Below are 286,165 nucleotides of genomic sequence, written 5' to 3'. Positions count from 1 at the left end.
AAAAACTTTTAAATTTAAATTAAACTAATATTCTCACAAATATTTATTATGCTTTCATAATCCGTAGAAGATAAAAGATAAAACTGCCTCAAAGTTAAAGAAAAAAAAAAAGCATAACCCAATAGAAAATAAAAAAATAGATCAGTCTCAAAATTAAAAAAAAAAAAAAAAATCATAACTATCACAATCATATATCTCTCAAGTCTCCCAACAAATTAAAAAGTAAACAAAGGTGAAACTAAAAATCGAGAAAAAAATGTCTTTATTACACTTGTAATCTACAATGATCATCAATTCACAATCGTCAATAGATCTTTATAATTTAAGCATATGATATATAATTTTTATTATGGATGATAATCAAAATAATTTTGATTATCAATAATATACATAATATATATACGTTAAAAATAAAAAGGAAGCTATATATATTTATATCGGGGTCAGATATGGTGCAGATAGTATTATTTCCGTCCCACTCCATCCACGCTTTGGGTATTGAAATTGACCCCCACCCACCCCATTAACCATCAAGACGGGGAATCTCCACATTAAGTGCGGGTTCCCGCAGTTACTTATCCCCGCAATATAAATTTATTATCTCTAATCATAATAATATAATTTATTTATTAAAATATAAAAATACATATTTGTATATATTTTATGAATATAAATTTTATATAAAGTTGTCTCAAATTAAAACATTAAATATATTTTAATTAGGTCCTCACTACCCCCCCAAAAAAAATAACATTAAATATTTGTAAATAAAAGTTTTAATTTATTTGCAATGATTATCAATTTGGTCAATGGCTATAGAAGCATTTTATAATGGCAAGTTTTCTAATATACCCCTAATTTTCTTTTTTTAATATTATTTTACTTCTAAGGGCATCTTCAAATTAAATAGCATAGTTGGTACTTGGTGCCAAAATTTGATCCAGCCGAATATGACATTTCCTTTGTTTTTTAATATTAACTATAATATTACTTATAATTATATATTATTAAACGGGGAATTATTTCATATACTATTTTTTTTAAATTTACCATTTAGGTTTCTAAAGTGGTTGCAGCGCTAGTTGCAATAGGAGAATCTATATGATTTTTTGTTGCAATTTAGGTTGCAGCGCTAGTTGCAATAGAGATTTCTATGTAGAATTTTATAAAAATATAAAAAAAAAAATTGTTTTAAAGTGTAAAAATAAAAAAGGCCCTTATTAATATTATTATTTATGTTTATAAATTGTGAAATAATAAATGTTGTGGTTGGACTTTTATAAAAATATGATGTAACACTAAATATGCCATTTGTGTAGTATATTAATGAGACAACTAATAATTAACTTATTTCAATTAATATTGGTTACCATCGTGCTTATAAAATTAGAGTGTGTTTAGAAAGCCACAATATAATTGGATTTGTGTGTAATTAGAGATAATTACACAATTTGGCATGTTTGTCTGACTACGTAATTACACTGTAACTATGTAATTAGAAGTAATTGAGGGGTTTTAATTACACTCTCCAATTCTCATGGCCCCCCATGAGAATTGAATATAATTACACTGTGTAATTACTAAAAACTTTCCATATAAAACGTTAGCTACTAAAAAATATTATTTTTCCATGTAATTACTAACTATTTTGCCAAACAAGATATTAGAAATTCATATGTAATTACCACCTCATATCCAAACACACCTTGCATTTTAAAATATAGTGTAATTACTAAACTATGTAATTACCATCCTAGTAATTACCCTACCTAATAATTATGCAGTTACTTCCAAACACACCCTTAATTTGAAGTATAAAATAATACAATAAGTTTAATTTTATAAAATAAAATTTAATAATAACATGATTTAAGGGTATTATAATTAGACTGATTATATTTTTTTACTTGTGTTAGAAACTGGCTTCAAATTGGTTATGTTAAAAAAAAATGACAAAATTGATTTCAGGGTACAATTTTTGTTACATTTTAGAAAATTCAGAATTAGATTTATCATTTAATGAAATAAATGGTCCCTTATATCTTTCTCTTCGTCTCTCAAACGCAGTGTTTCTATTCTTTTTCTTCCAAGAAAAACAATATTTATTGATGATTAAACCTCTCAAGGTACTCAAACCAATAATGGTGAATCTGTTCAAATTGCGGTAGAGCCACATAATTCAATCGTTCCAGGTCTACAGGTAGCGTGCTCTAAAACTCCTCTTGAAGATTCTATCAACCCTTACTATCTGCATCATGAAGATAATCCAGGTAATATTTTGTTCTCACAACTTTTAACTAGACATGACAATTATGTCTTATGGAGTAGGGCGATGCAATTAACCATTTCTATCATTAAATTTTAATTTCTTGATGGTTCAATTCCTAAACTCTCTTCCACATATTATGTTCTTTATAATGCTTGGATTAGAAATAACAAGATTGTCATTTATTGGTTCTTGAATTCTATATCCAAAGAAATATCTTTTAGTATATTTTATAATGAATCTGATTCAGCAATATGGATTGATATGAAGGTGGTTGTTATCCATGTTTTTGGCAAGAGACAAGTGGAACCCAAATAATAAATACAACTAAAATACTTCAGGCCCAATAGCGAGCCCAATTGACATCATTGGGCCGAATCTATAAACCATTAGTCCTTCCGAGTAAATGGCAAACAACTCGTTCAGACGAGAATCCATCCAGCATGTTTAGCATTAGGAAGGCATACAATCGCATAGCTGGAAGAAGCGTTCATCGTGGTCCAGAAGCTCTGGCGTAGTTTCTTGTTTTTTACCAAATCGCACAAGATGAGGGATTACCTTCCTATAATCTTAGATGGAAGATCATATCTCAAATAAGGAAACAAGTAATTGAAAATCAAACAATTAATGTGTCATTAATTCCTTACGAACATAGTATACAGTTTTGACAACTAACATCATGATGTGGTCTCCACGTCAGCTCCCCATAGGTTGGGCTTTACCAACCCGAAGTTAACATTATATTTATAAACTCCTCATTAAAGGGAAATAAGGTAACTAGTATAACCTTTATACTCTATAAATACCATACAAACCCTGCATGCAAAGGGTTGGAAATTCTTGGCTCACTGACTCAAGCAAAAATAGAGTGTTCATATTTTCTGTAATCCCTAAGGCTTTTCTAGTCTCTCTTAATAATATTGACTTATAGACTAAGGTTAGCTAATGCGCCAATCACGTAAAAACCTTTAGTGTTCTTATTTTTTGTTCTGAATTACTATTCTTTGGTTCTTATATTTAAATTATTAGTTTCTGAAAATCTCGATAAATATTTTGGTACTTTCATTGAGAGTTGAAGAAAGCAATGATACCATCAACGATTACATAATGTAATTATGGTACTCACCTGAACCAAACCTAGTATTCACTATCACAACACTCTGATGGACAACGTTGATCTTAACGCCAAAATAAGGCTCAATAAAGATCCCACAAGGCAATCAATCATCAAAAGTAAAAAGATCAATATGATAAGCAAGATCTTCATGATGATCCCATCGATGAATGAGAAGCTGAAGACAAGACTGAAGATGTCAATCCTACGGATCCTAAAAATGAGAATGTTGATAAGGAAAAGGAAAAGGAGCACGATAAGCCAGATCTTGTGATCATCATGGTCAGAATGTTAAGATTAACTGAACTAAAGTTAGCGGCCCAAGAAGATTTCTCTCTTCTAATATATGAGAATTTGCAAGGCTGGAGGCGTTACTTGCAACAATAAATATGGCTCCTAGTGATAAAATCTTGATGATACTATTCCACAAACGCAGAGAGGATTGATCCAAAAAATTCTGAAACTTATGATCCTTGTAAGGATAAAAGGAAGGGAAAAGTAGGAGAAACCTCAAACAAAACTGCTCCCACTAACCAACGAAAGAAAACAAAGTCGGGAAAAGTAGGAGAAACCTCAAACAAAACTGCTCCCACTAACCAACGAAAGAAAACAAAGTCTTCCAACCAACCTCCTAAGAAAAAGAAAGGAACCAATGCTTCAGGGCAAGGTAACTGGACAAATGCTAAAGGCAAAGCTACACAGAAAGACATGTCCAATGTTCAAACACAGGAACCTGCCACTGGAAAAGACGAAAAACATCCCAAGAATTTTGTTAGTCGAAGTGATGATGTAGATGAGATTCATCCATTATTAGGTGACGGAAGTGGAAGTCTTTCAACGAATGATCTTTGGGCATGTCTGAATGCTAAAAGAGAAAAAGCTAGAAACAAGAAAGCAAGACCTCGCCAAGATGATTTGAGAAACCATATCAATGATCAAATTTATGGGTGTGAGTCTCAAGATGCAACCATCAAGCGTCTGGAACAAAAAAATGAACATTTGACAAACCTCACAAAACGCAACTGCTAGAAGCAAAATGGAACTGTATCCAATTCAAAAGAGGATGATATCGAACCATGTGTGAAAAGAATAATCGAGGTACAGCTACCAGAATACTTCAGAATGCCACAAATGGATATGTATGAAGGTATGACAGACCCCAAGGTCCATCTATCTAAATACACCTAAATGATGCAAGTAGCTAAGGCGAGTGACGATGTAAAATGCCTCTATTTCTCCTTAACTCTGCCTAAGTCTGCGGGAGATTAGTGGAAAAGATTATCTCCCAGATCCATTCATAACTGGAAGGATATACAGATAATGTTCAAAAAACAGTTCATACTAGCAAATGATTTTGACCTAGAAGTTAGCTCCTTCATGAATATCAAGAAACAACCAGGAGAAAGCCTTAAGAAATAAATTCACTGTATGATGGATGCTACTACAAAAACCAAGATTACTGATGACATGAATATGGTGCCTTTAACATCAGGAATAACTACTGGATCTTTCTTGTGGGGAGAACTACAACGAAAAGGATAGAGCCCAAGGATTCATTAACCTGGAAGAAGCTTATGCTCAAGCATATGGAGTACTTCTAGCACCATCTACTAGTGATACAACAACTCAAACCCCACAATTATTTGCTCCAACTATTATTCCTTCAGCAAGTGCGTTCATAGCTCTAACAGTATACGGACCAGGCACTTTCAGACAACCATCTACAGAAGCTAGTTTTTTTGGCTTCAGAGTGGCACAGATCAGATACAGTGTAACGTCCCTGCTTTAAGCCTCTATTGGACCCTTACACCCACGGACTAATGGCTCTTATACACGGGTACGCCACTCTGGCTGCTTCCTGGATTGATGACTGACCCTACAGACCAACACGAGTGTTTCCAGCATGTTTTGTCCTCACTCGCACGCTTCCTGTGAAAACTTCCCAGGAGGTCACCCATCCTGAAATTGCCCCAAGTCAAGCACGCTTATCTGTGGAGTTCTTTCGTGATGGGCTACCAAAAAACAAGATGCATGCACCTTGTTTTCATAGGTAGTACCAATCAATCCATTTAAGCCCTCTTCAACTGTGTAGTCCCATGCCTACACAGTCTCAGAATCATCTTACTTGACCTCCCCAGGCGATGTGGGATTGCGCACAGCTTACCCGGTATTTTCCCTTACGGATCACAGGACTACTGACTATCACAATCACCCCCCCTTACGGGGTCCGACGTCCTCGTCGACCACACTTCCGGCTGGGTCAAGGCTCTGATACCATTTGTAACGTCCTTTCTTCAAGCCTCCATTAGACCCTTACACCCACGGACTAATGGCTCTTATACACGGGTACGCCACTCTGGGTGCTTCCTGGATTGATGACTGACCCTACAGACCAATACGAGTGTTTCCAGCGTGTTTTGTCCTCACTCGCACGCTTTCTGTGAAAACTTCCCAGGAGGTCACCCATCCTGAAATTACCCCAAGTCAAGCACGCTTAACTGTGGAGTTGTGAAGGAGCGGCCCCATAAATCTGAAACAATAAGCTGAAGTGGCTTAGTGTAACATGTTTCAGATGCTTTGTGTATTTTTCCTAAACAACATGCTTTGCAAACAAAATTGGTCATTTTATTTGAAGTAGAAATGTTACAATTGGAAAGCACAGTCTTGACAATCTTCTGAGAGGGATGTCCAAGACGGTTGTGCCACAATTTAAAATTACTAGTACACTTGTTACAATTGACACAGACACTAGATTGTGAACTTGGACTTTGAGAAGTTGTGGCAAGATTTGTGCACGATTGATGAGAAAACTGAGAGGCAGGACACGATTTGGGAAAGGCAGATAATTGTAGTTGATTAGAGTCAAAAGTATATAGGTCGTTGTGGTGTTTCCCAGTCAAGAGGATAGCTTTGCTCACTTGATCCTTAACATAACACACATCAAGATAAAACACAAAATACACATTATTGTCAGCTGCTAATTTGGAAACACTAAGCAAGTTCTTAGTAAGATCAGGAACACATGTAGCAATTTATTGAGAATTAAAAGTTTAGTGCATGAGTTGGGAATGAGATAAATGTTACCAATTTAAGAAATGGGAAGACCATCAGCATTACCAACATACAGCTGCTCAGGACCATCATATTCAATAGCTGTCATGATATTTTGTCCATTTGGTGTGCAGTGATTTGTTGCAACAGAATCGCGATACCAGTTATCATCTTGAGTTTGAGTTGTATGGGCAACATTGGCTTGTAACTGAGCTTGATTAGTGGCAAGAAAAACTCCTGTGAAGCTTTTGTCAAAGCGGTAGAAATAGTCGATGACTGTATGGCCAAGCTTGTGACAAAGTTGGCATTGGACATGGTTTGGAGCTGCAGGAAATCGTCCACCCCTTCCTCTGCCAATATTAGTGCCTTGTGTAGTGACATTAGATCCTCGAGGAGAAACTTGATTTCTAACATTTCCTCTGGAATGGGAGAAGGAAGAAGAGTTAGAAAAATTGAAACCATTGGGAAAGTACTGACTTGGAGGATAAGCAGAGGGTCTGAAATCGCGATTAGCTTGAGCATAGAAGGCTTCAAGGGCAGGATCTTGATCAACCATGGCCATATTGATGCTTGGTTCAGCTTCTTGATCCTCCTTCTCAATTCGAGATTCAGATGCAAGAAGCAAGGCTTCGATCTCACCCACAGTGTAGCCTTCAACACGCGTGTTGGTAGAGATAATGAAAGTGTCATAATCGCTGGGGAGGCCTTTGAATATAACAGGAATATGGTCACGGTCAGAGAGGACTTCACCAACAAAAGCTAGAAGATCCACATGTTGCTTTACCTTAAGAAGATAGTCATTAAGATTCATCGTGGCCTTCTTTAATATTTGGAGCTTGGTTCTGAACTCCAGAATCTTGGATGAGACTTTCAGTGTGAAATGTTGTTCCAAAGCTTTCCAGATTTGTCGTGTGGAATTGCAGCCAACCATCCGAGTTAAGAGGCTATCTCAGCCATGGAAGAGAGAAGCTAGGAGACAAGAAGTTGATCTTGGACTTCCCAATCCAAGAACTCAAGATTGAATCTCTGAGTAGCACGATCGGTGTCACTGAGGTATTGAGGTGGAGGTGGAACGTCTTGGATAAATTTTTGCAACCAACTACGACGAATGGCAGCTAAGATTCGCTGCTTCCATAAATGGAAGTTGTGATCGTTAAGCTTGATCGAGACAGTGTGGTTGAAGTAGACAGGGTTGGCATCATCTTGAGGTTCGGTGTGATTTCTTGCAGCTGTGAACTGGTTTCCCTCGGGCGCAGTTTGATGATTCGAGTTGCCAGGATCAGCAGAGGCCATGTTCGTTGTTAATGGCAGAAATGGCTCTGATACCATGTGAGAGGTATTCAACCTCTTAGCCATGAATGCATGAACAAAAAACAGAGGAAAGAAAGAAGAGGAAAGACAGAGGGAAAGGGAAAAAGAGAGAAGAGAGAAAGAAATCTCTTATTGATAAATCTGAGCTTTACACAGTTTATATACATGTGAAAAATAAAGGAGAAAGAATTGAACATGTGGAAAATAACATTATGGTAGGTAGTAACAGAATTAACCACCATCCTAACTAACTTCTAACAGCCTATCCTAACACTCTTGGAATCGAAATGAGGATGTTTGAGGATGCCGAGATGACGCACTTATGAGGATGTGCATCTCGGCTAGGTCCAAGATGATGCCATAATGATGTGCATCTCAGCTAGGGCTGAGATGATGCCCTGATGAAGAGTACCTCGACCTTGGGGAAGGTGAGTTGACATCGTGCCACCACCTAGGTGTAGGTTGAGGTGATGAGGCATGGTGGTTTCACCACCTAGGTGCCTATGTGAAATGTTATCATTGTGATTGTTATTTTTACAAAATCAGGGTGTAACAGGCTATATATTTGATATTAACTTATGTGCATATACACGTACAATATTTAAATTATAAATCAAAATTTCACATAGTATTATTATACCAAAAAAAAAAATTAATAACCAATCAATCTTATATTTGAAAACTATCTCTTTACAAAAATTAATAAATTCAATTCAAAGAGAAAATTTACAATAATTTACATAGTATGATTCAGACGATAAAAATTCTCTATTATTCAAAAGAAAATAGAATAGCTAGAGAGAATAATGTTTATATAATATATGATAATTAAACAAAATAATATTTATATAATAATTAATTGGTGATGAATGAAGTAATAACTCATACGCAGCACTATAATATTTTCTACACATCATTTCAAGTAAATATACTCAAATTTTTTAGTACTTAAATGAAAAAATAATAATCATTTGAAGACATTAACACAACTTTTATTCAAAACACACAATTTAATAATTCAAACATCACAAATTGGCTTATTATTAATATTTTAGCTAATTATATCCTTTTGAGCAACAAGAATAATCCAGTGGCCATAGTTTTATCGTCCGCAGATATAGGAGAATATCCTCCAATTTTCTTGGAGTAACGATCAAAGAGTTGTTCTATTATATCATTATTATTATTATCATCATCAAAATGTTTGGTGATAATATTCTCAAACCCACTTCTGCATTGTTCTGGTGTGATCATAGGACAAAAAGTTTGTGGAAGAACTTCCAATTTTAATATTTCAAAACATCCATTTTTTTGTATTATTTTCTTAATCTCCTCAGGTGATGGACTAAAAATTGGCAAGTTGAATGAGTCAAGCTTTTCTTGGCTTATTATTCCCTACAAAACAAAACAATAATGTAATATAATATCATTCAATATAAATACAACTTCAAAAATTTAAGGGTGTTAATTAAATATTCAATTTAATTTAATCTGCACGATTCAATTCAATTCAATCTGTAAAGTGTAGATTAAATAACATTGAGAAATTTAAAATCGGGTTAGATATTAAATTTAATCGAATCCGCACCTATATATATTTAAAAAAGGTTATAAATATATAATTGAGAAGAAAAAAATAATAATTTAAAAAATTAATACATATGGTGCATATATATTTTAAAATTTAATATATGAAATGCATGTATATATTTATATCTAAATATATTATTTAATAAAAAAAAATTCTGCATATAATTTTTTGTCCTCTTTCTTGGAATTTGGTATTCTTTTATTTGATTATTTGAATTTGTTGTTGAAGATATATAATTTTAAGAACTTGTTTCATTTTTTTGTAAAGTGAAAAAAATATATATATTTTACTAAATATTAAATAATATAATATTAAAAGAGTAACCAATTCAAAATTAGATTGGATTTGAGCTTTTGTGCAGATTTGATTGGATTCAAAATATGAAATCTAGGATTATGACTTGAAGGTTGATGCTAGTTGGTATTGGAGAAAAATTTGCTAGTTAAGGAAGAAATTTATCAAGGATAATATTGTTGTCGTTGTTAGTAGAGGTAAGTTTCTTGCAACTAGACTCTATAATGGGTTAATTCAGCATAATATTGATGTGTTCTACAAAGTTGTCTGGTGTAATTTATCCCTTTCCAAGCATAGATTTATATTTTAGCAGGCAGTTCACGACCATCTTCTTACAAGGGATAAATTCACTAGATTCCATATAGATCTAGACACAATCAGCTGCCATGTTTGTTGTGAAGAGGAGGAGAGTCATCATTATCTCTTTTTTGGCCGTGTTGTTTCTAAGGCAGTTGTGAAATAGATGTTCGATTGGGTTGGTTTTGTGGCTTGACCAATTGATTATGTTGGGTGGCAGGAAAGGTTTCAGGTGTTATCATTTTGATCCTTGATTCTACTATCTACATGCTTTGGATGAATAGGAACAATTGTGTGCATTATTGTAGTTGTTTGTCTATTATGAAAATTGTAAATGATGTAAAAGATATAGTTAAATACAGGTTGTATAGCTTAAAAGATAGGAAACTTATTCAAACTGAAAGAGGCATGTTTTTATGCCTAACTCAGTGGCTGTTGTTTGATGGGAGTTTGGGCCAGTTGGTTGTGGCTTTGGTGATTGATTGGTTTGTCTTTGATAAATGAATATCCTCTTTAGTCAAAACAATATATATCTTATTTTAAACAATATATATCCTCTTCTCAAAATCTCAAAAGGTGCTGAGTTGATGAAAAATAGTACGAATTGAATTGAATAAATACTCCTACTAAAAATATGTATGTATATGTATATTATTGATATAGAAGAGTAGATAGCTAAAAACCAAAATTTGCTATTATTATTCTTTCATTTTCCTTTGTTGATATGTGTGGCATATAGTATAATTTAATATCGAATCTTACATATTTGATAGAAAACAACTGAAAACTCGAGTTGATCGTACCTCGTTAGCCATATCTATAATGGTGGATTCAAGTGGTTCAAAAAGAGGGCCGAGCGAGGAGTGAGTTGGCGAACTCCCATCTTCCCTACATGACATAAGAATCACAACTAGCCCACCAAGAGTGAGCTCTTCAGATCGAGCACCAAAAAAGCTTGCCATATCCTCTTCATGTTGATTCTTATAGGCCTCGCCGACTTGCTCTGCAGCATTGGCATAAAAAATCTTGCCCTTGTTAAATGCCAGTGAACTAGGGTTTATGACCTCCATTGGAGTCTTCGACAACCAGTGCAATGCATGTGATGAGTAGGCGAGGTCCAATGATGCCCTAGGAAACAATCTATGGTAGAAAGAGCCCGGCACACCAGCCGCAAAGTAAATTCGGTCCTTAGGTAGGTTTTTGAAGAGAAAGTTGAAGTCATTTGATACATGGTCGATGAAGAATACATGGAATTCGGGGTTATACGTGGAAGTACTATCATGGTAGGATTTGTAAATAGCTTCAATTATAATCTCCATGGCCATAAATGTGTTTGGGCCGACGGAGCAACCGAAGTCGGCGATCCGAAATGAGTTTGAGATGGCACAAATGTTATGTTTGTTGATCTCTACATTTTCAGTTATGGCGGCCACCAAAATTTCTTTAGCTTTCTCAGTTGCTTCTTTCTACATATATATTAATTACACAAAATAGTGAATTTCAAGTAACAAAATAAAAATAAATAAACTAACAAATGAAACAAGAATATTCATTGATATCATTAGGGAAATTTACAAAAAATACTGGAATTTAGGTTAACTTTTACAAAAATACTGTCACACAAAAATCTTTTCAAAAATACTGTGTTTTTATAAAACATCAGTAGAACACAAAACAGAACAACTAAAACTAACAGTAGAACAACTAAAAAACACCAGTAGAACAACATTGAAAACTTAACACAGTACACAGTATAAAATTTATATAGTATTTTCGAAAAAAAAAAACACAGTATTTTTGTAAAAAAATTCCGCCCCACAGTATAAAAGTAAAAAAATTAAAATTTGCAGTATGTGTTGTAATTATCCCTATCATTATGTATGTTTTCACTAGGACTGTGTGCTAAACAGTGTAGTGGGTTTCTATTGGGCCACATTTAATATTTTTACGCTTATTTAGGCCTGATTTGATTATATATTGGATGTTAGAACAGTTGGATTTTGCCAACCAATCCGATCTAATTGATTTCAATCTTTCGAACTATTAATCTAATCCAATAAAATATTGGATTGGATCGATTCCTTCTATTAGATGTATTTTATGTATATCTTTTAGATTTGATCAGTTTCTTCCACATTATATATTTTAAGTATATCTATTAGATTAGTTCATATTTACCATAATGTTTTAAATCTAATATTTTTTGAACGGATCGGGTCTACCTAATATTTTAAATCCAATACTTATTATATTGGATTAGATATCCAATTTAAGAAAAATAAAATAATAATATGTAAAATTTTAATCCTTATCTTTATATATTTAAGTATAAAAATATAAAATTTAATTATTTATCTAAATTAAAATACTAATTACTTTAATTGTATATAACATTGTATTAAAATTTTTGAACACCTCATCTAACGTTTGAATTGATCTGATTAAATATTCAAAAATAATATTCGATCTGTATAGTCTCATGTGTGGTTAAAAAATTGATAAAAAAAAATTCAATTAACGTAAAAAAGTAATTTTTTTACAAAAAATAGTGTCTTATGTAATTATTTTCAAAAAAACTGAAAATATTTAAATTAATTTTAAAAATTCACTTAACATTTTTAATTTTTTAACATTATTTGATGTTAATTTTAATAGTTACTTAAAAAAATCATATATATTTGTTTTTTTCTAATAAAACTTCATTTTATTTTATCTTACTTTTTTTGGTCTTCATATTTAAAATATATTTTATTTTTAATTAATAAGTATATTTTTTTTTTTTGAGAATATAATTAGAAAAAAAAAAATTAGTATAAATTAAAGATATATTTTCTTTAAAAAATAAAAATTGTTAAAAATAGGATATCTTTATAAAATTTTGGGATATCGAATAAAACTGAGATTAATTAACAACAACATCCTAGTTACAAAACCTCCTAAAAACAGTGGAAAAAAATCTTAATTTTCTCAAAATTATAAAGGTCGTAATTAAACCATATTACAATTAATAATATATTCAAGTAATATTATATCTTTGAAGATATATATATATATTATATAAATTATATATATATATTTATATATACCTGTAGATTAGAATTCTTGGCATAGCTGTATGGGCCATCACCTCCTGCCATAGGAAACGATTCTTCCATATTTTTCAAGCTATTCAAGTAAATATGATTTTGTATTTCAGAAAAATTAATGACTAATATTAGTGTAATATATATATATATATATGTATGTATATATATATATATATGGATCTAAGTAAGAAGAAGAAGAAGAAATTAATAACAAAATAGGATATGTTATTATAATGAAAATGTGAAACCAGGTGTTGATCAATATATAAATGGGATCAGGAGTAGTAGTTGGAAATATTTAATGAAAAATATATATTTATATATACGGGTGTATTTTTAATGGGTAGTATTAGTAAAATTTGAGTTTTTATGTTTAATTTTTCTATCTAATTAAAAAATAATAATTACATAAGGTACCATTTTTTTTTTTTTGTAAAAAAATTACAATTTTACGTTTATTAAAGAATTTTTTTTATATTTTTACGGTTTTTCATAAAAATAATATGAAAACAACAAGAAAATTACATAAAACTAACCAGAAAATAAAATTCAAATTTCAAATAACATTAAAACAACAATAAAAAGGAAGATACAAATAACAAAAAATCAATCACAAATTAATAAGAGTACAACATAAAAAGATCGTATTTTCTGTAAATAAAATCATAAAAATCGTAAAAATATTTAAAATTCTGTACAACCGTATTTTTTGTTATTTTTATATATTTGTGAAATAATCCCTTAAACAATCTCATTCTTATATTATATAGGTTTTAGTTGAAAAAAAATTAACTAAAAATGTTTTTTCAGAAAAAAAAAATATATCTATTCTATATAAAGTGTGCCTATATAACTAAAATTCTTGGTTTTTGAGAAATTTATGGGTGACTTTTAATTTTTATTTAATAAAATAATAAAATATTATTTATATATAATAAAATAATAATAAAACAAATCCCATTAATATTTGAACTGATATTTGGGTGACTTTTAATTTTTATTTAATAAAATAATAAAATATTATTTATATATAATAAAATAATAATAAAACAAATTCCATTAATATTTGAATTGATATTTGATGCTAAATATTCGAGAATCACAACACATTTAAAAAAAAAACAACCCGTGATTTGATACTCTGAGACTCTCAATTAAAAAAAGAAAAAAAAAGTAATATGCTCATCAAATTTGTATTTATTTTTAAACATGGTGAAAAAATGAATTATCTTTCATATTATTCAACAGAGTAAAACAAGTTTTATATTGATTTACTATTCAACAACCTTGTCAAGAATTCTTGTAAGTTGTAACCACAAAATTGCCAGGTCAAACCCAGAGCCAGCCAAAGGGTGGGGCAGCCGGGGCCTCGGCCCCAGGCCCCACAATTTTGGAGGCCCCGAAAAAATTAAAATTAATATATGTACATATAAAAACGTATAATATATAAATATTTAACTCAACAAAAAACATGAAAAACATGTAGCACACATGGTAAGTGGATCTTTTATTGGACTTGAGGTTCAAGGTTCAATTCTTCCCTCACTACTTTTTATACTTTTGATTATTTGTGATAAATAATAATATTATAACTTAAATATTTGTATTAGATTGTATAAAAAAAAATATATTAAAGTACTTTTAATTTTAAAATATTAATAATAAATAAGATTTATATTTATTATCTATTTTTTTAAAATATATATTATTTAAACACATTATTATTTTTTCTTTCAAATGTGCTAAAATATATATCACTTCAATCAGGGTCGGCCCTGAAATTTAGTGGGCCATAGAAAAAAAATATTTTTGGGCCCTCATTTAGGAAAAAAATGTAGTATTTTTTAAAATTAATAAAACAAAATGTGTAATTTTAAAAGGAACAAAATTTTTTTTGGCCCCTGAGCTAGGTGGGCCCAAGACACAGGCCTAGCCCGCCTCTGCTCAGAGCCGACCCTGACTTCAATATAGATGTTCTTAGTAATTAAATATTACTTTGATCGAGTTAGCTTACGTTGCAAAAAAAATATTTATTACGTAGAGATAAAAGAATTAAAATTAATACTGTGTCAAAATTTAATTAAAATTTATTTTTAATTTTTATTAAAATAAAAGGCCTCATTTCAAATTTCGCCCTAGGCCTCTCACCATCTTAAGACGGCCCTGGTCAAACCAACACTTTCATTGCAATATTCACAGACTAACTACAAAATTATTTCATAGCATTTACAGAACCGCACACCCCCAATCATCTTTAATATGGACGTATCAGAAGCCAGATCATTAACCTAAATTGGTTAGTTCTATTATGTTTTGGAACAAATCGTCTATAATATAAAAAACCCATCATACTTGTATCTTGAAACATTCTTCAGGAACCAAGATTTTAAAACACAATTGTTACCTCCTTAAGGTCAACCCACTCCCAAGTCTCATTTGTTGTATTTATATCATAGACCAAAGCATGTCGGCCCTGTAAATAATAAGAAAATCAAACGTGGTTTAAATCTCAAGGCAATAGAGCCTTTTCCGTTAAATCTCAAAGATACATAAATATACAAGATAAAAAAGTCAATCTAAGAAGTGGGTGCCACGTTAAAGCTAAGGAAACATTAAGCAACTGTTAGGCTTGTTTTACAATTTATGGTGTTTTAAAAGAACATATCGAAACAGAAACACATAAAAAAACCTCCACATCATTTAATTTTTTTTAAGGTAGTGTTCAACTAGGAGATCTAACGAGTTTCGCCCCTTCGCTAATGGCTTCTAAGAGTTCAAATTCCAGTATTGTATAAATCTTCAATTTGTTCTATTTCTTATATTAAATGAAATTTTGCTACTTTTTTTTTTTTTAATTTACAACTTTATTGTTTATATATTATTAGGGACATTCATGGAAATTAGGGTTTCTTTGAAATATACAATTAATGAGCATTACTTTTTGATCATAGTGTGTTTTCCATGGCTGAAAATCTCAATAATCTCTATCATTTGATATCAAATAAAATAAAATTATCATGATGTATACATTATGGTTATTTAATGAGTAATTAGTGTGTTGAAATTGTCAGGCTGATATTTAGAATTGTTTATAATTGAATTGTTTCTTTGTCAAAATTAATATTAAGTATATTTATATGTTTATAAGTTTATCTATTTTCTCTTAGATCAATTATGCTCATATAGCAATAGAATCATACTCATATAGACATGTTATTTTCATTTTGTAATTTAGATCTTCTTAGTCATTATTTAGTTCACTTAAACCTTTTCCGATTATGCTAACTGAAGTTTTGTTTCTTTTAGGTACTTCATTACAAAGATCTGTATTACATATATTGTTTATTTTTGACTATGAGGAGGTGGATTTCTTTATTGGGAAACATATAGCGTGACAAATTATTGTTCATATATTTAATAATTCTCTTTGATTAATGAGATTCATATATATAAATGTGTATATTGAATTCTTTATTCAAATAATTATTTTTGATTTTTACGTGATTATTTATTGTTCTTTATTCAAATAATCTCACCTAATAACTAATAATGTTTTTTCTTTAATTTTTTATTGTATCACTTTCAAATAACATAGAAAAAAACTAGCATAAAATTTAGTATACGTGCCTCGCACGTAGTTTTTGCTAGTATATATATATATATATATTGAATTTGACTTAAGTATTTATATGTAAACATATTTTTAATATAGTGTAGAAAGATATATATTTTATTTTTTTTAATTAAATTGTTAAATTAAGCATAAAAATTTAACTTTTGATTTTTTATTATTATCATAATAAAATAATTTAATATTTTAAAAATTAATTTATGTAGTTACGTACGAAGAATTGTTTCTTGTTTCATATATAAATATAAAAACAATTTGTAGTTGAGAGCGTCAGTTTTGTTTTTATATGTGAGGGTATTTATGTAGCCATAGCAGTATTTTGCTTATTCTTTATTATTATTATTTTTAATAAATAATGAAATTTTATTAATAGTAATTATTTAAAATAATAGTTTGTAATTTAATTGAAATATTTTTGTTATTTGAGATACGATCGTGATTAGAATTAAAAAAAAATGAACTAAATAATCAGTCGCCTAATTACAAAAAAAAAAAATAATTAAAACAAAATCAGATGAAAAAGATTGCAGTATTACAGTTTACTTTAAGAATACTTATATTTTGTTTCATCCACCGTTCAAAAGGCATAACTGTAGAAACTGTTGCAGCAGGTAGGGTGTGCAGAAAGTCATCCGATCCAATTCCAACCGATCTAATAGAATTGGATATCCAATCATAATTGGATTGGATCGGATGCAAATTTTAAAAATCCAATTAGATTGGATCGGATGTTGGATGAGACATCTGATCCAATGGATAACCGAACCGATCCAATCCAATATCATCCAATGTCCATCCAATCATATTTAATTATTTTGTTTTTTAAAAAAATATATTTTAACTTTATTTTATAATCTTTTCAATGGAATATACTAATTTTGTTTTTGTTTTGTTTTGTTGTGTTTTTTTGTAGAAATTTTTAATGGAGATGGTGATCTTAAAATTAAATAAACATCCTCTTTTGTGAGATTGGACCATCAAAGATTAAACTCAAGAGAGTGATTAATTTTTTGTTTTGTTTTGTTTTGTTGTGTTTTTTTTGTAGAAATTCTTAATGGAGTTGGTGATCTTAAAATTGAATAAACATCCTCTTTTGTGAGATTTGACCATCAAAGATTAAACTCAAGAGAGTGATTGATTTAATATTTTATATAATATTTGTATTTGATGTTTGGACTTGTTTATTAAGAGTTTTGCTTATTAAATTAGATTTGTGTTATATTTTTATTATAGCATCATGAAAATTAGGTTGAATTTGGATTAAACTATTGTTTATTATCTATGTTGGATTATTAGGTTATAAATTTTGTTTTTTCATATATTTTTTTCTTTTTGATGAAATCAGCCTAAATAGTGGCTAAAATGGGTTGGATTCATTGGATGGATTCAATCCAATCCAATAAAAAACCACTTAAAGCATCCAATGGATGAAACCGATCAAATCTAATACATCCATTGGATTGAATCGGATCGGATAACTCAATTCAATTGGATTGGATCGGATGGCAAAATCCAATATCCAATAAATAATTGGATTGGATCGGATCGGATGGGTCCAAATCCATTGAATGTGATCCAATGAACACCCCTAGCAGCAGGTTTAACTTTGTAGCTTGAGCACTCAATTATTGTGTAAGGTACGTAATTGTACTACTAATAACCCCTTTCAGTCGCAAAAAACTTGTTATTCCCAACCACTAATAGCAATACTATGGTGAGTCATTGAAAACCAACAACGAAATAAAACAAAACAAAACAATATCACATCGACAAGACTAAAACACTTAGAACCATGTCATAAAACTAAAACACTCAAAATCATATCACAGAGACAAGACTAAAATACTCTAAGGATTGTTACAGAGACAAGACTAATCGCAGTAGCAAAAATCGAATAGTAGTAGCAAAACCCACTCCCAACCAAGCCGCACCTAAGTCCAAGGAAGGTCGGCGAGCCTGACTGAAGGAGAAAGACAGCATTTTATAGCTATAGATTTAAGAACGATAAACCTTAATTCAATATTATTGTAAAATTATTTTTTTTTTAAATCATGCAATATTTAAGTAGCAAACATATCTTATGAATAAATTTTGTAATATGTAGGAAAAAAAATTAATAATTTCTGTGAAACTGCATATTATAGTCTTATTTTTTTTTAGGAATTAATTGTTTGTGAAGTTTTGTTTTCCTTTTGTTTAAAAAAGTTCAAATTGTCTGATAATTTTTTGAACAAAATATATAAACATTCAGACTCTTTTATCAAATTTCATGGTATTGACTCTTTTATCAAATTGGGGCAGTTAAATTTCTTTGTCAATTTTTTCATTCTTATTTCTTCAAAGAAATTTCTTCTGTTAAAGTACTATATATATTTTCTATATACATATTACGTTTTTTTATAGGTTTTGATACAAATACATATGTTATTGTTAATTGTTTTTTTATCCTTAATTGTTATGGTGATATATTATTGTTATTATATAAATTATATGATCATGTATTTTATATTACGATATACAATTTTACTATCCTTCAGTTTCATGATATTAGTGATCATTATCTTTCAAAAAAAAATTAACTTTCTTTATGGTTTTGATCCATTTTTTTTTAATAAAAATCATAAGATATATATATTAATTAATAAATTCGTTCAAAACAATAGAACGCACACGCGACCTGTAGAGAAATAAGAGTCTCTTACCAAGCAATGAATCAACTTACTTGCGGATCGTTTTACAAAACACAAATCAACAAAAGATAAAGTCAAAAGCAAATTTCGAACATATTGAGCAATAAGACCAAACTGTGAAGGCATAAAAATACCGCTCTGAATCGCTTGGACACACACCAAGCTATCTGTTTCCAACATGACTCTATCCCACGAGTGAGTTGCAATCCAACTCAAGGCTTCTTTAATGCCTATTATCTCAGCAATTTCGGGTTGAACGTATCCAATCTTTCCCTTCTTGAATGCTTCTACCATAGCACCATGATGATTCCGAGCTACACAACCCATGCCAAAAGACAAGACTCGAAGCAGAAAAACTAAAACGAAAAGACTAAAAAATCATGTCAAAAGACAAGACTAATGGGAAAAATTAAAAAGAAAAGACTAAAGAACCATGACAAAAGACAAGACTAATAAGAAAAATTAAATTAGTTTCAACACATAAACACTATCACAGCATAAAAATTAATTAAAGAATGTACTCCTTATAATTCTAGCCCCATAAAAATACTAATTGGAATTAACTTAATAATAGTAAATTAATAAATGAAACAAAAAACACTAATTGGAAGTAACCTTGGAATTAATATGCGATATTTCCTTCTCTCCTCCACGCGATATTTTCTCTCTATTCACGACTCCCTAAATTTCTGGGGTATATTTTCTCCACCATTGACCTTCAGTAAGCATAGATAACTAGATATTTAGGTTAGCCGCAAAAGGTACGTGTACAGCGGGAATTTAAAAAAAAAAAAAAAAAAAAAAAAAAAATTGGTTTTGATGAACTTCTAATTTCTATAATTGGCTGCTTATAAAAGTTTGAAAAAAATCAATTGGGCGTCTACTTTTAGGTTTGTTCTTTTTGTCCTCTTTATATTTTGTAAAAATATATCATTAATATATGTTGGGTGTTTTAAGTTTTCATATACATTAATCAAATCAGATTATTTCAAATATAGTTTTAAGTTATTAAGTAATTATAAGTAATGATTTTTTTTTTCAGAGTAACCGATAAAAGTTAAAATAACAAACGTGAAGTTACAAAGTTAAAATAACAAATGTAATTTTAAGTTATAGTGACTATTATTAGTATTTTCTATAAATGCTATCTATTGATGTTTATTTTTGTTTATTTACAGTGAAAATAAAATATAAATTTATAATAATGTTTATTTATTCATTATTTTTATTTTTCATTACATTAATGTATAGTTTATTTATGTGCAGTTAAAATATTATTGTCCTTTCAAATTTTTAAAAATAGGATAGCGAGTTTTTAAACAAATTGCGTGACACTGATGATGATAATAGATTGCAGTCTGTTACCAAGATTTTACAACTATGATTGATTTTACTATTAGAGTTCCCTACTCAAATGATTGTAAGATCATTATTAGAAGTTTTTACAAGTTTATTATTCAGATTTATAAGAGTGTCCCTAATCTGTGTTGCTCGTGAATTAGTTGTACATATTTTCGGATGGATAAACAACTTGTTTGGCTAGATATTAATATCCTTATTTTTGTTAGATGTATAGTATTATTCTTATTTAGCAATGTGTGACTAAATCTTAATATATATATATATATTAGTAATTAGTACGTAATAAAAATACAAAAATGTGGAGTATAAATTTGAGCCCGTATAAGAAAATGAATTAGTTTATTTAAAAAAACCGGAATGGTCCGAATAAAATACGCCACAAATCCAAACACGGTACGAAATTACTAGGTGTGCAAGCCGTGCTGTACCTACCCTATAAAATTATTGACACGACAAGACACAACCCGTATTTTTTTATAGCATGGCACGACCCGCATTTTTTATGACCCACCACAATACCATATCCGTATTTTAAAAAGCCGGAATAGTATAAGACGGACCAACACAACAAACATGTAATTACAGCTTTGCTACAACCACTCTTATTATATTATGGGTACCCTATAATAAATATATATTAGTTTGACTAAGTTGTTGCTTATAAAATTTAACAAGAATATATAAAAAAAAAAAAAAAAAAAAAAAAAAAAAAAACTATTAAACTAATTATATTATATTTTTAATCATGATTCTTTCAAAAAAAAATCATGAACGTAACTTTCACATAGTCATATTTGTTTATTTGATTTGTTTTTTATTTCTACAAATTTAATAATAGAAATTTTAATATTTAATAGTCATACTTTTTTTATGTTAATAAAAATATAAAATATATTTATTTTTTGAACCCAAAAATTAACTTATATTAAATCAAATTAGCTACTAAGATAGCTTCTAAACCAGCAGGGACAAAACCCCCGCGAGAAACACAGCCAGAAATAGAATCAGAAGAACGAGCTAAAGAGTTAGCCGCCTGGTTCTTGGACCGTTTAACAAAATTAATTGAAATAGGAAACAAAAGAAAGGATTGCATAAAAGCAACACAATCCGAAATTAAAAGCCCCACCGGAGACAACAAACGCTTCTTCTGTTGCACAACTTGCACCAGCAGCAGCGAGTCAAACCACATTAGCAGGCACACTCCCTTCAATCCACCTTCCCTTCACCCAACTGAGCGCCTCCTTCAACGCCATAGCTTCAGCCAAAAACAGGTCGGGTTGACCATAAGTTTTAACCGCCAACGCATCAATGAATAAACCATTATGATCCCGAGCAATCCACCCCAAACCGAGATTATTGTCATCCTCGAAGACAGTAGTATCACAATTAACCTCAATCTCACCAAAATAAGATTTAGGCCATTGCTCACACCCAGAAGTATTCGGACCACAAATTGGCAACACAACACTACTTTCCAGCTGAGCATTCTTCTAAGAATCAAGGTAAGTAATTGCAGCATTCACTACTCTCTTTAACGACAAAGCCTTATTCTTCCAAACCAAGTCATTACGAACTCCCCAAACTCCCCAAAGAAGCATAGAAAGCCTCTCAATACGATCCATAGGCTAAACCTTACAAACATTATCAAACCAGCTGCCAAACACAGCAGCTTCACCCCCTCCAACCGCCCCTCCCAGTCCCTTGTCCAGACAACTCTTAGTAAAAGCGCAGCTAACCATTATATAAAAAATTGTCTCATCCTCCCGATTACACATCGAACACAATCCGCTCACGTGGACCCTTTTAGACCGCAGAGACACAAGAGTAGGGAGACAATTAGTAAGACCCCGCCAAAGAAAATTCTTCACCTTAGGAGGCAATTTCAAGTTCCAAAACATCCTCCAAAAACCCGAATTGTCTTGCGTATTCCACCTACCATTGCTTACTTGTAAGGCGCGATAAGCACTTTTGACAGAATAATCCCCATGAGTCTCCAGCATCCAAAACCAAGCATCCTCAACCGAAGACGGAGACAACGGAATACAACGGATCAAATCAATATCCCTTTGAACAAATAAATCGTGAAGAACTTCCTCATCCCACTCAAGAGAGTCCACTTTTAATAAATTATTGACCTTACAGTCATGGAGAGCCACATGAGAATAGGTAACATACGGATCTTCCTTGCAAGGAAGCCATGGTTGATTAAGAACCGGTATAGAAAAATCGACTCCCACACGCCATCTCGCACCTGTCTTAACCACAAATTTTGCCTCTAGAACACTCTGCCACACGTAGCTTGGATTAACACCTAATTCAGCATCAAGAAACAAAGATTGGGGGTAATACCTGGCTTTAAAAACCCGAGCCACTAAGGAACTATTATTCGTCAAAAGCCTCCAACCTTGCTTACCTAACATAGCTAAATTAAAATCTCTAAGATTTCGAAAACCCAACCCCCCTTGGTGCTTATGCAAGCACAGCTTATCCCAACTCCTCCAGTGAATACCTTGGCCATGTGAAGACTTCGTATGCCACCAATATCTACCCATAAGCTGATCCACATCTTTACAAATCTCCAACAGGATCAAGAAAACACTCATTGCATAAGTCGGTAAAGATTGAATAACCGATTTCAAAAGCACTTCCTTCCCCGCTCTAGACAAGAGCTTACTATCCCACTTGTGAATTCTTTTCCTCACCTTCTTTTTTAGAAAGCTGAAAGTGACATTCTTATTCCTTTCCACCTTACTAGGCAACTTAAGATAAAAATTATGATCATCTGCCGCCCTCATATGAAGAGTAGACAAAATAGAATCACGAGTCCCGGCATCGATATTAGAACTGAAGAAAACAGAAGACTTACTAAGGTTCACCTTCTGGCCCAACGCCCTCTCAAAAGTGTTAAGCAACTCCAGGACCCGTTGAGCCTCTTCTTAGTTTGCCTTACAATAGAGAAAGCTGTCATCAGCAAACAACATATGAGAAACACAAGGAGCCCCCTAGCCACCCGACAACCATGAAGCCACTTCCTCTCTTCATACAACCGAATAAGAGCAAACAAACCTTCCGCACAGATGATAAACAGATACGGCGACAGCGGATCTCCCTGACGAATTCCCTGAGATGGGATAATAGAACCCAAACTTTCTCCACCATGAACAATATTATACGAAATTGTTCGAAGACATTCCATGATCATGTCAACCCAAGCCTTCGCAAAGCCCATCCATACTAAAATAGCTTGTAAGAAAGACCATTCCATCCTATCGTATGCCTTACTCATATCAAGTTTTAGAGCTACACAATCATTCTTCCCTTGTTGCTTACGCCTAAGATAATGTAATATCTCAAACAAAACAAGAACATTATCAGTAATGAGCCTCCCAGGAATAAACGCACTCAGAAACTCCGAGATGATCTTCGATAATAAGCTTTTGAGCCGATTAGCCATGACTTTCGAAATGATTTTATATAATACATTGCAAAGAGAAATAGGCCTCAAATCGCCCATAACAGAAGGAGACTTGTTCTTCGAAATGAGAACAAGATTAGTAGCATTTAGACCCCGAGGCATGAACTTAGATCGGAAGAAATCCTGAACCATCTTAACAACATCCTTACCCACAATATGCCAACACTTCTGATAGAAAGCAGGCGACAATCCATCAGCCCAAGTGACTTGTCTGGGTGCATTTGGAAGACAGCATGCCTTACCTCCTCCAAAACTGGCTATAAAAGAGCAACATTATCCTCATATGTTATGGATGGTTGTATAACATCAAGAACCTCCGCACCATTCGACCCCCTAGAATGAAAAATATCAGTGTAGTAGTCTACCATAACCTGAGACAAACTTGACCCCCACTGAACCCAAGAACCGGTCTCATCTTTTAACTCATGAATGAAATTATTTTTCCATCTTGAGCTAGCAGCAGCATGAAAATACCTCGTATTCTGGTCACCCTCCCTAAGCCACAATTGCTTCGATCTTTGCCGCCAAAAGATTTCTTTTTGATGATAGATTTCAGCAAGTTGTTTTCTCGCCTCCTTATATTCAGAAAGAGACTCCACATCCAACCGACCTTTAAGGAGACCAATTCTTGTTTTACAACTTTGAATTCTTTTCTTAAAATTGTTAGTTAAGCTCCTTCCCCGCACCCCAAGAGGACCCTAAATTTGACTACAAGGACCGGGAGCATTGTGCCAGAAATGTACTTGAATCAAACCTCCCGAAGAACTTCCAAATTCTTGAAATGACCTTGTACACAGGAGACACAGATCCTAGTGATCACTTGTCAAGGTTCAACCGAGTAATGACAGTCATGAGAGTCAGCAATGACACAAAATGCTTGTGTTTCCTTTTGACATTAGGAGGATCCATTGAGGAATGGTTCAAAAAGCTTGAGCTCGAATCTATAGATTGTTGGAACAAGTTACAGACTAATTTCATAAGGCAGTTCGTAGCAGTCAGAAAGAATAATCTTGAAGTTAGTGCCCGGACTAACATTAACCAACTACCGGTGGAGACATTGAAATCTCACCCTACACATCTCAAAAAATAGTAAAATTTCACAGGGATGAAGCCAAGAGCATTGTGCATCACTTTTCTATTGGACACATTGAGAGAAAAAGTAATTTTCAAGTACTAAAAATCATTTTAATCGAAATAGTAAAAATCTCACATTTTTTATAGTAAACGTGGCCCGAACCCATCTCAAAATATTTTTCCTCACTAGTCACAATGATTTCAGACTACTAAGACGTGAATATTTAGATTGTTTTCCCGTTAAATCTAGTTAAAATGACCTCCTAATTAAAAAAATTGAAAACGTTTTGCTTTTTAGGGTAAATTTTAACTTTTTTGTAAATATGTTTTTAAATTGTATAGATTTTTATTATTATTTTTTACATAATTTTTTATATACACTAAAAAAAACCCTTAAATTAATCTGCTTAGAAAATAAAATAGAATAGCTGGAGAGAATAATGTTTATATAGTATATGGTAAAGAAGCACAATTTTTTATAATCTAAAATTAGTGATAAGTGAAGTAATTTATACTCTCTTAATTGGTATGATATTTTCTACACATTACTTTCCAAGTAAATACTCTAAACATTTCCAAGTACTTAATCCTCTAACGAGGATTATCCATAATGTTTCATTACAATCATTTAAAGACATAAACATAATTTTTATTAAAATAAACAAAATTCAATAATCCAAAAAATAAAGGGGTATTTTTATTTTTACACTTCAAAACTGTTTTTTTTATATATATTTTTATGGAAATTCACATAGCAACCGACGGAGCAACTTAAATCGCAATCAAAATCTATATAGCAACTCACATAGAACTCACCCAAGCAACTATTAAAGCAACTCAAACCGTAAATTTAAAAAAAAATAATAGTATATGGGATAATTACCCAAAAATAAAATATCATTGTATGGGGTAATTCCCCAAAAACAAAATATCAAAATTGGCTTATAATTAATATTTTAGGTAATTATCTCCTCTTAAGCAACAAGAATAATCCAATGGCCATAGTTTTATCATCCTCAGATATAGGAGAATATCCTCCAATTTTCTTGGAGTAACGATCAAAGAGTTGTTCTATTATAACATTATCATTATTATTATCATCAAAATGTTTGATGATAATGTTCTCAAAACCAGCTCTGCATTGTTGTAAAGTGATCATAGGATGAAGTGTTCGAGGTTGAACTTCCAATCTTAATATTTCAAAACATCCATTTTTTTGTATTATTTTCTTAATCTCCTTAGGTGATGGACTAAAAATGGGCAAGTTGAATGAGTCAAGCTTTTCTTGGCTTATTATTCCCTACAAAATAATGATAATTTTTGTTAGCAAGTTCCACATGATATATCATTAATTTGACTTTTTAAAAAACCGATATTGTATGAGAAAATTTTTTTAAATATTTTTTAAAAAATATGGAAAAAAACTGTATCAGTGATTATCATGAGAAGGTTGATAGAGAATAGAGATAGCTTGAAAGCAAAATTTGATAATTTTCTTTTGTTGATATATATCGCATTGAAATTTGTTTGAAAATATACAATGATTTAATATCAGATCTCACATATTTTATAATAAATAAAGAACTTGAGCTCATATATACCTCGTTAGCCATTTCTATAAGGGTAGATTCGAGTGGTTCAAAAAGAGGGCCAAGCGAGACTTGAGATGGAGAACTCTCATCTTCTCTACCGGACATTAGAATCGCAACTAGCCCACCAGGAGCGAGCTCTTCCGATCGAGCACCAAAAAAACTTGCTAAGTCCTCTTCATGTTGACGCTTATAGGCCTCACAAACTTGCTCTACAGCCTTGGCATAAAAAATCTTGCCCTTGTTAAATGCGGGTGAGCTAGGGTTTGTGACTTCCACTGGAGTCTTCGACAACCACTGCAATGCATGTGACGAGTAGGCGAGGTTTAATGAAGCCCTAGGAAACAATTTGTTGTGAAAGGAGCCAGGCACACCGGCTGCAAAGTAACTCCGATCCTTAGGAAGGTTGGTGAAAAGAAAGTTGAAGTCATTAGAGACATGGTCGCTAAAAAAGACATGGAATTCGGGGTTATGCACAAAAGTACTCTCATGGTAGGTTTTACAAACAGCTTCGATTATAGTGTCAACTGCGATAAAGGTGTTTGGGCCAGTAGAGCAACCAAAGTCAGCAATCCGAAATGAGTTTGAGATGGGACAAATATTATGTTTGTTGATCTCTAGGTTTTCAGTTATGGCGGCCACCAACATTGCTTTAGCGCTTTCAGCAGCTTCTTTCTATACATTAGTCACACAAAATAGTGAAAACTCAAGTAGCAAAATGTAAATAATTTCAACTAAATCCATATGGTCATTAAATAGGACATACTCTTATGTTAATTTTTACACAAAATGCTAAAAATGATATTTTTTGTACAATTTCACTAATTTTTTTAATAACACTTTGATGAATCTCATGTAAACAACATATTATTAATATAAAGTAACATGAAAACAACATGTAAACAACATATACCTGTCGATTTGAATTCTTGGCATAGCTGTATGGGCCATCTCCTCCTGTCATAGGAAACGATTCTTCCATCTTCTTCAAGCTATTCAAGTATATTTACATAAATATAAATATATATATATGGGTCTAATAATTAAGAAGAAGAGCAATACTATCAAAATTTGAAACTTGTTCTTCTCTATGTATAAGTGGAATTGGGATTGGAATGGAGCAAAGATTGCTGATATTTCCGGATGACCATCTTCTTTTAAAATGAATGGACAAAAATAAATGTCTAATTTTTGCATTTCTTAAATAAAAATTGTCCATCAAACTAATATATGGACGACCTTTATTTTGAACAATTAATTATTTTATTTATACTTTTGAATTTTTGATAATTTTAGAAAAGATATATTTTAATCAATTTTTAAGTAATGTTAGATACATTATCTAATCTTACTTATAAAGTATAGATCACATCACAAAGTATTGACTTTACATTTATATTTATAAGTGACAATCATTACTCTTTAATCTTTATTATAGCCAAAAAAAGTAGAGTAAATGGATCCAAGAAAAAAGAAGAGGAAATTACACTTTATACCCTTTTTATATTGTCCTCTTTTATTTTTACCCTCTTTTTTAAAGTCTATTATTTTTACCTCTTTTTTCAAACATTGTACCAATTTTTTCCCTGTCACTTCAAGATACTCTCCATATGTGACTCTCTTATGTCAGGGTATTTTGGGTACAATACATATAAAAAGAGGTATGTTTCAATTAAATGTAAAATTAGAGGTAAATTTAATTAATTGATTAATAAAAGTGGTATTTTTCAACTTACCCCAAAAAAGAAAACAATCATTTTGTTATTGGAAATTTGGACTTTTTTAAAAAAAAAAAATTACAAAAAAAATATTATTTTTTGTCAAAATTTTACACTTTTAGTTCAAATTTTTTATATATGTTTTACAAAAACAACAAAAATATTATACAAAAATAACACCCAAATAACATTAAAACAATATAAAAATAATACACAAATAACAATAAAATAACAAGGGGTACTTCTAGAATAATGTAGCCCTGCAAAAGGAATATACTAATGCATTATTTATCTATTTTGGCATCCGATAGAATTTTTTAGTCTAATTCGCTTCATATTCGTGTACGTTATAGTTATTTAAGATATCTTACAAAATTTTGAGAAATTCTGAATAATTTACAATACAGAAAACAGTGTTCAAACTGTTTATTTCACACGCATATAAAATAAAATAGTTACGCGTGCAATACACTGTTTGAACCCTGTTTTTGACGTGTTAAATTTTTTCGAATTTCTTAAAATTTTACAAGATGTCTTAAATAACTATAACGTACATGACTATGAAAAAAATTTGACTAAAAAATTATTTCAGATACAGAAATAGATAGAGACGCATCAATGTATCTCTTTTAAGAATGAGTATTGTAGAATTTTCCAATAACAAGAATACAACATAAAAATATCAAAAGAATATATTTTTACAAATAAAATCTTAAAATTGTAAAAAAAAAAATATTTAAAATTTCATATAATAGTATTTTTTTGTAATTTTTTTTATTATTTTTATGTATTTATGAAACAATCCATCATCTTTTTCATATAGGATGCTACTTTGCTTTACCTTGTGGAATTTCATGATCACATCACATAACACAAAATTATTATATAAAGAAAAAGAAAAAGCTAGTAGTAGGGGGAGCACCTTTAGTGGAGGTTATCCATTTTGTTGCTCAACGAACCAAACATTAATTTTAACAAAAAAAAAACCACACCCATAAAAAAAAATGGTCACATCAACTAAAGTCCACATAAACTCAAATAACTCTTAGGTAATGCCCAATGGGGTTACTCTAATGTGACTATTGTCAATTTGTCACAAAGTTCAAAAGCTAGATCATCGTAAGAGCACTCATAACTAGTGCTCTAAAATTTGTGTGGTTTGTGTTGATGTGATTCATATGAGTCGTGCCTTAAACAAATATAAATTATATGGGCTCGTTTGGAACGTCGTACTAGGTCGTATTGTATTGTATTATATTGAATTAGATTATACATCATATTTTTATATAATACTATGTTAAACTTCAATTTATACTAAAATATTATATATTTAGGTGTCCATAAAAGTGAATACCACATATAATTTTACATAAAAATATTACATAAAATACAATTCAATGTAATACAATACAATACAATACGACCTAATACGGTATTCCAAACGAGCCCATATTGTGTTGTATTACTATTTTTAAAGGGTAGACCCCATATTTTTCGTGTCATGGTTAGGTTCGTGACGTGTTATACTCATAAAGGCTTGTTTTTCGTAAATAGATTAGCTCGTTTTTATATTTAGCTTGAATTTGTAATTTACTTTTTCATTTTTTTTTATAATTAATGAGTTAATTACTAATGTTGTATGTGATTATTTTATAGTTTCAAAATTTAATTATATTTATGTAATTTTTTAATAACATTTTACTGACAATTATTAAAAAAATAATTAAAATTTAAAATTTATTTATAAATACTTAATTTTTACATCATACTCTATAAATAAATTAATGGTTTTAGTTTTACATTTTCTAATAATTTTAATTATAAAATTATAATATTCAGAATTATATTTAAATTTTAATTTGTTTATAATTGACAAATACATATATATTATTATAGTTATTAAATTATAAAGATTTTTAATATTTTATGTCTCGCCTTTCAGGCTTGTCGTGTGTCGTATCTTTTGGACGACTGTATTCATACTTACGTGTCGTGCTTTTCGTGCTTACGTGTCATGTCTTTCGTACTTACATGTCGTGTCTTTCGTGCTTCTCGTGTTGTGTCAAGTTTAATCACATATTTTCTATGTTATATCGTGGTAATTTATAGCATCGTGTCGTGTCCAAGCCCATTTTTTTTATGTCTGGTTGTGCTCGTGCCTTCTAGACTCGTACCAATTTCTTGTCGTGTCAAAAAATTCGACTTATATTTATAACACTACTCATAATAATTTTTATAAATGAAACTATTCCTGATGTCATAATTTATTGAAATATTAATATAGAGAATGCTAGAGTACTTTTACACATGTAGAAAGCATTATTTTACATCTAAAAGTTTTATATTTCAATTTTATGAATAGTAAGAATGAATTTTGAACATGTCGAAAAAATCTTCTGAGTGTAAGATTTGGTAATGGTATTAGTTTGAAAAGAATAAAAAACTACATTATTCAAATTAAGTTTTGATACACCCTTAATAACCATATGACTTGTTCTTTGTAATAGTTAAAATTTGTCAAATACCAAATATGATATTCTTAAGAGGAATGTGCCAACTATAAAATCCTCTAAAAATCTATTATGACACACATGGTTAGGAGAATTATTCAGTCAATGAATTCATCACAAGGTGAGAGTGCTCACAATCACATGACATGAAAATCTGATATCTATGGTTAATTTGCTATGAATCTAAATAAGTAACGATGTCACTAAAGATCTAAAACCAATACCTATCCAAAATGAGAGAGCAAATATCGAACCAAAATTGACTAAAACCCAAAGTCTACGACATCCAATGGTGTACAAACACTATTATTCAAATCTACACAAACAAAACTAGAACTTACTAAATCATTAGATCAAACAAACAACCTAGATGAAAAACTATGAACGAAACGAAACGACCACCACCGAAAAGGCCATGGGTCCACTCTGCAAGCAACCCATACCCCACCATCACAAAGCCAAATCAAGTGAATCGAGAATAGCCCTAAAACACCACCTCCCAACATCGAAAAGGCCATGGGTTCCTACTTCCTACTGCACTCCAAAGCACATCGCAAGCAACCCATAGCGAGAATAGCCCTAAAACACCAGCCACACAAAGCATAGAAGAGGCTTCCTCTCGGCCTGGCCAGGCCAATCGCACAGCCTAGCGGGCAACACCAACCCTAGCTATAGGATTAGAGAGAAGATATCAGGAGTGAGCCCTTTATTTATTTTGATTTTGGTACAAGTCATCAAGCAATAAATGCCCATAACGTTCAAAACACTTCCAAAGAAATAACATTTCAGATCTGAAAAATATAAGTAAATGTTTAGAAACTCCATCTTTTATTATTCAAAGAATTAGCAAAAATCTAAAGCTAAAATGTACCAAACCAAACAAGAAAAATGGACTAAAAAACTTTAGATATGCAATGCAAGAAAAAACGTAAGCCAATATGCTTCAAAATTACGCTTACATTTTTTCTCTCACCACAAACTTTAAGCAGCACATTAAATAAATAAATAAAAAAAAAAGTGAGCAATCACTAATGTTTCTCAATAAAATTTAGGAGCAATGGACAAATAAGGTCAAACTCTACAGCCCATCTGAGTGTAAACAAAAGCAATGGTGCCCGCGAAACGAGCACTGGCGACATTAAATAATTGCACCCTTCTACAAGCATGCAAAATACAGTATCAATACGTTCTCAACGAGTCGTCGGACAGTCTTCTACACACCGTTTAAACCCCCTCCAAACTACGACTCGATTGGCCCCTTCTGTAACTCCTGCGTGTAAGCAAAAAAACCACCCGCCCTTTAATTAATGTCTCGGAAATAAAACCTCAATTTCATAAATACCGTTTTAGTTAATGTTCTCACCTTATGTCAAAATTGTTTTAAGATGAATTAAGGTCCATGACTATACCCACAGCAACTGTTTTCCCTGTAATAATATAGAACATATATATATATACACATTAGAGAATATCTCAAAACAAAACCAATTTAGCAAATGTGTAGATAGCAGGTAATCTGATTGTTACCTTCAGACCGAAGCGTAAACCTCCCAAGTTGTTGAAAGTCTGAGAACTTTTCAATGCATATCAAGTTGCTCACCTGTTAAGCAAAATAAAAGAGCATGAAGATCTATGAATATTAATAATTGAACCAATATCTTGACTAAAAACAGGAACAACATAAACCTGGACTCGGCAGAGAACAACAGCACCGTTCTTCACAAAAAGCACTTTCTTCTTCATTGGTTTCTTCGTCTTTGGATCAATTTGCTGTAGCAGCTCTACAATTTCACACTCTTCAACAACAGAATGGATGTGAAGAACGGCTTTATATCCAGCCGTGAAGATTGCCTAAACAACCATATTTTGTCAGTTCACAGAAAGAAATTCTATGTCAAAGATATACAAAGAGTAGAAGTTCATTTGCATACATTGTCCAGTAACTCAAGGATTTGCAACCGGGCAATAAACTCGGTTGTTGCTGCTACTGGTTTTGCTGCACGAAAGATCAAACAAAAAAAAAGACGAGAAAATATATAAAACAAATTAGTAACTACACCTTCATTGCGCAACAGAATAGAACAGTCAGTTACATCTACTTGAAACTGTGATATTATGCAACCCCAACCTCATAAAATGATAATGATAAAAAATTGAGAGAAAAGCATAATGTAGTCAACATGAATCGTAAAAAAGAGAAAAGCATACCAACACTTGATAAAACAAATCCCGACAATATGTCATCATCGTCGATCCCTGATAACCTGATCCTAACATTTTCACCAGGTCCTGCACGCTTAGTCTTATCTTCATCACAATATATACCGAGGACTTTAACATGAGCCTGCAAATTAGCACATAAAATCATCAATCTCCATAGAAAACAAGCAGACGAGATAAAAGGATGATAACATAACGGAAAGAGATATCACCTTATTTGGCATGACCAATAAGGAATCACCTTCCCGCACACTGCCAGATTCTATTTTTCCCATTACAACAGTTCCCATGTCTTTAAATTTGTCCATAATCGGCATCCTACAAGTAAAATTCGGAATATTAACAAAATTTCTATGTTAATATATACAACTGATGAGACAACTACAAGTTATTTTTCAACTTCTAACTAGAATTAGATTAAATATGGCTCTCATACTAGCAAGTAGCAACTTAAATCAATTTATCAATGCTAAATACATACAACATAAATTATGAGAATGAAAAAAAAAAAAAAAAGCAATCAACTGAGCCGATTCTCCACAAAATATCAAATATATACAGGTATACAATCTGTTTATGTACAATTGGAGATCTTTATAACGAAGATATTTTCCTAGTTTCTACAATATCTGTTGTATCTTTAATAGTAGGTTGGTAACACCTACGACTATAATGAAAACCAAGCATTTCGTGGTTTCAAAACGCTTCTCCTCACATACACACACACAAAACAACTAAATTTTTATATCCCAAGTCCATACAATATTAATGAAATAATCATAGAAATCTGAGAGGAAAAATATAAAACTATATGTTCGTAGCAACAACTCATTAATGATAAAAGAAAACTCCTTTTTTTGTAAGGACTAATGATAAAATTCTTAAACACAAGATTATAATATATTAAATACCTGAAAGGGCCTTTAGGATCTCGTAGAGGAACTTCTATGGCATCCAGGGCTTCAAAGAGGCAAGGACCATTCCACCACGGACATACACTCTTATCCAATCTAGTTTTCATGTTCGTGCCAAGCAGACCAGAAATAGGTAGAAATAGGACATCTGTCAATTAAACAAGTATCAATGCAAGCAGCCCTATAAATCTGTACACATCTACATAAGATATTGGACGATATAAATCACTACGAGGCCAAGATAGGCACTGTACCCCTTCTAGTTACTTACTATCTTATATAATACTTGATGTGCTGGTATCAACAATGAACCTAAGTAATTGAATTCAAAATTGATAGCAGACACCTACCTTAAAGGGCATATTGCCTCAACTTATGATCTATAATGAAACATACTTTTCTATAATTTTCTAACACATGCCACTGCATGCTTATTACCACCATATAAAATGGCAAAGATTTCATAAAAAATGAGTCAAGAAGAGTGGCAATCTTAGTAAAAGATTGTGTTTGTTGAAAAGTTTTGGAACTTTCTCCATTACCTTTCTTCACATTGTAGCCAGACGATTTTAGAAACGGTGTCATCTTTGTCTCGATTTCATCGTACCTGGAGTATTATCAATGCACAAAACCAGCTTTAGTACTTGATAGGTGCCTTCACACATGAATTTGACAAAGAGGATTGAGTCTGTGGGTGGGACAGAATAGTTTAACACACCTTTCTTTTGCCCAGTTCACAGTTGGATCATCCATTTTGTTAACAACAACAAGTAGCTTGGATACACCTAAGGTTTTAGCAAGTTGGACATGCTCACGAGTCTGTCCACCTCTCTCATAACCCGTCTCGAATTCTCCTTTACGGGCAGAAATAACCTATTTCAGAAAATTAAAGAAGAATATAATTCCAAGATGCTGTACCCACCAATATATTCCCTTATGAAAAACCAATACCAACAAAAAAAATACAAACAAACTTACAAGAACTCCAATATCAGCTTGAGATGCACCACTGATCATATTTGGCACATAGCTCTTGTGACCCTATCCAAACATAATTGAGAAAACAAAAGAGAGTTCAAAAAAGGGTACAAAACACAAATGAAAAAAGCATGAACCATCATAATAAAAAAAAATAGAAATCCAAGTGAAAATTCTTTAATACAGTTTTTTAATAGTCCATTCAATCCTTAAAACAGATTTATATTTTGAAGATTGACCAATTATATACTTAAATAAGCAACTAATATGAAGAAGAAAGCTCTATATCCCAAGCCATATAACAAGTGAATCACTTCCAAATCTCGACCAAAGAACACCCATTCAAAGTGCCTGTTTTGCAGGCTGCTTCTTAAACAATAAAAGTCGTCGTCCTTAATGTCCACTTATTCCATATTTAAGATTGCAGGCTGATGATACTATTGAAAATTCATATACTTTCTCTTTATTTGAAAATCCTTTTAGTAGACTAAAATGGACCTAAATTAATAAATATACATAATGTACTGCCAAATTAAAACAGAATTCTGCAATGAGCTACAGGTACCATGACAATAATACATTCAAATCATAAAGCAAGCATCTAATTTTATTCACTTACGGGTGCATCCAAAATTGTAAATCTTGTTGTCTCTGTTTCGAAGTGCGCCCTTCCAACTTCAACTGTTTTCCCCTAAAGCCAGGATCATGTATGCAATAATTTAGATACTTAATGGCCATAAAAGGCATTTCAAAACATCATTTACCGATAACTTAGGAGAGAGCAATAGTAAAAAACTATGGTTCTTAAATCCTACCTTAACCCTCTCCTCTTCGTTGGTGTCCATAATATAAGCCATGTACCTGTCACATGCATAATCAATACATTGCTCATCAAAAAAATAGACATCTACAATCCAATCCAGGTGTGCTAATTTTTTTGGGCTAGCTAAATAGTAAATGGAAGAGCTTTTTTTTTCATTTTGCTATCGCTAAAAATTAAACACTGTCAACGAAAAAGTAGACAGCATCAGCAATTCATTACAAAATGTATAATAGAAATGAATCAACTTTGCAACGTAAAACATTTATTACACCAGAGCATTCAACAGGTATATAATACTCAAACAACACAAAATGATCTAATGCCACCTTCTAACTATTCATAATTTTGATCCAAGAATATATTTTCTTCTCAACTTCATGTTCGATTTTCAATTTTGCCATGAAGAAATTCAATGGTCTAAACTTTGATGCTCTAATTGAATGGGATTTATATTTTCTAGACCACAATTGAAAACACATTTAATTCAAATTATCTAAAATAAAATAATAAAAAATTGAAGGCCAACAAGTATGGTCTGGTCAATACTTCAATAGTTAAATGTATGCAAATCCAAAACCAAATTTGAAATTACAAAAGTACCCCATTTACAGAATGATTCAAAATACAAACCATCCAATGAAATAAAAAAGCAGTGTTCTACCTGAAACCTTAAAGTCAAAAAAGCAAATGAAAAAATAACAACTTTATAAGTTTATGCTCACCAACTTTCCCTGCTTTTATCCTTGGCTTCTTTTTCATACTTCTGAATAGTACGATCGTCCACCTGACCACTAAGGAAAAGTATCTGGCCTCCAGTTGTGGACTTACCAGCATCTGCAAACAATCATAGTGCAAGTTAGGAACATCAAATATCAAAGTTGATGACGGCAACAAAACGAGATCGACCAATTCAGAGACAATACAACCTAAAATACTATGACAAAGGGCAAAAACAAGGGCAAAACAAAAAGCCAAGGATAGCAAATAAAAGTAGATTGTGAGGACAAACTTTTATGCGAGAACACAAATTCATGCTGGCAATTCAGACACAAAAGAATTTAATAAATGATTTAAGTCCACCGCTATAGAAATGTATGCTTTATGTACATCTTTTAAATCGCATAACAAGGGCCATAAGATACAGGAAAGCAGCAGAGTATTTGCCAAATGAAAGTGACAAAGGTAATCTTGCAACCTATGATGTTGTAATGATGAGGACTCGCAAAACTAGTCGCAAGAAAAAAACATTAGATTTCAAATCAATTTAGAGACCAAAACTTAAAACAAATTTGGTTAAGCTTTCAAACGTTACTCCTACAATGTACAACAGTGATGTGAAATAAGTATTGCCATGTATTTCACACAAATTAGATTATCCCCCGTCCCCAACCTCCTTTTGCATACTTCTGGATTTACAAGTTCACATCTATTGACTTGTGAGTATAGCGAAGACTTACCCACATGACCAATGAAGACAACATTCAAATGCCTCTTCTTATTTAGTTCCATCTGTTCTTCATCCTCTTCTGGGGTTGGAATTTCTTTCTCTTTCATTGGAACTGAAAGTGAAACGGTTAAGAATAGAAATGAGTTCCAGAAAGAATACACCTACATGTTGAAATTAAACAAAGAGATACAGTAAAATGCCCATAAAGTACCTTTCTGTTCAACTTCAATTGGCTCAGGCTCACTAGTGTGTGTTTGGACCTCTTCCTTTGTGTCTGACAACCCAAATGAAGAAAAATGAGTTATTAATTCAGCTAATATTCTCTATATATCTCCAATAATTACAAATATCACTAAAGGTCAACAAACCAAATTGCATGGATAACCAAAGTAAATTTTAATAAATATACTAATACTGAAACAAATTCTATTCAGTAGAATTCAAAGTGCTCTTCAAAGAATAGAGCACCAATACATAATGTTCAAAACTATGTAGGTGGTATACAAAAATTAAAATTTCATCCCATTGAATTCACACTGTCACCAACATACAGCTAACAAGGAACTTTGCAGGAGTTATTAAGCATTCAAGTTCAGTATACACCTTTAAATTACGTACTCTCAAACAGAGAAATCACAACAGAAAATATTAGACCAACAGAATAAAATCAAATGACTCAAATTTACTAGTACTACCATACCAACCTTCCTCCATTCTATCACTTTCCTCAACTTCTTCAGTCTTTGGTTCTTCAGGATTAACAACCCCATTATCTTCTGCTAAATTCGAATAAAAAAAAAAAACAAAAGAGGCCAAATAGATTCAAAAATCATAAACAAACACAACTAGCAGCAACAACAACAAAAATCACACATTTTACCGTACCTGCAGGGTCTGCAGGGTCTAGTTGTAAAGACCGAATCTCCTCCTCAATATCTACATCAGCTCTCAAAATTCAACAACAATTCAATCAATTTTCTTATTTTCGCTTAAAATCTATATATATAATAATAAGCAATATCAAAAAAGCTCAGTTCATTACAAAATTATTTTTGCTATTTGCTTAATCAATTTAAGATAATCCGTAATCAACTCTTTATCATCTCTTTCATAGTTAATCACACAACAAAAAAAAGGAAAAGAAAAACGAAAATTCACATCTATAATAGTGCCACCGATTATCGAACATAAAACCAGCAGATCTACGGATAACTTTTAGCAGCAAAAAAGAAAGAAACGGCATTAATCGCGATTTCATATGCATGTATAGTAATGAAATAGAATAATCGGAATAACGTACCCATGGTTTGGATGCTCATGGAGGATGAATCGGAACTTAGGGTTTTCAGTAAAGTTTTAGAGAGAGAAAGAGAGAGAGAGAAGTGATAGATTAGAGTGAGAAAACGGAGGCGTGCGAAGAGAGAAGAAGAATTTTGGGTTTATTAAATTTTGCAAAATAATAAATAGTAAAAAAAAAAAAAGACACAACTAAATGAGTTTTATTTTCTATAAAATAAATAAATTAATTAAAAAGAGATTTCTATTTTTATTTTTATTTTGGAAAGAAAAGAATGGGTTTTGATTTTTTTTAGTATTTTGTATTTTTTTTTTCTGACAAAGTGATTAGAATCACTCATGAATTTACAACGCAGACGTTCGCCACCGGCGCTGAAATCTCTTCGAACCAGGATAGCTCATCGTCTAAAAAGCATGCTTTGCCAAGCTATGGGCCGCTAAATTCTCAGAACGAGCCACATGGGACAAAACTGCTCCTAAAAATTTAGACAATAGAGCTATAATAATTTCAAACAACGTTCTTAACTCGTTGAAATACATTTTCCCGTTGTTGATGGCCGTCAGCAAAGCTAACGAATCTGAATAAACTGCATGAATTGGAAGTCCACACATATGAGCCCAATTGAGTCCAACCAACAGGGCTAAAGTTTCAGCCTGTAACATTGAAATTCTACCTGAAAAAACCTCTGAAAACCAGAAAAAATTTTAATTAGAAAATTATCAAGCTAATAAAAAACAATCAAACACCAAAAACTAAACAACTAGACCCCCCTATAAAAATACTAGAACTAGCCAAAGGGTATTCCCTTTGGCTAGTAGCAACTAAACTCTTGCATTTTACATCTGAATCATCATAGGATTACTATCTCTTACTAAGATCCTAAGGCCTAAAAAAAATTTTGATATGTAATTTAGTAACAACAAAATAAGCTCTACAATACTCCCATAACCTAGGATATCAAAAAGTTTCCTTTGGAAATAAACAAAACAATAAAATAAGCAACGAATAATATTTTAAATGTACCCCTTATGACTAACCTTTGAGGAATTTGCTCAACGCAGCGTGGACTGTATTATCTTCTGACAATATAACAGTACCTAATCTAATTAAGCTCGTGGTGCTCAATATCGCTGCATCCACCATAAGTTTAGAGTGTAAACTCTCTTCTTGGGCACATCTAGAAGTTCCAGCCAAAGCTCCTCTATTCCATTAGTTTGGAGAATTTTTTTGGGGTCATCCTTCATTGAAACGATCGAATCATAATAACTAATTATCCACTCAACTATATTTTGTGGTTGTCTTATCTGTTAGCCATGAGTAATCTTATTTCTTACTGTCCATATTGCCCATGAACAAAGAATTAATTTTGCAAAAGTATCTCTTTCCACCACTTCAGAAGCATAAAGTAAAACATTCTTGAAATTAATCTCTTTTTTACTTCATGCAGAAAAGAGAATTCTAGAAAATTCTAAATGCCTTGTAAAAAGGGACACTAAAAAATTGCATGAGCATTCGACTCTCCTCCAAAACCACATAGTTGACAAGAAGTACTAGAGGCGATATTCCGTCTAAACAAACCATTACGCGTAGGTAGAATTTCATGATAACCCCTCCACACAAAATGTAAGATTTTCCTTGAAATTTTCATCCCCCAAAATTATTTTTACCATAATGAAAACACATGACTAGTAGATGAAGATTGATAATTATCAATAGTCATTGCTAGGTTATAACCACTCCCAACAGAATAACTACCATATTTCGTATAATGCCATAACCACGAATCCTCACGATAATTATCTATAGTATTTTGTTGTTTGAGTTGAGTTAATGACACTAAATTTTGGGTGGGTTTTAGTTTTTTAAATTAATAAAATGCTTCTGTTTTTTATTCTGTATTTTTATTTTTGAAAATAAAAATATTTTTATTTTTTGTTGAAGTGGGGAAAGAGAAAAATAAAAGGGAATTACTTCATATCTATTTTTTAATTTTTTTTTTGGGTTGTTTTGGTAATTTTATGTGCGTAGTTATGTGAATTTTAAATATGATTTGAATTGTTCAGTTGATTGTTATATGGGTTTTTATGTAGATTTTTAAAAAAATACAAAAAAAATTATTTTGAAGTGTAAAAATAAAAAAATTCAAATAAAAATAAAGTGAGAGAAAATAAAAAAAAATAATAATTGACAAAATAAATAAAACATTAAATAGAATGTAATTATAAAATTATTTAAATAAATTGAAAAATATATTTTTATTTAAAAAAATAAAAAAATATATTTTATGAAACATTTTTGTTTTTGTTGAAAATATTTTTACGGTTTAAAATAATAGTTTTTTTTTTCTTTTGATGGAAAAAATCACCAAATGTATATTGTACGCAGTTGGTTGGATAGCTTTACGCTAAGGGCATCTCCAACCAGACTTCAAAACACTAAATATAGTGTAGTTTTACATTATAGTTTGTCTATAGCGTCCCACCAAATTTAATGGGTTATTGTAGACCACACTATTTTTGTTTTTTAAGTTTTTAATAATTAAATAATACTTTTTAAGATACAAAATTAAATAATTATATATATTTAGTATTAAAATATTCTTATTATATTAATAAAATAATAGAATAATAAATAATAAAAATTTTGGTGTAATTTTTAGTGTTGTGATTGGAATTGAAAAAAAAAATTAGTATTGAAATAGTAATTTTTTGGTGTTGATTTAACACTAAATTTAAGTTTTACCATTAGAGATGGTCTAAGTCTTGTATTTGGTCGCTCTTTTGATTTTGTATTCCTATGAAAGCACTTATCCTGAACTTTAAAAGTGGCATTCCTTTGGGAGTAATGGTCTACTAGATTGTTATTAAGCCCGAAGAATAGAAATAGAATGTACATCACATGATTCCTTTTAATTATATAAAAAAAGTTCATTTACAAATAATTGTTAAAAAACACATTTTTATTTTTTTCAATCTTATTTATTTATTTTCTTTTGGGCTATTTACAAAATTATAAGAAAAAATGAAAAGTTTACATAAATATGGCATTAAACTTAATGACACTAAATATGACATTTTTTAATCAAACAAACTAAATATATATATATATATATGACTGTTAACGCAGATTTTCATTAACCAAAATTTGAGCTTCACGATGATAATTCAACACAGAAAAGATAAAAGCTATAGAAAAAAATAATATATGAACATAAAGCTTTTTACGTGATTTTGCAGTTAAAATTCTGCATAGTCCACGAGTCAATTTTATTCATATTTTTGAGTATTTTTTTTCCAAGACCTCTTTCACAAGAGTTTCTTCCGTCCCCCCTTTTTTGATCATGTCTGCCACTATTTATAATTGCATAGTGGCAGTTAATTACAAAGCTGACCAAAATATGTTTACAGCCATTAACATTAAAATCGTGGTATTTGATTACAAATCAAGCCAAATAAATGAGGTTTTTACATAGCTGTGAATATCTCGCTTTTATTGAGCTGAGATGAACGCGCAATCAAAAATATACAGTAAGTCTTATCTCATAGGGATGTCTCGCCGAGAATGGAGCCAAGATAATTTTGATAGCAAGCAGTTGCTTGTCATTTGGCTTCTCGAGACTAATATTATTTTAACTCTGATAACTATACTTTCTGGTATCGAGATGATCTTTCTCGCATGCATACCACCTTCTAGCGAGATAAACGCCTCGTTGTCTGTTATCTTGACCCGTCACACTATCTATACTTAGTTTGTATATCGTATAATATACACTAAGTATTTTTAGTGTTGTCGTTTTCTCTTTCACGCAGCGAGGTTGAGGCCTCGTCATGAACGCGTGCATCCACATGGTTTCTCATTAATACATAGGTTAGCAGTTCGTACGTTTCTGTCTCGCAAAAGGCTATTCAGCCAGCCGAATTATAAACATACCCTGCGAATTATATTTTTAATGAGTTGTTCCATGTTAAGTATACTTTTCGTTAGCGTGTTTGAGTTCTTCGTTCTTTCCAGCTCGACACGTGTCTTTCTGTGATGTGCTTACCGAATTTCAAGTATAATAATTGCCCCTTAAAAAATTATTTTTAATTAAAACGAGTTTTTTAATGATTATAAAGGGTATACTTTCTTAATATGAGACTTAGAAAATATATTACTAATTACAATTTAGATCTTATTCTTATTTATAATTAACTTAAATTAAGATTTAAGTTTTTTTAACAAATTAAAAATTATTCTTAAATAACATGTTCTTAGATAATATTGTGCTGTATCATTAAAGACAAAACAAAAAGTATCATATAATGTATAATTGTTTTCTTTCACTAAAAAAGCATCATAGTTGAGTGTTGTTAGAATTTGAAATCAAAGTTCATTTATTCTTTTTAAGGCATTGGAGTGAGTGTTTTGGTCTTTGCCAATTTGAATTTTGACACTTTATACCTTATTTCAATATTGGTTGGCTAGTTGTCACACAATTAAGAAGAGGAGCCCATAAAAGTGACATTAAAATGTCAATAATCACAATCACAATACCAAAGCTTAACCCACAAGACTTTTCTTATTCTTCCTCTTTCAATACATACAAAACACCCAAAAATCTATTAAATAAAATATCAAAAATCAATAATTAATCCAAAGACTTGATTTTTATGACTCACTCACTTGACCTCATTCAGATACACAGTCCTATCTTTATAATTGAATAGAGTTTGGGAATTCTATGACAAACCCTTTTCAATTTGGTCATTCAATCAATTGGGCCTTCAAGGAATTTCATGGTTGATTCAGTTGGGAGGCAAGAATTCGAGAAAAACCCATTTGGGGTTTCAGGTTTGAATCTTTGATTATAATATCTTGATGGGGTTGTTTCATTTAGTTGATTTGATTCCAAAGTTTTAAGCTTTAGAATTGGGAAATGTTTGAAGTTTAGATTTTTATGAACAACATACCAAAGATTTGAAAACCCATTTAATTAATTATGTCTTTAGAACCCTTTGGATCGACTTTGCTTGTGGCTTTGCCTGATGATGTATTAACAATTGTTACTCGGTCACTTTCACCTAGAGATATATGTAATCTTGCTCTTTGTTGCCGTAGTCTACATGATCTTGTGGCCTCTGAGAAAATCTGGCTTACACAGTGTGATATGGTTGGAATTGTGCCACATCATGAGCTCATTCAATGGAGAAATGCTGTGTCATCTTATAAAGCACTTTGTAGTTTTCTCTTTACTGTTAAACCCTTGATGGGAATTTGGGTTCATCAGAATCCTGAGCTTGGAAATGTGGTTTATGTCATGCCTGGTTTTGTTTCTGTTGTTGGGTGTAGAATTATACCTCAGGAACTTGGGCCTTTAGGGATTGAAGATGGTCCTATCTTATGGGCTCCTGTGTTTGAGATTTTTTGTGATTTTGATGGTTCTACTGCTTTTTACTTACATGGTAGGGAGAAAGGGAGTGATTATTTGTATCCAGGTTCGGTTAAGTCTATCGATTTGCATTGCAATGTGTTGTTGCTTGAGGTTGAGACTAGACCGCGTAGAAACGAGGTTAGATTGTTGCAAAGTAGGAGTTTTGTTCATTATTCGGACAAGGATGTTTCGAAAAGACATGTTGGTAGAACAAGTAGTGGATTGTCAAGATCACAAAGGGTGTATAGTCAGTTTGAAGCTTCTGTGGCTTTTAGCCGGTTGGGTTTTAGTGATAGAAGAAGTTTGCTTGAGGTTATTACGGGTCAAGTTCGTCTTAAGGTGCCTGATTCAGCAATTGGGCCGATGTTTCCTTCGATGAGAACTGATGAGGATAGTGTTTCTAAAGATATGGCACTGTTAAGTGAACGAAGATCGGTACTGGTTCAAATGCATAAACTTGGGGGAACTCATGTTGATTGGAAGTTAAGTGCCCAATTGCCGCCTGATCCAACCCAGTTGGAATTGAGTGATATCAAGAAGACTCTTGAACGATCGAGTGGTCTTCATTATTCTACAAGTGAAGATGATGGCCACTCACAAAGCAATAAGAAGAAAACTCTTGGCAGGTATTTTCGGGATAGCATTAATCAGATTCTCGGGAAGTCTAATGGCGGTCTTGCAGCTTCAAAGAATGGTTCTTCGAGTAGTGATAGTAAGCATGCTCAGCTTTCTGAATTTCTGAGATCAGGAGATACAATTGGGCTGACATTAGCTGCCTCTGCAATGAAGTTATCATCGTATAGAGCGTGGCCGAATATGCATGACAGCCGGTATGCTCTTTACAAATTGCCATTGCGCATTCCAACTGCTGACGAAGAGTATGCAGGTCTTTGGGGAGGAACTTTTGGCTGGCCACCCGGAAAACCTACCGAGGACAAACCTGGGAAAGCTTTGTTCTTTCTTTTGCTTTCGTACGAGGAGTCTCAAGGACAAAGGCTTCTCATTGCAACCAAAATATTGGAAGGAACTCATTATGTTCTGCACCCAAATGGCTCAGCAATGTTTATGGTGAATGTTGATGATGTTTCGCCAGATCCTTTTCCATGGGATGTTGATGCTGATTCACTTCCTCTGGTTGTGAAACATGCTTTTTCGGGGGAGGGCATTGCGAATGGATATGGTTTTAGGTATCCAGGATCCAAACCCGGTTCTCTCTTTGTATTCGAAAATGGTCATCTTGCCTTCATTTGGAAAGAGACCAAGGCTGTCTTAACCCTGCAAAGGCTTAACTTGCAAGAGCTTTTGAAAAAAGGCGAAAAAGTGCATGCTCTTCCTCCAACTGCAAATTTTTCGTATTTGACCAAGTCTTACTCAAATGTTTTCGCTGGCTTCCCGAATTCCTCAAGTTGTTTGTATTCTTCACAAAGGTTTGCACATTCCCTTTATGAAATCTTATTACATAATTCATATAATATGAATATGAACTTTTTGAGATTTTTGTTAGAAGAATTTTCTTCATTAAGTAGATAAATTGCATTAGCTATAAGAATATGACCTATGATAAATCATATATACTTGAAACTGATTTTAGGTTCAGTGGTTATAGAACAAGTAATGCCATACCTAAATTCAATTGAGTATCGATTTTTTCATATCATCTATAGCTTCGAAATTACAACCTTTGTCTTATAGCTACGCGTAGACATTTTGTTTAGAGCGATTCAATGGACTGAATCAGAGAATTACAAGCACCCTAGTTATTCAAAGAGCCTAGTCTCTACCACCCACCGAGCCACCGCTCTGATATTTTCCAACAGACTTGATAGCTAACCAACTTCTCTCTCTCCTTTCTAGCTGTTTCGCTGAATTCCCGTACACCAATCCCAAGTTAACACGCAGAATATTCTTTGTCTTAGTCAGCTAGTAATCGAAGAAGTCAATTAGGAATTACAACTCGGCACACACAATAGAGAAGATTCACAAACATAATCTAGCATTGCAAGAATACCCTTCTTCAGCTAGTTCTTGTTATTACTCATAGTTCCGCCAAGTTTAACTATTGGTTAATCAAGCTTTCTTTCAGATTCGGTCCCTTAATTTATAGAGGTTCACCCCGTTTATTGTATAATGTCAGGATATGTATTGTTCTTTCTTTCGTGCATAGTTATGTATGATTTATATTTTCATACATAATGCAGTGAATTACCAAGCTTCCTTTTTTCGTCGGTGTAAAGAATTTGGGGCAAAGTATGTACCTTTTTGGTGCAGAAAATAACTGCAAGAGGTCAAGAATAGTTTGGTTTTAGATCAGATTACTTGCAGGTATAAGTTATAAATTTGTTTCACTCGATTTAGCCATCTAGAATCTGTCTAAGAAGTTTATGGTAGTGGGCTTTCGACATAGCTTACTTCTGAATTTTTGAGTCTTCGATACGAGGAAGTAGGCTAAACTTGGTGATATTGAAATGCTGAATTCAACTAAAACTTAGGAACTCCATTGCTCTTCGATTAATCGTGAAGAAATTCATTGCTGACTTTGAAAGGTTAAACACCAACAACACACACACCCACCCTTCTCACCATTTTACTTAAATTCCACTCTTTCTGCTACATGGGAAGAAATCCAATTTGCCCGAAAACCCACATCGAAAATTGAACCAGAAAGAGTTTTAGTGATTTGCCAGTTGATTTACACTTATCAACAACAAATTCACAAGTTTACATACATAAAAAGTTGAATAAAAACGCGAAAGGTTTTTGAGAAATTAAGTTCTCACAAGTTTTGTATTCAACCATATGGTGAATGAGAATTGCTTGATTTTCTATGTTTTGTTAATGAATGAGCTATAATACTTAAACTCAACAATTTGTTTCGATTTTACAGGCAAAGGCGTTAACTAGACAATTCTCGGGTTCGGTTTAATCAGTATTTGGAGGCTTAATGGTGATAAGAACAAGTCATGGGGATCATCTTGTTAAAGAGTAAGTAAAAGGGTTATAAATAAAGTTTGAAACTAAAAGAGTTAAATTATTGTAAGGTAAAAACAGTAACAATAAAGTAATGAAAATTGAAGCACATTGAATTTTGCTTCAATTGGCTTATAATTTTCCTATATTTTCCCTTTAATCATTTGTAACATTATACATATGTATATTTTTTTTTTATATAGTTGTTCCCTTTGGCTTGTAGATTTTTAAGGGTGTGAAGTTGTAACTTTTATGATAATTGAAGTCCCATAAGATCAACAAAATAGAGTATTTGGGTATTATAGCAATAAAGGTAAAAGCTAATCATGATAATTATTTGAAATTTTCTAAAATTTGAATAATGAATAGTTGAGATGATAAATATATTGAATGTTGGAAATTTATGTAGTAGTCTTCTTAAAAAGTCCTTTTTGGTAAAATTTTTATTTGTTTTGGTATTAAGAAGATTATTTTAGTTTAATTTTTATTTTTTATGATTATTTGATCCGAATTTATTAAAGTTTGAAACACAGATTACATATTATATAGACAACACTATAATTTAACAATTGAGGTCCTTTGTACTTCAAAACATATATGATTTAACTTTTGAAATTAGATAATTCACAAAGTCAAATCTTGGACATCATTCCTCACTTCATATTGCATACAAAATTTCATCTTCAACATATTGCTACCTACTTCAAATGCAGTGACAATTTTGAACTAAACACACTTACAAATGATTATTGAGTTTGAATAATATTTTTTATTTTTACTAGGGTAAATATTATTTTGGATTATCTATTTTATTAAATGGCAAAATAGTTCCTGTATTTTTTAAAATAGTAAAAATAAAACTCTGAGGTCTGAGTTAATTTTTGATAATTTTTTTAATATAACCAACTTAAAAATAATTCTTAATACAAACAGATATAAAAAATAGAAATTTTTACATGAAAAATCCTTTTTACACACTTTATTACATAATTACCCTCACACGCCTATTACTACATTTATACTTACAAACTTATTTTTATTACACATTTACCACTTACTCATCATACCATGCATACACGTGTTCTCTCCCCATGCATCATCAATCAAATCATACTCTCTTCCCTCTCTTTTTTTATTTTGTTTTCATTTCATTTTCTATTCTTCATTTCTGTTCTCTAAGTTCATTTTGAATTCAAGTAACCTCCATTAACCACCCATAATTTATCACGTTTTTCCCTCTTATTTTTGGTTCATCCACGAATTTTCAACTTCCTCTTAGCCCACGATTTAGCAACTGTTTTTCCCTCTCTGTTTCATTTTTTTTCAATCTTATTTATACCATGGCAATCACTCGGTCATCTTCATCCCCTTCTCCAGTTCTCAAAAAAAAATCAAAAATGGGCAAGAAATCTTTGGCCAACAAATCCAAGGGTAAACGCCCAATCAATGATGATTTTGATTCTGATTTTGAAGCTCCCATGCCGAAGCGTGTGAGACCACATTCTACGAAGAAATCGAAGCTGAACTTGGAGGAGCCCACGCTTCCAGAAATTTCTGGGAAAAAATTTAAAAAATCTATTACACATGCTGAAGATCGGACTGAGGTTGGTTTTTCGTTTTATTTTCGTTTCCCCCTTTCTTCCATTTATGCTTTACCCAGATTTTGGCGTTTTCATGTTCATTATGCTTTGTGTGATTTTAGGGTTTCATTTGCGCATTTTGTTTTATGTTTTTAAATTTTTTAGTTATTTATTGTTGCTTTTGATCATTTCATTTGATTAAGTGCAGGTGTTGTTCTTTAATTTTGTTTTGTTTTCTTTATTTTCAGTGTTTTTTTGTGCTTACAGGTTATGTGTTTTGTTTTCGTTTTTGGTGTTTTCAATCATTCTTCGGTAGTTTCTTTTCAGTTTTTTAATAGTTTGTTACTGGTATGTTTTGATGTGTTTTCGATTATCATTAGGTTTAGTTGTTTGCTGTTATATTTTAGATTTCAAAACGATTTTCAAATCTTTGCTCTATATTTTTCTATAGTTGTATATGTTTTTTAGTTTGTTTGTTGTTTTAATATAGTTTTGTTGTTCTTTTTATCTTGCATTTTTCGATTTCTTTTAGGGTTAGTTGTTTCTTTGTTTTTTATGTTTCCAAACGATTTAAGGTCTTTCTTTGTTATTTTACGTGTAGTTGTTTGCCATTGATAGTTTGTTTTTAGTTTGTTTGTAGTTGTATTACGGTTTTCATCTTTGTTTAACTCGGGATTTATAATTTATATGGGCCACTTTTTTGTTATGTTGCGGGTTTGGGATCGTAAATTTAGTCCTTCGATTTTTACGGATCTAAGTGTGTGTGCACCGGTGTGTGATTCGTGATAAATAATATTAAAAACACTTTATCTGTTAATTTGCTTTCTTTGTTTCGTCAAACTCGGTTTGGGCATTTTCCGGATATGCCCGAGTTTGTTTTTCACCCACAAGTCGTTCATAGTTTATTACTAAGGGAAGTTTCTGACCTAATCCTAAGGAGTTTTGGGCTAAGGTTCTTGGCCGTTGCATACGGTTTAGTGCCGAAGAATTTTACCTTATTTCGGTTTAGATTGTTTCGGTGATTGCAACAAGTTGTTGTTTTCACAGAAACAAATCAATTGGTAGAAACATGTTTCCGTGGTGTAAAAACTATTGACAACAAAGCCATCGAGGATGCTTTTTTGGGTAGTCGGTGGGGTTTGGATGAGTCTATTGGTTTGAAAATGGGCTGTTTTGTATTTCATTCGGTGTTTTCTTCTTAGCAATACTCCCGACAAAGAAGTGTCTAGGTTTGTTCTAGATGTAGTTGATAGCGGTCGGTGGGATGAGTATTGGTGGGGTAGGGAATCATTTGAATTGACAATTGACTCATTCAAAGGTAGGATTGAGCATGGGATCATTATGAAAAATAGAAAGGCGAGAGAAGGGAGGCCAATATGATGGCCGGTATAGGGCATTGGGATGTCCTTGGGTTTTTCTTGTTTGGTTTTATGAATGCCGTCTGCAATGGTGAACTCTTTACGTAAGAGAGTTTCATCTTATTCCCGGGATTCCGAACCTGAGCAACACCATCGTCACCAAAAATCCAACCCTTCGAGACTTGAAGGGCAAGAGTTTTGATTTACCTTTGGAGAAGGTACTTTACGGTTCTTTCTTGTTTTTTTCCCCGTTTCTTTTCGGTTTTATATATGTTGTTGTTTTTTGGTTTTTCCAATTGTTTTAATTTTTTTTCATATTATGTTTAATTATCTTGTTCGGTTGAAGATAAAAAACATGCGTCCTGCGATGAAGAGAGGCAGCGGCTTCAACTTGACGGTCTATTTCTCGATGAATCTATTGATGAACGTGGTGTAGCGAAGCAATCCTTCGAGGGTGGCTCATCTTCAAAGAAGTCCGATTCGGCGAGATATTGATTGGATGAAATCTAATTTGGAGATGCTCAGTTCGAATCAATCATCATTGGCCGAGGACTTCATTTCGTTGAGGTGTTTTGTTGATTTTAATTTCAAATCCGTAATGACTGTAATTAAGGATATCCAAGAGAAGGTTAATGCCATTCATCGTCGTCCTTCTGACGAGGTATTTATTCTTATTTTATTGTTTAGGTTTTTTTATATTTTTTTTTTGTATAGTTTCTTTACTGTTTTATTTAAGTTTCATTTATGTTGGTTGATACAGGGAAAGTCATCGGATGAATTAGTAACTCAAGATTCTGATGATGATCCTGATGATGATGATGATGATGATGATGCCGAGGATGATGAGAAGCAATTGCACGATCCGGAAAATATTGATTCCGACTCCGACGATGGTGGTGAGTTGGTTAAAGTTGGTGGGGATGCCGATGATGCCGACAAGGTCATTCGCTTGTCCCTTCGCCTGATGTGAATCCTTCGAGGATGTTGGAGGGAGTGATAAAAATGTTAAGGATGTTGAGAAGCGAAGGGCGATGAGTCTCGATTGAAGGGGGACGATTTCTTTGATGGGTTGAGCCAGCTTGTAATAGATGATGATCAAGTTGTGTTGGTGGCTTGGAGAATTTGTTGCTAAAATCAATGTAAGTTTACTTTTAATTGTTTTCAAAAAAACTAGGTTTCTTTTTGGTTGCTCATTAGTTTCTAGTATGTTTTGCAACTGTTTTAATGCATTCTTTATTTTTTAGGTCCCCGCACCCAATCCAGATGTTGTTGGTGAAAAGTCAGATGCCCTTCATGCCGATGAAGGCGAGGATCTTGTCTCGATACACCTCTGTTGGATAAGAGGAAGCGTGCTCCGGCCTTGAAATCTCCATTTGTTGATTTCGGGTCCGGCGATGTCGGGAGCACTCCAATGGAGCTTATGTCCTCGGAGTTCTCGATCGGTGGGGATGATAGGGATTTCAAAATGGTGACTTATGTGAAGGGCCTTTATGCTCTTAATGATGCTTTTGCTGATCCCGTATTTACCGAGATTGAGGCAAAATTTGACTCTTGGATTGGTGAAGGATTGCTTAAACATCCCAGGTGATTGTTTTTTATTAAATCTGTTTTTGTATTATTTTTTTTTTCCAGTTTTATTCCTGTTTTAATGCTATTTTTTTGCTGTTTTTTTGTTGTTGTAGGCATTATAATTGTTATGAAGACGGCGCAAAGAAATTTACCCCGGGTTTTAGGCTAGGTGTTGATTATGTTGAGGATAAAACTTGGTTTTACCATTTGGCCACATGCGACATGTTTATGAACGACTCGGTAAAGTTTCCAATTTATATTGTACTTATGGTAGTTTGTTTTTAGTTTCTTTATAAATGTTTTTTAGTTTTGATACTACATTTCAGTTTTTTTACAGTTGTTAAACCTTTTCATTTGTGTTTCTGTGTTGTTTTTTTTTCTCAGCATATGAACACCATATTCTATTACCTTCGGAAAAAAGGTAAGTATTCTTCCGCTGTGACGTTGAATTTCGCAACCACTGATTGTCTTTTTGATGATTCCATCCAAGCATTGTACCACAAATTTAACAAGGCCAAGTCAATGAAGACTAATGTAACGCCCTAAATAATTAGGCACGCTACCCAAAATACTTATGAAACCCTAATCCCCTAAACGGGATTACTAATCAAAATAGCGCAGAATTTAAACTTTTATATTAAACAGAAGGAAAATAAACTTGTAATATATTTAAACTTTTAAAATAGTTGGGATCCCAAAAATATTTACAAACGCTATTACAAGTCATTTATTTCTAGCCGACCTAAACGGCAAAATAGAATTCAAAAGTTCATCACTGATAGACCCTTAACCCGCTTGGTCTGATATGGCCCGGACATGTACATTCTTCGTCCAGCTCCTGCACTCATGGCTGATCAACATAAGTCCTACCCTTTCCTGCACAGTAGAGCACCCGTGAGCCAAGCCCAGCAAGACAGTATAAAATATATCAATAATATGCTCATCATACAATATAAACAACAACGCTATTCGAATTTGTCTGTGTGACACAGACCTGCATGTTACGCTCACATGCCTATTTATGTCTACGTGGCGTAGACCTACGTGTTGCGCTTACACGTCTATTTATGTCTACGTGGCGTAGACCCACGTGTTGCTCTCACACGTCCATTTACAATAAGGCCTTAGATCAGTTCATCTCGATTCTTGTTACCGAGTCCAACCTGGTTATGCCTTGAGCGCATAACCCTTAGTCTCAACATATATATTTATCATATAATTATTGGTGCCACTGCACTATTTGTCTATTTGCTATAGACCTGCGTGTTACGCTCACACGCCTATGTATGTCTATGTAGCATAGACCTACGTGTTGCTCCCACACGTCTATATATGTCTATGTAGCATAGACCTACGTGTTACGCTCACACGTCTATTTACAATAAGGCCTTAGTAAGGTTTATCTCGATTATAATTACCGAGTCTAACCTGGTTATGCCTTGCTCACATAACCCTATTCATATATATTTACGTAATCCATACATTACGTTCTTTCAGTGGTTTATCCTAGTAATATACTAGGTCTAACCAAGTTATGTCTTATGCACATAACTCTTGAAATATATGTATGTATTCAATAGATAACAAAACATACAGAATCTTAGGATAATAACCCTAAATTACATACCAAATAGTCTCTCATATAACATATCATTGCATGCTCAAAATAACACTTATAGAGATTAATAACCCTAATTCATGCTTTCACTTGATTAGCAATATTATTGCAAATCATGACTTTCTTACCTTCACATAACTTCTTGGGTAATAACCCTAGACCGCATTACTATCAAACTCAAGGTACTAATTTACCGAGTCTAACTTAATTATGCCTTGTGCGCATAATTCTTTATTACAATATATTTAGCATGGCATAGCATTTACACATTAATAATTACTAGGGTAATAACCCTAGGCCATTAAACCGCTCACTTTAGGGTAATAACCCTAATCTCGGTTTCTAATTATCACCAATATAATATTCAATATAAGCACCACCGTGCATATCTCTACGTGCAACTACTGTCTTACCTGTTGTCCCGCAAAGGCAGAGATTCCGAATCCCCGGGTGCTCCTGACCAGGTGCCGGTAATCCTAGTCACACAATCCGGGATTTTTTCACAAATAGGGTTAACCCCTGATTTCACATTCATAAAGTAAATTCATGGCATTTCAAATACAGATAATCACATAGAGCTCGAAAAGAGCTTTCCAACGGTATAAAGAACGTCCCAAACGGAGTCCCGAGTCAAAAGTTATGGCCGAAACAAAATTCAGCATTTCCCGATGAACTCCAACCGGAATTCGGATGAACCAACCGGAATTCCGGTTGTCTGGGCAGAGAACACGAAATTCCTCAATCTTTAAACCCCCAAAACTCACTCAAATCATCCCCAAACATTCCCAAACTTTCCAGAGCATCAATATATGTCATAATAAACATATTCCACAACTTAAACACAACAATTGCACTAAAAATCAAAAAGTGCCATTAAAGCACCAAGCTTGAGTTCCATGAACTCAAGCTTGCTTTTCACAACCAAACTCTCAATCAATCCACTTACAACAGCTAGCAAATACTAAGGATTTAAAACACATTATCAAGCATTAAAATCCAGCAATTAATCCCTCAATTTAGATTGCATAAAAATCATAGAGTTCAAGCATGTTCATGGCAACATCAAGCTCTTGAATAAGAGCTTCATCTACAACAACCAAATATTTTCCAGCAGTAAAACAATAAATAAATGTTAGATTCAAGCATGAAAAACAACCTAGAATCATACTCTAAGCTCAATCCTACACAAATCAAGAGATTAACAAGCTTAAACATCCAATTCACTAAGCATGCAACACCAAGAATAAACAATCTCAAGCATGCTTTTATCACCATATTTCAGCCATGAATTCAACAAATAACTCATATAATTTCAGCTAGAAACTACCTCAATCTCTTGCTCAAACAAGCTCCAAGCTTCCAACACAAATCAAGCTTCCAAACCAAGCTAAAAATCAAGCTTTCTTCTCAAAAATCAAGTTTGAAGGAGAAGAGGGTTAGAGAGGATGAGAGGGTTCGGTTGAGAGGGGAAAGCCACCAGAAATTAACATTTCATTTCCTCAAAAATCACATTTTCCAAACATAGTAATTAGGGGTCAAATGACCAAAATGCCCTTAGGGCTTAAATACCCACATACACCCTCACAAGGGTAAAATAGTCATTCAATACTCAATTAATTTCAAATAAATTTCAGATTATCATTCATTAAATAAAATGCCAAATAATCAATCCAATTTACATTTCGGGCCCGAACCCAATTCGGCCTGAAATTCCCGGTTGTGACTATACCGCGCTAACCTGTCAGAACACACCTGAAAAGACAACACAGGCATACTATATAATAATATAGTTCTATTAAGCACGTAATTAAATTAATTTCATCATTTTACCCTTCTCGGGTCATAATTACCAAAATGCCCCTAGCTCACCAACAGGGTCTTTAATATATTAAAATTCATATCAAATCACATATATTGAACTATATAATAATATAATTCCTCAATTATACATAATTATCTAGTTAGGGTTTTGCTAATCCATTTCTTAATTCCGGGTATTACAATTACCCCCTCCTTATAGAAATTTCGTCCCGAAATTTACCTGAACAACTCCGGATATTTCTGCTACATATCCGTCTCGAGTTCCCAGGTTGCCTCTTTTACCTTACTGTTCTTCCATAGTACTTTCACCAGTGCCACTGTCTTGCTTCTCAAGACTTTCTCTCTTCTATCAAGTATCTGCACTGGTTATTCCTCGTATGACAAGTCCGGCTGAAGTTCCAATGCTTCATAACTCAGAACATGGGACGAGTTTGAGACATACTTCCGAAGCATTGAAACATGAAACACATTATGTACAGCTGCCAGCGCTGGGGGCATAGCCAACCTGTACACTACTTGCCCTATCCTCTCAAGGATTTCAAAAGGTCTAATGAACCTTGGGCCAAGCTTTCCTTTCATCCCAAAGCGTTTTATGCCTTTCATCGGAGATATTCGGAGAAATACCATGTCCCCGACCTGAAAATCAATATCTCTGCGCTTTGGATCGACATAACTCTTCTGCCTACTCTGAGCTGCGAGCATTCGCGCTCTAATCTTATCAACTGTCTCACTTGTTGTTTTTTTTTAACAGCTTCGGGACCCAAGAACTTTCTTTCACCCACTTCATCCCAGTGAATGGGCGATCTACACTTTCTTCCATATAAAAGTTCATAAGGGGCCATCCCGATTGTTGCCTGATAGCTGTTATTATAAGAAAACTCGATCAGTGGAAGGTACTTTACCCATGATCCCTCAAAGTCAAGCACACATGCCCGTAGCATGTCCTTTAAAATCTGAATGGTCCTCTCGGATTGCCCATCCGTCTGAGGATGAAAAGTTGTGCTAAACTTTAACTGAGTTCCCATAGCTCGATGCAAACTTTTCCAGAATCTTGATGTAAACTTCGGATCTTTATCCGACAAAATGGACTTTGGGACACCATGCAGACGAACAATTTCTCTAACATACCACTCAGCATACTGGTCAATGGAGAAATTCGTCCGAACAGGTAAAAAGTGAGCAGACTTTGTAAACCTGTCCACTATGACCCACACAGAGTCAAATTGTCCCGTGGTTCTAGGCATACCTACCACGAAGTCCATAACAATGTCTTCCCATTTCCACTCTGGTATTTTCAGTGGTTACAGCAACCCTGCAGGTCGCTGGTGCTCAACTTTCACTTGCTGACACGTAAGGCACTTAGCAACATATTCAGCGATATCAGTCTTCATGCCTGGCCACCAGAACATGGCTTTCAGGTCTTGGTACATCTTTGTTGACCCTGGATGAACTGAATAAGAAGTCGTGTGAGATTCATCCATGATCTCTTTCTTGATGTTCTCATCCATGGGCATACAAACTCGATTCCCGAATCTCAGCATTCCCGTTTCATCTACTGAGAAATCACTAACCTTCCCAGCCGAAACCCTAACTCGAGTTTTTACTAATTCTGAATCTTGCACTTGTGCTTCTTTGATTCGCTCCAAAAGAGTAGATTGCAGGGTAATATTAGCTAATTACCCTACAACCAACTCAATCTTAGCTCGAGTCATCTCATTTGCTAGCTGCTGGGAGATTCGCTTCACCGTATTTAACTGACTCTGACCCTTTCTACTTAAGGCATCAGCAACCACGTTCGCCTCACCAGGGTGATCTCACAATCATAATCCTTCACCAACTCTAGCCAACGCCTCTGTTTCATATTCAGGTCTTTTTGGGTAAAGAAGTATTTCAGACTTTTATGATCAGTGTATATCTCACATTTCTCGCCATAAAGGTAATGCCGCCAAATCTTTAGCGCAAATACCATTGCTGCGAGTTCTAAATTGTGAGTAGGGTACCTCTGCTCGTACTCCTTTAACTGCCGAGAAGCATATGCTATTACCCTCCCAGCCTGCATAAGCACACAGCCAAGACTCTGTCTCGAGGCATCACAAGATACCACAAACTTTTCCTTATCTGAAGGAAGAGTTAGTACAGGAGCGGTAATCAAGCGTTGCTTTAACTCCAGGAAACTTTTCTCACACCGATCAGTCCAAACAAACTTCTGATTCTTTCGGGTCAGCTCCGTTAAGGGTACAACAATCTTTGAAAATCCCTCAACGAACCGATGATAATAACCAGCCAAACCCAGAAAACTTATGACCTCTGTAGCTGACTTCGGTACTGGCCAATCCCGAACAGCTTCAATTATTGTCGAATCCACTATGATCCCATCTTTATCCACTATGTGCCCCAGAAATGAGACACGGGATAACCAAAACTCACACTTCTTGAATTTAGCATACAGATTATTGTCCTGTAATCATTGTGAAACTGATCTGAGATGCAACTCATGTTCTTTATCTGTTTCAGATTACACCAAGATGTCATCGATAAACACGATCACACATCTAATCAGGTAATCTTGGAACGTCCGATTCATATAATCTATATCAAATATACTACGTAGCTTTGGCCCATCTTTTACCCTGATGGTGATTCTTACATTTCGGACATTCAAGATATGACTTGAAAGAGGATTCGTGACCTTGACGGTCACCTCAATTTCCCCGATACTTTCTATTACTCCCTGATACTTCGAAAGCCTCAAACATCCGTTTGTAATCAGGGTTGCCACTGTCGGTCCCCTTACTGACGTTACCACTAGCAGGCGGATTCGATGTCGTGACGGCATCCTTTGCGGTCTGCTCATTTATTACAGATTATTCAGCCTCCTCAACAATTAAGGCTAGCTCTATCACTTTCTTGTACAAAGTGTCATATGAAGTGGTAACCTTCAAATCCCGACTGATTGTGGCATTAAGTCCTCTATTCGTCCACTGCTTGGCCTTAATTATATCAATACCTCCTAGAAAAGTCGGAGGTTTCAGCTTCACGAACCGCTCAAACACCGAATCTCAATGCGGCATAACAAACCCCTGGTTACCCACCACTGGCACAGGTGCCGGTGGTAACACTTGATCAACAGGGGCAGCCGGTTGCCTTAATCGTCGCAACTCTTCTTCTTGACGAAGTATGACACTTCGCATTTCTTGAAACATCTGCTGCCTTTCAGCAGGAGGATTAGCATTGCCAACCTCCGCATTATTTCCCCGAATTCCGCGGAGGTGGGGGCAGTGCGGTGAATTGGTTTGGTCTACACCAAGCTCTACTAACTCGCCCTGTGGTCTAGATGATTAAAGAGGGTCCACTACTAGTACCCGTGTAATCAACAACCCCAGCGAATTAAGCACCAATACCACACTTACGCACTTAATGCCTTAAACCCTAACTCATCTATTTACCTCATACATATTTACATAAACAATTAGCATTTATAGCATGGCATCACATAACACATACATACTCTTGATGCTTGCATACTGCCTAAAATGGAAAGCAATAAACAGATGATCACACATACAGTCAAGTATTTACTCTCAATACTTACTGCACCATGAGTCGAGCTTATCTCTGACGATGAATGTACATGTTCGTAGGCCTACAGGAAGTTTAAAAACCTTGGCGCTCTGATACCAAATTGTAACGCCCTAAATAATTAGGCACGCTACCCAAAATACTTATGAAACCCTAATCCCCTAAACGGGATTACTAATCAAAATAGCGCAGAATTTAAACTTTTATATTAAACAGAAGGAAAATAAACTTGTAATATATTTAAACTTTTAAAATAGTTGGGATCCCAAAAATATTTACAAACGCTATTACAAGTCATTTATTTCTAGCCGACCTAAACGGCAAAATAGAATTCAAAAGTTCATCACTGATAGACCCTTAACCCGCTTGGTCTGATATGGCCCGGACATGTACATTCTTCGTCCAGCTCCTGCACTCATGGCTGATCAACATAAGTCCTACCCTTTCCTGCACAGTAGAGCACCCGTGAGCCAAGCCCAGCAAGACAGTATAAAATATATCAATAATATGCTCATCATACAATATAAACAACAACGCTATTCGAATTTGTCTGTGTGACACAGACCTGCATGTTACGCTCACATGCCTATTTATGTCTACGTGGCGTAGACCTACGTGTTGCGCTTACACGTCTATTTATGTCTACGTGGCGTAGACCCACGTGTTGCTCTCACACGTCCATTTACAATAAGGCCTTAGATCAGTTCATCTCGATTCTTGTTACCGAGTCCAACCTGGTTATGCCTTGAGCGCATAACCCTTAGTCTCAACATATATATTTATCATATAATTATTGGTGCCACTGCACTATTTGTCTATTTGCTATAGACCTGCGTGTTACGCTCACACGCCTATGTATGTCTATGTAGCATAGACCTACGTGTTGCTCCCACACGTCTATATATGTCTATGTAGCATAGACCTACGTGTTACGCTCACACGTCTATTTACAATAAGGCCTTAGTAAGGTTTATCTCGATTATAATTACCGAGTCTAACCTGGTTATGCCTTGCTCACATAACCCTATTCATATATATTTACGTAATCCATACATTACGTTCTTTCAGTGGTTTATCCTAGTAATATACTAGGTCTAACCAAGTTATGTCTTATGCACATAACTCTTGAAATATATGTATGTATTCAATAGATAACAAAACATACAGAATCTTAGGATAATAACCCTAAATTACATACCAAATAGTCTCTCATATAACATATCATTGCATGCTCAAAATAACACTTATAGAGATTAATAACCCTAATTCATGCTTTCACTTGATTAGCAATATTATTGCAAATCATGACTTTCTTACCTTCACATAACTTCTTGGGTAATAACCCTAGACCGCATTACTATCAAACTCAAGGTACTAATTTACCGAGTCTAACTTAATTATGCCTTGTGCGCATAATTCTTTATTACAATATATTTAGCATGGCATAGCATTTACACATTAATAATTACTAGGGTAATAACCCTAGGCCATTAAACCGCTCACTTTAGGGTAATAACCCTAATCTCGGTTTCTAATTATCACCAATATAATATTCAATATAAGCACCACCGTGCATATCTCTACGTGCAACTACTGTCTTACCTGTTGTCCCGCAAAGGCAGAGATTCCGAATCCCCGGGTGCTCCTGACCAGGTGCCGGTAATCCTAGTCACACAATCCGGGATTTTTTCACAAATAGGGTTAACCCCTGATTTCACATTCATAAAGTAAATTCATGGCATTTCAAATACAGATAATCACATAGAGCTCGAAAAGAGCTTTCCAACGGTATAAAGAACGTCCCAAACGGAGTCCCGAGTCAAAAGTTATGGCCGAAACAAAATTCAGCATTTCCCGATGAACTCCAACCGGAATTCCGGATGAACCAACCGGAATTCCGGTTGTCTGGGCAGAGAACACGAAATTCCTCAATCTTTAAACCCCCAAAACTCACTCAAATCATCCCCAAACATTCCCAAACTTTCCAGAGCATCAATATATGTCATAATAAACATATTCCACAACTTAAACACAACAATTGCACTAAAAATCAAAAAGTGCCATTAAAGCACCAAGCTTGAGTTCCATGAACTCAAGCTTGCTTTTCACAACCAAACTCTCAATCAATCCACTTACAACAGCTAGCAAATACTAAGGATTTAAAACACATTATCAAGCATTAAAATCCAGCAATTAATCCCTCAATTTAGATTGCATAAAAATCATAGAGTTCAAGCATGTTCATGGCAACATCAAGCTCTTGAATAAGAGCTTCATCTACAACAACCAAATATTTTCCAGCAGTAAAACAATAAATAAATGTTAGATTCAAGCATGAAAAACAACCTAGAATCATACTCTAAGCTCAATCCTACACAAATCAAGAGATTAACAAGCTTAAACATCCAATTCACTAAGCATGCAACACCAAGAATAAACAATCTCAAGCATGCTTTTATCACCATATTTCAGCCATGAATTCAACAAATAACTCATATAATTTCAGCTAGAAACTACCTCAATCTCTTGCTCAAACAAGCTCCAAGCTTCCAACACAAATCAAGCTTCCAAACCAAGCTAAAAATCAAGCTTTCTTCTCAAAAATCAAGTTTGAAGGAGAAGAGGGTTAGAGAGGATGAGAGGGTTCGGTTGAGAGGGGAAAGCCACCAGAAATTAACATTTCATTTCCTCAAAAATCACATTTTCCAAACATAGTAATTAGGGGTCAAATGACCAAAATGCCCTTAGGGCTTAAATACCCACATACACCCTCACAAGGGTAAAATAGTCATTCAATACTCAATTAATTTCAAATAAATTTCAGATTATCATTCATTAAATAAAATGCCAAATAATCAATCCAATTTACATTTCGGGCCCGAACCCAATTCGGCCTGAAATTCCCGGTTGTGACTATACCGCGCTAACCTGTCAGAACACACCTGAAAAGACAACACAGGCATACTATATAATAATATAGTTCTATTAAGCACGTAATTAAATTAATTTCATCATTTTACCCTTCTCGGGTCATAATTACCAAAATGCCCCTAGCTCACCAACAGGGTCTTTAATATATTAAAATTCATATCAAATCACATATATTGAACTATATAATAATATAATTCCTCAATTATACATAATTATCTAGTTAGGGTTTTGCTAATCCATTTCTTAATTCCGGGTATTACAACTAAGATGTCACACATTCACGCTGCCCACCCAATTGCGCATTACATCCGAGGTATGCGCATTCCCTGTTCCAAGCCTTGGTATGAAGCCGATCACGTGCTTTTCATCATCAATTTAAGAAGGGAAAGTCATTGGGTTTTTGGGCGTCTTGACGTGCACGAAAGAACGTTATTTCTGTACAATTCTTTGAGAACCGCGAAGATGAATGCCGCAGCTAGGAATGCGATGAAGGCTTATTCCGTGTTGCTGCCTTTGTTTTTCGATTTACTTGGGTTCTGGAAGAATAGAGCACAAGTTCCTGCCTCAGTTTCTGACCCTACAGCTCCATTCAGAATCGTGGAGCTTAGTGGTCTTGCGTCTCAGCAGAAGAAGTGAGTGTTTCTTTTAAGTTTCTTTTATGTTGTTTTTTAGTTTCTAATCTTTTTATTTTTTCTCTATGTTTTTTAACAGTGATTGTGGAGCATATGTTGCTGCCTTTGCTGAATTCTTTATACACGGAAAGGATGTCCCTGCAGACTTTGACATCGAAGTTTATCGAACCCGACTTGCTTCACTTTTCTACTCGTACGGACAAAGGAAAATTGACGAAAGTATTGACAGCGAGGATGAGAAGCAAACCAAGTCTTCTAAGGCATCTAAATTGAAGAAATAGGAACTTTTAATTTGGTGGCTCTATTATGTTATTTGTTGAATCTATTTACTTGACAAGTTTTAGTGTTGTTGTGTGTTTAAAACTATGTAGCTGGTTTAAAACTTTTAGGATATTTGACATTCACTCCTTATAATATCTTTATTGTATAGGTTTGTATTTCCCAAAGTTGTGTGTTTTTTTAATTGTTCAAGTTCTTATATACGGTCGCACAACTATGGAGAAACTATTAACCAACTAAATACAAACTATGTTTTCATTTTTCCTAAATAGTGCTATGAATGTATATTTATTCTTCGTATTCCATTAACTCTTTTCCCTTATTCAAGTTATGTTTTATCAATTATTGATTGTTGCCTTTAAAGCGTAAAGAATAAGTCATTCGGTACTTAATATTTTACAAAGGGTCGCAACCGTAACAAAACGATTTTGAAACTATTAAAAAGCTGTTTCAAATTTCATAAAAATGAAATCCCATGTATTTAGAGCATCACGGATCAACTTTGTTTGAATTTGCTCACAAAATTAAACAATTCAACTATGTCATATGGATCTATTTTATTGCTTGATTGTTGCATGTCTTTCGATTGTGTCCGTGTTGTCCACATTTGCCGCTTTGTTATGTTTTTTTGTATCCCATTCGGATAAAAACCTTCGTTTCCTTGGTCTTCCGAGATCTTATTTTTTGGTTTGGTGGCAAAACAATGATATCTTTTATGTTTTGTGGCACATCCCAAGTTGTGTGATTGTGTACGGATATGTTGAGCCGCATTTGTATGTTTCAAGCCATGTTCGCGTGGTGTAATAACCCGAACAGTAGTTGTAAACATTCAAGTTCATCTCTTTTATAACGCAAGCGCATGAGCACACGGTAACTCATCAAGTTGGAATCGTTGCAACCGCATGTTTTCTCCTTGAGGTTGATGACCCATGATCCGGTTAGTTCAATGACTTCGAACATGGTCTCGTTTATTGGTTTTACTGCGGATTAAGTGTAAAGCGTTAATATGTATAACAACGAAAAACAAACTATAAAGAAACTAAAATGCAACTAAAATATATAACATGTCATTACATTTTACGTCAATGATTCCACAAAGTTGTCGACTAATTTCTTTTCTTGTAGGTGTTAAAAATGTTGTTGTTTTCCGTGCTTTTTCCCGTTTGTGTATGTCCATTGTTGAATCAATGCTCTCAATGACTCCATCGGTGTTGTGATTGGTAGCTCTCTAGGCCAAGTTTGCTTGCATTTAGAGATTCGGCAATGTTTGAAGTCATAGTTGAATACTGTTGTTTTTGCGGTGGTATCTTGACCATTTGTGGTATCCAACTTGTTGTAAATATGGTCTTACACGGATGTCCAAGCTGTCCAACTCGCTCATATGGTATTCAAATTTCCTCTCTGTGTATGCTCTGGCTGCGGCGAAGAATGGTTTATCCGGCTTGCTTGCATTCTTCTTGAAGGTTGCTTTTAGGTTGCTTAACGAGGTGGTATACACAATAGCAATGTGTGATTTACGGAAATACTTGACAAAGGTTTGCCTTACTTATGCTCTCATGTCTATACGAGATCAAGCACTGTTCCTCTCTAATCCCATATGTTTCTCTCACTTTTGTGAAAAACCATTGCCATGAGTTGTTGTTTTCTGAATCCACAACAGAAAAAGCTAGTGGAAAAATGTGCCCATTTGCATCCTGTGTACAAGCAGAGAGCAGTGTACCTCCATATGTTGATTTAAGGAAAGTTCCGTCAACAACTATTATAGGTTTGCATTTCTTCCATCCTTTTATTGATGCATCCAGTGCGACAAACAAGTACTTGAAGCTGTTGTCATTCTCTGTTTCCATGTGCACTATTGTTCCGGGATTAGTTTTTTCCAACATGTGCAAAAAACCGGGCGACAACTTTGTATGATTCGTTGGCTTTTCCTCGTAATTCTTCTTGCGCGTGCTCTTTGCTTCTCCAAGCTTTCATGTAGTTCATTCTGACCCCATACTTGTGTTTCATTTCTCCTCTGATGTCTTGTGGCGTTTGAGTTGTTTTTATGTTGGTGAACCGTGGTTTGATGTAGTTTCCAATCAATTTCGTTGTAGCTTGTCTCTTGTCGGCAAATCTGATGTTTAGATCACAAGTGTGTATAACCTTTGTGTCGTACTTTCGAATGATGAATGACTTTGTTGGACCGTTTCTGGATGCTGTTAGTGCCCACTTGCATTTTGGATCCAAACAACAAATCTTGTATGTTCTTGCACATGATTTTTTAACTCTGAATTGGAAGTTGTTCCTAATTGCATAGAAACCAAGCACACTCTGCAGTGTTTCTTTGTCTTTGTATATTTGTGCTTCTTCTATTTACGGATGATGCGGATACGTGATTAGTAGTTCGTCATAATCCGTGATTTACGGTTCCTTTTTTGTTGTTTTCCAGTTGCTCAACCATTTCCTCTGCCACAAGTTTTGCATAGTCCATGAAGTCAAAACTTTCTTCCCCAAATTCCAGTACTCTTGCTTCAATTATATGTTGTTGATTTGTTGAGTCTTCTGTTGTTGCTGCATTGTATTCGATTGGTTGGAAGGCGCTTCTATGTGTAATTAATGAATTGTCATTTCCAAAGAATGTTGCATCGATGGTTGTTGTTGGGTTGTTGATGACATTCACACACATTGGGTATGTTGTGAAGTCGGAGTCTTTCAGTTTGAGTTGTATGTAGAAATGCAGGCTTTGATCATCCTTTATCCTCAATGGTTGGTATCCTTCCTTCACTTGATATTTCAGTTGCAAAACAGTGTTTTCTTGGTTGCATTCCAGGGCATCTTTGAGTTTCTGTTGCAAATCTTCATAGTTACAATTGGCAGAAATGTAGTGTCCACTGGCTTCATAATTTTCATAATTCATTCGATCATCGAATTTTCCATTGTAGAAGACTAGGAATGGAATGTCTTTCCTTTCCTGTGTTTTTGCAATGGTTATTAGTCCGAGGCAACGAATTTTAAAACTGGCTTTATTATGTTATTAAATAGAGTACAAACTTACTTCTATCTCTGTTCCTTTGTTCAAGCATTGTATTTCCTGTCCTGATTCCTGATTTTGCCATTTTTTTGGTTGTTAATAAACTACAAAGAAACGAGAATAAAACTATTAAGAAACTTCATTTAAATTTTGGGAAGCTAACCATTTCTCAAACTGTTCTGTCCTCTATCTTTTCCACAATAAATTCCTGCAAAAAACGTAATGAAACTATTATTAAATGATTATGCAACTGTAAACCAACTGAAAAACCACAATTATATCCCCAAAATTACATAGTTCTTACGCATTGTCATTTTTCATCATGTTTATTCGAATCAGATCGATTTACAACTATTATAAAACTAATTTGCTACCATTAACATAGATCTTACCTTGTATATATGCTAGCTCTTGGTACTTGTCATATAACACTTCTTCATGATTTCTAAACCATTTTCAAACGATAATGCAACTGTAAGCCAACGCAAAAAAAAAATAAAAAAAGTTATTAGTATCCCTTGTTTCCTTAATCAGAATCAGTTCTTGTTTATGGGTTTTACCATATGAATTTCCTGTTGCACACCAGTGAATCAACCAGAATGCAACTAAAAATGTCGTGTATCATTGTTGAAAAAAAAATTCAGTTCATACCTTTTTTTTTTGGATTTGAGGGGGAGCTCCAGATCTGTTCAATATAGATTTACATTGCTTCAATCTGAATTTTCGACGATCGTTTGAGTGATATTGCACTATAAAAACCGAAATCAAATGTTGAAATTCAGTTTCTCCACGGTTGTCCTGCTCTTTTTTTTAAAAAAATTTCTGTTTAGATCGTTGGATTTGTTCGTTTCCTATTGAAATTCGACGGGATTTACAGTTGTTTTACGTTCGATCTGGTTTCATTCTGGTTGCGTGGCCGACTGCATCGATGGAGCTTCATTCATCCTCTCCGTTTGTGACGTGCGGCTGAAGGTAAGGGCAAGTGGTATTTTTGTAATATTTTCATTTTGGGCTGTACAAATGTTCATTGGGCCGGCCCACAGTATTGTTGTAATATTTTTCCATTTTTAGAATATTCCTGTTTTTTTCCCTAAAAAATATAAACAGTTTAGAATTATAATTAGATTTTATTTTGATAAAAAATCAATTTAGGGTCCTATTTGTACTATTTTTGAAAATACATGGTCTATTTTGTCATTTAACAAAATAGAGAGTCAAATTAGTAATTTTTGCAAAACACAGGGTCCAAAATAGTATTTATCTTTTTTTATTACTATTCTTCTTTTTATTTTCTTTTTTCAAAGTATTAATTAGTTATTAGTCTCTAACAAAAAATAATAATCATTTCAATCATAATTAGTGAAGCTTACTCATAGTCTAACAAGATTAAAGTAGCTTGAGTGATTGCACCACAACCTCAAATTAAGGAGTCTTAACAAGTTTAGGAGCCTTGGGTGTAATAGGTTTGGTACATGTGTTTTTAATAGTACTTATCTTGTGTCTTATTTTTAAATTATTTGATACGTATTTAAAATTTATTAAATAAATTTTTATCAATTCAATAAAATTATTTTTAATTATATGTAATTAAATAATTAAATTTAAATTTAAAACTACATAATTGAAGAGTTTAAATTTGTATAATATGTACAATTACCATATAGCCATTGTTAATATACATTATACTAAATTTGTATTTTGAAAAATACATAGTAACAAATGAGTATAAATTTTTTATATTAATACAAAACTACAATAAATTAACATTTTTATTAAGAATATATTGAGTTTCATTTTACACAATCACTACAAAAAATTATTATTTTTAGTGACAATTTTTCAGTCACAACATAAATTTTTTGTGACTAAATGTGACTTTTAATCACAATAAAAAATTATTTGTGACTAAAACAAACTATTTAGACACAAGTTGTCATTAAATTTTAATCACAACAAGTATTGTGATCAAAAATACATTTAGTCACAACAGATTTTAATTTTTGTGACTAATACATTTAGCCACGGGCCTTTTAATCATAATAAGAATAATAATTTATAATTAGTCACAATTTTTTACTTTTAGTTATAAATTTTGTTGTGCCTAAAAGTAAATTTTTTTATAGTGAATAATATTAACTAAAAATTCAGAAGAAGAAGAAAAAATGTGACATTTTAAACAATGAAACAATATCATAGTTCAATAAAGGGTAAATAGCGGCATACGTACCTAAAGTTTTAAGTTTGTAAGTGGCATAATCTCAATGTTTATTTTTAGCGGCATAAGTACCCAATGTTTGTAAAACTGTAATTTTTCTCTAATTTTGTCCGTACAAACCCTGTTATTTTCTTAAACAAGCCACATATAAGGTCTAAATTCTTGATCATTGGGTCTAGACAGAAACATTTAGTATCATTTACTTCTAAATGTTCCTTTAATAAATTTAAAACGGAGTCTGTATTGACAAAACTGAAGAAAAATTACAGTTTTACAAATATTGGGTACTTATGCCGCTAAAAATAAACATTGAGTTTATGCCGCTTACAAACGTAAAACTTTGGGTACTTATGCCGCTATTTACCCTTCAATAAATATATATAATTTTTTTATTTTTATCTTTGAGATATGAATCAAAATCTAATATGATTTTTTTTTTTGAATGGAAGATTGGCAGTTTTATTAACTTAAAGAATCAGCCAATACAATACTTAACAACTTCGAAGGGCAGTTGTTGGAATAAAAAACACGATCTGACAATAAACAAGCACTACACGCAAGGAAATGCGCTGCCTTGTTAGCAGAACGTCTTACAAACTGAACATTAATAAAATCCAAATCACTTAGAACTTGTCTGCACTCTTCAACCAGTAGGCCAAAGGATGAGGGCATATGAATACCACTACTGATTGCCTGAACAGCAACCAGGCAATCTGTCTCCAGTGTAACTTCTTGCCAATTGTTGAATTTGATCCAACTAAGGGCCTCCTTAATGCCAAAAATCTCAGCAATCTCGGGAGAAACTCGGCCGAGTGGCTTTTGGAAATGCCTTCAATCAATCTACCTTGAGAATCTCTAGCAATATCATAGTTATTAATAACCTAGTTATCTTGGGTTTGAACTCATGCCCTTTTTTTTTCTTACCACACTAAATAAAGTAGTATAATCCCAATATATGAACACTAAATAACAATTGTATAGATAAATATTTAAACTTATATATATTTCCATGAAACATGTTGTTTTATCCTAATTTTATTTACATTCTCCAACCTCATATTACCATGAAACATGTTGGTTATAACCGAGTTAACTACCTTAATATTGGGTAGTTAAAAGAACTTGCTCACAAGGATTAAGTGAGCTAAACCTGACAAATAATTTATAAATTTATTTACACTCTTTGTAGAAGCTTAACAATACCAAAGAAAAATTTAAAGAGAAAAAAAAAAGTAGAGTTAAGAGAAGAATAACTAGAAAAAGTTTAACCAAATGGTTAGCTAAATGTATTAATTTATACTATCACAAGATACAAGAAGTTTTCAAAACCAAACAAATAACAAAAAACTAATTCTTTATCTAACTACCTAATTGTCGATAACTAACTAACTAAACAATTGATTTATTAGTTTATATCCCTCCTCAAACAAAATGACGAGTTAGCCATATAAAGTTTGCCTTTGAGGTGGTTGAAGCAATCAGTAGTGAGTGGTTTCGTGAGTACATTAGCAACTTCGTCGATGGAAGGTACATAACGCACTGAAAGTTATTTGGCAATGGTTTGATCTCAGACAAAATGAAAATCAATTTCAATGTGCTTGCACAATATAGAATACATGATTAACAGCTAAGGTTGTAGCACTTTAATTGTCAACCTACAAAATAAGAGGTTGAGAGAGAGAGAGAGAGACATGTAGTTCAAACAAAAGAAAAGTAATCCATTTGACTTCTGTTGTTGCATTCGCTAATGCTCAAAACTCACTTTTACTTTTTGTGCTTGATTTAGCAACAAATTGTTGCTTCTTGGCTGAACAAGACACCAAATTATTACCAAAAACATAACATACCCTCTTGTTGATCTTCTATCATCAACACAACTTGTCCAATCTATATAACTATAACCTTGAAGACTCAAAGTATAAGATCACTTGTAGCTTTAGACCATTAGAGAGGGCACATTTGACTTACCTTAGTAGTCTTTTATAGGCTTTCTAGTGCTTAGTTGTTGGAGCATGAAAAAATTGGCTTAATTTGTTGATAATAAAGCAACATCAGGTATGGTCAAATTTAAATAATGCAAAGCACCCAATGTGCTTCTATAGAGAGAAATATCTTCAAAAGAATCATCATCTGTAAGGCTTAGTTTAAAGGTAAAACTTGTAGGATTGGGACATGACTTGACTCCTTCCATATGAAGTCTGGTTTAAAGATCAGTATTATATTAACTTTGACTTAAATATATTCATGTAGCATCCCTGTAAATTTCCACACCAAGGAAGTAATGAACTAATTCTAAATCTATATAAAAAAAAAAATGCTTGGTTCAAATCAGAAATGAGAGCACTAATCAAAGTTGAATTTGGTCCTGTTATAATACTGTCATTGGCATATACCAAAAGGTAGACAAAATTATTGTGAGAGCCATAAATGGATAGAGAGGTGTCTGACTTGGAAGCTTGGAAACCCCATTGAAACAAGGTTTGTTTTAGCTTTTCATTCCAGGCTCTCGATGCCTATTTAAGGCCATACAAAGCGTTGTGTAATAGAGAAACACGAGTAGGCTTTAGTTCATCAATGAACTCCCGAGGTTGTTGCATATACATTGTTTCTTGAAGAGTACCATTAAGGAATGCATTACTCACATCTAGTTACTTGACTGGCTAATTTGCAGAAACATCAAGGCTGAGAACAATACAAACTGTAGTTGGCTTGACAACAAGACTAAAGGTTTTAGTTCATCAATGAACCCCTGAGGTTGCTGCATATTTTTGAAGAGTACCATTAAAGAATGCATTACTCACATCTAGTTGCTTGACTGGCCAATTTGTAGAAACATCAAGGCTGAGAACAATACAAACTGTAGTTGGCTTGACAACAGGACTAAAGGTGTTCTCATAGTCTATTCCAGGTGTTTTTGAAAATAACCTTTAGCAACTAATCTCATTTGAATTTATTCAAGGAGTCGTTTAACTTGACTCTGTGAACTGATTTATTCCCAATGACATCTAGTGTCAATGTCCCTTGCTTGGTTAGAATAGTAAACTCTTGATTCGTAAAAGCAAACCATTCAAGACTATTGAGAGCAACTTTAATTGATTTAGGCTCAGTGGGTAGGAGAGACTCCGGAAGAGGATGGTTTGTAGCATTATAAGCCTTAGGTTTAAGAATGTCATTTTGAATCTAGTCCTCATAGAGTGTAGTCTTGGTGGAGTGGCAATAAAGAGCCACTTGTGGAGTAATTTACGGTAAAATTCCCTCAACTATTAATGTACTTGTAAAAAACCATCCAACCTCATATTTTGGTGGGAAAACCCTCCAAAGTACTGTTTCGTTTACATTTTTAAGGTGTCGTCTGTCCAACTTCGTTAAGTCTTAATTTTACCCACGTGGCAATGACAGGTCACTAAAAAATTATCCTACGTGGCAATATTTTAGAAAATAAAAATTAAAATGAGTAATTAAAATAAAAATAAAAACCTTAAGAGTAATTTACGGTAAAACTCCCCAACTATCAATTTACTTCCAAAAAACATCCAACCTTAAAGTTTTTTGGATAATTTTTTGTAAATAAATTGATAGTTAGAGGGATTTTGTCGTAAATTACTCTATATATTTTGAAAAATAAAATTAAAAACTTAATAAAAATATAGTACAATTACTTTAAAAATATGAATAACTATAAATTCTACTTAAACAGTGGTTTCGAACTAAACCAACCGTTCTTAATGGTTTGGTTTGAAAAATTTATTGGTCTGGTTTGATTTTTAATATTTAAAAAACTGTTATACTGGTTTAGCTCAAAAACTATAAAAATTGAAACCAAACCAATCCGTAAACACCCCTATCGCTACCCATGTTATAATGATCTGCATTTGAGATGAGGTGAAAGTTAGAACTTTATCAATTCGCCTAAAAAAAATGAATTAAAAAGACTTGGAATGGTTTGGGCGATTATAAATTTACAACGTACAATTAATATTACAAATTTTACAAGTTGTATAGATTATAAAGGTCGTAAAGGTACTTTTAAGTTAAAAAAAAAAAAAATATTTAGCACTGCACTAAACTTCAACTATAAACGTTAAAAGACATTATGTGTGTATATATTTTAGAGTAATTTACGGCAAGATCCCCCAACTATCAATTTACTTGCAAAAAACCATCTAAAAAACTTTAAAATTTGATAGTTTTTTGCAAGTAAATTAATAGTTGAGAGATTTTACTGCAAAATTACTTTTAAAATTTTTATTTTTATTTTAATTACTCATTTTAATTTTTATTGTGTAAAATATAGTCACGTAAAATAATTTTTTAGTGATCTGTCATTGTCACGTGAATAAAATTAAAATTTAATGAGACTGAACAAACGGTACCTTAAAAATGTAACCATAACAGTACTAAGATTTTCCCACTAAAACATAAAATTAGATGATTTTTTAAAGTAAATTGATAGTTAGAAAATTTACCGCAAATTACTCATTACTAAAATTAATACTCACATATATATTACGAATTATATATCTTCCAAATCGATCGGGCTCAACTATATAACTACATACATTAGGGTTAGTATATTCATATATATTATACACATCTTTATTGAGAATCAAAACTAGCTCAAACAACTATATATATATATATATCACATCTTCATATATAGCACCATTGCTTGGCTGCACAAAAAATTTCAAAGGCTAATGCTCAAAGCTCCCAGTGCAGCCAAAAAAATCGAAATAGCTAATTCAAAGAGAGCAAAAAAGAAATAACATGCTAGCGCACAATTATTGCAGAGTACAAATATAAAACCCTAATTAATTAGCAACCTATTTCCAAGTTCTTACATTATGGAAAATTATTCAACACCATTCGTATTAAGGGTATAAAAATTACTATACATTAAAACCTTCTAGTTAGTCTTGATAGAAACTCACAATCCGAGTCACGTGACTTCACAAAATTAACCGACCAAATGCTAAACACCCTAATAATCTCGTACAGCCACGTGGTTCGGATAGTGGGTTTCAATCAAAACCTGCAACATTACTACATTAATTATACAAATAAATTCAACTTATATTGTCTTAAATTTAAATGATCAAATCCTTCACTTTTAAATTCTTAAGTATTGGGTATCACTACTAAGACCAAATATGTGGCCGATTCTATTACGCTAGAAAAATAGTATAGAAATTCATTAGTAATATGTTTACATATATGCAAAATTATTTCACAAAAAAAAAAAAAATATGAATAAAATGAAACAAAATTTAAGAATTTTTCAATTAAAGATTTATCTTATCTTTAAGAGTACACTAATGCTCTCCACTAATAGAGCAAGTAATTTATAAACTCTTTCAGACAGAATTAATCTCCAATAATAAAAAACTCAAATTTTTTTTATCATTCCATTCAAATTAATCCTTGTGTAATGACATTACATATTTATAACTACATACCCCTAACAAATTAGTAATAAGTCCCTAAACTTTATTCATCGTAAAATATATAAAATAATGTCAATATTTATTATTCCTTCTTTGGCCTAGTAGTGAAAAATCCATATATATATATACTTCATAAATTGCAGTGATATAAATATATATATAGTAATTTATACCCCAGATGGTGTTGATATAACACTGTAAAGAAAATTAACACTACTCATTTTTCTTCAATAAATGTAATATTGGATATTACATGTTTATATACATGTATAAATAAATAATTTAAAATCATTAAAATTTAACATTCACAGATTTTGTACTTAACTACGTACATATCAAACCATAATAACAAAATTTATACAATACATAAAGAGATAAGACATAACAAATAATTGTACTCACAAGAAGAAACCCCTAAATAATGAATTGAGATCTGAGATGATAACATATATATATATTTATACAAATATTAAAAGTATAAAACAACCACAACAATATATACACACACCCTACATATATAAAAATCATATCAATTAAAAAAAAAAAAACAAGTTATTAAAATTGAGAAAACAATATCAACTATAAAAAAACAGTTTTTTTTTTTATAACAATATTATAACTGAAATATATATATATAGATATAGGTAAATATAGGGTAGAGCTCCCTTCAATCCAAAGAAAGATCTAACAGAAGGAGTAATGGAGCTCCTGATTTATGCAATCCACAAGTCTATAATCTTATTTTATATATATATATATACTGATGAAGATGATGATATATAGGACTGTGGGATCCATAACTCAGCAGCACAATCCACCCTGAAAGAACCTCTTTTGGACTTCAAGGAGCTCCACTCCATATATTATATATATATGGATCTATATATATATTATTGTGTTTGTATATAAAACCCTAGCTAGAGAGATATGAAGAAACTAATTGAAGAAGAGAAATCAATTATAGCCAACCAAATAATAATATTGAATAGGAAGAAGAAGAAGTTTGGTTTAAAAGTGATGATGATAATGGTTTTGTGGGTTGGCAAGGCTTTGATGGGACTACTCTTTCTCTGTCTTTTATAGACTTTTCTTTATGCTCTTTCTTTCTTTCTTTCTTGCCCTAATAATAATAATAATAATAATAATAATAATATAAAGATTTATAAAATATATTGAGTTGGTGAGTAGTATAAATTTAATAATTTTATTTAGTGGTATAAGTGTTAAGTATTTATAAGATTGTAAATTCTTACTTTATTTTTGTTATTATTAATTTTATTTTAAATTTATTAAAAAAAAAAATTGAAAGTAATTAATTTTGTAGGGTGTAACTACAATGTATCATATTAAAAGGATGTACTGATGCATCTTCTACTTATTTCGACATTCAAAAAGATTTTTTAGTCTATTTTTTTTCATATTCATTACGTTATAGCTATTTAAGATATCTTACAAAATTTTGAGAAATTCGGAATAATTTACAATATAGAAATCAATCTTCAAACAACCTATTTTACACGCGTATAAAATAAAATAGTCACGCGTGCAACACACTGCTTGAATGTAATTTTCAGCATGTTAAATTTTTTAAAATTTCTTAAAATTTTGCAGGATGTCTTAAATAAGTATAATTTAAATGACCATAAAAAAAAATTTGACTAAAAAATTATTTCGGATACTAAAACAAATAAAAATGTATTAGTGTATCCCTTTTAAGGGTACATTGTAGAATTTTCCAATATCATATATTTTTGTTCACACTTAATAATAAAAAATAATTATTTGAGTATATTATAATAAAATTAAAATAATTTATAATTTTATAAATATAAAATATTTATACCGGTTAAAAAAATTATTTAATATATATTATTTACAAACTAAAAAATATTTATCTCACAATTTAACTTAATATAAATGTTTTTTAAAAAAATAATAAATAGAATAATATAAATAAATTGAAAATGGAAAATGAGAAATGTTGGGAAATGGATCATAGTTTCGATTAGATTCCCTTTCTGAGAAGATCACGTGCCTTGTTTCCCACGATAATGTCTATTATTATTATTATTATTATTATTATTGTAACTATTATTAATTATGTTTCGAAACTCGAGCATAATTTGTCTTTTTTATTTTTACCACTCTAGTATACTCTACTCTACACTTTTAATTTAACCCTATTATTATTATATTTTGGGTAAATACTATTTTGGACCTTCTGTTTTACAAAAGTTACCAATTGGACCCTGTGTTTTGTTAAATGACAAAATGGACCCTGTATCTTCTAAAATAGTACAAATAGGACCCTGAATTGATTTTTTGTCCAAATAAAGTTTAATTATAATCTGATCTAAAAGTGCTATGACAAAACTATTTACATTTTTTATATCTGTTCGTATTAAGCATTGTCTTCAAGTTGGTTGTATTAAAAAAAAAAGGTTGTCAAAAATTAAGCTCAGGGTCCTATTTTTACTATTTTAGAAAATACAGGATCAAATTTATAACTTTTGCAAAACACAGGGTCCAAAATAGTATTTACCCTTATATTTTCTTGAACAGTGTTTTTATTTCAATTTTCAACCAACTTATATTATAATAAGGTTAATTAGTAATTTTTTTTTCTTAAACTTTGACATGTACAAAATCGTGCCCCTGAACTTTTTTGGCCATTAAAAATTCTTCTCGAATTATTAAGATTGTTAAATTTAAGAACTTTTGTCTAATTTCATTCAATTTTATTATTTCAGTAATTGTTTATGTACTAAATTATGTTCCGACTTTGATATCTACAAAATCATGCCCCTTAAATTTTGATATGTACTAAATCATGCTCCCTCAACTTTCATCTATGTTAAATTTTTTTTACTAAAATTAAACAAAAATCCTTAAATCTAACAATCTCAATAGTTCAGGGAAATTTTTAACGGCCAAAAAAATTCAAGAGGCATGATTTGTTACATATCAAAATTCGGGAAAAAAATTAGTAATTAGCCTTATAATAATACTAGTTTAGCTTAAATAATAGCTAATATAGATTTGGCCTTAACCATATTTTGAAAAGAATATATTTACTAATAATTTGGTATTTTAACTGAAATTATTAATGTAAGAGTTAAAATTTAAATTAAATAGTTAATATATAAATTATTAATTATTTAAATTATATAAAGACAAAATATAAAGAATATAATATATTTTGAAAAAAAAAAATATTTTTATTTATATTTATTTTTTAAAAACATATTTTAAATATTATAAAATTATATATATATATATACAATTAAATTTATAAATAACAATTACACAAAATATTTATTTTACCGAATAATTTATTTGTACTTTAGATAATTCCTTTTCATAAAAAATTTATGTTAATGTACAAAAAAATTATTACATATAAATTTTATTTTAATAAACAGCGTATAATTAAAACAATAAAATTAGACCTCATGATCATTACATAAATAGTTAATATATAAATTATATTAATTATTTAAATTATATAAAGACAAAATATAAAGAATATAATATATTTTGAAAAAAAAAATATTTTTATTTATATTTATTTTTTAAAAACATATTTTAAATATTACAAAATTATATATATACAAATAAATTAAGAATTTATCTTTTTATAAATAACAATTACACAAAATATTTATGTTATCGAATAATTTATTTGTACTTTCGATAATTCCTTTTCATAAAAAATTTATGTTAATGTACAAAAAAATTGTTACATATAATTTTTTTTTTAATAAACAGCGTATAATTAAAACAATAAAGTTAGACCTTATGGTCATTACATAAAATATTAATTAGTATGAAAGAAGGATCCATCATACCCGAAACATTCAGATATAGCAAAAGTCCACCTAACCACTTTATGAGTTACAAAGTTACATAATCTAGAGACAAGTGAAAAAGTACAACTTAAAAAATTATGAGAGAGATTTTTACATTGGGTAACATAGTTACCAATACGCCAACTAGAACAAGCTCCTGTCAGCGTCCTGATAACTGCGTCTGAGTCACTCTATATCATCACAAAAGGGTGATTCCATGAAACTGATGTCTCAACAGCTATCAGACAGGCTGCAGCTTCCCCAATAAGTGGATCAAAAAAGTTAAGCCTGCTAGTATAGCTATCCACAAAATTGCCTCTGTATGATCCCAAACTAAAGCCATCACGCATATCGAGCCACAACTAACTTTCACGTCACAGTTGATCTTGACCTAATTTACTGGTGGAGGGGTCCAAACAGAAGATCCAGCATTCCTCGATGAATCCAACACACAAGAACTATAATCTGCATAACAAAAAGAGATTGAATCAATATAATGCTTGAGGTTAATAAAAAATTATTGTGTACCTTGTCACATCATTGTCCAATATCAATGCTACATAAATTAAGGTAATAATTTTGTAGGTAATATCGCTAATTAATTGTAAAGTATACTTTTAAGTGGTTCTAGCACCACGGGTGCCAATAGCAATGTTCAATATTTTGAGAAAGAACATTGCTATTGGGCACCAGTGGTGCCCCCAAAACCTTCTAAAGGTGGTGTCCTACAATTGTTAGCGATATTCTTGAAAAATTATCATATTAATTTATATGGGACCCAATACTTTTTTTTTTAAAAAAAAAAAAAAGCAAATATAGCTTTTATTAATTTACCAAATCAGACAAAAGAGAAGGTTGTACCTCAACAGAAATATCACCCCTATTGAACACTCGATCTGAAAAAGAATAAGATACTCTAGCAAGACTATGAACAACAATGTTAGCAGATCATTTAATAAAAAAAAATAAGAAAATATTATTTAAAGATGCAAGAAGTTTACGATAATTTTTTATAATAACCACCAAAAAAGAAAGCATATGTAATGAATTTCGAATAGCTTGGACTGCTACCAAGCAATCTGACTCCATCTCCACTTTTCGTCATGGTTGAGTTTCAATACAGCTTTGCACTTCCTTTATACCAATTACTTCAGCCAAATTCGGAGCGCATATACCAACAAAATTGCTCGACTTAACCAGTACTAATATCCCTTAAAAGTCTGGAGTGATTATGCCATAACCATTACCAAACGCAACTCAATCACGAAAAATGACGACATCAACAGTTACCTTGATTGTATTCTCCATCACCAGTTTCAAAAACTAAAATAAAGCATTTGCACCTCTATTTTGGGTTGATTTTCATTGCACAAGATAACTCATGGATGAGATAAGAACACCATCCACCGCATCATACTTTTGGTTCCAAACTAACTCGTTTCGAGCCTTCCATAATCCTCAGCACAACATAACAACCTCCTCACAGTTGTCTTTACTACACCTTTGCCAAATTTAATCGAACCAGCTGCAAAAATCAACAGCAACAATCGGCCTAACCCCAGCCAAAAAACCTCTGCCAACAATAGCATTGAGCAGCGAATGAACAGAAAATGACCGCATGAAAAATAATTTTCTCACCTCTTTGACAAATTAGACACATGATTTGAACTAGGACCCTCTTACCACTTAATTAAGTCAAGGTGGGCAAACAATTTGAAACAGTCTGCCATACTAGGGGTGAACAAAATATGGGTAAAACCATTCAACCTAGTCAACCCAACCTATTTTTATAGTAAAGGGTTATGTTAAGAGTAGGTCATGGCTCATTGGGCTGAAAAGTGATAGGTCATATAATTATGGGTTGGTTATGGGTTGGATACATTTTAACTTTATATAACTCAAACCAACTCATTTATTGAAAGATGTTCCAAATTCGAGACAACTTTCATACATAAAATGCATTTTACATTCACAAAATATATATAAATATATATAGTTTACGTTTTCATACATAAATAAATTATATTGTGATAATCTTAGAAAGTGAATAAACTAAAACACATCATTAACACGTAGTCTATAGTTACTTTTAAAGCACTATATTACACACACAAATATGTATCATTTTTTTGTATATGCACTAGGTTAAATAATTTTATCCTGTTTGTAGCATAAATATTAAAGTTTAAAATATTCAGCTCAACCCAACCCACCTCCCATATTATTGTACTTAAGTAGAGTTGGGTGTATAATAAAAAATTTGAATGGTTTATAGCTTATCTAAACCGCAATAATTAGGTTAGTCTATTAAAATACCTCTAGCCCAGCCAAACCTAGCCCATGTGCACCCCTATGCCATACCAAGTTGAGAGTTTTCAGTAGTACCTTTAAATTCTAGAGCTTGCACTAGTACCGAGAAGAATCAGTTGCAATTCAATTTTCTTTTTCAGTTTGTATGATGTTGACGCAGTTTTTCGTCAACTGATCTAAGAAGATCGTAAAATAAAAGAGGACCACAGTGAATTAATTTGACTAATAAAATCGCAATCAATTAAATGGACACCAGGAATTTATAGTAGTTCACCCTCCATGTCGCGATGGTAATGGGCCTACGTCTACTTGTAGTTTTATTGATTGGATCCGACACACCAGAGTTATGTTCTCAAGAGTGTGTGGATAAAAGTACAACTAATGATTTCTAGGTGAAGTCTTAATCGAGATTTATGAATAGAAGGCTCATGGGAGACTTCATATTCATAAATCTGATCTAAATTAAAGGTTGTAAAGTTCTTGGGAACAATAAACCAATAATTTGTAGAACAAAGTGTGTATTAAATGGTGTTTTGAGGTCTGTCGTCGCCTGAGTATGGTGGAGTTAATAAAGAAGGTCAAGGAATCAATGTGGTGTTCTTGGTTGTCTTCAAGTGAACTTCAATGGGAAGGTCACGATGAGGAAGATCCAAAAAAGATGGGAAGGTCTCCAAAAGAAGAAGTCAAAAAGAAGCCAAATAGAAGAAAAAAGAAACCTTTCTCAGTCTCTACTTGATGTATATATAGGCTAGAGGGTTTGTTAGCGTTCCCTCACATATCGAGATATTTCACTAACAAATCTCATATACAATTCCTTTTTATAAATAAAATATCACAAATAAATAAATATCAATAATAATCTCCTTGTATCTAGGCATATATCCCACCAATATTAGACAATTAGTTATTTTCGGTTGAGGATGCACCAATTTGAAATGGAGTGCTGAACACACACGCTTTGGACTGTCAATTCTTGCGCACAACGCCACATAGGCTGTGACGGTGTGCACCACCAAACCTCGCTTAGCCGCATTTCCCAATTTTCGAGTAAAATGCACTATCTTTCCTTGTAAGCTAATTTTGGACCCGATACTTCATAATTGAGTCATAGCTATGAGAGAGACTTTGATTCGTTTTGAAATTATCTTTCCAACGCAAGTTAAACTAGGTCATTTGAATAAAAATTGAGAGAGTTATGCATATTTTACTGAAGTGAGTTTATCCTGTCTTGTACCAGTTGCGAGCACTGCCATGAGCAAATGGTAGAGGCCAGAAATGCATGTTCTCGGACCCCTTGAGGTGTGTTTTGACTTGTTTTTTGATGGCAAGTCATACTTTGGAGGTCTTGTGACCCAAAGCCTCATTTCAACGTCTGAGACCCTAAAAGGTTACCATTGCTATTAGTTGGGGCCGGATAATGGCACTGTCACCCATGGCTCGTGAGAAGTCATGGGTGATGTCTCTCACTTGTATTTAGTACATGGATGTTGAAAATATAACTTGGTCAATAAATTTCTCTTCCTAGTGTGGTAATCGACCTGTGCCATTTCACTATGGCACAGGTCTCCAATTTGGAGAGCACTGTCGTTCTCTATGGCACAGGTCTCCAAGGCTGGAGAGCACTGCCATTGCTTATGGCACATGTCTTCAAGGCCGGAGAGCACTGCCATCGCTTATGGCACAGGTCTCCAAGGCTAGAGAGTATTACCATTGCATGTGGTACAGGTCTCCAAGACCGGAGAGCCCTGTCATTGCATGTGGTACAGGTCTCCAAGGCCAGAGAGCACTGCAATTGCTGTGCCATGCACATGTCTCAAAGGCCGGAGAGCACTGCCATTGCCTGTGGCACATGTCTCTTAGACCGGAGAGCACTGCCATTGTTTGTGGCACAGGTCTCCAAGGGTGGAGAGCACTGCCATTGCTTGTGGCACAAGTCTCCAAGGCTGGAGAGCTTTGCATTGTCTGTGGCACATGTCTCCAAGGCTGGAGAGCACTGCCATTGCCTATAGCACGGGTCTCCTAGATTGGAGAGCACTGCCATTGCCTATGACACATGTCTCCAAGGCTGGAGAGCACTGCCATTTCTTATGGCAGTGGTCACTTGTTGCTATTTTCTTGTAGTTTTAGTGCTATTTTGACTTTATACATAAACCTAAGTCATTTTTATGCCTAAACAAGTCAAGTTCTTATTGGTCTCTTTAGCGGATTGAGGTTTCTAAGGTCAAAATGCTGCGCGTGCCCATGAACTCTCGTTTGGGCACACTTGGGTGTGTGAGTCCCGATGCCAAATGGTTGGTTGATATTTTCAAGCTCTCTAGAAGTGCCACGGGACCCTCAAGAAAGATGTCTTGATTTATTTGATATTTATGAGTCTTGGTCAAAGTCGCAAGGTGAATCTTAGTGTTTTCAAAGTACTCTTGGCATGTAAGACCTTGTGCAAGAGTAGCTATTTTATTTATTTATTTTTTTCAAAAATTGAATATAAAAACTCAATATTTAATTACACTAAAATACATGGCATGTACACACGTAATTAACACGTGGCATTCAGACACACGTAATTCAATAATATTTAATAATAATAATAATTAATATTAGAGCATTTTTCTGTTGTGGTTAGACAAAAGCGACGTTGATGTGACTACACATATAACCCATCGCACTCTGCGCACGTTATCTCCAAGCACTCTGTCGTGCGCCAAGGGGGTGTTAAAGACTAAAGTGCGCACCCCTAAGTAATAGAGTAGTAGTAGTAGGGTTAATTCTTTGTTGGATACGAATACAAGTTTCTAGAAGGTGGATTTAGTTCAACCAATAAGAACGTAACACGTCATTGGAATATTGTTCTAAAACTGTTGGCACCTGTGAACTGCTTTAATTATTCTCTCTCTCATACTGTGCCACTTGTCAGTCAAATCCTCTCTTAAATGCGCCACCTGCCCATCACGTGACCTTCACAATTTAATTGAAAAAGGACACCTATGGCTAAGAGTAGTGTTTCCCTTAATCTTTTATTACAATTTTTTAATTAATTTTCATGTTTGAAAATACATGTTAGAATATCTTTTAAATTTTTTTTTCATGACAATATTTGTTATGCTTATAATGTCATTTTTGTAAATTTTTGAAAATTTTCAAATAGTTTACAATACCGAAAATACAATTTAAGTTTTTTGAATATGCGTGGTAAACTGAAATATCAGAAACTCTCTTTTCGGTATTGTAAACTATTCCAAAATATACAAGAATGATAATGTAAATATAACGAATATCGCTATAAAAAAATTTGAAAAAAAAATATTTCGACATGTAATTTCGGGCGTAGAGGTTGACTAAGAGGTTGTAATAAAAGATTGTAATTGGCACTCCTCTATCGCTATTGGTGCAACTTAATATCGGGTCTATTTATTTTACTTTAATAAATATTATAGAAAATCGCTAACCATTTATAGGGCGACACTTCATTAATAGACACCATAAGTGTCTCATAGCAATGCTCATTCTAATTAGAGCATTGCTATTAGACACAAGTGGTGCCCAACACCTTTTGTAAGTGGCGACTTTCGATTGGTTAGTGATATTCTCTAAAAATTATTTTCTTAAGTTATATAAGACTTGATACTTAATTACACTAATAACGTGATGACACCGCAACGAGAGTATTAGGCACCAATAATGCTCTTAGCTAACAAGTTTCTTCTACTTATTAGAGCATCTCCAATGGGGGTTACCCATTGGAGTGGTCTTGCCACGTAGGGAATGTGGTTCACTTTTTAAGACTAATTTTATGTAAATTGTTGCTTAATATAAACAATGGGCACATGACATTTTTTTTTTATTTTTTTATTAAAAAAAATGTGACAAATTTTATGTAAATGAGAGTGAAAATAAAAATACTAATATTTTAAGATGATATGTGTATTTTGACAACTATAAATACTATTCTTATTGGAGATCACCTCCAATAGTAATTACCAATAAAGTAGTCTTTAACACATGTGCATTTTGATTAACATTTCAAACCAACTTTAGGAACATCATTATCTAAAATGAGGATTGATCATGTAGTATTGTTTATTTATTTTCTTACAAAAAAAATTACTTTATCATCAACTAATTTTTTGAGAGAAATATATAATTATAAAATTTAATTAAAAAGTGGTATGAAGGACCATGCTAGACAATTTTTGGAGTTGTCCACCTTTAGAGTAATTTTTGTAAGAAAATGTGTCGAATTTTATGTAGATGAGAGATAAAATAATAATAAAAAACACAATATTTAGGATGACGTGTGTATTTTGGCAACTACGGGTGATGCCCTTTAAATGGTTAAATTTCGAAGAATACTTACTCACGTGGATAGCTTAGTTGGAAAAATGAGATTGATATACCATTAGAGAAAAATGGATGTCATTCTAGGAATTTATATTAATGTCGTACAATGACATTAATGCTATCTTTTTTTAAAAAAAATAAAAGATTAAAGTAAATAAATTTATACAATTTATAATGAAAATAAATAATATATTTATAATAGCATTCTTGAAAAATGTTAGAGCATTCACAACAACTTCTCTTAAATAGAAATTTTTTAAATATTTTAAAGAACCATACTAAAAACACACTACATCAATGCTCTAAACTCTTTCATTTTAAAATTTCTTTAAAATTTACTATTCACGCTCTACATTTAAAAAATATTATTTATTGCTCTAAACATATTTTATTAACTATTTGGAGTTTCAGTTTTATTTTTAAACAAAAATTTGTGTATATATTAATATTATATGTTTGAAATAAATAAAATATATTAAAATTTGAAGAAAAAAATAGTAAAATTTTAGTGATGTATTTTAAAAAAAACTAATGTATGGTGTAATGTAAAAGTTAAAGATAAAATCAAAATAATGGAGTTTTGGTGATGTATTTTGAATGATAGAGTAGAGAAACTGATGAGAGTGCTCTAACAATTCTACTTTTTATTTTAAAGATAGAGCACTCTCATAAAGAACCGTACTAAAAACATGCTATAACAAATACTCTAAACTTCTTCATCGTTTTAAAGTTTCTTTAAAACACACTATTATTCATTGCTCCAAACATATTTTATTAATTGTTTTGAGTATTAATAATTATTTTTGTATAGAGATATGTGTATACATTAATATTATATATTTGAAATGAATAAAATATATTAAAATATTAAAAAAAATGAGATTTTGGTAATATAATTTAAAGAAACTAGTGCATGATGTAATGTAAGAGTGTGTTGTAAAGCAGAGAAAGTAAAATTTTGGTGATGTATTTTAAAAGATAAAGTATGAAAATTGTTAGGAGTGCTCTAGTATTGTGAGAGAAATGTTAAAAGCATAAATGGAACATTAAATGTGCATTTTGCTAAGTTAACATTCTTGTTCCTCTCTAAATCTGCTCTGATAGGGTTTAGCCATGGCCGGGAGACAAAAGTTGAGAAAAAACTCTACTAAGATTCAAGTGACAAAGAGGGGGGCCAAAAAGAAAAGACCAAGTTCTTATGATCTAATTAAAAAAAGGAAATAGATGAGTTAATCGGGATTGAGGAACTATAATGTTTGGATTTAGAACAAGAAGCAAAGGATCACTTTGTTCTTTGCGAAGGGTCGCTACCTACGATAGTTACGAAACTGGTAATAGACGACGATGGAGTTGGAATTGTTTTTTCTCTGAGATCATCTGAGAGGGAAATTATACATAGATCTGTGATTAAAGCAACATTTGCGACATAATGGGGGGCAGTGGCAAGTGCCAAGAATAAAATAGGTAAGATAAATCTTCAAAATGACACTATATTCATCATTGAAAGATCTTGAGATTGGTTTCAAAATAGATGCAAGGACTGATTAGGATATGAGGCTTCGATGGTAGGCATGATGTGTTGGTCAATATGGAGGCATAGAAATGATTTAGTGTAGAGTAAAAAAATTCTTACTATTGCTAGTGTGTGTGATGTTGCGTTAGCATCTCTTCTTCCATTGCTACCGTTCGGTGTAGTGATGGTGTTCGAGCAGCGGTAGTCCAAACCTAATGATGGATGAATAAAAGTAAATGTTGACGAGACTTTATCTAAAAATGGTTGCTAGAGATCAGTCTGGTTCATGTCTAGAGGCGGTTCAAGTTAATAAACCAAGCCAAGTCAGTGTTGAAATTGCAAAGGTGACAAGTAAGAAGAATCAAATTGTGCTAATGTGGTTCATGCATAGATCTTTGATCATTGTTATGTGATTGTTGTTTTTATTAAACGATCTGCGAATAAGGTTGTCCACTGGGTTCTTATTCTTGTGCTCATTGTGTTATTGGTGGAGATGATATGGCTGCTGTGATTATTTCTAATTACACAAACATCCTAAGTATTTCTAGTGACTAACAAATTTTCCATGTGTGATTGGTGGTGCTAATGATGTGTTACAACTACAAATATAGTGAAAAGACTATAAAACAAACTTTAGCTAACAAGAATTGCAATGAATTACAAAGAAGCAGACTTTCTAATTTCCAAAATTTGAATATTACAATAACAAGTTTTTTCTAACCGAAGTACCAAGTGAATAAAGAAACAATTAAAACTGAACTATCTTTCTTCATCCCCAACTAAAATTGTACTCCAAGATTTTCTTTTTCCATGACATTTGAGGCAAAATCAAGGAGTAGAACTTACAACAGGTATTGCTGCCAAAACCAACATTGAAACGAGAACCGTATCGCAATAATCTAAACACCTATAATCAAGTCCAGGAAGCAAAAAAGGTAAGTAAATATATAGTTTATAGTCATCAATATTTGATGGCAATGAGTATGTACAAACATGCAAACATACAAATCATCAATATTTCATGGCATTTCAAACTTGTCATGGGATCATCATGATTGAGAAAATGAACTTTTTGGATAGGGGAAGTACCATCTGTTCTACCAAGAAGAGAGCATGTAAAGACAATCGATTTGTGTTTTCCTTCACATTCTTACGGGATAATTTATTTATCTAGAAAAATGAAGAAGAAAAATACTAGAGATTATTTTCACCATTCATATGAATTGGAGTTTAGAAGTTTCCACATAGAGAGGTAATTCTAGATAGACTGTTGAAAAGCACAACTTAAGAAATTGTTGAGTTCAAGAAGCCTATGAAATCTTTTGTAGTCTAGAAAGGGTATAATCTTGGCTAATAAACTAGGAAAAATGAATTAAGTAATTTTATGATCGGAGCATAACTGACAGTTAGGTGGGTAAGACGGTTTAGCAAAGTGGGATTCTCTCATTAGCCAATTTTATTTCTGTTGAGCTTTACTTCTAGGAAGAGAACCAGGTCTCTCTAATGCCTGGGAATTTACTACTATGTGCTGCTCTATTTTAATAGAACACACTCCAATTTCTCTCTAAATTCTGCATATTATGATTGTTGGTACCTCAGGATCTAATCATGTGTTTGGGTATGGGTTGAAGACTTCTAATGCTGTAAATAACAAAATAAAATACATGAAGCGAAGCTAATTTGAACAAACATACCAGAATGACACAACAAGTGACTCACAACATTACTATTTGATGTTTCAGGTGCATTTTATTAAATTAGACAAAGTTATCATGTAACAGAAGAAGAAAAAAATCGGGATAAAAAAGAAAAAGAAGAGACAAGGTTGTCATGCCCTCAATGGATAAAAGCCTCGAAAAGAATCACTGATTCACATTAAGCAGGCCTGAAATCATAGAGATCATAGAATGCCTTCATGAGGATATCTAACATGCATAATGCGAACATTCACTATTTTCGAGGACAGACGATTCTAAGAACAATACACCATTTTGCCCAAAACACAAATTCACACCCAACCCACCCCTGAAAAGAAGAAGAAAGAGAGAAGAATACCTCATTCCAAGTTCTGAATAGAACTAACCTCTGCACTTGTCTCCAAACTCCATCCTCTAATTGAATAAAAATGTATTAGCTGTGAATGACTAAATGCTCACAAAAGAAACAAACCCTTCTAATTTTACCTTTCTGAAGCTTCTCTTTTTAAATCAGATATGTGATTTTCAAGTTGACCACATGCAGCTTGAATTTCGATATTCTTGTGACAAAGCTCTTTCCACTGAGCAGAGAGAGCATTAAGCTCATAAGCAGTGTTTTGCTGGACGCAAATGGAGCACACATTATTTATCTCATCAGTATGTAACATAGAATGGAAGAACATTAATTTAAAGGCGAGGAAGACCAAGTCACCTGATGATATTTCCTTTCACGGTTTACTGTCTCAATCTTGTCATATTGTTGTTGTGCTAACTTTTGCAGTCTGTAAAAGTTCATAAACATTTTGAATAAAGAACACTAATAACATGAACCAACCATTGGCGAAATAGCTACTAGCTAGTATAATCCTAATTCAATACAATTGTTCGGAACAATAATGGACATGAAAATCATATCTTTAATGTTTCTAAAATATTAACTTGAATCGTGGCTAATATGCACATATGTAAGAAACAAAGCAGCTTCTATGTCTTCTTCTAACCATATTTCTAACTATTGACTTCAATATCAGCAGACATGTCTCATCAAACCATGCCTAGAAACATATACAGCCATTCCACCTATTTCTATAAAACATAGGTGGCGTTTGGTTAGAAGGAATGAAAACATAAGAATAGGAATGAGAATGGAAATAACAATAGGAATGAAATGGTATCAAATTTAAAATGCATAAAGAAACTGAAAAAATTATTAGTTTTTTTGTCTTCTTGCATTGAAATTATCTTTCCTTCCATTTCCAAATAGAATAATCATTCCACCAAAATGATTCAAAAGTCATTCCATTAGAATATTGTTCCAATACATTAAAATGCAACCAAACAAAGGAAATAAATAAAAATTAATTCCTTTCCATTTCATTTCATCACTTCCAACCAAACACCACCTAGTTATTGGAAAACTTCTGCCACTGATCTCTATCTTCAGTATTTATGTAACTCAGCCAAATTGAATTCATAGAAAGTTTAGATTTTTAGAATCAACAAAATGACTCTCTATTCATCATTGAAAGATCATAAAAATCAATAACTTGTTAACCCTTTTAGCACTAAAATCTTAATACCCAAACACATATACACACACATATACAATTATATATATATATTGCAAAATCCATACAGACAAGCATAGCATTGCAAGAACAATTACCAAGAACGAACCTTGACAAGAGCACTTCCAACCGTCGATTGTGCTGCTTCCAAGCCTCAGAACCATACTTAAAAGTCAAGTCCAAATTTTCCAACCTACAAAAACAACAATCCCATCAAATGATTAAAGCAAAAACTTCACATATGATTTTCTCTGTTTAAACACTAACTAATTAATTAAATGCCATTACCTAATAGTTTGGTGCTGCAAAGAACACTGAGCTTTCTGAAGAGCTTGTTTCCAAGCAGTTTCATCGTTCCTTTTATTAGCCACAGGAATCTCCAACTTATCACGAGAAAAATCAAGAATCACCGGAGGCTTCGCAGCTCGAACACGTTCGTACTCTCTAGCGAGCATTGGATGATCCTAAAAAGGCTATTTTCTCAGCATCCAAACAGTTCAAACCCTAAAAAAACAAAATTTTGAATTTTCATAACTGACCTGGAAATTGGATTTAGGGAGAGGAGGTAAGTCCTTGAGGAAATCGGAAGGCTTCTTGGAACTTCTTCGCATTTCTTCCTCCACTAATCGATCGACGTCTCTCTTAACGGTTGGGTCGGCGTAATCGTCGTCGATGTAGGGTAAAGCGTCGACGATTTCGGCGTTTGCTGGTACATGCCATAAAGGTCCGGAGGGAGGAGCTTCAAGCATAAGGATTTCTTCAGAGCTGTTGGTGATCGCCATTGTTGTTGTTGTCTGAAGCAAGAGAGAGAGAGAGAGAGAGAGAGAGAGAGAAGGTTGAAGAAGAAGGGTTTTGGGTTTTAGCTTGATAGCCCTTGAATTAGTAGATTTTTTTCAATTTGATCCTCAATTATGATTAATTAGCAAGTTAATCCTTACATTCTTCTCTATCTACTTTTCAAAAAGCAAGTTAATTCTTACTTTTGGCTAAGGTGGTAATGTGATGAAAATGATGAGTGATTCAGATATTTAATAACAAACAATTTTGGAATTAGTTAAAAAAAAAAAAAGAAGAAGAAGAATCCAAATTTAGGGGAAAAAAATTTCTCCGGCCACACCCGTCAGCGTTTTTTGGGCTTAGGTGTGGCTTTGTTGAGATTATATTTTGTTAGTGCGATTAGTCTTGTCTCTGTGACATACTTTTGAGTGTTTTAATCTTGCTTGTGTGATATGGTTTTAAGTGTTTTAGTTTTGTCAATGTGAAATAATTTTGTTTTGTTTTGTTTCGGTGTTGGTTCTTTCTTCTTCAATGGCTTGTCATTACATCGTTGTTAGTGGTTGGAAATAACAAGTTTTTGCGACTGAAGGGGTTGTTGGTAGTGCAGTTACATACCTTACACAATACTGCGAGGTTGAACTTGCTGCTAAAGTTTCTACTATTATGTCTTCTGAGCGATAAATGAAACTGAATATAGATGTTCTTAAGGTTAACGGTAACAGTGCAATCTTTGTCATATGATTTTATTTTAATTTTTTTGTCAGACAATTTGCGAGAATTAGGAGACTGATTATTTGATTTATTTTTCTAATTCTAATCTTGGCCATGTCTTTAACCGATGAGATATTCCAATTGAATTGCAGACCATTATTTTAACTAATTATCATTAATAAAATTCTATAATTTATTCAAATAAATAAATAACAAATAATTTTGGTAGTAAGGAAGAATGTAAATTATGGAGGTGGCATTTTGTAAAGTGGTACTAATTTTTTATAATAATTATTAATATGTAAAATTTAATATTTAATTACATTATAATAATATGACACAGAAAAAATTCTAAGCATGCGACAACTTTAATATTTTAACAAATAAATTCCAATAATATATAATAAGTTGGGTTTATTTAAATTCGAGCATGAAAACTTTTGAGAGTTTTTCTTTATTTTTTTTTTGACAAAATAACTTAATTTTATCACAGGAATGCAAATTTTTTTTTTGTGTTTATTAGTACATAAGAATCTATTAATTTCCACATGGATTGGGTTGAAAGATTTAAATTTTGTACCAAGATTTTAGTTGTATAATGTAAAGGTGTAATGAAAATATTATTACTAGTTGATTCAAAATTTCATCCAAATAATAGAAAAAGTTATGAAAATAATATTATTATCAATTAAGTTTGTCTTAGGTGTAGTGTATTTGTTATCAATTGATTGTTGAAATGATTATTTAAGTGTTAACGAAATAAAAAGAAATGTTAGAAAGTACCGATAGTATTTAACACTACCACAACATGTTAGACTGATATTGGTGCAAATAAATATTAGACTATAATTTTTTAATATTTTATAAAAACCTTTTAACCATTCTTAATGCAGCTAATGAAAATCATTAACCATTAGATGAAAAGAAAGAAAGCAAAAACATTAGTAATTCTAACAAAAAAAAAAATCATAAGCATTTCACCCATTTGAGCTTGAGCATAGTCAAATTTGGGTAAAAATGAATAGACATATCAATATCTTTAAACTAAAAAATTACAACAACAAAAACTTACCATAAGCTATGGCAAGATCTTCAAGATGTAAGTCCTAAATAAATTATTACCTCATCAAACATCAATACAAATGTTTGCAAGAGAAAAAGAAAGAAAAAAAAATGAAGATAAAAGGTACAAAGATAAATTACAATGCTATATAGTCCTATGACTCTATTTTGTCACTTATAATTTGGAATAATTTTTTGAAAATACCAAACTAAGGTGAATCACATTCTATTCTTTACATAGATGACTTTCTTATAAAAATACACATTGTAAATTGAAATTAAAAGAAAAGAAAAAATCACAAGCTCACTTTGCTAATCTAATACATCTGCATTTGAGTAGAGGGCAGTGAATAACATTTCCACTTCTGGTTCATTTTTAATGGCTTCAATGAACTTGTTTTTGCTCGGTTCATCGAGTAGAATCGGACCCACGTGAGTGACACGCGCCAATAACCTAGCGAGTGGCATCCCGGTTGATAGATTGTCTTCTCCACATTGAATTCCTATCTCTTTGATCAATTCATTCACCACTGATTTAAGTGCAACTTCAGCAACATTTGTGAATTTGGCACTGCAAGATCATTAAAATACAGATTTACCCCTTGATGAATATTTTATTCTAAATTTCGGGAACTCACAACGGTCGAATCAATGATTGGATTAATCAGACGATTATTGATACTCGAAAAAAATTGATAACATCTAAATACATTAAGCAAAGTCAACAACAAATTCTATTTTTCACAAAAATGGAGACAAAACCCGCTGCCTTGTCTTGATCCTAATCAAAAAAATCGAAAATCAAGAGAATGCTATGAGATCTTGTAGCATATACGAGTGAGGCCTTATCGATTGGTATTACACAAAAGAAATCAATTATATACACTAATATAATTAGATCTGCTTTCATAGACAAACCTGGGATTGCGGTCCAGATAAGATCGGCTCAAAATCATAGGATCCTTTTCTATCAGATTGGAAAGGTTGTGTTAGGCCCTAGGATTAGTATGGTATGCTAACATACAGTAAATAATAAGGGTATATGAGTCTTTGTGTGGGAGGCTAGTTTGAGAGGCGATTTACTATATATAGTTGTGTAAGGGAATTAGAAAGGGTATCCAACCAATGTATTGAGTAGTCACTCTTTGCATCAAAAGAGCCTAAGGGCTCCCATCAATTGAAACTATCTCATACATTCAATATATAATTCCTACTATTTTGCTAGTGTTCTTGAGTTTGGAGTTTTCGGTTCTTATCAGGTTGTTACACAAAACGTACTTCTAAGTAATTGCTCCATAAATCCTATACTATTTTTCAGTCCATGAAATTGCTTATTTGTTCTTAATGTTGAAAAGAAAATACTAATGAAAATTGAAGGCCGCTAGATTTTTTTCTTAAATACTTTAAATAAAACACCATATGCTTTGCAAGATCATCATCCCATGCATGGAATAGGTAATTCTCAATTAGATTTAGAGCACAAAAATCATGTCAATCAGAGCAAAACAAAAGTATTTGACAATTCAAATAACAAGAAAGAAAAGCCACACAACTATCATCATCCTTTTATTAAGTTCTTGGACAAGGTTTAGTAAACATACCTCGATATCACCGCTCTTGTCTCTAACATAAGAAGGTCAAATTTGGTAAAATCCGAGATACCCGCTTCGTCACTGCTGGAGGATGCATCAAGCTCTCGTACATGAGCATCGTCAGGCATTAAGAAATCCACCCAAAGATGGGGACTTCTTATGCTCTTGAAGGTGTCAAGTATTTGCACAATAGTTTCGTGAAGAACTGTCGTGTCGAAGAAATCCCGCAACTGTTTTCTGCAAATGACAAGCTTGCAAAACTATTCAAGGAAATCTTCAATTGTTGATCAAACATGATACCCTTAACATTTCTAAAATTGCAAAGTTGCTAAAGCAAATAGGTGCCTTCGAATTTTGCTTAGCAAGTTATGCTACATTAAACTGGCAAATTACACATGCCTCTCTCACTATATAATATTTTATATATATAGGGCATGATTATAGCAGGGACACCAATAAGGGCATCTATCTTTTTGGTATTTGAAGAAATTATAACTTAATTTTTTTATATGATGGTCTTCATTATGGTTATAGTAAGAATCTCACCCGTTTTTTAAAAATTCTAAATAATTTACGATATTGAAAACATGTTCAAGCACTCTGTTGCACACGTGTTTTGTTTCTTTGCAGTTGAATGTTTGAACCATGTTTTTTAACACTATAAAGCATTCTAAATTGAGTAATTTGTGGTATAAATACATAAATTTAACTCCCAGTTGCAAATAAATACTTTAGTATAATTTTTTACGGTAATAATACCTATTATAATTCTAGAACTTTTGTAAGTACTAAACTGTGTTAAGAGTCAAGTAAACTGTCACGTGGCAATCCCTGATTGGTTTAGGTTATTAAATTTTTATTTTTTATTTAAAAATTAATTTAAATATACCAGTAAAAAAATGACACGTGGATAATAACTTGACACTTAATGATCAAGTACTTACGGAAATTTTAAAAATATAACTTAAATATTATTACCGTCAAAAATTAAACGTAAGTATTTAAATGCCACCGAGAGTTAAACTTAGGTATTTACGCCGCAAATTACTCTTCTAAAATTTTCGAAAAATAAGTAGAATATTAGTTATAACTACAATATACATAATCCTATAAAAAAAATTGAATTATAATTTCTCCAAGTGTTTAAAAATAGAGACGTCGCTACCAATAGACACGAAAGTAATGTCCCCGCAGTAGAATTTTCCTATATATATATATATATATATATTCATATATATAAAGATAAGAAATTCAACACATCTAACCACAAGATTATGAGAACAACCTTACCCTTTGATAACATCTGTTACTGCTGCCTGCATATTTGAAATCAATGCAGATAGGCCATTAGTAGAAAGAAAATCAGCACAAGCCAGAAACTTCTGTTGGTCATCCCTGTCAATGAGATCACCATCATCCTATAAACAGAAATAATATCGAAAAAATTATTCAATGCTGAAGAGAATAAGCATATTTAATGCAACTGTTACCGAACATAAGCCATACCAATCATCAACCACTAGAGTTGAAGCTATAATAAGCACAAGTGTGTGGTAACACAGGATTCATTTTTCTTTTTCAGTTACCAAAAGAAAATAAAATGATAGGAAGGTAACAAAAAATTTCATAACATGCTCGAAAGCAGTGTTGCTAGAAAGCAGCAGCAATGAAATATAAGCAAGTCTGCATTGGATGAAATCTAAATTGTTCTACATTCGTCTATTTGCAGAAACCGTAACTCTAATTAGCCACCTCTAACCCGATTATGCATTGGGTCCTAATTAGAACTTTATACAAAATGGGACCAAAAGTTTTCCATGAAAAAAACTGAACACAACAAATTAATTCTTTTCGCATAAAAATGACGGCAATATGATGGAAAATATTTAGAAACAAAATCCCTGTACAGTGATCTTCCCTTCATAGTGTGTTCTTTGTAAGAAAGCTCACCTCCAACTTAAATATAGAGAACAATTTTTCGTTAAGGATAACAGTGTAAATCGATCACAATGGTCATCCACTCCACTTAGCAAACATAGGGAATTTCCCGTCTTCTCGTAATAATAAAAATTATGGAAGATGATATTGTGGTGATCAATCAAACACAGGAAAAAAAAATGAAGAATTTCTAGATTTTAATTGGAATAGTTATTCAAGCAATAAGGTTTCATGATCACAAGAAAATAAAAGCATAAAATACCTGCATAGGTAAATTATTACCAAACTAGTAGAATGGGATGAATAATGTAATGATGGTAGGTTTGAAATTGGAGCTCCCCACTAACCCAACCCTACAATATTTGGGAAGCTAGAAACTTAAACTGTTCTATAGGTGCCCAAAAGGGACGCTAAGACCTTGCGGGAGGCCTGACCATTGAGACATCAAATACTGTCCGAGAACGCAGAGAATGAGTTGGCTCCTACATGTAGTAAACAAAACAAATGGAAAAAAAAAAATAGATTGACAATGGTGATTTCAAATTTCGATAACCTTCACCAAACTTAAGTAAAATAACAGAATTTCGATTGCTATGCTACAAGATCCCCAACATCTGGTTTGCAATTTATTTACTGATAATTAAAATCCCAGTTCTTTTACTTTCCTGCACTTCACTTTTAATCGAGTATCAGCTATATAGTGCCCAAAACATTACTTTTCCTATCTTAACAATCCCAGCTACAAATTTTGCACTGCCCCTTTTTCCATTTATTTCCTTGTATCTGTATATTTTGTTAACTGCTGACACTGCACGAAGGGACTAGAAGACACCAACTTAGAGCTTGATGAAAAAGAAGAAGAATCAAGAACTATGCTAAGTTCTTGAACAAGCTTATATTTTGTTGCAGTGTTGTCTAGGATAGGGGATCCGTAACTGGTTATAAGTACTGCCACGTTTCATCGGCTCTAGGTACTAGAATGAGTATCGATTTCACCTCCTATTCACCACGGTTTTTAACTATTTTCCTTGCTATGATTATGTAAGGTATAATAAAAAAAACTACTTTGGGAAAAACCTATATGTGGGATAAAAAAACAAAGTATAGAATCCAAGGATCGAAACAAAAGTAGTAGAACAAACATGGTGATCCACTGATCCTACCCGAAAGGAGCACAAGCCAGACAGTTATGACCACCTTTTCGGTATTTATGATAGTTTTTCTTGGCCAAAAATAATCCAACAGTATGGAGTGGAAGGTAGAACTCAGAACCAGATAATAACTCCTCCAGAGATTTTCTCATGAGACACGATATGGTCATCAATCACTTACACCAAGACTAAATGAAGAAATTTACCGATCAAACTACTCAAACTACTCAGCAGTACTTTCTAGTCACTTCTCATCATAACAACTAATGCTTGTCTAATGAAACAAATCCATGTTAAGCAACACAATCAAGTTACCGTTGAATGCACCAAAAAATTCATTATCCCATTCATTAACCAAAGATCTAGGCCGTGTCTAAAATCCAAATCAATATCAACTATCTAAAGTACTTGTATGAGACGCTCATTGGATACCTTGATCGGTAACCACGCCTGTAAAATTCGTACTCCAAAAAGTACTTGACTACTTGTTCCCTCAAGAACAGTGGGAGAAAATGATACCACCGTCTCCCCGACAAGTAAATCTGGTAGCTAACCAACAATGGCAACATAACAATACAATCCTATATCAACTCTAACTTCATGACTATCAAATTAACAATCAAATTCTGGTGGAATCTGTATATCTTAATAATTGCTTGAAAATCATAATAGACAGATAGAGCAAACTACAGAAATAGTAAAACAAGGTCGATAGGTTCTTACAAGAGAATGGATACTTCCGATATGACGAGCAGTATCAATATACAAATGTCTCCCCAATATATTGACCTGAACTCTGATATATAAGCTTAATAATGTCATTGTCCATAATGAGAGCACCATTCTTGTGAAGCCTGGAGATCAAAAGAATAACAATCCGAAACTCAATCGTTAAGTTATTAAAACCTAGAAAATTTTAAAGTAAACACAAAAGGGACTAAAGATCCATACTCAAATATTTAAGTTTATCCCATAACTCAAGTTTCTCTGAAGATGTCAAATTATTTGGCTGACCCTTCCCTTGCATTAGCCTATCAGTAAGGTGAGAAAGCCGCAACTCTTCTTCTATTCGACTGCTTAGAAATTGTATCGCGTGTGGTAATGTAGTCGTATCAGCTATTCTCTGGATGTTCTCAAAATGAGATTGCAATCTATAAATATCAAACATATAAAAAAAAACACACAAACAAGCCCAATTATCAAATTAGTAAATTATACAAGTCAAGCACAACTCAAGAAACCAAAAGAAAGAAAAGTTATGAAGATTAAGAAGTGTCATTACTGGTCTTTGACAAATTCATCAACTCTTTTCCTTTCATTGGCAAGTTCTCTTTCCAGATCATCAAGCCTTTGTCTATGAGCATTATATAGCTTATACAAAACATACCCACTTCCTAAAACCCCGGCTGAAACAAAAACCTTCTTCTTATGTCTTCTCCAAAAGTCCCTATTTTCACAGTGGTCAACCATAGTCAATGGACAGTCTATTCACAAATAGAACCAAGAAATCAAACAAAATAAAACAATACATGAAACCCCATCAAGCAGTGAAGCTTAGAAAATTCATAGCCTTAAGAGAAAACTACCAATCATTAACAAGACATATATATATAATTATCACTATAAAACCAGAAAATGATAAGAACCCATCACAGAAAAAAGGAAAGCAAAACTATAACACAACAATTATTGAATAAAGATCTAAACTTGGGAAGAAAAAAACAATAAATAAAAGACTAACCTTAATGAGGAGAGCATTTTGCTGCTATGAAATCCAACAGTCCATTGATAGGGCTTATGATTCCATTAAAGTTTAAACAGAACAAATTGAAACAAACAAGGCCAACAATATATAAATATATAATTATAAGAAAGGAACAAAAAAGATTATAGCTTGAATTGAAGGTGATGACAAAAAGTTGAAGCAATAAAAAATATATTTTTATATTAAAAAAAAACTGAAAATAGATAAATTGAAGGGATAAATGTTCTGAAGAGTTGAAAAGCAAAGAATTTTAAGAAAACCCTTAAAACAGTGATGATGATAATAATAATGAAACAGTGAATCTTTGTATGGAGAAAAGAGTAGGGATTGAGAATCAGAACCGAAGAAAACCAAAGAGTGGTTCCCAGGATTTTTGAGGGTTTTGGAGAAGAAGATTCAAAACGCTGCGTTTTGGATCAACAAAAATAGATATTATTTTTTTTAACCTATTTTTCTATTTTTATTTATTAAGTAATATTATGAGAATTGAGGATCCTATTCCCTACTACAATAGAAATAATAATAATAATAATAATAATGTTATTATTGTTATTATGAGGACTTTCCTAAAAAGGAAAATATGACATATATTATGAGGATTTTTTTGTCAAAATGATGTGGATTTGTTAAAAAAATATAGGGAAATTTTATTTACACCCTAAAAATGTCTAAAGACACCCCATTTTAATAATTTTTATTTTCTATGAAATTTATATCTTTAATTGTAGTAAGTTTTTTAAACTTTTTTCTTCCCATTCATATTCTTAAAAAATATACCTATCAAACAAAAATAAATTATATTTTAAATACTATGACAAAAAAATTAAAATAAAAAATTATACGAAAGTTTTTTTTAAAAAAATAAAAAGTATATATACATGAGTTAGAAAAAATTATGAAAATAAAATCAAAATGAGTATTGAAATTAACATAAAATAATGTGAGGACAAATTTTGAAAAAAATATTAAGAGTAATTTTTAAAAATTATTTAAGTTTATATTTTTTTTTAATATTGGGGTGTATTTATCATTTTATGGGGTGCAAATAAAACTCCCCAAAAATATATATATTTGAGAATTTTTTTCTTAGATTAAATGTGGTTATTTAATAAAAATTATTGGATTTTTTTTCTATTAAAGTTAATGGTTAAAATTAATACCGTTAAATCAATCAATTAATTTTTTTTTAAAAAAAAGTAATCTTTAAGTATTTAAATTTCATTTAAAAATATCAACAAATTTAAATAAGAAAATTCTTTATTTATATAAATCGTAATTTAAATTTGAATTAGACGTTAATTCAGTTAATTTATCATACTATAACAAATTTATTAATAATATTATGTTAAGTATCTTATTTTTATTATTTAATAAAAATAGTTAGATATTCTTTATAAATAAATTTAAAAATAGATTAAATTTTAGGAGTTTTTTTTTGTCACTTTTTACACTTTAAAATAGTTTTTTTATCATTTTTATGGAATTCCACACAAAAACTCTTATAACAATTAACGGAGCAATCTAAATCGCAACCAACATCTGTATAGCAACTCACATAAAAACCACCGGAACAACCCAAATCGTAAATTTGAAAAAAATAGTATATAGGATAATTTTCTAAATTTTATATTTTTAAAAAATATAATTAAATTGTATTAGATTTAATTTTATTATTATTATTTAAATTAATAATTAAATAATAATAACTTTCATCAAACATGCATTATATAATAATAACTTTCATCAAACATGCATGTTTGGGGATTTGTTTAAAAAAGGAATAAATATATTATTTGAATGTTTTTTTGAAAAGTAAAATAATAATAAAAAAGGAAAGAGGGTGAGGCATCTTCTAGCTTTTGGGGCGTTAGCCAAACCGTGAACATCTTAATTAGCATCTCGCCTAATATGATAGACACAAACAAAATGATAAAAATAAAAACATACATTTTTTAATTGAGAAAAAAAAATAAAATTTAAATAAATTTCTCAACAGATTTTCTAACAAAATTTATGGATTTTGGGCAACGGTCCCAACCTCCTTACTCCGAACATGTTTAAAAGTCACTATTTTTAAACAACTATCTCCTCATAAGTTTAAACTTGTAAAAACATGCTTAAAATATAAATTTAGACAACACCACTTCCACGCGCCTTATATCTTCTCAATCGAATAGCGAAAATATCTTCCAACCAAAATTTATTCTCTATGCTTTGAGTCGAATAGATCTTCTAGTTTCTTGAAAATACTTACACTCGCATAATTCATGTTGAAAGATTTACGGTCTATGGTTCAAACTCCTAGCCAATAAATTTTCATGCATCTCCAAAGCAAATTTTTAGTTCACAACTTTAATAGTATGTATTTATAGTTGTGGTTATCCAAATCCCTTCATTTTTCTCTCCATTTTCAACTTAGAAAATGTGTTAGACTTAGACATTATATTAAAAGTAACCAAATCATGCCAACACTAACTTAAACATATTGTGTTCAATATATTTAACAAGATCTCATAGAATCGAGCTTAATCTTTGAATTTACAATATCTCTCATAAAAATAAAAGTAACCCAACTTGTAAATAATGAAATTGAAAAAAGTCTAGAAATGGACATACTTACTCAAAAGCAAGAGAGAAATAATTTTTAAGCGAGTTGCAAGTGAAAGGCGTTGGAAACTTGAGCAAAAGAGTAATCACTTACCCTTATATAAAAAGAGAAGGATGTGTGTAGGAACAGTATCAGTGATGAATTTATAAATTTTGTTAACCGTAGGCAAAAATTCAAAAATTATATTTAAAAAGAGCATAAACATTAAAATAATACTAAATTGCAAAATATAGAAGGGTGTAAACGTCAAAATCTACATAAAAAAACAACTCAATTGAAATAATACATATTAACAATTAACATTTAGTGTGGGCTTAAGCGTTCCATAGGCCATCTCCAATGCACCTCTAAAAATTCAAATATACTCGTGTTTGACACTAAAACCATTCTAATTATCATTTTAACTAAATTGTAAATATTATCATATATAAACAATGAGATATTGTAGATTACACTTTTTTTTAGTTTTTAATATTAAAATAATGTGTTTATAATTAAATTTTTGTATTTTTATATGTATTGTAACTTGAGATAGTTTAATAAGGGAAATTTTACTTTTTGTCCCTAATAAAACCCCCAATATCAAAATTTAGACCCTCCACTAATTTGTACAAATTAATTCCATTCATTACATGAACTTCCCATTTTACCCCTTTTTTTTAAAAAAAAAAAAATTGTTAAAAACTAAAAAACTTCCCTCTCTCTTCCCTCTCGTGCACCTCTCTCTCTCTAGAAAAAACTGAAAATGCTTCCCTCTCTCTTCCCTGTCGAATGTTTATTTTTCGGTGGGCGGTGATGGAAAACCGGAGCACACCCCAATCACTCAAGAATCTTACACCATTATAATGGATAAGTTGTGTTTTGAGCATTTTGTTAGACTTTATGTAGTTTGCGTTCGTTATATGTGTCGTATTTGTTGAAACTGGTATTTTTTAGTTTGAAATGGTAGAGATCTTGCAGATCTAGTTTGCAGATCTAGTTTTCTGTCAAAATCTGGGTTTTTCAGATGTTATCGACAGTTTATCGATAGAATATCGATGCTATGTCGATATCCTGCTAAGAAAGGTCAGGGATGACCATTATCGACATGTTGTCGACAGTTTGTCGATATCATGTCGATTAAAAAGCAAATTAACATACATAAGTTATTTGAGAATTTGTCGATACAAAATTGTTGACACACTATCGACATGATGTCGACATTCAATCGATATCACACTTAGCAATCACAGAAAGCAATTACATCACATTGTCGCCAACATATCGACATACTGTCGACATGCTGTCGATATTCCAAGTATGATCACGCCTATTTAGCAAACAAAATTGTCGACACAATGTCGACATGAGGTCGATATTATCACACAGAAAGCAATTAAAATCACATTGTCGACAAAATATCGACATACCATCGACAAATTATCGACATTTTATGTCAAAATTTTTTTATTCTCATTGTGTCGATATCCTATCGATACACCTACGACATCCTATCGATATACATTAACAACACAGATAATTTTATTGGTCAAACTACTTTCAATTTTAGGGTTAATTTGCTTTTTAATCGACATGATATCGACAAACTGTCGACAACATGTCGATAATGGTCATCCCTGACCTTTCTTAGCAGGATATCGACATAGCATCGATATTCTATCGATAAACTGTCGATAATATCTGGAAAACCCAGATTTTGACAGAAAACTAGATCTAAAAGATCTCTACCATTTCAGACCAAAAAATACCAGTTCTAATAAATACGACACATATAGCGAAAGCAAACTACATAAAATCTAACAAAATGCTTAAAACACAATTTATCCATTATAATGGTATAAGATTCTTGAGTGATTGGGGTGTGCTCCGATTTTCTACCACCGCCCACCGAGAAACAAACATTCGACAGGGAAGAGAGAGAGGGAAGTTTTTTCAATTTTTTCTAGAGAGAGAGAGAGGTGCACGAGAGACAAGAGAGAGAGGAAGAGAGAGGGAAGAGAGAGGGGGAAGTTTTTTTAGTTTTTAACAATTTTTTTTAATAAAAGGGTAAAATGGGAAGTTCATGTAATCAATGGAATTAATTTGTACAAATTAGTGGAGGGTCTAAATTTTGATATTGAGGGTTTTATTAAGGGCAAAAAATGAAATTTCCCTTTAATAAAATAGTATAATAATAAAGAATGTTTCTTAGTGTGAATTTTAGTGTTATGATTGGAATTGAAAAAATTGCTTATACCATTGGGGTTGCCTTTAGACTGTAAGTAGGTGTGCTAATGTGTAGGGGTAATCTTGTCCAAATTTCTAGCATATTTTTGCAAGTAAAATTTATAGGGTATAATATTTCAATAATTGTGACTTTTTTTTTTTTTTTGAGAATCATTGAATAATTGTGACTTTTAATTTTAAACACATGAAATCTATGCTCTTTCCCAAAGTTGTCCCAACTCATTGAATTATTATTACTTCTCTCAATAGTTTGGTAGAGAAACAAAGTGAAATGAAATTAATTTTGGGTGAGGAAAATGAAATAAAATATAAAAATGAGATTGTTTGATAGAAGAAAATTGTGATAAAGAAAGGTAGAAGAAAAAATAGTGAGTGGACCCCCTAAAATTTTTTATCTCCAAATTAAAATTTCATACAAATAAATATGAAAGTGACTAGAGATAAAAATTCAGCAAGAATTGACAAAGAATTATCTTTTAATCTTTTTTATTTAGAGATTTTTATTTAACTAAATTATTTCATTTGTAGTACTTAAGTACTTGTAATATTATTATTTTTTTGGGATTATTTCACAAAAACATAAAAACAACAAAACAATTACAAAAATACAGTTTTACGGAATTTTAAACATTTTTACGATTTTTTTGATTTTATTTACAAAAATTACAGTCTTTTTATGTTGTAATCTTGTTAATTTGTTGTTGATTATTTGTTATCTGTATGTTATTTTTTGTTGTTATTTTCATGTTATTTTCATGTTACTTTTATGTAGTTTTCTTGTCGATTTTATGTTGTTTTCGTGTTATTTTTTGGAAAACCGTAAAAATGTAAAAAAATATTCTTTAAACGTAAAAATGTAATTATTTTACAAAAAATAGTGCCTTATGTAATTATTCCTTATTTTTTTTCAAAGTAAAAGTAATTTGAATTATTATGTTATAGCATAAGTACCTAATTTATTTTTTAGCCAAAATTCTTAAGTTTGTAGCATTTAAGTAATAAGTACTCAAATTATTTTTTGGGGTTTTTTATAAATACATTTTTTTATATATTTTTTATTTACATTGTTACGACTTATATTTGTTTTTTATAATTATATAATTTAAATTAAAAAAACAAATATAAAGTTTTGAAATTACAAAATATATTTTTCTCATCAAAAAGTAAAGAATGTAAGAAAATAACTAAAAAACAACGAGAAATTAACCTCACAACAAGTATAAATAAACTGTAAAACAACTAAAAAATATCGAGAAAAATAACCTCATGATAATTATAAAATAATCAAAAAATAATATCGAATATTTTATTATTTTTATTGAAGAACGTATTTTTATAAATAAAAAAAATTCATCTGTAATTTTTTTTTTCCAAATTAACGTATTTTTGTATTTTTTTTTCTCATTTTGAATTTTAAGTGTATTATGTAAAAGTTTCTTTTTTCCGCAACATAAGTGTACCCAAATTAAAAGGAAAGTGTAGGTAAATTTAAGCACTAAACAATAATCAACCCAATTCTTTATTATTATTCAAAGATATTCTTAAGAATAATTATAGACATACACTTTTTCCATACATCATAAATAGTTTTAAGAATTACATCATTTTTAATTGTGTAGTTAAAATTTATAATGTATTATTGTGTAAAAAAAATGTTTAAATGTATAATTTCATTATGTCACGATCATTACTATTATTTTAAATAGGATACTAATTATCTTTTGATTCTTTATACATTGCACATAAAAATAAAAATAGTTTTTTTTAATAATTAGGTTACTATTTTATCTTTTGATAACTCTATATGTTTTTCTTCATGTTGATTACAAATTACAATTTTAATATTATGGTCAACGTCGGTCTTGAAATTAATTGACCCTAAGTAGTAACAAAATTATTATGTATTTTCAAAGAAAAATGTGATAGATTAAAAAATTACTAAAATAAATATTTATAATTTTATATTATATTTTTGTTTTTGGATCCTAAGCGGATACCTAGCTTGCCTTAGCTCAAATCAATCCTAATTATGGTCCATAAGTTGAATAATCACAATCCTAAGCAACTAGACAATCTTAATAATGATACCATGGAAAATGGTTTAAATGGCTAACTAGTAAATATTCACTTAGAAAAATAGCAGCTTTACATTGTTGTCATTGATATATGAGTCAATACAAGATTAACACAAAATTATGAGCATTGCTATTAGGCACCAGTAGTGCCTAGCATCTTTGCGACATGTTACGTTGCGATTAGCTAGCGATACTCCCTAAAAGCTATTATATTAAATTATATGAGACCCGATACTTAGTTGTACCAATAGCGATATTGACACATAGGAGAGTGCTAGGTACCATTAATGCCCTTTAGCATTTCTCCAAAATTATATATAATAAGAAGAGTTATGATTTAACAAATAATATAAAAAACCCACAAACTATTTTATAGGCACAAAAGAGTAATTCATCAAAAAGTGGTCACAAGTGAGATGAGGTAAAAGAGATAGGAAATAAAATTGAGATAATTACACAAAGTATTATTTTTTTGTAAAAAATTTACAATTTTAAGTTCAAATACTTTTTTTTTATATATTTTTACGGTGTTTATAAAAATAACATTAAAACAAAAATAAAAAATAACATACAAATAACAAAAAATCAACAATAAAATAATAAGAGTACAATATAAAAATACATCAAAATACCGTATTTTCTGTAAAAAAAAATCATAAAAATTATAAAAATATTTAAAATTATGTACAACCATATTTGTATAATTTTTTTTTTGTTATTTTTATATATTTATGAAATATTCTCAATAAAATTTGTGAGAAATACAAGGCATTGTTGCCAACAAAATAAGTTTAATTGAAATATGTGGTGCTTGCATTGTAGATGGCCTAAAGTGTCATCTCTTTTGGTATTAAGACATCTTAAATTGTCCTTAAAAAGTGGTAGCTCTTTTAGGTAGGATGTTGGCTACTTGACAAGAGTGCCTTTTTAGATTTATTATCTTTGGTCTCAATTCTCAACATTAGAGAGTCTTTCAAAATACATGATCTCTGTTCATATGATCTCTTTATTTGGGCAAATTATTAATGAATGTAAACAACTCATGTTAGAGTTGGGTCATATTAGTATTTTTTTTCGTTAAACGATCAGCAAATGTTGTAGCTCATAGTTTTGCTAGAGCTTCTCATTTTCATTCTGGTTGTATCTTCGGTTTGGAGAATGTTCTAACCGATTTGTTACCTTGTTTGGTAACGGAGTTTGATGGTTAATAAAATTTAATTTTCCATTAAAATAAAAATAAAAATACATGAACCAATTGAAAGTTACATTTTTTACATTAAAGTTTTATTTGTCTAATTTTTTAAAAACGTATTTCGTGTCAATCACAATTTTAATGTTGAGACTCACAAATTGGTTAACTTTTAATTACATGCAATAAAGTACTACACCTTTTGCTTATCATTTGTTATAGTTTTAATTTTTTTTGTTAATTAAATGTTACCAATACCCAAAAAAATCGTTCTTAAAAGAGAGAGAGTTATATATTGGGAAATTTACATAAAATAATATTTTCGGTAAATATTTTACATTTTTAAGTTGAAATATATATTCCAATATTTTTACGATGTTCTATAAAAACAACAAGAAAATAATAAAAAATAACCACATGAACGTAGCAGGAAAACAACATAAAAATAATATATAAATAACAAAAACCCAACAAAAAAATAACGAGAGTATAATATAAAAATAATATTAAAGTATCAAAAGATTGGCTGCACTTTCCAGTAGGGCTACCTTGTTACGACTTCACTCCAGTTACTAGCCCTGCCTTTGGCATCCCCCTCCATGCGGTTAAGGTAACGACTTCGGGCATGGCCAACTCCCATAGTGTGACGGGCGGTGTGTGTATTTTTTGTAAATAAGATCTTAAAATACCGTAAAATACTTAAAATTTCATACAATTGTATTTTTATAAAAAAAAATTATTGTGCTTTGTACATTTCTGAAATGATGCTTTATATATTTTGAGTGAAAAATTTAGGCCCAACACCAACAATTGGGCACGCTCATCCCAACAACCAAAAAAATGAAATGGGTTGTAATTTTTTGTAATTACAAAAAAAAAAAAAAATAAATAAATAAATAAAAATTACAACAATGTTTAAAATTAAGGTTTTTACCATATTGAAATTTTCAAAAATTTTCTTTTACTTTTTTTTTTTTTTTTACTGTGGAGCAGATTTTTTTAAAAAAATACTGTGCAAGTTTTATACTGTGTACTGTGTAAAGTTTTTACTGTTGTTCTACAATTATTTTTTAGTTGTTCTACTATTGTTTTAATTGTTCTGTTTTGTTGTTTTACGGTTGCTAAATAAAAAGACATTATTTTTGTAAAAGATTCCATGTACCAGTAAAATTGTAAACTTTTGCCTAAAATCTAATATTTTGGTAAAAATCCCTTTAAAATTCCTTATTTTTGTGTATTTCTAAAATAATTCCTTATATATTGGATTATTTACACCACATACTGAAATTTCTATTTTTTTTTATTTTTTTTACCATGGTGCAGAATTTTTTTCAAAAATACAATGTAAGTTTTATACTATGTACTATGTTAAACTTTTACTGTTGTTCTACTATTGTTTTTTAGTTTTCCACTATTATTTTTAGTTGTTCTATTATCTGTTTCACTGTAGTTATATAAAAACATAGTATTTTTGAAAAAATTTAGTGTGATAATATTTTTATAAAAATTAATCTAAATTCTATTATTTTTATATTTAGAGGAAATTACAATCTATATCCTTTTTATATTGCCCTATTTTATTTTTACCATCTTTTTTAAAGTCTATCAATTTTACCTTTTTTTTTAAACATTGTATCAATTTTGCCCCTATCACTTCAAGATACTTTCCATGTGACTCTCTTATGTCAGAGTATTTTGAGTACAATACATATAAAAAGAAGAAGTATGTTTCAATTAAATATAAAATTAGGTTAATTTGATTAATTGATTATTAAAAATGATAATTTTCAACTTACCCCATATATTTGAGTGAAGAACCAACAATTGGGCTTTTTCCCAATTAATCCAAACCAAGAATAACCTTATCAACCCAACCAAACAAACAACCACCTTAGGGTTCGTTCATTCAGATATCCCCAAAAAAAAACCCTAATCAAAACGATTTTCTCTCTTCAAATCCCCACATATAAAAATCCCATTTTTAACACTCTTTTCTTTCCCACAAACCCTAGAAACACAGAGAGAGAGAGAGAGCTTCAGCAGCCGAAACCCTAGACCCTTCTTCTCAATCCAACCATGGCAGCTGAAGGACTAGTTCTCCGTGGCATCATGAGGTCTCACACCGACATGGTAACAGCCATCGCTTGCCCAATTGACAACTCGGACATCATCGTCACTGCTTCCCGTGACAAATCCCTAATCCTATGGAAACTCACCAAGGACGACAAGACCTACGGTGTTCCTCACCGCAGGCTAACCGGCCACTCCCACTTCGTCCAAGACGTCGTTCTCTCATCCGACGGTCAGTTCGCTCTTTCTGGATCTTGGGATGGTGAGCTTCGTTTATGGGATCTAGCAGCCGGAGTCTCAGCAAGGAGATTCGTTGGTCACACAAAAGATGTTCTTTCTGTGGCTTTCTCGATTGACAATCGTCAGATTGTTTCTGCTTCTCGTGACCGTACGATCAAGCTTTGGAACACACTCGGTGAGTGTAAGTATACTATTACTGATGGTGAAGCTCATAATGATTGGGTTAGTTGTGTTAGGTTTAGTCCTAATAATCTTCAGCCAACTATTGTTTCTGCTTCATGGGATCGTACTGTTAAGGTTTGGAATCTTTCCAACTGTAAACTGAGGTGTACTCTTGCTGGTCATGGTGGGTATGTTAACACTGTTGCTGTTTCACCTGATGGTTCACTCTGTGCCAGTGGTGGTAAAGATGGTGTTATCTTGCTTTGGGATTTGGCTGAGGGAAAGAGATTGTATTCTCTTGATGCTGGTTCTATTATTCATGCTCTTTGCTTTAGCCCTAACAGGTACTGGCTTTGTGCTGCTACTGAGAACAGTATTAAGATCTGGGATTTGGAGAGTAAGAGTATTGTTGAGGATTTGAAGGTTGATCTTAAGGCTGAGGCTGAAAAGACTGATGATACCCATGTTGCAACTGCCAACAAGAAGAAGGTATAATTCTAATGTCTTTTTTGTTTTGATTTTGCTTAATTTTGTGGGTTTTGAGTTATCTGGATTGTGTGTATATATATTGGTTATTTGAGTTTGAACATTGATTGTTAGATGAAAATGGTTTTATGATTCATTTGTGTATGAACATAAAGGTAATGCTAACTCTTTAGATGATGTTTCAGGCTTAAGAACATAACTTTTGTATTGGGGTTTTAAGGACATTATTGTGTTTAAGGTTTAATCTCAGAGTTAACTCTTTAGACGACTTTTCAGGTTTATGAACATATTTATGAGATATAGTCTTGTTGTTTATGTACCAAAAAGTTTGCATTTTTTCCTGTTGTTTATTGTGACTAATGCTACATACATTAATGGTGGTTTTCTTTATTCCACCAAAGATTTTGCTGGCTAACTTTATTTATTTGGTTGCATTTGCTTGTTAAGGAGATTAAGTCTTGTGTATTGGTGAACTGAAAATGGATCATCTTTGTCATTGAATCGAATCGGATTGGATTCTTGTTATGTTTGTTTATTGGGGTTTCTTATATGGTTGATCTTGAATGAATTACAGGTTATATACTGCACAAGCTTGAGCTGGAGTGCTGATGGAAGCACTTTGTTTAGTGGATACACCGATGGAGTAATTAGAGTTTGGGGAATCGGTCGTTATTAGAAGGAAAAAGCTTCTATCAGTAATATTATTCTCCCTAATGCACTTCTTCTACTGTTTTCTTAGTTTTTGAGAACAAAAAACCGTATTTACTATCTTCTTAAATTCTAGTGTTTTCGGAAAAAAGGTATTTAGGTTTTTGTTGGAGATGTTGAATTTTTGGAATTCTCTTAAGTTGATGACTTGTGGCTTTGAGGCCCCATTTGTTTTTTGGTTTTTGTTTTCTTTTATATATTTCATTAGATAATCATATCGGTCTCTCTATACTTTTCTCTATTTGAAATCCCAATTTGATGGTGGAATTCGATGGTGGTGTGTGCATGTGCAATGTTTCATGAATTGTATGGGCTCCAATTCCCTTCAAATTGAATGATGAAATATTTTTAAAGTTGAAGAGTGAAAATAATAATGATTAGTTGCAAAAATGTGTGTGGATTTTGTTATCAAAATGTGTTTAATGAATTGTCAAAACCAGTCCCAAGTCTCACAAGTCTTGCCCTATTATTACCTATTCTTTATAAATTCAAGGGCCTTATAAGATCCCTATTAGAAATCCTCCATTTCCTCACATGACAAACTCTAGCTTTGATGCTTTTTTAATCAGTCTTGTCTTCAACTCAAAAGTACAAAGGTTTCTATAGACCACACTAGCCAATACTGCATAGAACAACTCAGTTATTAAGCTAGCCTTGAACATTTTTGCAACACGAAAAATGAGTGGCTTTCTCGGGCTAGACTGCCGGTAGAGATAGAGCGATTACGAAACCGAAGATGAGAATGAATTGCCTGCCAAAGGATGAAACTGTGTTTGGGAGGAGAAACTTTACACCAAACAACATATTCCCTTGAGAATGTCTCTCTATGTTTCATGAGTTTTTGCCAATACCAATCTAGCTTCAACTCATGAAATCATATATCTTGGCTTTTTAAGTAGATATTATTAAGGGAAAATTACATAATTTGCTATTTTGGTTAAAAAATTATGTTTAATTTTGGTACTATTTTTACGGTGTTTTAAAAAAATATAAGAAAATAATAAAAAAAAATATAAAATTAACAGAAAACAATATTGATGTCTCATCAAAACAACATAAAATTGATTTTATGTAAATAAAATCTTAAAAATTATAATTTTTTTTTGTTTTTGTATTTTTTTTAATAATCCCTACTATTAATCCACTCCATGCATAACACATCCTTTTCAGAATTTGAGGCCCAAATGTATTTTTGTCATTGAAGCTTTGTTTCTATTTGCTCAATTGTGTAATTTTATTCTATTTTTAAAAAGCATTAATAGAGAAAGTTTGAATTAAAAAAAATTATCTTTATGTGTACGAAAATTTCTCAACAAAACAGTTATATTTATTTGAAGTGAAATTTAAAGGTGTTTTCTAATTTTTAGAAAGAGAATAAAAAGGAAAGAATGGTGCAAATAACATGTTAATTCTTATTGTCATTTTAAGATGGTGCTATTAAAACGTGTGCACATTATATATTATTACTCTTTTATTTAAGGCATTTTAAATTTTTTATTAAAAATTAATAATAAAATTAAAAGAGAGAAAAGGTGTAAACAACATGTTAGCTCTCTTAAATGTAAACACATATTTTATGTGAATCGTCAAGATTTAACTACTTAATATGCACCAAAACATTACATGGTCATTTCTAATTATCATCTAAAATAAATGTGATTAGTTGAAGAAAAAAAAATTAACACATGCATTCTTTGTCTTGGGAAGTCTAGTATGGGAAAAAAGGTGATATTAAATGGGTATAGATAGAGGATTGGGAATGAGAATAGTGTGAAGGCATTGGAAGATCTATGATAAGCCAAGTATTCCGCCACAATTGTTTGTTATTGACTTGAACCAACCAATTGGGCAATGGGAAACTGAATCCGTGAAAGCTATTTTTAATGAAGAGGATACCGAGCTAATTTTGAAGTTGTCGTGTTCTAGCTGGGAGATTGAGGACAAAATTATATGGCACTATAGTAAAAATAGAGAATATTCGTGGATACGAAATGGCTATTGAACTAAGAAGATTCATGCTGATTCTGGTTGTCAAAGATGTTCTTATGCTTTTCATGCACTTTGGGAATGCAAACTACATTCTCCTATTTGGAAGTAATGTGGTCTTAAAAGCAAGTATGTCGTGGGGGAAGGAAAGATGTTTTAAGGAGAAATTCGAGTTCTTTGTAATTGTGTCTTGGCATTTATGATATTTCGAAACTCTATGAATAATGGAGATTGTACGCCAAGAACAACAAACATTGTGGATTGGTAGGAGAAAGTTATGGTCAAGAGAAAGGAGATGGAAGGATAGCTGTAAAATGGGAGCCGCTAAATGAAGGGAAACTGAAAATGAATGTTTGACAAGGTGGGGGTTGTTCTGGGATGAGCTATTATATGATAATGTTAATGGTATTTCGTTTGTATATTGTGAAGTTAATGAAGTAGCTCCTAGTTTAGCTAATCAAACTTTGATTAACAAAGTTATCTATGTGGATTGGGGTTGAACTCCCTTGTGCAAGTTAAGTTTTACTTGACTTGCCTAATTTTTTGTAATTGTTGTTGTGGTTGAATGAATTTCATTTTTTAAAATATAGCTTAAAAACAACTGCAAATCACTTATATATCAACTCATAACATTGACAAAAACAATATAAAAATAACAAAAATCAATAAATAAATAAAGACAACATAAACCCACCATACAATACAAAACAAACACATATACAAAAAAAAAATGTCAAAAATAAACTTAAAATATACATCAAACCAACAACAAAGAAATCCCAAATTAAATAAAAAATAACTTAACATCAATGCTACTTTAGCAAATAAACCAGACATTAACATATTGTGCCAAACAACTAAAAAAAAATATAAAAACAATCTTAATAAAGCAAAAGAAAATATAAATCACCTATACATCATAAAAATAAAAATATATATTTATTTTTTTATTGATTGAACAACTAGAAAATAACAAACAATGGAGCAATTCCTTAAATCGAACAACAATCTTCGACACTATTTGACAATGGAACCGAAATAAGAATTTGAGGCGGAGTTTTTTAAGTCTAAGATCACTTCCATTGCCCCATACGTCGATCATTTCTTGACATTATGTGGCATAAAACAAGGTAATAACTTTATATGTCAATCCATACTACCCGATGAAAGAAGTTGCTATCCTCCCAATCATTTTAATGTGGATGTCGAGTGTAGTATGAGTGGTTCTTCCAAAACTAGGGCTTGGAGTTTAAAGCACATCTAAGCTAGGGCTATCCTTACATTGAAGGATCACTTCAAAAGCTATTGCGATTACATAAGGATTTCCCCATTTTAATTAATCCCGCACACAGGTATAGGATTTTGACCTCTTTAAGATCTTTTTATTATGATGGGATGGGAAGGACCCAGTTTATATGAAATTACATGTTTGTACACTTTGAAAGCAACTCCAACGAGAAAGAACTGCTCTTGGGATATCTTTTACCTTGGGAATTATTTTAATAAGTGCAAAATTATTGTCAATTTTCCCAACAAAAAAGAATTCAAAGACATATTCTTCTGGATCACTAGGCTTTATTCTTGCTCTTACACAAATTTAGTGTTGTTTCTCACTAAAATTAATTCAACGGAATACTAAAAATTATCTTATATGTGGGATTACCTACAATGGGATGTACATCATTCAATCTAATCCAATTAAACCGAGCCGATCCAATCCAATCCAATTACAAAAAGTTAGATATCCAATTACAATTGGATTGGATGCTAAAAGTTGGATTCTAATTGGATTGAATTAGTTATTGGATGTCAATCTCAAAATCTAATTAAAAACCGATCCAATCCAATTATATTTATATATGTTAAAAAATTATTTATATAATAAATAATATTTAGAAATATAATATATATTTATTATATTTTTATTAGATTTTTTTTTTTTGTGTGGGTTGAATTTGTAACATTTAATTATTTTATGTATTTATTTTCGAAATGTTTTGTTCTATTTTATTACATAGAAATGTTGCTGTTTTAATTATTTAAAACTTTTGACTACATTACACTTGTAACGATAATATGTTTATGAAATATTAAACTTAAATAAAAAATGATAGTTTTTACGTATTTTTCTTCATATTTTGAAGTTAATATTGAAATTTAAGTGTGTAATTAATTATCCAATTAAAAAATTGATCCATTCCAATTAGTAAATTGATTGAATTAAATTAGATTTTGAAGTCTGATTGAATTGGATCGAATGATGATTTTTGTAAATCCAATTATTGATTAGATTAGATCGGATGAGGAAAAAAATATCGAATTGGATCGAATGCCCACCCAATAACTCACTATTATTAGTGAGACACTCTAGACCACACTAAAATTGCTTTTTTATTTTTATTTTTTTTAGTTTTTAATAATTAAATAATTAATTTTTCTTAATATATATGTAATAGTATATATATAAAGAGCATTACTATTGGATATTAGTGGTGCCTAACACCCTTAAGACGTGTCGTTTTACGATTGGCTAGCAATACTCCCTAAAAGTTATTATATTAAACTATAGGAGAGTGCTTGACACCACTGATGCTTTTTAGCATTTCTCATATAAAAAGAAGAATGTATATTTTTGTGTAACTTTTAATTTTGTGATTGAAATAATTGAACTTTTTTAGTATTGGTTCAACACTAAAATTAACTTTTAGCATTGGAATCTTTAGAGCCCATCAATAGAAAATTTTAAAGAAAAAATGTAACAAGAAAAGAAAAAAAGAATAGGGTAAGTCAGACAAATTATTAAAATATGATATGAACAATATAAGGTTGGAGCACTACTCCATAAGAACATTATGATCAAGAAATTACTTTTACTTTTTTTTTTCAACTTATAGTTAGATAGAAAAATAATCAAGAAATGATTTCATTTTATTTTTCTTTCAAATATACCTTGAAAAAATTAGAAATATATACATATGGTTAAATTTGATTAACAGTTTACTATATACAAGAAGTAAACTATCAATATTCTCTAACAAAGAATCTAAATCACGATAGCCAGAAACCAAAGCTAAACAATCAAACTCAATAGACGGGAGCAAGCATATTTTATTAACAAAGAATACGAAATAAATAAATAAATAGAAGCAAAAATTTCATCTTCCACATTTGTTTGTCACAAAGTAAATAAATAAATAAATATTAGACTACAAAAAGAGAAAAAAAAAAAGAAGAATAAATCAACCCTACAATTATGTATTAAAATATAAAATACAATAAAGGCCACTATACAAATTTAATTCATTAAAATGCTCTATTCTATTATCAAATCACATTTTTATCTCCCTATTAATCCATTTTTTTTCTTTCTTTCTAATATAACAATCATAAATAAATAATTAAAACTATTTAGACTGGTCCAAAAGAATATATTATAAAGAGAAAACTCACCATTACCAATTCAAAATATTTCCTTCAACTAAACGACTGTGATCACTTAAAAAACTTCAGACGTTCAGCATCATTTGGCACTCTTTAGAATCGAAATCGAACACATTTTTCTACCCGAAAACTACTACTTTACTAGGTCAATTGAGAAACTAAATTTTTATTTTCAATCTATTTCGACGAACATAAGCTAAAATCGTACCATTTTCGCCTTTTTCCTTCTTTGGTTCCTCGGGAGCAACTTCATGTCCGGTACCAAGATCTTGTTTGCTAGGCTTTCGTTCGCTGGATGTAACGGTTGCACGAATTTTGGATTCACTTTCGCGAGTTTGCTGCTCGGTGATAACATAAGTGTTGTTAGTATCATCACTGCTTTCCACATTGATGCTCTCCATTTCCAAATCGAGATAAGGTGTACCAGCCTCAATTTCACTACTGAAAGCTGCAGAGTTGTCCATTGCAAAATCGGAAGTCAAATTGCACGATCCAAACTTGTTGAAAGCGCTATCATCGTTCGTAATAGGCATTAGACTTCCAGCATTGGATGTATCTGCTTCCTTCTGAGTTATCAATGGAGGGTGTGAATGGTTACTATCACAACCGTTGGCTTCGAGTTTTCTCTTCTTTGGTTTAGTTTTTAGGAAGCTAATAAGTGGAAGATCGAAATCTGCAGTGACTTCATTCTGATCAGAACAAATTGTCGTTTCAGTTAACTCTTTCATTCCGTTTTGTTGAGAAGGAACCGATACAGCTTTTTTTGCCCGTCTTTTGTACTGTTTAGTGCCTTTATTTTTCTCTGAGGCGATTTTATCATTTCCACCAACGGTGTCAACTGCCATTATTTCTGTTGAATCCAGGCATGAATTGTGAACCGAAACATCAGTAGCAATTCCTGCTGGCGACGACTTATCAGAAGATAAATCGGAATGTTGATGTTTGCATGAATCCAGAGTACTTTTTCCACTTTTCTGCTTCAAACTCGATTCGGTACTTTGTGGCGTAATACCATCACTTGATGAATTCAATTTTTCTGTCTGTAACGGAATACACTCCCTCTCTTCATTTGGTTCAGCAAGCTCTGTCATCTTAGGGCTCGTTTCAGAAGATTGCTTTCTCTTCTTAGCAACTGATTTACTCTTCTTTCCCGAACCTTGTCTAGTAATGGCTTCATGTACATCAACTGTATCACCCTGACCAACAGACTCAGTCCGATCACCATCACTTGTTAGATTCGACTTTTCAGGCTGTAACAGAGGACATACCCCTTCTTCATTTGGTTTAGGGAGGTCTTTCGACTTAGAACGTTGTTTACCAGACTCTTTTCTCTTTTTAGTTTCTGGTTTACTCTTTTGTGAATTTCGCCTTGTAATGGCTTCATTTGCATCAAAAGGCTCAGTCCAATCGCCTTCACTTGTTGGATTCATTTTTTCAGGTTGTAACAGCTCTTCATTTGGTTCAGTGAGGTCTGTCATCTTAGAATGTTGTTTATAAGACCGTCTTCTCTTTTTAGTTTCTGGGTTACTCTTTCGTGAACCTTGCCTTGCAATGGCTTCATTCGGATCAAATCTATCAGCCTGACCAAGAGGCTCATTCCAATCACCATCATTTGTTGGATTCAATTTTTCAGGTTGTAACAGAACACATTCCCTCTCTTCATTTGGTTCAGTGAGGTCTGTTGCCTTAGACTGTGGTTTAACGCATCGTTTTCTCCTTTTAGCTTCTGGTTTACTCTTTTGTGTACCTTGTGTTTCGGCCTCACCATGGTTACTTACATTACTTATTCCCAAGACTTCTTTTTGATCTGTTTGGCTGTTTTCTATGGATTTCTTCACATTCCTCTTCTTTACTTCTCTGCTTGGAACAAGTAAATATTAGAAACAGAAGGATATATATACCGAGGAAAAAAAAGGTATCCGAGAGACCAATCGTTCCTTAAAATTTACCTTAGTTTTCCAGCTTCTTTGTTAGATTGATTAGTGTTCTCACTATTAGCCATCAAACGCAATGGACCGAAATCACCAGGGCAAAGAGCAGGACGTTCTGACTCTCTATCTACAAAATTTCCTATAAAAGCGGCTTTTTGTATTCTTCTAGCTGCTTGAAGCAAAGGAACCTCATCAGGAAGCAACTTCTTCCATCTCCTGGATACAGATAAAAAAAGCAGCAGTAACAGAAAGTTAAAACGAAACCAGGGACTCAATATCAGAATAAAATAAGTGTGAAATATTCAAGGAGAGTTAACTTCACTATCGAAAATGCATACCTCCGGCACATATTATCAGTTCGTCTTGGCACTGCCGCAGCAACCTTAGCCCAGCAATATCCGTATTCAGCAATAGCTGCTCTCAACTTGGCATCCTCGTCTGCGGTCCACTTATCCCAGTTCAAAGAAGGGTCTAAAGAATTCACAAATCTGACATGAAAATTCAACATTTTACAATCAGTAAAATATACATGCATGATTAGTAAAAAAAATTGTCCAACTTGAAAAGTTTAATAGTACCTTTCTCTACATTGCACCTCTGTTCGACCTGGCACAAATAGAGCTGTTTTCTTCCAATTTCTAGGTCCAAACAACAACTGAGCCACTACAAGTCGTTTGTCTTCATCTGCAGTCCACCTACCTACTTTTTCCCTGGTTGGATGAAGAGACTTTTTCCACCTAGATGTACAATGTCGATGGGTCAAAATCAAAGGAATATGATAATTAATTTTCAATTAGTTTCGCTTCATGGAAACCAAATATGATAATTAATTTATAAAAGAGCAAAGCTAACTTACCTATTGGAGCATTGGGTACCAGTCCATCCTTCTAAAACAGAAGCTACAGATTGCCAATCACTCTCACCAAATATTTCAACAGCAGAACGAAGTTTAGCATCATCATCCTTGGTCCAATCTCTTTTCAATATGGAAACATTCAAACTCCTCTGATAACGTGCCAAGCATTGAAAAGGAGTCCTGTTTGTTCTTAATGATGCAGCAATGTCAATCCAGTTACTGATCCCCTTCTCCTGGACAAATAACAAAAGATATTTATCCTCTTCGGCAGTCCATGGATTACGATTGATCAAAGGATCTTCAAAGTTCAACCACCTGCAGATTTCAATCAAAGAATTAAGCTGAAGAAATTTACACAATGATCCACATTGCATGATTTTTTAGTGCAAATAATAGAATGAAAGCATCACAGACGTCTGTGATGATAACATCACAGACGTACTCATCACTGATGTTTTGAGTAAAGTACAGGTCATTATCAGTCCCACCTGTATAACCTAGGCTGCTGTAGCATTTTTAATCAAATCCAACAATTGTAAACTTGTTTGTGATGGTATCGTCATAGACGTCTGCAAAGCTTGCTTCGTGGAAGGACAGATGCTTTGGGGAGAAACCAACACAAAAACACTAGTCAAGGACCGCAAATATTTGAGACAACAGCAATATGAAAATGGATCTAAATGGTAATTGATATAGCACACAAACCAACGTATGCTGCTCGGCTAGTCCTATGTCTAATTGGCTAAAGATGTTTTAGTAATTTTAGTTTAAGAGTTCAATTTAGAAGCAAAAAAAGTTGGTCTAAATCTCAAAAGATGGTCCTCGAATTAGTCCATGGATCTTTAAGTCTTACTGATGTTCTATATTACTAGTCATTGAAATTTTATTTTTCGGGGATCAGTACTATTTAGTTTTGCCAAGAGTCTCCAAGTTTTTTCAGAATAACAAATTTGTAAAGGTTCTCTAGAAATCTAGTACTGTTTTTGAATTTGTGGGTTGTAAGTGTAAACAACTCGGATTGTGTGATGAAAAAAAGTACAACAAACGGCACAAACAAGTGTGAGCCACAAGGACCAAAGTCCGTAACCATAGCTAACAATTGTTTGGGAGTCTGGGACAGAATATAATACGAACACATCCCCAAATTATCAAACACAGAAAGGTAAATCAAACAGTAAAGAAACCTTCCAACAAAATCCATAATGTCCAGTCGATGGGAGAACCCCAAACATTTCATTGCTCAGTCATACTATTAATTACCTTAGCACTTATCAAGAGCACTAGAGAAAGGGAAAGCATAAACCAATTTACCATAGCTAAATTTGATAAACTCAATAGTAAAATTAAATTCTTTGACTGCAGAATTAGGATTGGTCTTTTAGTGGTGAGCAATTACTGTCTTTAAGTCAACATTTTCAAATCTCAATGCACATAACAGAACAATGTTGAAATCTCACATAATAAGAGTGCATACCTTGCTTCACATTCTGCACCAGACCGTCCTACTACATGCATAGAAGCCAAATACTCCCAATTAACCTTGGGCAGAAAAGCTCTAATATTTTCTGAAGTGATGTCGAGATTCTTTATTGATGCTAAAATGTTATCAAGATCATTGGAGACATCATGATATTCTCCATTCCCGCCACTATTAAAGGAAAAGTGAAATAGATCAAGTAAGTCTCAAGCAAAAAGGATTGACTATAATGCAATAGAATCAGTAAAAAAAAAAGGAGATGAAATACCTAAATCGATCCACCATAACTTGAACCATCTTTTCTTGAAATTGTTGCTGAATTCCCTTTTCAAGATTTTGTGTCTCATTCTCTGACCATTTTTTACGTTCTAATGACAATGGGAACTTTGTTAAAGCCATTTTGTAATTTGAAACGTGAGAATTCTCTTCCGGACCATAATACATAGCAGGGATCCTTTTATCATGAACCTGCAAAAAATAATGTTTCTCAAGATTACAATAAATCCACCAAATGATAAAGTGGAGTTGAATTTGACAATAAAAACTTGCACTTTGATAATTAGTCTAATAACTTTGTGGAATACTGACACAATTTTATTTTATGCCTTGCAATGACCATATGCTGGACGAGAGAAGGAACAGCGATGAACACATACAAGACAGACATTACTGATTATAAGAAATGGGAGACAAACAGAAATACATGAAGATAGAAAAATGCCAAAAGACTGAAAAAAACAACAGCTATAGGATATGTTGATAAAGAAGCCCACTAGGAAGGCAGAAACTAGATCAAGAAACTTATATGAAAGAAATCTAAAGATAAAGAAAACCAGTTCATGCAATAACTGATGCACATGAAACAAAATCACCTGCAATTAGATATACTACATTAACATTTGTCCTGTAGTCTTTAAATCATCCCATGTAGCACATTGGAATCTTATTAGTCAATGCCATGATTTCAGATATGTATTAAAAGCTTGACTTTATAGGCACTTCAAAGACCTTTGTAAAACAAAGAATGGGCAACCAACCTTTGAATCCTTACAAGGCCATGGCTTCTTCCGTGAAATCAACTGAACACGAGAATCTTTCAATTGGGATAGAGCACGTCCAGTTCTTCTTTTGCAATTAACCTGAAAGTCTCTGAGGATTTTAAAGCGTTCCTTCAACTTCTTGTTCTCCTCAATTTTTTTTTCAATCTGAATCAGCTTACTCCTTAAAATCTTTTGAAAAGACCTATTTTTTTTAATGGCATCCATAAAAACCCTTGCGGATTTTGGGAAGCTTGAGTAGTTGGACTGCGATGTTGATGTGTTCGAGTTATTTCTGTGATGCCATGTAATGTCAGCAGAAGGCTGCATTTCCAAATGACCACCCGACTGAGAGGCAGTGCCTCCAGTATACTCAGAATCTGAAATGCTGCAGGCATCATTTCCATGAACAATCAAATCAGTTGAAGAGCCTTTCTCTAAGGATACACGAGGATCATGAACCTGCTCTTGTGTCTCAAAAGAAGTCTCTCTGCTACTTTTGAAAGCATCTGAAATTTTCACAAGAAAAATCAAGAAACTGAAAGATTAATTTAAGACTATAAATTTTCAAAAATGAAGTGAAGCAGGAAAACCATTCGAGATTCATCCATCAAACTACACATACACAAAAACGTATCAAGAACAAAAATTGAGCATTTGTAAGTAATAAAAGAAAACCAAAACGTCTGGAGAAATACAATTTGCAGAATCAATATCTGATTAATCACATCAAAACAAAACTTTGATTCAAGAGCTCGTCAGCAATAACAACATTCATAACAAAACGAATTATTTTCAAATTCCTAAATATCTTTACTAGTTCACACAAAAATATCCAAATGCAAATTACACAATTATACAAACAGCTCAATTCAATTCAGCTCAACTCAACTCAACTCAACTCAACTCAAACCATTTCGAATTGAAGTTAAAAGAAAGTTCAGACATTGAAATTACTCACATAAACAGTCAAAAAAAAAATATCACAACACTATCGCATACTCACATTAGTCCAAAACAAAATGAATATACGAATACAAATTACCACAATCATAAGCCGCAAACCGCTTCTGTATAGCACGAAGAGTTTCAAAATCATCACCCTCGTCATCATCAGACATAATAGCCGGTGGCAAAACACAAAGAGGTTTCAGCGAGAGAGGTTCAAAGGTAGAGAACCGGTTCTTTATGTTCCGAACCAACTCTAGGTCATCTTCATCATCATCGTCTTCGTCTTCTTCGTCTTCAACTTTAGATATTGATTCTCCGGCAGTGGGAGTAGCAGAGGAATTATTAAGATCGTCAGGATTAGTACCAGTGATCATACAAGCACGTTTTAGGGCTTCCATATCTTCATCGAAAGCATCGTCGTCTTCGTCTTCTTCGCTACTGGACATGTCTCGTTCTTCTTCCTCTTCTTCTGAACCCATTTTTTTTTTCTCTGTGTTTTTTTTTTATGAGTTTCGTATTTATAGTAAGAAAAAAAAAAAAAAAAACTCTGGAGGCGAACAGAGAGTATCATACAAGACACATTTTTTTTAGGGTTAACGGAAAATCACACTTTTGAGATTTATTTTTTTAAATTAGGAGAAAAAGGAAAGATTTTTGGAAAACGACAATGACAATGAAAAACGACATTAATATTAAAAAACGACCTTAGTGAAGGAAAGAGGCAGGTTTCTTTTATCATTATCATAAAAGACACGTTTATTTGTTTTATTTAGGGTAATGGAAAATCACACTATTGGGATTTTTTATTTCTTTTTCAAATTAGAAAAAGAAATAGAGAAAAAATAGATTTTTGAAAAAATTGTAATGAAAAACGACGTTAATAGTATAAACGACAATGATTTGAAAAAACGACATTAATAATAAAAAACGACAATTATTTGGAAAACGACATCAATGAAGGAATAACGACGGTAATGTAAGACGTACGACATTAATTTAGAAAATAACATCAATCAATTTATAAAAACGATCCTAATTGGTAGAAACGACAAAACTTTTAAAAACGACAATAATTTGGAAAAACGACAAAAAATGGAAAAACGACATAAATCTGAAAAAACAGAGTCCGCAAAAAAGAACACGAATACATAAATCAGATGTTTATCAAACCAGATTTTTAAACCAGTTCTTGGTAGATAAACCAGTCATACAAGACAATTTTTTTAAGGGTAATCGAAAGTCACACTTTTGGGATTTTTTATTTATTTTAAATAAATTAGAATAATGGATTTAAGAAAAAAAAATAATTGAAAAAATACAATGATGTGGATAAAACGACATTAATAATGAAATAAGAATTTGGAAAACGACATTAATGAAAGAAGAACGACGAAATTTTTGAAATCGAACGACATAAATAATTAAGATGTACGACGTTAATTTGGAAAATAACATCATGATGTAGAAAACAATACTAATTGATATAAACGACAATAATTTGGAAAACGATATTAATACTTGAAAACGACAATAATTTGAAAAACGACAAAAAACTGGAAAAACTACGAAAGTTTGCAAAAAAGAACACCAATACATATTATTAAACCAGATTTTTTGACCAATTCTTGGTAGATAGTTATAAAAATCATCAAACAATATATCTAGATTAACCTAACATTTTGAGATCTTATTCTTACTGTTTTTTTTTTGATCTTGTTTATTATACAAATTAATTTTGCGTAGTTTGAGTGTATTAGATGAACTTTCTAGATATATTATTAATAGGTATTATTGTAAATTTCTATCTTTTTGTACCTAATATTTTGGTAAATGATGAATTGAATTTTATATTTTCTAAAATAGTACTAAATAATATCTTGAAATAATTTTATGTCAAAATAAAACTTAATAATATTCCGATATACAAGTGTTGTGATAAATCTAGTTACGTTTACGGTATTTTTTCGTGTTAAGAATTATTTTCAAATTAGTTATATTAAAAAAATAGTCGAAAATTGTGTTCATAATCTTATATATTTATTTTATTTTGAAAAATAGATGGTCTATTTTGTCATTTAATAAAATAGATAGTCCAATCAATAATTTTTACAAAATACAAGGTTCAAAATAATATTAACTCTTTTAATAACTATGATAAATATTTTCATATTTGAAATCTTTCATAGTTTTTATTATTCATTTTTCTTTTCAACCATACTAAACGAATATATTCTTTATTGCTATTTTGTACACTTATTTGTAGTTATTTAATATTGAATGAGCATGTTTTCTTTTAAGTTTTTGGTTAAATTTGATAAATCATTTAAGTGTGCAGAAATAATAATTTAAATTCATATAATTTTCACTAAGTAATGAAGCTTAATTTATGAGTCACTTGCATTGATAAAAATAAAAGATAATACAAGACTCGAGTTAGGATTTTTGACTTAACCATGTTTTACCATGCACAAATTGACTTATCTTTGCAAATGAGACCCTTGCCCTAATTATAGGCAACTTGGGGGTAATTATGATTAGTAATTAATTACAACTTTAAGTACATAGTATGGCTAATCCTCAAATAAGTAGGGATTACACTAGGTAATCATGTAAACCCCCATCTAGGGGCTTGTGATGGCGCTAAGGAATGTTCCATCTTACCCTTGGAATTAACTTCTTGAAAAAAAAGTGACAAAATTTTAAGTGTACAACCATATTCTCTGGGGAAGTGGTGACATTGTTAGGCGACGCTCCCCTCTACAAGGTAACTATTATTGACATCAAAGTGAGGTGGGTACATGTATGTTTGTGGTCCTAACATCATTTTAAGACATGTTTTCACGTCCCTTACAAAGTGAATATGGGAGACGAGCACCTCACTTTGCTCTTGGGGTAAGGTATTCTCGACTGCCCCATAAGGGTTAGGATCCTTAGGGGTATTCTCGTTGACTTACCAACTTGCTCCCTCTTGTAGGGCACCATCCACCTTCGAGAGGACTCAATTACAACACTTGTTACTCAAAAAAATATAATATGACACCAAAGTTGGTATGATCTTTACCACCAAACAAGTGGTCTAGTGGTAATGCTTGCTTTCTTATGGCAAGAGGTTATATGTTTGAACATGGGCAACTCCTTTTGGCAAGAAGCATTTAATAAAAGAACCTTTAATGTAAACCTTTAGCACCAGCCCATTTCCTAAACTCTCTACTTCAAAATAAACATTCATTGCTAGTTATTCGGTGCAGTTCTCGTCACGCACCCCATAGTAGGTGGGGGAGACCACACGAATTGGGTCTTGGCGAACTAGAATGGGGTTGGACCTCTCTTGGTATCGCCAAGAGAGGCAAACCACATTAGTAGCCCCCTCCTCCCCTTTTTCTTCCAAAAAAAAAAACGCATCACTTTAATAAGACATGAAGAAAGGAAATGAAAAATGTAAGAGACAATTAGAGATGATGAGTTGATGGGGTCAGCACAAAAGAAAACCTTCACAATCCAATTGAGAAAGATACATAGATGTGATCAACCTCATTTATTATTTCATCAACTAACAACTCATATCAAAGTTATTGACTCTTTCAACTTGTATTTTATTATTGTCATTGTCTCTTTTTAGCCATAATATAACAACTTTTCATTAATGTGGCCAACATGTCTGTTATTTTTAGCTATAAATATTTTGTATATAATATTTGCTATGGATAAGTCTTGATTTCTGGTCTTGTTTTTATAAAAATAAAAAATCATAACAATTAATAGTATGAAATGAATTAGATTATTAGCTAGTAATAATCGACTTAATAATGTTCACCCAAATTCGAATTATATGTCGACTTTTGAATGAATTATTACTAGATATAAAAACACTATAATCGATATAACTTGTGACTAATCAATTTAAGTGTCAGTTACTATTAAATATTTTTTTATGCCGCTAAATATAAACATTAAGTTTATGAAATTGAACAGACAGGCAGACTGATGAGCTTGTAGCCGTTAAGTACATCAAGAGAGGTGAGAAGGTCAGTCTCTAAGTTTTGGTGGCTGCCGAGGAGATAGAGAGAGCGCGTGATAGAGCGAGAGAGATGAACAGACGAAAGAAGAAAAAAAGAAAGAAAGGAAATTTTTTTTAAAAATAATTTTTTACGTGGACCAATAAAATTGTGCCACGTGTACGCTGTGTCTAGTCCAATGGGTTTGACTGCCCAAATTAAGATTTTGGGGTTAAGTGAAACCAAAATAAAAGTTTTGGAGTTTTGCTGCCATTTAATATTAATATCTTACATTAATTTTTTAGAGACAAAAGACCATCTCTCATGAAAGAAACAAAAATTGTACTATATATTTAGCAAAAAAAAAAAAAAATTGTAATATATTTGCATCAATTTTTGGTATTGTAGTCTATTACATAATTGTAAAGTTTGATGTAAAATTTAATATTTTTAAAATATAAAAAAATATATATATAAATAGTTTATCTATAACTAAATATATTAATAAAATAATAAAAGTAACATGAAAATTAATAATAAAATTGTGCATTTATGGTAATACAAATTTTATATCATAGCAAATAATATGTCAAATTTAGCACAATATTTTCTATGTGTCAAATTTACAATACATTTTTCTTAATAGATAAGTTTTATTTTAATTTTGCATCACTTATTTATATTTTTATTGAAGATAGTTATCATCTTCATCGATCAATTTACTTAAAAAATAATATAAAAATCAAGACATTAATTTTTTTATTCTAAGTTATTACTTGTTTTGAACCACCAATAGCATGTACATTTATGTTCAAATTTTCAAATATTTTGCTTTAAAGGTTTTTTTTTTTGAAACCATTTTCTTTTAGGATTTAATAATACTAAAAGAATACTTTTTAATTCCCAAATTAATAAGAAATTGACACTTCAATTTCGAACCAATAGTACGGATCCAACAAAAAAGTAGCAAAACTTTGTATTTATGTCACTAAGTGCTAATAATGTCCCTATATTATGCTCTTTATTAATATTTTTTCATATGTAAAATACTATCAAATTCATCATAAAAAATCAAACATAATAATGGTTTTCTCTCTTTCAACCTTGATCCATCCTCAACTTCATCCCATCCTTCTAAAAATGACATTTTTTGACACCTTTCTCTTCTTTGTAATTACTTCAAAACCTCTCAAAATGTTATCATAAATTAATTAGTGTTATAATAAGTAGTTAATTAATAATGTATATTTATGTATGTATAGGTGATACACATGGTGGATAGGGTTGGAATATGGCACAAACTACCTGTGATAATAGGAATAGCATACTTGGGAATTAGGAGACACTTACACCAGCGTTACAATCTCTTCCATGTCGGGAAAATGACCGGAAAAGAGTCTGATGTTAAGGAAATTTGGTACCGAACGGCCGACGGAAAATGCAATTTTCAACAAGATGATCTTATTGGGAGTCAAGGAACCTTTTTTGGTCGTAATATGCCTCCTTCTACTTCACCATATGGGGTAAGTACATTTTTAGATGAAAATATTTTGTGAGAGAAAAACTATTAAGTATGTTTAAATCGAATATATTTTGTATGAGAATGATTAGCAATTTTTATAAAAAATAATAATTATAATATTAAAATATAGAGAAACTGATATTTAATTATAATAATAGTGAAATAATAATTTGTATCAATGTATTTTCCTACTTATAAGAGGCAACATTAGAACTATCTTATATGGAATATTATTATTTTCAATTAAAATATTGAGATTCGATACTAAATTATACTATTATAATAGTGACATCTCATTAGTGTTTTGAGCTCCGAAAAAATTACATGAAGAAAAAAAAAAATAGCTAGAAACCAGGTCGGGCCCTGATTATAGACGGACTAGGCTTGTGCCTAGGACCCACTTAGCCCATGAGCCCCAATTTTTTTTAAAATTACACATTTTCTTACTGATTTTGAAAAATATCATATTTTTTTTTTAAAAAAAAATAAAAGTCTAAATATGTATATTTTTCATGGCTCACAATATTGGTTGTAATGGTAATGTTTTATATGTTATGTTCTCTCATGATGTTATAAATTTATTTATATTATCAAAGGTGTTGGATCCTCATCCTTCATTAGTGGCTTCAAAGCTTTTGGAAAGGAAGAAATTTAAAGATAATGGAAAACAATTCAACATGATAGCTTGTTCTTGGATACAATTTATGATTCATGATTGGGTTGATCATTTGGAAGATACTAACCAGGTAATTAAGATAAATTAATTAACATTATTTTATTTAATTTTGTATATTGACCTATTTAATCAATTAATTAAATTAAAATTTACAAGAGATTTTTGAAAAACAGATGGAAATAATTGGAGTTGGTGAAGAAGAAAATATTGCTAGTAATGGATGTCCTCTAAAGTCATTTAAGTTCTTTAAGACCAAAAAAGTTCCCACATTCACACCTCAAATAAATTTTGGATGCTTGAACACAAGAACTCCTTGGTGGTAAGTAATTAACTTATAATTAATAATGAGATTACTCTTTCATTAGTTTATTAATATTCACTAAAATATTGCATATAATAATATAATAGTTCATATTACACAAATTTGTTGTTGTTGTTGATATTGCTTACTTCATACAATATTCCTCTTACCATTTTGAAGATTGGTTGGGTTTTTGATTTTAATTTTATCTTCTTAAGAAGTTTTTTTTTTTTTTTTTTTTTTCGAGAAAGTTATTAAAATTAACTTCTATTAAAAGTGATTTTTAGTGCTGAAAGCTAAAATTTATTAATTATCCAAACAACAATAGCAGTGCTTTCAAGCTTAAAAACAGCTTTTAAAAGCACAACCAACCAAGATCATTACAGACTATATTTTTATAATGTTACTTTGCGAAGTAATTTTTTTTGTTATTTTTTTTTTTGGCGAAGTTTCAAATAAGGTTTCGAGAATTTTTGACAGATTATCAGAAGTGTTTGAAACATTATTTTATAAATTAAAAACTCATTGAGAAATATTTTTCTCATATAAATTGTAATTAAGTTTCGAGTAGTATATTTTTAATAGGGATGGGAGTGTAGTGTATGGGAACAACAACGAGGGCATGAGAAGAGTAAGGAGTTTCAAAGATGGAAAATTGAAGATCTCGAAAGACATGCTTCTCGAGCATGACGAGAAAGGCATTCCGATATCTGGCGATGTTCGGAATTGCTGGGCAGGTTTTTCTCTCCTACAAGTTTTATTTGTCAAAGAACACAATGTTGTTTGTGATATGTTGAAAGTAAGCCAATCTTTTTATTTTTCATAATTATTGCTTGATTTGTTGATTTTTCTTTTCTTATTAATTTACATTAGTTTAGCTAATAATTTACTATTATTTTTAGGAACATAATCCAAAATTAGATGATGAGAATCTCTATAGACATGCAAGACTAGTGGTTTCAGCAGTCATTGCTAAAGTTCATACAATAGATTGGACTATTGAACTATTGAAGACTGATACTCTTCTCGCTGGCATGAGAATTAACTGGTAAAACCTTTATTATTATTAGAGTAATTTACAGCGTAAATACTTAAGTTTAATTTTAGGTTGTAATTTAATTTTTGACGGTATTAATAATTAAGTTATACTTCTAGAATTTTTACAGGTACCTGACTATTAAATGTCAAGTTATTATTCACATATGTATTGTTTTCTAATTGATATATTTAAATTAATTTATCAATAAAAATGTAATGGCATGGACTTATCAGGGACTGCCATGTGACCATTGACTTAACACTTAACGATTAAGTACTTACGAAAGTTTTAAAAATATAACTTATGTATTTATCAGTAAGCGGGAGTTAAATTTAAGTATTTATGTCGTAAATTATTCTTATTATTATTATGAATCATGATATGACAGTTGTTTAATTTGTGTTCAAACCATCATATCCGTTAAAAATTGTCATTTTGTGTTAATTTTGTAGTAGTGATTTTATTTATGTCATCTTGTGATATACTAATATTGTTATTTTTTTTTTCACTTGTATTTTGTAGGTATGGATTATTGGGGAAGAGAATTAAAGACATGTTTGGGCATATTTGTGGACCATTACTAAGTGGATTGGTTGGTCTAAAGAAGCCTAGAGATCATGGAATTCCTTATTCACTAACTGAGGAGTTTGTGAGTGTTTATAGAATGCATTCACTTTTACCTGAAAAATTCATCCTTAGGGACATCAAGTCTACACCTTCAAAACTCAAATCCCCTCCTATAATAGAAGAGTACTATACTTTTCTCCATCTCTCTTTCTCTCTTCTCGATCTTTATTATATAATATTAGAGTACTATATTTAATATTTTATTATTATATATAAAATTATCATAAAAAAATATTAATTGTATTTTTTGCTCTAAAGGTCTCAGTTGGTTTAAGACTGACTTATCGTTAACTATATACAAAGTAAAACTTTGCAATAATGTTCGACACTATTAATATTTAATAACAATGTTCTTCTCTATTAGGTTATAAAAGTAACTATAATAGAATCATTTGTAAAAGTTGTGAGAAAATAAATAAATATTGCCTAATTCACTAAATTTAACATATGTAGGATTCCAATGGAGGAAATGATAGGCAAGGAAGGAGAGAAAAGACTATCAAAGATTGGGTTGGAGCAAATGTTGGTGTCATTAGGTCATCAAGCTTGTGGAGAACTCTCACTATGGAACTACCCAACATGGATGAGAAATCTCATTGCACATGATATCAATGGAGAAGATAGACCACAACCAATTGACATGGCTGCCTTAGAAAGTAAATCTCTACTTCATAGTGATACTATTCATACACTAAGCTTCATTCTTTTTTGGACACATGTTTTAGCTAAATACCAATTTAAACCATTGTTTTTTAAAAATGATTTTTCTTATACTTGATTCGAAAATTAGATTGCAAAAGTTTTTTAAATTTGTTTCGGTCATAATATTTTTTAATATGATCTCGTACAGATTAATAGATTAATGCTCGTACCAAAATCACATGTTTTCCAAGTATGACCCTATAATTTTTAACATTTAAAAAAATAATTATTTTGGATCATATATTTTAGTTAAATACCAATTTAAACCATTGTTTTTTTAAAAAATTGATTTTTTCTACAGTTTATTCTAAAAATTAGATTACAAAAGTTCTTTGAATCTGATTCGGTCAAAATATTTTTAAATATAATCTCGTACAGATTAATGATCATACCAGAATACGTGTTTTTCAAGTATGACCTTGTAAATAAAGCCTAATAATAAAAGTATTTTTGACTATAATATAGAGGGTTCAATCACTTATTTTAGAAAAAAGTAGAGGATCCAAACATTTATGATCACTATTTTTTTAAGATAATGTCTATTTATTTGATTTTTTTGCTTCTTTGCCTAGTAGTTTGTAATTGTTAAAATTTGTTTGGCAATTATAGTTTATAGAGATAGAGAGAGAGGAGTTGCAAGGTACAATGAGTTCAGAAGAAACTTACTAATGGTTCCAATTACCAAGTGGGAAGATTTAACATGTGATGAGGAAGCCATTGAAGCACTTAATGAAGTTTATGGAGATGATGTTGAAAAGCTTGATTTGCTTGTTGGTTTACATGCAGAAAAGAAAATAAAAGGCTTTGCAATAAGTGAAACATCTTTCTTTATCTTTCTACTCATTGCATCAAGGTAAGTAATAATAATAAATTATATGGTAAATATTATTTTGCACCCTGTATTTTACAAAAGTTACTAATTGGATTATATGTTTTATTAAATGATAAAATAGATCTTGTATTTTCTAAAATTGTACAAATAGGACCTTGAATTGATTTTTTATCAAAATAAAACTTAATAATAATCTGATCTAGAGATGTTATGACAAAACTGGTTACATTTTCTATATTTGTTCGTGTTAGAATTTGTCTTAAAGTTGTTTATATTATTAAATAATTTTTTGGAAAAATAAACTCAAGGTCCTATATTTACTATTTTAAAAAATACAGAGTCCATTTTGTCATATAACAAAACAGAGAATCCAATTAATAACTTTTGCAAAACACAGGATCCAAAATGGTACTTACCCTAAATTATAACTCATATTCCATTTGAGATCATGTTGTGTATAATAATGTTTAATTTGCATGTTTAATTAGGAGGTTAGAGGCTGATCGTTTTTTCACATCAAATTTCAACATGGAAACATACACAAAAGAAGGGTTTGAATGGGTTAACAAAACTGAGTCCTTAAAAGATGTGATTGATAGGCATTTTCCCAACATGACAAAGAAATGGATGTGCTCTTCTAGTGCTTTTTCAGTGTGGGATTCTCTCTCAATTCCTAATTACATACCCTTATATATGCGACTACCTACTTAGTTTTACTCGGTTGTTATGAGAAATGTTAAAGAGTATCTATGGTGCCTGCACTTAATCATAATTAGTTGAGGATATTCTATATATTTATTAAAGTAAAATAAGTAAGATTGATATTAAGTTGCACCGATAACTATATTATCTTACAAGGGTACTAGGTACTATGTGTGCTCTTTAGTAATTTATCGTTTTAATGAGATATTTTTTACGTTATTTAGTTGTCAAATTATAATTTTATCATTTTGTATAAATTATTTAAAATTAAAATCATAAATACACGATGAATATATATTACATGGAATATACATTATTAGTTAATCTATAGATGTGTAGGTTTGTGAGAAAGTTGAGGCAAAATTTTGGTTAGAGAATAATATGGAGACTATTATAAAATGATAGGTGTAAAATTGGTAGAATAATTGAAAAAAGAGGTAAGTATAATAAATTTTGAAAGAGGGGTAAAAATTAAAAACATCAATTCAAAAGAAGTATGTAGTGTAATTTCTTTGATAACAAGATGCCCCAATTGGCCCTCACATTGAATGGACCTTAAGAAAATAAAAATTATTAGACCTTTTATTAAAAACAATATGTAGTATTTTTAAAAAACTAATATAGTATAGGTAAATTAATCTTTAAAATATTTTTGTAAGCCCACGAGTTGAGTAGACTTTAAGATTTTTAGGCATAAGATTAACCCGCCTTAATTCCGAAAGTTAGAAAGAACACAATATGATTTTTTTTTAATGAGGTAAACTTTATTTAAATGTATAATATGAAAATTTTATCTCATAGGATTAGTTAATAAAAATAAAAATAATATGTATCTTAACTCTCTTTGGAGAAAAAATTAAAGTTTTTCGATCCTAAATTTATAGTGATCGAAGGTTGTCTTTTTTCTCTGGCCAGGCATGCGGTTGTATTTTGCTAGTGCAATTTGATTTTTGCTATTGGGATTAGCCTTGACTATGTGACATAATTTTGAGCATTTTCATATTGTCTTTGTGATATAGTTTTGAGCGTTTTCACATTGTCTCCATGATATATTTTTGAGTGTTTTAATATTGTCTATGTGACACGATTTTGATTTGTTTTATTTCGTTGTTGGTTCTTATTTGTTTTTCGATATCTTGTCATCAAATCGTTATTAGTAGTTGGAAATAATAAGTTCTCTGCGACTGAAAGTATTGTTAGTAGTACAGTTACGTATTTTACACAATAGTTAAATGCTCAAATTATGAGATTAAATAAACCTGTTGTAATAATTTCTGTTGTAACTTTTGAGCGATGAATAAAATAAAATATAAATATTTTTAAGGTTATGCTATAATTTCTTTCATTTTATTCTAAAAGATCTGAGAATTAGTAGACTATTATTTTAGTTGATTTTCATTAATAAAATTTCATTATTTATTAAAAGAAAAAAATCTGAGTGTAGAATGACTGTTTTATCCTTCAGCAATCTCAAAAACCAAAAATGGTATGAGGCAGCTGATAAAGTACACGTGGCCGTTTCCCATTGGTTAACAACAGAGCACCTGTTACTGTTCTCTTGTCTTTTTTAGTCCTCTCCGCCAATTTCTATTCTTCCCGCCATTTTCTCTAATCAAAACCTTCTCTCTCTCTTTCTCCATTCCCAAATCAGTAGCAGCAAAGCATCCAAAGCCAAAAATGGGTATCAAAGATCTTCTCAGATTCATGAAACCTTACATTGAACCCATTCACATCAAGAAATATGCTGGAAAACGAGTTGGTATTGATGCATATTCATGGCTTCACAAAGGAGGTATTTTTTTTTTTTTATGTATTTTCTTGTTATTTTATTATAATTTCCTTTCTGGGTTTGTGTTAGAAGATCGAAATAATTCAAAATACATGAGAAAGATTTTATTTTTATTTTTGGTTTTTTTTTTTTTGTTTGGCAGCATATTCTTGTAGTATGGAGCTGTGTTTAAACTCAGATGGTGAGAAGAAATTGAGATACATTGATTACTTTATGCATAGAATCAATTTACTTCGACATCATAAGATAACTCCAGTGGTTGTTTTTGATGGTGGTAACGTACCTTGTAAATCTACAACTGAGCAAGACCGCCATAGGTATGTTGTTGTCAATATAAACCACTTCAGTGATTTTGATTGTGTTTATGTTTATGTGATTTTGATTGTTGTGTATTTGAATGGTTTAGGAGAAGAATAAGTAATCACGATATAGCAATGGCGAAGCTTAGAGAAGGGAATGTTAGTGCAGCTACTGAGTTCTTTCAGGTAGGTAATATGGCTTAATTTCCCCATTTTTGTGGAACTTGCAATTGATGTGTTTAGATGGGTTTTACATAATGTTCTTATAGGATGTAGTGTGTACTTAAGTCCTTCTAAGTTAGCTTTGATTTAAAATTATGCACACTATGTTAGAGTGTGGTGTTTTACACATAAAATGTAAAAATTTTGAACATTTCATAAATATCATGGGTCACTTTCACTAATCAACCCCCATATCGCGAGCCCCAAAAGAAAAACATTATAAAGAACATGGGTTACTTCACTGATCACTAATTAGCTTTTAGATGGAACCTGACGATACATGCTATATGAAGTTGGATGTTATTCATTCTGATTGCTGTTGTGTAATGTTGTTGAGTATGACTGACCTATTGTCTTCAATTTTCACTTGTAGAAAGCCATAAGTGTTACTCCACAAATGGCATATCAGCTGATACAGGTAAAGTTCCCACATTCGTTTGACATTATATGTTTTCTCTTTGGCGGTTGAAAGTCCATTTTCTTCCTTCAAACTTGACTTGGTTTGGTTCACTACTAATTCCTGCACTGATGAACTTTTAGATTTTGAGATCAGAGAATATCGAATTCGTGGTGGCTCCATATGAGGCTGATGCACAATTAGCATACTTATCCAATCTTGAGCCAGAACAAGGTGGAATTTCAGCAGTGATTACAGAGGATAGTGATCTTATAGCATATGGTTGCGAAGCTGTAAGAACTTTCTCTACCTTAACTTCTTTAACTTCTGTTTTAGCTTCAAGGATTGAAAAAGTTCTTCTAGGAGTATTTGGATGAAAAATAAAGAGTCATTTTTTAATTCAGAAGTCCAATTGGGAGAAGCTGGGATTTGTAATTTCTCCCAAAAGGATTCTTGAGAAGTTATTTTTAAAATTTGAATAATTTATCTTCTTCCTAATTTACCCATAAAATATCTTTTTTCAATGATATCCAAACATTTGAAAAGAACTTTTAAATAAAAAAAAATCTTTATATAATAACTAACTATCCATACAATTGTTAAAATAAGACATATTTTTTACTTAGTTTATACTTTTAGCTATAAACAAAAGTAAAAACTTAGCCAAACGGACGGGGCCTTAATTTTGTTGTTAATAGATGCTTTGAATTAGTTGGTTATTCTCTTGTCGTTAAATTTTCACTACTTGTTATCAAATTTCTAATCTTGTATTGCTGTGATTTGTAATTCCACATTGCTTGGCAACAGATTTTATTCAAGATGGATCGATATGGCAATGGAGAAGAAATACTACTAGATAATGTTTTCAATTCTAAGAAGGGTTGTACACCTTCCTTCCAAAATTTTGATAAGGAGTTGTTAACTGGTTAGTTTGGATCTTCTTTGTACTTGTATCAGTTGAGAAAAGTTTCAAATTCATTGTTAATCATATTGTTGTGAAACAACAAGAATATGTCAAAAACTAAAGTATGATAAAGAAAAATCTCTTTTGATTTTGCAAGAATAAGAGCATAGCTCACTGGTCTTTGTATGAACAATTGACTTGTACTCCCTTTGTTATCCATTATTTTACAGGTATGTGTGTTTTAGCTGGGTGTGATTTCCTACCTTCTGTTCCTAGAATTGGGATTGCGAAATCGTATGCTATTGTATCTAAGTATCGGAACCTAGACCGTGTGAGTGCATTCTATTCACTCCTTTGAATTTCAGCAGATTTAGTTGATTGTCCAACTAAAACTCCTTTAATTTTTTGTGCATATCTCCCTCTTAGTAATGCCTGCATAGTTTAACCTTGTTGTCTTATCTCAACTTTTGATAAGAAAGTTGAAAGGGATATTGGCGGCTAAACCCCCCAAACTTTGGGGTTTGTGACAGTTAACCACCAAAACTCAAATTTTGGCGGCTAAACTACCTGAACTCCACTTCCGTTTTGTTCTGCACACCTCCGTCCAAGAATCACAGTTAAGTGCCACGGTGGACTGTCCACGTGTACACACTTGTACACGTGGCAAGTTTTTAGTGGCCCACGTAATATTAATTTTGAAAAATAATTATAAATATTAAAAAAAATTAAAAAAACAGAAAAAAATATTTTAAAAAATTATTATAAATATTTAAAAATTATAAAAAATAAATAAATTATAAAAAAAATATTTTGTTTTTTTTTTCTTTTTTTCTTTCCTTTTCTTTTTTTTTTTTCTTTTCTTCTTCTTCTTCTTCTTTTCCTGCGTGCAAGACCAAAACCCCCAACCAAAATCCTAGCCCTCCTCTTCTTCTTTTCTTCACTCTCCCTCAGAGCTCTCTCTCTCTCCTTCTCTGGCAGCCACACGTTGAGATCGACAAACCCCCCCACCCAGTACCCAGAAACCCCACCCCGATTCATCCCAACCCCATTTCTGCAAATCCACCCATCTCGCTTCAAACACCACCCCGCCGTACTCTTTTACCGTCGGGATCGTCATTCTCACTTCAAACCCCATTTCTGCAAATCCTCCAGTTGGACCCCGAGAATCTCTTCTCTACTCCCAAATGGAAAATGACTCGACATTTGAAGATGCTTAACCCCTTGGTGTAAGGAGGCAGCAGATTAAACGATTCAAAGAGCGGAGTTTTTTGATTCTTCTTCTTCTCCTTGGCGCTCTTCAATGGCGCCTTCCTAGTCCACGGCCTAGGCATGGTCGGCAGCGCAAAGGGAGAGAACGCCGGTTCTCGAATATGCGATTGGAGGAGGGTTCTGGGGTTTTCTCTGACGAGAAGGAGGAGGAGGGTATTTGGAAATCGGGATTGGAGGTGAAGGAGGAGAAGAGTTGGATGGAATTTCATTTCGGGGAGGTATTGAAGGTAGTGAGGAGAAGAGGTTGTGACCATCGCCTTGTAAAAAGGGGCAAAGGGAGGAGACGATAGAGAGAAAGAGAGCTGGGATTTTCTGCAGAAAAAGAAGAAGAAAGAAGAAGAAGAAGAAGAAGAAGAAAGAAGAAGAAGAAGAAAAAAAAAAATTATTTTTAAAATTTTTTTAAATTTAAAAAAAAAGTAAAAAAGAAAAAAAAAATATTTTAATTTTTTTTTTCTAATTTTTTTAATTTTTTTTAATATTTATAATTATTTTTTAAAATTAATATTACGTGGGCCACTAAAAACTTGCCACGTGTACAAGTGTGTACACGTGGACAGTCCACCGTGGCACTTAACTGTGATTCTTGGACGGAGGTGTGCAGAACAAAACGGAAGTGGAGTTCAGGTAGTTTAGCCGCCAAAATTTGAGTTTTGGTGGTTAACTGTCACAAACCCAAAAGTTTGGGGGGTTTAGCCGCCAATATCCCAAGTTGAAATGCATTAGAAACTTCTTGTTAAAGTTATTTCGTGAGAAATTCATAAGGGCATTAGTGGTGCCCAACACCACCATGAGGTGTCATACTGCAATTGATGTTATTAAGTTTTCGGTCCTAATTATTATGAAAAACTGCTAACTATGTTTAGTGAAAATTCTAAAGACAGAGTGAAAAACAGAGTAACACAGGGACTCAAGCTTTAGCAAAACATTACCTCTGAATGAGGTTTCATTACATTATATATAGGCATTAGTTTCAAGAGTACAAGAGTGAATAACAGAAACTGTTAAAGAGTTATAACAAAAAACTAACTCTGAACAAATAACAGAAAAACTAATTCTTAACTAACTGCCTAAACTAACTGTTGACTATCATCCCCCCTCAAACGAAATGGGGTGGACACAACTTTGAGTTTGCTGCGAAGATATTTAAACCGTTCTTTAGGAAGAGCCTTGGTAAATATATCTGCAACTTGGTCAACAGTAGGGACATAGCGCACATCAAGCTCCTTGTTTAGTATTTGGTCTCTAACAAAGTGCTGGTCAATCTCTATGTGCTTACACCTAGCATGAAAAATCGGATTAGCAGCCAAAGCGGCTGCACCTTGATTATCGACCCATATCACAGGAGCAGTATGTAAAGTGACTTGTAATTCGGAAAGCAAAGAGCGAAGCCACATGATTTCAGCTGCAGTGTTGGCTAAAGCACGGAATTCAGACTCTGTTGAGGATCGGGCTACAACCTGTTGCTTTTTAGCAGACCAGGAGATTAAATTAGACCCAAGAAAGATGGCATAACCACCAGTAGAACGTCTGTCATCGATGCAGCTTGCCCAGTCTGCATCAGAGTAGGCTGCAATGGTCATGGTGTCCACTGGTTTAAGAAGAATACCATCTGAAATAGTGCCTTTCAAAAAACGGAGAAGCCTCTTGCATGCCTCCCAGTGAACATGTGTAGGAGCATGAATAAATTGAGACAATTTATTTATGATGTAGGCCACATCAGGCCGAGTGAGGGTTAAGTACTGCAGAGCACCCAAGGTGCTGCGATATAGGGTGACATCTTCAAAAGGAACACCTTCAGCAAGTGACAATTTGTGTGCAGTAGAGGTAGGATTAGCACAACTTTTAGCTCCTTCCATATTGACACGAGTGAGAAGGTCTGTTATATACTTGGTCTGAGACAAATAAAAACCCTCATTGGTTCTATGAAGTTCGACACCAAGAAAATAATGCACCTGACCTAGATCTTTAAGTGAAAAGGCAGAGTTTAGATCACGAATAAGTTTCTGAATAAGAGCAGCATTAGGACCTGTAACAAGTATATCGTCTACATATACTAAGAGAATTACCAGATCAGGACCCGTGCCATAGACAAACAGTGACGTATCAGCTTTTGAGGCAACAAATCCCCAACCAAATAGTGTAGACTTGAGTTTATCGTTCCAAGCGCGAGGGGCCTGCTTCAAGCCATACAAGGCTTTATGAAGTTTACACACATGTGTGGGTTTGGTGGGATCCTCAAAGCCTTGAGGCTGAGTCATATAAACTGTCTCATGTAAAGTTCCATTTAAAAAGGCATTTGCAACATCTAGTTGCCTAATTTCCCACTGAAATGAAATAGCCAGAGTAAGAACCAATCGAACAGTAACCGGCTTAACCACGGGACTGAAGGTATCTTCAAAATCTATGCCAGGTTTTTGGAGATATCCTTTAGCCACCAGGCGAGATTTCAATCTATCGAGAGTCCCATTAGCATTGAGCTTCACCCTGTGAACCCACTTATTACCTATAAGGTGCATATGTGGTTCATAGGGTACGAGAGTCCAAGTGCCTTGAGAAATAAGGGCTTTAAATTCTTTGTTCATAGAACCAAACCACCCAGGGTGTTTGAGTGCAGCCTTGAGAGACTTTGGCTCTGTGGGAAGCAGAGATTCAAGCAAAGGATGCTTGGTAGCCATGTATGCTTTGGGTTTAAAAATCCCTCTTTGTGATCGAGTGACCATAGGGTGAGTTCTGTGTGGAACTTGTGATGCAGGGGCATGTGCAGGCACAGTAGCTTCAGGAACTGGGCTCACACCAGTAGCTTCAGGAACTGGGCTCACACCAGTAGCTTCAGGAACATGAGCATGAGAGATTGGAGGTGTCGACACTACTGGAGGAGAAGCTTCCTGAACACCTGATGTTGTAGCAACAGGATAAGGCAAAGAGGAGTCATTGAAATCTCCAGAGTTGGTAGCACTGAGGTTGTGCAACTGGTGCTCATCACAGATAGGCTCAGCAGCATAGTCAGAAGATGTTGCAGATGCAGTAACAGCAGGATTAGCAACATTGCAATTGTGATTAGTGTCGACAGGAGAAAAATTAGTGGAAAATTGAGCAGTAGGAAAGTGATTTGAGGAAGATGATACCTGTGTTGCAGAGATGGCACGGAGAGCAGGATAGACAAGCTCATTGAAAATAACATTGCGAGCTATAAACATTCTCTTAGTGAGACTTTCACACAGGTAACCTTTGTGCTTGGGAGAATACCCCAAAAATATGCATTCCTCTGATCTGAAATCAAGCTTGTGGTGATTATATGGTCGCAAATGGGGATAACAGGCACAACCAAAAGATTTGAGAATGCCATAATCAGGAGTTTGTTGGAACAAACATTCATAAGGACTGAGAAAATTCAGAACTGGTGTAGGCATTCGATTGATAGCATGTGTGGCACATTGGAAAGCATGCCACCAATAAGTCATATCTAACCCAGATTGAGCAAGAAGAGTAAGGCCTGTCTCTGTGATGTGCCTGTGTTTTCTTTCAACTCTCCCATTCTGTTCATGAGTGTGTGGGCAAGAATGCTGAAACCAAATACCCTGATCTTTAAGAAATCTGTCAAAGACTCGAAACTCACCCCCTCCATCAGCCTGAACCCGTTTAATAGGAAGATTAAACTGTTTTTCCACCAAACTTTTGAACTGAATGAAGAGTTCGAAAGCTTGAGATTTGACTGTCATAGGGAATATCCAAGAGAATCGGCTAAAATCATCAACAAAAACAATATAGTATTTGTAATTATCTTTTGAAGCAACATGAGAGGCTCCCCATACATCCGTATGAATGAGCTCAAGAGGTTGATTGGCTCGAGAATTGGACAAAGGAAAAGGAAGGCGATGACTCTTCCCTTTTTGACATGCACTGCAGAACTGTAAGTTCTTGAGAGAGTGAGGAATGCTTGATTGTGTCAAGATTTTAGAAAGAATATGGGGGGCAGGGTGCCCTAGCTTACAGTGCCACAAGTTAATGTCATTAGCAGTATTAATAGGAGAATTAGACAAAAAACAGTGTGTATTATTGATATTGTCAATATTACAAGACTTTGGAGTACTTGAAATTTTACACAGAGAACAAGAACAAGAAATAGGACACTGTTGTGATACACAAGAGTATGGAATTTCAGCTAAATGACATTGAATAGAGGTATTGGACAGACTCGAGCCTTCATCACCAAGGAGATACAAGCCATCTTTAAGTTGTCCTTTGAGCAGAACAGCCCCCGTTTGCTTGTCCTTAACAAAACAACAGGTTTTGTGAAACTCAAGAAAGACATTATTATCATTAGTAAGCTTTGAAACACTCACAAGATTTTTAGTGATAGAAGGCACTTGTAAAACAGAGTTTAATAGCAAAGGAGATGAGTTTTTGGATGAAAGAAAGGCTTTACCAATATGAGAAATGATGAGCTTCTTACCATCACCTACAGCTACAGATTCTGAACCAGAGTAGGGAGTGGTGGTATCAAGTGGTGCTTCATTATAGGAGATGTGGTGTGTAGCCCCTGTATCTACATACCAACCTTGATCATCTCCAAAGTCAGGTACATTTTGAGCCACAAAGGCAGTGGGATCGTAATCAAGGATCTGTTCTGTGAGGTTAGCTTGAGGCTGAGGATTCCCTATGACAGATTTAGGAGTCACCCAATTCTTGTCAAAACGATAGTGACAAGTGGGGGCTGTGTGACCATATCGCATGCAAACTTGACACAATGGTCTGTTGGGATTGGAAGACCTTTGATGATGAGAGAAGTGAGGACCACGAGAAGGAAATCGTGATGAATCAGTGGCCTGTCCCCTGCCAGCATTGTGATAAGGCCTGGAATTACCATTTCGAGAGCCAAATGTGAGATTGGCTGCCATTTTACTGGAGAGATCTAGCATGGTGGTGTGGCGTTCAAGCCGTGTTTCATGAGAAAGAAGCAAGGCTTGAACTTCTTCGAGCGAGAGATCGTCACTGCGAGTGGTGATGCCAGACACCACAGAGTCGAACTCAGGTCCAAGACCATTGAGAAGATGTAAAACAAGATCAAGATCAGAAATCGGATGGCCAGCAACAGCAAGAGAATCACACAAGATTTTGATCTTATCGACATAATCAGAGATCGATTGGTTACCTTTCTGAATGTTCGACAATTGACTCTTGAGCTGCAACAATCGAGCCTTTGATTGACTAGAGAACTTCTGTTCAAGAGCAGTCCAGACAGCATTAGAACTCGTGTAGCTAGCCACAGTACCCAGGATACCTTCGGTCATGGAGGATCGGAGCCAAGAAAGGAGGAGCTGATCTTTCTTGCGCCATTGTTGATACGCTGGGTTCGAATTGCCATTGAGGAGAACTTTCGGAGGGGACTGATTGGTGAGAAGAATTTCATCGAGCTCATGGCCGATGACAGTAGGAAGAACCTGAGATTTCCAGGCCAGAAAATTGGTGCGATCAAGCTTGATCGTGAGAGAAGAAGTTAAAGAATGAGAGAATGGATTCCAAGACGACGTTGCCGGAGCTTGAGGATCGGAAATACCAGCTGGAGACGAGTTGTCACCAGAAGAAGCCATGGACACCAGTCCTTGGCTCTGATACCATGAAAATTCTAAAGACAGAGTGAAAAACAGAGTAACACAGGGACTCAAGCTTTAGCAAAACATTACCTCTGAATGAGGTTTCATTACATTATATATAGGCATTAGTTTCAAGAGTACAAGAGTGAATAACAGAAAAAGAGTTATAACAGAAAACTAACTCTGAACAAATAACAGAAAAACTAATTCTTAACTAACTGCCTAAACTAACTGTTGACTATCATTTAGCAATACTCTTTCATTGTGTAAACATTTTCATGAGGGCTTTTAGTCGGGGTGGGATTTAGTGAAAGGTAGGAGATGATGGAGTGGAATTATTATGAAATACTGCTAACTATTTGTAAGGCGCTACCTCGTGGTATGTTTAGCAATGTTCTTTGATTGTGTAAACATTTTCATGAGCGCTTTTAGCCGGGGTGGGATTCAGTGAAAGGTAGGAGATGATGGAGTGGAATTATTATGAAGATCTATTAACCATTCGTAAGGCGCTACCTCGTGGTATTGTTTAGCAATGTTCTTTGATTGTGTAAACACTTTCATGAGGGCTTTTAGCCGGGGTGGGATTCAGTAAAAGATAGGAGATGATGGAGTGGAATTATTATGAAAAATTGCTAACTATTCGTAAAGCGCTACCTCGTAGTATTGTTTAGCAATGTTCTTTGATTGTGTAAACATTTTCATGAGGACTTTTAGCTGGGGTGGGATTTAGTGAAAGGTAGGAGATGATGGAGTTGAATTATTATGAAAACTGCTAACCATTTGTAAGGCGCTATCTTATGCTGTTGTTTAGCAATATGCTCTTTCATCGTGTAAACATTTTCATGAGGGCTTTTAGCCGGGGTGGGATTAGTGATGGAGTGGAATTGTAGTGTGCTTTGCCTTGAGCTTTCGAGAGTTTTCTTGGTTCCTCGAACATGGGTTATCTCTTTAAATTGTCCTTTCAATTTCAGCAATAATATTCCATATTTAAGCCTACTGTTTCTCAGCTTGGTGTTTCTCTAAGTTTGGTAACTATCATACCAATGTTTAATTCCTTTAATTGGTCTTTAAGAAACTGCATTTTGCAATTTGGAAGAGAAACAAAATCTTAATATATCTAATCCCAAATTCACTGGCATTTTACTGGATGATGAAGTGTGTACCATTTAGACAATGGTTGATATTTTTCTCAAATAAATGAGTGCTTTATGCAGACAATGATGTTCCGTGCTTACATTCTAATCTGATGTTTGCAGGTTTTATCTGTTTTAAAACTTGAGAAGGGATCCCAAATGCCTGAAGATTACCCGAAATCTTTTAGAGAAGCAGTAGCAGTTTTCCAGCATGCTCAAATGTCAGTACTTTATTCCACATATGGACTCAATTGTTATATAGCATTAGTAGTGTTACAATATTCTGAGCTTTGATTATTTCCATACAGATATGATGTTGACATGAAAATGCTCAAGCATATGAAACCTCTTTCGGAAAAGCTTCTGCAGTCTCTAGATGGAGAGCTCGATTTCCTGGGACCGTATCCTTCTCTATTTTTACACTTGAAAACGTCAATCTCTGTTCTAAAATGCTTGAACTTGATTTTTCATTGACCATCACCTTCATAACTCGAGAGTGAGAGATATCTCAAATAGTCAGGCATGTGGTTTGCTTCCAAAACGTCTGAGGTTCGAGTCCCTCCCAGGTACTTGGATAGCAAATACTATGTTTTTTTAGTCTCCAAATATTGTAGGCTTAAGTGGGGAGCTTAGTTTCAAATCAAAGAAATATGACCTTCCTCAAAGTTGTATTTGCTTGTTCCTAGCAATCTAAAGACTAGGAGATTGTGTTTTCGCCCCAAGATTCTTAGATTCTGTTTGGCTGAGCTTCTACTTTCTTCTTTTAGCTTCTCAGGAAGCTCTTTTCGAGAAAGCTACTGAAACTGATTTCTAAAAGAGTTCTGAAACTCACTGGTTAGCCAACCAATAACAGAATTGCTTTTGGAGCTTCGAAAGCTCAACCAACCAGGGCCTAGGAAAAGATCATTTCATAACATTAGTGTCTCTTATTCTTTTGATTCCCTTGACCAATATTTGGGTGGACTTAGTGAACTCCCTCCATCAATAGCTACAGCAATTGCAGAAGGAAAAATGGATCCAATTAGTATGGAAGCCTTTGATCGTATCCCAAGTTCGAAATCTCATACAGCTCCTATTAGGATCCAAACTTCAGGTCAGCCACCAAGAGTTGAGGCTCCTATGGTGTCTGCAAGAGAAAGTTGCTTTGTCACTTTTTCCAAGAAAGCCAAACAGGTTGACAATACAGGCAAGTTTAACTAACCTTTTCTTTATGGTTTCTTAAATTCCAACATTGTCTTGATATGCATGTTCTCCACCACTTACATGCATATACACTATAAAAAGTATGCTCTAATATCACCTCAAAATAGTTACTATTTTTTTGCTCAATCTTGAACTGTTAAATCATAAATGGCCAATTTTAATCGGATAATATCATATAAAGAATTATAAGGTTCTATCTTAAAACTAATTGGTCATAAATAGAGATACTCGTGAGAGCTGCATTCATGCATTACATTTATCTGCTAACATCATAATGTTTCGGCCACGTGTTGGGCTCCATTCATCGAACTTGTTAGGCCGTAAATTCACCTTAACTTCGACACTAGTATGGTATTGTCTGTTTTGGCACCTTCCCAACCCGCCTCGAGTAGGTGAATACTATATATTTTAAGGCAATTCTTGTCTATTCTTCCGTTATGAGACTTGGGTTGATACCCAATACCACACAAAATGGAAAACTAATTTCTCTTCTTTAACTTCTTCAACTTAAAAACTTTAATACAAACTGTGAACTTGTTTGGTGATTTTTCTTGCTTTATTGTATATGGTATTACTGAAGTTAAATTCTAGAGCCATTTTTACCTTAAGTTATATCAACATGCTTGTATATTGACATTTTTCTGTTTGTTTATATTGACAGAAAACCACAATAAAGTTCTAAATGAAAGAAATTGCACCAACAAAATTGAAGCCCTTCAAAAATTAGTAGTGCCATCATCAACAATTCAAGAAACTTTAGTTACTACTTCTACTACAATGGAAATTACCAAAAGCCCTTTGAAATTGAAGGTTCCCAACAACAATCCATTCAAGAGAAAAAATTTGGACCAAACTCAAACTCATTCAAATCAAAGAAAGTACCAAAATTCAGATTCAACCCATGTTGAAGATGTTGAAGTATCAACTATGATCTCTTGTGATGATAAATTATCTTTATCAGAAGAAGTTGTTGAAAGTGTTGTTGCTTGTAGGAAAAGAAAACTAGAAGAAACAACCCCATGTTGTGTAATTATCAGTGAAGAAATTTCTGGGGTGACCCAAGTGGAGAATTCAGAGGTTTTTGAATCCCAAGAAAGTGTTAAGTTAAAGATAAATAATAATAGTGGCATGAAAAATAAGATGAGTGTTGGAAAAAAGAAAGGGGGAGCTATTAAGACACTAAAGAATAGTAGTTCCAATAGTTTAGATAGTAAAAAGAGTAGTATTTTAAACTTCTTTTCTCGTGTTTAGTAACTAGTAACTAGTAGTAGTAACTAGTAACCCAATTTTGCTTTGTATAATGTTACTACAATTTTTTTTGGACTTTTTGGATGTTTTGACATAATTTTTCCATTGAAAAAGATTGGAGAAATTGGGAGGATTAGGGTAAATGTACTTTTGAAGAGAGATTTTGTGATCTCGATTTCGGTAGGGATGTTAATATAGTCGACGGTTATGGATACTAATTTGCTTTGAAAAAGAAAGATAATAGCTGTTCAAAGAGAAAAATATTTAATTGTGGGACAAGGTCTTCTTATGTGCAAAAGATTGGGATATTTTGCCATTATCCTTAGAATTTGTTAGTACTTTTAGAAATTAGAGAAGTTTAATATGGAAATCTTGAAACATAATGGGACACTCTATGTCTATTGTCTACACATGATTTGTATTAGTATCATAGAGAAATGCTAAGAGCATCTCATCTTTAATGGTAGTAACTCCAATCAATGCTTAAAATCTTCACATACTATCAAAATATAATATTTTCTTTTCTTTCATTTACATTATTTTTAACAATCTTTGTTTTAAAAATATTCATTTGTAAAAATTAATAAATAATATTATATTATATTATATTATTTAATATATATTAAATGATTACATTTTATTAACTTATGATAAAAAAAATAATAAAAAAGAAAGAAAGAAAAGATAATAAGGTTACTATTTTTAAGTATTTTTATAGTAAGGGTAGCATAGCATCTATTAAAAGATTTTTAAAGCTATTTATTAGAGATACTCTAAAAGGTATAAGTAATGATTAATGTTATATTGCTATTAGTATAATTAGATATTAGATTTTACATAATATAATTTAATAACTATTATAAAATATTATTAATCAATTAATACTGTTAAAAATAAAGTATTTCTACCTAAACATAGCAATGATTTATTTCAAAAATAAAAAATTGAAAAAATAGCATGTATATGTAAGATTATATGATCACATCTATACATGAATTGGTTGATATATGTGATTATTTTGAATTGGTATTTGTTTATACTTTCTAGAAAACTCAATATAATGATAAGAACAAATATAAATATTTATTTATTTTTATTTTTTTAAAAAGAAGTAACAACACAACTTTTGCTGGGTCAATTCACACTCCAACTTTTTGCAAAAGATAAATTAAATTTATTTGATAGGGTAAATTCAAATATTCAAACAAGTGTTTTATATATGCTTATTTCAACAACTTGATATTCATTATATTTTTATACTCTTTCGTACACTAATAGGATTCTTTCATTATCAATAAACATACAAACAAACTAACTTTCATTTAAAAAAGAAAACATTGAAACATTGGACAAGAAAATGTCAAGTTTAACCAATTTAATACTTTAATATTTCATATTTATATATAAAATAATATTTGAGTGGAAAAAAAAGAAGACAAAATGATCACTATAAATGTACCTAATCGATCCTACCAATTGATCATATCACCTACTAATTATATTCTTCATTCTTTCCTAGGTACTATTGCTTTCTCTCAATTTTAAGGTTTTTCTCAAGAAAAAGAAAAATTATATTTTTTTTTGTGTAAAGTACATAATACAAAGCGGATTCTGAAATATGTTGAGCTTTAAATTTTTTTTAAATATGTGTATTTTTAAAAAATATACTTTTTGGGGTCTTTAGACTAGGTGAGCTCTAAGTGCGGGCCAAACTTACCTCAGCCTAAAGTCGATCTTGTATATATGTAATATGTTGTATATCTATAGCAAATATAAAAAAAAAAAAACAAAAACAAAATTGACACATATATTTGTATTTTTTGTAGATTCTAGACAACAAATATGGAAGAAGTGAAATTGATCGGTTCGAAAAGGAGCTTATTTTGTACGAGAGTAGAGTGGGCATTGAAGCTAAAGGGTGTAGAGTATGAGTATTTGGAGGAAGATTTGAGAAACAAAAGTCCAATTCTTCTTAAGTATAATCCAATTCTTAAGAAAGTTCCTGTTTTTTTACACTTGAACAAACCTATAGCTGAGTCTTTAGTCATTCTTGAATATATTGATGAAGTTTGGAAAGAGAACCCTTTGCTTCCCCAACACCCTTATGAAAGAGCCAAAGCACGATTTTGGGCCAAATTTGTTGATGAGAAGGTACATTTTATATTTAATATGTATTTTATTCAAAAAATTATACTAATTTTGAATATAATCTCCCGATTTTCATTTTGATTGTAACCTTCTTTTGTGAGACGGTGTAGAAGCCACAAAGATTTTAGGGATAATTTCAAAACAAATACAGAAACAACAAAAAAATTACAAAAATACGGATTGTAGGAATTTTCAATATTTTTTTAGATTTTTTAGATTTTATTTACATAAAATACGGTCTTTTAGTATATTTTTATGTTGTATTCTTATTATTTTATTATTATTTGTATATTAATTTTTATGTTGCTTTGTTATTGTTTTGATGTTATTTTATTATATTTTTATAGAATACCGTAAAAATGTAAAAAAAAAAAAAAAAAACTTTAAACGTAAAAATGGTGTTTCATGTAATTATCCTAAGATTTTATGAAAACTTCATCACAATCTAAACAAAATTTTGTAACTATGTTAAAACTTTCAACTGAGAAGATATAACTTGAAATGATATGAAATAAATGAGTTTGGGTAACACATTTATTTAGCATGCACTAAATGTGCTAAAAAATCTAAGAAAATATTAATTTGAACAATTTTTATTTTATACTAAATTAAATTTCTTTTCTAAATCCCTATTATATTTTAGGTTTTGATGGGATCATTTGAAGCTTGCAAAGCTCAAGGAGAAGGGAAAGAAAAATTGATAGAATCTGCACAAGAATCTTTAGGTTTTCTCGAGAAAGAAATCGAAGGGAAGAAGTATTTTTGTGACAGTCAGTAGTCCCGTGATCCGTAAGGGGAAATACCGGGTAAGCTGTGCAATCCCACACCGCCTGGGAAAGGTCATGTGGGATGATTCTGAGACTGTGTAGGTATGGGACTACACAGTTGAAGAGAGCTTAAATGGATTGATTGGTACTACCTATGTCAACAAGGTGCATCTTGTTTTTCGGTAGCCCATCACGAAAGAACTCCACAGTTAAGCGTGCTTGACCTGGGAGCAATTTCAAGATGGGTGACCTCCTGGGAAGTTTTCCCAGGAAGCGTGCGAGTGAGGACAAAGCACGCTGGAAACACTCGTGTTGGTCTGTAGGGTCAGTCATCGATCCAGGAAGCAGCCAAAGTGACATACTCGTGTATAAGAGCCATTCAGTCCGTGGGTGTAAGGACCTAATGGAGGCTTGAAGCGGGGATGTTACAAATGGTATCAGAGCCTTGACCCAGCCGGAAGTGCGGTCGACGAGGACGTCGGACCCCGTAAGGGGGGGTGATTGTGACAGTCAGTAGTCCCGTGATCCGTAAGGGGAAATACCGGGTAAGCTGTGCAATCCCACACCGCCTGGGAAAGGTCATGTGGGATGATTCTGAGACTGTGTAGGTATGGGACTACACAGTTGAAGAGAGCTTAAATGGATTGATTGGTACTACCTATGTCAACAAGGTGCATCTTGTTTTTCGGTAGCCCATCACGAAAGAACTCCACAGTTAAGCGTGCTTGACCTGGGAGCAATTTCAAGATGGGTGACCTCCTGGGAAGTTTTCCCAGGAAGCGTGCGAGTGAGGACAAAGCACGCTGGAAACACTCGTGTTGGTCTGTAGGGTCAGTCATCGATCCAGGAAGCAGCCAAAGTGACATACTCGTGTATAAGAGCCATTCAGTCCGTGGGTGTAAGGACCTAATGGAGGCTTGAAGCGGGGATGTTACAATTTTGGAGGAGAAAGCATTGGGTATTTGGATTTAGCAGTGGGTTGGATTCCTATATGGCTTGATGTAATGGAAGAAATTGGGGAGATGAAGTTAATCCAACCAGACAAATTTCCATGTCTTTATCAATGGTCTAAGAATTTTCTTACAGATAATCCGGTTGTGAAAGAATTAGCTCCGTCGAGAGAATCTCTTCTCGAGTATTTTCATGCTAGTATTGCCTATCTTCGCTCTTTGGAAGCCAATAAGTAGTGAAATGAATCTACTTATTGGATAATTTATAGAATAAAAATTTGTCAAGAGCTTTGTTTTTTTCTTTTTTTTTGTGTTTTCTTAAAATTTGTTATACGAATGTGTTTTATTTAATTAGTTAGTTTATTTCAATTATATTTTCTTGTAAACTATTAGAAATTTTAAAATTTCTAAATGGTTATAAATAATTATTATGTATGCAATAATAAACAAAAAGATTAAAAAGACTCTCATACATAGGGAAACGAATAAGAGTGTACCATAACAATTGTGATAAGGAGTGTATTTGAAAATCGCACAAAACAAAGTAATTTGAGTTTTTCTTAAATTAGTGTGGGTCATTTTTGGATAATGCCTAACTCGTTTATTAAACAAGTTATTTTCGGGTTGACAACTCAAAATAACATGACAACTACCTATTTAAAAGTTTACACTCTTATATTTATTGCATGTAAATTGTATTAAACTAGTAAAGTAGGACATAAACATGTTAAATGATTCATAAATGTATTAAAAAATAATTATAAAGATGTTCAATAAACATCATCTTTTATATAAACGGGTTACACAATTCAGGTCAGACCAACCCATTTATGTGAATTTTGTTTCGACACTATTAATAATTGGATCAAGTTTGAGACTTGTAATACTGAAACCTCAACATAACATGAACATTACCTAATTGAAAAAAAAAATGAATAGGCTAAACTTGCCGACTTTTTTTGATTATAGGTGCAGCGTGGTCGCGGCTGTATTTTACTATCGCGATTCGATTTTTACTATTGCGATTCTATGACATGGTTTTAAGTGTTTTAGTCTTGTCTTTACGGCACAGTTTTGAGTGTTGTGTGACATGATTTTATTTTTTGTTTTGTTTCGTTATTGGTCTTCTTTGTTCTTCTATGGCTCACCATCAAATTACTTATAGTGGTTAAGAAAAATAAGTTCTTTGTGACTGAATGGGTACGAGGTTCAATGAACCTGTGGCAATAATTTCTCCTGTAGTATTTTTTTAACGATAGATGAAACTATACATGTGTGTATTTTTAAAATTAACTGTAATGCTATAATCTTTTTAATTTATTTTATTTTTTAAGTTTTTTTAATAATTAAATTGCTGATTATTTATTTAGTTTTTCTTGTGATAATGATAGGTCAAATTTAATGATTTATTCAAAATTAATAAATAAATAATAAAATTGTAATAGCAAAATTTCCTTAAGATTGAGTCAAAACTGTTTTGTTTGGTCAATCAGATCAGATCTCTTGCCGGCGGCCAAGCCTCTCTTCTCTGTGGTTTCTCTCTTCCCATCAATTTAGGTTTGTTTTCCCTTTTCTTTAATAGGCATATTTTTGCTTCTGTCTTCAAGTTAGGGTTTCATATTTGATTTTTCAGGTTATACTAATTTTACTACTGTCTTTGAAATTCTAAACAAAATCAATCAATGGGTATCAAAACTAAGTTTGTTTCTATGTTTTGTTATGAATATTAGCAGATTTTGAAGTTGCAACTGTTTAATCTTCATTTGATTTAAGTCAAACATGAAAAAAAAAAATATCATCTTGAATTGATTGAGTCATAAATATGAAATTATACTGATAAGGGTCTGGTCTCTTGAGAATCATCAAGATTCAATAGTAGTTCTTGGTCTCAAAATCTAAACAACTCATTTCCTGACATGAATAAAATGTTTATCTACTGATGATTTATCATTTCAGGGCTTTGTTCTGTTGATTGATTCAACAAGAAGTTATGTAGAAAGTGTATGCAATAATGGAATTGTAAAACAAATTTACATTACTATTTTGTGTTTTGTTGTGTCTCCAAGCCATTTGATGATTTGTTTGTTATGATTTAACATTTGATTGTTTGAGTTTGATCTTGAAGTTGAAATTACAGAGGTTAATTCTTACGTATCAGAGTTGAAATTCCTACCATTTGTTTTCTAGATCAAATTGAAGCCAAATAAAACTTATTCCTAATGAGTTCTAACTGTTGTAGATTTTAGACGAGGAATAATATGGAAGAACTGAAGTTGATCGGTTCGAAAAAGAGCTTATTTTGTACGAGAGTAGAGTGGGCGTTGAAGCTAAAGGGTGTAGAGTATGAGTATTTGGAGGAAGATTTGAGAAACAAAAGTCCAATTCTTCTTAAGTACAATCCAATTCTTAAGAAAGTTCCTGTCTTTTTACACTTGGACAAACCTATAGCTGAGTCTTTAGTCATTCTTGAATATATTGATGAAGTTTGGAAAGAGAACCCTTTGCTTCCCCAACACCCTTATGAAAGAGCCAAAGCACGATTTTGGGCCAAATTTGTTGATGAGAAGGTACATTTTATATTTAATATGTATTTTATTCAAAAAATTATACTAATTTTGAATATAATCTCCCGATTTTCATTTTGATTGTAACATTCTTTTGTGAGACGGTGTAGAAGCCACAAAGATTTTAGGGATAATTTCAAAAAAATACAAAAATAACAAAAAAATTACAAAAATACGGATTGTATGGAGTTTTCAATATTTTTTTTCGATTTTTTCGATTTTATTTACATAAAATACAGTCTTTTAGTGTATTTTTATGTTGTATTCTTATTATTTTATTGTTGATTTTTTTATTATTTGTATATTATTTTTTTATGTTGCTTTGTTGTTGTTTTGATGTTATTTTATTGTATTTTTATAGAATACCGTAAAAATGTAAAAAAAAAAAAAAACTTTAAACGTAAAAATGGTGTTTCATGTAATTATCCTAAGATTTTATGAAAACTTCATCACAATCTAAACAAAACTTTGTAACTATGTTAAAACTTTCAACTGAGAAGATACAACTTGAAATGATATGAAATAAATGAGTTTGGGTAACACATTTATTTAGCATGCACTAAATGTGCTAAAAAATCTAAGAAAATATTAATTTGAACAATTTTTATTTTATACTAAATTAAATTTCTTTTCTAAATCCCTATTATATTTTTTTAGGTTTTGATGGGATCATTTGAAGCTTGCAAAGCTCAAGGAGAAGGGAAAGAAAAATTGATAGAATCTGCACAAGAATCTTTAGGTTTTCTCGAGAAAGAAATCGAAGGGAAGAAGTATTTTGGAGGAGAAAGCATTGGGTATTTGGATTTAGCAGTGGGTTGGATTCCTATATGGCTTGATGTAATGGAAGAAATTGGGGAGATGAAGTTAATCCAACCAGACAAATTTTCATGTCTTTATCAATGGTCTAAGAATTTTCTTACAGATAATCCGGTTGTGGAAGAATTAGCTCCCTCGAGAGAATCTCTTCTCGAGTATTTTCATGCTAGTATTGCCTATCTCCGCTCTTTGGAAGCCAATAAGTAGTGAAATGAATCTACTTATTAGATAATTTATAGAATAAAAATTTGTCAAGAGCTTTGTTTTTTTTTTTTTGTGTTTTCTTAAAATTTGTTATACAAATGTGTTTTATTTAATCAGTTAGTTTATTTCAATTATATTTTCTTGTAAACTATTAGAAATTTTAAAATTTCTAAATGATTATAAATAATTATTATGTATGCAATAATAAACAAAAATATTAAAAAGACTCTCATAGATACGGAAACGAACAAGAATGTACCATAACAATTAAATTAGCCTTATAAATAGTAATTGTTTTTTATTTATTAAAGCGTTTATATATTACAATAGCCTAATTTTATTAATATTTTCTAAAAAAAATAGGTAAAAATACAATTCGCTTGACTTTCTTATTTGGCCTCTCCTCGGGTTTTTATCTGGTTCTGCCACTGACAATTGTGATAAGGAGTGTACTTGAAAATTACACAAAACAAAATAATTTGAGTTTTTCTTAAATTAATGTGGGTCATTTTTGGATAAAGCCTAACAAGTTTATTAAACAATTTATTTTCGAGTTGACAACTCAAAAATAACATGACAAGTTTACACTCTTATATTTATTATATTTATTGCATGTAAATTGTATTAAACTAATAAAATAGGACATAAACATGTTAAATGATTCATAAATGTATTAAAAAATAATTATAAAGATGTTCAATATAAACATTATCTTTTATATAAACTGGTTATTCAGGTCAGACCAACCCATTTATGTGAATTTTGTTTGGACACTATTAATAATTGGATCAAGTTTGAGACTTGTAATACTGAAACCTCGACATAATTGAATCAGATCAGATCTCTTGCCGGCGGCCAAGCCTCTCTTCTCTGTGGTTTCTCTCTTCCCATCAATTTAGGTTTGTTTTCCCTTTTCTTTAATATGCATATTTTTGCTTCTGTCTTCAAATTAGGGTTTCATATTTGATTTTTCAGGTTATACTAATTTTACTACTGTCTTTGAAATTCTAAACAAAATCAATCAATGGGTATCTAAACTAAGTTTGTTTCTATGTTTTGTTATGAATATTAGCAGATTTTGAAGTTGCAACTGTTTAATCTTCATTGGATTTAAGTCAAACATGAAAAAAAATATCATCTTGAATTGATTGAGTCATAAATATGAAATTATACTGATAAGGGTCTGGTCTCTTGAGAATCATCAATAGTAGTTCTTGATCTCAAAACCTAAACAACTCATTTCAGGGCTTTGTTCTGTTGATTGATTCAACATGAAGTTATGTAGAAAGTGTATGCAATAATGGAATTGTCAAACAATTTTAGATTACTATTTTGTGTTTTGTTGTGTCTCCAAGCCATTTGATGATTTGTTTGTTTTGATTTAACATTTGATTGTTTGAGTTTGATCTTGAAGTTGAAATTACAGAGGTTAATTCTTAGGTATCAGAGTTGAAATTCTTACGATTTGTTTTCTAGATCAAATTGAAGCCATAGAAAACTTATTCCTAATGAGTTCTAACTGTTGTAGATTTTAGACGAGGAATAATATGGAAGAACTGAAGCTGATCGGTTCGAAAAAGAGCTTATTTTGTACGAGAATAGAGTGGGCATTGAAGCTGAAGGGTGTAGAGTATGAGTATTTGGAGGAAGATTTGGGAAACAAAAGTCCAATTCTGCTCAAGTACAATCCAGTTCATAAGAAAGTTCCTGTTCTTTTACACTTAGAAAAACCTATAGCTGAGTCTTTAGTCATTCTTGAATACATTGATGAGGTTTGGAAAGAGAACCCCTTGCTTCCCCAACACCCTTATGAGAGAGCCAAAGCTCGATTTTGGGCCAAATTTGCTGATGACAAGGTACATTAATCATGTATTTTTACTGATTTATCTTAATAAATTTGACCTTTTATCCTTGTTGAGACTCTGTATAAGCCACTTAGGCACACAAAGATTTGGACACATTTTTTGACACGAAATAAATGAGTTTGCTATTATATTCAGGTTTTGATGGGATCATTTGAAGCTTGCAAAGCTCAAGGAGAAGGGAAAGAAAAACTGATAGAATCTGTGCAAGAAGCTTTAGGTTTTCTCGAGAAAGAAATCGAAGGGAAGAAGTATTTCGGAGGAGAAAGCATTGGTTATCTGGATTTAGCATTGGGTTGGATTCATTTATACCTTGATGTATGGGGAGAAGTTGGGGAGATGAAGTTATTCCAAGAAGAAAAGTTTCCATGTCTTCATCAATGGTCTAAGACTTTTCTTATGGAAAATCCAGTCGTGGTTGAGTTATCTCCCTCGAGAGAAATGCTCGTCGAGTTATATTCTACTTATATCGCCTATCTTCGCTCTTTGGAAGCCAATAAATAGTGAAATAAATCTACAAGTTAGATAATTTGTATAATAAAAATTTGTCAAGAACTTAGTTTTCTTTGTTAAACTCTGTTATACTTAAACTTTGTTATATATATATATATAAAGGATTGCTCAAAATGATTTCTATTTCTTATGGTTTTTATGGTCAAATGTGAAGAAAGAAAGGGGTCAAATGAGTGTTAATTATATAAGAACCAAACCAATCAAAGTTATGATTAACAAACTAACTAACTACATCATAGTACGGTTATGATTATAACACACTACACAGACAATCAACACTTAATAAAAATGGCAAAAGAAAAGGATGAAAAGCAGTAGCAAGTAAAGTAAATCCAATCACATGTGTCAAGGTGAAGTGACATGGCTTCTTCTGAGTCTGCTAGAGCGCCTGACAGGTGTAATGATCTCATCATCATTAGTGGGAATCTTCTCATAAGTGGTGAAACTTCCATATGAAATGGAAATGGAATCTTCTTCCATTGATGAACATGATGAAGTAGCAGTGGATTCTCTCCTATTATTATTATGTTTGTTCTTCTTTGTGAGCTTTTGATTTTGAAAGCTGCTGCTGCTGCTGCTCATTTCAGATGGACAACAAGAGTTTTTTGACTTTTCTGGCAGAATAGGAGTTGTTGCTGGATCCACTTTCTTTACTAGCAACACAATGGCTATGGTGGATGATGCAATAAGAAGAGCCAAGATAGCACAACATGCCATTGTTACTTGTGAACTTTTCACATCTTGGATTGAAGAAGCATCATCATCAATAGTTGCTGCTTCTGGGATTTCTTCATTCACTTTGGAGAGACCATTTTCATTCCCATCTACTGTTTTCACAACTTGGATTGAAGAAGAAGCATCAACAGTTTCTGGTGGGATTTCATTCTCATTTTTTAGTGAAGAATCACCAACAATTTCTGGCCTTTCATTTGTAAAATCTTCTGAGACAGACTCAATCTCAATCTCATTTTCAAGGCTTTCATCTGTAAAGTCTTCTTCTTCTGCTACAACAGACTCAATCTCAATCTCAATCTCAGACTCAGACTCAGATTCATCTTCACCTTCAGGATGTTGAGACACTTTTCCATTGTCTTCCAAAGGTACAATAATACCAACAACCTCTGTCACTCCTCTTGAGGGAACAAACACATTCATTTCATAGCTATTATCACCACCACAACTTGCATCCTCAACTAGAGAACTCAAGTTGTAATACTGTAAAGGGCCTAGTTTGTGTGCTCCTCCTCCTCCTCCTCTAAGGTTAGAGAGCAACAGCTCGAAAAAGACAGACACGGTGTCTGCATACCAAACACCGAAATCTCTAGCTAATTCGTCAAATCTTGCTTTAGCAAATGCCATCACATCACCACCATGATAATCATACTGCTTCAATAGAGATGAGCTATCAAACACAGTTTCATCAGTGACAGGTGAAATCGAAATTGAGATAGCTAGACAAACAAATGACAAAACAATAAGTAAAGATGTCAACTTTGATCTCCAAATTGAAGAATGTGACTTAGTGCCATCAATAGGAATTGGCTCAAAAACAATGAGCTCTTCTTCTTTTTCCTCTTCAACAGTCTCCTCCTTCTCCTCAGAAAGAATTGGCTCAGAAACAATGAGCTCTTCTTCTTTCTCCACCTCCTCCTCCTTCTCCCGAGCAAGCACATCGATAAGAACTGGCTCAGAAACAATAACCCCTTCTTCTTTTTCTTCCAAATCCTTTTGGGAATAATCATCAGACTGAGTTTCCTCTTCTTCTGTACTGATATCATCAGTGTCAAAGAGTGCATTCCCTTCACTTGTGATGTTGTTAAGAAAGAGTTCGACTCGAGGGCTGGGCTTGTAACGAAGAAAGCGAGGCCTTGGAGAAAGAAAATTGGTTTTAGGATCATATGGGGGTGGTGGTGGTGCCAAGGGAGGATCATGATCTGATGAATCTAAATTAGGAGCTATGACAGGAATTGAATAAGAACAAGGAGGACTAATCTTAAAAGAAGGGTCAAGATTAACAAGGTCAGCCTCTTCAATAACCACATTGTCAGAAAAACACTCAAGGGGTTCCTTAAAAGTTACCTTCTTTGGTAAAGATTGAGTCTTTTCTCCCTTCAAATCAAGAGAACCCCGAACCGCTTCATTTCTCTCTTCCAAAATCTTCCTCTTCCTCGGAGAAGGAGTACTGAACTTTGAAGCAGCCGAAATCGTTGGTGACATGAAGTTTTTAGTTCCCTTTGAAGCCGACGCCATTGGAGAACGAACTCTAGCCGCCAATTTAGCGTTTTCTTTATCATCATCAACATCGCCGCCACCTATTGAGCTTCTTCTAGGATGGTCTGAAGGACTATTAGCCGGAGTATTCGGGTTGAGAACTCTTGGATTGGGAACAATGGAGGGTTTAGTGCTGAAGGGGTTCCCTGTGAAGCTTCTTCTCATGGGGTTTCCCATTTCAGAACTTCTTGCATTTGGGTTTGCTCTGCGTGAGACTGGCGAAGGAGACCTGTTCACCGCCATGGGTTTTGCACCAGAAAAAACCAACAGAGAGAGTGAACAAAATTCGAAATGGTTACAGAGTGAAAGATTTTTTTTTTTTGTTTGATCTGAAAAGAGTTACAGAGTGAAAGATTGATCTGAGTTTAGGCGTATGAGGGTTGTTTTTCTTTCTTGAAAAATGGAGTAACGGCTCTTTTTTTTAATTTGAAAATGGAGTAACGGCTATTTTTTTTTTTTTTTATTTCCTTTGTTGAGAAGAGAGTAACGGCTCTTTTTCTTTTTCTTTTTGAAAGATTGTTTAAATTAGTTTAGTAATTTGCGGGATAAATACTCAAGTTTAACTTTAACTTTCACTTGTAAATAAATACTTAAGTTTAATTTTTAGCGGTAATAATACTAAGTTATGTTTCTGGAACACTATAGGGTACCTCACCATTAAATATTAAGTCATTAAATTCACATGTCATTTTCTTATTGGTATATTTTAACTAATTTTTTTAAATAATAAAAATTTAATGACTTGGACCAATCAAGGAGTGCCACGTCGCAATTTACTTAATTAGGTACCTGCAAAAGTTTAAAAATTATAACTTAGATATTATTACCGCTAAAAATTAAACTTAAATATTTATTTGCAACTAAAAATTAAACTTAGGTATTTATGCTGCAAATTACTTTTCTTCCTTATTATTATTATTATTATTATTATTATTATTATTATTATTATTATTATTATTATTATTGAGAAAATTATATGGTATACCCACTTTATTTTACTTGTTTTAATTTTTACCTCTATTTTCATATTCCTTAAGATGTACCCACTTTTATAGATGATATCTTCATTAAACCTATTAGGTTAATGCAAATTCTATGCTAGACTTAAGTAGATAGTGAAGGTATATTGAGCAACCCACTCAAAAAGGTGGGTACATTTTTTTAAAAAAAAAATATAATATAAGGGTATTTTTGATTAATGGATACAAAAAAGAAGTATTTTTTAACTTATCCCATTATTATTAGGCTAATTATGATTTTTACCCTTTAAATTTTCACATGTACTAAATTATACTGTCTGAACTTTTTTAAGCGTTAAAAATTCTCATCAAACTATTGACATTGTTAGATTTAAGAACTTTTGTTTAATTTCATTTAATTTTACTGATTCGACGATTGTCCATGTAGTAAATCATGTTTCCCGGTCTTTGATATTTACCAAATTATGTCTTTTAAACTTTAATGTATACTAAATTATATCTCTTGAACTTTTATTCATGTTAGACTTTTTTTTTTACTACAACTGGACAAAAGTCCTTAAAATTTAATAATCTCAATAGTTCATAAAGAATTTTTAACAATCTTAAAAGTTCAAGGGACATGATTTGATACATGTCAAAATTTGGTAACAAAAATCCTAATTATTTGAATAATTTGCGTTGAAATCTCTTGTTTATGTTTTAATTATTATGCACTTAATTTCTTGATTTTTTTGTGACAATACCCCTTAAACTTACTTTTGCCTGTAAATTTGAAGTGTTAGTTAAATTTTACTATTAAATACCAAATGAAATTTTCAATGTGAACAACTGTACACGTGACACTAAAAATTCAAATCCAATGAAAACATGTTACGTATGCACATGTGTACACACTGACAATTTAAATAATATATATGGTAAAATTTAACTAGTGTCTCAAATTTACAAACAAAAATAAATGTATTGCCACCAAAAAATAAGATCAAAAAATTAAGTTTATAAAATTAAAATTAAGGAAGTTGTAGCTTTAATAATAGTTGTAGCTTTAATAATGGTTGCATTAGATTGGTTGCCGAAATTGGACTTCCTCTCTTTTCTTTTGAGTCTGATTGTTTTAAGCTCTCTATTTGATGTATTTTTTAGTTTACTGTCCAATTTCCCTAAAGCGTCCCTTATTTATGCATATCATTCGACCATTATGGCTACGCATGAATTAGTTGTGCACGTACTTAGGGTGGATGGTGAGCTAATTTGAACGGAGGATCTTTGATCTCTTCTTTATGATGTACTCAACGCTAATTTTTTTCTCAATGAAATTTTGTTCATTGTTCAAAAAAAAAAAAAAAAAAAGAATTAAATTTAAGTATTATTAAACTTAAATATTTATTTATAATTGAAAGTTAAACTTAAATTTTTATTTTATAAATTACTAGAAAATGCTCAAATCCATCTCTACTTCTTTTGGAATTGGTCAATGATTTTTGTGGTCAAATGTGAAGAAGACAATTGTACCTAATACATAAACAAAAGGATAAACGTTTAATTTAAAATAATAAGATAAAAAAAATTGATGGGATGAGCTACCTAAATAGACTAAATTACTATTAATTATTATAATATGACCAGAATGTGTCATTTTTATGGGTATGTATTACATCAAAATTCTATTCCTATCATTATCTTATGAATACATTATTAAGGTATGGTGTGAAAATGACAAAGTGAGGAAAACAAAACTACCTATTCACAAAAAAAAAATAGAGTAACTTGCGGCATACATATTTCAATTTTATGCCGAGTAACAGATAAATACCTAAGTTGTATTTTTCGCATTAAAAATATCTTTCGTTACTATTGTGGAACTTCCATAAATACTTGACCGTTAAGTGTCATGTTAGTATCCACATATTATTCAATTATTGGTCCATGTTATTAATTTTTTTTATTTATTATTTAAATGTTTAAAAAATTATAAAAAAATAAACAAAAATATAAATACAATCAAATAATTTTTATTTTTTAACCTTTATTTCTTTCCATTGTTTTTTCCTTTAAATTAAAAAACAAACTCAAATTGAGAAACTGAAATCAATTAAACAAACTAAATTCAGACTTTGAATAAGATCAAAAGTTTTTTTTTTTTTTGAATGATTAAACCTAAGCAAACCTAAATTCTTCAACTGAAAATATTCATAAAATATATAAAATTTGTTTTAACACATATACTAAACCTAGACAAACCCTGTAATTGTCAAGAACAAAGATTTTTAGGATCCCAAATCAAAACTAAATATTACAAACGAAATACAAACTAATCAAAGCCAAAACTCGATTCTAAAACCCTTGATGAAGCAAATTACATGTTGATTATACAAATTTTTATTATACAAAGAAAAACTAAGTTCTTGACAAATTTTTATTATACAAATAATCGAACTCGAAGATTTATTTCACTATTTATTGGCTTCCAAAGAGCGAAGATAGGCTATATAAGTAGAATATAACTCGACGAGCGTTTCTCTCGAGGGAGATAACTCAGCCATGACTAGATTTTCCATGAGAAAAGTCTTACACCATTGATGAAGACATGGAAACTTTTCTTCTTGGAATAACTTCATCTCCCCAACTTCTTCCCATACATCAAGGCATAAAGGAATCCAACCCAATGCTAAATCCAGATAACCAATGCTTTCTCCTCCGAAATACTTTTTCCCTTCGATTTCTTTCTCGAGAAAACCTAAAGATTCTTGCACAGATTCTATCAGTTTTTCTTTCCCTTCTCCTTGAGCTTTGCAAGCTTCAAATGATCCCATCGAAACCTGAATATAATAGCAAACTCATTTATTTCGTGTCAAAAAATGTGTCCAAATCTTTGTGTGCCTAAGTGTCATCTACAGAGTCTCAACAAGGATAAAAGGTTAAAATTTATTAAGATCAATAATGAATAAAAATCAGTGAAAATACATGATTAATGTACCTTGTCATCAGCAAATTTGGCCCAAAATCGAGCTTTTGCTCTCTCATAAGGGTGTTGGGGAAGCAAAGGGTTCTCTTTCCAAACCTCATCAATGTATTCAAGAATGACTAAAGACTCAGCTATAGGTTTTCCCAAGTGTAAAAGAACAGGAACTTTCTTATGAACTGGATTGTACTTGAGCAGAATTGGACTTTTGTTTCTCAAATCTTCCTCCAAATACTCATACTCTACACCCTTTAGCTTCAACGCCCACTCTATTCTCGTACAAAATAAGCTCTTTTTCGAACCGATCAGCTTCAGTTCTTCCATATTATTCCTAGTCTAAAATCTACAACAGTTAGAATTCATTAGGAATAAGTTTTCTATGGCTTCAATTTGATCTAGATTACAAATCGTAAGAATTTCAACTCTGATACCTAAGAATTAACCTCTGTAATTTCAACTTCAAGATCAAACTCGAACAATCAAATGTTAAATCAAAACAAACAAATCATCAAATGGCTTGGAGACAAAACAAAACACAAAATAGTAATCTAAATTTGTTTTACAATTCCATTATTGCATACACTTTCTACATAACTTCTTGTTGAATCAATCAACAGAACAAAGCCTTGAAATGATAAATCATCAGTAGATAAACATTTAATTCATGTCAGGAAATGAGTTGTTTAGGTTTTGAGATCAAGAACTACTATTGATGATTCTCAAGAGACCAGACCCTTATCAGTATAATTTCATATTTATGACTCAAATCAATTCAAGATGACATTTTTTTCATGTTTGACTTAAATCCAATGAAGATTAAACAGTTGCAACTTCAAAATCTGCTAATATTTATAACAAAACATAGAAACAAACTCAGTTTTGATACCTATTTATTGATTTTGTTTAGAATTTCAGAGACAGTAGTAAAATTACTATAACCTTAAAAATCAAATATGAAACCCTAATTTGAAGACAGAAGCAAAAATATGCATAATTGAAGTTGAGTGAGAGAGTAGAAATTAGATTTTATAAGAAAAGAGAAAACAAACCTAAATTGATGGGAAGAGAGAAACCACAAAGAAGAGAAACCCAAGTAACTTGTGTGTGGACTTGTATGGTGAGTTATATTAATTAGGATTTTTGTCCTATAATAAATATCAAATTATACTTTTAGAATTTTTGAGGTTGTTAATTTTTTTTTTTTTTCGAATTATAGAGATCGTTGAATTTAAATTTTTTTATCCAATTTTACTAACAGAAGTTTGATGTAGATAAAAATTCAAGTTTGATGTAGATAAAAGTTCAGAGACCACGATTTGATATATATTAAAGTTCAAATGGCGCGATTTGCTAAATGTCAAAGTTTAGAATACACAATTCAGTACATGAAAAATCATCATGTTGGTAGAGTTGAATTGAATTAGACAAAAATTCTTAAATTCAATAATCAAATTATTTCAGCATAAATTTTTAAAGACTTTAGAAATTTGTGAGCATAAATTTAGGTAAAATATCATATATCCTATCAATTTTATCTCCATATAAAAACGGCCACACAAAATGTACGAATAATAATAATAATAATTATATAATACACTATTCTTTTATATAAATTTTTTATATTTTTAGGTTTAATTTTTTCTTTTATACTTTTACAATATTTTATGAAAATAATACCAAAATAATAATAAAATTACATACAAGTAACAAAAAATAACATTAAAATAATATATAAATAAGAAAAAATTAATAGTAAATTAACAAGTGTACAACATAAAAATACATCAAAGTACTTTATTTCCTGTAAATAAAATCATAAAAATCGTAAAAATATTTAAAACTCCGTACAATATTTTTGATATTTTTTTTTTGTTATTTTGGTATTTCTTTTGAAATTATCCAATAATAATAATCTCATTAATTACCTTAAGCCATTTATTATTATTATTATTATTAAAAAATGAAATTATAGTAAGAAATAGCATTTAAATAGAATGATATAAATTTTTGGTAGGGCCAGCCAATAGACTTGTGTTGGGAGTTATATCAATATTATCACTATATAAAAAAACTGACACCATTAACAAACAAACAAAAAAAAAAGTGCCCATAAAAACCACTCACTCATATTCTTTCAATTCCTCACTTTAACTCTTTTTTTTTTTATTTATTTTTTTGGTTCTAAATATGAGAGTGAGAAAAATCCCATTTCCATTACTGATCTTCTTCTTTGTAGCTCTACTAATCAGCTACGGTGGTGGTGCAGTGGATCTCAGTGAAGACGCAGCAACAGTACTTTCTGGGCCTGAGAGTAATGGGCTTAATAGAGCCCAGTTTCCGATGGGCTTTGTGTTCGGAACAGCCACCTCTGCTTACCAGGTCGAAGGTATGGCCTTAAAAGATGGCCGTGGGCCCAGTATTTGGGACGTTTTCATTAATAACACTCCTGGTTAGTTCATCTAATACCTATTTTTATTTTTAAATTAATTTTATTATTCTTTTCAAAAAAAAAAATAATAATAATAATTTTATTATTCTTTCTTAGTCATGAATTATTATTATTATTATTTTTTCATTTTATTTTTTGAGCAATGAATTTCAGGACTTATTGCAAATAATGGGACGGCTGACGTGGCAGTGGACCAGTACCACCGTTACAGAGTAATTCAATTTGTTTTTGTCTTTTTTATTAATTTCATAAATACTCCATTTATTAATATTCTAGTTATAAAAAAGAGAGTATTCTTGTTGGGCGCAACATTAATCTTTTGATTAGCTAACGATATTTTTTAAAATTTATTATATTAAACTATATGAAATTTGATATTTAATTAAATTAATAATGATATTAACACGTAAATACTAAGTAATTTATTAAATTAATAATGATATTAACTATATTAGTATTTTTTTAAAAAAGGAATATATTCTCTTTTGTATTTGTATGATAAATTAATTTGTTAATCAAGAGCAATTTTGGAATTTTACATGCATATTAATATATAATTATTATTATTTTTTGTTTGAAATGAATATAATTATTATCTTTAACCTGAAAATTTTCAATTATTTGACATAAATGGCATTGAATACTATTAGACACTAGTAGTATTTAATACATCTATACATATCGTTTTGCAATTGACTAGCAATACTCTTTAAAATTTATTATATTAAATTATATAGGACTTGATATTTAGTTAGACTAATAGCGTAATACATCTAAGTTTAATTGTGCCTTTTAATAATTTTTTAATATTAGTAATTTTTTTTTGACAATGTGTGTTTCAGGAAGACATCAATATCATGAAAAAATTAAACTTCGATGCTTATAGATTTTCAATTTCATGGTCTAGAATTTTTCCAGGTATTTATTTTTATATAATTTTAATTAAATAATTATCTTTTATTATTTATTTAAATTTTTGAATAATTAAATTTTGATGCAGATGGCACTGGAAAAGTGAATTGGAAAGGAGTTGCTTACTACAATAGGTTGATTGATTACTTGCTTAAATCAGGTAATTTTGTTTCACTTAATTATAATAATATCATAAATGAGTGGTTATTATTTAATCTTATAAGAAATATAATAGAAAAATGACAATTATTTTAAATTCATATAACAGGCATTACACCATATGCAAATCTTTATCACTATGATCTTCCTGAGACTCTTGAGGAGAAATACTTGGGATGGCTAAATAAGCAAGTTATGTAAGTATATATAACACACTTTTTTACTCATCCAAAGTTACAAATAACAAACTGGGCCGATTCTGAAATTTAGTGGATTATAAAAAAAAAAAATTAAGTTCTTATTTAGAAAAAAGTTTAGTATTTTCAAAAGAGAAAAAAAAGGTTTTTGAGCCTCTAAGTTAGGTGAGGCCTAGGTATAAACTTTATCCGCCTATATTAAAAGCTAAGCCTGATAACAAGTTTAAGTGTACAAATTTACACTTTTTTGTGAATGTAGTATTAAGTCTCACATATTTTAAATTAATAAATATTTTTAAAAATTATTGTTTTGATATAAAATAGGGAAAAAAACAAAAAAATACAAAAAAGGAAAAAAAATTACAAAAATACTTTGGGCCGGCCCATTAAACATTTATACAGTCCACATACAAATATTTACAAAAATACCACATGCACTAAGCCTTCAGCTGTACAGAGCGAACCATGAAGATGAAAATACGCGCTCGTTTCAAAACCGCAAAACAACCAAAATGAAACCAAAACGAGAAAAATACAACTATTAATTCTGGCAAAATCAACTGGAAAAGAATACCTGCAATGATCTAAACTGAAAATGACGAAAAAAAAATCAGAAAAACTGTGAAGAAACTGAAATTACACATTTGTTTTCTATTTTATTCGATCAAAATAACTCCCACTAATATCGAAATCTATATTCATGAAATATAGATTTGTAACAAACAGATCTGGAGCTCCCACTAAATCCAAAACAATGTATGATGTGAAAAATTTAAAAAAAAACCTCATGAATAATACATCTACGTTATATACAGTTGCATTTTGATTTATTTTTTGTTTTGGTTGCCTTATAGTTGCATTATCGTTTTATGATAGTTTATATATTATGCAAGAATTTAATTTTATGGGGACTAAGAAATAGTAGTTATACATAGTAAGTTTTGTGCAAATAGTTGCATATTAATTTTATAGTGAAATAATATATGCAAGTAGCAAAACTATAACAAAACTACAAAACAACTGTATGCAAGTGCAAATAGTTGCCTTATAGTTGCATTATCGTTTTATGATAGTTTATATATTATGCAAGAATTTAATTTGATGGGGACTAAGAAATAGTAGTTATACATAGTAAGTTTTGTGCAAATAGTTGCATATTAATTTTATAGTGAAATAACATATGCAAGTAACAAAACTATAATAAAACTACAAAACAACTGTATGCAAGTGCAAATAGTTGCCTTATAGTTGCATTATCGTTTTATGATAGTTTATATATTATGCAAGAATTTAATTTGATGGGGACTAAGAAATAGTAGTTATACATAGTAAGTTTTGTGCAAATAGTTGCATATGAATTTTATAGTGAAATAACATATGCAAGTAGCAAAACTATAATAAAACTACAAAACAACTGTATACAAACTAAAATACAGGAAAAACTCTTTGAACATCAACATCCATGATAAATCTCATTGTTACCCGTTGATGATATAAACCCCAAATACATATGCAAAGCTCATCATGACCAGGTTATTCATAACACTTAACTAAGCAAAACTAAACCCCAAATACATACAAGTAACTATAGGATAGATAACTATGTTAGCTTTTCGTTGTAGTTATACAAATCTAAGTTAACTCTGTTTAGTTATATGTCAAATGTTGAATAGTCCAACACATCACAATAGAATCACCCTCTTGAGAATCATCTGACACTCTCACATGGTTACTACATTCCCATTCGTATTCCATATTCCTGAGCCACGTGGTATACTTCTCAAAGTTGATCCACATAGTTACATAATTGTATAAATATCTATACATGAAATACTTCTACTATAGCTACTCTAACAAATTAAATTAACTTAGAAAACATATAAACAAATAAACATGAGTTATTATTAGTACCATTAAAGTTTTATTGTTTCCTAAAGTAATAGAATTAACAAACGCTCGATCAATAGAGCTTGCCGCCACGGTCAAAATCCAAGGAGCGAGTGTTACGTACGGTCGAGGCGAAGGCCCGTCGTTCCCAGCTCCACAAACGACAGTAATCCCTCTGGCCATAGCGTGAAACGACCCCGTTGCGATGCCATCTCGTTCATCCACATCGGAAAACATGGGAATCTTAAACCCAATCGACAGCGACAGCACATCCACTCCGTCGTGTATGGCCTCGTCGAAGGCTTTGAGTATATCCGCCGAAGAACACTGCCCGCCCAGGAAGTTCCAGCACACCTTGTATACGGCCACGCGCGCGTAAGGAACAGTGTCCAACAAAGTTCATACAAAATATGATTATTAAAAAACTGAAAATAAAATTAAAAATAAAAAATTAAAAACTGAAATAAAATTAAAAATAAAAAGAAAAGAAGAAAAAAAGAGAGTGAAATGATGGATTGATTGATAGAAAATGAAAAAAGAGAGGGAAGAGAGTAGGATTTGATTGATGATGGATGGAATGATGAGTAAGTGGTAAATGTGTAATAAAAATAAGTTTGTAAGTATAAATGTAGTAATAGGCGTGTGAAGGTAATTATGTAATAAAGTGTGTAAAAAGGATTTTTCATGTAAAAATTTCTATAAAATACTACCTTATGATAGTATTAAGTATTAGTGGTATTTAATAGCAATACTTCTTGTTTTCGCTAATTTGGATCATTAATTTCTAACACTTACAAACATAAATTTCAATTTTGTAAATTTGAATTAATTATTAACTCAAATACGTATCAAAACAATAACTCAGTAATGTGACACTATTTTTTAAAATAGTAGGCGGCCCTTATCAACCCCAAATACAAGCATCCAATAATCACATGAGCCCGGATCCCACACCAAAGCTTCGAAAACCCCATTAGTAGCTCTTACCACATTCAGTCTAATGTCAGTACTCCAAGTAAGCAGATGTCCGCCCGCCAAACCCTCAGCCGGTAGAGAGACTGACTCCTGAAATCCAATAGCTCTCACCACTTGATTCATCCCAAGTATTCCCAGGAAGGGAAAGATCAGCTACATTTCTCAAACTTGGATTTCAAAATTTTCATTTGGGCGAGGAGGCGGCCCTTATCAAGCCCCCCCCTCCCCAATGAAGTTTCTTTCGTGGAATTGTCGGGGTGCTTTACGGGCCCCGGCAATCCAAGCTATCCAAGCTTGGAAGCGAAGGCACAAACCTGACTGTGTCTTTTTGATGGAAACTAAAACCAATGAGGAAGGGATGAATCAAGTGGTGAGAGCTATTGGATTTCAGGAGTCAGTCTCTCTACCGGCTGAGGGTTTGGCGGGCGGACATCTGCTTACTTGGAGTACTGACATTAGACTGAATGTGGTAAGAGCTACTAATGGGGTTTTCGAAGCTTTGGTGTGGGATCCGGGCTCATGTGATTATTGCCCCGAAATCCAAGTTTGAGAAATGTAGCTGATCTTTCCCTTCCTGGGAATACTTGGGATAAACAGAAGTTGCACAATCTATTTGGAAGGCAGATGGGGGATAGAATAGCTATGATCCCTAGACTACCACATCCTGAAAAAGACTGCCTAATTTGGAAGAATGCTAGAGATGGGGAATTCTCTGTTAAAAGGGCGTATTGGGAATGTTTAAAGCCTTCTTTGGAGGGAGACTCCAAAATTTGGCACACCATTTGGCACAACAACTTGCACTGCCGAATATCGACAATGATCTGGAGAGTAGCTGCTGGATGCCTTCCTACAAGGGATAGACTGGTTTTTGTTCAAAACAAGGGCTGTACTTTCTGTGAGGAGGAAGTGGAAACGCAGGAGCATCTATTCTGGGAATGCCCCTTTGCAAAAGCTCTGTGGTTCAGTGGTCCGTTTGCTCTAAGAACTTCCTCTTTTAGTGGGATGGACAGCAAAGATATCATTTCGGAAGCCTTTCTTCTTACCCCTCTTGGGGTAAGAAAGGAATTCTTGACTTACATGGGGGTTCTGTTCGAAGAAATTTGGAGATCGAGAAATGAAACTATGATCAGTTCCATAGCAGTTAACATTGCGACAGTTAGAAACAGAATTTCACAGAGATATCATGAATTCACTTCGATTTTAGACCCAGTTTCAGTGGCTAGCAAGTTTGGTGGGAAGTGTACTTACCTGGAAAAGAAGATCCAAGACTCTATTAGGACTGTTTGCGTCACGGATGCCTCCTGGAAAAACGGTCTCACTGGTATCGCAGTTGGAACTTTGGACAGGGCATCGGGAAAGTGGTGCTGGGACGCGAGAAGGATTGAATCTGCATCCCCGGAGGAAGGTGAACTGCGCGCTGTTAAATGGGCACTACAAATGGGCATTGAGAACAATCTGGACTCTTTGGCCATCTTAACTGATGCTCTCATTTTGGTACAATCCCTGGAAAAACGCAAGTGCCCCCCGTACTGGGAATTGCGACCTCTGGCTTTAGAGGTTTTGAAACTTATGGAGTGTTTTCAGTCTTGTCAGTTGTTGTATTTTAATCGTAAGGATAATTACTTTGCAGATAGGTTGGCAAAGGAAGTAAGAATTAATGGCCATTTGGCTGGTTGTTATCAAAGGGAGGGGTCCCCTTATGTGATTCCCAACTACCTTTTTTAATTGAACATTTACTGTTCTTTCAAAAAAAAAAAAAAAAAAGATAAATGTAATCGGTTAAAATAATTGTAACATCATTGCGTGTAATATTTTGGGTGCACATATTAATATTTATATATTTTTTTAATTTTTTCTATCATAACTTTCATATTAATGTGAGTAAAGTTTTAATGTATATTTTGACTGCACGTATTATTATTTTGTTTAAAACAGAGTCCAAATTACCATTAAAACAAATACAAAAACAGCCAAAATTATATAAAACACTATAATAATTAAACATATTCACACTATATTTTTGCAGAGAAGATTTTGCTGATTATGCAGAGTTTTGTTTCAAGACATTTGGAGACAGAGTAAAGAACTGGATGACATTCAACGAGCCCCGAGTTGTGGCTGCGCTCGGGTACGATAATGGGCTTCATGCTCCAGGAAGGTGTTCCAAGCCATTTGGGAATTGCACAGCTGGGAATTCAGCTACTGAACCTTACATTGCTGCCCATAATTTAATCTTATCTCATGCCGCCGCAGTTCAAAGATATCGCCAAAAATTTCAAGTAAAAATAACCGAAATTCCTAACTTAGTATTCTTATATTGGTTAGACTATAATTGCCATTTTCTTTTATTTTTTAGGCAGAACAAAAGGGAAGAATTGGTATTCTACTAGACTTTTCATGGTATGAGCCTCTTACTAGATCAAAGGCTGATAATTATGCTGCACAAAGAGCAAGAGACTTTCATGTGGGATGGTAATTAAAAATCCTTCTTTTAATTTAACTACATTTTTATGTGGAAAAATTTTATTTTTATAATTTTTAAGATATAACTTTGCAAAAATGTGAGTTTTTTTTCTTCAAAAAAGTTACCTTATGAGAAAATTAAAAAAAAAAAAGGTTAAAATATACGGGAAAATAGTATAAGGTAACTGGTTACACTAAGAGGTACTTAGTTACTCTTACTTGTTTTTCCCATATTTTTATGTACACATTGTATAAAAACATATAAAATATGTGTAATGGAAAGAATATGAGCTTATAAGTATTTGATTTGATTTGATTAAGTTTTCAATTTCATATAGTATGAGACATATCATGACTTGTTGTGTGTTAGGTTCATTCATCCCATTGTGTATGGTGAGTATCCAAGAACAATGGAAGAAATAGTAGGCAAAAGGTTACCAAAGTTCACAGAAGATGAGATTAAAATGGTGAAGGGGTCAATGGATTTTGTGGGCATAAACCAATACACTGCATACTACATTTATGATCCTCACCAACCAAAATCAAAGGACTTGGGGTACCAACAAGATTGGAATGTTGGATATGCTTGTGAGTTTTTACTCTTTTTATTCTCAATCGCGATCTTAATTAGCAAAATAACCTCTTTTCAGAAGTCATTTCGGTCTAGTTTTGATAATTCCTTGCAAAATGGTCGAATTTTAAGACGAATGCCATTTTGCAAAGAATTATCGAAAACTAAACCAAAAAGAGAGCCAAATTTTCCGAAATATCGTCGTAAGTATCACAAACATAACACTATTATTCTTGTTGTTTTTCTTATGAAATTTTCAGTTGAGAAGAATGGAGTGCCAATTGGTCCTAGGGTAAGTTACAATTCAATCACATAGAAAATTTAACATAGACAATGTATGTATTCTATATATGTGTTCTTAACACAATTTTGGGTGAAATTTGCAGGCAAATTCTTATTGGCTTTACCAAGTACCATGGGGTTTGTACAAATGCTTAACATATATAAAACATCATTATGGTAACCCAACTGTTATCCTATCAGAAAATGGTATGTCTCAATTCAATTCTCTCTCAATAAATTTTATCTTCTCATTTATTTATAAATGTATTGAAAATTAATAGTCAATATCTCTTTGTTAAATTATATGATTAAGCTAAACAAAGTACTTTAGTGTAAAAGAAAATTTATCGAAAGTAACTTCTTGATACTAATTTTGACTCTTTCAAGTACTTTTTTTTTTCAATATTATTATTAAAAACAATTATTTCGATATAAATACTCTTATTTTATAAATTTTTATATATTGCTTTACTCCTGTGTAGATTGGTTTGGCCCTGGTACCAATCTACATAGGAGTAACACGCATCTTTACTTCTAAATTGTTTCAGCAATACTATAACTTGAATGTGAAATGACTCGAAATCTATTTACATATGTAAAAATATATCAAATTTCGCTTAATCTGATGACACTCGATTTTTCTCGATATTAAACTATCGTCAGGAATGGATGATCCGGGCAATGTAACACTCCCAGAAGGATTACATGATAGCACAAGAATCAACTATTACAAAAGCTACATAGCTGAATTGAAGAAGGCAGTTGATGAAGGAGTCAATGTGGTTGGCTACTTTGCTTGGTCTTTGCTTGACAATTTCGAGTGGAGATTAGGTTACACTTCAAGGTTCGGAATTGTCTATGTTGATTTTCACAACCTCAAAAGGTACCCAAAGATGTCAGCTTATTGGTTTCAAAAATTTCTCAATAAAAACTAGTAGGGTTTGATTATGAGATTATTTCGTTAAGCTTTTACTTTTGCTTTTAGCTTTTCAATAAATTGCTAAAGTTGATTTTCTTTTATGTAAATCCGAACATCAATAAAAGTATTTTGGTGCCTATAAACATGAAAGAGAAGTGAAATAAGATATTTGAAAAGTATCATTTGGTGAGTAACTATTTTTTTTTTAGTAGTTACTCACCTTATTTGGAAAATTGAAGTGTGAAAATATTAAGAAAATTCTTTTTTGCATTCTCATCTTATGTAAATGCTTGATATTTTTAAAAATATTATAAATAATCAATAATTCATTTATTAAGCAACCACATAAAAGTGTAAAAACAGAGTATTTTTTTTTCACTAATTGAATCACTATGACCAAATTCTCTTAATATGATGAAAATGTCCAACTAGGACTATTTCTTATCCTCTTCCACTTTATGTTCTATTCATAACAAAAAAGGATCAGAAATCATACACAAGTATTAAGTATGATATGTAAAAACAAAAGATGTTTGGAAAATATTATCTATGTGAATTAAATATAAAAATATTGAATCATTTATAAAAAAAAAAATACATGCTAGGTTAATATAAAAGTGTAAGCTCTTATATTGGACAAAAATGACAACATTATTATACATTATTAATATGGTACCTAGTATCATAATAAAATGTTATCGATTAGTGATTTTTTATAATATTTATTAAAGTAAAATAATTGAAATCTGATATTGAGTTTTACCAATAATATTATATCTTATAAGAGTGTTAGACACTATAAGTGTATTTTATCATCTCTCTATTTTTAATTGAGAATTGTAAAAACGCACTACTGGTGCCTAGCATACTTCTTAATACCATACCGCTATTAGTGTTGAAGGCTAATTATAGACAACCACTTATAGAAGGTGTTGAACACCCAATATCAATGCTCTTTTCAATTAATAACTATTGTATGATGTTAGATTTTTTTTTTTTTTTTTGATTTAAGCTTTTATATATTACATCAGCATAACTTGGGATTCGAACCCAGAACCTCTAACAAACACGCACCCCCTGTGGCCACTTGAGCTAGTCCCAAATGGTTATTGTATGATGTTAGATTAGTGATACAGAATAAGCTCTGATAACAATGCACATTATAACCTTCCATACCATACCATACCATAACAACCTCTAAAATAGTAGGTACAAAATGGTGAAGTTTGTAATCTCTCTCTCTCTCTCTCTCTCTCTTTTTTTAATTATTATTATTAATTTATATAAAAATTCATTTGAGCAAAAGAGATGAGGTCCACATCACGTGTGTGGGCATGCAAATGTGTCATCTATTGCATTGAAATTAGGGAATTGTGGGTACCTAACATATACAAGTGTGTGTAGTGTAGACTAGCCAAAGTAGCAAGGACCCTACTATTTTCACAACTTGTCCACTACATCTTGAGTATCTTGGCATATTTTTTATATTATTATATTATTTGAAATACGGTATTATATGTATTGTATTGTATTATATTAAATTAGAGAAATTAAATATTATATTCCATCTGATTAATTGGGTAAATATTATTTTAGACCCATGTATTTTATAAAATGACAATTTAAACTTTATATTTTTCAAATAGGATAATATAGACATTTGAACTTAATTTTTCTCAAATTAAAATTAATAAATAACTTGACTTGGAGGTGTTATAACAATAATAATTACATATTTATTTATATCTGTTCTTGCATAAATATGTTTCAAGTTGGTTATATTACAAAAATTGACGAAATTGAGTTCAAAATCTATTTCGTACTATTTTAAAAAATACAGGGTCTAAATTGTCATTTAATGAAATAGAAAATCTAATCGGTATCTTTTGTAAAACTTAAGATCTAAACTAATATTTAAATAATTATTATAGGATATCACTAACTATTCACAAAGCGTCACTTTAGGGTTTACAATAGTACTAGACACCAATACTAATACCTAATAGCAATGCAGTAATGCACAATACTAAATAGTAATATTTTCTAGTGAACTGTAGATTTTGTAAAGTTTTGCACTATGAATTTTTATGTTGGAAAAATTTCTCGACAGCTTTTTGTTTTTTTGGGTAAAAATTTATCCAAATTATAAGAACCATTACAAACTAAAGGTAACCGAAATGGAGTCTATTAGTATTAACATTAAATAAAAAAATTGATAGGAAATTTCAGCTACTATAATAAAGTTTAGATGATAAAACTATATAATATTCGATACTATTTTAAGTTTTATGTTTTACAAAAGTTACTGATTAGACTTTATGTATGTTTTAAAATATTGCTAAATAAAATAAAACTTAATAATAATTCGATATAGATGTGTCATGATAAAATTGGTTATGTTTTCTACATCTGTTTGTGCTAAAAATTATTTTTACGCTGGTTATATTAAAAAGTAAATTGTCAAAAATTAAACTTAGGATCCTATTTATACTATTTTAGAAAATACAAGATTCATTTTCTCATTTAACAAAACAGATAGCACAATTATTAACTTTTGCAAAACATAGTGTCCCAAATAGTATCAACCCTTTAAAAAAGAGTAATAATATGTGCACACAAATCATACACAAATATGATACACACAAATCTAATACATACTTATGAGTAAGTAATTTTAACTAATTACTTTTATTTGAGATGAACCCCACTTATTAAAAGTGACTAATTATATTTTTATGTGTGCACAATTTATTACTCGGGTAAAAAAATTACTTTTTTTTAATATCACTTTTTGTATTGAAATCAAAAGAAAAGAAAAGCAAGCAAACAAACAAATTACATGCCTTTTAAAACCCTTGAAAAAGAGTGGACATGCATGCTTATAAATGTATCCAAATGATTTACAAATACAAACTTTGTTAGAAATCCAGAAATAGTGAGAGATGTAATAATCAACTATCTACACAAAAGGTGTGTATATTAATTATGACACCCCAAAATGAAGACAAAATTATATAAATATGTATAAATTGTTTTATTGTAAATTTTAGTAGATTTGGGGCCAATTTTGATATATTAGAAATAGAAAGTCAATTTAGATGGCTTGAAAGAAGACATGGTCCCTAAAGATTGCAATTGTTTTGTTTGACCATTACTACTACTAGGTACTAGTTGTGCAAATAATACAATATTATTTTTTTGGTAATTCATGGTAAAATTTAAATTTAGTGTTAAATAACTACTAAAAGGATATTATTTTAGTACTATTTTTTTTTTTCAATTCTAACCATAACACTATAAATTACACAAAGATATGTATGTTCTTTATTATTTTTATATATAAATGTAAATAATATATATGTATATTTATATTAAAAACTAATAAAAAAAATTAATTTTGTTAATTTTAGTTGTGCTTTTGTACCTCGATCTGCGAATAAAACTACTCATTTCATTGCTCGCAACTTTCGTTTTTTGTTAAGTTGTCAGATAAATGCTAGTAATGCTCCGACATCACTACTCGACATTGTTATGGCTAATTTAGTTTGAATAAAAACTATTTTTTCTCAAAATAATAATAATAATAATAATAATAATAGGATATTGTAGATAATTTTATATATATGGTCCTAAAATAAAGTGGGTCACAGGAGAAAAATTTATTTTTGGGTCCTTATATTAAAAAAATATGGTATTTTTCAAAGTCAGTAAAAAAAATGTATAATTTTAAAAGAAAAAAAAAATTGGGCCCTTGGGCTAGGTGGGCCCTAGGCACAGGCCTAGCCCGCCTATGCCCAGGGCCGGGCCTGTATATATATGATAGCTTTTAGTGCTTAGATGGATTAATTTTAATGAGAAACAATACTAAATTTGAGATTTTAGTGTCTTGTTAAAAATACTCTTCATCAACATAAATAATGATTATATAACATGTAGAAGGTAGTGTTGAGCGTTATTGGTATCCTTTAACAATTATTGGTTTATTTATATACACAAAAGGTTGTCTTCCAAACTCATACAAAAGTATCTTCATTCTTGTGTGCTTTCTCCCTCAAGTCTCAACTTTAGTGGTGTGTGTGTGTGTTTTTCACTTCCTTATGCCATAAATGTTTTTGCTTCATATGAGGAATTAGTGGTATTAATTGCATCCATAGATAAGTTAGGAAAGAGAATGAGAATAGAAAATGGTAATTTTTTTTAATAAAAAGAAAAAGAATGAGAATGAAATATTTAAATGTCACCAAAATTTGACATTAATGAATGAAATTGACAATCACATGAGCTCGATGAATTATCATTCTTATTTGCTTATCAAATTATAAGCTGTCATTTTTATTTTTGTTTAAATTAAAAGAATATCTATAATGTATATAATTATTTTAATTTTAATACAACAATATTAAAATAACCCCATCTCTCATTTTAGAACAAATTTAAATTTTTAAGATAAAATCTTATACATCTTACTATATACATCATTTTATTTCACTTTCTAGTTCTAACCTCAGCATTATCTTGAGGAGATATATCTTAGAGAATCTTGTATTCACAATGTGTTAAAAATTAATACTATATATAACATTCATAAATTACTCTTTTCAATACCAATAAATTCTAAGATATAATCTCAAAGATCCTAACATCAAATCATTTGGTAAGATACAATTATTTAAAAAAAAAAAATAAAAAATGTAATATTTATACTTACTTGTATTTTATTTTATTTTTCTTCTAATTTTCATTTTGTTGGCTCACGAAAATAGTTTAGAGATTTTATGAAATTAATGGGCTCCCAAAATTTCTAATTTTTATAACATTAAAATTTAAAATACTAATAAAAATTCCAAAATAGCTCACATCACATCATACAATGGGACCATGAATCAATCATGTTTTTCATCGACTTTACTCACTTAAATATTATATATATAAATTAGATTTTATCCCAAAAAATTAAATAAAAAAATTGTCTATAAAATCAGATTATTAAAGGGTTCTTTTCTCTTGCATAATATTTCTTCCTCTACTCTTTCTCTCATCTTTGAAGATGAAAATTCCACCATGGTTAATTTTGTTACTACTGAGCATAGCTCAGTTTATGATCAGCTACGGTGCTGGTGCAGTGGAGCTCAGTGAGGAAGCGTCCACATTTTCGGGCCCAGAAAATGGTGGGCTTAGTAGAGCCCAGTTTCCGATGGGCTTTGTGTTCGGAACGGCGACCTCTGCTTACCAAGTCGAAGGCATGGCCCATAAAGATGGTCGTGGGCCCAGCATTTGGGATGTCTTCATAAAAAATCCCGGTCAGTTATTATTATTATTAAGTTAAATAGTGCATAATTACCGAAAGTTTTAGATTTGTAAGCGGCATAAATTCAATGATTTTTTTTTAGTGACATAAGTACCCAATGTTTATTAAACTGTAATTTTCTTCCAGTTTTATCAGTACAAACTCTGTTATTGTTTTAAATATGACACATATAAAACCCAAATTTTAAATTATTTGATCTGAACGTAAAATATGTAGTATCAATTACTTCAAAATCTTTTTTTAAATATGTAGACCCAAGTCAACTTGTAATTATTATTATTATTATTTGTTTGGAAAAAATATTAAATTTTGAGAAAATGTAAACAGGAATTGTTGCAAATAATGGTACTGGAGAGGTTTCAGTAGACCAATATCACCGTTACAAAGTAAGTCCTCTACATTTTCTTTTTGGATTTTAATTTTATTTTAGAGGAATTGTTGTGATTGGGAATTTAAATTTAGACAATTATAATTGAAATTATTATTTTAGTGATATTTTATAATAATTATTAAATTAAATTTTATGAAACTTAATATTTAATTATGATACCAGGGTGATGTTTTGTAATATTTTCACCTAATATTTTATTGAAAAAAAAAACACCTAAATTGGTAAAATAGTCTAAGATTTGACATATTCCTAGTGATTTACACAATTATTATTTTGCTAACAAATGTTTAGTTAATTAGTAGTACTTATTGTTTGTCAATTTAGTTCATGTTATATTAAGTGTTAAATTTAATTTAAATTTTATCATATGTCAAATATAATAATATTTTTTAAAAAAATTATGTTAACCCCGTGTTTCACTTTGTTTCGGCTGTTACTTTACTTTGATTCTCACATTAGTATGATATTGTCCGCTTTAGTGTAAACCCTCACAGTTTTATTTTTGGATACTTTCCAAAAAGACCTCATATTAATAAAGTAGGTAGAACACTTGTATCCAAAATAACTCTTACACATTCTTACAATGTGAGACTTGGGTTTGGGTTGATACTTGATACCCCAACACACTATTTTTCTAGCACTTATTAAAAAATTTGTTTTGTTTTTGCAGGAAGATATCGACATTATGAAAAAACTAAATTTTGATGCTTATCGATTTTCGATTTCATGGTCTCGTATTTTTCCAGGTAATAACGCGCCCCATTCTAGCATTTAAATTTACAACTTCTAATTTTTTGCGATGTGTACCGAGTGCATTACCTTCATTTCATAAGAAATATTACTACAAAACATAATAATTTTCTTTGTTTGTAATATTTTATTATAGGGAAATTTACATGGTGTACTAACTTTTGCTATTTTTTTACAAAAATATTGTCAGACGTGTAACGCCCCAATATTTTGCCTTATTTTACAAAAAATACTATTTTCATGCATAATTTGAAAAGATAAAAAAAATAATTTAAATACAACAGTGGATTTTAAAAAAAATCAAAATGCAACAGAGAAGGATCCTTCATTTGTAAAACAAGATACAGTAAGTAAATAATTTTAAATAATGCATTTCCACTGTGTTAGATTTATCAACTGCTTAAAATAAAACTAAGGCACCACCGGCGTTCTAGATCGTTTGTCCGCCCGTAGCCGCTCACAGTATACGTGCAGAACCGACCCTCGCTCACTATACATACTTCCCTGTCTAATACCTGTAGGGGGAAAGTAAGGGGGGTGAGCTAAAAGCTCAGTAAGGAAATGCTTATCAAACAATACCATATAATATCACACATACCATTAATGTATTTATTAAGTTTTAGCAATATCATACATGCTCTTTTATAACTATAACCAAATAACTGTACATATGGAAACCTTTATCATACAAGTCTATACTATTTGTTCACACCGTACACATATACAGAGATCATAACTCCAATATCATACTCATAACATAATCATATCAATACTATAAATAATAATAACATTATCACAATATTGGCATATCATAGCCATTACTTACATAACCCGGGCCTAGCCTGGCCCTACAATATCCTGGGCCTAATCTGCCCATATAATAACATGGGTCTATGCAGCCCTACCATTGTTATAGGATAGGGTATCTCTATATTCAACAGTAACATCACTGTATCATACCCACCATAACAATCTCACACACGACTCAGTAAAATGTAGGGTAGGGTATCTCTACATTCAACGGCCTTATCCCGTATCATACCCCACCATGGTCCCTCACTTTAACTGAGACGTTAGCATACAACATATAACATACAACATAAACCATACACCATACAACATACAATACACAACATACAACATACACCATATACAAGTCATACAACCATAATCTATGTATCAATTCACAAACTCATATTGTGTCCATACCACACATTCTCAGTACCATATACATATTCATAAAAACAAATCATAAGTCATATTTCAATACATAAAGAATTTAAATTTATGTAGATAAACACATACAAAACTATCTAATTTCCTTACCTCAAATCCCGCTGCTTAAGACTTGTTATCTCGTCACTACTACCTATAATAAGACATGGGTCAAGGCCCTAATATTAAGATTCGTACTCTTACAGTACAGCAAAAAGATCACTATTTTTGACCAACAACTACACTAATTCAGTAAAAGGTGTCTTCATAAAAATTATAGGAAATTCCATTATCTTTCCAATGATATAAAGATCATCAAAAATGGATTAAAACTGAAGGAGTTATGATTGTTTTACTGAAACTATTTCTGATAAGGAATATTGAGTAACGAATTATACGACTTAGCGAAAATATAAACTTTTGGCATTGAAAGGTTCAGAACTAGAAGATAATAACTTCATAAAAATTTTAGGAAATTAAATTCTCTTTCCAATGATACCAAAATCTTTGAAATTGGAATTATATTCAGAGAGATATTATAATTTTACTAAAACAGTTTTGCAAGAATATTATTCAAGAAACGAAGCAAATGATACAGAAGGAAAATAACTTTTCGACATAGTATAACTCCGAATTAACGAAATGTTTCTTCATGAAACTTATGGGAAATCGAATAAGCTTTCAAACGATACTAAAATCGCTGAAAACGGATGTGTAATTAGAGAGATATGATAATTTTATTAAACAATAATTCTATAAAACGGGAAAACAATAAGGATGATGACTTGTAACTAACTGTGACCATAGAAAGTGTAACAGATGTGTTCCATACCTTAATAACCAAGTACAGAGATAAAGAATGAGAATGATCTCAGTAAGTCTTGAATTATGGAGAATACAACTCTGATTGACGTCAACCTTTAATGAATCTTAGTGTGGAATTTCAAACCTTAATGACGTCAACTTTAATGCTCCTGTTCTTGAGTGGTGGCTGACTCCAATCTTTGCAATGTGAAGGAACATAAAATGAGTTCTAAGATTCCAATCTCAAAGAACTAATTATATGATGGTCTTCATGTTTGAGGTGATTGACTACGGTTTAAGTGGAGTAAGCCTTAATGTAAATTTGATGAGTATCGAATAAGAAAGAAAGTGCTTTCAATCTTAAGAAAAACATACTGATTCTGTTGAGATCTTTCTTATTAACCTATATATATATATTTTATTATTTAATGCCACTAACTCACTTAACACACATATCATGCGTCAATGGTTTAATTAGTTCGTATATTTCTCCACTATTTTCTCATATATTGTTATATGATATTACATATAAATACTAACTATATTCCAAAACCAATTAAGAGAAATGATAGCACCAAAATCGATTAACTGATTAATAAAACAACTTCATTTCAATTCTATGATTTTCTTACTATGTAATTCTCTTTCAAATTAATTACTAACACATATATATCTTAAATAAAAAAATATCTAAATAATAGCAAATAAACCATATTTTCAAGGGTGACATGTGATAAATATTATGCTAAAAATTCCATACCATATTCTAAAGTGTAATACCACTTATTATATTTCTAATGTGCCACAAATTTATATTACTTATTCATACTTTTAGAAAAAAAATGTACAATTCTAAATTTATGCAATAAAAATAATTATTATCACATATATAATATCATAATTAATTTATAGTACTCTAAACGGGGCATTACATTCTTCCCTCCTTAAAAGAAATTTCGTCCTCGAAATTTAACTTTACAAGCACTCAGGGTATTGTATCTTCATGTCTTTCACCACTTACTACATTGTCTCCTTATCTACCATATATATGGACCCAATAAACATGCATTTAACCTATGTCTTATCGGTCAATCCATAACACATAAAATATACACAACTTAATTAAGTATTATTATTTCTCTATACATTACTTAAATACCAAAATGTACTCCATCATAATAACTTACATATACATGCTTTAAATACTAAGTTTTGCAATCACATGCTCGTAATATATGAAAAGTTTTTCTTTCTCTTATGATCATCCTTACATGCCATTAAGAGTGAAACTATTTATTCTTCTATGAGCATCCTTACATGCCATTTAAAGTAACACTAATTATTCTCTAAATGAACATCCTTACATGTCACTTGAGAACACATTATACAATACAAAATAACAAACACAAAGAGTAGGGTAGAAGACCTTATGCAAACTTGTCTTTAATCATTCCCATTCTTTAGTTGAATGTTATTACCTATAAAAATCTTACTTCTCTACTTGATTTTCTACTATAAGGCTACAATGTCATTCTTTCAATTTCATAGGTGTTACCCACTCATCGATAGACACTTATTCCATGACACTTGGAAATAACATTTAAGCTCTTTAAAAGGTCTTCTATATATAAATATTTAATGATCCATTTCGACCACCTTTTTGTCTAACATTCACCTCTTGATATCCTTTATCCATGTATTCATTGCAGTACTTGTCACGCCTTCCCATTTTCCTAGGTAACCACTGTCGGTTCCTTTTGTAGTCTCTTTCTTGTATCACTATATTGTATTTTCTTTGCTAATCTCTCCTATGGTGCTTGGCCCTCCATTACCCCCTTCAATCAAGTTGACTTGATTATGAGATTAGCTAGTTTTCTATACTAACTTTTATCTACTTTGGTATTGTCTTGCTATAGTGGTGAAGTTTGAATCTGTAATGCCGATAGATTCTGATAGTTATGTTAATGATTGTTTCTTCTAATATACTAGCTATCTGAGGTATCACATAACTTCATACTTATCATAGCATTGATTATTCCAACCATATTCATGCCCTCAATATTGTAGCCGTCTTTAATTCACCAAAAAATATCTCAACTTCTTAATTGTACTTCTAAAACTTTTAAATCTCTTAAACATACATTCCAATACTAATTATTTACTTAAGACTATACCATATATGTATTAAAACATAGAAAGCACACTAATAACCCCTTTAAAATAAGTTCAACCCTACCATGGCTTATCGTAGCCTAATTATTTATTATCTGTTGACTATTAACAATAAGTCAACCATACCAATCTCATAATGTATTGATCATCCAAGTTATCAGGGTAAGGATACTATATATATAATTTGCAAACTATGCCGAACAGACCTTACTCTGTCCATCACTATTATACCTCCTATACCCCTACTTGTATTTGATTTATTACTGGAGACTCACTATTTATAATTCCTTAGTCAGGAATTTTTTATTCTTACTTCCCATACTACCTTTAAGCACAAGTCAATAATTCGTTCAAGCGTCTCATTTTACATCCAAACGCCACCAAATTATCAATACCTATCTTGTTTTTTTTTCTTCTTCTAACTTTTACACTTTCAATTGGACAAGACTTAGTAGTGTGCAATAAGTTAGTTATTGTCAGCTTGAGAGAGTTCTTCCAAAGATCTCTATTACTGGCTTTTTAGATTGAGAAAAATATCTAATATTTTTCCCTTTTTTTTTTTGCTCTTAACAATTTTAGCTTTTGACAAATCCATAGTCATTTTCTTCTCGGGCACTATAGGGCCTAGAAACACCATCTCTTTTCGGCGAAATTTGGACTTTGTGAGTTTTCCTCTTAGTTTCTCATTAGATGACACTCCAACATACTTATACTATTGCCCATAATATAAGTCGTAATTGGATTGTAGTATCCTTTGCTTACGTTGTGCCTTGAATTCCTTTATGTTGCATGAGTGTATTTTCTAATCCCAACACTTATCAAAAACTTGTATAGTCCTTGACATGCCATGACATTCTTCAATATATGTTACTTTGGTCCTAATTGTGTCTCACTTTTCTCCTGTCTCTAAGTGAGGCTTTCCTAACATTTTCTCATTGAGCTATACTCCACACCATTGTTGTTGTATCAGTGAGTATTTGGAATCTAGGGATGTCACCCTTGAATGCTAATTCCTCCTCCTTTTCAAGTTTTGAATTTGCGATCTACTCTCTATAGTTGTTTGTTGTACACCCGCCACAAAGCTGCATCCACAATCTTTTAGTTGTGTAGTTGTGATCAATTCCGAGTAGACACCCTCTTAGTTGTCTCTCATTCATGTTGTACCCAAATTGTTAGCCATGCCTGGACTTTTTTTGTCTTTCTCCTTTGAAAATGTCTCTGTCGAAACCATACACATTTTTCTCTATTATCTCCTCCACCAAGTAGATGACCTTGAGTTTAAAGTTTACAACTTTCCTTCGGTAATCTAATATTTGTTGATGCTCTGTTTATCTCTTAGTGTTTAAGATACCTTCATAAGTTATTACCTCTAGTAATTTTATCATGTCTCTTTCTAACTTCTCATTTTGGATTCTATTCAGCACACTACACTCCTTTCTATATGATGGCATCGTCCTCTCCTGACTCATTTCTATAACATACTTATCTCCAATGTCTTTGCATACAGTACTCATACTTCTTACCATCTAACTTAGGAGTGTGTAACTTATAGAATATCCAACAAGATAGTACCTTCTCCTTAAAGATCTATTATTTCATCCTTCTTAATAAGTAGGTTTCGTAAATTATCTTGTCCCGATGCAGTATAACGTCTACTATTCTAAGTCATCCCTACTTCCTATATGTTGGGCTTCCATTCATGGCTAGGTGTAGAGACCGCTCCTTCAACCATTCATAGATAGGTGAAAATATATGCGTCGGTACTTAGTTGGCTATTGGTACATTTCATTATGTGCTTCAAGTTCCACTACTAGTGTTGGTGATATTTTGCTGAGCCTGTGAAAACTCTTCAACAAATTGTCTTAGTCATGCTCGTAGTCCTTCCAATACCTCTATTAGATCGTTATCCTTAACTATTATTGGGTTCTCTGGAACATCAACCATCTGTGGGTCAGCGGAACACACATCCTTAGCCCCCACCTCTATTGGTCGTTCCTTTCACATTGATTCTAACTGATCTTCTAGTTTCATGTGTGAGCTCTTACAAGAAAGGTTGATTTAAAAGAAACAAAAGACAATATTCTAGTAATATTCTATTTATCAAATAAAGTCTTATGAACTCCTCATATAATTTATTCTAAATTTTCAAGAAAGGAACACGGTCCTTCCTAGTTCAATTCAAGACAATAAAGAAATATAAACCTATACATCTTCTTCCTAAAAAGTGTAATCAATCATAAGAGATAGAGGGTACTATTGATGTCTCTAAGCACCACCTAAGATGAGGCTCTAATTATATGTATCACATATAAGACTATTAATGGCAATACCAAGAAAATTAAAACTAACACTTACATAATAGTGAGAGGGATCTTTTTCAGTCTTCTGTATGTATACCGTGAGTATCCTTCGGGCTAACGGACGATCGGCTCTGATACCAACTGTAACGCCCCAATATTTTGCCTTATTTTACAAAAAATACTATTTTCATGCATAATTTGAAAAGATAAAAAAAATAATTTAAATACAACAGTGGATTTTAAAAAAAATCAAAATGCAACAGAGAAGGATCCTTCATTTGTAAAACAAGATACAGTAAGTAAATAATTTTAAATAATGCATTTCCACTGTGTTAGATTTATCAACTGCTTAAAATAAAACTAAGGCACCACCGGCGTTCTAGATCGTTTGTCCGCCCGTAGCCGCTCACAGTATACGTACCAGAACTGACCCTGCTCACTATACATACTTCCCTGTCTAATACCTGTAGGGGGAAAGTAAGGGGGTGAGCTAAAAGCTCGCAAGGAAATGCTTATCAAACAATACCATATAATATCACACATACCATTAATGTATTTATTAAGTTTTAGCAATATCATACATGCTCTTTTATAACTATAACCAAATAACTGTACATATGGAAACCTTTATCATACAAGTCTATACTATTTGTTCACACCGTACACATATACAGAGATCATAACTCCAATATCATACTCATAACATAATCATATCAATACTATAAATAATAATAACATTATCACAATATTGGCATATCATAGCCATTACTTACATAACCCGGGCCTAGCCTGGCCCTACAATATCCTGGGCCTAATCTGCCCATATAATAACATGGGTCTATGCAGCCCTACCATTGTTATAGGATAGGGTATCTCTATATTCAACAGTAACATCACTGTATCATACCCACCATAACAATCTCACACACGACTCAGTAAAATGTAGGGTAGGGTATCTCTACATTCAACGGCCTTATCCCGTATCATACCCCACCATGGTCCCTCACTTTAACTGAGACGTTAGCATACAACATATAACATACAACATAAACCATACACCATACAACATACAATACACAACATACAACATACACCATATACAAGTCATACAACCATAATCTATGTATCAATTCACAAACTCATATTGTGTCCATACCACACATTCTCAGTACCATATACATATTCATAAAAACAAATCATAAGTCATATTTCAATACATAAAGAATTTAAATTTATGTAGATAAACACATACAAAACTATCTAATTTCCTTACCTCAAATCCCGCTGCTTAAGACTTGTTATCTCGTCACTACTACCTATAATAAGACATGGGTCAAGGCCCTAATATTAAGATTCGTACTCTTACAGTACAGCAAAAAGATCACTATTTTTGACCAACAACTACACTAATTCAGTAAAAGGTGTCTTCATAAAAATTATAGGAAATTCCATTATCTTTCCAATGATATAAAGATCATCAAAAATGGATTAAAACTGAAGGAGTTATGATTGTTTTACTGAAACTATTTCTGATAAGGAATATTGAGTAACGAATTATACGACTTAGCGAAAATATAAACTTTTGGCATTGAAAGGTTCAGAACTAGAAGATAATAACTTCATAAAAATTTTAGGAAATTAAATTCTCTTTCCAATGATACCAAAATCTTTGAAATTGGAATTATATTCAGAGAGATATTATAATTTTACTAAAACAGTTTTGCAAGAATATTATTCAAGAAACGAAGCAAATGATACAGAAGGAAAATAACTTTTCGACATAGTATAACTCCGAATTAACGAAATGTTTCTTCATGAAACTTATGGGAAATCGAATAAGCTTTCAAACGATACTAAAATCGCTGAAAACGGATGTGTAATTAGAGAGATATGATAATTTTATTAAACAATAATTCTATAAAACGGGAAAACAATAAGGATGATGACTTGTAACTAACTGTGACCATAGAAAGTGTAACAGATGTGTTCCATACCTTAATAACCAAGTACAGAGATAAAGAATGAGAATGATCTCAGTAAGTCTTGAATTATGGAGAATACAACTCTGATTGACGTCAACCTTTAATGAATCTTAGTGTGGAATTTCAAACCTTAATGACGTCAACTTTAATGCTCCTGTTCTTGAGTGGTGGCTGACTCCAATCTTTGCAATGTGAAGGAACATAAAATGAGTTCTAAGATTCCAATCTCAAAGAACTAATTATATGATGGTCTTCATGTTTGAGGTGATTGACTACGGTTTAAGTGGAGTAAGCCTTAATGTAAATTTGATGAGTATCGAATAAGAAAGAAAGTGCTTTCAATCTTAAGAAAAACATACTGATTCTGTTGAGATCTTTCTTATTAACCTATATATATATATTTTATTATTTAATGCCACTAACTCACTTAACACACATATCATGCGTCAATGGTTTAATTAGTTCGTATATTTCTCCACTATTTTCTCATATATTGTTATATGATATTACATATAAATACTAACTATATTCCAAAACCAATTAAGAGAAATGATAGCACCAAAATCGATTAACTGATTAATAAAACAACTTCATTTCAATTCTATGATTTTCTTACTATGTAATTCTCTTTCAAATTAATTACTAACACATATATATCTTAAATAAAAAAATATCTAAATAATAGCAAATAAACCATATTTTCAAGGGTGACATGTGATAAATATTATGCTAAAAATTCCATACCATATTCTAAAGTGTAATACCACTTATTATATTTCTAATGTGCCACAAATTTATATTACTTATTCATACTTTTAGAAAAAAAATGTACAATTCTAAATTTATGCAATAAAAATAATTATTATCACATATATAATATCATAATTAATTTATAGTACTCTAAACGGGGCATTACAAGACGGTATTTTTTACTTTTTTACTGTCTTTTTTTATAAGTTTCATACTGTAGTATACTGTGTTAAGTTTTCACTGGTGTTCTACTGGTGTTTTTTAGTTGTTCTACTGTTGTTTTGAGTTGTTCTGCTTTGTGTTTTACTGGTGTTTTATACAAACACAGTATTTTTGAAAACTTTTCCGTGTGACAATATTTTTGTAAAAATTAACCAAAATTCCAATATTTTTTGTAAGTTTTCCTTATTATATCTAATCTTTCATAAATAACTTTATAATAGTTCAAATGAGTAATAGTAAGCAGAGTCATATTTAAGAAAATGAAGACCTACATGAATTCTAGTGGTGATGAGGTATCTAACACTTTTGATATAGATCAAAAGTTCGAACCTCACATTTCTTTTTAGTCTAAAGTATCTTCTGCTATTTTAAGAGTATGAAATAAGAGAGATAAAATCATCTATAAATAGATTCATAATCTTAAAAAATTAATATGATAATCTTCTCCAATGTTAAAGTTAAACTTGAGTCTATTAATTTCATTTAATGAAAAAAAATAACTAAAAACTATAATATTTCTCTTTATTACAACCCGAACCGCGAACACCCCTAATTTGATCAGTTTTTACTTCATATAGACTGACTTTTTAAAAAAAAAACAGTATTACATCACTGTGTATAATATTATTGTATGTAATTTTTTGTACACATATCCTTACTCTTATTATTATAATATTAAGCTCTTAATTTTCAATGAAGTTTTTCTTAATATATAAATAATAAATTGTGAATGCAGAGGGAACTGGAAAAGTAAACTGGAAAGGAGTTGCATACTATAACAGATTGATCAATTACTTGCTCAAACAAGGTATTTTTCTAATCATATTAATAGAAAAATAGAGAAATAAAAACACCAAAAATTAGTAGGAATGTCAAATGGGGTAGGTCAGGACCGATTTGGCATTAGCCCGATTCGACCTGAGAACAATTTGGCCCGGTCCGGCCTGACCCGATAGCTTTCTTAAACAGGGCGGGTTAGGACCGACCCTGGTTAAGCAGGTCAAGCCTGACTCAGGTTAAGTGGGTCGGGCCTGACCACCCCTTCTTTGTTTTTTAATATTTATTTATTATTATTTATATTTTTTTTGAAAATGTTCATGTTTAATTTTTTTTTTATTTACTGTCTAAACAAATAAAACACGATCGTCATGGGCTAGAGGCCGTCCGATCGGGGTGGGACCCGACCCGGCTGTTAAAAAAACCCAGATTGCTAATTCCTAAAAATTAGCATTTTCTTTAATATAATGATTTTGTGTTATTGTACAGGCATTACTCCATATGCAAATCTCTACCATTATGATCTTCCTGAGGCACTAGAGAAGAAGTACATGGGTTTATTAAATGACCAAGTAGTGTAAGCAATAAATACCATTAAAAAAAATAATACTTTTATTCTATTGATATTTTATCGAAAAAACTTAGATTTCTATTGTACTGTTGCATGCCTTTAGGCTAGACAATAATTTTTTTTTTCTGAACAAAAAATTTACTCTCTTTAAATTTCAATTATCTTTTAAGAGAAATAAGAGAGTGGACTTTGAGACATATGCTTCACAACATTTTGCAGGAAAGATTTTGCTGACTATGCAGATTTTTGTTTCAAGACATTTGGAGACAGAGTAAAGAATTGGATGACATTCAACGAGCCCCGAGTTGTGGCTGCACTTGGGTATGACACCGGGTTCTTTGCCCCGGGAAGATGTTCCAAGGCATATGGGAATTGCACAGCCGGGAACTCAGCAACCGAACCTTACATCGCGGCTCACCATTTGATCTTATCTCATGCAGCCGCAGTTCAGAGATACCGCCAAAAATACCAAGTAAGATAAAAGTATTTAGAGTAATTTTACAGTGTTTTTCGAGTTTAAAGACTTTTTTGAGTTAGTTCTTAGCATGGAAATGTTTGCATTGTCATGTTAGAAAAAACAAAAGGGAAAGATTGGAATTTTGTTGGATTTTGTTTGGTACGAGCCTCTTACTCGATCAAAGGCCGATAACTATGCAGCTCAAAGAGCGCGGGATTTTCATGTTGGATGGTAAAAAAATTTGTTTTTTCTAACTTATAATCAAGAATTTACAACTATAAGTTGATGAATTTGATCTTTGTACATGTGTTAGGTTCATTCATCCCATTGTGTATGGTGAGTATCCAAAAACAATGCAAGAAATTGTTGGAAAAAGGTTACCAAAATTCACAAAAGATGAGATTAAGATGGTGAAGGGGTCAATGGATTTTGTGGGCATAAATCAATACACTGCATACTACATTTACGATCCTCATCAACCAAAACCAAAGGTCTTAGGGTATCAACAAGATTGGAATGCAGGATTTGCATGTAAGTTTCCTTTTATCCTTTATTTTAGCTTCTTTTTATATTACAATAAGTAGGAACATTACTATTAGGTACCAGTAGTGTCATAACTAGCGATATTCCATAGTATTATTAAGTTAAAATTTGTGAACTCGATAGTTAATTCTACTTATAATGATATGACACTTCGAGTGGTGCTAGACACCACTGGTGCCTTTTAGCATTTAGTCCATACAGATGTTAAAGTTAACTTTTTTTTTTTTTTTCTAATTGAACTTGCAGATAAGAAGAATAGAGTGCCAATTGGTCCTAGAGTAAGTTTTTCAAATCCAATCTACACATTGGTTTAACATGTTAATTTTGTTTTTTTTTTTAACAAGAATTTGTTCTTTGACATAGTTATCTGAAATTTGCAGGCATATTCTAGTTGGCTTTACCAAGTACCTTGGGGATTGTACAAGTGTTTAACATACATAAAAGAACACTATGGAAACCCAACTGTGATTCTATCTGAAAATGGTAATTAAGCTTATTAACATCTTCTCTGTTAAGAAATGAAGAACATTGTGGGATTGTTTCATATTTAATAGTATGGTAAAATATATGAATTTCCATCTCAAAATAATTAGTTACCACACATTTTGTATGTGAGATACTCTAACATTTCGATTAAGATGGTTAATGACTATTTTCACTCAATCACAAGTGACTCTTTTGACTCGCTATTATAGATTTCAAGTAGTTTTTTGGTACAATGTTAGGGAAAACTCTATCTCGAGCACAAGTGGCGATACTCTAACGAAATCAACTTATGTATTTTCGGGAATTAATGAACCTAACATGTTCTACAATTGCAAATATTTCTCTTTGAATTTGTAGTCCTCTCTTTGTTATGGACTAGTATGCAATGTGTGCAATGTGTAACCGAAAATTAAAATACGAATCTCATATTCTTGATGTTAAAACTCGCAGGCATGGATGACCCGGGCAATGTGACAATGGCTCAAGGATTACATGACACAACAAGGATCAAATTCTACAAAAACTACTTGACCCAACTAAAGAAGGCGGTCGATGAAGGGGCCAATGTAGTTGGTTACTTTGCGTGGTCATTGCTTGACAATTTCGAGTGGCGATTAGGTTACACTTCGAGGTTCGGGATTGTCTATGTTGATTTCCACACCCTCAAGAGGTCTCCAAAAATGTCTGCCTATTGGTTTCAAAAGCTTCTCCAAAGGAACAAGCATTAGAGAGCTATATAAGGATAAGTATAGTCCTTGTGAAGTATGTAGTCTTTAATGTTGTGTAGTATGTTAAAATTGTCTTTATAGGCAATAATGGTAAAATAAATGTTGTAACTCTTTTGTTATTTTGTTCAATAAAAAGTGTTCATCGTTTAGCTATTTCTTCATACTATTAATTAATATCATATATTAATCACTAATTTAAGATAGAGAATACATAATTGCAAGTTCTACTCTCTTGTATGCTTTTATTAAATCTACTCCTAGTATTGTTTAGTAGATTTTTTTTTTTTTTTGTTAATACCATTTTGGATCTTGTATTTTATAAAAATTACTGAATTAATCATCTGTTTTGTTAAATGGTAAAATTGACCATATATTTTTAAAATAGTATAAATAGGACTCCGAGTTTAATTTTCAATAATTTTTTTATAATATAACCAATTTGAAGACAATTCTTAACACAAACAGATGTAGTAAACATAACCAGTTTTATTATAACACCTCTAGATCGAATAATTATTAAGTTTTATTTTAGCTGAAAATCAATTGAGGGTACTATTAGTACTATTTTAGAAAATACAGAGTTCAATTTTTCATTTATCAAAGGGGTTTTTATACCACATATTAAAATTTCAAAAAAAAAAAAATGATTTTTACTGTGGGTCGAATTTTTTTCAAAATTACTGTATTTTTTTTTCAAAAATACTAAGTAAGTTTTATATTGTGTACTGTGTTAAGTTTTCACTGTTGTTCCACGATTGTTTTTTCGTTGTTCTATTGTTGTTTTTAATTGTTCTGTTTTGCTGTTTTACTGTTATTTTAAGTTATTTTATAAAAAGACAGTATTTTTGTAAAAAAAATTCGTGTGACAGTAAAATTATAAACTTTTACCTAAAATCTAATATTTTTGTAAGAACCTAATTATCAAAACAGAAGACCCAATTAGTAACTTTTATAAAATATAAGGTCCAAAATTGTATTTATTTATTTATTTATTTTGATGAATTTTATGTTTATATTGAACATTTGGATAGCGTTACTTTTTAGTCATATTATTCTATGTTTGAATCTAAACCATGGAAATACAAAATTCATATAATGCTCATTTCATTTAGTTAATAAATTTCTTTTGCTTTCTTTCTAGATTATTATATAATCAATTAATACCAACTATAACAAAAATCTCTAATAACTCGTTCAAAATCATTCTCATTCCAAATTAAGAAGATAATTTATTAAACTAAATAAAAACACAAACACTAATTGTCCAACTAAATAAAAAAGTAATTATTCATTAGTGTCTCTTTAGCAAATTTGCTAGTCTCTTAAAAACTGAAAATTAGAAGAGAAAAGTCTAATTGAAATTCAGATAGTGTCAAGTATGACTACTAATTTCTTTTGAGAAGTTTTTGGAACCAATAAGCAGACATCTTTGGATACCTCTTGAGGGTATGAAAATCAACATAGACAATCCCGAACCTCGAAGTGTAACCTAATCTCCACTCGAAATTGTCAAGCAATGACCATGCAAAGTAGCCGACCACATTAGCTCCTTCATCGACCGCCTTCTTCAGTTGAGTCAAGTAGCTTTCATAGAATTTGATTCTCGTTGTGTCATGTAATCCCCGAGCCAGTGTCACATTGCCCGGATCATCCATGCCTGAGAATTTCAACCCGAGCAAAAGTCACTACAAATTTTTCGAATTATAATAGAATATATTTGATATCATGGGGTGAGCAGAAAGTCATCTGAATATTATTACCATTTTCGGATAGGATCACAGTTGGATTTCCATAATGTTCTTTTATGTAAGTTAAACATTTGTACAAACCCCATGGTACTTGGTAGAGCCAATAGGAATTAGCCTGAAAATTTCACTAAGTAAGAGAACATAATTTATAATATGTTTTCCTATCAAAAAACCAATGTGTTATGGGATTGAGGAAACTTACTCTAGGCCCTATAGGAACTCCATTCTTTTCATCTGCAATGTTTAAAGAATAATTAAGCAAATAGTGATATTATTTAGTGTGTACAAATATGAATGAATGAAAAATTAAAAAAGAAAAAAGGAAGAAACTTACAAACAAAGTCTACATTCCAATCCCTTTGGTATCCCAACACCTTTGGTTTTGGTTTATGTGAATTAGCTACATAAAATGTAGTGTATTGATTTATACCAACAAAATCAATTGAGCCCTTCACCATTTTAACCTGTTCTTTTGTGAATTTGGGTAGCCTTTTGCCTACTATTCCTTGCATCGATCTTGGATACTCACCGTACACGATCGGATGAATGAACCTGATGAATATTCGATACGATTTGAATAAAATTGTCCAATTGGAACTATGCATGTTATTTATCGGTTAGAAAAAGAGTAATTAGTAGTGAAAATAGATCATGTCACTGGGAAATTTTGTTCTTTTGGTAATTTTTTGCGAAATAGTCTTTATTTGGAACTAAACAAGGCGTCAAGAGTATCTGAAAGACCTGTTAGAGAGTCCTACATTGATAATGTGTAGAAATATAATACCATATATAAGAAGCATAAACTATTTTTCTCATCGCCAGAAAGTTAATCCTTCAAAAGACTAACAACCTCAACTAACTATTGGTTAAGTTAGTTAGAATCGGTTTTACCAATTGATTTTGACAAGGCAAAATTACTAAAACGAGAAGGCTATTTCGCCAAAGATGATTTTCTTACCATCCCACATGAAAGTCTCGGGCTCTTTGCGCTGCATAGTTATCCGCCTTTGATCTCGTAAGAGGCTCATACCAAACAAAATCCAACAAGATCCCAATCTTTCCCCTTTGTTTTTTCTAACAAAGCAAAATATTTTATAAGTTAAGCCGAACAAAAAGAAAATGTTCCCTTTTACACGAAGGGAATCGGTTATCTTACTTGGTACTTTTTGCGGTATCTATGAACTGCAGCAGCATGAGATAAGATCATATTGTGAGCTGCAATGTAAGGCTCTGTTGCTGAGTTCCCAATTCTACAATTTCCATATGCTTTCGAGCACCTTCCCGGAGCATGAAGCCCATTATCGTACCCAAGCGCAGCCACAACTCGAGGCTCGTTGAATGTCATCCAATTCTTTACTCTGTCTCCAAATGTCTTGAAACAAAAGTCTGCATAATCGGCAAAATCTTTTCTGCAAAATCAAGTAAAACAAGTTAAGGCACTAGGAGATATATAGGCTCTGTCAGGGCCGACCTTGAGTAATAATGGACCCAAGAAATTTTGCGTGTTATATCTAAAGTAAAGTGTGAGTATTATTGAGTCTCTTTTCACAAAATTTTACAAAAATACTACTTATTTAATGCAAAAAAGTATACTACATAAAAATTTTGGGTCCTGAATTTGAGTAGGTTTTAGGCACGGGTCTAGCTCGCCTTAGCCCAGGGTCGAGTCTGGCCTCTGTTTGGCTAAAATTTTTTAGCTACAATTAGTTTTTAGAATTAAAAAAGTACTTTTTTAAGTGTTTGCATAAAAGACATTAAGAGAAGTTATTGCCTAACACGATTGTCCAAACAGAATAAATAAGTTAAAACTTTTACTTATCTTGAACATAAGCAAAAGGCTTAAAATTTTCAAAACGAAACCGTTATTTTCGTTATGGTACTTACACGACTTGTTCGCTAAGCAATCCCGAATACTTTTTCTCCAATGCTTCAGGAAGATCATAATGATAAAGATTTGCATATGGAGTAATCCCTGTAGAACAATGCACATTATTTTAATACTAATAATCTTAGGTCCATTTCGATAATTTTTACAAAATAACATCTGACATTATAGACTAGACATGTCGAATTTTGTAGATAGTTGGTTGTAATGTTTAGACAGCTTGTTAAATTTTCAGACACAAACCATTTTACGAAAAATTATGAAAACTAGGCCAAAGCGCAAAACAATTTTCGAAGTCATTTCGCACTTTGACCTAATTTCGATAATTATTTAGAAAATGGTCTCCAACACTCTAGACAGGTAGTCGAAAATTTTTAGACATTTTACAAAGAATTATCAAAACTAAACTGAAATGCATAAAAAAAAAATATCATTTCTCCAATTGTTTATAAAAAATCAAAGTGAACCAACCAAAGAAATTACCTCTTTTAAGCATATAGTTGATCAATCTATTGTAATAGGCAACTCCTTTCCAATTTACTTTTCCAGTTCCTTCTGCATTTTTGAATATGAAACATAAAAAGTTTATTGAATTTAACAAATTAAAAGACTAACATATCAACATGATGTGTTATGTTACTTTTTCTTTTCTCTTTTTACCTGGGAAAATTCTAGACCAAGAAATTGAAAACCGATACGCATCGAAGTTTAGCTTTTTCATGATGTCAATATCTTCCTGAAAAAATAAAATAAGATATCGATTCTCAATACAATTTCGAAACTCAAAATTACATGATTTTTGTTGACAGCTTCTAAATCAAAATGAATTGGCGATGAATGAGTTAGATGTTATAAATTTATTAATATTTTTGAGATACTTCTTCTCAAGCATTGAGCTTGTCCTCGATATCTAACGATATTGATTAAGCACAAGAGTTTATTTTATTTAGCGAAATAGTTAGCGAAGCTATATGTAAAAATGATGAAATTAATGATAAAAAGTACTGTTATCGGTATAATTTAGTATAATTAAGCATCTGAGTAGCACATATTTTAATTTCATATTTATTATAAAAAATCATTAACAAGATGCCACTTATTAGCAATGTGGTAATGGAAAAATATTTTTGTATTTTCTTTTTTTTATAGCTTTTGTATTATTATTTTGAAAATAAGAGAAATGTTATATTATTCCACCGACAATTTAGAGGTGGCTGCTATTCTATATAAATAATTCAATATAAAATGTATTAATAATATCATTTCCAAATCTCTTCAACTCCATTTTTAAATAAGTGATTGTCATTTGTCTGTCACTTGAACCAAAGTTCTACATCAATAATATTTTTTAATATATATTATATTAGGTATTATTTAAAAATAATAATAATTTACGGTATAAATATTTAAGTTTAATTTTTAGTATTTAAATTTAATTTTTTACCATAATAAAATCTAAGTTATATTTCTAAAACTTCTAGGTACATATATGTTAAGTTTTAGAAAACTACATTTCCACTCTAGGAGTCGAATAGACAAGTCAACGGTCATGATTTTTTCCTGAGAAATTTCATGATTTTTCGAGATGTGTCGAATGAGATGTAATAGAATATTAACGAGTGTAAGGGTAAGAAAAAAACTTGTTAAAATTAACCCTATAAAAAAATATTTTTAATTTTTGAATTAAAAAGTCATTTAAATCAAAATTAACGCGAAACTTGTCTACCTATTTACGTCCATGGCAATTCTTAGTTGTTTCGGATTATTAAATTTTTATTTTTATTTAAAAATTTATTTAAATATACTAATAAAAAGTAGAAAATTTTTCATTTTTATACTTCTAAATATATATTTTTTTTTTTTGTATTTTTACGAAATTCTATATAGAAATTCCTATTGCAACTACCGTTGCAACTTAAATCGCAACAAAAAATCGTATAGAAATTCTTATTGCAACTAGCTCTGCAACCACTTTAGAAACTCAAATCGTAAATTTTAAAAAAAATAATATTTGGAATAATTTTCTAATAGCCTTATTTTTAAATTTTAAAAAATAAATTTTAAATATTTATTTAGAATTAAATTTAACTGTTTATACCTAAATTAGTCTTTAAAAAATCAATAATAGCCTTATTTTTAAACTTAAATACATTAGATTTCTCCATAGTCACTCATTTACAAAATTAATTATTTCCTTTAGTTTTGCTCTACATTATTTTTTTTTTCTTATTTATCTAAAATATTAAGGAAGATAGAAGAAAAATAAAACTTACTTTATAATGGTGATATTGGTCTACTGTAACATCTGCCGACCCATTATTAGCAATAATCCCTGTAAATTCAATTTATTTATATATTTAAAAATAATAAAAAATATATAATAATAAATGAGAAATTAATTTAATTTTGAATAATAATAATTAATAAGACTAACTAACCAGGAGTATTAGCAAAAACATCCCAAATGCTGGGCCCACGACCGTCTTTATGGGCCATACCCTCGACCTGGTAAGCGGAGGTGGCCGTACCGAACACGAAGCTCTTCGGAAAATGGGCCCTACTAAGCCCAATAGTCCTCTCTTCTTCACTGAGCTCCGCTGCACTCGCGTCGCACTGGATCAAGAGCAGTACTAGTACTATTGTTAGTACTACTAGTGCTGGGTTTGGGATTATTCTCCACATTTTGAAAAACATTTAAACATGGGAAAATGAAGATGAAGAAGAAAGAAAGAAGAAAGAATCGAGAGAGAGAGAGAGAGAGAGAAAACAAAAATGGAGTGAGTGTGTAGTGTATGTTTTGTCTTTATATGTAAAGTAGTTGTTGTGACATGTTTCGAGACTAGCTTTTTGTTTTATAATATACACCCAAAAAAGTGTCCTATATTATATTATTATTGGGAAATTTGATTTTCTATACTTACATATACCTAATATTTTATTTCTAAACTAATACATATCATCATTGAAAATAGGGGAGTTATATTTGCACCCCATAAAATTATAAATACACCTCAATATTAAAAAAAATATAAACTTAAATAATTTTTAAAAATTACTCTTAATATTTTTTTAAAATTTTTTCCTCACATTATTTTATGTTAATTTCAATACTTATTTTGATTTTATTTTTATAATTTTTTCTAACTCATGTATATATTTTTTTATTTTTTTCTAAGAAAATTTCATATAATTTTTTATTTTTAATTTTTTTGTCATAATTTTTTAAATGTAATTTAATTTTGTTTGATAGGTATATTTTTTAAGAATATAAATTGAAAGAAAAAAGTTAAAAATACTTAGTAAAATTAAAGATATAAATTTTATATAAAATAAAAATTATTAAAATGGGGTGTATTTAAAAAATTTTGGGGTGTAAATAAAATTTCCCTTGAAAATATATGACCACTTTATCTAAAATCCAAAAATACCCCTCTCAAATTTTCCATACTTTTTTTTAGTGCAAAAACATAAAAAAAAAAAAAATTGGTAGTCCGATGGGGTCCGATGGTGGTCCGATGGTCACCTGATGCTACTTTTGTATGCACAAAAACATAAAAAAAAAAAAAAATTGGTAGCAGATTTGGTCCGATGGTAGTCCGATGGGTCCGATAGGTGGCCCGATGGGTGGTCCGATGGTGGCCCGATGGGGTGGCCCGATGGGGTGGCCCGATGGATGGTCCGATGGGTAGCCCGATGGGTGGTCCGATGGTGTAAATGGGGTGATGTAAATAGGGGTATTTTAGGGATATCATAAAAATTGTCATATTTTACAAATATTAGTTATTATTTGTTTAGAAAAAATTTTTTAACCAAATGTAAGCATAAAAAATCAAATTTCCCTTATTATTTTGGGTATTTGGGTCTAATACTTTCTAAATTGTTGAAAGAAATAATTACATAAAGTATTATTTTTTTTTTGTAAAATATTTATATTTTTACGTGTAAAGAATATTTTTTTATATTTTTACGATTTTTCAGAAAATAACACGAAAATAATATAAAATCAACAAAAAAACTACATAAAAGTAACATCGAAATAACATACAGATAACAAAAAATTAACAACAAATTAACAAAATTACAACATAAAAAGACCGTATTTTCTGTAAATAAAATCAAAAAATCGTAAAAATATTTAAAATTCTGTAAAACTGTATTTTTATAATTTTTTTTTGTTATTTTTATGTTTTTGTGAAATAATCTCATTATTGAATTGGTAATAAATTTTAAACTTACAAAAATATTAAAATTTGAGTTCATTTTTATAAAAATACTGTTACACGAATTTTTTTAAATAAATACTATTATTTTTATAAAATAACAGTAGAACACAAAACAAAACAACTAAAAAATAATCGTAGAACTACAGTGAAAAGTTAACACAGTACACAGTATAAAACTTACACAGTATTTTTGAAAAAAAATTCGTTCCACAATAAAAAAAAGTAAAAAAAATAAAAATTTCAGTATGTAGTGTAAATAATCTTAAATTTTAAGACGTCATTTGGTTAACTATCACAATAAATTGTTTATGGGTATATTCTTATATATGTTGTATATTTATATTAATACATCTAATGGCATGTTTGGTTTGTTGTAATAGGAATCGTAATGGAATTAAATTATCCATTACAATGTTTGCTTTACTTTTAAAAATGATGTAATGAGATTACATTGTAATCATAATTACATTATACAAGGGAATCCCCATTACATTAGAAAAAAACTATGTAATGAGGATTACATTACAAAAGACCAAATAAAGTAAAACTAAAATAATTCTAATACCTTTTTTTTTAATTTAAATATAAAAATTAAAGTAAGGGATAATTTTGTCAATTTATCATTTATTCCAATTACAAACCAAACATCTTAATCAATTCTCATTACTATTATTATTCAATTACATTACTATTACTATTACCATTACTATTACATTCCACCAAACCAAACATCACCTAATATTATTATTTAAAGATTATTTTCAAAATTTATTTTAAAATTAAAAAATATTATAAAATTTAAAATAATTTAAATATTATAAAATATTTTTTATATTTTAAACGCACTACGTGTATAAGGGTGTACACATAAGTATATTAGAAGTTAAATGTGAAAAAATTAGGGATGTAAATGGTACAGGGCGGGTGCGGGGATTGCTCCCCCACCCCGATACCCGCTTCCTAAATTCACCCCCATACCCGCCCTAATACCCATTTAAATTAAAGCGGGGGCGGGGCGGAGATTACCCGACGGGGAAGGATTCTCATCGGGTACCCATTACATATATATTTTTGAAAGAAAAAAAATGATGTCTCAAAGAGAATTAAAAAAAAAAATAATCATAAAAACTAAGTAACAATAAACTTAAGTGGAATAGTGTGTATAGTAAAAAAAAAATAGAGTATAATCAATAAAAAGCCTAAAGCATGAAGTTATTTTAATTGTAGTAGTTATGATTTTAAAACTTAAATATATACATATATCATATCGAGGTAGGTTCGGGGCGGGTATCTATTGTCCTGCTCCTGCCCTGTTTTCGACTCGATTATGAATATTTAAACCCATACCCGCGGGTACGTATAATTGTCATTCCTGTGAAAAATAGATGACACCCTAAATTTATTAACAGATTAGTAGTTTGGAAGGTTTTACTGTTAAAGTTCCAGCTTAGAGAGTTAACTGCAAGTGGAGTGATAATTGAGAGAGTTTAACAGTAAAATATTCTATTATTTTATTTAGAAAGGTTATGGCACTCATGATGCTTAACACTCTTATAAGGTATAATATTGTCATTGATGATAGTGAGTCCTGCTTATTTTACTTTAATAAATATTATAGAAAGTCGATAACTAATTATAGGACGATACTTTATTGTGGTGCTAGACATCATGAGTACCTCATAGCAATGCTCTTATTTTTTAAAGCATTGCTACAGATTACTAAGGTGTCCAACACCACTATAAGGTAGTACTTTATAAATAGTTAATTGTTTTTTATAATTTTTATTAAAGTAAAATAAGTAAGACTTGATATTAAATTGTATCAATGACGATATTATACTACACAAGTGTCACAGTACCATAAATGAGACGATGTAAAATTGTATCAATGTCTTTTTAATATAGTGTATTAAGATCATATTTCAAAATAATTTGACCCTCGATTATAATTTTTTTGTAAATTACAATGTCCAAAATATATTTTTTTTTCTAAAGTATAGAGTTTAAATTAATTACTCATCTGAAATACATAACAAAAAATGGTGTAAACCCTATTTTTGGTTAAATTGAGAAAAAAAATTGAAAAATATTGCACTTAAGTCAAATAAAAGTTTTATTTCAAAAAAAAAAAAAAAGAACAAAGAAAAAAGAGTCAAATATTAGTTAGAAGACAATTGTACATTCCTCATGAAAACAAAATAAAATATATTTACAAACACCCAAAATAGAAAAATTAAGTCTTGTCTCTTAATTAGGGTATATTTAACTCTAATTATAGCATATATATTACCAACCATCAAATTAAAAAAAAAAATTATTAAAAAAACAAATAAATTAATATTAAGTACTATATAGCCTGTTGCCTTTTTTACAAAACAAAATAATTTTGAATCTGATGATCCTCGTAATATTTTAAGGATCATCAGATTAATTGTAATAATTAATCAAAAAAATTAAAGATGAGATCATTAAAAAATTTGTCAAGAATTGCAATTACTTTGCTTGCTTGTTGTTTTTTCTTGGAGAATAAAGGTTTGGTTTATTTTATTTTTAATCATTATTTATTTATATTTATTACTTTAGTGTGTTAAAAAAATTATGATTTTATGATTAATGATTTTTTTATAAAAAAAAAAAATAAATTTTAACATGCTTTGAAATATCATACACCCCTAAATATTTTTACTTGAATTAAGATAAATGAGTTTAAAAAATAAAAATAAAAAATTACAGAACCCATTGACTTAATTAATATGAACAATTTTATTTTATTCAATTTGTATTTTTCTTTTAATTTTAATTTTGGTGAATTTTTATTGTTTTTGATTAAAAATTAAAATGTATAATTGCATGCAGTGTATGGAGAAAATTACAGTTTTGATTTGAATGTGCATTTGAAAAATGCATCAAAACCTGAAGAATTAATGATTAAAAAGTCTGATTTTCCAAGTGATTTTGTTTTTGGGGTTGCTACTGCAGCTGCACAGGTATGTAAAAATAATTATATCTATCATATTTGTAATGAAAATTAAAAAAATATATATTTTTTAATTTTTATTTTTCTAGACATTTGCTATATATAAATTTATATATATATATATATTTATATAAATCTTTTTGCTTTATTACAAATGGGGTTCAGATTGAAGGATCTGTAAATGCTGAAGGAAGAGGAGAAAGCATTTGGGACAATTTTGTTAAGACAAATCCAGGTGAATTTTTACTATATATATAGGATTTAAACTATTAATTTTAGTATTTTATTGTTTTTACCATATACCATTTTTTCAATTTTTTTCATATGGTTTGGGTTGTTCTGGAGTTTTTATGTTGTTGTTATGTGGATTTGAGTTACGATTTAGTTAGTTTCTATGTGAATTTCTATAAAAATATAAAAAAAAAAAATTACTTTAAAGTATAAAAATTTAAAATAAATCCATTATTTTTTTATTAATACTACTTTAATACATTTTATATGGTAAATTGTTTCAAAATAATACTTTTTTGCCTATATATAGTAATTTTATAAATATTATTTCCTAGAGAGTTAGAGCATCTCAAATAAAAATATAAATAAGTGATGTAAATATAAAAGGAATAATTACATAAGGCACCATTTTTTGTAAAATATTTACATTTTTACGTTCAAAGAATGTTGTTTTACATTTTTACGGTTTTTCAAAAAATAACACGAAAACAACATAAAATTAACAAGAAAAAAACATAAAAGTAACATGAAAATAACATCAAAATAACAACAAAAAAACAACAAAAAATAACAAACATATAACAAAAAATTAACAACAAATGAACAAAAATTCAACATAAAAAGACCGTATTTTATGTAAATAAAATAAAAAAAATCGTAAAAATGTTTAAAATTCCGTGAAACCGTATTTTTGTTGTTTTTTTGCATTTGTGAAATTAACCCAATATAAAATATAGTTCACTTTGTTAAAAAAATTACTCTAATTGTGTGCAGAGTCGGCCCTGAGTTGAAATGAGTCGTAGGCAAAAAAAAGAAAAAAAATTGAGCCCCTTACTATAAAAATAAATGATATTTTTTAAAAAAAAAATTTAAAAATATGTATATTTTTTAAAATTAAAGATATTTTTTTTATTTGGGTCCTAGGCGCGGGCCTAGCCTGCCTATGCCTAGAGACGACCCTAATTGTGTGTCAAATTGTGATGCAAATATGTCACATAACAAAAACAAGATGTAAAACTCGCATCACAATAAATATTATGCTTTTATATTTATCATTATGCTAATTTTAATATTTTATTATTAAATTTTAGTTAACATGTTCTTTTGCACTTGCATTATATTATTAAATTTTAAATTTTCCTTAGTATTATTATTATTATTACTTTATATTTTTTAATAAATTATTCAGTGAGCATTAAATGACATATTAAATTTTACATCAAGATTTACAATTATACAATGAGCATTGTTATTAGGCACCAGCGGTGCTCAATACATTCTACAGGTGGTGTCCCACGATTGATTAGTGATATTCTCTTAAAGCTATTTTCTTAAGTTATATAGAACCCGATACTTAATTTCACCAATAATAATATGACATTGAGGAGGGTGCCAGGGACAGTGGTGCCTTTTAGCAATTCTTTTATGCAATTAAGCACCATAGTAAAAATTAATGTAAAAATATCACAAAACTATTTTTTGTATCAAATATAGCTCAATTTTTATGTCTCTCATTGGAGAGGGTCTTATAGCATAAACTAAACTAGAGTAATCCCTATATTATATTTTAGGGTAAATGGCGGCAAAACTCCCAAAACTTTTATTTTGGTTTCATTTAACCCCCAAAACCTAAATTTGGGCGGTAAAACCCCCAAAATTAGGAAACTGTTAGCAATTTACCATTTCTGTCCATTTTAGGTGTTAAGTGCCATGCTGAATTATCTATGTGTACATCTACGTGGACATGGTGTACACGTGGCACAATTTTATTGGTCCACGTAAAATATTATTTAAAAAAATTAATTTGAAATTAAAAAAAAATTATAAATAAAAAATCCTTTATATGTGATAGTGCATGACATTGAACTTCAGGTTCAGTAAACTTCAGTTTCAAGTTCAATCCTTATGAACTTAATTCATTTCTTAGAATAAGCCATACATGTATAATTAGAAATACATAAATTTGCACATTTTGTAAATGTATGATCATATAATCTTATTACATCGATAAGCAATTATGTAATAAAAATCTAACAATGGCTCAAGATTGTTAAAGAAATATAATTTAAATATTTTCTATGTGCAAATATATGCACATTCTTCTTTTGAGCCTTATAAATTAACAATGAGAAGAATCTTCTGGTTCTTCAATAAAATTTAGTCAAATTCTTTGACAATTTGTTGCATATGATTAACACATGGACAATCCAGCATGACACTTAACACCTAAAATTGACAGAAAGGGTAAATTGCTAATAGTTTTCTAGTTTTGGGGGTTTTACTGCCCAAATTTGAGTTTTGAAGGTTAAGTGAAATCAAAATGAAAATTTAGGGGGTTTTGTCACCATTTACCCTATATTTTAATCATAACTAGATGCATCATTTGTTATATAAATTAACAATTAACCCAAGATCTATTTGTATATAACATAGAACACAATAATAAGATATAATAATTAGGTATGTGTACCTGATTGATCCATAGCAATTATCTCTGATTGATCCACAGCAGTTACTCCAATTCGATAGTGCAATACTATCAACTAAGTCTTCCTCCCTAGATCTCTAAATCGAAGCGCTTTATTTTCTCTGATTATCAAAAGGTATACAATTGTGATGAGACAATATGTATTTATAGAGTTAGGGAGGGGACTTAGCTACAAAACCCTAGTTGGGCTGGGCCTGCTCATCAAAGGCTTCAGTCAACTAGAAAAGCTCACACTTCTGCTTCACCTAGACTTTACTCACAGATGCTAAGCCCATTAACAATTGATCACCAACAACATGGGCTAATACAGCAAAGAACTATCCAATCAACCCAAGTTTTAATAAAACCAATAAAATTTAATGTAAGCCCAAATAAAAGTCTAACATTCTCCCACTTGGGCTACATTGATTTTAATACATATATATTATATATCAAAATAATTTTGTTTGAAAACGACTCATGGGTTGAACAACAGGAAAACATTTGTGGCCACTTTAAAAAAACTGATAGTTCTCTGATAGCATCTCAACATACCGGTCCAATTTAACCTTTGATAATGAACTATGACAGTCATATTGTTTTTAGCTCAACAAAAGACATTCATAATCACAAATACCAAAGTATTAAATCGACATGGTCAATAAGTCTAGTAGTGTGGTAAGGAATTATGTTCAACATGTGATCAATTTAAAATAACATAATATCCTTATCAGTCCTCAATTTCACTGATACCGTGATGCTTAATAAATAAGCCAGTGAAATTAAACATACACCACTTAAAATAAGTAAGTGTCACTAAACTTGCTTAAATAATTAAGCCAACAACATATCATTGTCAATAAGCAAATAGATTTAAAAGACAATGATCACAACAATATGAACCACATGCTTTCAATTCAATCATTCTCGAGAATATAACAAAACATAATTGAAAACATATCCATTCAATAATAAAAAATATTGAAACATAAAATGTAGTTCATAACTTTATTCAGAAAATTATAAATAATAATTTCTAAAAACAAACAGAAAACAAAACTCCCACTAACCCAAAAGATCAAAAGATTCTAAAATGCCCATATTAACAACATGTTTATTAAACAAAGACGGCACTTAACCCTTTGGTTAGAGGATCAGCTAACATCGACTCGGTCTTGCAATTTTCAATAACAATGTCTCCTTTCTTGACCAAATCTCTGACAGTGAGATACTTTATTTCCATATGTTTAGAAGCACTACTAATCTTGTTATTCTTTGAAAAGAAAACAGCAGCATCATTATCACAATAGATTAGCATAGGTGTGGAAATAGAATCAACCACTCGTATCTCCGAAATAAAATTCTTCACCACAAAGCTTGCAAAGATGCCCCATAACATGCAACAAACTCGGCATACATAGTAGATGACGTGATCAAAGTACTGTTTGATACTCTTCCAAGAAATAGCAAAGACCTGCCAAGGTGAAAATATAGCCGAGAAGTTGACTTTAAATCATCTACACAACCACCAAAATCCGAATCTGAATAACCAACAACTCGAAGATTGTCAACATGCTTATACACAAGCATAAAACTCTTCGTTCTTTGCAAATATCTCAAAACTTTCTTGGCTGCAACCCAATGATCAAGGCCAGGATCAGATAAATATCTCCCAAGAACATTTACTACGAAAGCTATGTCAGGTCGAGTGCAAACCTGAGCATACATCAAACTCCCTATTACACTTGCATAAGGGATGTTCTTCATTGCTCCTCTTTCCAAGTCGTTCTTAGGACATTGCTGCTTAGTGAACTTGTCCCCTTTCAGAATAGGAACAGAACCGGCTTTACATAAATCCATGTTGAACCTTTTGAGCACACGATTAATGTAAGCTTCTTGAGATAAGCCAAGAACTTTTCGATTCCTGTCACGATGGATCTCAATCCCCAAAACATAGGATGCCTCTCCAAGATCTTTCATATCAAAATTTGGAAGACAGAAAATTTTTGGTCTCATTTAGTAGTGACAAATCACTGCTGGCAAGTAAAATGTCATCTACGTAAAGAACAAGAAAAATATAACGACTCCCACTGATCTTCATATAAATACACTGATCAAACTTGTTCTCTACGAAACCAAACGATGTCACAACCTTGTCAAACTTCAAGTACCACTGGCGAGATGCCTGTTTGAGACCATAAATGGATCGTTTCAACTTGCAAACTAAGTGTTCTTTTCCTTTCTCCTTGTAGCCTTCAGGTTGAGACATATAGACTTCCTCATTCAATTCTCCATTCAGAAAAGCAGTTTTAACATCCATTTGATACAATTCTAAATCAAAATGCGCAACTAAGGCCATAATAATTCTGAATGAATCTTTAGTGGAAACAGGTGAGAAAGTTTCAGTGTAATCAATACCTTCTCTTTGAGTAAAGCCTTTAGCCACTAAACGCGCTTTAAACCTTTCAATCTGTCCCTTTTTATCCCTTTTAGCCTTTAAAATCCACTTACAACCTATTGGTTTGAAACCATCAGGTAATAAAACTAGCTCCCATACACCATTTTTCTTCATGGAGTCGATCTCATCATCCGTAGCTGCTAACCATTTTGAAGATTGTGGACTATTAAGTGCTTCACTAAAAGTGACAGGATCCACAAAATGATCAATATCATATTCTCCTTCTCCAAGATAAACAAAATTATCGTGACACTTTGTTGACTTCTTTTGTCTCTGAGATCTTCTTAGAGGAGGTACTTATGGAATAACTTCTCTTTGTTGATCATTGTTTTGAATAACATCTTCCACAACTGGAATTTCTTCAATAACAGGATTCTCATTAACAATAGGAGCTTCATCATTAATAGGCCCTTCATCAATAATAGGACCTTCATCATCTTCGATATCGGGAACAATATATTCATCAACAATGGGAGCATTACCAACTGGAGTAGGATGGAGACTACTATTATCATCTCTTGAAAATGACATAGGAATATAAATTCCTTTAGATGACTCCCCCATTTCAAGAGATGTTGAAGGAATTTTTTCAGCAACATCAAATTCCAGAAATTTAGCAGTCTGAGATTCAACAATTCGTGTACCACGAGTGGGACAGTAAAAGCGATAGCCTTTTGAGCGCATTGGATAACCAATGAAATAACAGCGATTTGTTCTCGGATCTAACTTTTTCAAATTAGGATCATAAATCTTTACTTCAGCTGGACAACCCCATACTCGAAGATGATTTAGACTAGGCTTCCGCCCAGTCCATAACTCAAAAGGGGTCTTGGGAACAGATTTACTGGGAACACGATTTAAAATATAAGTTGCAGTCATAAGTGCTTCACCCCATAAAAACTCTGGAAGATTTGTTCTACTCATCATACTTCTAACCATATCCATGAGAGTGCGATTTCTCCTTTCGGCAACGCCATTTTGCTCGAGTGAACCGGGCATAGTGTATTGAGCAACTATACCATTTTCTTGTAAGTACTCTGCAAAAAGCCCCATGTGTTGTCCAGATTCTGTATAACGACCATAATATTCTCCTCCACGATCAGAATGAACAACTTTGATGACTCTTCCTAATTGTTTCTCAACCTCCTTTCGAAAAATTTTGAGTTTATCAAGGGCGTCAGATTTTTCTTTAATTAAATAGGTGAATCCATAACGAGAAAAATCATCAATAAAAGTGATAAAATACTTATTTCTGCACAACGTGGTGGAATAAGGACCACTGATGTCTGTGTGGATAATTTCCAATAAAGATTGACTGCGATTTGCAGTCTTCTTTCTTGTTTTAGTTAATTTTCCACGAGTACAATCAACACAAGTATCCCAATCAGAAGCATCAAGAGGAGGAAGTATTTCAGATTTAATTAAACGATCAACCCTTTCTCTGGAAATATGACCCAATCTTTTGTGCCATAACAATAAGGATGTTTCCTTAATATGAGGTCTTTTACCCACAGTATTCACAACATTAAAAGAGGAATCTAAAGGAGCCAATGACAACTTGTAAAGACCATCAGAATAAAAGCAATTTCCAATAATTCGAGAGTCAATCATAATGTCAACATTATCATTTGCAAAATGAAAAGAATATCCTTGTTTAACCAAAAGCGGAAGCGAAACTAAATTCCTTTTAAAAGTAGGAACATAAAAAGTATTGTTCAGAATAATCTTATCACGAGACTGTAATTCAAGAATAAATGTTCCAACATAGATAACGTCAACTCCAATATCATTGCCCACTTTAAGCTTGGACTCCCTCTCACTTGGCTTCCTGAGATCCTTTAGCCCCTGTAAGGAAGCAGAAACATGAACAGTAGCACCACTGTCTAACCACCAAGAATCAATAGGAACATCAACTAGATTAGATTCAAAACAAACACATGCCAATGGATTACCTGATTGTGCTTGCTTCTTTTCTAACCAAGTCTTAAATTTGTGACAGTCCGTTCTCCGATGCCCCAATTTTTCACAAAAGTAACACTTCACATTAGAGTATTTGGACTTTCCATTGTTATTCTTGTTTATTCTTATGCTCCTTACCATTACCATTGTTTAGTAGCACCATCATTTTTATTCTTGAATTTTCCTTTTTCTTTGTTGGGCTTGAGGTGAGAAACATAGTTAGCAGATTCATTCTTCTCCCTTTTAAGCTTGCTTTCTTCAGCTACACACTGAGAAATTAGGTCGCTGATAGTCCATGTTTGATTGTAAGTGTTGTAGGCTGTCTTGATTAGGCTGAAAGAGGCAGGAAGAGCATGAAGAGCTCGATGAATAATGAAAGAGTCAAGAAGAGGAATATTATGATCTTTCAACTTGGACTGAACATTCACCAATTTCAGAATAAAATCTCGCACTCCTTTTAATTCATCATACTTAATGGTTGTCATTTCATCCATAAGATGTCCAGCTTCAGCGTTTTCACCAGTGTCGTATAATTTTTCTACAGCATTGAAAAACTCTTTGGCATTTGTAGTGTCTGGCAAACCACTCAATAGATGTTCAGGAATGGATCTTTTCATAGTAAGAAGACTGAGACGACTTGACTTTTCCCATTGTGCATGATGAGTTCTCTCGGCAGCTGTACTGGAGTCAGTAAGTTCAGCAGGTTTTTCTTCTCGTAGGCACAAGTCCATATCCATTATGCCTAAAGTAAATTCCACATCTCGTTTCCATGTCTTGTAGTTGGAAGCATTCAAAATATGGATGGAAGCATTATTGTTGTTCACAGAAAAGGAGACTGAAAAAATTCAAAAATTAAAACTTGAATAAGCAATATGAGCAATGTATTAGAAAATATTGTAGAATCAACTGGTCATTATAAACTCCCCTTTGGGGTGAGAATATAACACACACATGATTTACCTTCATGAAGTTAACAACAAAGAAAAAATACAAATCATTTAAGAATTTTATTACCTTTGGGCAAATAAATTTCTTAAAAATATGTATTAATTCAAGCAAAAAATAATAATAAATTTATATATTTAAATTATTACCTTTGGGCAAATAATTAAAATATATACATTTAATATTAACTCACTTCATGGAATGTGAACTAATATATGTAAATACTACCTTTGGGCAAGTAATTACACATATAGTCAACCAAAATATAATATTTTCTTCAACATGTGAAATTTGGTGATAAAACAATCATTGAAAATTAATAATTTTCAACCAAATTTCCAAAAGAGATATATAATTGCTTTTATTATATTGATAATAAAAAAAATAAAGTGTCCACCATAACACATTATTTTTATATCAAATAATCAAGTTTTATAACTTTAGAACAACAATTAATGGAAAAATGTGAAATAAAGAATATTGGTAGAGATTACATAGTCAAGATAAACGAAACAAGAGAGTGACTATGTCATATGGGACGAGAAGAAACTCAAAAAATTTTCTATGATTGACAAATTTCGAAAAATTATCAAAAAATATTTTTAATAATTTTTTAACTACATAATTATCATTAAAATAATAATAATTATTAAACGGAGTCAAAAAATTAATTAAAAATCATAGAAAAATCAGAAATTAAATTCTAATAACGCTGAAAAAAAAAACGTCGAAAAACGATGCTCCACGTGGCCGCACGCGCCCCCACGCGCCACCTGCGCGAGTGGGCTTCGCGGCTGGGCTGGGTCTTCTTCCTCCAGCCGGTTCTGCAATTCGGGTCAGACGACCCGGTTCGGCCCCAGTCGGGTCTGTCCCGTTTTCCGGCCAAAAAATCGACGAAAACACGCGATTCTTGATGGGTTTTGTTCGGGAATCGATTTCTAATCAATCTAAGTGTCTAATTTCGGCTATTAATTGCTAAAAAACAATAGATCTAAAGAAAAGTTATCCAAAAATAAAGAACATAAAAAAAAATTGATTTGGAATATCAAACTTAATTACAATACAAAATTAATCATTTAAGAACATTCATAAACAATTAATAATGAGATATCTATAATCAATTTTAGATTAAAAACCATAAAATCAAAATACACAATTATAATTTCACATTATAATCATATAAACCCTAAAACTTTAAAATTAAAATTCTCTTAATATAGACTATGAATTCAAACATATAATATATCAATTGAAAGAGAATTTAACGATCAATAAAATCCCTAAAGTTTTAAGATTTATAAACAAAAAATTACACATAAAATAATAACGAAATTAATATGAAATTATGGATAATTAATATATACAAATTAATTATACTAATTATAGGTTCTAAATCATATACAATAGGCAATCTGATACCACATGTTATATAAATTAACAATTAACCCAAGATCTATTTGTATATAACATAGAACACAATAATAAGATATAATAATTAGGTATGTGTACCTGATTGATCCATAGCAATTATCTCTGATTGATCCACAGCAGTTACTCCAATTCGATAGTGCAATACTATCAACTAAGTCTTCCTCCCTAGATCTCTAAATCAGAAGCAGTTTATTTTCTCTGATTATCAAAAGGTATACAATTGTGATGAGACAATATGTATTTATAGAGTTAGGGAGGGGACTTAGCTACAAAACCCTAGTTGGGCTGGGCCTGCTCATCAAAGGCTTCAGTCAACTAGAAAAGCCCACACTTCTGCTTCACCTAGACTTTACTCACAGATGCTAAGCCCATTAACAATTGATCACCAACAACATGGGCTAATACAGCAAAGAACTATCCAATCAACCCAAGTTTTAATAAAACCAATAAAATTTAATGTAAGCCCAAATAAAAGTCTAACATCATTTTCTTGTATCTATTATTTATTTGTTGTTAGAAAAATAATAATGTTACAAAATTAAAAAATATTTTGATATTCTATTATGATTAAGACCCTTAAAATTCACATAATAAGGTGTGATTATTATTTTTTTTAAATGACATTATTAATTATTAGTATAATGCATTATTTATATGTTATTTCATTACGAATTGATTTTTTTTTGTATGTGCAGTAAAAATTGCGGATCGCTCAAATATGACTACGGCAATTGATTCATATAAACGATTTATGGTAAGTATATTATGGAAAAATTTATAGTAGGAGTATTATTTTTCTTTATATATTATTGTGTAAATTATAGTTATAATAGATATTTTATCTATTTGAAATTTTTGAAATAATTTAGTATGATACAATTTAAACATCCAATTGCAATATTTTTTTAAAAAAATATATATGTGTGTAATAACTATTTAAAATTTTATTTTTCAGTATCATAAATTATTAGAAATTTTCTAAAAACAGATGGAATGTGTACACTATAACAAAAATTTAGATCTGATATAAAAGAAAATATGTTATAGTTTCTCAAAATACCGAAAATATAGATGTCGTTACTGAGAGACAAAGTAATAACCCTACTATTGTTAGTTATTGTTGGGGGTATCAAGTATCAACCCAAGTCTCACATCGGAAGAATAAGCAAGAGTTGTCTTGGATATAAGTGTTCCACCTACTCTATTAGTATGAGGCTTTATAGGAAAATGCCCAAAAATAAATCGTGAGGGCTTAGGTCCAAAGTGGATAATATCATACTAATATGGGATTCAAGGTGAGGTAACAACCCGACAAGGTGAAATAATAGAGCCCAGCAAGTGGTATCAGAGCTAAAAGTTTGGGAGTTGAGATAGTGGGCTACATTTACGATTTGTGAGAGAAGTCCTCAATGTGATGACCTCGCAATTGAAGATCTATATAGTGTCTTGTATCGAAAGTCTACTTAATATTTAGGTAGTCAGGTGGCGAGTCTTGTTGATGATTACAACGGTGCAAGATGGAGATCGGTGATAGAACTTGTATCGAAAGTCTTCCTGATAAAGGTAATGGTCAGGCGGCGAGTTCCGTTGGTGATAACGGCGACATAAAGTAGTTTTGCTGGAGGGAAAGTCATGTATGTGGTCCTTGGTTTGAGGGGATGATTATTGGAGTATCAATCCAAGTCTCACATTGGAAGAATAGGCAAGAGTTGTCTTGGATATAAGTATTCCACCTAGTCCATTAGTATGAGGTCTTTTGGGAAGGTAGCCAAAAATAAACTTGTGAGGACTTAAACTAAAGTGGACAATGTCATACTAATGTGGGAGTCAATATAAAGTAGCGGTCCCATAAAATGATTAGATTGATTAGTTGATAGATATCATTAATTATTCGATTTGGATCAATTGGAGTTAACATAATTAGTTAATTTAAAGTAATGATATGTTAAAATGTGAGAAAGAGGTGGATCAAATTTAAATTATATTAACCAAAGACTTTTCTTAGTACTTTAAGTATTTTATTGTACTATTATATATTTTAATTAATTTAAAGTAAATATTTTATTGATATCATTTATATACTTTATTTATTGAAAAATGTGATCTTGTAGAGTGATATAGAGGCCATAAGCAAGCTTGGAGTAAAGTCTTATAGATTCTCTGTTGCATGGACAAGGATTCTACCTAGTAAGATTATTATTCTTTTTATTATTTATAATTTAATTGGCATCTTTTTTATTTGATAAAATTAATTTTTCTTGATTTATTTGTGATGTAGTAATTAATTTGTGGTTGAAAATATGATTCTTTTTTTAGATGGGTCACTAAGTGGTGGAGTGAATGAAGCTGGTATTAGTCACTACAATAATCTCATCAATGAATTAGTCAAAAGAGGTAAGAATAACCAATACATTTTATGTTCTACATATTTCATTTATTGGTGTATTAATTCATTAGAAAATTAATAAGAGTTTTAAATAATTAAATAAAAAATTAAAAAAAAAAAACCATAAGAAGTACAATTATAATTTCTAAAAAAATATGAGTAAACATATATTATGTTGATAAATTAATAACCTAAATATTCTAATCAAATATTTAAGAAATAATAAAAAAATATTTTCAATTACACCACAATTTTTTTTGACAATTATATCACCAAAATATTTAATATAGCACTTATTTTTTAATTAGTCAATTTTTTGAAACATGTAATGGAATATTTTAATTTTATTATAGTGATATTTATATTTTATTAATATCTCATTGTAATTTTTAAAAAGATTATTACTCTTCAATTGAGAAATAAGATAAAATTATTTACTAATAATAAGTAATTGTGTACTTAAAATAATTCAATAATATATATTCTCTTTGGTATATAATTAGGTATCAAGCCCTATGTGACCCTTTTGCACTTTGATTCTCCACAAGCTCTACAAGAGAAGTATGGAGGATTTTTGAGCCGATCAATGGTGTAAGCAAAGCTATATATACACTAATATAGATGAAAATTAATTTTTTAACATCTTTTAGTAGAAATTATAACTCAAACTTTTTATCTATATACATAATTGTATACGTTATAATTATAACAGAAAATTTACCTATTTTCAAAACATTTAAAATAATTAATTATGTTAAAAATAATATTCAAATTTTTCAGTTGCACGCGTATTTATTTTTCTTATAAGAGTGCAATTTGTATTATTTTGAACTTTGTTTTTGTTGACATAATTTATTTAATTATTTTTCAAAAATTGATGGAAAATCTATTACAACTATAATGTAAAATGTCATATAAAATGATAAATTATAATTTCTTTAAATACTCAAAACATAAATATGATCTACCGATAGGTAGTACAAACATGATAGTACTCTTAGTAAAATTGCACCATCAATATGTAACTATAGTAATACTCATGTTTATTTACTTATTTACATATTCTGAAATTTTCTTAAAATCTTAACAGAAAAGATTTCAAAGATTATAGTGAACTTTGTTTCACAAGATTTGGAGATAGAGTGAAGAATTGGGTAACAATCAATGAGCCATTGATAGTTGCTCAAATGGGATATGATTTGGGAGTGGCAGCACCAGGCAGATGTTCATTTCCATTTTTGGCAGGTCCTTGCACCGAAGGTAATTCTACCACCGAACCATACATTGTCACACACAATATGCTTCTCGCTCATGCAACCGCTGTTAAGCTCTACCGAAGAAAGTTCCAGGTTAGACTCGAACTTTCTCGTATAATATGTTACTAAAAAATCTTATCAATAAGTAGTTTGAAAGGTTGCATTTAAACTATTAAGTTACTTTTTTATGTCAAAATTCATAATTTTAAATATTACACTTAAATCTCTGAATAAATTTATTTTTCGTAATAAAATCATATTTTGTACTATTTTAGTGTCATTATTAGTCATCATCTGATAAATCAAACAATACTTTTATTGAACAAAATAAGTATTTTTAGATTATTTACTCATTTTTACATGTATGTAAAAAAGTAGTGTGTATGTTATATCTTTTTTTTTTTTCATGAATTTTAACTAGTTTTTTATTTTTGTAAAAAATAATGAATTGTAGAAAACACAAGGAGGAGAAATTGGAATTACTCTTGTTGGTAAATATTTTGAGCCTTACTCAGAAACAAGGGATGACATTGCTGCAACTAAAAGACTCATGGATTTCCAAGTAGGATGGTTAGTAATTTCACACCAATATAAATATGTGTTTTATTTAGTTATATACACAAAATGTAGACATTATTAGTATCTACTATCTATACTTCTCATATTCTATTTTGTCCTTCTTATACTAACTTTTTTTAACAATATTAACACAAACTTTTCACAAATTGATAAAATAAAGAGTAATTGATGACATGGTTTTTTTTATATTTTAATTTTTATACACTTAATTTTTTTATTTTATTTTTATGACAAAATGTCTTTAAATTTATTTTTTTAAAAAAAATTGAGGTGTCAGTTAAATATTACCGTTAAATAATAATTAGATGACCACTGTGTACACCTGTATATGTATAATTAAAATTTTATAGTCAATACAGTAATAATTCAGTTGTTATTTAACAGTGAAATCCAGCTGACACCTCAAATTTGTAAAGAATAGTAAACATAAAGGGTTTTGCTATAAAAAAGAAAGAGATAAGAGGGTTAAGTGTAAAAAATCAAAAATATAAAGGAGTTTCAACACAAATAACCCTAAAATAAATTAGCTTTTTTAACAATTTATTGGGAGCAAAATTGAGAAATGTAAGAGTTTATGCTAAAATTTGACTAAAAAAGTAGTCAGGTCTCGCTTTTTCATTTCTGTTATTCCTCAACAAATAACATAAGTGCAGTGAAGTAGCGCTTCATCTCAGGCGACACTTCTGCCCGTCTGAAGTTATTTTAGAATTTTTCTTTTTTTCGATCTTTTTTTCGAAATCGCGAGTTAAATTTAACAATAGACTCAAACCGAACAAGTAAACAATATTCAAAACCTCAATTTTTTTTATTTTTTTTATTTTTGTCATGGTAATAATATTACTAAATGTAGAGATGTGTATACTTTGTTTTTGTAGGTTTATGGAACCATTAGTGTATGGTCATTATCCAAAGAGCATGATTAGGAAGGTAAAGAATAGATTACCAAAATTCACATTGAAACAAAAGAAATTGGTGCAAGGATCTTTTGATTTCATTGGCATAAATTATTACACATCAAGATTTGCCAAAAGTAAACCACCAAGCTTCCCAAGTCGCTTTACTACAGATGCTTTAGCCACAGAAGAAAGTAATTAATTAACCTTTTTCTTTTACCTTTTTTTTAGTGCTTTAATTACTTTTTTTGGTAAAGTGATTATTGAAACTTTGTATGAAATGGTCTAATTGTAATTGAATGATCTTTGCAGGCCATAAAATTAATGGAAGTCTCATTGGTCCTAAGGTAAGTAAAAGATTTGTAATTGAGTATTCTTATTAAGCATTTTAAGGTGTTTAATAACATAAGAGTTAATGTTTTATAAATGATTAATAGTTTCTTGTATTACACTAATAGCGATCAGGGTCGGTCTTGAGTTTATTGGGTCTTAGAAAAAATAAAGTTTTTTGGGCTCTTATTAAAAGAATAGATGGTATTTTTTTAAATATTCATATATATTTAAAAAAAAAAATAAAACTAAAAATTATCCAAACCCCTAGATTGGATGGACCTTAGGTGCATGCTTAGCTCGCCTTAGTCTAGGGCCAGTTTGATAGCGATATAATGCCCACTTGTGATGTTGGGTTGGACACCTTAAAATGCACTTCGACATATATTTTTTTTTTTTTTTGTGATTTGAAGAAGTTTCTGTTTTGAATTTTTTTTTTTTTTTTGTATGATTTAAACTTCATATTGCAGGCCAAAGGAAGTACATTCATCTTCATTTATCCGGAAGGATTGAGAAAACTTCTGTGTTTCATGAAAGACAAGTACCAAAATCCTAAAATCATTATAACTGAGAATGGTAATGTTAATATAGATTAATTTCACAAAAGTGTGTGTTATATTTGTGTATAATCATTACTTTAGATAAAAAAAAACTTCCAAAACACACTATAGGACCATGTTATCATTAAAAAAATTATAATTTTTAATAATGTTTTATTTTACAGTAAACTACAGTAAAACTTTCAGAAGTTTCACCTCACTAGCAATTAACTTTCTAAACTCATTTTTTGGCGATAAAATCGTCTAAATCCATGTTTTGTTAATAGTTCATCACTTTCATCCAATTTTAGCTGCGAAGGTAGAATGTCTATTTCTCGAACTAAACCGATCAAAAATTAGGTCACAAGCACACATAATAGCTATTTCATTAATGTTAATATTTTTGAAATTGCAGGCATTACAGAAGTAAATGATCCTAACAAACCACTTGAAGTAGCATTGAATGATCCACATCGAATCATAAACACTCTTCGCCATTTATATAAGATCCATCAAGCAATGCAGTAAGTCTTCAAATGAATAATATTTCTATCCCTTATTGACTTATATTCTTAAATGGGAAATTTTTATTTTTAGACTTTTAAAATATAAGTTTACAAAAATATAATTTTTTTTTTTTTTATGGGAAAATATTAGAAAAAAGTTAAAAAAAAAATGAGAAAAGTAGTATGTCATAAGAGTACCTAGTTTATCATATTTTTAACAAACTAAAATTTTAAGGGCACAATAATACATAAATCATAGTTCAGGTGGCAAAATTTCTAAATAACTAAGTGCATGTTTGGCATCATAACTAAAAAACTGTTTTTTGTTTTTAAAAATAAAAAATTGTTTTTTGAAAACAATTTGACTTGTTTGGCCTTATTTTTTGAAAACAATTTTCAGAAAACAAAATTACAAAAAACAAGAATTTTGAAAACAACAAAATGTTGTTTTCTGTTTTAAAAACCAATTCACTTTTAGTCAGTATTGTTTTTAAAAAATACTAACCAAACATGACTTGTTTTTAAAAACTTCAAAAACTATTTTTTGTTCTCATTTCTAAAAACAATTTTTTTTGAAAACAAAAAACAATAACAAACATGCTCTAAGTGTTCATATTCTTTTTATTGTTTTGTTAAAATTTGACAGGTATGGAGTGAATGTGAAAGGATACTTCTATTGGTCATTATTTGATGATTTTGAATGGGGAGAAGGCTTTCTTCCAAGATTTGGGTTGTACTACATTGATTACAAGAACAATCTCAATCGTATTCCTAAAGAGTCTGCTAAATGGTTCAATAGGTTTTTGAATGGACATTAAAAATTATGTACTATATGAAAAAGATCTTCAGTCGAATTTTAAGATAGAAAAAGATCTTCTGTTGAATTTTTATGATGTCTCATTCGACTAATCTACAACTCTTTATTATATATATTTTCTCTAGGTTATTGTTTACAAATGTTGTTTGCTCAATTTAAGAAACATATTACACTATTTTGACAAAATTAAGTTGTTGATTTTTTGTGATAACCATTCTTATTTATGGGTTCAAATCATAATTAAGTGTTATGTTTATTAAATAAAGTCACTTCAAAAATAAAAACAATAATTTTAACTATTATCATCAATTTATTGTTAGCAAAGGTATTAGGGTACGAAGTCGAAGTCAGGGTCTGGGTCAAGTTTGGAGTCCGAGCTAGGGTCAGGGTCAGTCTAGGGTCAAGGTCCAAATCGAGCTCGAGATTCGAGTCGAGGTTCAAAGTCAACGAAGGGTGGGATTATGGTAAAAATAGTATAATTTTAAACAACCTATTAATACAAGTCAATATCAAACATAATATTATATTAAATAATACTATACAATAAAATACAACACAACAAAACACGTTATACCAAAAAGAACCCAAAAATTATTTCCATATTCAATTATGAAAATCCAGAGATATTTTCTTTAAAACATGCAGAACAAAATAATTGGAATTTTGTAAAACTCTGCTTTCAACAAAAAAAAAAAAAAACACAAATAAAGAACAGATTTGATTTAAATGAAAGCTACCTAAAAACCCATTGTGTACAACAGAGAGCTTAAAACCAGAGGTAAAAAGCTTTAAAACTACCAAGTTCTAAATACTCAAAAACACAATTTATAACATTAATATAGAAAAAAAAAAATACATAAGATTACACAATAAATAAAAAACTATCTCACATTCTCACCACAAGACCCATTGAAGAAGATGGGTTTGGAAAAATAATAAATAAAAAAGAGACAACACCTTATGAAGAAAAAGCTTTTCTATGATTCAACATGGAGAAGGAGAAGTATCACTTTACCGAAATCATCATAAAGGGAGCCGCGTATGGACGATCGGTTACAATAAAAAAGGAAAACCATCCATTTTCAGCTTCGACATTTACGATTCATTCAGTTTGGTAATAAGCATGCTAGCCAAGAAACAAAAAACAAAGAAAGAGAAAAGAAAACAAACCCCTGAAGCACGTTTGACTAAGTTTGTTCTTGAGAATATCACTGTGGAGTTAGCTTCCAAACACGAACACAGGCGTCCTCGCCAGAGCTCATGACATGGTGGTCATCGGTGAAAACTAATCCATAAACACCGCCCAAGTGAGCGCCTTTTATGGTTGAACGGCTTGCTGGCGGCTTGTTCACTTCATAAATGATGACACAAGTGTCGAGTGATCCGGTAGCAACCATGCTACTGTCTGGAGACCAAGCAAGACAATTTATACGCGCGGTGTGGTATACCATGTTCTTTAATTTTATCTGCAAAAATTGTGTAAAGAAAAGCATTAGGTTTCAGAATTCTACTATTTGTTCAGACAACGAATATGTGTTTGGTGCAGTTAATATATATATATAGATATAAATTAGACTAATTTGAATTTTTGTCTCTCAAACTTTGACATGTACCAAATTATGTTCCCTGAACTTTTTAGGCCTTTAAAAATTCTTTCCCCGAACTATTGAGATTGTTAAATTTAAAGACTTTTATCTAATTTTACTAACAAAAGTCTAACGTGAATGAAAATATAAGGAGCATGATTTAGTACATGTTAACGGCCTGAAAAAATATCAATACCGCAAATATGCATCATGTAAAAGTAAAAGTACATGTCAATAGATAGAAAAGACAAGGAAACACGTTTTCCATCTAGAGAAAACAGAAACAATTTGATTACCTCACGAGAGGAACGATCCCAAACAACAGCTTCCCGGTTCACATCTGCTGATGCAAACATTGAGACATCAGGAGAGTAACGAATAACAGTAATAGCGCCACGGTGTTTCTCAAGGGTTGCCTCTTCTGTAAGTGTGTCGCCAGCAATTGCGTATATACGAAGTTTACCATCCTGACCACCAATGATGGCTTCACTTCCATCAGGTGAAATTGCAGAAGCTGTCACAGCAAATCCAAGGTTAATAGTTGATACAATGGTTGTTCCCCGAAGCATGACAACTCCGGAATCAGTTGCAACCAAAGCAAGCTCGGGAGAAAGAAGAGCAAGGCTTAAATCTTTCGGTTGACTGCCAACATCAACTGAATTTGCCTCTCCGCATTGATCACCAAGAACAGGAACTCGCCATACCTGGTTGTCAAATTTAAAATCAAAAGATCAAGCAAATCAGGATGAAATTCATAAGTTATTTCTCAGTAATATTATTTTCAACTCCAATACACAATAGAAGTCATACGTTTTAGAAGGTAATTTCTGAAGTCAAATATTTTGTCAACAGAATTAGAGATAAGGTGCAAGAAGTAGTAAAATTCGTTCATCCAAAAAGATAAGCAAAATCAAGGAACATCTAATTTTCCCTCTTTTACTTCGACCAAATAAAAAACAATGGCAGGAAGAACTTAGATATATGCAGAAAAATAAGACTCGATATATATGATAAGCCTCCTATACAATACTTATTATATATACTAGGAGGAAAGGCCAACTATAAGTATTACATACACTAGGATGACGAAATGGCGGCATGTAATGAAATCAAGAAGTGAGCTTAGGTGTTAGTGGTGTTTTCCTTTCGTGGTGCTGTGGGGTCTGTGAGGGGTTAGACTATATACATAAGAGTTATTTCTTGGAGAATTGGTAAGTCATGTTCTCAGAAATTGAGTTTAGGCCCTTGGAAAGTATCCAAGTCTCACACATTAGTTGGAGTGTTTTGTACTAATTTTGATACAGCCCATCAAACTAGTGTATCAACTGTTCTCTTGATCTTAGTTCAAGCCACTCGAGAATAGCTCAGGTGGTAAGACAGGTGTTTAATTCCCTATTGTAACATAAAGGTAATGCTGGGAAGTATAATAGTCTGGATTCGGGTTCATTCATTTAAGGATTAAATAAGTTTTGAAATGAACATATGGCTAATTGCTAGTGACATCCTATAACTTTCCACCGAGTGATGAATCATGATGCATAATTGAACTAACTAGGTACCTTGTTGTCAAAACCAGAAGTAATAATCTCCTCCTCAACAGCAGCAAAACATTTGATTTGAGAGTTTTCCTTCCTCTGTAACTTTCCACTATATCCAGTGCCTGGAATCCATTTTACTATTAGACCATCATAACTACTGGACAGTATAACTTTTGGATTGTTTTTCAAAACAGATAATGAAGTAATGTTCTTCATGTGCCCAGATAGACACAGAGGGGCTTTATCGATATCAGTTGCTGAGAATATGCTAATTGTTCCTCCGAGTGAAACAACAACGAGGTGATCGTTCTGCCATAGGCACCCAACTAGCATGTCATCTACACCACCTGAGCCAGGACAAGTTAATGTTCTTTTCACTTTTCCATTTCCATCCTCAGATACATCCCATACCTTAGCAGATTTATCAGCAGATGCAGTCAAAACCTGAAAAAACAATAAGGAGATTACATGAAATCCATCAGAAAAATAGGGGAAGAAAGATAAACAGCTTCTATAATAAAAGGAAAAGAAAAGAAACAAACACAATTAATAAAGCAATAGACTCCACATAACAAATTCAAAACATATTCATTTTCATGAAAAATAAGTCTTAAATTCCATCACCCACCCTTATGTATCAAGTTTATAAGGATATACAAAACTCGCTAGGAAGAGCTTTCCTATAAACATGAGATACATAATTAATAATAACAATAAAAAAGAATCAAATATATAGTGATCAAGTACTAGAGAGCTTCAATGTAAACCTGCCAAACTTTCTCCATAATAATTTAGTCATACAACTTTCTAGCATTTAAAGAGTTTATTTTTATTATAAAATTTTCACCAAATTCTCTAATTTCATACGTTTATGTTGCAAGTTTCAGTAGTAAAAAGCTTTGACACTTTTCGTAAAGAATTTTGGAGTACAAGAGACACTGTGATTCTTCAACTGTGTTAAATCCAACACTGTGCTTACCTGTTTCCCATCAGGACTCCAGCTAACAGCATAAATGCTTCCTTTATGTCCATCTTCCGAGGAGAGCTCTCCAATTTTCTCTCCGGTCTTTCCATCAAAGAGAATACCTTTCTTGTCAGAGCTCACACTAATGAACTTGCTCCCATCTGGAGAATACCTCAAACAATTGACAAAATTCGAATGATCTCTACAACCAATAGGGAAAAGACTTCATTTTAGTAGCCAGTTTAGTGATAAAGAAACAAACTCAGGTATAAAGAATTTATTATCACAATCCAAACAGTCACTCGGATGGGGGAAAAAATATTGGACCAAATTTGCAGATATGAGCTGCGGCTGATCTGATCTCAACCCAGCCTATGTATAGGGCCTGTACACTCAGATCATTATACCGCAGGCTTTGATCAGAACTCATACCAGCTTAATATGAAAATGATGATAAAATTTAGTTCATGCTTCAAAAAAAAAAAAAAGCCTTAAATCTTGTTCAAACTCATGACCAACACAGTGAATGGAGTTGAGAGCAAATATAATTAGAAAACTGCAGAATAGGATAGACATCAAGTTTGTCAGCCTGACATGAAACCATTACAACACCGAAGCTTATGAGATTTCATGACTGAACATTAAGCCAGAAGTTTGCTGTACTAACCTGTTAGATTGCTTAAATTTGAATGGCGGTCCTTCATAAAAGTTAACCAAAAAGTCCTCTCCACATGTGGCAATACGGAATGGCCGTGTTGGCTTAAATGCACAGCTCAGAACTCTCCTTGAATGGCCATCAAACTCACCCACATTTGTTCCTGAATCCCACCTATTCAAAAACATTATAAATTGCCACAATTATTCTTGACCTCTAGACAAAGACAAAAATGTACATCAGTTATGAGAAAAGCACATAACAAATATCAAGCAATAATATTGAAAACATGAGACCAGTGTCCTAATGATCTATCACAAATTCCATGCCCTAGGCTTCACACTTAATCATGAAAAATGACTAACCCACTCACAGTTAGCAGAAATTTCAAGGAGATTACTACATAAAAAACAGAAGGTAGTAATGAAGTGTAGGTCAATAACAATGATGCACTTTCACTCTGTTTTATCATCAGGGAAGAAACAAACTACTTGCCCATTTCAACTTGACATGACATGGAATAAATTTACTAGGAAACCCATCACACAGAAGTCCATCCAAATTGTATATAATGTACATTCGAAATCTTCCCATGTCAGTACGTTAGTTCATCATTGTTTTGGGGACATAAGCCATTTCTATATAATCACTTTTAATGAACATTTGTACCAAATAGAAGTGGCTAGGCAATCTCAATGTCGTGATCACCATTTCCTTTTCCATGATAAGAGCCTCAATAGCATCAGGGAATTATATATATATATATATATTATATATATATATATATATTATATACTCAAATATTCTAATTTGCATATGAACATGGAAGATCAAATCAACCATTTATGAACTATCAATCCAAAAACAAAATTCATTTTACAATCATATTAATAACAGTAACTTACAATAAATTCATCTCAGCTAACTAAACACAATTCACTAACCATTACAGAAAAATTAAATTAAAAAACAAAACTTCAAAAAAAATATACTCACATAAAAGCACGAACCAATGATTTTCCTTTCCCATCACCACAAGCAACGATCCTCATCCCATCAGGAGACCACTGAAGATCATCAATCCGACCAGAAAGAACCTTAAACTCATTCTTCAAAACAAATTCATTCCGAGTCCCCCAGATCCTGACACTTCCAGACACATCAGCAGAGGCGATCCACTCAGCGTTGGGAGAGAATCTTGCAACGGTAACGGGATAAGCATGTTCAGCATAAACAGAAACCTCAAGAGGATTATCGAGATTGAGAATGATTACGGATCGGCCATTAGTGTAGAGAATTGAATTGGATTTCGGACTTCCGGAGATGAGAATCCCTCGGCCTCGCTCCGTCGAAGGAACACAGGCGTAAGTCTCGGCGAGGTCTGGCATTGTTTTCCGAGAAAGAGAGAGAGAGCTTCAATGGGGTACTACTGAGTCGAACTCGGAATGGAACTCGGGATTTGGAGTGAGTCGAGAATATGAAGATTTGAAAGGTTTTGGGTTTTATATATATATTGGGTTTCCGATCTGGTGCTCAGCACGAAGAAGGAGAAGAAATGATTGTGACACGTTGAACGATTAAGCAGAGAGAGAATAGTCACTTTGGACACGTGTTTATTTATGATTCGTTGTATCTATAACTAAAGAGCCTTCTTTCTTTTGACTTTCTTATTTTTATTTAAACCATTTTTTTTTTCTATTTTTCATATTTCTATACGAGAAAGATGACTTTAGTAATTTATTTTTCTTTTAAAAAAAATGACTTAAATAATTCTTTATGCATTTTTACGGAATTCTTTATGCACTGCAACCACTTTGAAAACTCAAATCGTAAATTAAAAAAAAAAATTAAAAAATAGTATATAAGATAGTTCCCAAAAAAAAATTATTTTTTACTCTAAAAATAAAAAAAAAAACACAAAAATAAAAGATTATTTAGAAAAAGCACAAAAATAACAACAAAAATAATTATAAAAATACGAATGTAAGAAATTTTAAATATTTTTACGATTTTTTAAGATTTTATTTACATAAAATACAGTCTTTTAATATATTTTTATGTTGTATTTTTATTATTTTGTTGTTAATTTTTTATTATTTGTATATTATTTCTTTATGTTTTTTTTTTGTTACTTTTATATATTTAGTGCATGGTAGCTTTACAATATTCACATAATACTAAAGAGACTTGAGATCAAGCCACTAAAGTTAGCTTAGTTAGCTTAGCAATGAGGATGGGATGGGAAAAAGAGAAATGATATGGTTTCGAACTTAAGTATTTTAACTATTAATTGATTGTAATACCAAAAAGAAAGACAGTTGAGATCGATTTCAAATAAATATGATAACTAGTTAATTACTTTGATATTTGTTTTAGAAAAAAAAAAACCAAATCTTAAGAGGGAATATTTGACTCCCATATACAACAAAATGTATAAATATTAAACCATTTCTAAGAATGTAAATTAATTCGTTCATCACCAAAATAATTTTCATATGGAACCTCATAATTTTTTTTCCAATGAAACTCCATAATTTTTGTAATATTTGAAGAAAATGATAAATATTATTTATTAATAAATAATAAAGCATATTTGAAAAACAAAATATTAAGTTTTTCTTTTTTTTTTCTAATGAAGGAAACACAATAATATATATATATACATATATAATAAATTGATAAATTTAATCACAAACCCAAATAAAAAGTTGAAAACTAAAAAAAAGAAGAGAAAAATATTAATTAACAAACACATGACAGTTTACTACATTGTAATAAAACATAATAAAATAAAAATAAAAAGCTTACAATATATTACATATTGCATTATTATTCATATATCCAACTATATAATATAATATTTATATTATATAATAATAATATGCTCATTTTCTCCCTCTTAGGCCATGCATGTACACATTATTCAACCACATGATAAAGCTCATTTCAGCTCAATTCAGCTCAGCTCAGCTCAACTCGGCTCGGTTAGCCTAACGGCGCTTAGTGGCCGGCTCCTTCTGGGAGTTGAAGTACACGGTCGCCACTGGCAAACCGAGATCGAGATGTGCAGCAAAGAAGCGCGTGTTGAAATTGGCACGACACGGGGGCTGGTCCACCAGCCCCAGTGGCCCTTTCTGTCGAAACAGAACTAGAATGTATCGGTGGATCCCTACCGGGGGACGTGGGCCCACATAAGGTAGAATCTCTTTCCCTGAATTATAATTATATAATAATTATATATATAAAATTAATAGAAATTACTAAAATTAAATATGTTACAAATTTTTATAACATTATTGTTCACTTCATTTTTTATTAGACTAACGCACGTATTATTAGTAAGGAATATTTTTCTACATGTTTGACACGTGTCAAGTTGTAGAGTAAGACAGGTGGGTAAAATATAAAACAACAAAAACATCAATATTTTGTTTGATAAATTGTAAGACGTGTCGTCATTATGATTTGACACGTGTAACTAGAAGAATAATATTAATTTAGATGCTTAACACTATGTCACACCACACTAGTTTTATCGTATTTTTTTGTAGTTATTATTAAATTAAAATTTATATAATATTTACATTTTATCATATCTAAAATCTAAATTAAAAAAAAGCATGTACTGATTAATTAATTAAAAAAAGCATTTTAACTTAATAACTATTAAGCAGCATTTTCAAAATTAAGCCACAAGATTAATTAAACAGACATTAATTTGTACATGCATGTTGAAATTAATGAGAGATTATTCTTTTTGTATTACCAAAATATGCATTAATTAATAAACTCCCCAATATTTAATCATAATGTAAAAAAAAAAAAACAGTAAAAAAGAATCTCTAAAAAATTACAGTGTGACTAGAGCTGTAAAAAAAATATGGTGTAATTATTTCTTTTTCAATCCAATATTGATACAGTTTTTGCATGCATGCAAAGCTGCAAACCCATATATATGTATGTATATGTATATATATGCTTTTAAATTTTGCAGAATTAATTGAACTTTCGATCATGGAAATAATATATTATATTATATATTAACCTTTGTTTGGATTTGTCCCTCCTGGAATATCCACAACAATCCTGAAAATTGTTACATAAATAAAATCCCTTCAATTAAATTATAAAAACATATATATATATATATATATAAAACACAGAATTATATCACATCATGTATATAATATAATATATATAAATACCAGTGCACCCATTCTCGCATGGTGGGCTCACTTGGACTGGGCGCATCAGGATCAGTCATTACCTACATGCATGTATATAAACATTATTAATCACTAATTAAAATTGAATTACAGTAATAATTATAAAATTCTGAATATTTTAATCATTTTCTTATAAAAATTAAATATAAAGTAATGTTGTTTTTTATTTTTAAATTAACTAAAAATATATAAAAAAAAAATTACCCATACATTATTTTTTTATTTTTTTTAAATTTACAGTTTTAATTGCTTCAGTACTGATTTCTCCAGTAATTTTTATATGAGTTGTTACGTGAATTTTGATTGTGATTTAAGTTGCTTTGTCAGTATTTATTTTGTAAAAAAAAAAAAAAATTGTTTTAAAGCGTAAAAAAAAAAAAAAAAAATCCAAAAAATAAAGTGCATTGAGTATAATTGCATGCAAATGCCATATATATATATATATATAGAGAGAGAGAGAGAGAGTTGGACCAGAGTGTAGAGATCTTGGGAGTGACCAGAAATGGTGAGTTTAGGAGGAGTAATGGAAATGGAGGGTTTAATATCACATCCATTAGTGACATGTTTTGACCCAAAGTAGACTGATACACTCACCGCCGGCACAAACATATCCACCACATCTCCGATCACTCTACCCACCACTAATGGATCCACTGAATAACCACCTGCCATTATTAATTATATCTATATCTATATATTGAGATATTGTATAAGAGAGGTCTTTTATATGTATATATATAGATCTAGTACTATTTGCATGTAATGAAAAATTACAGAGAAAATGTACTCGAAATGAGAGTGACACGTGTTGAGGACAGTGCATAAGTAAAACCGCCATGGCTTTGGGTGTTTGGGTACCAAATGGCTTAATCTTGACCGTTGATTTTATATGATCGTTTATTATAACGGTAAAGAAGAAAGAAAGAAAGGGACCCGAGATAAGCATGAATGAGAGAAAAGACACCCTCTTTATTAAAGACAAAAATTGCGGATTCTTAGCAAATTTACGTTACATATATAATATTTTTTGTTTGAGTAATTTATAGTAGAAATACTTAAATTTAATTTTTGATTATCGATAAATATTATAAAAAATAAATACTTTTTAATGATAATTTTTTAATTATAACATAAATTTTTTGTGACTAAATATAATTACTATAAGAAAAAAATAATGTAGGTACGATTAAATTAGTGCCAACAAACTCAATTTTAGTGTCAATGAATATGTAGGCATGTCAAGTCGTGCCTAAAAACCTCAATAGGTACCATAAATAGCATCGTGTCAATTGACTGATCAAATGGCACGACACTTGTAGTACCTAGTTGGAATCAAAAATTCTATCAACCATACTAGTTACAACAAAAAATTACTTGTGACTAAAATATAGTATTTAAATTTAAATACAAGTTGTTACTAATTTACTTTTAGTCACAACAAGTATTGTGATTAAAAACACATTTAGTCACAACTAATTGTAATTTTTGTGACTAATACTTTTAGTCACAGGCTTTTTAGTCACAACATAGATATCGTATTTATAATTAGTTACAACTATTTTACTTTTAGTCACAAGTATTGTTGTAACTAAAAGTAAGATTTTTTTGTAGTAAAATATGACGGTACTAATATCGCGTGCTTATTAATTTGATACTTAACTGTTACATACCTACATAAGTTTTGGAAATGTAACTTAATTATTACTGTTAAAAAATTAAATATGAGTATTTATACCACAAAATACTTTACTTTATTTTATATATTTTTCTATATTTGTGAAGTTGGGACATAATATGTTTAGGAAAATCAAAATGTGCAAATGTTGCGGGAGCCCGAACAGTCAAATCGTTCGATGTAATGGAAGTGGAGGACCTAACGCCTTGAATAATCAACCCATTTACCAAGTAGAATTTGGATCGTTTAACAATATCAATACTTGACAATTATATAACTCGAACAATTTTTAATTTTGTACATGTTGATACAAATTTTATTTTATTTTATTACACTAAGTAACTACCAACTCATAATAAGATTTTGATAATTGGATATTACTATTTTAGTGTGATTAATTTTATTAAAAAAAATAATTTTAAGTTATGAAAAATTAATATTATGAAAATAAAGTTATGATTATGCGAGGGTATTCTTATATTTAAAAATTAACAAGGTAGATTCTAAATATTTTTATCAACTACAATACAATTAATTAACATATAAGTAATTTTTAAATAATTTTGTACATCAATTTATTAGATTTATGTAATCAACTAAATTGTGTACGTAATATAATTCAAAGTAACCTCATTAAATATTTGTGTATACAACCAAACACAGTTAAAAAAATCAATAAATTATATCATAATTTAATTATTTGTCCTATAGCTATAAGTTGGTATCTTACAAATAGTTAACAAAATTCTCCTGTCAATAAAATTAACATAAATTGATAAAAATATTTAAATTCAATAATCTCAATAATTTAAAAGTAAATTTTAACGGTATGAAAAGTTTAGAAAAAAAAATCTAATTAGTCATTTTAAATTAAAATATATAAATTTTTTAAAATAAATATTAAACTCCATACTTAATTATTTTAATAACAACATAATATCTCAATGTTAGTTGTCATTTATACCATTTGTGTAAGAAGAAACTCTACAATATAGAGGCACAACTTTATAAGTTTGGCATTGGGCCAAGCTGAACATGGTCCACATTGATTTGGTGAAAAATTAAGAGAAAATTGTATTACATACCTATTTTATAACTTTTACCTTCATTTTTATATTCTTTAAGATATACCCATTTTTATAGATGATAACTCTATTATACCCCTTAAATTGATGTAAATTATGTACTACATTTAAGTGGAGGGAGAGGGTATGTTAGGCAACCCACTCACAAAAGTATGTAGATTTTAATGAAATATAATATAAGGGTATTTTTGATTAATGAATACAAAAAAAAAAGGTATTCCTCAACTTATCCCAAAAATTAGAGCCAGCCCATATGGAGGTTAGCCCAACTCAAAACTATATATGAGTCTATGAAAGGAGCATATAGGATATTAATAGTGCTCAACACTTTCTATAAGTAACGCTCCACGATTAGTCAGCGATATTTATTAAAAGTTATTTTCAAAAATTATATGGGACCTGATACTTAAGTACATCAATAATAGTATGACACCGAAAAGAAGTACTAAACACTAATAGTACCTTTTAGTAATTATCTATGAAAATAGTAATGACCCAATTCTTTTAATAATGATACAATTATCAATATCATGTTATTTGCATATTTCAACTTTTAATGGTGATTTCAGTATTACAGCCTTTTCCTGTGTCAAAATTGATGAACATAAAAAATTTAAAGTGGTGGTTTTCAAATTACTAGGTCTCACTCTTAATGGAGATTCAACCTATTATTTTTAGGTAGAGTTTCTTAAGATTCCTATCAACACCAATTGCCTAAGATTTTGCCAAGGTATTAATAGCAAAGCAATTGATCATTATGAATTTGGAATTGTGGTGATATTTTCCAAGTATGAAATTCTCTCTTCTGTTTCCAAGTAAATGAGATCATAACTCTACCTCTCATTCTCTTGCAAAGCTTGTTCTTTATTGTGGCCAAGGCTTCCCATTTGCCTTTTGGACTTAGAGCTTCATTTTGATTTGATGTAATCTAATTTATATCTAGGCCATGTGCCTAATGAAACTTTAAGTTATTAAAAAGAGAAATTATGTTTGAATCAATTTTAGGTAATGCTATATATATTGTCAAATTTAGCATAAATTTTCATATTTATGTAATTTCGATTTATACTATATTTTTCTTTCTTGAGAATACTTATGGCCTTTAGTTAGGAGTAAATTCATCCAACAACTCCTTGAGTGCAACGTCCCCGCTTCAAGCCTCCATTGGGCCCTTACACCCACGGAATGAATGGCTCTTATACACGAGTACGTCACTCTGGCTGCTTCCTGGATCGATGACTGACCCTACAGACCAACACGAGTGTTTCCAGCGTGCTTTGTCCTCACTCGCACGCTTCCTGGGAAAACTTCCCAGGAGGTCACCCATCCTGAAATTGCTCCCAGGTCAAGCACGCTTAACTGTGGAGTTCTTTCGTGATGGGCTACCGAAAAACAAGATGCACCTTGTTGACATAGGTAGTACCAATCAATCCATTTAAGCTCTCTTCAACTGTGTAGTCCCATACCTACACAGTCTTAGAATCATCCCACTTGACCTTCCCCAGGCGGTGTGGGATTGCACAGCTTACCCGGTATTTCCCCTTACGGATCACGGGACTACTGACTGTCACAATCACCCCCCCTTACGGGGTCCGACGTCCTCGTCGACCACACTTCCGGCTGGGTCAAGGCTCTGATACCATTTGTAACGTCCCCGCTTCAAGCCTCCATTAGGTCCTTACACCCACAGAATGAATGGCTCTTATACACGAGTACGTCACTATGGCTGCTTCCTGGATCGATGACTGACCCTACAGACCAACACGAGTGTTTCCAGCGTGCTTTGTCCTCACTCGCACGCTTCCTGGGAAAACTTCCCAGGAGGTCACCCATCCTGAAATTGCTCCCAGGTCAAGCACGCTTAACTGTGGAGTTCTTTCGTGATGGGCTACCGAAAAACAAGATGCACCTTGTTGACATAGGTAGTACCAATCAATCCATTTAAGCTCTCTTCAACTGTGTAGTCCCATACCTACACAGTCTTAGAATCATCCCACTTGACCTTCCCCAGGCGGTGTGGGATTGCACAGCTTACCCGGTATTTCCCCTTACGGATCACGGGACTACTGACTGTCACATTGAGATTCAATTTTTATTCAATTAATGGCATCACTCTAACTTCAAAGTTACCAATGTGGGACAAAACAATAGGGAAATTTACACAGTTTACTGTGTTTTCCCATTTTCTTTCTTTTATACTGTTACACTCCAAAAATAACTTTTGTACTATTTTTTTTTTTTTTTTTGCCAACTTTTTTTTTTTCTTTTTTTTTTTTGAATCAACAATATAGACTTTTTTGTGTACATATCTCTATAAGATTTTCTCACATCAATATTTAAAGTTTTTTGTTTTATTAGAAAAGTTGATTGGATGTGGGATGTGACAAAAGTGACAAGCATTTTAATCATTTTTATAGTATTTTTGTTTGCATGTAAAATTTGAAAATTAATATGTTATAACATCATAACATTCATACATGCTTGCCACGTACATCTCCTCTCCTATCAACATATATATATGATGTCCAACTCTACTATTATATATACTTAATTATATTGAAGGAACCATTCAAAAAAAAAAAAATTATATTGAAGGAAAAGAAAGAAACTTAGAACACCGGCTGAGATGATGAGATAATTCATGGCTGAGATGATGAGGGGAAGGAAGACCATGAAGGTGATAGTTCTTAGTTCTTCTTCTTCATCTTCTTTTCTTTTCTTCTTCTTTTTTTTTTTGAGCAATTTGCGGCGAAACCCCCTTATGTTTTAATTTTTATACACTTAACCCCCTTATCTTTTTTTTGGTGGCAAAACCCCCTTATGTTTATTTTTCTTTGCAAATTTGACACGCCAGTTAAATATTACCGTTAAATATCAACTGGATGACCACTGTATACACCTTTGTATATGTAACGGTAAAACCTCGAAGTCGATACAGTAGTAATCCAGTTAGTATTTAACGGTAATATTTAACTAAAACTTTAAATTTGCAAAGAAAAGTAAACTGAAGGGTTTTGCCACCAAAACAAAAGATAGAGGGGTTAAGTGTAAAAAATTAAAACATAAGGGAGTTTTGCCACCAAAAAAAAAGATAAGGGGGTTAAGTGTATAAAAATTAAAACATAAGGGGGTTTTGCCACCAAAAATAAAGATAAGGGGGTTAAGTGTATAAAAATCAAAACATAAGGGGGTTTCGCCGCAAATTGCTCTTTTTTTTTTTTTAAATTTTTTTTTGAAGTTCTTAGTTATGTTTTTTTTTTAAATATAAGATTTAGTGTGGTTTTTTTTTTTTGTTCTAATTTTCTAGAACTTTTCTTGCAAATATAGTGCATTTAGTATTGAGGATGTGCACAACATAGTTAATTTTTTATCATTTTTTTTATTGTTTTTTTTGTTTTAGTATTGTTTTAGTATTGTTTTACTGTTGTTTTTCATGATTTATTTATTTGAATTAATAGGTATTTTCTGGGTGTTCTCGTGTTGTTGTGATGGTTATGTCTGTGAGTGTGGAAGATGGAGGCTATAAATACATTTCTTCTTCGTTCTCTTTGGCTATTTTTGTGGTTTTTTTCTTTTGGTTCTCCTATAAATATATTTGACGAGCTCACTCACAAGAGAGTTTTGAGGTGTGTGTTTCTTTTATATTTTTCTAAGTAGTTATATTTGCTTCATTTGTTTTTGTGTTGTTTCAGTGTTGTTTTAGTAGTTTTTTTTTTATAATTTTCTAGGAATAGACTTGCAAATATAGTTGATTTTGCATCTGGTGTTGAGGTTGTGCAGCAGATTGTTTGTTTTTTTTAATCATTTTTTTCTTTTGTTTTGTTTGATTGTTTTAGTGTTGTTTTACTGTTGTTTTGCCATGATTATTTATTGACGTCGATTTTACTGCTTTTGTTTATTCTTGCCGGTTTTAATGGTTTTTTTTTGGTGATTTCCGTCTCCGGCGTCTCCCCACACACGAAGAAGGTTGTTTCCCCACACACACAGTATAAATGTTATGTTGTTGGGCTTGGGCAGTACAAAAGTAATGAAATTGGGCTGGGGCAGTAAAAATGTTATTTTTGCCGTGTCCCAGTATAATTGTAAAGTTTTGGTCCAAAAGCAGTATTTTTGTAAAATTCCCAAACAATATCACATATTTCTTTTTATTACTATTATTTATTTTCTAGCATACTAATTAACTTCATAATTTATACTATTTACAAATTCATAGGAATAATATGTAGTTCTTAACCAAAAACTAAACTAGTTGGTTCTAAGTAGAATAATTATTTGATGGACCTTCCACACAAAAAAAAAAAAAAAAAAAATTGTGAAAATATACTATATTGAATACCAAAAAATTTGTGGGTTGACCGATGGTAGAGTGTTTATGGTCTCATTATTGGTGAAGTTGTGGCTTGTCATCTGGCTCTTGAGACGAGGCTAAGTGGAAGCACCGTTTTATGCTAATTGAGACCGACTTGCTAATTGAGACCGACTCTGAGATCGTCATCAAGGCTTTGCAAGGGACATCTTCCGCTTGGAGTATTGATAATTACGTCCTAAACTGTAATAGACTCTCGAATTATTTTTTGAGTTGTAATTTTTCTTTTATTCTTATATTGTATAATTTCACAACTTATAATATCGCTAAGTGAGTATTTTTCGAAAACTTAACTGGTATGGTTGATGTGCCAACTATTTCAATAAATATTATTTGTAACGACCATAAAGTCCAATTTTTTTTAATGAATGTTATTTTTTTTAAAAAAAAAAAGTGTTTATGAATAAAATTATGATTCTAACATAAATTAATTGATATTAAATGAATAAACTATTTCCTCTACGAAAGTATTACATTTTTTTGAAAGTAGATCCATCACGAACATAGTTAGAATTTTAACTTAAATTGAGTCAAATAACACTTTCTAACACCCTCCAATGTGTAATATCACTATTGGCACAATTAAGTAACGAGTCTCGTATAAATTAATATAATAATTTTTTAATTAGTGGCCACCAACTCTCCTCAAAGCTCATTTTTGTTGATCGAATACCAATACAAGAAATTGAATGTTGTCTTCTAAACTATTTCACAATAAAAAGAAAAGCCAAGTCTCTCATCACCATGTATAAATATTACAAAATTTACAAGAAAAATTTGATTTTTTATGCTTACATTAGGTTAAAAAAATTTCCCTAAACACATAATAACTAATATTTATAGGATATGACAACTTTTATGATATCCTTAAAATACCCCCCATTTACATCACTCTCATTTACAAAATCAGACCCCCTATTGGACCCCACATCAGACATAATCGGACCAATCAGACCCCATATCGGACCCATCAGACCTATGTCTCCTATCTCGCAAACTTACAAATTCATTAACCCCATCGGACCTACATCGAACCTTGGCCAGATCTGAGATTCTAAAAAACGGAACACGAACTCACCTTTGACATTATGTCCAATTTGGTTGGGGGTGAGCCGTGGGTCGGTGGGGGAGCATCGTGGGGGAATGGTTTCGGTCCGTGGGTGGTGGGTTCATCGGTCGAGTGGGGGGGGGGGGGGAATGGGTTCGGTCCATGTGGGTGGTGGGAATTCGAAAGACAGAGAGAAAGGGGAGGAAGAGAGAGAGATTCAGTTTAGAATGAGGGGGGGTAAAATTGGATTTTAATAAAAATTATCCCATTTTACAAATTTTATATAGTTTTAAATTAGTATACCAATTTTAGTCCCTATTATGCATAAAATTTCAAATTTGCTATTTACAATAGATAAATAGTAACTAAACACCAACAATGGGCATTATCTAAGATATGAAAGCAAGAGCAAATATTATTACAATTTCAAGGCTTGACAATTCTCTTTTTAATTCATTGTAATATTCAGATGAAAATAGTATTTCATTTTTTTTCTTGATTTGTGTTGTTAGTGAGTTGAAATTATTGTTTAGAGTAATTGTAGCAATTTTTTTTAAAAATAATTAAAATTGTATTAACTACAAAAAATAAAATATTATGGTATATTTTACAAGGTAGGTAATCATTTAATTAAAGCCTAATATGAAGATATTAGAGTTTTATAATTTATTTAATGGGTTTAATCAATTGTATAAGTGGTATTAAGAAATTCGTAAGTGTAGATAAATTCGTAGGATTTGAAATTATTTTACTAAAATGATCATATCTGGAGTTATATAACTCTGATTAAGGTGAAGTGTTTGAGGTAAAGAATTTTAAGTTTACTCACTTAATATTCACAATAGGAGAAGATTCGTAGGTCTAGTTTTCGTATTTTTGTTTTCAAAAATATATCTCAGTAAATCTATCATATCTTTCTGTTCATCTGATTCTAGCTATTTTGGTACATTTGCAAAGCTAATTCAATTTTCTAAATATTTTATGAAGAAACTATTCACTAATTCGGCGTTATTCTATGTCAAAATTTATCATCTTTCTAATGTTATTGTAATTCGTTTTTCTTCATATTTTCAGAAAAAATATTTTTGCTTAAAATACAATAACTCTCTCAATTCTCATCTAATTAAGTGTGGCGTAAACTTTTCATTTAATTAAGTGTAAGTTCATCCAACAACACATTGAGATTAAATTTTTATTCAATTAACGGTATCATTCTAACTTCCAAATTACCAATGTGGGACAAAACAATATCACTTTTTTTTAAAAAAAAAAAAAATAAATAAATAAAAAAAAAAAAACTAGCATACTAATTAAGTTCATGCTTTATAATCACAACACATAGGAATAATATTGTAGTTCTTAAACTAATTGGTTCTATGTAGAATAATTATTTGATAGACCTTTCACACACAAAAAAAAAATTAATATGTATATTGAATACCAAAAAATCCATCGAAAATTTTGTGAGTAAACTAATCGTTTGAATGTAGATTATTTATAGATAAAATTAAGATTCTAACTTAAAACTTATTGACATTATCATTTCCTCTACGATAGTATCACATTATCTAAGAGTAGATTAATTATGAATAGAACTGAAATTTCAACTTAAAATCAATGGTTGCTGAGGGAAATAACACTTTCCTTATAAGAGAGTGGCATATTTTTCATATAGTTTGAAAACATTTAAAGAATTGAAGTTAGGGGCCACCAACTCTCTTCAAAGCTCTATTTTGTTGATCAAATACTTAATAGAAGAAATTGAGTTTTTTCACAAGAAAAGAAGAGCCAAGTTTCTTATAAAATAGAGTAGGGTGTGTGTGGGCTCCATCGCCAACCATGTACAATAAGTGAGCATTTTTATTAAGTATTAGTGGTGTCTGGCACCACCTAAAAATAGCACTAAGCTAAGCCCTCACAGATTTATTTTTGGGCACCTTCCAAAAAAGTCTTATTCCAATAGAGATAGTGTCTATCCTTATATACCCAAGATCCTTCCTATTTTTAGCCAATGTGGGACTTTGGTTGTACACCCAACAATCCTCCCCTCAAACAAAGGACCACCTTGCCTCCCCTCAGACGATTACAGATTTAAACTTGAATCTCTCGATTCCAACACTTAAAATCCCCTTGAGTAAGCTAGATGAATCCCTTCACTAGCTAGATTCGAAATCCCTTCGAATACTTGAATCCCTCGATTCCAACACTCAAGATCCTCTTGAGTAAGCTAGATGAATCTTTTTACCAACAAGATTCGAAATTCCTTCGAACTAGATCTGAACCTCTGACGGCTCTAGCAACAAGCTTCACCTCCTTTGTTTGGCAATCTGATGATACATTCACATGGCTAATTTTGGAATTTGGCTCATATACCATTTGTAATGACCGTCGAACACTATCTATTTCTCTATTGGTATGATATTGTTCGGTTTGGGCCTAAGCCCTCACGGATTTATTTTTGGGCACTTTCCCAAAAGGCCTCATTCCAATGGAAATAGTATCCATCCTTATATACCTAAGATCCTTCTCATTTTTAGTCAATATGAGACTTTGATTGGATACCCAACAATATTAATTATGAGACCGGATAATGATACCTTTTAATTTTATTACTTTTCCTAACAATTACAGTAAATAAAACAGTAACTAAACACCAATAGTGAGCATTATTATCTAAGATCTGAAACTAGTATAAAAAAGAGTAATGTATATTATTATGATTCCAAGGCTTGGCCTTTGGCATTTTTCACTCTACTCTTCTTGATACAAGCCACACAAAGAAAAAGATAAAGCTGGCTTGTTATGGAGAGAGAAAGATGTTGACATTTCATTAATTTCTTGTGAAGAACACAACTGTCCCCCCAAAGAAAAAAAAAACACTAAACAAGTCACCATATTCTAAAAGCTTTTGTCCCTCAAAAAACTAACCATTACTCACTCTTGCACATGTTCTCTTAGGCCCCCCACTCACAACAAACAAACAAAATCTCAAAGTACCAATGCAAATGGGCAAATGGGGGAAATTGGCATTTTTCATAATACACAAAACAGATACAAAGTGTCAAATTAACACCATGAATACACTCTTTCTCTAGTTGGTAACTAAACTAGAATGATTATGCAATGAAGAGGATACAATACAAGAAAGAAGTAAATGCAATGAAGAGAGAAATGGTGAATAATGTTTTTTCTCCAATTATAGTGGAAGAGGATTGATCCGATAACTCGGAAGAATCAACGGCTAGAGGCATCCCATCGCTTGTTAATGGACATCTACGAAGTTGATCTGAGTCTTCGTCCGAGCTCAGCATGATTGCCCTTAAGACGGCTGAAACCGTGCGCATATAAGCCGTCCGATTTTTGGCAAGGAGCCATGTTAGGCCCATTAGTTGACAATCCTTGTTATGCATTTTGGTGGTCCTATCCTCTGATTTGCTTGTATTCAAAGCCTTGTTGTTGTTGTTGTTGAGCTGCATAGTGTTTTATTTGACCACCCAAAATTAGAGATCACATGGAAACTTAAGGCAAAAGCACTTGTTTGGTACTTAGGGTTTTAATAAGATATTACTTAATATTAAATTGGTGGAACATCATAATCTAAATCAAAATATGTCTCATATGCACTTCAAGCAAAAGACTCAACTAACCACCAAAGCTTGCCAAAACATTCCTAGTTATAGTCAAAATAAACATTAATTTAGGAACTTGTAATGTGACATGTCATAAGATAGTGTTTGTTAATAAAGAATGAAACAAAATTAGTTATATTTATGTTATAATAATTGCAAATTTATCAAAATGAAATCTTTTAGACTATAGTCATTATTAAAAAGAGCAATCTTTTTCTTTTTTTTTTCCTTTTCTTTTTTGGCTAGAATATTATGAAAATGACTAGTGAACAAGGAAAAAGACACTGAAGTATTATCTTGAAATAATCAAAACAACAAGTAAAGAAAGAGACTATTTAATCTTTGGTAAAAACTAAAAATAAAGTAATGTAGAGCCTTTACTCAATCAAGGTGCCAATTTTTACTCCCATTTTTTTATTATTATTAAAAATGAAAAACTAAAAAATAAAGAACAAACTTTCCCGTTTCACCATGGAATGAGAAGACAAAAGAAAAAAAAAACCAGAACAAATTTTAGCCAAAGTTCTAATTTTTTTCACTATTTACAACTACACATTATTACACAAAAACTTACATAAATCACGACCAAAAAAAAAATAAAACAAAAAAGTGTTTTTACTCTCAAAATTAGTTACTAATCAAGTGAGGAGTGTTCAAGCATTTTTAATTCCAATTAAGACAAACTTTCCCAATTCACCATGGAATGAGAAGAAAAAAAAATGAAAAGAAATTCCCAGACGAAGCCCTAACCAAAGTTCCAATCTTTTTTACTATTTCCAACTACCCAATTCACCATGGAATGAGTAGTAAGAGAAAGAAAAAAAAAATACCCAGAACAAACCCTAACCAAAGTTTCAATCTTTTTCACTAATTCCAACAACCCATGACCAAAAACACCACACAAATCACTTAAAAAAAAAAGATTAAGCTAAAAAATAATGTCAAAACTCTACTAAACCAAGTGAAGAGTATACAAACATTTTTTTTTTTTTTTGAATGGGTATACAAACATTTTTAATTCCAACTAAGACAAACATTCCCAATTCACAATGGAATGAGAAGAGGAAAAATGAAAAAGAAAAATACCCAGAACAAACCCTAACCAAAGTTCCAATCTTTTTCACTAATTCCAACTACCCATCAACCAAAAACATCAAATAAATCACTTTATAAACAAAAAAAAAGTGTCAAAACTCAAAATTAGTTACTAACCAAGTGAAGAATATTCAAGCATTTTTAATTCCAACTAAGAAAAACTTTCCCAATTCACCACAGAATGAAAAGACAAAAAATGAAAAAGAAGAATACCCAGAAGAAACCCTAACCAAAGTTGCAATCTTTTTCACTAATTCCAACTACCCATCAACCAAAAACATCAAACAAATCACTAAAAAAAAGATTAAGATTAAAAGAAAGTGTTAAAACTCTAAATTAGTTACTAACCAAGTGAAGAGCATTTAAGCATTTAGAGCAACCACCAAGACCAGGAAAGCCATTAACATCACCACTCTTTCCATAGCAATCCCTTTCCAATCTCCTCACTCTTTTATCACCTCTAACCTTTCCATCTTCCCCAATCGAAAAAGCTTCAGGACAACTCAAAGGATGCAATCTAATCCCACAATAACAATAAACAACATCACAAGTTTCATTAGGTCCAACCAACTCAATCCCTCTTCCTCTCAAAGCCTTATCAACTTCACCAACACAAGTTTCAGAATCATCAGGAAGCATAGGCATATCAAAGGACATGGTATTGTTGATTTTTGAAGCTTTCTCTTTTTCTTCTTCTAATTCTGTGTTGGGTTTTGTGTTGATTAATCCAAGAGCAGTGGCTGAGTAAGCTGAGTAGAGCCATGAAGCAAGTATTGGGCAGCATCTGCCCTTTTTTAGCTGCCCGGAAGTGGAACAAGAGGTTTTGATGCTGTGGTAGAATTGGTCAGGGAGGGTTAGATGGCAGCCTGTGAGGTCTGATTGTTCTGGGAAAGCTGGGATTGTTACTGGTGGTGATGATGATGGGTCGGTTAGGAAGGGTTGGAGTGTTGGTGGGTTGGGGTTGGAATGGGTGGAGATGGGGTGGAGGAGGAGGAGAAGGAGGAGGAGAGGGAGGAGAGAGGTCATTGGGGAATGGGAATGTTGGGAATGTTGGGAATGGGATTCCAAGATGGAATGTTTCTTTTGAGTGTTTGGGAAAGATGTGTAAGAGAAGGGAATGCAAATTTTGAGTAAAAGGGGGTTTGGGTTGGGAGAGTGTGAATTGTTGAGTGTGTAATAAGGGAATGAAAAGAAGGAAAGGTATGAGAGGGGAAAGAATGGTGGGGTTAGTCTATATATGCACCCTCATTCTCAATGAGCATTACTATTAGGCACTTAAGGTGCCTAGCACCTTCTTAACATGTCGTGTTGTGATTGGTTAGCGATATTCTCTAAAAGGTATTATATTAAACTATATATGACCCGATATTTAATTGGACCAATAGCAATATTGACACATAAAAGGATGCTAAGCACCATTGGTGCCCTTTAATATTTTTCATTCTCAATATATAAAGAAATGCTAAAAAAGTAATTATCATTTTTATGAGGTGTAATTTAATGTCAGGTCTAATTTATTTTCATTTAATAAAAATTATAAAGAACCGCAAGATGTTATATTCTAGAAGTGCTAGATACTTTGGTGGTTTCTCATAGCAATGCTCCACTCTATATGCAGACCAATTTGTTTTGGAGTTCATTTTTTTATGGTTGTGTCTAATGTCTATTGTAATTATTTAAGATAAACTGTAAAATTTTGAGAAATTCGAAGAAAAATTTAACATGCTGAAAACATGAGTCAAACAGTTTGTTGCACGTTTGATTCTTTTATTTTATAAGCATGTAAAATAGATTGTTTGGATATTGCTTTCTATATTATAAATTATTATGAATTTCTCAAAATTTTGTAAGTTGTCTTAAATAATTATTACGTATATGATCATGATTATAAAATTAGATTAAAAAATTTTCTTAAGTACTAAAATAGATAAATAGTTCAGTAAAGGAATGTATTGTAAAACCACCTTATATTATCTATATATATATATAGATATGACTATAGTGGGAATATCATTCTTGTCTCTATTGATAAGGGTATTTATATTTTTGGAATTTGATGATATTATAACTCAGATTTTTTTGTAAGGGTCTATAATATAGTTAGAGTAAGTATTTCAAGTGTTTTTTTTTAATAATTTACGATTGAAAATAGAGTTTAATAATAGTGCATATTGCTAAATATTTAAATCTTATTTTTAATATTATAAGTTAAAATATATATTATAACTACAATACACACAATTATATAACAAAATTTAGGTTGTAATTTGTTTAAATGCTACAAATTAAACAAAATAATGTCCCTATTCAAAAAATTTCCAATATATCTAATAATAGAGCTCTTACTCTCTTTCTTACTTTATCTTTAGTTTGGCTTTATTTGGCTCTTGATTAGATCACAAAAGTGTATGAATTGGGGTCTAAATAGTTAGTGGGGATTAGTAAATAGTATCATAACCAAATCATTTCTATGTTGTTGTGTTGCTTTACGAGGTATGTATGTACTTAAATGTGTATACAATATCTATAAAATACTTTTATTGCAATGATCTTATGTGTATGTGGTGTATTGTAGATTTATTTTTCTAAAAAAATGAAATGAATACCTTTGTTAAATTCTAATTAATCTAATTATTAATTTTAAGGTGAACTAAGTGTGATTACAATTTACAAGTACAATTTACTTATATATACATTTATGTTTTTGTTTTTTTGTTTTTTGTTTTTCAAAAGAATTGAAAAAGAATACCTTTTCCCTTTTTCCTTTTTTGGGACCCAATGAGATGAACTTAGTAGGTTGTTGAATTACAACTAAAGAGAACTCTAGTTTACTACTTTATTGTAGGTTATGTTTGAAAAATATGATGCTTGATCTTATTCAACTTTGTATTGATTCAAAATAAATACAACTATTGTACTAATGTATTTCATATTTTAAAGTTAATATAGAGTAATAATATGTGAAATCATTTTGAATATTAGTTAGTCAAATAAATATAGGCCCTGCTAAAGGATTCTTTTCAGCTAAGGCAAGTCCCTGATCGCAAAGGTGAGTCTTTCCCAAACAAAGCAATCCCTTCTAGTCAAGATAACTCGCTCTCATTCGTGATAACATCTTTATTTGAGGTAGGTTATCCCAAGTTATGATAGCCTTTCCACTCTTTTTTCATGCAGAAAGACAGACTGTAGTTCCTTTCTAAAAAAAACTCTCCTAGTTGTCTCCGAACATACTAGATATATATGTTTGTGTGGGCTACACATAACACTCACAAGAGAATGATTCACACGCATAGATTGTCTCCTCCATAAACTCGACAAAATAAATCTTCTTGAATAAGTATGAGAATTTGTGCACCCACTACTTATGCACTATTGTGTGCACCTTCCCCAAACGTCTACAAGTAGTATTTAGCACACGACAAGACTTGGGTTGTCGTCTGATAGTTACAGACATTATACAAAAAGGCTTATGGCCCTATAGTTAGGGCAAAAAAACTAAGTCTTAGTTGTGTAATCTCCCTATTAAAAAGATTAATTATTTAGAATTAGTCCTTTTTTGAACCTAGTTAGATCAACTTATTATTTTTGGTTACCTATAAATAGAATTAGGGTTCTCTTCTAATAGAATCCGAATTTTTGTTTTTAAGTATATGCACTGCGAAAATTGCCAAAAACTTTAAACAAGTTTATTCATTCCTTTCGATAAAAGCATGAAAGAACCATTTTTACAAATAATTTATGTTAAATAATAAATACAATTTAATTGAATGTCACTAGTAAACAATACTTCATAGTGTATCATTTAATTGTGTGTAAAAAAGCTAATTTCATAATGTGTCAAGTCAATTCTCAACTTACTTATGACTTTGACACACTATATAATATTATTTGTATTTGATTTCCATAAATGTCACATTAATGAGATATGGACTTGTTAGGCAGAGCTTGAGCTTTCTTTGTCTTAATTTATTTGCTCAAAATTAAGGAATGAAAACCCAACCCTATTTTATTAATTTGGGGTAAGTTTTAAATTTTTCTTTTAATAAATTTACACAGCTCCTTAAATTTTATATTGGTTTGGACATTAATTAATTTCTCCTTTTTCTTTGTAATTAATTGAAGCTTACGTGCATCTATTGCCAAACTAATTACATATCTACATTCGAATATTGATTTTTTTTTTTTTTTCGAATGAAAGTAGAAAAGTTCATTAAGATAGAAATGCCAAATCGGCACTTACAACAGTGTTAATAGCACTAGGAACATTACTACTAACAAAAATACAATCTGACCAATAACAAGCACCGTGAGCCAGACAATAGGCGGTATTGTTAGCAGATCGCTTAACAAAACGGACATAAACATTGACCAAAGAATTAAGAAGATTAATACAGTCAATAATCACTGAACCAAAAACAGATTGCATTTCAACATTGCTTTCAAGGGCTTGAACCACCACCAGTGAATCTGTTTCTAGTATTATGCGCTGCCATCCTTTTTCCTTTATCCAACTCAGCGCCTCTTTCACACCAATTGCTTCCACTAAAGATGGTTGCACACAGCCGGCCTTATGTAGACAAAAGGCTTCGATAAGCCTGCCATCACTTCCACGGGCTATACCACCAACGCCATAGGACTGTGTAGGTGCAAATGTTGCCCCATCTACATTCGAATATTTATTTGAATTTATTATTTAGTAATATTTTTTTAAAAAAAAAATCATCATCTTTATTAATTGAATCCATAGTGATTACATTATTAAAATCTGGAGTAACATCACTACTCCTGATAACACGATCAGCAACTAAATAGGATGTTCAAGCTAAGAAATGAGCAACACTATTTGCAGAACGTCTAATAAAATTGACATAAACATCTCGCAAGTCATTTAACATCATCTTACAATATACTCCCAAAGTATGAAACCATAGGAATAGAGCTACATAACGCTTGCACCACAGTAAGACTATCAATTTCAATGACAACCTTCCTCCAATCTTTCCTTTTAACCCAACTCAATGCCTCCTTAACACCCAAAGCTTCCACCATTTCGGGTTGCAACACCCCTGACCGATAACAGGTAAAAGCTTCCACCAATGCGCCATTTTCATCCCTAATCACCCCTGCAAAGCTATAAGTTGCAGTTCTTGAAAAAATGGCAGCATCTACATTAATCTTCAAGGTGTTTTCAGCTGGTTTGGCCCAAGTTTCAGCACCATCGACATCAGTAAGGAATGCAACCATAGGATAAAATGTTGAATCTTGAGCCCGAGTCCAATCTACGAGTAAAGCTTGAGCTAAGTGAGCAACACTCGCAACAGTAGGGGACTTATCAGACCATACTAGCTCATTTTGATGTTTCCAAATTGCCCAACATGTCATTGCGATCAACCTCCTTTTCTCCCCATCCGCCTGCTGTAGAACCATAGCAAACCAGTTGGCAAAAGAACCAACTGCCGTCAAATTAACACCAGCAGCCAACTGTTGCCAACACGCTTTGGCAAAAGAGCAATCCACCAAGGTAGATAGTTTCATCAGTTACTTTGCACACAGGGCAGATAGTATCAACAAGCAAACAAATTAGGGGCTTTAGGGGCTTTAGGCAAACAAATTTAATTAATTTTTTGTACATTTGAATATGCTCTAAAGGATCACTAAGTATGATTGTTATTCAGGTCTGTCTCAAGTTAATTAGGGGCTTTAGGCAATCATATTTAATTGATTTTTTTTATTTTTTCGTATATATAATGGTTAAAATTTAAAATATATTATTTTAAAATATAATTGAGAATTTTTTTCTTAAAAAATATTAAATAAGGTATTTTAAAAAATAAAGTATGTAATTTTTTAGAAAATAGCTATATTTTTCAATAAATAATAATAAAAATATATAAATAGTATTTTTTTAAAAAAAATAAATTTAAATTCTTTTTGTTAAATATTTTTTGGCCTTGGTTGTGGGCCCCTATTGCCCCACTCCTAAATCGATCTTGTTGTTACTCCTAATTAACTATGCAAACCAATATTTTACTCGTAATTAGGGTTAACATGTGTTAACTGCAAGCATAGTTAAAGTCCCATGACTTATCTTGTTCTTGTACAACATATAAGCATTATAAACACAACACTTATATCTTCCTCATTTCATACTTTTCATAATTTTATATACTATCTGTATTATTTGTTATCTGATTTGTATTTGAGAAACTAAATCCATCACACCTATTTGTTCTTCAATCCACGTTATTACAATTTACAATGAATAAAAATACCAAGTAAATGTAGGTAGGGGCGGACCCACATTGAGGCGAGGTGGGCAGTTGTCTCCCCGAAAAAAAATCAAGAAAAAAATATATATATATATATATATGTATTTTAATTAGTCAAAATATATATTTTTAATTAAAAGTGATAATCTTAAAGATAATGGTTAAGTTATCTGACATTTACATGGAGTCGTGAGTTTAAATCCCAACAAGACCATATTTATTTTTTAGTATTTTATTTTTTTTAAAACTTCTATCAATAAAATTTATATTTAGTACTTCAATGAAGTCAACCTTTATATTGTTATTTTTTTAAATTTAAACCATATTTAATATTATAAAAATATAAATTTATATTAATTTTTAATATGTTATATATCATGTAGAAAAAAAAAATAGTACGCACTCCCTCTTCTCACTTAAAAAAAATACGTCCTCTCTTAAATTCTGGATCCGCTATTGTATGTAAGACATTATCAATTTATGTAATCAAACCACTATGTATAATCAAATTATAGTAGCTATAGTTTAAACAAACAAACATTTTGTAGTACAATAGTTTTAAAGAACCATGAATATGCAGAGTGAGATCATGTAGATTTTGTTCAAATATTTAATGCAATCCCTTTCAAGTTAAATAATTAATTCAAATTAATATACTCACGCAAAGGAGATGTAAATGCTGTATTAAATATGTATATTTTTACACTCCAATAACATGCAATAATTAATGTATGGTAAGTAAGAATTATATATGAGCCAATAATTTAGGGTAATATAATTTTGAATTTTGTGTTTTGTAAATATTATTGACTCAATTTTTTGTTTTGTAAAATAATAAATTAGATTTTGTATTTTTTAAAATGGATATTTCCAAAATAGTACAAAATAGTACCATGAGCTCAATATCGATAACTTTTTTTTTTTTCAATATAACCAACTTGAAGATAATTTTTAACGCGAATAGTTAAAATGATAAATAATTATTAACTAGTTCAGGGTACTATTTTAAAAAATATAGAATTTAATTTATATTATTTAATAAAATAGAAAGTGTAATTGAAATTTTTTGTAAAATACACTATTTAAAATACCTTATGTCATTTACCTACTAATAATGTGTAAGTAAATAATGTTTTTTAATAGTCAGGAGTCAAGATTACATCTCAAAAGTAATAGATGATAAGTGGAATAATACATCATATTATTTATTATATTAAATTTCCATGTATGAATATGAGATTCTTCAAGAAAAAAAATAATTAAAAAAAAAAAACCAAGTACAAATTGAAATAATACCAAATACTTGATCTTATAGATTTATGAAATTTTGCTTCTTCGTCAATAAAATTATTCTCTATCTAAACGGTGAACCGATACACTTGCTATTTATTTTGACTTATTAGAAAGAAATTAATTTTTTAATTTTTTTTTATAATCGTATACCGCTTTTTCTGTTGCACGACTTGCACCAGCAGCAGCGAGTCCGACTCCATAACCACACCAGCAAGCACACCGGGCCCCCTCTACCCACCTCCCATTCACCCAACTGAGCGCCTCCTTCAACGTCATAGCTTTAACTATAAACGGATTGGGTTGACCATAAGTTTTAACCACCAAGGCATCAATGAATAAATCATTATGATCCCGAGCAATCCAACTCAAACCAAGACTCTTGTCATCCTCAAAAACAGCAGCATCACAATTATAATAATTATTTAAGATATATATTTTACAAAATTTTAAAAAATTTAGAATAATTTACAATATAGCAAGTACTGCAACGGTGCTGCTGAAGGAAATGACTCAATTGCAAGCTGAATTGAAGGCAATTGCAGTGGGTCTACAAACCGGGTTACAGTGCAATCTACCGGCCTTTACAGTCGAATCTGACTGGTTACAAGATGTGGCTTTAGTGCAGAAAGAAGAGGGAGGATGTAGAGATGTTAATGGGATTGTTGCTCATATTAAAAGTCTTCTACAAAATGTAAAGGTTAGAGGGATTTCATTTGTTTATAGGGAAGTAAATCAGGTTGCTCATGTATTAGCCAATGAAGCTTTGTTCAACAAAGTTAGTGCCATGTGGGTTGGGGTTGTTCCCCCTTGTGCGAGTCAAGCTGTGAAGAATGATTCGCCTAATCTATTGTAATGATCGTTATTTGAATGAATTATGTTTCAAAAAAAAAAAAAAATCTATTTTATTGTATAAAATAAAAGACTCACATGTGTAATAGACTATTAATTCGAACATTATTTTTTAACGTGTTAAATTTTTTCAAATTTTGTAAAATATTTTAAATAACTACAATATATATAATTATAAAAAATTTAAATTTAAAAATTTTTTAAATGCCGAAATAGATCAAAGTATACACTTTTTATATGAGTTCATCCTAGAATTTTTCAAATATTAATTATTATTATTATTGTGTGTACACACGTGTATTTAAATGAATTGGGTTCACACAACTCTTAAATAATATCACAACCATGTCATAAATTGTGTATCTTATATATCATATGGATAAATATATTGATCATAATTACCATATCTTACTATCTTCTCTCTCTCACGGGAAATCTAATTTTGAGTTGTGTCTACAATGTTTTGAAAAAGAGATATATTGGTGTACATTTTATTTATTTCGGCATTTAAAAAAAATTTAATTTAATTCCTTTTATATTTATGTATGTTATAGTTATTTAAGACATTTTACAAAATTTTAAGAAATTCAAAATAATTTATAATATAGATAGTAGTATTCAAAAAATCTATTTTACATGCATATAAAATATAATAGTTATGCATATACAACATACTGTTTGAACCCTATTTTCGGCATATTAATTTTTTTTTCAAATTTTTTAAATTTTATGATGTCTTAAAGAACTAGAATATATGTAATCATGAAAAAATATTTAACTAAATAATTATTTCGGATATCGAAATAAATAGGAGTGCACTAACGTATCATTTCTAAGGAGTGCAAGGTAGATTTCTCTTATATTTATAGTTCTATTTTTTTATAAATAATATAGAAAAATTTTCCAGTAGAACCCCTAAAAGGGGCCTACCGATGCAGAATTGACCCTATGTTAATTTGGATCTCAGACAAAAATAAAAATTTGAATCCAATGAAAAAGTGAAGTTGTTAAGATTTGAACTTTAAATATCTTAGTTGTTAAACTAATCAAATTACTACTGAATTGCGACATATATTTAGTATTATGAGTATTATTATTTATTTTATTATTAACTATATTTTAATTTTTTTTCGAAATGGGCGCCCTGAGCGACGGGGGCCTAAAGCAGCCGCTTTCTTCATCTCACCTCAGGACCGACCCTCTACCGATGCACTCTCTATTTGTTTCGACATTTAGGACAAAAATTTAGTTAAATTTTTTTCATGATCGTCTACATTGTTATTTAAGATATCTTGTAAATTTTGAAAAATTTAGAAAATTTTATTACGTTGAAAATAGGGTTTAAGAAGTCTATTTTACACGTGTACAATAAATTGTTTAAATCCTATTTTTGGCATATTAATTTTTTTTAAATCCCTTAAAATTGTATACAATATCTTAAATAACTACAAGACTATATAAAAAAATTAAATTTAAAAAATTATCCATCATAAAATATCCAACAATATATTTATAATTTATGTATACAGCATTATATATGCATGTGCAATATGACTATACCAATGTATTTTCTTTTGGATTTTATGATCAAAATTTTGTATTTTTTATCTTTTATAATTTCTGTTTTTTCGTCGTGTACTAATAATATAATTGATGGTCAATTCTTCACAAGTTTCATTATTGAAGTTTTTTGTATTGTTTTGCTTTTATTTTCTAGCTACATATATACAAAGAAACAAGTAATCATTTCTTTACAATGATAATGATATTTTTTATCTTAAAGTGTCTGTTTCAAATTTCTATTTTGGAAAATATATTTTTTTGATTGTTAAATATTCAAAATAAATAGTCTTTAAAATTAATTTATTTTAATTGGTAATAGTCCTAACTTTAAAGGTAATATAAACTTAAGATTTTTATAAGTTCGTCGATGCTCATTTTAACAGATTCGTTACTTGCTTCCAAAAATACCAGGCACGTGTTAATATTAAATTGCGACATAAATTTTTTTAAAAAATCAATTTGGTGCATATAAAGTCTCCAAGCTCAAAAAACTATCATAGTCCCCAAATTTGAAATTCTTATTAGTCCATAAGTACTGAATTTATCTGTTCAATTTGTTGCTCCCAAAAATATCACAAGTTGATATTTAAAATTATAAACTTATATATCTTTTACTTAGTTGGTTTTCAAAGGATTTTGGGATGAGTTTTTTTTGAAATTTATGCCGTAATTTTTCTTAATTGAAATCTATCCAAACAAAAGAAAAATTACAAAGAAAAAAAACATTGATTAATATACATTTTTAAATATCTCTATAGAGATCGTTGCTCATTCGAGAATATTAAAAGGTTATTTAGCATAATAATATAAAATGTTACATATATTTTAATTTAAGGGTTTTTTTTATAAATGTACAACAAAAACAAAATAATTACAAAAAATGTGCAAAAAAAAATTATTTTAAAAATTTATACATTTTGAAAGCTTATTACATGAAACCATACATTTTTAATATGTTTATTAAACCTCAAAATAAAAAATTTCGTAAAATTAATTAAACAGATTTATAAAAATAAACAAGTTAAATATTTTTTTATTAAAAGATAAATGTTTATTATCTATTTTAGTATGAATTATTATAATTTAATAAGATTTTTTTTTAATAAAATACAATTTCAAAAAATTATAAACATTAATGTATATAAATATAAATCAATACTTAAAATTACTAAAAATAAACATGACACGTAGAGTGATATAATAAACATATGTGAATATTATTATTTTGTTTATTAAAATAGTATGTTTAATAAATAGAAAACAAAATAAACATATATATACAAAGTATTTTATATTATTAGTATGTTTATTATAATTGTAAACATAAAAATAAATATAATCAATTTATACTATACTAAAATAAGTATATTTTCTTTCTATTGTTTCTATATATTGATTATTTTCTAATGAGTTAGTGAACGAGTTTTCTATTGAAGTATTATTCTTACATCAAAAAATAAATAAACAAACGTAACTTTATAAATTCTAAAAATTATTTAATTAAAAAAATAAACACGACACAATTAATAAACAAAGAAAAAGATAAAGATAAACAATTATATATATATTATTTATTTTCTAAAAAATTGTTAAAAAAATAAACATAACACACGTAAAGTGATATAATAAACTTATGTGAATACTATTATTTTGTTTATTAAATTAGTATGTTTAATTAATAGAAAATAAAATAAACACATATATAAAATATTTTATATTATTAGTATGTTTATTATAATTGTAAACATAAAAATAAACATAGCCAATAAACACATATATAAAATGTTTTATATTATTAGTATGTTTATTATAATTGTAAACATAAAAATAAACAGAAGCAATATTACCATATATATACTAATCAATAATTATTACCATATATATTATAAAAAAAATTGAAAAAAAGTTTTTAATTATATATAAAAGTGTATGAAAAAATGATAATAAATTTTTTTGCACATATTTTGTAATTAATTAAAATAATGTATACAAAATTGTAAAATGCCCTTAATTTAATAGCTATTATAAAAATAAAAATAAATTACTAAACTAATAGTAAAACACTATCTCATAGTTTTTGACACTAGGTATGTGCTTAGAACTCACCTAAAAAAAAAAATCTCCCTTTTAAAATTACGCATTATTTTTTGTTGAATTTGAAAAATATCACATTTTACTTAAAAAAGGGTCTCCAAAAATATTTTTTTTATGGCTTACTAAATTTTAGGATCGACCCTGGTCTTATAATTAATTAGTAATTTTTTATAATATTTATTAAAGTAAAATAAGCAGGACCCGATATTGAGCTACACCAATAGCGATACATGTCACAAGAGTGTTAAGCATCATATGTTCCTTATAGCAATGGAGAATGATCCATTTTATATCCCTAAGTAACTTTCTCTTAACTTAAAAAAATATCGATATTAAATTACACCAATAGTAATATTTATTTATAAGAGCATAACTAGAAAATGATACGAATCATCATAATAATGATAATTGAACTATTAGTTTAGAATATTGTTATTGGGTACTAGTAGTGTCCAATACCTTTTATAGGTTTCACCTAGCCAATTGGTTAGTGATATTCTTTAAAAGTTATTTTTTTGAGTTATATGGGATTTGATATTTAATTATCTCAATGACTATATAATATTGAAGAGGGTGCTAGACACTAATAGTACTTTTTTAATAATTCTCATTAGTTTATGAGCATTGTTATTAGGCACTATTAGTGCCTAGCACCTTCTCGATATGTCGCGTTGCGATTGGCTAGCGATACTCTCTAAAAGCTATTATATTAAATTATGTGGGACTCGATACTTAGTTAGACCAATAGTAATATTAACACATAAAAGAGTGCTAGACACCACTGGTGCCCTTTAGCATTTCTCTTAGTTTGTGTAGCAAAATTCCAAATTCCCATCAAATTCAGCAATAATCAGAATGAACCTCTTATATTTCTCAGCTCTCAAGGTCTAAATAAAGGCCCCCCATATATTAAATTTTATATTTTAAAGGATTTATTTAATAAATAAATAAATAATGTTCAAGAGTTCCAACTTCCAACCCCTCAACTTTTAGAGATTCTAATCTTCAGAAGCAGGGTTCCCACTAAGAAATTTATTAATAATTTTAAGGCTAACTTTGTCTTTGGAAAGATCAAATTAAAATTAATTTTATATAAATTATATATGTGACACAAAGCTCTCAAATCAAAACCACTTTATTTTATTAATAGTCACTTTTTCTCTTCTTTTTAACACAAATGATTTTACAGAGTTACAAAAAGACAAAGGAATTTTTTACTTTTTTACTTTTTACTTTTTACTTTGAACAACTGCAAAGTGCAAGTGTTGCAATAAAGTACAATCATAAGTGTTTTTGGTTTGTTTGTTTATAGATTTAGATTGTTGTTGTTTATAGATTTAGATTGTTGTTAGATATTAGTATTAGGCAATATTATTAAGATGTGTTACTTTTTGATTGGCTAGCGATATTTTTTAAATGTTATTCCATTAAATTATATGAGTTTCGATACTTAGTTGGACCAATAATGATATTAACATGTAAGAGAGTAAGCACCACTAGTATCTTTTATCATTTCTCTTACATGAATATTGTTATTAGATATCAGCGGTGCTCATGGTATTGCCTGACAATTAGTTAGCGATGTTCTCTAAAAATTATTTTCTTAATTTACATAAAACCTGATGTTTAATTACATTAACAGTGATATGACACTGAACAAAATAATAATACCAATAATGACTTTTAGCAATTCTCATCAAATAATGAATATGTTTACTCTTTATCTAGAAAAAAAAGATGAATGTGTTTACTTTTGCATATGAAGTGACAAAAAGGATCTTACCATATTCCATTGTATGTTTACTACTTTGCAAGTGAATCTATCTTCCTTTAAGCCCTTAATTTTTTATTTTAGGGTATATATTTATTTTTAGAATAAATATAAATTTTAACCATTAAACTATTATTAACATTCTAATAACTATTTTTTTTAATGATGATAATATTTTAAGGGGTGTATAATTGTTTGGTGATAATACTTCATTTATTCTTTCTTTAAATATTAGATTAGATTTTTTTTTCTTGAAAAAAAATAATTACAAATACAAAGTCTTACTTTATAAAGACACAAGAAATAATCTAAATTATTAAGTACTCTAATGATCCAAAATGATGTTTTTCTTAAAACAAAAAAAAAAAAAAAAAAACAAAAAGACTTTGTATTTTCTTAAAATTCATGAAGGATTCTTGTTTTTTTTTTTTTTTTAACAAATATTGGAATATATTCTTATATTGAATCAATGCAATTCATTTTCAACCCCCAAAAATGGTATACATGCCTAGCTAAACTCAAGTTATGCCTAACTTTTTAGTGCACATTTTATGAAATAATTCATGGTCAATTATTAAGTGCACATGATTGTACTTACTAAAATAGGAAAGAAAAAAAGACACTTATTCCTAATATGTCTCAAAGATAGTATGATTGTAGCACAAATTGATTAGATAAGAGATAAATGATTACTTCATAACAAATTAATAGTGTAAGAATTTGAGTTAACTAATTAAACTATTTTTCAATAATAGCTCAATCATCAAATTAAATATTTCATAAACACTTATTTGTTTTCCTACATAAAAAATCTTTAGAAGGGCATGCTTATTTCAAATCGATTTTGATTAATTTATGTTTAACCTTACTAATATTCACCATGCATGCCCTTAATTTCTAACCTTATGTTTATTTTTATTTTTTAGGGTAAATACCATTTTAGATCTTGTGTTTTGCAAAAATTATCAATTAGACCATCTGTTTTGTTAAATGACAAAATGAACCTTGTATTTTCTAAAATGGTACAAATAGGACCCTGAATTGATTTTTTGTCAAAATAAAATTTAATTATAATCCGATCTAAAAGTGTTATGACAAAATTGTTTATATTTTCTGGATCTGTTCGTATTAAGAATTGTTTTCAAGTTGATTATATTAAAAAAAAAAAAGTTATTAAAAATTAAATTCAAGGTCCTATTTTTACTATTTTAGAACATGCAAGTTCCATTTTGTCATTTAACAAAACACATGGTCCAATTGATAACTTTTGCAAAACACAGAGTCCAAAATATTTTTTACCCTATTTTTTACCATATATTTATGTTTTAATGAAAAGTAAAATGAAAGAGTTGGAGTGATGATGTACTTGCACGCACCCAAAGTTAACTCTTTACATTAAGTAACTTACTTCCCAAAAGCCTGCAACCAAAACCAACCTTCACTTCCCTTTTAAAAACATAAATATTATTATTATTATTATTATTTACATTTTACCACCAATTTTTTTTTTTGATAATTAATTGCAAATTTCTTAGGTAAGGATGACGTATGTGTTTTTACCAAATGTAAGAGCATTGACATTACTTTCATTTTAGTCACTAATTATGTCTAGTATTATTGGGAAATATCACTTATAAGTACTTAATAATTTTTTATACCTTACAAAAAAAAAAAATATATATATTTAATTTTAACTCTTAATTGTAAATAAATAGTTAAGTTTAATTTTTTACAGTAATAATACCTAAGTTATATTATATATTTATGAAGTTTCCGTAGGTACTTAACCGTTAAGTGTCAAATTATTATTCACGTGTTATTTTTTTAGTAGTATATTTAGATTAATTTTTAAATAAAAAATAAAAATTTAATGACCTAGACCAATCAAGAACTATCACGTTGGTCATTGACTTAACACTTAACGATCAGGTACTCACATAAGTTCTGAAAATATAACATGAGTTAGAGATGTTATGACAAAACTAGTTACGGTTACTGCATCTGTTCATGATAAAAATTATCTTCAAATTAGTTATATCAAAAAAATTATCGAATTAATAACTTTTATAAAATACATAATCGAAAATGGTATCAACTATTTTTTAACACCTTTAAGTAGAATTTAGAGATTTGAACACCAACCTTGGTTAGATATTGTATCTAAGTTAAGCATAATATTCATTAGCAACAAATTAGGTTGAGTGATGTTGTTTGGGAGATTAGAGATAGATGGATAAACAAACAGTGGTAAATATTTGGGTATTAATTTTTTTTTTTAACAAAAGTCAAATAGTAATTATAATAAAATATAGTTGATTTACTATTATGATTATGAAAGAGACTTATGGCCAATAATGAATAACAATATTGATTAATATAAACAAAGCATGATTAACCAATTGATGCAAAGCCTATTTTACCTTTCTTATATATAAGCTAGTTTTCTTAAACTTTTGTATAGAAAATTTAGTTTTGTATTTTTGCAAATAAAAAATATGTTGTAAAATTTGTTTAATAATTACTATGAATATAGTTAATTATTTGCTAAAGATAAAAATAAAACTATAACATACAAGTAATGAAAAAAAATGAAAATTATTTCACAAATACAAAAAATAACAAAAAAAAAATATAAAAATAAGGTTGTATGGAATTTTAAATATTTTTAAAATTTTATTTACAAAAAAAAAAAATATTATTTTGAATTCTTATTAATTTGTTATTGATTTTTTATTAGTTGTATGTTATTTATTTATTTTTGCTATTGTTGTTTTGATGTTGTTGGGCTGTAATTTTTTTATTATTTTTGTATAATTTTTTTATTATTTTTCGTGTTATTTTTATAAAATACTATAAAAATATCTATATATATATATATAAAAAAAATAGTACTTTATCTAATTATTCCATAAAAAAAAATCTCATGTCAACACAACTTGTTGGATTGGATCCAATAAATTCAAAAACATGACTACACAAGTTTGTTTTTAACCTTAAAGTTCTAAGATAAATAAGCAATTATAAAACAACAAAAATAAAATAAAAATTAATTAATTATTCGAACAAAGAAAAACAAAACAAGTGCATGAAATAAAAAATATAATTTTAATAACATAAAAAAGAACAGAAAAAAAAAAACATTTTTCTATTATATATATATATAATAAAATCCTTAACAAAGTGAAAATAAACTTTGTTACATTAAAAAACAAAATGGCAATGTTTCTCACTTTAGTACTTTTCTTTTTTTCTTTTCTATGGTTACACATTGTGCAACAAAATATTATCTCTTGTTCTTTCTTTCCAAAAATCAATAAGAGTAAAAAAATTACAGGAGAAAAACCTCATCTTTTCGATATTGTTAGCTTAGGATCAAACTCGAAGCGAAAATGAAGTTCTTCATAATAAAATTGTGGCAAAAAACACACCCCTTCGGAACATAATGAAGGAACATGTGACAGAATCAAGCACGAAGCGCTGCTACGTTCTGAGATAACCCGTCAACTGCCTCATCCATAACCTCAGCAATCGGTTCATCCTGCATAAAATAACCGAACATACAATGATCGATAAGTAATCAGTTTAAGCAATCATTATACATTATAGTATCAAGTTTGTAGTATCAGTTACCTCCGAATCAGTTTTCGTTGTTGTTTTCATGCCTATACACTTAGAAGCGCTAATGCTATTACTCTTCAACAAGCTACGAACGTTCGGGTTTGCTTTGCTGGGCGTGTCTGTATTTACGCTCTGTAAACCATCAGGCTGTTGTGCTCTTGGACTATCAAGAGTTGAGGCAACAGAAGCATTAGTTCTCCTTTCGAAATCATCATTTTGCTCGTCGAGGATTTCCTTCGGGACAGTAACACGTCCTCTGATCAAAAAGAGAAATAAAATCAACAAGAAAATATCCTCATACCAATCAATCGAATATCGAGTTATAAGTGATACAAACCTTGGAAGTGAAGCATGTTGTCTTTGAAGGGGAGTACTTTTTCCACTCTTGCTTCTATCGCCTTTAGCAAAGTGTTCCTCGAGATGGGCGAATTGCCTCTTGAATCGATCGACACCACTTAATGGACAAGAAGAGAACTGGTTAGTACTTAACATAACAGTTTTTCGTAAAAGTTATGATCTTTAGCTGACCTGGGGTACATGAAGCTAGTCTGCTCTCCTCCTCGAAGATACTCCTGCAACATCTGAGGATGGTACTCTAAAATCTGTTTGATTCAAACATAGTTTAAGTTACAATGAAACCATGGCACTAGCAAATGAACAAGTTTCAAGCAACAGGGCCGAACCTCTCGATATATCAACTCCCTAACGTCATCCTTTGCCAATTTCCTACGCTCAAACTCAAATTCGAGTTTTGAGATGGCTTGAGTAGATGGTTCGCGTTCCACATTTGACAAACCGATAAAGTAAGGATCAGCTAGTGCCTGGAAGAATAAAGGGTCAACAACATAAGATATTATAATACTTTCGAAACAGCTAAACAATTACAATACCTCTTCAGCTGATGGACGGTCTTTAGGGTCGAATGCAAGCAAGCGTTCCAGTAAACGAAGAGCTAATGGATCCACATTAGGGAACTTTTGTGAGAATGGAACCGGTTGTTTGCTTCGCATGCTACTAAGATACCTTCGTGCTTTTTCATTTCGAATCTGCCAGTTATCAAGTATTTCAGCATGAAAAGAATAATAAATGTTTACAGCAAGAGAATTTAGGGATAAAAGGAATGAAAACTGACCCTTGCAGTGGATTCAGGTGGGGGTGTACCGAGCAAATCGGTCATGAGATCCAATTGGTGTACCACATTTTTCCCAGGAAACAGTGGCCTCCCTGTAAGCATTTCGGCAAATATGCATCCTATGCTCCAAATATCAATTGCAGGAGTATACTGAACACAAAAAGTAGAGGTCTTAGTCTAAGAAACAAAGTAATAAGGCAACCGAACACTTGATATGATCTTCGAGTACAAAATTCCATAAAAACATTGTCAATTTAACATATAAGAAAGAGCAACAGATCAATGGTGCTTAGAGAAATGAATATTGGTGATTCAACCTGTCCTAAGCAAAGGAACAATACTTGAAGAAACAACCCGAAAAAACTTCAAAAAGCATCAGAAGATTGTTAATAAAATCACATTATAGAGATGACATCACAAAGATCAATTCCAGCTTACTTTTGAGAAAAATGAACCGCAGAGCTCAGGAGCACGATACCATCGAGTGGCAACATAATCCTTCATAACAAAAAGTTCAATAAGTAATACAGTTTAACAGATTGTTGTAACCATCATTAAACAAGAGCTTAAAGTTAACTTACAGTCCAAAAGATAGCAGATGGGGCATCATTGAAAGAAACTCGAGCAAGCCCGAAATCACATATCTTAAGTTTGCAATCAGCATTAGCAAGGATGTTCTTAGGCTTCAAATCGCGATGAAATACATTTGCTGTAAGAAATATGATGAAATCAATCAAACAATTTTATAAAAGCTGTGTATATATCAGTAACAAAATACTAAACAACAACACCAACAACCTGTATGAATGTATTTAAGACCCCGAAGAAGCTGGTATAAAAAGAACTGATAATGCTCGGGAGTAAGATCATCATTCGCCTTGATTACTTGGTGAAGATCAGATTCCATCAACTCAAAAACAACATAGATATCTTTAAATTCCCGTCGTGAAGGAGGCAACATAATGTGTTTTATTTCAACTATATCTGGATGGCGAAGCAATCTCAACAGCTTAATTTCTCTCAGAATTCGAGTAGCATCAGAAACATGTTCAAAAACATCATTAATCTTCTTAATTGCAACTCTTTCTCCAGTATGAGTGTCGATTGCAGAACCAACAACACCATAACTTCCTTTCCCAATAACTTCCTGAATCTCATATTGGCTTCCTTCTCCATATTCAGTGAAGAAATCTGCCTCTGCTCCCTATACAAGTAAGCTATAATGTGTCATTATTAACAAGTATATGGAAAGATGGAGACCTCAAACTTTAAATCTTTGTAGTTTTCTTAGTATTTATGATGATATTTTGATCATTGGAAACAATGTCAAGACATAGCTGAGATCTCAAATCCATCTAAAGGATAAAAGAACAAAATCTTGACTCAATCTCAAACATTGATGAAATGATAATAATAATAATTCTAATGACAATTCAATAAGAACATACAATTTGGCTAAACTCCTAAGATCACATTTCAAACACAAAACTGTTCTATAATTTTTCATCCAATCTGAAAGACTTTATTTTCTTAATAACAAATCAGTTCTGTTTGACTTAGATTAAAAGTAAAGATGTTAGCTTTAAACATAAATATATATATTTATATATATTTCTCCTAGATATGTGAAATGGACACAGAAATTAAAATCAATGTCTCCCAAGTCATAAATGAGCTTTAATCAAAAAACAAAAAATCCCATAAATTCATTGCTTTGTCAGATCATCAAACCATTCAAACAAAACAGATCAATACCCATAAATAAAAGACAGTAAAGATTGAAAAAAACCCAAACAAGAAAACAAACCCAGATCGTAAAAACAAAAACAAAGATCGAAAAGAACCTTCTTTTGAGTATGCATATGTCCAATTTTGAATTGGGTCCTAATGGGTACGTTAATAGGGTTCAATCCAGAAAAATCAAAATCTTCTTCAACAACAGTAAGGCCTTGAGATTCTTGTTTCAGAGATAGAAGACCATCATTATTATTATTATTATCATCAATAGAAGAAGAAGATGAAGAAGTAGAAGTAGAGGTAGAAGAAGAAGAAGTAGGACGACGTTGAAACCAGCGACGAACACCGTCCACTAAGGTAGCTCCACTCCCCATATACAAAAAATTGTTGAAAGTAATAAAGAAAAAGTCTTTTTAGGATTTTGATTCACAGCCAATCGATTCCAGCATTTCCCGCTTTCAAAATCTAATTCTTCGCTGGATTTGACATTCAATACTGAACACAATACAACATAAACAGAACAGAACAGAAGAGAGAGAAAGAAACAAAGAGATTGTATTTATGGAAATATATATTAATTTAATTATCCTAAATTTAATTAATTAATTAATTAATAATAAATTTGTGTGATTTTTTCTTTCTCCGGAACCGAAGGTTGCGGAGGCAAAAATTTCAGAGATGTGGACTCAATGAATGATCAATGAACACAATTTCTTTCTCTTTCCTTTGATTTGGTTTAAAAAGAGAAATGATAAAAATAAGGTGTAATTTTTTTTATTTTTTTTTAAGTATAGGGTTTTAATATAATAAATTATTTTTGGGCACGATTTATAATTTGTTAATGATAATTTTGGAAGTAATTATATAATTACAAGATAGTATAATTACATTATATTTTGTGTATTTATAAGTAACTGTATAATTATTAAGTTTAATAATTACATTATATTTTAAAATATAAAGTTTGTTTAGATATGGGATACTAATTATATATATAATTTAATGTAATAACTTGTAATATTCATAACCAATTATAAAGTGTCACCTCTAATGTTAAATACTATTGATATTTTAAGAGCTATTTTTATTGTTGTAGCTCAAATTATATTCTCTACTTTAATTAATATTTGAACCTAAAAAAATAAAAATATTACTAAAGATAGTTATTTGTGTAAATTTCTCTTATTATTATTATTATTATTCAGTTTTAGTGCACTCAATATTATAAAAAATTAACTTAAATTAATTTTTATCGAAAAAAATTTAAATTAATTTTTAATAATTGCTTTTAATATATTTTTAAAATTTTCTTTTTCACATTATTTTCTTTTAATATTATTAATTATTTAATTTTACTTTATATATTTATTAAAATATTGTACAAACAAATTTATGTATATTTTTTAATAAAATTTCATATAATTTTTTATATCAATTATTTTTTCCTTAATATAAAGTATTTTATTTAAACACTTAATTAGTGTTTTTTTATTAAAAATAAAGTGTTGGGTAATTCTTCTTTGCACTCCTAAAAAAGTGTATAACGATACACTCACTATTATTTAGGTATCTAAAAAAAATTTAGTTAAATTTTTCTCATCGTATATAATAATTATTTAAGACATTTTATAAACCTTCAAAAAATTCAAATTAATTTAAAATACAAAAAGCAGTATTTAAACTGCGTATTTCACTGTTTAAAAAAAACGTATTTCACACGCATAATTAAATAACAATTTAAAAAAAAAAATCATGTTTAGTTTGATGTAGACTATAGAATTAATAACATTTCAGTAATTTTAAAAAATAATTAAATAATTAGTAATTTGGACTGAAATGCTTCAAGCTTAACTCCCTTAATGTTAAAAAAAATAAAATTTTTGTGGTCCTTACTTAGCTAATTTTAAATTTCTAGAACTAAAAAAAACATTTTGTTGGTATATAGGTAGGAAAAAAAAAAAAAACCTTTATTTATATATTTACTATTGTGAAAATTAATCGTACATTTATTATTTTTTTCCAATTTAATACTACAATTATGTTACTATTATAATAAGTAGTGAAAATTAGGTTTTACTTTAATAAGTTTTTATATAACAAATATGCTATTATAATAAATCATAGCATGTGAGGTGTTGTTTTGTGGTCAAGCTTTGTGTCATTTTCATGTTACTAATTATCCACTAATAATAATTAATAGATTTATATAAGATAACTTGATAAAAGCCATCAAATTAGATGACAAGTAAAATAATAATTTAATGTTTTACTATCTTGACTTTTAGATCATCATCTAATTGTCCCATCAAATTTATATATTTTAATCATGTATATATCTATAACCAATTATTGGAGTATATATATTTTCATTTATTTAATACTATAACTAATAAGTACAATTAATTCTTCAATACATTAATGATTCTCACCATTATTTATATTTTCCATCTTGATACACTTATTGAAAAAGGAAAATGTGAGATCTCTTCACGATAAAAGAAAATAATATTGAATTTAATTTTTAAAGTATGAATATTCGTATTTGTACAAATTAAATGTTGATTAAAATTTAAAAGTAACTGATTCAATCAAATTCACATATATTCATGTATATTTTTTAAAAATTATATATACAATTAATATTTTAATGTTAAAAAATAGTAATTTAAAAATCTGATACACATAATATAAATATATTTAAAAACTTAATAGATTAAATGTTTATTCTATTCTTATTTATAAAGAAAATATAAGGTAAAACAAAATTAAACATTTCTTTATACATACAATTTTTTTTTTATTTATTTTAATTTAGTGTTGAAAACATAAAATAACAATATTTTTTTTTTTATTTTGTGGTTAGTTATGTAAAAAAATAATAAATATTAAATATTTTAATATTAAAAAGTAATCTATTCAAATAAATCAATTTTATCTCTACTTTTACGAATTGAATTGAATTTAAGTTATTATACAAATTTGATTGAATTCAAAATATAAAATCTACACTGGATCGAATGCACTTCAAATAAAATATTACGTATTTAATTTAACGAACACCGCTAGTTTTTATATTTTAAACTTTGAATAAAATATTAAGGATTTAATTGGACGAACACCTCTATTTTTATCACACTCTTAAATTTTCTTTTCTTTGACTCTCCTCTATCAATCTTTTCTCAAAAAACAAAAATCATCACAAAAGTTGCTTAATCTTTAATAATTCAAAGACTTGGAATATGGGTTTAACCTCAAAAGAGGGTTAGAGTAAAGATTCTGAAAAAAGTTTCTCACTTGGATAAAGCTTGACTTACTTTCTAAACAAAATAAAAAAAAAAAATAAGAAATAAAACATTTTGATATTTAAAAATTAATAAATTAATGTAAAATTCAACAATTTCTAATCTAAATGATGTGCCTTGTTCCATAAAAGTCTACTAACTGATCTCACATGCTTTTCACAATAATTATTTTCTGCCCATAATTGTAGGGCAGTGTTTTTGAAAATGTCATTTTCCCATACAATTTTTTTATGTTTACAAAAATACCATTTTATAACAAAACACCAAATTTTACTTTGGACCCACAATGTTCATGGGCCGGTTTGTATAACTAGGATCTTATCTTATCAACGTCCATGAATGATAAATCTAGCATAGATCGAACTGCCGAATCAGAAAAATAGGGTGCTATCATATAGCTTTGTATCGGCTAAGTTCACGAGTTGGAGATAAGCGGACTCGAACCGCTGACATCCGCCAAACCAACCCCTCGGACTGCTACGAAAAACACCATCGGATTTCAAAGTAGCACGATCTAATTCAAAAATTTCACCTAATTGCGCACGCCTCAAAGAATTCTCGATGTGAAAACACAGAGACAAAGGGCTGATCTTTGAATAGGAAAAAGAGTGGATATACAGGGTCCCAAATGAATTGGCTTATTCGAAAAAAGCCTTGTTCTTTGGAAGATCTATCTCGTGTCTGGTACTGCATGGTTCCACTCTGCAAGAACTCCGAATCATTCTGTTGAAGCCCATAGCCTAAAGTGATTTCTCTTTCCCCTTCAAGTTTACCTACTACGGTACCTGAATGGATATGATCTCCACCAGACATACGTAACGCTTTAGCTAGTACACGGAAGTGTATACCATAATTCTTTTGTCCATGGTTATGGACCTGAATCCATTAGTATGGAACATTTTCTTTTCCAAGTGCAATCCCCTAGTATATGAAAGAGTGAAAAAGTGCTTTCGTTGTTGTGGAATAAGAAGCCTTCGTATCTTAATGCATGTATTTAATTTATTCGGAGCTATTAGAGCGGGATCCACTTTTTGGGGAATATGAGTCAATATGAAAATAATATTTAAATAACATCAAAACAACAACAAAAAATAGCATACAAATAATAAAAAATCAAGAACAAATTAACAAGAGTACACTATAAAAAGATCGTATTTTCTGTAAATAAAATAAAAAAAAATCGTAAAAATATTTAAAATTCCGTGAAATTGTGCTTTTGTAATTTTTTTTGTTATTTTTGTGTATTTTTGAAATAATCCCAGTTACAAATCAACCAACTTTAATTTGATTGAGAACTTTTTTGGTCTCAATATGAGATTTATTTAGACTAAAATGTTCATACTAATAGGACCAAAAATGCTCATTTCTTCTTCATATTCTTTAAGAACTAAACCAAATATAAAGGACAAAAGAAGTATTATATAATATTTCAAAAATAAATGACACAAAAATCATCACTAATTTATAAGCCAAACTTAAAAAAACTTGATAGACTAGCAAAGTAGTTGAGAGAGATACTCATGTCTCAATTAGCTAAAATCCCATATTTACACATATGATGAAATTTAAGAGGGCTTCTAAATTTTTACAAGTTTAGATTTGATTGAAACAAACAAATAGACCAACAAAACAAACCCCAAAAACAAACATATAATTCTCACTCAAATTCATGGATATGGAATCAATGGGGTATTGAAAAGCATACCAGAATTAGGGGCAAGTGTCACTCGATTGAAAATGAAAAACAGATAATAAGAGAGAGATCAGCACCAGGATAAGGGGAAGAAGAAGCTGCATTAAACCAAAGAGCTTAATTCTCTTATTCTTCCGACGCTCCATCGCCAATTTCATCTTCAAATCCTCAATCTCCTTCTCCTTATTCAGTATCTCTTCCTCAAAAACTGCCTCATCCTGCTCAAAACAAAAACATAAGTACATTTTTCGATCAAGTGAGTTTAAAGCCGACAATGTACCTTGTTCTGAAAGTTAAGGCGGCGGTAACAAGTGGGGGAGCTTTTCAACGACGATATCAGATGTGCAGCTTTCGCAGACTGAATCGCTAATTGCTGCAATTTCAAGAATTCCTTCTTTGTTTGAGCTTCTGTCCCCTCCATTGGTTTAGAAAATCTCTTCAAATGACATAACAATACCAATACCATTAAGCATTAGGCACAGTAAATTCATGTAGCAGAAACAAAACAAAGCAACACAGTACAAAAATCCTAAACAAATGGAAAAAAACAAAAGCAATAAAACAATTTATAGCTACCAAAGAAGTGTAACAACACAGATATATAAAGTCATTGGGTGAAATATGAACTACATTCAGTGGTACCTTGTACAATTAATGCCTGTCTTACAAAATTTCTTGTGGATTAACAGAATATTTGTGGAAGTTAATCCTCCAAAAATAGAATAACAAACTTAACCAATTAATGCAGAGTTCTTGATCTCTGCCATTGGTGATTGTACAAGTTCAACACTTTCATATTGGATTCTTGATGATGTTTCTCAGCTGGAGTATAGCCAGGGATTGATTTGATCTCTAGGACCGGAACCAGGATAAATTTTGGTGTCTTGTTCTTCTTCTTCTTTTAATTCTGGTTTTATGATTCTGTGTTTATATTGTGTTTGATCATTAGATGTTATTATATTGTGTTTGATGGTTTAATTTTCAACAAACAATGGTGAAGAGATGCAAATGAATAAAACCATAATTGTTCAAAACTTCTCTAATTGGTAACTATTCGATGAAGATTTACCTATAAATTTGAAACAACTACAAATTATATCTCAAATTGCCTTAAAAAACACCAAAAAATAGATTTAATTTGGAGAGGAATTTCTCAATGTTACCCAAAACTTCATCAATACCAAAATCAGAAAATTATGATTATTAACACAATTTCTAGATCTTATGAACCAAAAAAAAACTAACTATTACTAAAAATTGAAAAGAGAATTGGATAATAGCTATCTAAATCAATTCATATACCTGTAGAATGCCAATGAAGAACAATTCTATACAACAAAACAGAGATAATCACTTAAGAGAAAAACTCAAACAACCAGACAGCTTAAGTACAGATACCTGTTGTGAGTGAAGAAATTATTTATCCGCCGGTGAATGAGTGAAACCAAATTCCTCCTCTCCTCTCCGATCGCCGATCTCCGATTTCCGATCAGTTAGTGAATGAGCTAGTGACAGAACCGAAGAAACCCACCTTTGGTTTATAACTGGGCTTCTCCTATGGGCTTCTCTTATTTGGGCTTCTCTTATTGGACCAATTTTGTGAAAATACCATTTATTTTTTTTTTTTGATTAAATGAGAGATTTGCCCTATTAAGGGGGATAATTACACCACATACTGAAATTTCTAACTTTTTTTACTTTTATATTGTAGGACAGAATTTTTTTTCAAAAATACTGTATTTTTTTTCAAAATATATTGTGTACTGTGTTAAGTTTTCACTGTTGTTTTTTAGTTGTTCCACTGTTGTTTTAGTTGTTCTGTTTTGTGTTCCGCTATTGTTTTTTTTGTAAAAGTTAACCAAAATTTCAGTATTTTTATAAGTTTCCCTTTTACTAATCAAAACAGATCAAATCAGTATCCCCAATTCAACAACAAGCAGACTCACTTACATATTACTTAAAGATTTGTTGATCTTTTTTAGATATTTTCCTCTCATCAATAAGAAGTAATCTCGCTTTAACAATTACCCTTATTCTTTTAATTAATATTTAACATAATTCCAAAAAAAAAAAATTATAGATAGTTTTTGAGAAGAGGATAATTAGGATTTTTTTATTTTTCTTGAACTTTTCAGACTGTTAAAAATTTACTGAATTATTGAGATTGTTGGGGACTTTTGTCTAATTCTGTTTAGTTTTACTAACGTGGTGATTATTTATGTACGTGGTTCTTGAACTTTGACATTTACCAAACTGTACTTCCTAAACTTTGACAACTAAATCATGTCCTCTGAAGTTTTCAAGTGTTTATGTACTAAATCGTGGTTCTTGAACTTTGACATGTACCAAATCGTGATTTCTCAACTTTGATATATACCAAATCATGTTCTCTGAACTTTTCAGTCTATTAAAAATTCTCTGAACTATTGAGCTTGTTCGCAAATTATATCTAATTTTGTTTAATTTTACTAACGTGGTGATTGTTTATGTACTAAATCGTGGCTCGTAGACTTTGACATGTACTAAATCGTGTTCCCTGAACTTTGACATATACAAAATCATGCTCTTCGAACTTTTCAGGCCATTTTCCTGAACTATTGAGATTGTTGGGGAATTCTGTCTAATTCTGTTTAATTTTACTAACGTGATGATTGTTGTACTAAATTATAATTCTTGAACTTTGACATGTATCAAACCGTGCCCCCTAAACTTTCATTCGTTTTAGATTTCCTTTATTATAATTGGATAAAGTAGTTATTAATTACAGCAATCTCAATAGTTTAAAAAAAAAAATTAACAGCCTGAAAAGTTCAAGAGACATATTGGGTACATGTCAAAGTTTAATGGGCAAAAATCATAATAAGTCTTTTAAAAATTTATAAATATTATAAAGAAATTATATTTTTTAAAAAAAAGTTGAAATATTCTCACATATTGTATTAAATTGAATAATCCTTATGAAAAATCATTCCATTTTTTACATATTTTTTTTTTTTTTTTTGAAACGGAATTCATTTTTTACATATTGTATTATAATTGAATCATAATTTTTGTATAGTGATGTATATTTATTTTACTGATTTTTATAATTTTTTAATAATTTATATTGTGGAAAATAAAGTTATAACAATAAGTACAAGTTCATTCAAACATGAGAAAATAGAATCCTTTAGATTTTGTTTTTCTAATGATATATACAAGTTGAAAGAGATTGGAAAAACTGAAAATTATGCAATTTTTTGCAAGTACCACTTTTTATATGTTCATGTTTACAAATGTGACTTTTTTGTTAGTTTTGAAAAATACTTTTTTATTTGTATGTACTAGAAAAATGATATTTTTGGGTTCATTTTTGTAGAATTTAAAATACCATTTTTATTTTTTGGGTCCATTTGTTTTACCAAATTAAAAATAGGATCCTTTTTTTTTTTTGTGACAACAAAATTATACCTTTCCACAATTTGGTACAAGAAATATACTAATTTAGTCATTTGTGATTTTAATTCAGAACATAGCATATGCCTTGATGTAATCAAAAAAGTTAAAAACTAATCTTTCTTTTTTTATATAAGAGGAAAAAATAACGGTTGAAACTAATCTTAGTTTTTTAATTAGAAAAATATTTTGAAATTATTTTTATTTAAAACTAAAATATGAAGAAATACTAAAAAAAAATCTCAAAGTATCTACCATTACCACATTGTGTATTTAAATATGGAATTACATATTTAATTTAATAATTATTTTAAAAAATAATTGTTAACCATTAACAAAACGATATCTCGTGATAATATTGAACTCTACTAACATTTAATAACAATATATCATTATATGGTTATTGTCTATAAATATATATTCATTTATTGACATATCTCGCCCTGAAATGATTTGTCGATTAAGGTCTTAGCGAACATTCTTTAAGATTAGAACTCTCTTAATAACATCCAAAAAGAGGGAGCCACACTCGCGAATGGCGTACCTACCTTAGGACTAGAGAGAGCAATTATGGCGCCCCCTCTCAACCTTTTTTTTTTCCATAAAAAAATTAATATATTTTTACATTTTAGTCTATTTTATGTAATTTTTTTCATCTATACTCCCTTTTTAGTATAATTTTTGTCTATTTTTAGATATATTTTTTTAGCTTTTACTTTACTAAACAAATTTTCTGAATCCGTCACTACTTACGCTGATAGCTCTCTTTTTTTTCTTATATATAAAAAAAGGAAAAACTAAGTCTTTGACTATTAATTAGAATTTAGAAATAGAGTAATAATGACTAGCTAATTATTTCTTCACTCATTATTTAGCTATGTGAATACTTTAAAGAGTAATCAACGGTTTTTTAATTTTGCAGTGCGAACGGTGCGATTTTTAACCATTTTTTAAAATTAATTTACACATAGGTTTTTTCAATTTCTCAAACCGCACCCGCACTACAAAATTAAAAAACTGCAAAAATCGCACTGCAAAAAATAGTGTGGTGCGGTGCAGTTTTTACAGTTTAGATTATCACTAAATAATTAAACTATCACTTTTATAACAAAGCTTGAGCAACACTTGTCAAAAATACCATAAAGCTTAAAAATAAATATGAAAAAAGTTTCAAGTTTCAACAATACAATAATTAGTGGGCTTTGAATTGAGTCTTCCATATTGGACCTGGATAAATATTAAAATTGGTATTTTTATAATATGTGGTGCGGTGCGGCTTGAACCGCACATTAACAATTCAAATTACCGCAAACTATACCGTACCGCGCGGTTTAAGAAAAATTCAAACTGCAACCACACCACAAAGAATTTCAAACTGGTATTTTTTTGCAGTGCGGTGCGGGCAGTTTGAGTGGGTTGATAAACAACCCTAATTTGGACTAGTCAGGGACTGCCACGTTGCTATTGACTTTGTTGAGAATCATGGGGTTCCATCTCAAAACCAATTGGCAATGCCCATGTTCTTATATATGAGTCAATTCTCTACCATTTATTCTATGTGGGACAATGTCCACAACATTCCCCCTCAAGATGATGACTATTTTTTGCTAATCAATCTTGAACCGTATCAGAGTGGACATGGTCACTATTTGTATAGGTGCGGATCGGATAAGATCACTTGCTCGCAAGGGATATGGCTCTAATACCATGTTGAGAATCATGGGGTTTCATCTCAAAATTAATTGGCAATGAGTGGAGTAACCCATGTTCTTGTATATAGCTCAATTATCTACCATTTATTCTATGTGGAACAATGTCCACAACAAACTTGACACTTAACGACTAGATACTTACGAAAATTTCAAAAATATAACTTAAGTAAAGAATTAAACTTAAGTATTTACACCGTAAATTGATTGTACTTTAAAATACAAAGTTTCATTCCACTTTTTTTTTAATAAAAATTAAAAAATGTGGAAAGTGAAGGGATATATAGTATACAAGTGATATATTCTACTCTTACGTAAGGCTTTTAAAATTTATTTGTTTATGAGATTAGGTAGAGCATACACTAATAGTAATAATAATAATAAATAAATAAATAAAGTGAGATAGAACAATGCATATTGCATAAGAAAGTGGATAATGACACCAAAATGTGGATTGGTAGCTAGAGACCATCATGTCTATGGGTCCCAAAAGTGCAATTAGTAATAAGAACAATAAATTATTATAATTATTATTAATTTAATTAATCCTTAGTGTTCAAGGTTGACTCTAGTTGTAGTTGTAAGGGTTTTCATAAAAATTGCATACATAAATGTTAATACTTATATAATTTTAAATTTAATTATTTAAATATTAAAAACTAACAATAATAATTAAAAATAAATAAAAATTAGTTTGAGCGAGTAAACTTAACCAAATGAGATTCTCATTAAAAAATATCTGCTAACGAAACGAGTTGAAACAACTCAAACACCATCCAACAATCCCGACCACTAAACTAATAGCAATCTCTAAAAATAAAACAACTTTAGCTAAGTTATGAGCTACGATATTATCATTGCGTATGCTTACAATAGTTAAAACTTAAAACACGAACATTACAACAAAAAGGCATAAATACTTTATAAAATTGAGCCAAACTCAGCAAGTATATATACTATGGAACTATAATTATTCTAACTTTACAACATTACAACATTATAATAGTCTTACTTTCTTAGGCATAAAATACCTAATTCTATTCTTTACTTCTTTCAACATTCGAACTATTATATATACTTTGAAACTACAACTATTTCAGTAGCAATTTCACACATATTAATTTAAGAATAGAAGAAGAAAAGAATGCTGAGAAATGCTCTTGAAAACGCCTCCAGTGTTGAATTTGATCTTCAAAATTTGTACTCCCTTGATTGCTTTTGAATTGCTTGCCAAAAATAACTGAAGTCCACTTCTTTTATAGCCAATAAAAGATAAAAAAGATAGAAAAAGATAACCCACACGGAAGAATCCTAATCTGCTTCGAATTAGAGGGGTGGGTTGCGACATGCACTTCCTATGTTGCTGCTCGTGTTGCAAAATCCTCAGTCTCCAGGTTTGCCTTGACACAGGCCTAGGCATGACCCTTATTTTGTGCACAATTATCTTTTATTTGATCTTTCTATCTTTCTGTAAAGACCGCATATGATTAATGCTTTGAAATATTAAATAATTAGGGTTTATGTATAAGATTAAATTAATAATTATGAAATGTATATTTTGGAAATATATTTATTATCATATATGTTATTATGCTATTTTATGTAATTACTCAATTTCTGTGATTGTGTTCGGAAGCGGTGGAAAACGACGTTGGGCCTTTAGAGAGTCTTATTTTATTCGTTTAGAATATTATCGGGGTATTATAGTTAGAGGTGTTAGAATTTTCGGGGTTTAGTATGTGACTAAATTGCCCTTAGAAAGTTTTAAATAATTTAGTTATTTAGGGGTAAATGGGTCTTTTGTTAAAAACCCTCTACCTTTCATTTGTCTTTTGTGGGGATTATATGCTGAATATGGGGGTTTATTTTATTAATATTATTGATTTTAATAGATATTAGAGAAAGAAAGAGAGAGTGGTAGAAAAACCTAGAGAAAAGAAAACACCTTCCTTATTCCTTTTTCTTCCTCTTTCGAATCACTCTACAACCAGCCAAGATTTTGTTATTCTCAACTAAAATAAAGGGATTCTTAGTAGGGTTGAAGCTGAAACCAAGGTATGGGGTTTTGATTTTGATTTTCTCTAAGTTTTCTCAATTCTAGTTTGATGTTCATATGTGAATTTTGGGAATTGGTAGCTGTTTGCTTTAAGATTGTTTGGAATAGTTTGCTGGTGTTAATTAGAGATTGTTGTTATTATTTTAAGCTAAGAAAAGTGGGTATTTTAATGTTTGAATCAAGTTGGAGCTTATGAACTCATATTGGAACTCTAATGGTGGTTTTGTTTTAAGAGTGTTTTGTTGAGTTGTGTTGCTTGGTTCTGGTTTATTTTAGTGCATACAGGTGTTCTGGAAAGTATTGAAAAGTTTGGGATTAATTTGAGTTGTGGGGGTCGGATTTTTGGTTCCCAGTTCAGAACCGGAATTCCGGTTCCTGGGAGCCTGCGTCAACCGGTCGACCGGTTGGTCCCAGGAACCGGACTTCCGGTTGGGAACCGGCCTGCCGGTTGGGGCTTTTTCCCGAGCCCTAGTTTTTCCCGTTTTTAAGTAATTTAAGGTATTGGCATCTTAATTATCGATAGGGCTAAGTTTAGTTTCTATTTTAAATCCCCGATAAGTGTTTTAGCGAGTCTCTCATCGGATTTTGAACATTATGGTTTAGGGCCCTGTAAAACGTCGAGCTGCACTTCCACTCAGGCTGACCGGCACACTTGAGCACGGAACGAGGTAAGATAGCGTAAGAATATATATATATGAATGTATATGCTTGTTTTGATTGTTATACTACTAGCACGAATATAAAATGATTATTAGAGTGTTAGTACAGTATTGTATGTTAATGTGGTTACGGTGTTACCAATACGAGTACTCAGGGTACGTCGTGTTCGTGGTACAACACTTAGTAATTTCCGGGAGTACAATTAGGGCTCTACCAACACAAGTACAGAGTTGGTACTTTAGTGCATTTGGTACAGTAGTCGTACTTCCCTTAAGAACGTTCTTAACCATTTGGTGAGCTTGGTTAGTGAGCTCAGGGCGGCTTAATCATAAATTCGGCATTGCAGTACTTTTATATATTTCTTGCATATCTTACTGAGTCTGTTGACTCATCAGTTTGCTACCTTGTGTAGGTAAAGGAAAAGCAAAGCTGGAGGAACAGTGAGGCAAAACTCGGCATGATTGTACATATCGCGGCAGTGCAACCTGGAGGGTTTCGATTTCTTAATATTTTGGAGTCTGTATTTTGAGGATGCATGTCCGCTAAACTTTTAAAAAAAAATATATATATATGTATATAGTAGTAAAGTACTTCTAATTTGTATTTTGATACTCGGGATCCCGATCCATGTGATTATTAATATATAAATTATTAAAATTAATTTTCGATTTTATTATTATAAAAATACGGGCGTTACACTTTCATTCATCTTATTCCTTCGATATTTTCTATTTTTTTATTTTAAATTTGTAAAAATAAAAGATAAAAATCGTAAAATTACTCAAAACAAGAATAAAACTAAATTAAAAACACACTAAAATTAACCTAAAAATATACTACTAACACCCTAACAATTATAGGTAGTGATTTTTGTGTTTTTTGTTTCTTTGTTAGTGACACTATATAATTGTCCCTAATAATTGTGTTAGTTAATAATACTATGATTTATCATAATATAATTAATAGTGTCAATTGAATAGACATCAATTGTTGAATTTAAAGAAAGTCTAACATAGATAAAAATTCCAGGGACATAATTTAGTACATGTAAAAGTTTGAGGAATATTATTTGGTAGATATCAAAGTCTACAGAGCATTTAATATATAAATAATTACTGAATTAGTAAAATTGAATAAAATTAGATAAAAAAATTTAAATTTAATAATTTTAATAATTAAAAAATTAAAAAATATAATTTAGTACATATCAAAATTTACTAATTAACCTAAAATTAATACTAATAGAACTTCGATTCATAAACTGACTCTAAACACTATTTTTTATTGCAAAAAATACACCAAAAAAAAGTATAACAATCAATTATCCATTTAAATGTACTTATAGGAGAAAAAGTAATTCACACATTTTAAAACTTGAAAATGAAGCCTTTTTATTAATTGCAAAAAGGCCAAAACCTATCATTTTAATTCGAACATTCCAAAACCGAAAGAAAATTAACCAATGAAAACTTCATATTTATATTAATTTTAAAATAAAAAAAGAGGGTATTTTTGCCAATAACCCCTTTTCTACTACAAATATATAATATATAATATAGGATTTCAAAAAAACATATATATATATTAAACTATTAAAAAGAAAAGATTTCAAAAAAATATATATAATATATAATACATATAATTAAGTATCAGTGGTACTTAACACCCTCTATAGATCACGCTATACAATTGATTAGCAATATTTCTCAAAGGATATTTTTTTTTAAGTTAATACTTAATTACACCAATAATAGTATCACACCGAGGAGGGTGGTACCTTATCAACCTCTTATTATAATTTCTTAGTCAATCTTCGTGCCCGAAAATACATGCCGGAGTATTTTTTTTTCAATTTTTTTTTCTTCATAGAGGTGTTCGTTATAGTTACAACACATTCTTGTAAATTTTTGAAAAATTTCAAATAGTTTACAGTGACGAAAATAATTTTAAAGTTTATTGAATACGTTTGGTAGACTGAAATATTAAGAATTCTATTTTTGGTACGATAAACTATTCGAAATTTTTCAAAAATTTACAGGGAGGATATTGTAACTATAATAAATATTACCGTGAAAAAAAAATTGAAAAAAATATTCTGACATGTGATTTCGAGCGTGAAAATTAACTAAAAAATTGTAATAAGAAATTATAATTAGCACTCTTCATATATCAACTAAAAGGAGGATAATTTTAAAATAATATATAACAATTTTTTTTTTCTATTAAAATAATAATAAGAAACATAATAAATGCAAATCTCATTAATGCAATTTTCACAACCTAAATTATTTTTTATTTTTAAAGGAATCCTAGCTTGAATTCCATCCACACACAAAAAAAAAGATTCATTAAAAAAAATTATTGTTTTATTAATAATAAAATAGATTTGATCAAACAAACATATTGATCAAGTCTTGTTATTATTATCATTGTCAGCAAGTGCATCATGGGATATATATATAATTTTATGAAAATGATTATGAAAAGTAGGTATAACCTATTGAAGAGGTTTTTCTTTAATTTATTTATAGTTTTCTCCTCCTTTTCTATTTTTTATTAAAAAAAAACAAAAATATTATTGAAAAATTCTACACTCTCTAAAATAGTTCAATGCATTTTTTTTTCTCTATTTCGGTATTAGAAAGAATTTTTTAGTTTAATTTTTTCATGATCTTTTACGTTATAGTTATTTAAGACATTTTATAAAATTTTAAGAAATTCATAAAAATTTAACACACTGAAAACAAAATTCAAACAACCTATTTCATACATATATAAAATAAAAATATTTTAAGTACAACAAACTGTCTAAATTTTATTTTTAACGTGTTAATTTTTTTTTCAAATCTCTCAAAATTTTATAGAATATAATAAACATTAATTACGTATATATTTGTGGAAAAGAGAATTTATTTGAGAAGGTGCGTGTGATCCGTGCTAATTAGGGCACTATACATAATAAGACAAAGAGGAAAAGTACATGGTCTACTTGTAATGCCTTTATCTTCATCAACAACTTTCACTATCTTAATTTGGATAAAAATAATTAAATAAATATATTTATTATATTAAGATATGTACAAACCTTTACACCAATTTTGATTTCTAAAGATTCAAAGAATATTATAATATAAATGAGTGTATGTTTATGTTTGAAAATTTTATAGTGGGATGTAATTTTTGCCAATATTGTTATTAATATATATTTTTTATTTTTAGTATATAAATAAATTATAACTTTTTTTAATGATATTGTAATTGTAGTAGTTGTTAGAAAATTAAATAAATAATATATAAATTTGTATATAATTTAGAATATAAGAATTAGATATATATACTTGATTAATTAATTAATATCAATTATCGTAATTTGATAGTGTAATACTATTAATTAAGTTTTTCTCCTTAGATCTTTAAATTATGAGCTGTTTTATTTATCTGATTATTAAAAGGTATACAATTGTAATATTTAAAAAGTTAGAGAGAGGACTTAGCTACATAATACTAATTGGATTGAGTCTGCAATCATCAAAAGCTTCAGTTAACTAGAAAAGTATATTTCTGCTTGACTTTACACACACGTATATTAAGTCCATTAACTATTGATCAATAACAATATGGATTAACACATCAAAAAACTATCGAATTAACTTAAATTTTAATAAAACCAATAAAAGTTAATGTAAGTCTAAATAAAAACTCTAACAATTGTAACACATATTTCACTAAATTTTTTTTTATGGAATTTTGAATAATTTACAAGTATTTCAAATATTATTCAAAATAAGTCATTGCATCGCGTGCAAAATTTGAATCTAATTTTATTAATTTGAATTATTTAAAATTCTTTTAAATTAGTAAGATGCATGCTATAATTATAACTATAATGTACACTGTCGTATAAAAAAATATATAATTTCTTCACATATCAAAAATGAATCTCTACCAATGCAAACAAAAGTATTGTAACACACTTGCTATACAATCTTGTTATGTATATTTATGTCAAAATTTGTCACTATTTTTAACAATAAAATTTATCAATTTAAGTGAAACATAAAACATAAACCTTTTAAAATGGTAATGGTTAAGTCACTTTCATTTGAATGAGAACAAAAACAAATAAAAAAATATAACAAAAGTGATTGTCATAATTTCCTTGGAAAGGGCTATTATTATTTTAAATGAAATTTCTAGTGTTTTATACTAGTCAAAATTATTTCTATTATAAATATTGCTAAGATTTACTCCTACTACTTCTAATTAGTCTTTAGTTCTTTGAAGTTTTCTTTTGCACTAAAATAAATTAAAACACTTAATACATAGGTATGTCCCAATGTCCTTTCTAAAAGTCTCTTTCATCATTTTTTTTAGAGTGGTTGGTGGATATGGCATTTATAAGTTCTAACTTCAAATTAGGTTGGTATGGTATCTCTCTACAAAAGAATAAAAGCAACAAATTCTTGTTAGAAATATTTACAAATAATGATGATTTTTATGTTAAAACACTAATGACCTTTGCCATATAAGAAATGATATTATTATATAAAAATATTTACAACATAAATATTCAAAATTTTAAGTTTGTAAGCGATGTAGATTTAATAATTTTTTTAACAGCACAAATATTTAATCAATGCTAGTAAAACTGTATTTTTTCATCCAATTTTGTCAGTATAGACTCTGTTAGAGTCTTAAATTGTAATCAGACTTAGTTTTGAATTTGATAAAAGAAAATTTCAAAGTAATTAATACCACATGTTTTTGTTTATACTTAATGATATAAAATCTAAACCTTACATATAGCTTATTTAAAACATTAATAAATTTTATACTAATAAAACGAGCCAAAAATTATAATTTTACTGATATTTGGTTATGCCATTGAAAAAATTATTGAATTATGTTGATTATAAATCCAAATATATATTTATAATATTAGTTAGTTAACCACATAATACATAATATATAGTTATTGTTATCAAATTAATATATAAATTACTTTTATTATTATTTTTTTTTTTTTTACTTTGAGGAAAAGGAATTCAAACTTATTAAGACCTACAAAAGTATGTGAAGAATGTTACATATTTAAGTTCGAATTAAGAAATTAATGTACACATATAATTAATTACTAGTTAATTAGGGATATAGTGATTCTATCAAATATACAAAACATTTATCAATGTACACATATAATTAATTAATTTTATAATATGAATTTGCTTTTAAATCTTATTGGATGACCTTTACCATATAAGAAGTGTTATTAATATATATGTAGGTGGAAGATATTTGGTAGTTGTGTATCAAAAACATAAAATGATGTATTAAATGTACATGGATAATATTTTATATGAATATAATTTTACATATTTGTAGAAAATTTGTGTATAACTACCTACTATATTATTCTTATCCAATATAAGGTGAATTCAGCTAAAAGTGTTGGAAGATGTGGATATTTAAAGCTGCATTATTGTGTATTTATAGGTTTGATTCTTTGATTAATATGTAGAGAAAGTTTGTGTATAACTACCTATTATTCTTATTGGATATTAGTGGTATTTAGTATTTTTTATAAAAAGTGTTTTATGATTGATCAGTAATATTCTCTGAAAGTTATTTTCTTAAGTTATACGAGACTCGATATCTAATTACACTAATAGTAGTATGACATCGAGGAGGGTGTATTAGGCACTAATAGTACATTTTAATAATTTTCATAGACAAATGCTAAAAGATACTGTTGTTGTTTAGCATCCTACTTAGTTTTATATCGCTATTAATGTAATTAAGTAATAAGTATCGAGTCTTACATAACTTAAGACAATAACTTTTAAAAAATCTCGCTAACTATTTATAAAATACGATTTATAGAAAGTGTTTGACACCAATGTCCAATAATAATACTCATGTATTTAGGTGCATATATAACTAAAATAAATGTTGTTTAAAAAGGAAAAACTAAAAAAAAAAATTGATTAGAAAGAAAATAAATGTTCAAGTTCCAACATAGGCTCATCACTTGAATCAAAAAAAAAAAACTAAGTAATAATTTAAAATTAAATTTTATTCAACTAATAAATATATAAATAAAAATAATGGGAAGGTGCATATTATTGTGTTGAGACTTCATTTTTGACTTTGTATCTAACAATAAGATAAAATAAAATAAATCACAATTCGCAACTATTTATTCCAACATACAATAATGCAAATGAAATACAATACTTAAAATAAAATTCTCAAAAAAAAAAAAAAAAAAAAAAAAGAAAAGAAATTGTTGTAAGAAGGAATGGAAAATATTATTGTTTTCCTTAAGGTGCAATTAAGTAGCTACTCTATATGGGAAAGAAAGATGGACCACACACACGTGCCAAGTAAAAAAAAAGGGAAAAAACAATAGTTAAACAAAAGGAAATACAAAATAATATTTTTTGAAAGAGCATAATATTTTTGAAATACAAAATAATATTTAACATAATTAATTATGGTTTAATATCCCTAATCAAACTCAATGGGCTAAGAAGCACGATGAGTTTAGTGCAAAGTTCTTGAAAGCGAGAAGACACGAAAGGCTTGGTCAAACAGTTAGCAATCTAATTCGTGGAGGGAATGTAAGTAAGAGACAAAGTGTGGTTGTTGACTCGTTCGCTTACAAAGTGATAATCGATTTCAACATGCTTGGTTCGAGCATGGAGAACCGAATTGGAAGCGATATGAAGTGAACTGATATTGTCACGATACATGGTAGGAGCAGAGCATAAAGAAATGCCAAGTTCAGTTAGGAGAGATTCAATACAAGAGACTTCAAAAGCACCATTGGCAAGAGTGCGATACGAGATTTAGTAATGGAATGAGAGACAAATTTCTACTTAGAGGAGGACCAATAGATGAGATTCATACCGAGAAAAATACAATATGCGATGCTACTTCGACGATCATCAGGACAAGATGCCCAATAGACATCGGTGAAGCAATGAATATGTAAGAAGGGTTCAGGTGAATAAGAAGACCAACTTGAGCAGAGCCTTTGAGGTAACAAAGAACTTGTTTGGCTACTTGAAGATGTTTGGAAGCATGCATAAACTGACAAAGTTTGTTAACAGTAAAGGTAATGTTAGGGCGAGTAAACGTGCAGTATTGCAAAGCACCAACTAAGCCTTGATATTCAGTTGCATGGACTAAGGAAGTGTCATCATGAAGTGACAAAAGAGTGAGTGCAAGTGGAGTGGTGACTAGTTTAGAGTCCAACAACCCTATTTTTGTAAGTAAGTCATGGACATACTTGGTCTGAGACATGTGTAAATCGGCAACTGAACGAGAAACTTGAACAAGGAAAAACTAAAGAGCTTCAAGGTCCTTAACAACAAACTTGGTATTTAGATATTGGAGAAGAGTGGCAATAGTAGTGGAACAAGACTCAGTAACTATGATATCATCGACATATACTAGGAGAATTAACATGGCAGTGGGAGACTTGTAGACAAACATAGAGCAATCTGCTTTAGAAGCTTAAAAAAAAACCCCACTCGAGAATAGTGGTACTGAGCTTGAGGAACCAGGTGTGAGGTTAACTTGGAAAGCTTGCACACATGAGAAGGAAACTTGAGATTAACAAACCCTTGTGGCTGAGACATTTACACAGTTTCGGTCAAGTCACCATGTAAGAAAACATTTTGATTGTCTAATTGTTTGATAGGCCAGTTATAAGAAATTATAAGAGAGAGAATCACCCGAATTGTTGTAGGCTTAATGACAGGACTAAAAGTTTCATGGAAATCATCTCGGGGTTTGATGAAAATCCTTGGCAAAAAGATGGGCCTTGAATCGATCAATCGAACCATCGACATTGAGTTTGATGCAATAAATCCATTTGCAACCAATAACTTTACAATCTGAAGGGAGAGGAACAAGTATCCATGTCTTTTGAGATTCAAGGTCAGTAAACTTTTGTTGCATAGCACGCAATCAAGCCTGAAACTGAGCAGCCTCTTTGAACAAAGATGGTATAACTAAGACATCTGAATTCACACTATAAACAAAAGGGCCTTGTGAATGCCTAATTTAGCATGAGTAACCATAAGATGTAAATTAACAGGGGTAGTGACATGTTCATGTTGATCGTGAAATTCTACTGCTAAGGGTGTGGTAGGGGTGATTTTGGTGTATAAATGGATGTAGAAGGAGGTTGTACTTCAGGTAGGGAAGAAGAAGACTAGGTCATAAATAGAGTAGGAAGATTAGAGGTGATATGAGCTGTTTGAGACATTGGAAGAGTATAAGTAGGAGAAGATGATGTAGGTGATGGAGGAGACAAAGAGGGAGTAGGAGACAAATGTAAAACAAATGGAAGATAAGTAACTACTGTGTGAGGTTTATGGAAAGGAGGTGAAGGGAGACTTGAGGAAGTAAAGGGGAAGTAATATTCATTGAAAATAACATGGCAAGTGATATAGACTCTACCAGTGGAAGGAAGTACACAAAGATAACCCTTGTGTTGACTTTTTTAAGCCATAAAAACACAAGAGAACACAAGAGGAAGACTAAAATTTGAGTTTGTGAGAGTTGTAAGGACATAAGAAAGAAAATAATTCACAACTAAAAACATAAAAATGAGAATAAGATGATAGATTGTTGTAAATGGCTTAATAAGTATTACGGTTGTGCAAAACTTGAGTGGGAAGGCGATGTTGGTTTCTTTTGTGATGCCCCGATATTTTGCCTTATTTTACAAAAATACTATTTTCATGCATAATTTGAAAAGATGAAAAAAAAATAATTATATGTAACGTCCCCGCTTCAAGCCTCCATTGGGCCCTTACACCCACGGAATGACTGACTCTTATACACGAATACGTTACTCTGGCTGCTTCATGGACTGATGACTGACCCTACAGACCAACACAAGTGTTTTCAGCGTGCTTTGTCCTCACTCGCACACTTCCTAGGAAAACTTCCCAGGAGGTCACCCATCCTAAAATTGCTCCAGGTCAAGCACGCTTAACTGTGGAGTTCTTTCGTGATGGGCTACCGAAAAACAAGATGCACCTTGTTGATATAGGTAGTATCAATCACTCCATTTAAGCTCTCTTCAACTGTGTAGTCCCATACCTACACAGTCTCAGAATCATCCCACTTGACCTTCCCCAGGCGGTGTGGGATTGCACAGCTTACCCGATATTTCCCCTTAGGGATCACGGGACTACTGACTGTCACATCTTTCTTATGGTCCATGTTAGAGTTAGAAAAACGCAAGTCAATTTGATAAAAATGTTTTATCCAATATGAACTATAAGTCCAAAGATCTCAGCATAATATATATATGTTAAATCTAAAATAATAAAAAGAGAGACAATACCTCTTGTAGCCTATTAAGGGATCCTCCCTATCTTTTAGTATAATTGCGATCACCCAATTTAAGAACTTTGCTGAAGAATTCACACCGTAATCTTTCAACCCATCCTCAACACTCAGGAATAGAGTGAACTATTAGATTCTATAGGATGAACAAATTTATGTATTGCAGTGTATTATCAACTCATGAGATACTGTAATTGAGATAGGATTGATCCCAATCTCACACCATACTATACAGTGTGGCGTGTGAGACTGAGGAGAGAGAGAGTGGTGTGTAGAAGAGAAAGAATAGGAGTGAAAAATATTTCTTCAAACTTATTACGTTATTTTTTGGCTATCTCAGGTTATTCTAAGTTATTAGTTTATAATAATATATATCATATATAAAATGTTATAAATAAACTTTTTTAATTAATCATTTAAAATAAAAAACATCTAATTTGATTTAAATTTATAATTAACAGAAATCAGTTAAATCTTTTTATTTTAATTATTATCTTTTTAATTAAATAAATTATTCATAATAATTTTTAATTCAATAATTAAAAAATAATTAATTATTTTAATTTAAATTATTTTAACTAATAAGATAATCAAACAAAATTAACTTGCATCTTTATATATCACCTTACACGACATGTGGGCCATATTTTAAGGTCCAAAATTAATTTCTTAATTTTACCATAAATAAAATTTATTATTTATTCTATCAATAAACAATAATTGATTAATTCTTATTATCTCTTATTTTACAAGGATTGATTTAAATATTATTTTCTCTAAAATAATATATTTCTCTTTTTAATATTTTTTAAGAATAATATTAGATTTAACTAATTAATATAGTTTTATCTAATAATACTAAATAGTTAAAAATACTATTAATTATACAACTCATAATTGTTATAATTATTCAAAATAATAATTTTATAAATTATTATTTTGTCCTAAAAAATTTACTTCTCATAAAAACTAATACACACTAAATCACATACACTAGAAGTACAGTGTATAGTAAATCATACTTAATAGTTCTATATCAAAGATTTTTATTACTTTAATATACTACCGACTTGTTTTATTTATATCGTATAATCTTAATTCTCTTATATATCTATACAAGATTATACCTTCTCGATATGAATACGAAATTTTTAGATATTTATTATTTATACTATTATAATTAATGTATCATTTATCTTATAATTGTATTTATATATTCTCTAATGCATTCTCTATTAATTACTAGAGGCATAGATGAGTGAGCTAAAAGAGTGAGGCTAGCGACAACATAGAAACTTTTATGTTCAACACGACCATCTTTTTGAGGCGTGCGAGCACAAGAAAGCTTATGGAGTATGCTATGTTGTTGAAAAAATGTGGAGAGGGAGCAAAACTCACCGCCCCAATCAGATCTAACATGTTTTATGGAGCCATTAAATTGGGTGAAAATCATATTTTTAAATTTGATAAAAGCCAAAAAGGCTTCATCCTTAGTATTAAGTGAATATATCCGAGAGAAACAAGTGAAATAATGAATAAACAAAATAAAATAACAAACACCAGTAGCATGAACGGGGAAGCATGTAACGTCTCCGCTTCAAGCCTCCATTAGGTCCTTACACCCACGGAATAATAGCTCTTATACACGGGTACGCCACTCTGGCTGCTTCCTGGATTGATGACTGATCCTACAGACCAACATGAGTATTTTCAGCGTGCTTTGTCCTCACTCACACGCATCCTGGGAAAACTTCCCAGGAGGTCACCCATCCTTGAAATTGCTTTAGGCCAAGCACGCTTAACTGTGGAGTTCTTTCGAGATGGGCTACCGAAAAACAAGATGCACCTTGTTGATATAGGTAGTACCAATCAATCCATTTAAGCCCTATTCAACTGTGTAGTCCCATACCTACACAGTCTCAGAATCATCCCACTTGACTATCCCTAGGCGGTGTGGGATTGCACAGCTTACCCGGTGTTTCCCCTTACGGATCACGGGACTACTGACTGTCACAATCACCCCCCTTACGGGGTCCGACGTCCTCGTCGACCACACTTTCGGCTGGGTCAAGGCTCTGATACCATTTGTAACGTCCCCGCTTCAAGCCTCCATTAGGTCCTTACACCCACGGAATAGTGGCTCTTATACACGGGTACGCCACTCTGGCTGCTTCCTGGATTGATGACTGACCCTACAGACCAACACGAGTGTTTTCAGCGTGCTTTGTCCTCACTCACAGGCATCCTGGGAAAACTTTCCAGGAGGTCACCCATCCTTGAAATTGCTCCAGGCCAAGCACGCTTAACTGTGGAGTTCTTTCAAGATGGGCTACCGAAAAACAAGATGCACCTTGTTGATATATGTAGTACCAATCAATCCATTTAAGCCCTCTTCAACTGTGTAGTCCCATACCTACACAGTCTCAGAATCATCCCACTTGACCATCCCCAGGCGGTGTGGGATTGCACAGCTTACCCGGTGTTTCCCCTTACGGATCA

The 286,165-nt window shown here is 30.9% G+C and overlaps 27 protein-coding genes across 38 annotated transcripts; 12 read left to right on the top strand and 15 right to left on the bottom strand.

Annotated features, from left to right (window-relative positions):
* Nucleotides 1–8,718: 8,718 nt before the first annotated feature.
* Nucleotides 8,719–13,241, bottom strand: LOC115709084 (loganic acid O-methyltransferase-like). Its single transcript, XM_030637117.2, has 3 exons — nucleotides 13,011–13,241; nucleotides 10,728–11,390; nucleotides 8,719–9,137 (listed from the first exon to the last, which is right to left on the bottom strand). The coding sequence occupies exons 1-3, from the start codon at nucleotides 13,077–13,079 to the stop codon at nucleotides 8,802–8,804; spliced, it is 1,068 nt and encodes a 355-aa protein (XP_030492977.2). The 5' UTR covers nucleotides 13,080–13,241; the 3' UTR covers nucleotides 8,719–8,801.
* A 6,051-nt stretch (nucleotides 13,242–19,292) lies between these two features.
* LOC133035549 (uncharacterized) lies at nucleotides 19,293–24,583 on the bottom strand. The gene is made up of 6 exons (XM_061111394.1): nucleotides 24,540–24,583; nucleotides 23,639–24,421; nucleotides 22,334–23,537; nucleotides 21,878–22,183; nucleotides 21,654–21,732; nucleotides 19,293–19,687 (listed from the first exon to the last, which is right to left on the bottom strand). The coding sequence occupies exons 1-6, from the start codon at nucleotides 24,581–24,583 to the stop codon at nucleotides 19,293–19,295; spliced, it is 2,811 nt and encodes a 936-aa protein (XP_060967377.1).
* A 1,353-nt stretch (nucleotides 24,584–25,936) lies between these two features.
* Nucleotides 25,937–28,065, bottom strand: LOC115709007 (loganic acid O-methyltransferase). Its single transcript, XM_030637027.2, has 3 exons — nucleotides 27,745–28,065; nucleotides 26,844–27,506; nucleotides 25,937–26,542 (listed from the first exon to the last, which is right to left on the bottom strand). The coding sequence occupies exons 1-3, from the start codon at nucleotides 27,811–27,813 to the stop codon at nucleotides 26,207–26,209; spliced, it is 1,068 nt and encodes a 355-aa protein (XP_030492887.2). The 5' UTR covers nucleotides 27,814–28,065; the 3' UTR covers nucleotides 25,937–26,206.
* Nucleotides 28,066–31,868: 3,803 nt separating this feature from the next.
* On the bottom strand, nucleotides 31,869–38,920 carry LOC115709394 (uncharacterized). 4 transcript variants are annotated; one of them, XM_061111489.1, is made up of 19 exons: nucleotides 38,742–38,920; nucleotides 38,327–38,377; nucleotides 38,146–38,217; nucleotides 37,653–37,715; nucleotides 37,452–37,553; nucleotides 36,717–36,828; nucleotides 35,987–36,032; nucleotides 35,791–35,862; nucleotides 35,172–35,234; nucleotides 34,912–35,066; nucleotides 34,736–34,800; nucleotides 34,191–34,341; nucleotides 33,492–33,597; nucleotides 33,268–33,403; nucleotides 32,991–33,055; nucleotides 32,746–32,910; nucleotides 32,587–32,659; nucleotides 32,423–32,486; nucleotides 31,869–32,329 (listed from the first exon to the last, which is right to left on the bottom strand). In XM_061111489.1, exons 1-18 carry the CDS (start codon nucleotides 38,758–38,760, stop codon nucleotides 32,440–32,442), a joined length of 1,563 nt encoding a protein of 520 aa, XP_060967472.1. In that variant the 5' UTR covers nucleotides 38,761–38,920; the 3' UTR covers nucleotides 31,869–32,329; nucleotides 32,423–32,439. The 4 variants fall into 4 exon arrangements, with proteins under 4 accessions (XP_060967472.1, XP_030493345.2, XP_060967473.1 ...); XM_030637485.2 differs by having other exon boundaries at nucleotides 38,146–38,220; nucleotides 38,742–38,917; XM_061111490.1 differs by lacking the exon at nucleotides 38,146–38,217 and having other exon boundaries at nucleotides 38,742–38,917.
* A 4,296-nt stretch (nucleotides 38,921–43,216) lies between these two features.
* On the top strand, nucleotides 43,217–47,427 carry LOC115710155 (F-box protein At5g39450). Its single transcript, XM_030638490.2, has 2 exons — nucleotides 43,217–45,575; nucleotides 47,033–47,427. The coding sequence occupies exons 1-2, from the start codon at nucleotides 43,717–43,719 to the stop codon at nucleotides 47,043–47,045; spliced, it is 1,872 nt and encodes a 623-aa protein (XP_030494350.2). The 5' UTR covers nucleotides 43,217–43,716; the 3' UTR covers nucleotides 47,046–47,427.
* A 4,037-nt stretch (nucleotides 47,428–51,464) lies between these two features.
* LOC133035548 (uncharacterized) lies at nucleotides 51,465–52,168 on the top strand. Its single transcript, XM_061111393.1, has 3 exons — nucleotides 51,465–51,637; nucleotides 51,736–51,862; nucleotides 52,007–52,168. The coding sequence occupies exons 1-3, from the start codon at nucleotides 51,465–51,467 to the stop codon at nucleotides 52,166–52,168; spliced, it is 462 nt and encodes a 153-aa protein (XP_060967376.1).
* Nucleotides 52,169–61,838: 9,670 nt separating this feature from the next.
* LOC133035397 (uncharacterized) lies at nucleotides 61,839–62,787 on the top strand. Its single transcript, XM_061111272.1, has 2 exons — nucleotides 61,839–62,203; nucleotides 62,283–62,787. The coding sequence occupies exons 1-2, from the start codon at nucleotides 61,839–61,841 to the stop codon at nucleotides 62,482–62,484; spliced, it is 567 nt and encodes a 188-aa protein (XP_060967255.1). The 3' UTR covers nucleotides 62,485–62,787.
* A 22,978-nt stretch (nucleotides 62,788–85,765) lies between these two features.
* Nucleotides 85,766–89,338, bottom strand: LOC115708755 (pre-mRNA-splicing factor SPF27 homolog). Of its 2 annotated transcripts, none has more exons than XM_030636762.2 (7): nucleotides 88,962–89,338; nucleotides 88,711–88,886; nucleotides 88,532–88,615; nucleotides 87,567–87,636; nucleotides 87,341–87,474; nucleotides 87,213–87,268; nucleotides 85,766–86,064 (listed from the first exon to the last, which is right to left on the bottom strand). In XM_030636762.2, the coding sequence occupies exons 1-6, from the start codon at nucleotides 89,202–89,204 to the stop codon at nucleotides 87,214–87,216; spliced, it is 762 nt and encodes a 253-aa protein (XP_030492622.1). In that variant the 5' UTR covers nucleotides 89,205–89,338; the 3' UTR covers nucleotides 85,766–86,064; nucleotide 87,213. The 2 variants fall into 2 exon arrangements, with proteins under 2 accessions (XP_030492622.1, XP_060967471.1); XM_061111488.1 differs by lacking the exon at nucleotides 85,766–86,064 and adding an exon at nucleotides 86,857–87,042 and having other exon boundaries at nucleotides 88,962–89,293.
* Nucleotides 89,339–91,005: 1,667 nt separating this feature from the next.
* On the bottom strand, nucleotides 91,006–97,861 carry LOC115711492 (peroxisome biogenesis protein 3-2). Its single transcript, XM_030639832.2, has 7 exons — nucleotides 97,395–97,861; nucleotides 96,936–97,100; nucleotides 96,605–96,804; nucleotides 96,377–96,507; nucleotides 93,855–93,982; nucleotides 92,574–92,801; nucleotides 91,006–91,543 (listed from the first exon to the last, which is right to left on the bottom strand). Exons 1-7 carry the CDS (start codon nucleotides 97,409–97,411, stop codon nucleotides 91,285–91,287), a joined length of 1,128 nt encoding a protein of 375 aa, XP_030495692.1. The 5' UTR covers nucleotides 97,412–97,861; the 3' UTR covers nucleotides 91,006–91,284.
* A 9,487-nt stretch (nucleotides 97,862–107,348) lies between these two features.
* On the top strand, nucleotides 107,349–109,397 carry LOC115709323 (small ribosomal subunit protein RACK1). Its single transcript, XM_030637402.2, has 2 exons — nucleotides 107,349–108,477; nucleotides 109,049–109,397. The coding sequence occupies exons 1-2, from the start codon at nucleotides 107,593–107,595 to the stop codon at nucleotides 109,148–109,150; spliced, it is 987 nt and encodes a 328-aa protein (XP_030493262.1). The 5' UTR covers nucleotides 107,349–107,592; the 3' UTR covers nucleotides 109,151–109,397.
* Nucleotides 109,398–114,403: 5,006 nt separating this feature from the next.
* On the bottom strand, nucleotides 114,404–121,415 carry LOC115710245 (uncharacterized). The gene is made up of 9 exons (XM_030638593.2): nucleotides 120,956–121,415; nucleotides 119,911–120,419; nucleotides 119,142–119,341; nucleotides 118,871–119,044; nucleotides 117,397–117,711; nucleotides 117,119–117,277; nucleotides 116,879–117,028; nucleotides 116,559–116,756; nucleotides 114,404–116,466 (listed from the first exon to the last, which is right to left on the bottom strand). The coding sequence occupies exons 1-9, from the start codon at nucleotides 121,338–121,340 to the stop codon at nucleotides 114,768–114,770; spliced, it is 3,789 nt and encodes a 1,262-aa protein (XP_030494453.2). The 5' UTR covers nucleotides 121,341–121,415; the 3' UTR covers nucleotides 114,404–114,767.
* A 4,463-nt stretch (nucleotides 121,416–125,878) lies between these two features.
* On the top strand, nucleotides 125,879–131,408 carry LOC115711497 (alpha-dioxygenase 2). 2 transcript variants are annotated; one of them, XM_061112977.1, is made up of 10 exons: nucleotides 125,879–126,026; nucleotides 126,119–126,379; nucleotides 126,975–127,124; nucleotides 127,228–127,373; nucleotides 127,941–128,154; nucleotides 128,258–128,403; nucleotides 128,917–129,144; nucleotides 129,475–129,677; nucleotides 130,510–130,576; nucleotides 131,044–131,408. In XM_061112977.1, the coding sequence occupies exons 1-10, from the start codon at nucleotides 125,940–125,942 to the stop codon at nucleotides 131,264–131,266; spliced, it is 1,725 nt and encodes a 574-aa protein (XP_060968960.1). In that variant the 5' UTR covers nucleotides 125,879–125,939; the 3' UTR covers nucleotides 131,267–131,408. The 2 variants fall into 2 exon arrangements, with proteins under 2 accessions (XP_060968960.1, XP_060968959.1); XM_061112976.1 differs by having other exon boundaries at nucleotides 130,333–130,576.
* Nucleotides 131,409–131,800: 392 nt separating this feature from the next.
* Nucleotides 131,801–145,533, top strand: LOC115708922 (exonuclease 1). Its single transcript, XM_030636947.2, has 11 exons — nucleotides 131,801–133,049; nucleotides 133,189–133,363; nucleotides 133,453–133,531; nucleotides 133,941–133,985; nucleotides 134,108–134,257; nucleotides 134,772–134,889; nucleotides 135,099–135,199; nucleotides 142,988–143,085; nucleotides 143,173–143,265; nucleotides 143,833–144,050; nucleotides 144,729–145,533. Exons 1-11 carry the CDS (start codon nucleotides 132,935–132,937, stop codon nucleotides 145,316–145,318), a joined length of 1,782 nt encoding a protein of 593 aa, XP_030492807.2. The 5' UTR covers nucleotides 131,801–132,934; the 3' UTR covers nucleotides 145,319–145,533.
* Nucleotides 145,534–146,855: 1,322 nt separating this feature from the next.
* LOC115709320 (probable glutathione S-transferase) lies at nucleotides 146,856–149,552 on the top strand. Its single transcript, XM_061112975.1, has 3 exons — nucleotides 146,856–147,466; nucleotides 148,107–148,227; nucleotides 149,146–149,552. Exons 1-3 carry the CDS (start codon nucleotides 147,158–147,160, stop codon nucleotides 149,415–149,417), a joined length of 702 nt encoding a protein of 233 aa, XP_060968958.1. The 5' UTR covers nucleotides 146,856–147,157; the 3' UTR covers nucleotides 149,418–149,552.
* A 1,032-nt stretch (nucleotides 149,553–150,584) lies between these two features.
* On the top strand, nucleotides 150,585–153,068 carry LOC133036342 (probable glutathione S-transferase). 2 transcript variants are annotated; one of them, XM_061112973.1, is made up of 3 exons: nucleotides 150,585–150,737; nucleotides 151,420–151,747; nucleotides 152,402–153,068. In XM_061112973.1, the coding sequence occupies exons 2-3, from the start codon at nucleotides 151,439–151,441 to the stop codon at nucleotides 152,765–152,767; spliced, it is 675 nt and encodes a 224-aa protein (XP_060968956.1). In that variant the 5' UTR covers nucleotides 150,585–150,737; nucleotides 151,420–151,438; the 3' UTR covers nucleotides 152,768–153,068. The 2 variants fall into 2 exon arrangements, with proteins under 2 accessions (XP_060968956.1, XP_060968957.1); XM_061112974.1 differs by having other exon boundaries at nucleotides 150,596–150,737; nucleotides 151,427–151,747.
* A 406-nt stretch (nucleotides 153,069–153,474) lies between these two features.
* On the top strand, nucleotides 153,475–155,253 carry LOC115709319 (probable glutathione S-transferase). Of its 2 annotated transcripts, none has more exons than XM_030637397.2 (3): nucleotides 153,475–153,663; nucleotides 154,300–154,620; nucleotides 154,765–155,253. In XM_030637397.2, the coding sequence occupies exons 2-3, from the start codon at nucleotides 154,312–154,314 to the stop codon at nucleotides 155,128–155,130; spliced, it is 675 nt and encodes a 224-aa protein (XP_030493257.2). In that variant the 5' UTR covers nucleotides 153,475–153,663; nucleotides 154,300–154,311; the 3' UTR covers nucleotides 155,131–155,253. The 2 variants fall into 2 exon arrangements, with proteins under 2 accessions (XP_030493257.2, XP_030493256.2); XM_030637396.2 differs by having other exon boundaries at nucleotides 153,477–153,663; nucleotides 154,293–154,620.
* A 51-nt stretch (nucleotides 155,254–155,304) lies between these two features.
* On the bottom strand, nucleotides 155,305–157,979 carry LOC115709321 (uncharacterized). Its single transcript, XM_061112972.1, has one exon. It carries the CDS (start codon nucleotides 157,651–157,653, stop codon nucleotides 155,485–155,487), a length of 2,169 nt encoding a protein of 722 aa, XP_060968955.1. The 5' UTR covers nucleotides 157,654–157,979; the 3' UTR covers nucleotides 155,305–155,484.
* A 2,583-nt stretch (nucleotides 157,980–160,562) lies between these two features.
* On the bottom strand, nucleotides 160,563–162,519 carry LOC115711162 (probable glutathione S-transferase). Of its 5 annotated transcripts, none has more exons than XR_009686997.1 (4): nucleotides 162,402–162,519; nucleotides 161,368–161,695; nucleotides 160,789–161,209; nucleotides 160,563–160,724 (listed from the first exon to the last, which is right to left on the bottom strand). XR_009686997.1 is itself a non-coding variant. In XM_061112969.1 (3 exons), exons 2-3 carry the CDS (start codon nucleotides 161,674–161,676, stop codon nucleotides 160,844–160,846), a joined length of 675 nt encoding a protein of 224 aa, XP_060968952.1. In that variant the 5' UTR covers nucleotides 161,677–161,695; nucleotides 162,402–162,519; the 3' UTR covers nucleotides 160,563–160,843. The 5 variants fall into 5 exon arrangements, 3 of the variants coding, with proteins under 3 accessions (XP_060968952.1, XP_060968954.1, XP_060968953.1); XR_009686998.1 differs by having other exon boundaries at nucleotides 161,368–161,688; nucleotides 162,402–162,478; XM_061112969.1 differs by having other exon boundaries at nucleotides 160,563–161,209.
* An 875-nt stretch (nucleotides 162,520–163,394) lies between these two features.
* On the top strand, nucleotides 163,395–172,399 carry LOC115709901 (beta-glucosidase 44-like). Its single transcript, XM_030638153.2, has 11 exons — nucleotides 163,395–163,801; nucleotides 163,955–164,013; nucleotides 164,644–164,719; nucleotides 164,802–164,873; nucleotides 164,982–165,069; nucleotides 169,958–170,210; nucleotides 170,288–170,403; nucleotides 170,765–170,982; nucleotides 171,226–171,257; nucleotides 171,352–171,454; nucleotides 171,911–172,399. Exons 1-11 carry the CDS (start codon nucleotides 163,540–163,542, stop codon nucleotides 172,180–172,182), a joined length of 1,551 nt encoding a protein of 516 aa, XP_030494013.2. The 5' UTR covers nucleotides 163,395–163,539; the 3' UTR covers nucleotides 172,183–172,399.
* Nucleotides 172,400–177,093: 4,694 nt separating this feature from the next.
* On the top strand, nucleotides 177,094–191,775 carry LOC115709902 (beta-glucosidase 44). Its single transcript, XM_030638154.2, has 11 exons — nucleotides 177,094–177,466; nucleotides 177,802–177,860; nucleotides 178,536–178,611; nucleotides 188,797–188,868; nucleotides 189,327–189,414; nucleotides 189,628–189,880; nucleotides 189,981–190,096; nucleotides 190,179–190,396; nucleotides 190,655–190,686; nucleotides 190,789–190,891; nucleotides 191,345–191,775. The coding sequence occupies exons 1-11, from the start codon at nucleotides 177,214–177,216 to the stop codon at nucleotides 191,620–191,622; spliced, it is 1,548 nt and encodes a 515-aa protein (XP_030494014.2). The 5' UTR covers nucleotides 177,094–177,213; the 3' UTR covers nucleotides 191,623–191,775.
* Nucleotides 191,776–192,831: 1,056 nt separating this feature from the next.
* LOC115709903 (beta-glucosidase 44) lies at nucleotides 192,832–198,151 on the bottom strand. The gene is made up of 11 exons (XM_030638156.2): nucleotides 197,694–198,151; nucleotides 197,529–197,587; nucleotides 195,916–195,991; nucleotides 195,739–195,810; nucleotides 195,255–195,342; nucleotides 194,527–194,779; nucleotides 194,329–194,444; nucleotides 193,705–193,922; nucleotides 193,573–193,604; nucleotides 193,383–193,485; nucleotides 192,832–193,279 (listed from the first exon to the last, which is right to left on the bottom strand). The coding sequence occupies exons 1-11, from the start codon at nucleotides 197,947–197,949 to the stop codon at nucleotides 193,008–193,010; spliced, it is 1,545 nt and encodes a 514-aa protein (XP_030494016.1). The 5' UTR covers nucleotides 197,950–198,151; the 3' UTR covers nucleotides 192,832–193,007.
* Nucleotides 198,152–201,850: 3,699 nt separating this feature from the next.
* Nucleotides 201,851–219,453, top strand: LOC115711164 (beta-glucosidase 24-like). Its single transcript, XM_030639496.2, has 14 exons — nucleotides 201,851–202,010; nucleotides 202,335–202,465; nucleotides 202,621–202,690; nucleotides 212,642–212,700; nucleotides 214,058–214,133; nucleotides 214,263–214,340; nucleotides 214,836–214,923; nucleotides 215,423–215,681; nucleotides 216,043–216,158; nucleotides 217,043–217,254; nucleotides 217,373–217,407; nucleotides 217,861–217,966; nucleotides 218,345–218,453; nucleotides 219,082–219,453. Exons 1-14 carry the CDS (start codon nucleotides 201,938–201,940, stop codon nucleotides 219,251–219,253), a joined length of 1,584 nt encoding a protein of 527 aa, XP_030495356.2. The 5' UTR covers nucleotides 201,851–201,937; the 3' UTR covers nucleotides 219,254–219,453.
* Nucleotides 219,454–220,061: 608 nt separating this feature from the next.
* LOC115709962 (actin-interacting protein 1-2) lies at nucleotides 220,062–225,556 on the bottom strand. Its single transcript, XM_030638240.2, has 6 exons — nucleotides 224,992–225,556; nucleotides 224,008–224,169; nucleotides 223,356–223,542; nucleotides 222,398–222,820; nucleotides 221,135–221,542; nucleotides 220,062–220,718 (listed from the first exon to the last, which is right to left on the bottom strand). The coding sequence occupies exons 1-6, from the start codon at nucleotides 225,381–225,383 to the stop codon at nucleotides 220,461–220,463; spliced, it is 1,830 nt and encodes a 609-aa protein (XP_030494100.2). The 5' UTR covers nucleotides 225,384–225,556; the 3' UTR covers nucleotides 220,062–220,460.
* A 1,159-nt stretch (nucleotides 225,557–226,715) lies between these two features.
* LOC115711470 (protein MOTHER of FT and TFL1) lies at nucleotides 226,716–228,935 on the bottom strand. Its single transcript, XM_030639810.2, has 4 exons — nucleotides 228,693–228,935; nucleotides 228,201–228,262; nucleotides 228,041–228,081; nucleotides 226,716–227,206 (listed from the first exon to the last, which is right to left on the bottom strand). The coding sequence occupies exons 1-4, from the start codon at nucleotides 228,891–228,893 to the stop codon at nucleotides 226,986–226,988; spliced, it is 525 nt and encodes a 174-aa protein (XP_030495670.1). The 5' UTR covers nucleotides 228,894–228,935; the 3' UTR covers nucleotides 226,716–226,985.
* Nucleotides 228,936–239,409: 10,474 nt separating this feature from the next.
* Nucleotides 239,410–242,331, bottom strand: LOC115711293 (uncharacterized GPI-anchored protein At4g28100). The gene is made up of 2 exons (XM_030639629.2): nucleotides 241,468–242,331; nucleotides 239,410–239,865 (listed from the first exon to the last, which is right to left on the bottom strand). The coding sequence occupies exons 1-2, from the start codon at nucleotides 242,143–242,145 to the stop codon at nucleotides 239,512–239,514; spliced, it is 1,032 nt and encodes a 343-aa protein (XP_030495489.2). The 5' UTR covers nucleotides 242,146–242,331; the 3' UTR covers nucleotides 239,410–239,511.
* Nucleotides 242,332–258,085: 15,754 nt separating this feature from the next.
* On the bottom strand, nucleotides 258,086–262,187 carry LOC115709710 (mitogen-activated protein kinase 9-like). Its single transcript, XM_030637881.2, has 11 exons — nucleotides 261,553–262,187; nucleotides 260,507–260,912; nucleotides 260,290–260,417; nucleotides 260,147–260,206; nucleotides 259,709–259,858; nucleotides 259,467–259,622; nucleotides 259,260–259,397; nucleotides 259,105–259,178; nucleotides 258,914–259,030; nucleotides 258,589–258,832; nucleotides 258,086–258,496 (listed from the first exon to the last, which is right to left on the bottom strand). The coding sequence occupies exons 1-11, from the start codon at nucleotides 261,817–261,819 to the stop codon at nucleotides 258,422–258,424; spliced, it is 1,815 nt and encodes a 604-aa protein (XP_030493741.2). The 5' UTR covers nucleotides 261,820–262,187; the 3' UTR covers nucleotides 258,086–258,421.
* A 4,000-nt stretch (nucleotides 262,188–266,187) lies between these two features.
* LOC115710159 (uncharacterized) lies at nucleotides 266,188–267,966 on the bottom strand. The gene is made up of 3 exons (XM_061112968.1): nucleotides 267,839–267,966; nucleotides 266,721–266,874; nucleotides 266,188–266,658 (listed from the first exon to the last, which is right to left on the bottom strand). The coding sequence occupies exons 2-3, from the start codon at nucleotides 266,859–266,861 to the stop codon at nucleotides 266,458–266,460; spliced, it is 342 nt and encodes a 113-aa protein (XP_060968951.1). The 5' UTR covers nucleotides 266,862–266,874; nucleotides 267,839–267,966; the 3' UTR covers nucleotides 266,188–266,457.
* Nucleotides 267,967–286,165: the final 18,199 nt, after the last annotated feature.

Source organism: Cannabis sativa, chromosome 3, assembly GCF_029168945.1.
Source record: "Cannabis sativa cultivar Pink pepper isolate KNU-18-1 chromosome 3, ASM2916894v1, whole genome shotgun sequence".
NCBI lineage: Eukaryota > Viridiplantae > Streptophyta > Magnoliopsida > Rosales > Cannabaceae > Cannabis > Cannabis sativa.
Note: the sequence above shows the minus strand (reverse complement) of the source record. Positions and strands in the feature narration are given on the sequence as shown.

What these genes read in the sequence shown, in the direction of transcription:
- LOC115709901 (XM_030638153.2), top strand. Translation starts at nt 163,540, where the DNA reads ATGAGAGTGAGAAAAATCCCATTTCCATTACTGATCTTCTTCTTTGTA. An exon ending in TTGGAATGTTGGATATGCTT is followed by an intron (nt 170,983 to 171,225) that starts GTGAGTTTTTAC and finishes TGAAATTTTCAG; the next exon opens with TTGAGAAGAATGGAGTGCCA. An exon ending in TGTTATCCTATCAGAAAATG is followed by an intron (nt 171,455 to 171,910) that starts GTATGTCTCAAT and finishes AACTATCGTCAG; the next exon opens with GAATGGATGATCCGGGCAAT.
- LOC115711164 (XM_030639496.2), top strand. Translation starts at nt 201,938, where the DNA reads ATGAGATCATTAAAAAATTTGTCAAGAATTGCAATTACTTTGCTTGCT. An exon ending in ATGGACAAGGATTCTACCTA is followed by an intron (nt 214,134 to 214,262) that starts GTAAGATTATTA and finishes TTCTTTTTTTAG; the next exon opens with ATGGGTCACTAAGTGGTGGA. An exon ending in ATGGATTTCCAAGTAGGATG is followed by an intron (nt 216,159 to 217,042) that starts GTTAGTAATTTC and finishes TTGTTTTTGTAG; the next exon opens with GTTTATGGAACCATTAGTGT.
- LOC115709710 (XM_030637881.2), bottom strand. Translation starts at nt 261,819, where the DNA reads ATGGGGAGTGGAGCTACCTTAGTGGACGGTGTTCGTCGCTGGTTTCAA. An exon ending in GCGGTTCATTTTTCTCAAAA is followed by an intron (nt 259,859 to 260,146) that starts GTAAGCTGGAAT and finishes TTTTGTGTTCAG; the next exon opens with TATACTCCTGCAATTGATAT. An exon ending in CAACATGCTTCACTTCCAAG is followed by an intron (nt 258,833 to 258,913) that starts GTTTGTATCACT and finishes CTTTTTGATCAG; the next exon opens with AGGACGTGTTACTGTCCCGA.
- LOC115709962 (XM_030638240.2), bottom strand. Translation starts at nt 225,383, where the DNA reads ATGCCAGACCTCGCCGAGACTTACGCCTGTGTTCCTTCGACGGAGCGA. An exon ending in GGAGTCCTGATGGGAAACAG is followed by an intron (nt 222,821 to 223,355) that starts GTAAGCACAGTG and finishes TTGTTTTTTCAG; the next exon opens with GTTTTGACTGCATCTGCTGA. An exon ending in GGGATCGTTCCTCTCGTGAG is followed by an intron (nt 220,719 to 221,134) that starts GTAATCAAATTG and finishes CAATTTTTGCAG; the next exon opens with ATAAAATTAAAGAACATGGT.
- LOC115709321 (XM_061112972.1), bottom strand. Translation starts at nt 157,653, where the DNA reads ATGGCGGTGAACAGGTCTCCTTCGCCAGTCTCACGCAGAGCAAACCCA.
- LOC115709902 (XM_030638154.2), top strand. Translation starts at nt 177,214, where the DNA reads ATGAAAATTCCACCATGGTTAATTTTGTTACTACTGAGCATAGCTCAG. An exon ending in CAATTACTTGCTCAAACAAG is followed by an intron (nt 188,869 to 189,326) that starts GTATTTTTCTAA and finishes GTTATTGTACAG; the next exon opens with GCATTACTCCATATGCAAAT. An exon ending in GAGTGCCAATTGGTCCTAGA is followed by an intron (nt 190,687 to 190,788) that starts GTAAGTTTTTCA and finishes TGAAATTTGCAG; the next exon opens with GCATATTCTAGTTGGCTTTA.
- LOC133036342 (XM_061112973.1), top strand. Translation starts at nt 151,439, where the DNA reads ATGGAAGAACTGAAGTTGATCGGTTCGAAAAAGAGCTTATTTTGTACG. An exon ending in CCAAATTTGTTGATGAGAAG is followed by an intron (nt 151,748 to 152,401) that starts GTACATTTTATA and finishes ATATTTTTTTAG; the next exon opens with GTTTTGATGGGATCATTTGA.
- LOC115709394 (XM_030637485.2), bottom strand. An exon ending in TTACAATTTTGGATGCACCC is followed by an intron (nt 35,235 to 35,790) that starts GTAAGTGAATAA and finishes ATGTTTGGATAG; the next exon opens with GGTCACAAGAGCTATGTGCC. An exon ending in TTGTTCTCTGCCGAGTCCAG is followed by an intron (nt 32,660 to 32,745) that starts GTTTATGTTGTT and finishes TTTGCTTAACAG; the next exon opens with GTGAGCAACTTGATATGCAT.
- LOC115711497 (XM_061112976.1), top strand. Translation starts at nt 125,940, where the DNA reads ATGGTTTTCTCTCTTTCAACCTTGATCCATCCTCAACTTCATCCCATC. An exon ending in GCTGGCATGAGAATTAACTG is followed by an intron (nt 128,404 to 128,916) that starts GTAAAACCTTTA and finishes TGTATTTTGTAG; the next exon opens with GTATGGATTATTGGGGAAGA. An exon ending in TCCCCTCCTATAATAGAAGA is followed by an intron (nt 129,145 to 129,474) that starts GTACTATACTTT and finishes TAACATATGTAG; the next exon opens with GATTCCAATGGAGGAAATGA.
- LOC115709084 (XM_030637117.2), bottom strand. Translation starts at nt 13,079, where the DNA reads ATGGAAGAATCGTTTCCTATGGCAGGAGGTGATGGCCCATACAGCTAT. An exon ending in CCAAGAATTCTAATCTACAG is followed by an intron (nt 11,391 to 13,010) that starts GTATATATAAAT and finishes ATATATATGTAG; the next exon opens with AAAGAAGCAACTGAGAAAGC. An exon ending in TTATAGATATGGCTAACGAG is followed by an intron (nt 9,138 to 10,727) that starts GTACGATCAACT and finishes TTTGTTTTGTAG; the next exon opens with GGAATAATAAGCCAAGAAAA.
- LOC115710159 (XM_061112968.1), bottom strand. Translation starts at nt 266,861, where the DNA reads ATGGAGGGGACAGAAGCTCAAACAAAGAAGGAATTCTTGAAATTGCAG. An exon ending in GCCTTAACTTTCAGAACAAG is followed by an intron (nt 266,659 to 266,720) that starts GTACATTGTCGG and finishes TGTTTTGAGCAG; the next exon opens with GATGAGGCAGTTTTTGAGGA.
- LOC115711162 (XM_061112969.1), bottom strand. Translation starts at nt 161,676, where the DNA reads ATGGAAGAACTGAAGCTGATCGGTTCGAAAAAGAGCTTATTTTGTACG. An exon ending in CCAAATTTGCTGATGACAAG is followed by an intron (nt 161,210 to 161,367) that starts GTACATTAATCA and finishes TATTATATTCAG; the next exon opens with GTTTCGATGGGATCATTTGA.
- LOC115708755 (XM_030636762.2), bottom strand. Translation starts at nt 89,204, where the DNA reads ATGGCGATCACCAACAGCTCTGAAGAAATCCTTATGCTTGAAGCTCCT. An exon ending in TTGCAGCACCAAACTATTAG is followed by an intron (nt 88,616 to 88,710) that starts GTAATGGCATTT and finishes TTGTTTTTGTAG; the next exon opens with GTTGGAAAATTTGGACTTGA. An exon ending in AAAAGAGAAGCTTCAGAAAG is followed by an intron (nt 87,269 to 87,340) that starts GTAAAATTAGAA and finishes TTATTCAATTAG; the next exon opens with AGGATGGAGTTTGGAGACAA.
- LOC115709323 (XM_030637402.2), top strand. Translation starts at nt 107,593, where the DNA reads ATGGCAGCTGAAGGACTAGTTCTCCGTGGCATCATGAGGTCTCACACC. An exon ending in CAACTGCCAACAAGAAGAAG is followed by an intron (nt 108,478 to 109,048) that starts GTATAATTCTAA and finishes AATGAATTACAG; the next exon opens with GTTATATACTGCACAAGCTT.
- LOC115710245 (XM_030638593.2), bottom strand. Translation starts at nt 121,340, where the DNA reads ATGGGTTCAGAAGAAGAGGAAGAAGAACGAGACATGTCCAGTAGCGAA. An exon ending in GTTTGCGGCTTATGATTGTG is followed by an intron (nt 120,420 to 120,955) that starts GTAATTTGTATT and finishes TGAAAATTTCAG; the next exon opens with ATGCTTTCAAAAGTAGCAGA. An exon ending in ACTGATAATATGTGCCGGAG is followed by an intron (nt 116,757 to 116,878) that starts GTATGCATTTTC and finishes ATCTGTATCCAG; the next exon opens with GAGATGGAAGAAGTTGCTTC.
- LOC115709903 (XM_030638156.2), bottom strand. Translation starts at nt 197,949, where the DNA reads ATGTTTTTCAAAATGTGGAGAATAATCCCAAACCCAGCACTAGTAGTA. An exon ending in CAACTATATGCTTAAAAGAG is followed by an intron (nt 195,343 to 195,738) that starts GTAATTTCTTTG and finishes ATTGTTCTACAG; the next exon opens with GGATTACTCCATATGCAAAT. An exon ending in GATACCGCAAAAAGTACCAA is followed by an intron (nt 194,445 to 194,526) that starts GTAAGATAACCG and finishes TTGCTTTGTTAG; the next exon opens with AAAAAACAAAGGGGAAAGAT.
- LOC133035548 (XM_061111393.1), top strand. Translation starts at nt 51,465, where the DNA reads ATGGAGCTTATGTCCTCGGAGTTCTCGATCGGTGGGGATGATAGGGAT. An exon ending in GGATTGCTTAAACATCCCAG is followed by an intron (nt 51,638 to 51,735) that starts GTGATTGTTTTT and finishes TTGTTGTTGTAG; the next exon opens with GCATTATAATTGTTATGAAG. An exon ending in ACATGTTTATGAACGACTCG is followed by an intron (nt 51,863 to 52,006) that starts GTAAAGTTTCCA and finishes TTTTTTTCTCAG; the next exon opens with CATATGAACACCATATTCTA.
- LOC115711492 (XM_030639832.2), bottom strand. An exon ending in TCGGAAGTATCCATTCTCTT is followed by an intron (nt 93,983 to 96,376) that starts GTAAGAACCTAT and finishes TTCTGTTTATAG; the next exon opens with GATGATGGTGATCTCATTGA. An exon ending in ACAAGAGCGGTGATATCGAG is followed by an intron (nt 91,544 to 92,573) that starts GTATGTTTACTA and finishes ATGATCTTGCAG; the next exon opens with TGCCAAATTCACAAATGTTG.
- LOC115709319 (XM_030637397.2), top strand. Translation starts at nt 154,312, where the DNA reads ATGGAAGAACTGAAGCTGATCGGTTCGAAAAAGAGCTTATTTTGTACG. An exon ending in CCAAATTTGCTGATGACAAG is followed by an intron (nt 154,621 to 154,764) that starts GTACATTAATCA and finishes TATTATATTCAG; the next exon opens with GTTTTGATGGGATCATTTGA.
- LOC115710155 (XM_030638490.2), top strand. Translation starts at nt 43,717, where the DNA reads ATGTCTTTAGAACCCTTTGGATCGACTTTGCTTGTGGCTTTGCCTGAT.
- LOC115709320 (XM_061112975.1), top strand. Translation starts at nt 147,158, where the DNA reads ATGGAAGAAGTGAAATTGATCGGTTCGAAAAGGAGCTTATTTTGTACG. An exon ending in CCAAATTTGTTGATGAGAAG is followed by an intron (nt 147,467 to 148,106) that starts GTACATTTTATA and finishes ATTATATTTTAG; the next exon opens with GTTTTGATGGGATCATTTGA. An exon ending in CGAAGGGAAGAAGTATTTTT is followed by an intron (nt 148,228 to 149,145) that starts GTGACAGTCAGT and finishes GACCTAATGGAG; the next exon opens with GCTTGAAGCGGGGATGTTAC.
- LOC115711293 (XM_030639629.2), bottom strand. Translation starts at nt 242,145, where the DNA reads ATGACCTCTCTCCTCCCTCTCCTCCTCCTTCTCCTCCTCCTCCACCCC. An exon ending in GCTTAAATGCTCTTCACTTG is followed by an intron (nt 239,866 to 241,467) that starts GTTAGTAACTAA and finishes AACACTATGCAG; the next exon opens with CTCAACAACAACAACAACAA.
- LOC133035549 (XM_061111394.1), bottom strand. Translation starts at nt 24,583, where the DNA reads ATGAGACCGGTTCTTGGGTTCAGTGGGGGTCAAGTTTGTCTCAG. An exon ending in TTGGCAGCTGGTTTGATAAT is followed by an intron (nt 22,184 to 22,333) that starts GTTTGTAAGGTT and finishes CTTGATTCTTAG; the next exon opens with AAGAATGCTCAGCTGGAAAG. An exon ending in GGAGTGTGCCTGCTAATGTG is followed by an intron (nt 21,733 to 21,877) that starts GTTTGACTCGCT and finishes AAACGGTCCAAG; the next exon opens with AACCAGGCGGCTAACTCTTT.
- LOC115711470 (XM_030639810.2), bottom strand. Translation starts at nt 228,893, where the DNA reads ATGGCAGGTGGTTATTCAGTGGATCCATTAGTGGTGGGTAGAGTGATC. An exon ending in CCCAAGATCTCTACACTCTG is followed by an intron (nt 228,263 to 228,692) that starts GTCCAACTCTCT and finishes ACATGCATGTAG; the next exon opens with GTAATGACTGATCCTGATGC. An exon ending in AGGGACAAATCCAAACAAAG is followed by an intron (nt 227,207 to 228,040) that starts GTTAATATATAA and finishes ATTATAATTCAG; the next exon opens with GGAAAGAGATTCTACCTTAT.
- LOC115708922 (XM_030636947.2), top strand. Translation starts at nt 132,935, where the DNA reads ATGGGTATCAAAGATCTTCTCAGATTCATGAAACCTTACATTGAACCC. An exon ending in TAGCATATGGTTGCGAAGCT is followed by an intron (nt 134,258 to 134,771) that starts GTAAGAACTTTC and finishes GCTTGGCAACAG; the next exon opens with ATTTTATTCAAGATGGATCG. An exon ending in AGTATCGGAACCTAGACCGT is followed by an intron (nt 135,200 to 142,987) that starts GTGAGTGCATTC and finishes TGATGTTTGCAG; the next exon opens with GTTTTATCTGTTTTAAAACT.
- LOC133035397 (XM_061111272.1), top strand. Translation starts at nt 61,839, where the DNA reads ATGTCACACATTCACGCTGCCCACCCAATTGCGCATTACATCCGAGGT. An exon ending in CTTGCGTCTCAGCAGAAGAA is followed by an intron (nt 62,204 to 62,282) that starts GTGAGTGTTTCT and finishes GTTTTTTAACAG; the next exon opens with TGATTGTGGAGCATATGTTG.
- LOC115709007 (XM_030637027.2), bottom strand. Translation starts at nt 27,813, where the DNA reads ATGGAAGAATCGTTTCCTATGACAGGAGGAGATGGCCCATACAGCTAT. An exon ending in CCAAGAATTCAAATCGACAG is followed by an intron (nt 27,507 to 27,744) that starts GTATATGTTGTT and finishes ACTAATGTATAG; the next exon opens with AAAGAAGCTGCTGAAAGCGC. An exon ending in TTATAGAAATGGCTAACGAG is followed by an intron (nt 26,543 to 26,843) that starts GTATATATGAGC and finishes ATTATTTTGTAG; the next exon opens with GGAATAATAAGCCAAGAAAA.